Source organism: Spodoptera frugiperda, chromosome 12, assembly GCF_023101765.2.
Source record: "Spodoptera frugiperda isolate SF20-4 chromosome 12, AGI-APGP_CSIRO_Sfru_2.0, whole genome shotgun sequence".
Classification (NCBI taxonomy): Eukaryota; Metazoa; Arthropoda; class Insecta; order Lepidoptera; family Noctuidae; genus Spodoptera; species Spodoptera frugiperda.
In genome coordinates this window covers 1-206,677 of record NC_064223.1, presented here as the reverse complement: position 1 = coordinate 206,677, position 206,677 = coordinate 1, and the positions used below count along the sequence as shown (strand labels likewise).

At 36.1% G+C, this 206,677-nt stretch overlaps 7 protein-coding genes and 1 non-coding gene across 10 annotated transcripts; 4 read left to right on the top strand and 4 right to left on the bottom strand.

The window, feature by feature from the left end:
- Positions 1-4,167: 4,167 nt before the first annotated feature.
- On the bottom strand, positions 4,168-5,193 carry LOC118262940 (uncharacterized). The gene is made up of 2 exons (XM_035574646.2): positions 5,045-5,193; positions 4,168-4,499 (listed from the first exon to the last, which is right to left on the bottom strand). Exons 1-2 carry the CDS (start codon positions 5,087-5,089, stop codon positions 4,200-4,202), a joined length of 345 nt encoding a protein of 114 aa, XP_035430539.2. The 5' UTR covers positions 5,090-5,193; the 3' UTR covers positions 4,168-4,199.
- A 14,443-nt stretch (positions 5,194-19,636) lies between these two features.
- LOC118262747 (uncharacterized) lies at positions 19,637-21,146 on the bottom strand. Its single transcript, XM_035574334.2, has 2 exons — positions 20,983-21,146; positions 19,637-20,822 (listed from the first exon to the last, which is right to left on the bottom strand). Exons 1-2 carry the CDS (start codon positions 21,032-21,034, stop codon positions 19,657-19,659), a joined length of 1,218 nt encoding a protein of 405 aa, XP_035430227.2. The 5' UTR covers positions 21,035-21,146; the 3' UTR covers positions 19,637-19,656.
- Positions 21,147-22,516: 1,370 nt separating this feature from the next.
- LOC118262928 (60S ribosomal protein L7a) lies at positions 22,517-26,085 on the top strand. Its single transcript, XM_035574615.2, has 7 exons — positions 22,517-22,685; positions 23,077-23,191; positions 23,932-24,081; positions 24,504-24,592; positions 24,795-24,926; positions 25,404-25,526; positions 25,875-26,085. Exons 1-7 carry the CDS (start codon positions 22,671-22,673, stop codon positions 26,055-26,057), a joined length of 807 nt encoding a protein of 268 aa, XP_035430508.1. The 5' UTR covers positions 22,517-22,670; the 3' UTR covers positions 26,058-26,085.
- On the top strand, positions 23,372-23,444 carry LOC118263202 (small nucleolar RNA SNORD36). The gene has a single exon (XR_004782565.1). It is a non-coding gene; the product is annotated as a small nucleolar RNA SNORD36 (small nucleolar RNA).
- Positions 25,925-29,486, bottom strand: LOC118262826 (uncharacterized). 2 transcript variants are annotated; one of them, XM_035574442.2, is made up of 2 exons: positions 28,937-29,486; positions 25,925-26,890 (listed from the first exon to the last, which is right to left on the bottom strand). In XM_035574442.2, exons 1-2 carry the CDS (start codon positions 29,273-29,275, stop codon positions 26,567-26,569), a joined length of 663 nt encoding a protein of 220 aa, XP_035430335.2. In that variant the 5' UTR covers positions 29,276-29,486; the 3' UTR covers positions 25,925-26,566. The 2 variants fall into 2 exon arrangements, with proteins under 2 accessions (XP_035430335.2, XP_035430334.1); XM_035574441.2 differs by lacking the exon at positions 28,937-29,486 and adding an exon at positions 27,817-28,642.
- A 4,641-nt stretch (positions 29,487-34,127) lies between these two features.
- Positions 34,128-144,600, top strand: LOC118262632 (uncharacterized). Of its 2 annotated transcripts, XM_035574157.2 has the most exons (5): positions 34,128-34,446; positions 105,622-105,891; positions 141,662-141,791; positions 142,031-142,088; positions 142,173-144,600. In XM_035574157.2, exons 2-5 carry the CDS (start codon positions 105,810-105,812, stop codon positions 143,706-143,708), a joined length of 1,806 nt encoding a protein of 601 aa, XP_035430050.1. In that variant the 5' UTR covers positions 34,128-34,446; positions 105,622-105,809; the 3' UTR covers positions 143,709-144,600. The 2 variants fall into 2 exon arrangements, with proteins under 2 accessions (XP_035430050.1, XP_035430051.1); XM_035574158.2 differs by lacking the exon at positions 105,622-105,891.
- A 29,096-nt stretch (positions 144,601-173,696) lies between these two features.
- LOC118263136 (uncharacterized) lies at positions 173,697-177,010 on the top strand. The gene is made up of 5 exons (XM_050697421.1): positions 173,697-173,801; positions 174,394-174,811; positions 175,088-175,195; positions 175,670-175,802; positions 176,667-177,010. The coding sequence occupies exons 1-5, from the start codon at positions 173,729-173,731 to the stop codon at positions 176,952-176,954; spliced, it is 1,020 nt and encodes a 339-aa protein (XP_050553378.1). The 5' UTR covers positions 173,697-173,728; the 3' UTR covers positions 176,955-177,010.
- A 469-nt stretch (positions 177,011-177,479) lies between these two features.
- LOC118262479 (fizzy-related protein homolog) lies at positions 177,480-205,062 on the bottom strand (the record flags this gene model as incomplete). Its single annotated transcript, XM_035573877.2, has 8 exons — positions 177,480-181,488; positions 181,616-181,725; positions 182,221-182,389; positions 184,882-185,003; positions 187,848-187,962; positions 191,042-191,176; positions 191,526-191,759; positions 204,754-205,062. Coding segments are annotated over 8 exons (1,371 nt in total), but the record flags the coding sequence as incomplete, so codon positions are not given.
- Between the last annotated feature and the right edge of the window lie 1,615 nt (positions 205,063-206,677).

Sequence of the window (206,677 nt, the reverse complement as noted above, 5' to 3'; positions counted from 1 at the left end):
TGGAGAACAAACGCGTCATTCTAGTAACGACAAATGATTTTTTTGTGCGTTCTGTTAAAATAAGGCGAGGTAAGCTTTTCAACTTGTTTCTGGTCAAAACTATCTATACTAAAATGCTTTTATTGCACGTTTAACGTTACTTATCTATTTTGCCTTTTTTACAAACATATTTGCTTCGAAATATAGTAAATAATGTGAGTGAAAATATTATTTTTAATAAAATGGTTGAAAAAGGCAAAGCGGCTCGGGCAAAGCGGTCAACTGACCGCTTTGCCCTTACTTTCTTATTATCGCTGCATAGATATAATTCTTATTTATTTTGTTTACACCACAACAGGAAGAAGATGGTTTAGAGTACTTGTTTCATATGGACAACCTCTTTTTTGGCCTCACAAAGGAAGATTTTTTGCAGCAAACCATATTCCACATCCTTTTAAAAATGAAACGGGTGGACACGATTTTTATAAAGGCTTCATAATGCGTCATCCTAATTGGACCTTGCGACAACTAGAACCCACATCCATAGCCAGAGCTCGAGGCTTCAACAAATCCCAAGTATATCGATTTTTATAAATTACTTTTATGACTGACTGTGAAAATAGGTAAAATGTTGTTGATTTTTTTTTATGTGAATTATATGTGTTGATTTTTGATTTTGCATTTTTATTTTGTCAATCACGGTATTTTCCAACAAAAAACAATTCATTGCTTGAAAACTTTTGGGGTGGCCACGTTGCCCTTACCCCCGTGGCCGCTTTGGGCGACCACTCGGGCAAAGCGGTTTTATGACAAGTTTTCGTAATCTGCAAATCATATGATTATTATTCAACTTACGCAAATTTCAATTGGCCATTACAAAATTTCGATAAATTCTCGACTAACTAGTATACAATTCTCTTTAAAAATCTTTCGTTCAATGGCTTTTTTTTTAACTCAAAGTTAAGGTGGCCGCTTTGAGCTGACTTCCCCTACTGGGGCTCCGGCTCGAAAAGCAGGAGTAGGAACGGGATGGTTTTTAGTCAGTAAGAGTCTGACACTCCCTCTCGCCTAGCCCAAGACGCGAAAAGTCATTGGATGATTTTTCCCCCTCAAAAAAGGCAAACCTTTTCAGGATATTATAATTCTTACTAAACCTTCGAGTTTTTATTTGGAAACAGTATTTTACAAACATATTCTGAGGTTATTATTTTTATGAATAAGTTTAGTTGTTTATTTTGGCAAATCTCCATACCCGGTAACAGCCCTGCTACGGAGGTACTCGCTAAACCGATTACGTTAGCTACCGACTTACTACAACCATAATCTGCTTTTACGATTTCCATACTGAAGTTTTCAGTTTCAAAATAAATACAAACATGTTTACAAAATAAAAGGCTTCGGCTTTAGTTTTAAAAGTTCTTTTCGGATTTGCATTTACGTATGTTTTAGACTGCTTCGTTGGTTATTTATATTTTATTATATTTCTGAGCATGATCGTCATCATCGGATGGTGATATGCAATCAGCACCGCCAGGCAAAGGCAACCGTAGCATTAAAACACTGAATAATCAGGTGCTTGTTTCACGCCGGCCTTCTGTAGAGCCATCAGACCACCACAGATGGAACCCAGTAGGACTGATACCCGATCCGGATCAGCGGACTACCTAGCGGTTTACCAGGTCTCGGATAGGAAAGCAGAAGTAGGAACGGGACGGTTTTTAGTCAGTAAGAGTCTGACATTAAATCTCGCCTGGCTTAAGGCGGGAGAAGTAAAAAAAGTGTAGGGCAACGTTTGTTAAGAAAACCTTGAGGACAACAAACATTGTACTATCCTGAAACTAAACACGCACTTGCGACCAATAGATCTTTTGTTTTCAGTTTTAAGTCTATTGAGGCTTTCGAGGAATAAAATAATAATTCTAGACGCAATTAAGGTTACATAAACCATCATTAAATCTGTAGTAAATTGACTATTAGACGCAGAATAACTTAAAACTAATTTATGATATCGTAGTAACTAAATTGTGAATTTCAATAATATGTAAATTATTTCCATTTAGTTATCTGTATTTTCTAGTTACGCAAGAGTAGTTGTAACTTGTAACAGCTGCGCTAAGGGTTCGGGATCGATGTCCGGGTACAGAAATGTATTAAACTGTTAAACATAGGTAATTGAATTTTTTAAATGAGGGAAGTGTATTCTACATGCAGTTTTCTCTTGATGTTATTATTATAACTCGTGAAAAGTCAACCTATATTATGTTTTAGTCAATAAACAGTAGGTACATCCAACTCGCCACGTCCTAGCTGATGATAACTCATTTTCCTATTGATTTTTCAAAGAGCTGTTTTAAAAAAATATGACATCTCGTAGAATTAACATAGTCGACAGATTCTTTAGACCATGTTTCTTCTCAAAACAAACATTCTTCACTCATTTCCAAGTAAAAATTAATTAAATCAACTCAATATTCGTACACGGACTGCTCACAACAAAATTAAATATGGCGTCGAGAGGCATTTCGCGGCAAAAAGTAATTTAGGCTTTGAATAATTAAGACTTAATGGTGGACCACATAATTTTCTTGCCGGTGTTCGTGAATTAATTCCGGCTTATTCGGCGGGTTAATATAATATTTTCCCACTTGAACGTGCTAAATGAGTTAAGAAAATATTTATAATTTAGGCAGGTTAAATGAATTATATTAATTCATTTCTTCGTTAGTTTAACCCTTGTTATATACCTACGCAGACCTACTACAAGGCGGTCATGTAAATAAAAATTGGTCATCTCCTCTATCGTATGTAAATAAGTAGTATAGTAAAACCACAGACTATTCAAATTAATCATTCAGATATAGAATGTTATATTTTTGTAAGAAATGCACCGTAACTACTTAGAAACTTAAAACGCAGATGGAAAAAGCCATTTAACTTCTTATAAAGTTATTCCTTAAGGTAACATAATCCAGTAATGTACCTGCAGCCTGCAAGTTGCAAGGAAACTTAAGTTACTGTTCTAAGAAATAAGTTTTATCCAAGAAATATGAATAAGTGGCGCGAGGGGAGAGACGATAATGTTATTACATTCTTAGCTTAACGTAACATTGTGTTTGTTTTTCTAGAATGTAGTAAAGAAGAGTAAGGAGGGTAGGTATGTTCTATGAAGTTAGAGAGAGTTTAGAGTATTTGCAATTCAAGCTCCAAATTACTTAGAACTAAATAAATGCTTACTAAAATGTAGGTACATTGTGTATCTCATTCAAATCCAAATTTTTACTGTAATCCTGGGGACGTATTGGACGTTGCTTGAACTCTCATCAAAATCAAACTGACACTAAACCTAACTAAATTGAGGAAATGAAACCGTAGCGGGATCTATCTCGATACCTACACCATCTTTTGAGCGCCGTGTCAACTTTAAATAATAATTATATTTTTATTATACTTAAATGTTGATCGCGCTATGATTCCGATACTGCTCCGAACAAAATGTACTACAATATAGACAGTGTAATTGACAAAATTATTGCTAAACTACAATAGCACCAAGTAATCCTTGTTATAAACTTGTTAAGTTCAGGTAAGGTCGGTGTAAAACCACTTAATCCGATCGCCGTAAATTCAAATTGGCTAACAATAATTCTAAAGCGGTGCGCACTATCATTACCTATGTAGAGGTAGGTAGAGGTAACTCTGGTTGAAATATCTTGTTTGAAATACATCCTTGTTTTGACTGTTAAAGGGTTAATTTTTGATCTATTTGGGTAATACATACTAAATACACAATTATACAATTATCATGTTGTCGGCTTCCTCACGTAAATGCTTGATAGGGAACTCGACTAGTTTCAAGCCACGCTAGAGGTCATGTTTCGAATCGAATGAGTATGATTTTCGAATTTTAGTTATTTTTAGATTGTTCTAAATTAAAATAAAATTATAGATATTAAAGGCAACAAAAGGTTACTTGAAAAGTTTATAATAGGGATGATGATTACGAAAAATGTAATTAGTCAGTTAATTCGAAATACGACATGTGAATTTAGAATCGCAGAGGGTGTGATTCATGTGAATGCTGCTCACGAGCATAATGCGTGCCCATTAATGTACGTAAACCGTGATTTTTAGTTAATTTAGTATGTCTTACGATAGTTATTATAAAAATAAAAACATTATAATTACAAATATCTACACACCTTTATTAATCCACAAACAATTTAAGGAGAAAAGCAAGTTCTATAGAAGAACGGATCAATATCCAATATTGTCAAAGGATATTCGACTTCGGGGAAATACAACGGGTATCTGTTGTCACAACCACATTGGGACAAACATTGGCACACTGGCGACGGCTGTTGGTCACAAACATTGCAAACGTTGGACAGATCTCTGAAGCAGTTGCAGGGGGCGCCACAGTTGCATGTTGGGCCAATATTGGCGCTGCAGCCGCACATGTTGGTGCACGGTGTAGTTGGCAGCATGTAGGGGTCTCGGAAACAGCAGTAGGCGGTTGCCATCTAGAAATTTCGATAAATATAAATTATGTTTTGACTCTTAACTATCTCGAAGCTCGACCAGTGATAAGACTGAAGATAAAATTGGGTCTGATACATATATGTATAGCAATAGTATAGTGGCGTGTAGAGAATCGCAATCCCATATTCACTTGTACATACAAGTATTACTGATATTAATGTATCTAAAAATAGTTTTACTGTAGTAGAAGAAGAAACTATTTCTGCACACCAGACTTCATACCATTCCTTAAATTCAATAACAAATTACTTTGAAAAAATAACTAAATATATAGAAACTTATAACAATGCTTGCGTTGTGTGAATGAGGTTACCGGAGGTCCAATTACCCCCTTCCCAATCTTCCCGATCCCTGATTCCCCAACAACCCTTAAATTCCTAACCCCCAAAAGGCCGACAACGCACTTGTAACGCCTCTGGTGTTTCGGGTGTCTTTGGGCGACAACGATTGCTTACCATCAGGTGATCCGTCTGCTCGTTTACCGGCTTATACACAATAAAAACTATACTACCATGAAAAAACTTACCTGACAAAAATATAGAACCAAAGCTAAGAACACTAAATTCTTCATTTTTATTTCTGTACCTAGACCACAAAATAACAGAGAAATGTATGCAAGCACTAGAAGAAGTATCTAGAAATAATGTCACACTGTGTGCCCTATATACAATAAAATGTCCTATATATAATATTTCACATAATCTGCTGATTTGTTTGTGTCAAGCAAAGCAAAGTACATGTCTAGTTGCATGGTTCCGCACGTTTATAAATTTTTTGAAACTATGTTTTATTTACTTTATTTTCGATTGGTTTCTTTACTACTTTATTTTTATAAATTAAAATGAAATTATAGATATTAAAGGCATTAAACTAGAACACTTTATAATAGGGATGATGACTGGGTAAGAAAATTAAAAGTCTAAAGTCCGTCAGTTCTTTAAGTAATGAAAAAATATTAGACACGTTTTTTTATAATTTTTCGCCTAAGTAAAAATACTTAGAAAGAAACAGGAATCAAAATTTAACAAAATATGTGTAATGTTTTAAAATAATCTACAAGACGGAGATTATAATAAAAATTAGACATCTACCCTAATAAGGTATCTCAACTTATACATTATATAATATTCTCCCCATTAAATAGTTCGATATTGTGATTCAAACTTACTTAACTTAATAAATTTTAATAAATCAAAATAATCACGCATGTAAGAAAAATTACCAAAATTGACTACCATAATCCCCCTTTATAGGTCTTGCTTGATTGATAGCTAGATATGTCCAGTATAATGGACTATAGGCTTGAAGGGAGTTCACCCGAGTTAGCCTTTCGACCTACTGAGCCCAGACTCACACATCATCCAAGATAATCCAAATTTTATGAAGATAAATTATTATTAGCGTACATATTAGAGTCGATGTTTTCTTTTCAGTACACGTAGGTACCTAATTTGCTTAAATTACGGTTTTTGTAATAAGATTGTAGAGTGATTTCACATAGGTATACCTGCATATCATTCATCATTTGAAACAATTACATCATGTTTATTATTCACATTCTTTTTACGGAATAGGGTGCAAACGAGCATACGGGTCACCTGATGGTAAGCAATCAGCGCCGTCCAGGGACACCCGCAACGCCAGAAAAGTCTCAGGTGCCTCGCCGGCCTTTTAAAAAGGAATAGTAGAAGTTACGGGAGACAGGTGCGTTGCCGACCTTTTAAAAAGAAATAGTATTTACGGGAGACAAGCGTATGTATTATTTACAGCAATTAGCATATACCTCAGATATAAATAAATAACTATTGTGACTATTGTGTAATAATATGACAAAAATAAACATTTTCCGCCACACAACTTCTTTCACCAAGGATTTCTTAGATTCACTGCGGAACCCTATTATAACATTAGATATTTCGAAAGTGAGTGAATTTCGTAAAATTAATTAAACTAGGTAAGTGCGGTGCAGTTGGTCAAGCGATAAGTAGTGTTTACAGAAATATCACGTCCGTACTGTATATGTAGTATGTCGTCACCATATGTTTTGCTACTGATAAGATGTTCCTATGAACACATGCTAAGACGGTGTTTTTATTAGATAATTTTATAAAATAACACATGTTCAAAAATAAAACCTTTTAGAAGTGTGAGTAAATATAGTCGAGTGGTCGCAAGAGCAATGGCAATCAATGCCGCCAAGCAATGCTGCCGGGCGATTCTCAGTAGTAGCATTGGAATTGTGCCCAGTATATGGCAATTATAGGCTTACCTCCTAATACATGGGACTTATAACACAAATGGTGAAAAGTGAGTGTACATTGTACAGTGGTATTACGTGCCCTATTGTGCACCTTGGCCTACCTCATCGAGGATAAAAGGCGTGACGATAGGTTTTATTCCCCCTTAAAAACAAGCATACACATCCCAGGATACCGAAATAAATAATCTTTGACATTTATAACATTTTTTTATAGACTTTCTCCGAACCTAATTCATACCTATATTCTAGGAACGTTTCATATTACTATACATAGTACTAGTACAGCGAATAATAGTCAATCAAATTGAAACTTTCTGGAAAGTGGACGGCAACTTAGGTATCAAAATGAAAGTCCCTATTGTCCCGGGCACACAATGACCCGGGCAGTGCCGGCGTAAGGGCCACTGATGCCCCGGGCGAAAATATTGCGGCGCCCACTTGAGGGAAGCAATATCAAATGTTAGTTTTTTGCTGAAAAAATATGCATATGCCCAGAGCGTAGAGCACAGTTCTGAGGGTTTGCACCAGGAGAGGCAAGAGACTCCAACTTCAGACCTTGGCGCCCCCCAGAATTTGTCGCCCTGGGCCATCGGCCCATCACGCCCCCTAAAGCCGGCACTGGACCCGGGATTCTGATAAATTGGGACCCTATTAAACTTGAAATATGGATTGTTTTAATATGTTTGTTATGTAAGTATTGTTTATGTTTTATCAAATAGTTATTAACGTGAGCAGGGATGTGTGAAGGGTCGGAGTTAATGAGATTCATTGAAATGAGGTGGCTTTTGAATTCGTATGTTATTTATAATAGTAACAAGTAATACATGAAAACATATGTTTTATGTTAAACAGTTCGATTTGTAGGCATATACATTTATACATATATACATTATGCTTTTGCCATTCATCAAGAAAAGAGTTTGTAATAAAAATCAGATTGATCTCTCGCCAGGAAGGGAGAGAAATTCCAATTACTAAATATAAGCCAAACAAACAAATAGGTCAAGTTAAATAAAACCGTTTAAAAAAATACATACATACATAACCTCACGCCTGTCTCCCAAGGGGATAGGCACACACAATGGAACGCCGATTGCTACGAATCTTACATACACTCTTTCGCTTCATCAACAGTCATCAGTCTTTTCATGCATGCTCCAACTCCAACTTTTATGCGGCAACATTTAATTTGGCCCTTCTTTAATTCATCGCCAATCTGAGCGTCATATGTCCGCCTAGGGTGCATAAGCAAGTGCCCAAATTATATCTAAGGAACATACGAGATAGTCTGAAAGCAACATACGAAATAGTCTGTCTATTTTTTTAATTTAAACATGTAATTATGTAAGCTACCTAGGTACAAACAACATCATCACACAGAGACATTTAACTCTCCGAACTGGCCACCGTAACAGCTCACTGCATACGACGGACAGGCAAGTTTCACGGCCACACTGCCGTGTTAATTAAACGCGCCATTGTTTCAACGTCAACACGCTCACGGCTGAAACTGAAGCCTGATTACGTCGACTTGTATGATACAGTTCAAAACAAGGTGTACTAAATTGATGTGTACCTTTTTTTAAGGGAGAAAATCATCCAATGACTTCTCCCGCTTTGGGCGAGGCGAGAGGGAGTGTCAGACTCTTACTGACTAAAAACCACCCCGTACCTAATCCTGCTTTTCGAGTCGGAGTCCCGGTAACCCTGCTAGGCCGCAGCTCCGGAAATTGAGGTATACCCAGATATTTAATAGGTTTCGAACTGTAAAGTTAAGTCCTAAAGTTTAAAATGTGTGCGGCAAATAAAGTTGAAAGTGCAATTGATTTTTGGGTGCGTTTACAAACATACAAATTCACATACACATGACACCCAGACCCGAAACAACAATTTGTGGATCACACAAAGAATTGCTCCGCAAGTCGCTACACGTTGCGTGGCTGCCGGTAGCCCAGCCACCGAACCAACCGTGCAGTATAGATATACAAAAATGTGCAAAAGTTTATCTCTAGTAAACAAACGAATCAACAGTTAGATAAGTTATTGACATTGGACGTAAATTGGATTCATTTCGAAGTTTTAAAGTAGCTAACTAGCTTTAATCTTAAGTTAGCCTAAAAACTTAAAAAGTCTGCATTTATTTAGCTTATCCTATCTTTTAAAACCTTTACTTTTAAACTAACAAAACATTTTCTTAAACAAATTTAAGTAAAATTGACTTTTTGAATAAAGTTATCTAGTTATCTGGTTAGTTCTTTTAAAACCAACGAAGAAAGAAATGTAAGCTGGTAAAATAATGAAATTGCTTTGCGAAGGAGACATTTTGATATTCTTTTCAAAATGTGAAGCATTTCTGACTACTTTTGAGTACCTATGTAGTTTTATTACAATGGCGCGTGGCTTGGTGGGACCCCGTATAAAAATTTGTTTGCCGTTTCTTTTTTTTAAGGGGAATATCACCCAATGAATTTTCCCGCTCGGTCTATCAGGCATCAAGGAAAGGAGTTACCAATGCTATAGACGTTAATTTTCCTAAAGATGTTTCCAACTTTTGAACGCATACTTTACGCGGAATAAAAAAGAATTTATTATTTGGACTTTTGTTATGTCTAAATTGAAATAAAAAATTAGGAAGATTTTATTTTTTCGCGTATCTGCATTCACCATTTACACGTTGGGGGCCCCGTAGATTTATTTTTGATTTCAGTGAATTATTAAATTAAATCTAAGTAAATAAAATTATAATTAAATTAAGATTGTTCCATTGCAGAGGCATAGGCCTCGATTTGTGCATGATTGATACGGCTATAAAATTTTTCGTATCTTTAAACAAGGAATACGCTCCTATCGTTTGTTAATTACAATTACAAGTGAATGTTTCTTATCGCCAAAAATCCTAACACATAAACCACAGGCGTTGCATTCTACATAAAATAATTTCAGTGTCATCCTCCCAAGACAAATCACTACCTATCCCAGCCATTGTTATAGCCCACAGCCCCACAGGTGGTACAGGTAGACTCCCCCCTCCCCCCAGCACGTCGTACAACGCAATCCAATTTACGTCCACTTTGAGTAATTTGCCAAGATTTGCAGCGGCCAGCTAACAAGATTGGCTCTTGAATACAAATGTTTTAACTAGCTTAAGTGGCTCTTATAAAATAGAACAGAACGGGATTTTTCTTACGTTTTCTTTAAATAAGCTGAATTGGTAGTTAAATAGTTATTCTTACGATTCGAAGATGGAAGTCGAGATCGTTTAATCTTAATTTAGGTTTTAATTAAAAGTTGTTGTATAAGTTTAGTTATTTGTTCTACTTATCGCCATTTTTAGTGCTAATTCATTTGTCACTCTGTGAACATTCTGGATTGTTAGAATTAGAAGTTACTGTAGTAAATACAATCGTTATTACTCTTGCTTTCAAGACCAGTTTAGTGATAATATAGAACAATGCTGAAGAGTCTTCATAAAAAGATCTAGAATATTACTGCTTTTATGTCTACTTCTTCAGATATTTGGGGCAAATATCACCGAAATAATTTCATCGTCCCTAATTGGCATTATCTAGAAATATCTTTAGGACTAAGATATTAAAAAATCCTCGGCACAGAGAGGAGTGGAAGGGAGGTAGGGAGGCCTCTACCCTGCAGTGGGACGATCACGGCTAAAAATAAAATAATAATAATCTTTAGGACAAACGTACCTTTCTTATACCAATATTTCTTTCCGCAGTATTATCTTAAATCACTTAATGATTTCCGCAAGAGAAAAACTAATCTGCCTAGCGGGTTACCGGGCACCGGGGCTCCGGCTCGATGAGCAGGAATAGGAACGGGGTGGTTTTTACTTAGTCCGTAAGAGTCTAACACTCCCTCTCGCCTCGCCCAGATGAGAGAAGTCGAATGATTTTCCCTCCTAAAAAAAAAGTAAGGCACTTTTATTCTACAATTCCTTCTCTCCTACTGTATACGTACCTATAGAGGTATTACGTATAGAGAGTTTGTCATAATCTCAATCCTTTTCAAATAAATAAAAATCAGAAGTTACAGTTACACCATCTTTTATTAAAAAGAATTCGTACAAGCACAACCAATTTTTCCTCTTTATCTTTCGAGAAATTGTACTTGTACCAACCAACCATATTCGTTAATAAAAAATACAAGATAGAAGACATGTTTATATCAGCACGTGAGGGTAACGCGTAAATTATTCAATTACGCGAACAAAACTCACGCATTCGAAGATAATATAAGGAATCCTTACGTTTTATGTAGGTGCCGTACCGACGGTTTCATGTCTCATCAACATTTCATATTATCTTCGTGTGTGTCTGTGTTGAGGTAGATAAATGGCGATTGTAAAAGTAATTGTGTACATTTTTATTAATAAAAATAACTGAGAAGAGTTTTATGTATTTTTTTTTTGTTTTTTTAAGTTCTAGTAAGTTAGGTACGAGAAATCTGTTCCTGCGCTATTTCTAGAAAGGTAGTACACAATAATTCTGTTCCTCTATTAACTGCGCTCTACTAGTTTCGAGTCACAGAAGGACTTCATCATAAGCAGCGTGCGTAGACGCGCGTAGTTTTCTAAAATTTTCTAAAATAAAATTTACTTTTCTAACGAGCCCTTTAGTTACGGTTGTAAGTCCCATGTTAAAGGTGGTGAGCCTATTGCCATATACCGGACATATTTCCAGATTCCGTGCTACCACTGAGAAATTTTCAAAAAACCGAAAAAAGCCCAGTAATACTTCGCCCGACCCGGGAATCGAACCCGAGACCCCTTGCAACCACTCGGCCAACGAGGCGAATCTAACTTCATTATCTATATTGCGAATCAAATAACTGGAAATAGAATTAAATTCTGTCTTCGAAGAGAATCTTGTAATTGAGATAGTTTTCAAATATTGTTATTATCTAGTGTTGCGTTATGTTTTCAGATTGAATAGTCCATTTGTAAGCAATGCCATTAATATAAATTACTTTGTATCTAATACTTTGTAAGTTTTGCATACCTAATGGAATATTTTCTTAGGTAAGTATATCTAACGTAGAATAATCTATAGTTAGTGATCAGAAACCGTTTTTTTTAAATAATACTTATCTATAAGTAGTTTTGTGGAGAATCTTCTATGTGAACAAATCTGACTAGATTTTTTATGAATATTCCAGCGTTTGAAATAATAAAAGGTAGATTGTAGTCACTAGTTACGAATAATAAACAAACGACACCTTTTGGGTCAAATAAGAAACAAAAAAATTCAAAACATAATACGGTACTAAAATAAATTAATTACTTAACGTTGTCGCGTTGCAGATCGAGCAGATGAAATACCTATAGAACTTGAACTACAGATAATTAATAACAGCTAATTAGGTACCTATCCTAGAATAATGACGCTTTAAATTGAAAGCAGCTTAACAATATGCAGACTAACGTAGGTAAAATATATTGTTGTTTATTCATTATTTATTTTTGCATATAAATATTACTTAATGAATTTTTATTTTCACATTTTTTATCTACATTTTTTTCTGTGGTTGGTACTGGTATAATACGTTGTCAACCTAATAATGAGATGCCATTAGAGTTTTATTTTTTTGTATTGTTTTTCTGTCGCACAAATGGTATTTGTTGGATTTATTTCGTAGAAATTAGCCAGTTTCTCAGAAACAAGTCGTGTAACCTTCTTGCTTTAATTAACCAAATATATTGTGTGTGAGTCTGAGTAGGTACAGTATTTTAGTCCTATATTATTATAAATTATGATCTCTACAAAGATAAAAACTTTTTTCCTTTTTTCGAAAATTACTCTGAGTCTGGAATTGTGCCCAGTATATGGCAATAAGCTCACACCCTATGTGAAATGAGAAAAGTGGGTGTACATTGTATAGCGGCATTACGTGCACCTCTGCCTACCCCTTCGGGGGTTAAAAGGAGTGACGTTGTGTTATTATTGTTAAAAGCATCTAAAATATCAGCACTACCTAAAATACTACCGCCCCAAAAGCTGTTGTAGATTCACAAACAACCTTCCTCTTGAATCACTATCTATTAAAAAAACCGCATCAAAATCCGTTGCGTAGTTTTAAAGACTTAAGCTTACAAAGGGACATAGGGACAGAAAAAGCGACTTTGTTTTATACTATGTAGTGATACAACGACAGTGACAGTGAATCTAGGTCGAGACGACGCGCTGAATAAAATAAAATAATATGGCGGGCGAAATTAACTTCGTTAATAAATAATATTATTAACGGACACGGCACCAAGGCTTTTGGCACGGAAAAACAAAAGGTTTCGTTGTAAGAGCGCCGGAGGGCCGGAGGGTATCTTTATTTTGGAATTAAGTTGTGTAACATTACATCACACCTGTTTTTCCTTATGGGGGAATTGGAAATGGTACACCCACTTTGTTTCCGTGTTATTTGGTATATTTTTGTACGTTATTTGGCTATTTGCGTGCAAGGACGAATCTGTTAACACCATTTTTAGGAAAAGTTCGCACATCACACCAGGAAAAAATTGTTCGCAGATTACACCAGGATTTTTTTTCTTAGTGTGATGTGTGAATCAGACAATGTTGTAACAGAATTTGAAAATCATTTGAGACACCTAATGGAATTTTGCCCTGTAAAAAAAAGGACCTAATGTATTTGCTGAATTTTATTTAGCCATTGTTGCAAGTCTACTAGTACCTACGACCAATTGATTATCATTATAAGACACTGGACTAGACGAGAAACTTGTTCTTTTTTTTTTGAGGGGGAATATTATGTAATTACTTCTCACGCCTAGCGCGAGGCGAGAGTGAGTGTCAGACTCTTACTGACTAAAGACACCCCATTCCTACTCCTACCTTTCGAGCCGGAGCCCCGGTAACTCACTAGGCAGTCGGCAGCTCCGTTTTTTTGACCATATTTTTTGACCATCATTACAAGACAGATAGATACTTAAATATTTCACCTTAACTCTAGCTTTTAAACACAAAAAGCCCTATGACCCATGACACTTTGTATTTGAGAAGCTACGTAAGGTTAATGTGCTGCTTACCGAGTTAATCAACGTTCTCGATTGCAGCGCCATTTAACTTTATCAGTCTAATGGTGAGCCTTGATTAAAGGTGCTAATTAAATTGTATCATTAAGTAGGTGCGTACTGCGATCCTTATAAAAAAGATCTTAATAAAAATATATTATGTTTATGGATAATATATTTTTGCGTATTAACTATAATAATTAATAATATTAATTTAGTTATAAAAACTGTACGTAAACTGTTTGACGTTCATTTTGAAAAAATTCAAACTCCTTGTTCCTTCCCTGCACGATAAAGTAAAGAGGTTTAATAATTGTTAGGGTTTATAAATAGAAATGGCCATTTTTGGTGAAAAACACGTGGATGCCATTAAAGTTTATTTTTAATTTATTTTTCTTCGATATTTTAAATGGCATTTTATAATTTTTTTCGTGTGATCCAGCCTGTTCCAAATACGAAATTAAGTAAGTATAGTATAATTAAAAACTTTTTGGATGTTCATGTGACATTAATACAATACTTATTAATATATTGTATTTTTCTTCCTTCTGCCTTTTTTAGGTTGCTTAACTGGAATCGCATCGAGACCAATACCTTGATTTACTATTATAAACAAATAGATAGGATTGTAATAATTATTGCCTTTGCTGAATACAAATCTTATAAAACATTACATAGTTGACGCACATTTAAAAAATAATAAGATCAGTTTAAGAAAGTACTTAGAATGTACATATTTGGTTTACATACCGACTTATCTACATAATTTAACCCCAACCATCACTAACTACAATGTAAATGACAGAAAAACTTTTCTTCAAGTAATCACTTAAGTGGGTGATAGACGTACGAACTTGAAGTACGCGGTTTTTAAGATCGCCAACTTACTCGGCTCGACGTTAGTGACACACGTGAGTCGTGAAACTTACGCACTCTGTATTGCGATGTCTTCGACAGAAGAAGCTCTGTGTTATTTAGGTATTATATCGTATTACATTTCAAAATATAAAAAACCAATAGACAACGGCGAAAAGTGGGCGGTGGGTTACGAACTGGCTTACAAAAAGAGAGCGTTTATCATATGTGAATTTAGTAAGAGAGTTACGTGACGAGAAGGAAGATTTTTAGAATTATTTAAGAATGCCTGAGCCTGTGTAAATAAATTAATAAACTAATTATTTTTTTTTTTATTAATCTTTAATTATTTTTTATAAATAAGCGTCCGCGTTCACGGACTGGCGAAACAAATTGGCGGCTCGCGGCTCGCAGTACTGCCACACGCACGAGCCAAGACGAGCTACGAGCAAGATTTCAAACCGGTTGGATCGCCGACGAACTTACTCGGCGGTTTTAAAGTACGCGTACTTACAGTGACACACGAGCGAAAAAGGTCGTCGAGCCATAAGTACGCGAACTTACTCGCGTGTCTATCACCCCCTTTAGACTTGCGTTAAGGTAAGTACCTACTTATACATACCTATACTTAAGTTGCCTAAGTACCTAACTCTAATGTACTCACAAAATTATTCGAACAACTTGAAGTTTTAGCATTATTGACATTTTGTCAACTTGAGAATTTATTCTCTTGGAAGTCTTGGAACTTGGAACCCATTACAATTTGCACAGTTGGTACTACCTACCTACTCATTATATTGAACATTAAGAAAATTTTAATAGTATGATGAATTTAAGTATTGTCTTATATGACTTGTATTATATCTTTTTATAAAGTACCTAATAACTAAGTACAATTAGCTATAAGTAGGTACAGAAACTTTTTAAAGGTGGGAAATTCATCCAGTGACTTTTCCGCCTTGGGCAAGACGAAAGGCATTGTCATATTCATACTAACTGAAGACCACCCTGTTCCTACTCCTGCTTTTCGAGAAGTACAGTTGTCAAGTTGATGACAATAATTACGATTTTATTGTAACTTTCGTGAGACATACTAAATTAATTATTATGTTATCGGCTTACTCACCTAATGTTTTGACGAGGAACTCGACTAGTTTCAGTCGCGCTGCTACAGTAGCAGCGCGACAATCGCCGCGTCGTGTGTCGCGGAATGCTGCTCATGAATATGAGCCTGTAGCATGGCTTGAAACTAGTCGAGTTCCTCGTCAAAACATTACGTGAGTAAGCCGATAACATAATAATTAATTACGATTTTTATTTATTTATTTATTTTCATAGGTACAGTGACAGACTACAGACTAAGACATTCCAGACAGTAGATACAACATATCACAACATATAGTACATTAATCTGAAGTCCAATTATAACAATTTTATTAACAATAGTTCTTTATGCATATAAAACGTTTCTATTACATAAACAAACCAACACGTTCACATTAACAATATTTTTAAGTCGACGCTAACTCTGTATATTTTATTCAATTAAAAAACAATTCAGTCTTTCTCTGTGTATTCAATTAGATACAGTCTACGTATTTCTGCAATAAAATGGAAATTGAAAATACATTTCAAAATTTTCAATAATCCCTGCATTCAAAACAGTCATAATGATTGATGACAAATCTTTTTACCATTAACTAACACCTCGCCCCGGCTTTGCTTAGCTGATTTGCCAACTTTCCCAGTGAGTTTGTTGTTCTCTAAGAATTGGACAATTAAAAGAATAGGGATGATGACGGGGCAAGAAAATTAAAACTCTATCTCGTCAGTCAGTTAGGTAATAAAAAATATAAGACACGTATTTTTTTTATTTTGTCGTATAAGATAACAATACTTTTATAAAACGAATCAAGAATTTAGGCGTGGGAGTAAATACGTTATTTCTACGTATAAAACGTACCTAAGTGAAGTGACGTCACGCAATATTTCAAATCAATATATCGTCGAAAGTACTGTATTTGTTTCCGTAAGAGTTATGCTATGTTGACCAATGAATATGATTGGTGGAAGCCAAACGCATCCACAGCAACGTAGCATAGCACATCTCTGGTGGAAAAGCCACCTTTATATCTATTAGGTGCTTTCCAGCCTTCGATCCGCAGACACAAAAAATAAACTATAAACTTCTTTATCTGCATAAAACGTTCTGTTATCGAAATAATGACAAACAAACAAACACACTTTCACATTTATAATATTATTAAGAATATATAGTTATGAATTATGAATATTATTGTAGTCTATACAGCCAGTCACTCTCTATAATAGCTGAACGTTTCAGAGGTTTCCAAGCGCATTAGGAGCATTAGATGTCTATTCAATGGAGTTAGCATTGAAATTATGTCCCCTGAAGGATGTTCAATAATGGCAACCAATTTTACGGAGACGCGCAGACTCGTGTCGTGGTCATAAATACGATTTTTTTAGGGTTCATAGTAAGAAAAATGGGTTCCCGTAGTAAATCTGTTGGATGACACTTCCTCTAGTTTCTGTATTCTGTGTAAAAATGGCAGAGGAATAGATAGAAGAATATATTTTGTCACCTTAACTATTCCCGTCTGATCCGGAACTGCGGACTAACTAGCGGGTTACCGGGGCTACGGCTCGAAAAACAAGGGTAGAAACGGGATGATTTTAAGTCAGTAAGACTCTGACACTTGAGAGAGAGCTCTCGCCTCGCCCAAAGTGGGAGAAGACATTGGACGATTTCCCCTCTTCAAAAAAAAGAGTGGAAACTGGCAAACCCTCATAAGTAAACTATGCCCTTAGGTCTTAGTTAAGTATTATCAAGGGATGTGAATATAGATGATGATGATATATAATAATACCTAATAGGCTCTTTCCCGTAAACCTTTCTCCAAAACCGGACACAGTTTAAACCTCAAGATTACAACTGAGATTTCATAATCCAATAAAATAATTGATTGAGCTCTGCTACGAAATGTGAATCCTTCAGGGAAACGACAGTGAAATACCAGTATAAATAGAAGTTACATGAATGGGAAAGTTTTTAATGTATTTACTGAAATTGTAACTTCGCAGGTAGCTAGCAGAATTGGTACATTACAGGGATAATGGACACATAGCTACCTGAACCAAAGTTTTCGTGATTTCGTGTGAAATTCAGAGGAATAAGAGTGTTATTCTGTTCTTATATGTGTTTTAAGAGAGTATTGGTTAATGTAGAACTCGTGACTAACAGTTATATTAACTTATAGACCGAATACTAACTTAATGTAAAGCATCTCTTAGCAAGGTCGATTTGGTCAACGCAGCCTAGTCTCACCGGAGTGGAATTTTCAAGTCACACATCAAATGTTGATGAAAGTCTCAATATTAATTAGAAAATCCTAGTGCGGGACAACGTTTTAAAAACACAATTACTTACCTAAAATAATGCTTCTTAAAATATTGCTAAAATAAAATTGTTACGTATTTCGGTCACTGTTTGGATCTGATAAAGTTTTTAATCGTATGCGATGCACAACATGCGAGAGTGTTTAAAAAGTATTATCCACCTACCCAACTAGTTTCAATGTTCACATACCAACTTTAAAAGTTTAAACTTTCGCTCATCTGTTAAACAAGCGTCGAACCCTAACTGGAAACTACAATTTAACTGAAAGGTTGCAGTTTGCAGTGCAGCGGATTAGTTAATATTAGTTTAGTCTAGACAAGAGAGAAACAAAACATAATATTGATAGACACAACTAGACTGAGTTGTTTTAACTATGTTGGTAGTTTAAAAACTATAGACAAAGTTATAGTTAACCGTGTTCTACATTGTTAAAGTGTTGGTAGATTACCAATAGGTACATGTTTTTGTTTTAAAATACCTTGAATTTGCAATTTGGGGTTTTATGCACGATAATAGCAGTTGCACGGATTTTTATTTAAACATATTCATAACTTAAATGTATTATTTTTTACTTTATTTCATAGTATTAAAGTTGGTTGTACTGCAAGGACATCATATTTAATTATTTATTTTTCGTTCAATTAACTGTAAAAGCAAACGTTCAGAACGTGTTTTGTAGCTATGAAAAATTCTGCAGGCGGTTGACTGACAGCTGACAATGACAACTATGATCAAATTATCATGACATTTATTTTTTATCAATAATTTCCTACTAGTCAAATTCCATACTTATTTCGAAATTTAAAAAACGATATTCTTTATAAATTTTATAATTTATTTTATGAAATAGTGCGTTATTGCGTTTTTTTAAAGTTTTTTCGTAAAACAGCAGATTTATTTCTTCTAGAAAATTAGCTAGAAAATATTGGAAATTAAGGAGATAATCAAATCAATGAATGAGAGAGTGTGATTGTTTTAGAATATTTTATTGTATTAAATAGTCAAAATAATTTATTTTTGACTGAGGAAATTACCCGGTTGGACACCAACTAAGTACGAACAAAAATCTTTTTTTTTCAGAAACTTTGGTGTGCTTTTCATTAAATTTTATCTTTCTCTAAGAATTTGAAAAAATACCCTCTTTCAAATTCTTGTACAAGGTACAACTACCTAGGTATTTCATTTTTGTCTGAATGCAACGGAATTTAATATTCTGAATTCTTACTTACAACTTATGAGAATATTATACTTCTGGCACTTATGTTATTTGCTGAGTGTTTGGAAAAGGAATGGTAACAAAAACCATGTGTAGGTAAATAGATTTAACCATTCCCTACTATTTGTGAGAGTAATATTATAGTTTTACAAAATACGCTTTAGTGATTTATGTACCCTGGTCACTATTCCACTAGCAATGGGTTGACTCTGAGTAAAAGAGTCTGAAGGCAAAAGTATACAAACTTTTTTTTTCGAAAAGTCTCAATAGCACGAAGCGCGTGGAATTTTGCAGTTAGATACTTAAAGGTAAAATAAAAATGCACTCAATAAAAAAACTATTTAATTTCAGTATTCCGGATCAACTGTGATTTCTAAAAACGTTCGTACTTCGTTGATAAGTTTATAACTCAAATCTTCGGGGAGGTAACTCAAGGCATCTGCCAAATCTTTAAGCAGACTGCGAATCGGACCACCTAATCGGGTTCTCGTCCGGGTCCAGCTGAAGAAACTCTTCATGAACTCGTGGAACGGATCAAAGCTGCTTTTCCCATACACATGATCCATATCTGACAATATTACATGAACTAACTCCACATCTCTCCCGTTCACCATGTGAGTCTTCTTATGTAACGCATTCAGTCTGTCTTCTACAGCTTTGTGTATCGACAGCAATACTTCTTTCGCTGACACGCTATCAGAATACGCCATATCGTTCAGTATAATCTGCAGCTCATTAGAGGTAACTTCGGCTAAATGAGAATATAATTTGGTCTCCATCAGGCTTTCGGAAACGTACCGGATGAATATTTTCGCACTTTCCTCATCCATGTCTTTAAAAGACCCTAGTACAGTCTCCAGTGCCTTCGTGACTTCAAAAGCTTTGACACAGACGTGGTATTGTGAACATAGCTTGCTCTCATACTTTCCCTCGACTATAGAAGTGGCTATGACCAGCTTCTGGGTTAGTTTCTTCTTAACCTCATCTATCTCCTCCGGCTTGCCCTCAAGTCTTTCCCCAGCTAATAAAATTGCTGCCGTTTGGAACATAACACTTATTTTTTTAATAACTTCAATCCACAAGTAAGTACTGCTTTCTGATCTCATTTTCATAGTCATGTGTTTGAGTAGTTTCCTAATTTCTCGTAAACCTTTCTTCAATTCTTCTTCAAAGAACAACCGTTCCTTTCTCGCTTGTTCGTGAGTCATGTGTTTGTGGTTGAAGATTCCTTCAAAAATGGTTTCTATTGATTTCGTTTGTACCATGATGTACTCATTTAGGAATTGCTCTAATTTACCCTCACAAAACCGGAGGTCTCGACACAAGTATGCTGATTTGATAATGATGTAAAGAACATCGTGTTCTTTGGAGAAAGGCATCGACCGTCGCCCCGATGTCGTGGCGCCCGCGCCCTGTCTCCGCATGTAATGTGATATTGTATCTATTACTTCTTTACCGAAGCTGACTGATCCTTGCATGTTAACTTTAACCGCATCATTGAGGTATATTAATGCTGTAAAAGAGTTAAGTTGTAACAATACCTTTGGTTCAATAAAAAAGTGAAAGTTGGTAGATGCCTTCTTTCTACTCTAAATTGAATTATAAGATTCAAATTAAGATAAGGACCGTAGCTAATATTGCATATTATAGAAAATAATAAATAAAACACTCACCAAAAACTAGAAGCAAAATCTTTATGTAATCCATGACGAAAATAAAACTCATTTTTTTGATAAAAAACTAAATAACATTTTGTTTTAGTACTCATAAAACGGTTGACGCTTTCCTTTCTCTTTAAAATATATTTCAAAATGGAGTTGTGATTCAATTTGATGGTCGTAAGCAGTAAAAGCGAAGTAAACAGGTTTAGTAGAAGACGCAAAATAAATAAAACATTTGTTTCAAAGGGTACTAAAAGTATTTTCCAAGTTACCTACCGAATTGAATTTTCAGGTCTTGATTTTTGTGGGGACTTTTTTTTAGTTACTATTACTGAGTACCTATTATAAACAAATAATGTTTATAATACAACTGTATAAAACCCTTAAAAAAATACTCACCTATGTACGGTGAGTATTTTTTTAAGGGGGAAAAATATCTTCATCCAATGGCTTCTCCCGCCTTGAGCGAGGCGAGAGGGAGTGTCAGACTCTTACTGACTAATAACCACCCTGTTCCTACTACTGCTTTTCGAACCGGAGCCCCGGTAAACCCGCTAGGTAGTCCGCAGCTCCGGACATAATAGGTGGATAAATGTAAACATGTCGACAGATATGTACAGCCTAGATAGGTACCTAGGTAGTTCTTCTGGGACTAAACAAACTGATTACGGCACGTTGGGCCGACCGGCCTAACCGAAATTAAGGCCGAAATTAAACAACATCTGTGTTATGATTGTTGTGTTGTGTACCATAGTAGGTACAATCACGTGACACGTTTGCTCGTTACTCCCACTTTCGCGTAAAAAGAAATTACTCATGCACGATATTTTACGAATATCCTTTTTAATATATAAATATAAAAAAAAACAGTTTGTTTATACCGTAACCAGAAAATAATTGAAAAAGTATAAAAAGGACAGTGCTCAGCTAAATTGCCGTAGCCCGACCACGGTTTGAGTCACGGCGTTAATTTTTAACACTAGCCAGTTATAATATTTCATTAGTTAGTTTTATCTACTCGAAGAACTAACGTAGGTGATCTCGAAATCATTAGACCTATATTCAACAATGCTCGTTTTGTGATTGATATGACAATGATGAAGATGAAGGAACAATATTTAATGTAACATGCCCCAGCGTGGTGCTCGCACAAAAGTTGCAATTTAATTTGCATAAAAAACAAAAAGACATATGATTTGCTTAGGTAAATTGAACGACTAATCGTAGTTAGCACCACGTTGTTGTTAAGTGTTATTCTTTTAAAAATAATACAATTTTTCCTATTAAACTTTAACTATATTCTTTATTTCATAATAATTCAATTTTTAATAGTAGCGCCACCCTGCCAAATTTTTGGTACTATAATTACTTTTTAACTTTTTATATAAAATATGTATTAGTATATAATTCAATTGTATGTAATATCTATGTATAGTATTTTTCTATGGGCCTTTGATGCCTGAAGTAAATAAATAAATAAATAATATAAATAAATAATAGTCCAAAAGCCAAGAGTCCAAATCATTCTTTGTGAATGATATCAATGAATGTCTGTTTTATCTGTGGCAACGTTTACGTTTGACGTTTCCTTTAGCTGTCAAATCTTTTTGTTTCGGCCATTTTCGCCGAACGTTTGGTGTTCGCTTTAGGTCACGTATCTATTCGTGGCCTTTAGATCACATAAATAAAACTCTTTCAAGATGGTGCAGAAGAAGGTAAAAGCCATGTGCGTTTAGTAAATTACTATATTTTCGTTACAACAAGTGATTTTCTCGTGAAGTTTACACCATAACATGTTTATGGGACCACCAATGTTTTTGGCATCAATTCCGATTTATTTTGATATATCCAGGTATTTCGAGTCAGTGGTGCATTTCAATACTCTGAAGTCTTAAATTAAATTAACCAGTTAAACTAATTTTATGTGGTTTCAAGTCATTGTTGTAAATAAACTTAACATAACCTCAAAGATTGCCATGATGTTAACTTTAGACTGAAGTGCTATGATTACCTCCAAATTATCACCAAGATCGCTGAAGAGAACGTGTAAATCAGTATTTGGAGGCCAACACGTGACCATAGTTTACAAAGTTGTTATTATTTCAGCCCAAGAAGAAGGTAGGCAAGAAAGTAGCGGCCGCACCTCTGGTCGTGAAGAAAGTTGAGCCTAAAAAGATAGTGAACCCACTATTCGAGAAGAGGACCAAGAACTTTGCTATTGGTGAGTTAATTTTATTAAAAATATTGTGCAAATAAGTGTTTATATTCTACAAAGCGGATTTATACTTCGCATTGTCTGTATACCAGTTCCGCATTCATTTGAATCGAACGTAGAATCTCGACATTCGAAATTTGAAATAAATGTGGTGTCAATATTGGCGGTAAAGAAGTTAGAATTGGACTAAAATGATGTAAACTTTAATCCGAATAACCATGTGGTTACAAAATATACGAGCTTTTTAACACTGATTGGTCCAATTTCTTTATAAACATACTACATAGTGTGTTAAACATAACCTCCAATAGTTTATTATTATTACTGCTCTGCTACTTTAGGACTAAGTTCCACTATATGAGACTTGAAACTTTAAAATAAAAATGCTTGGTCCTTATTGTGCATCATTCATTAAAAATGCTCTACCACAATGAAATACTGACATTGAGTGGTATGTGTGACTTCTAGACATTCTCTGTCAAGTCTGGCTTGGTAGAAACTGCATTTCTGTATTAAATGTAGTACCCACTTCTCGCCAGGTATAAGTTCCATGTATTAGGAAGGCAGCACAGGAGTAATAAACAACAAAAATAATACAATATTGGAGTTTAACAAAACACTAAAATTGTATTAATTATTATAGAGTTCATAACACTAACTTATAGCAAATTACTTATAGCAAGCACTCAAAATACTAGAGTTATGTTTAAACTATAATCTAATGTTTAACTGTGTACTATTCCTAGGTCAGGACATCCAGCCCACAAGGGATCTGTCCCGCTTCGTCAGATGGCCCAAGTACATCCGCATCCAGCGCCAGAAGGCCGTGCTCCAGCGCAGGCTCAAGGTGCCGCCACCAATCAACCAGTTCACCCAGACACTTGACAAGACCACAGGTTTGTTTAATTTATCTATAATTGTAGAATATTACATAGCCATGATAAATGTAGGCAATATCAAAGGTTTTTTTAAATGAGAGTTCTGTAAACAACACATGTTCATTGTAAGTTTGTAAATAGTTATTCAAGTTATTTCAAGATTTAAATTTTAAGTCAAGGCAATTTTGTGTCTTCGAACATGATCAATTTATACTGATGAATTTTTTACTCTTGCTGAGCACAGGTTAATTGTAACTTACTTGAATTTATGTCTCATAGGCTATTTAGGTTTTAACATGATGATTACCAAATGCAACGATGAATCACTATGATTATCAACAAAAATATACGAGCTTTTTAACTCTGAGATAAAAACAGACCAATTTCTTCACAACTATGTATCTTTCAAATTATTTCATGTAAGTTTGTGTGTGTTCCAGCAAAGGGATTGTTCAAGATCCTGGAGAAGTACAGGCCAGAGACTGAAGCAGTCAGGAAAGAGCGCCTCAAGAAGGCTGCTGAAGCCAAGGTGAGATGTAGTTCTTTATGTAATTTTTCCTAGCACACAGTTCTACAAATTCTTTTGTAGATGTAACCTTTGTCATGATGCATAAAAACAATATTCAGAATGCCATGAAGACCTCTAACCACCAAGATCTCTGATGTTTACTACCAACCTTCTTGTCATTCACCTCTGTAGCATAGAATATAACAATGCTACCTCTTTGCAGATCGCCAAGAAGGATGAGCCCCCACCAAAGAGGCCAAACACCATCCGTGCTGGCACCAACACAGTCACCAAGCTGGTTGAGAAGAAGAAGGCCCAGCTTGTCGTCATCGCTCACGATGTTGACCCCATTGAGGTAAGATTTTTTGTTAAAAGTGTAATTTTTACTGAACTTAAACAAGAGTAGGCTGCACGACGTCACCACGTGTCTGTGCACGACACTCTGTGACTCGAAACTAATAGAGCTTTTCTCCATTAATTTACTTGGGTAAACAGTGATTTTTAGTAATACTTCATCTTAGTATTAGAGCTATTATTTATAGGATATTTCTTTATGTAAAAATGATTGCTAGCCAATAGTTGTCAGTTACATTACAAATGCTTTATTGTTTACAATAGTTTTGTTATTAATCAACTTGTTTATAAATAGACATTATTTACATACTCCTGGAGTATATTGCAAACTGCAGTGATGTTAGAATTTCTTCACCTGAGGCTTTAAATATAAAAATATTTTTAGCTGCATGAAGATTGTTGACTCTGAGCTATACAACAAACCTCAACATAATCTTTTCTATTGCAATATTTTACTAAATATCTTTATTTTTCGCAGCTGGTACTCTTCCTGCCCGCCCTTTGCCGTAAGATGGGTGTCCCCTACTGTATTGTCAAGGGCAAATCCCGCTTGGGAGCCCTTGTACACCGCAAGACATGCACTTGCGTAGCAATCACACATGTATGTACAACTTTTTACTTATATAACTTTAATTTTATTGGTGTTTCATGATTGTATCTAAGATGGGCATTTAATGATGATGTATTTGCTATCATACAGCTATGCTGACAACCTTTCTACCACCAATAGATTTATCTGAGGATGCCCATTTATGATGCAGAACTTTTTCACAGTAAAAAGAACTTAGCAATAGTTCAGTCAATATTGTGACTATTTTTATTATTCCATTGTCTTTTTGAGTTTCTAGTTTCTATTTGTTTCATATTAGAGTTTTTATAAATTCGTTGTCAAAATCTAAACATCACAAAATCAAGAGCCGTTACTTCATACTTCTTGTTTCTGGTCCAGGTTGAGTCTGGCGACCGTGCAGCCTTCTCCAAGGTGACGGAAGCCATCAAGACGAACTTCAACGAGCGCTACGAAGAGCTGCGCAAACACTGGGGAGGTGGTGTCCTCGGCAACAAGTCCAACGCGCGTATCGCCAAGCTCGAGAAGGCGAGGGCGCGCGAGCTGGCGCAGAAACAAGGCTAAGCCTAAATAAAGTTTAAGACCTAACGTATTGCTGTTGTTTTCTTTATTAATCACTTTTGTTTATTGCCCTTGGTTAGTATCTGCCAGCGGCTTTGCCCGCGTCTGCAGCACTAGAATGTATATTACCCTAGGTGTTGTACTATTATCTTTGTGTCAAACATTATTCAGTACCGGCTACTAGTAAAAACACGTCATGAATAACTTTGGTTTATTTATTGATAATAACGTTAACTTTTTTTAGTCCTGCTAATATCAATCATCATTACGTATATCGTAATTATAATCATCACATTGCAATTATATTTTTGTTGCTTCATGGTGATAGTTTGAGAAATTCGCATTATGATGCATAGTACTTATTGGTGACAGATGCACTTTAGGCAGAATAATTACATGGCACAGTTGAGTATTACAATAGTGTTGATAGTTTGCGAATCCTGTACAATTCCTTTATAAGCATCAATCGTGAATGATCCTTACTCGTAAACCTGACAATAGCACCTACTAACCTATTGAGTTTTGATGCCAAGCTCACGCTGCAACTGTCTGGCATTCATTGTGTATTTAAATACTAGATTATCAATTTCATTCATCAGCACCAGCCTGTCGTCTGTATCTAAGGCCTTCAATTTCTCAGCTAGTAGCTGGCCATATAAGTCACATGCGTTTGCATTTACAAAATCTTGCGTTCTTCGTTGCCTCTTTGGCGGTTGATAAGCATCGGCTCCACTCATACTGTATGAGCAGGACTCTGGTGACTCGGGCCTAGGAGAAGTATCTACTGATGCACTTCCCTTTGTTTCACGAGTGTGTGGACTTTCTTTTGTTCTTTCCTGCAAAAAAATATGATTTTAGTGCATAAAACTAATTTAATTTTGATTTTTTTGGTCGAGCTACCCATTTCTCCCTACCAATGGCAAACACGTATAGGTATTACATGAAAATATATTTAACTGTGGAATGTTAGCAATGACAAAAGTCGGAGGTGGATAAAATCTAGAGAGCGCCCTAGGCAAGCACTACACACAAGTGTCCCTAATTTTTGATGAGCGTTTAAAACCGACAAGACAGTTTCGACTGTGGTTCGACGCATTTGTGTAATTATTCAAACGTGACAATAGTATCAAATTCCGTGCCTCATATGTGAACACTTGTTTGATCAAATACTTAAATATTTGAACACATATTTGTATGATCCTAAACACCAAATGTTATGCTACGTTTAGACGCGCGCGTTCAACTCCACATTCAACGTGCACATTCACATTCACGAGCGTGTAAACGGTACGCCCGAGCCCGTGAACGCGCCTGTGAACGTGAACGCCGCGGATCGGACAAGTGGCGGTTTTTTGGCAAAGTTCAAAGGATGAATGTGTGGGCGCCCGGTGACCGTTTACACGCGCGCGGGCAGTCATTCTCTCCCGCGCTTTTACGACGAGTGCATCTTCATTCAATATTATATTTAACGTTTAATTTAATTAATTAAATTTAATTGGATTTAACGTTTTATTTTTTACGTCATTTCATTCATAAAAATAAGTTAAGCCAAAGGATATGGCAGCAACAACATTGACATCCTCGCTGCTCGCTGCTCGCCATTCTGGCACTGACTGACACGACGGCGTACGTGTGAACAGCTTGAATGTCCGCCGGCCCGGGACGGGCTGCATGCCGCGCAGCCCGCCAGGCAGCCCGCCAGGCTGCACGGCGCGCGTCTGAACGTAGCATTAATGTTTATATACCTAGCAATTTAACTTACCATAACCTCAGTAGAAATTGTCACACGGTACTTATAAATATCACCCATGAAATTATCAAGGGCTTCAAATGCAAACCATGAAGGTTTGTAAACATCCTCGGCACTACATCCAGATTTTATAGAATCATTAATCTTTTTTAAACAATCTCTGTACTGTGTCAGTAACGTATTTCTTTTCCGCTTCAATTCATCGACAGTGCAAGGTACTGAAAACTCTTGTCTAATGCGATTCCAGGCGTCATTAATGTTATTTCTGTTTTTATGTCCATTGCGTTTCGGGTCCCATATGTCTGGCTCTGCCTGCATTAATTCTATAAACTCGAGAACGCTCTCGTTATTCCACTCCATCCTTTGTTTGCTTAGCCACAACTACAAATTGCCTATAAAGATACACTGTACGAAACACGGCCGTTCTCAGTGGCGATGTCCGTGCAACTGAGCGTCACGTCGCGTCATGCCGGCGCCATATGTGCGCACTTGTTTGTTCATTGTGTTTGTCCTTGCCTCACATTGTGAAGTGAACACTCACAATCACATTCACACCGTGACGCGACGCGACGCAACGGAATAGGAAAATGCAAAGCGTGTTCAAAAGTTTAAAAAAATATGTGACGCTTATGAATTATTGAACACATTTGGTGCTTGTAAAGCCTTATAATTTTGTTAACTAAAGTAACCTTACAATAAGTTTTTAAGAAGGGTAAATGCCCGGTTTACATTATTCCAGTCCAGCGATCCAGTCCAGTACTGGATTGCTTACTGGACTGGATCTGTTACGTCTACATTATTCCAGTTATTTAGAAGCCGTTGAAGTGTGAACACTACAGTGACAATGATTTCAAGAAGAGATCAGTTTCGAAAATGTTTTAAACGTGCCCGTGCTGCTTTTTACATTGATAAAGGAGAATGGGCAAAAATATATGGAAGCTGGTAGCAAAAAATCATTTGCGACAAATAAGAATAATTCCTGCACAGTTGGTAAGGTGTCATCATACAGAACAATTATCACTATGGCAGCTAACCTCAATTCCTTGTCCGTTTTGTGCCCATTCTCCTTTGTGTGTTTTAACAAATAATATGCTACTAAAATAAAAATAAATAAAAATCTTAAAATACATACGTGTGTTTTACGCTTCACCATCACATTTTTAATAAATGAATTGAATTCGGCGAACCATTTCACTTTGGGTTGGTAAACATTGCCACTAGCACCAGGTGTGGATGACTTTTTAATCTTGTCTAGTTCAAGGTAGTATGTCGAACGTAGACTTTTTATTTTGTTTTTCACATCTTCCACTGTGAATCCTTCAATTTCCATACCAATGCACAGATTTTGCAAAGCAGTTTGGCGCATAGCTTTGTTTTTATAATTTTCTGATGTTATGTCCCATAAACACGGATTATCTCTGTATATAGAGACAAACTTTATAGTTTCGTCTTCAGATAACTTCTTCACCATTGTTAAATCTTTTTGCTTCGCAAAAAAGTACGCAAAAACAACCAACACGTGTGTACTTCGTCAGCACTGGAACGGCACTGGATTGGCCGTCTACATTATTCCAGTTGCACTAGATTGATCGCACTGGACCGAAAAGTAGACCGCGAATCCAGTTACTGGACTGGAATGCTTACTGGATTCAGTTCATTCCAGTGCCGGTTTACATTTTTCCAGTAAGTAATCCAGTACTGGACTGGATCGCTGGACTGGAATAAAGCATGTTATAAATTAGGTATTTTCATACCTAATTTATAACATGCTTTATAAATATTATTGTCAAAAATTTGCTTATTTTCTTTAGAAATATATATAACGCCATCTATGTTTGACCTTCCGAACTAAATCAAAATCTAAACAAGAGTCAGCGTTGTGGTTTTGTTCATACCACACCTTTGTACGTCAGGCACTAGATGGCGTTAGTCATCACATACCAAAATTAAATTAGCTGATAGAAAAAAACTGAGTTTACGAAAGTAAAAAGAAACATTTTTACTTTTTATATTTAATAATACGTTTGGCCACTAACTTACCCGGTGATGAGAGATAATGTTCCTACGATGATGTTGCGGCCAACCAAACTATTTATACTCGATTTTCGAAGACACCTAAGTGATTGATTATTATAATTATCTAATTCTATGTTAAGTTCCGAGGCATGTCCCCCATGACAGAACAATTTCCGTGATCTCTGCCCATCGTATTATTACTTTGGTTCAGAACTAGAACTAGGAGCGGTGCTAACATTGAAACATTGTTTTTAAACTTCAATTTTAGTTTACTACCCAAGTGTTTTTAGTATAATATTACAATGTTCATCACTATGCATGTTCTGTTAGACACTTGTTTTTAGATTAAAACAAAAATTGTAGAGCTATAATACAATAATTGTGTCAAGACGAGGCTACTCGTAGCTCGTTAAGTTAATCTCCGAGGTAACGGTTGTAACACGCGCGTCCTTTTGTTCTGTACTTCCTGGATACATAGAAAGGACTTATTGATATTAAAAGAAAACTAGCGACCCTCCCTAGCTTCGCATGGGTGCAATGGTGATATACTATGCATGTATTATACATTATAAACCTTCCTCTTGAATCACTCTATCTATTACAAAAAACCGCATCAAAATCCGTTGCGTAATTTTAAAGATTTAGGTAAGCATAAAGACAAACAGACAAAAATAGTGACTTTGTTTTATACTATGTAGTGAAGAAAGGAATATTAAATATTTTGTATCTATAAGTTGTAGATGATGTCGATCTACCTTTCCATTATTAAATTAACACATGAACAATATAGTAGTTTCCAACAAGTCAAATTCAAGTCGGGGTTTTTACGCGCAATGTGGCCAAAAAAGGTCAATATTCGTTACAGGTATAGCCATAGACAGCCTCCTGGCAATTCTGATCTCCTTGAGAATAGAGACATTGGTACGACAAGCGGTCCAAGGAATACGTAGCATGCGTCTCCAGCACCACATTTTAAAGGCGTAAATTTTTGGAGTCCATATCTTGGTGAGTTTGGTCATTGCTGATTTAACTGTCTGGATGGAGAAATGGATCCACATATTCTAAGCCTCTGGGTTCAAGTGAGCGAATGTACATAATAATATGCCCGTGGACCACGGGAACACTTTGGTCTTGTTTTTATTTATGGTGAGACCAACCAGTTCGTTATCTTTTTTCACTCTGTTGATCAGCTCAGTCAGCTCACTCTCGGACGCTGCAAATAAGGTAGTATCGTCTACACACCTTAGAATGCTGATTCTCTTGCCACAAACAGACACTTCATCCTCCCATCCCTCAACACGAGACGAGACTTATCTACCTAACACTTATAAACTCAAGGCAATTTTCCGTAAGAACGAGATTTTTTGCTAATAAAATTACGCAGGCGCTTACGGAGATAATTTTGTCCGTAATCTGTCGTTCGTACAGATAGAATAGGCGGTTCCCATCTGTACTTCAATAGATAAGAACACAGTAAGCGGATGAAACCTTCCATCTATTCAGAGCTGAAAATCTTTTGTGCGAAATTTCTTTGCATCCATTCTGTTGGGAATCGCTCTCGTAGCGCGGCGGTTATTTTAAAATTATTATACCTGAAACGTTAAAGTGTATCTTTAAAAAATGTTTTAACGGAAAATGACCCTTATAGAGTCTGTAGGTCTTTTCAATAATGGGATTAGAAAAGTAGGTAAAATAGGAACCTAATTTTGTATACTTAGGTACTCTTCTTTTTTCTTCAGTGTAAGTGAAAAACCAACTGTATTAGCATTTATCTCCAAAGACATAAAAATAAGAAGATAAAGCCGCTACTTACTGATATTTTTATAACGTATAAAAAAAAAAACACTAAATCCGATAATAAATTCTCGTCAAAAGCCAAAAAAACTTAGATAAAACAACAGCTAACTTATAACGTACACGATTCTTCTATTTTCTGTCGTAAGTGGAAATCTAAGCGGTATTAATTCGAAGACTTGGAGCGGTTCCAAGCTACGAAGCCAGGTGCTCGGAGATAACACATGGAAGTGAAGTTTTGCGCTGAAGTTCCGACAGCCAGGTCGAAAGGCTAGCCGCGTATGTCCGTCCAAAGTTGTCTTAACGGCTGGAAATGGAATGTATTTGAAATTTAATTTCCGAATGCCGTGTTCTAAATTTAACTTTGGAATAATGTTTGTTTGTGGTTATTCTTTTTCTTTTTTGCAATAGAGTATGTGCTGTGTTGGTCGATTGGTCACAGTCTTGTGTTGTAGTGTTCGAATACATTCGTGGTTTATGATTTCATATGATATGCGCGTTGTAAATAAGACAGATTTTTCTTTATGTCTTTCGATTTCTAAATTTTTAGGGAAACAATGTTAAGTCTCTGTCGACTATGCCGTTGATCGAGTGGTAGCAAATGCGACTGGCAAGGGTTTTAGAAAAATTCTCAGTAGGAGCTCGGAGTCTGGAATTGTGTCCAGTATATGGCAAAAGGCTCACCCCCTATTACATGAGACTAATAACACAAATGGTGAAAAGTGGATTACAGTGTACAGTGGCAGTACGTGCCGTAATGTGCACCTCTACCTACCCCTTCGGCAATAAAAGGCGTAACGTAGTGTGTGTGTGTGTAATGTGAAGTCAAGTAAGCTATTGCTTGTCTGTATACTGTATGCCAATAAAATACTATTAAGATGGTACATATTACCTATATACTAAGGCTTCCAAAGTTGTCAATGAGTAAGAAAGTTACTCCCCCTCACTTTACTAACCACTCAGTAAGCAGGAGGCCAATGTAGGCAGCAATTAATAGGATTTGTCCGACCAACACGGAGCAGTACAATTTGACATGAATACATACCTTAATTACTCTATATTGACTGCCTCGTTGGCCAAGTGGTTGCAAGTGCGACTGCCAGGCAAGGGGTATCGGGTTCGATTCCCGGATCGGGCGAAGTATTGCTGGGCTTTTTTCGGTTTTTCGAAAATTTCTCAGTGGTGGCACGGAGTCTGGAAATGTGCCCTATATGGCAATAGGCTCACCACCTATTACATGGGACTAACAACATAAATTGTGAAAAGTGGGTGTACATTGTACAGTGGCATTACGTGCCATAATGTGCACTTCTGCCTACTTAAAGGCGTGACGATATTTAATTACTTTAACACTGGAAGTGTCAATTTACGTCGGTAGCTCTAACCAAAGCTATTTATTTATAACTTATGGACACTTAAAGCCATTGGGGCTATAAAATCCAATTTTTATTGCTCGTTTATGGCCTTTAGAAGCGATCAACTGGAACTCTTTAAACATTCCCTTGAACTTGCCAGTTAGTTTGTTACTTATTGATATGTTTTTGTAAAGGTCTTAAGTTGTTTTTTGAGGGCGAAATCGTCCATTGACTTCTCCTGCCTTGGGTGTGTCGGAGTGTCAGACTCTTACTGACTAAAAATTTTTAGTCGGAGCCCTAGTAAGCCGGCAGGTCTTCCGAGGCAAAAATCTTAACTTGACATTTAAACTGACTTTTCTATGTTCTGTATCACCAACAGGTATGGTAGATAGTGCCTACTAGGTAAGTCTGTTCATGTGGGACTAATTTTAAGTGCATGAAGTTTGGCATATAATTTATAAATTTATTTGCTCCACTAAGATTTTACAATAGGATTTTCCCCGTTTACGTGTCGTGAGTACGTTTACAAATATACAAGTTCACATGCTTATGACACCCAGACTCAAACAACAATTTGTGGATCACACAAAGAGTTGTTCCGTGTGGGAATCGAATCGCTCGACGTTGCACGGCAGCCAGTTGCCCAGCCACCGCGCCAACCGTGCAGTTATTAAAACTATGTAGATCATTTCTAAATTTCCTTTACATTGCACTATACACATTTTAAGACCCTCATTAAATTAGATCAAAGCTGTTTCCGAGAACCGTAATAATTTTGCATCTTCGTATCGTATCGTCAATAATTGTGCTGTAAACCTTCCCATTTATTCCCAAATTGATACAGAGATTTGCATGCGGCTTGTCAATCAAAGAGGTTTACTCTTTGATTGACAAAGCGGCTTAACGAAGGAGAAAACAGATTCGGTAATACAGAAACAGAAATAGAACTAGCGGAAATTGCGAATGACGTGCCCAATCCGAATACGAGTCTAATTGCATCCTTACTAACAATCAAGAAATTGTCAACGGCTATTATGCAAACTTAATAATAAACACCTCTGCTAATGGTTCCGTACTCGTTCAGTAGTACGCACGCGCCGGACCACCCGAAATGTAACAGGTACTGTGAACTCTATAGACGCTTTCGCTCAGTCGCGAAATGTCGGGAGAGCCGCGCAGGCGTGTCGCCTGTGCCTCCGCATTTAATCCCACATTCATAAAATAAAAAAAAATCAAAACGTCAAATAAAACCCCGCCAATTTGTAGGTTGGACTTCGAAAATGGAATTTGATTTTTGTTTTCGCGTATTTCCAATATGGCGTGATTTAGTGGAGATGATGATTCGTTTTCTAAGTGGCGTGTATTGACTTTTTGTGTTTTGTTTTGTGATAATTTGTGATAGCGATGCCAAGTGGATATGGGTGTGATAATGATAACTGTTTGTGGGATTGGATTGCTCAATGCATCGGACTCTTTGGTAAGTTAGCTAAACATGTGAGGTTGCCGTATGCATTTTTTTTACAGCTACAGGAGAAAGCGTTCCTCATGATACTCGATAGTAGTTTGAAACTCATTTAAGTGTAACGGTCTAGTTTCGCTGAAGGAAATTTAATAAAAAGTAAACAGAAATTCCTAAACAAGTCTGAGAAAGGATCAAAAGAATATTTTACGAGGAAACTTACACTAATTAATTTATTCTTAAACTTCTCTGCCGAGATTTTTTAAATCTTAACGACTTCGTTATAATATTCTTAAAGTATTCTAGGAATTTTATTGGTAGCACCGTGGTTTTCTACTGAAACCAGGAGTTTAGGCGAACCAGACCTTAATTTAACACTGCTTACAAACTACCATCTTACTTTAAAAGAGGATCAAAATTTCGATAAGCCTCAAGAATAATTGGTGAAAATCTGGGATGGTACAAAAATGCTATAGGATTCCTAGAAAATAAGTGAAGAAGTAGAGATACAGGCAATATTTTTCTAATTGCAAACGCAACGACGAAAAATTTATAAATATTATGAGGTGATGTCATATGTAATTACCATAAACTACGTCCGATCTCTCTATATCTTGTTAAGTTTTATGGTGAAAATTTGTCGAATCGTCTACATAAAATGTGTGTAACTTGACCAGAGGTCGAGAAGCAGGACTTGTGGACAACTCCTTATTATTGATAAGTTTTAATCAACAATCCAGATCAGGATACAAAATCTGTTCTGAATGCAGATCTCCCTAAACTTAAATCATAAAAAGGATCTGCCAAAATCAAAATTTTGTGAGAGAATTAAAGGGGCAATACCAAACTAAAAGAAAGCTATAGGATAGAGAATTTAGTAACAAAAGCCGACCCTTACATTATACTTTTACATGGTCTTTCTTAGTAGAAGTTAGTGCCTGATAATGGAGATCAATGACCATCCTTTACCACTCAAGTTTTATCAGACAAAGTAAAGAATACGAGCTTGGTAGGTTCTAGATCAGTGGTTCTCAACTGTCCGTGGACAACTAGTGGTCCGCAGAAGACAAAAAAGGTTCGCAAAATAAAAAAAAATAAACTACACCTCTGTCTAATAAATACTACGGTTAAAGCTCGAATTAAACTTATGTCAATCTAGCGACCCGCCCCAGCTTCGCATGGGTGCAATGGTGATATTATGTATGTATTATACATATAAACCTTCCTCTTGAATCACTCTATCTATTAAAAAACCGCATTAAAATCCGTTGCGTAGTTTTAAAGATTTAAGCATACAAAGGACATAGGGACAGAGAAAGCGACTTTGTTTTATACTATGTAGTGAAGAGACTTCAATAATCCAAAGTCTACTATTTTTATGAAAAGGTTGGGAAGTTCTGGTCTAGATAAAAGTCCTTGGCGATAGCTGATGATGGTCACGTAGGCTACTGTTTAGGACATGACCGTATATCAGTTTTAGTAGTGACATTGTTAGGATATCGTCTGTCATTTAAAAAGAAACCTTGTCTTGATCAGAGTTCGATACATTTTTCTATCTCTGCTAACGGAATTTCATTGGAAATCCTATTGTATCTTTTATTATACTTATCAGGAAATTCATTCGATGACCCGAAAGTTTCGGATATTTGCTCCGGGTCATGGAGGCTTTAATTAATATTGGTTTTCATTCCAGCTTTTCTCATTTTTGGAGTACCAGTCTCCAGTTTTGGAGTGGTATTTTTTTGATAAAAACGTAATGAATTTATGTTAATCGTAGTTTCTTTTGCAGTCTTTAGCTGTAATGTATAGTAAAGTCTGTAACTAGAAGTAAAATATTTTTGATATTGACTAACTTTTTTTTTGAAGAAATATAATGCAGTGTCTTCTCCCGCCTTGGGCGAGGCGAGAGGGAATGTCAGTCTTACTGACGGAACCACCCCGTTTCTACTTCTGCTTTTCGAGCCGGAGCCCCGGTAGACTCACTAGGTAGTTCACACTAACTAGAATTATTTTTTTATAATGAAATTGACCAGTAATTTTCACTAGTTACTTCTATTAGTATATACTTATAAATTAAGACATTTGGGGAATCAACTGGCTTTTTAAGTTCCAGAATTTTTCGATCTTTTTTAAAAGGGAATGAATAGAAACCTATTAGTTATACATTGAGATAGGGCATGGCCATCGAGATTACAGATGTCTCCAGCCAGACTTATTGATTGAAACAGTAATCTCATTAGTACGAGCCGGTCTTATTCGGATCAAAATGAAACTGTGATCAAGTCTACAATTGTATTAGTAAACTAAGCGTACGTAAATGTTGAAACTAGGCATTTACTTAGTTTATTTTATTTTAATTTGAATCTTATTTTTGCCTACGACTTTATGTATCTCGTATTTTTCTGATCTCGGAAGAAGAAAAAGAGATCTTTTAAAGTGTGTTTGCTGTAGAAATACATTGTAAAAGAGATATACAGGATACAGTGTATATAGGATAGTTCATACCAAATTCATCTTAAGCGTGCTGTCCCACAAGAGATGTGATATGTAGCAATGCTATGGAGATGTTATAGCTAAGCTGTGAAGCACTTTCCTCTGATACTTTCCATATATTTCCATATATTCCAGTACTAAGCTATGTGTATTAATGAATATGATTGGTGGACGTCAAACGCATCCATAGCAACGTAACATAGCACATCTGGTGGAAAAGCATCTTCATGGAAGATGGAACAAGATGATAAAAAATGTGAACCTTGTAGAAGGTTATAACCAATAGGTAACCACAATGAAAAAAGAAATACATAGTATTTTCTCATACAAGTAAGTAAAGATTTAAAAGTCACGGACTAAGTATCTAGATACTTAATTTTCCTTCTAACCAACGCTTATTATAAAAACATAATCACGTCTTCAATTTTATTATTCCAGCATTAAATATTAATGAAGACAATTAAACAAACACCGACTTCTAAATCTTAAAATAATATCTAAGTACATAAATTTGTCGCAAAGATTAAACCTAAACTCAGTATCCAGGACATTAAGGAGTCTAGACAAGAGATAGCTCCGTCTTTAGGTACTAATATTATATTAAATGCGAAACTTTAGACGTCTGGATGTTTGTTACTATCTTTAATCACACCACAATCAAATGGTTGAAAAGATACTCTATTTGAAATTGATTAAAATCTGAAAAAGCACAATGTAATTCCCTCACAGTCTAATACCTTCGAAAGTAAGAAGATCCTAACCTTATTAGTAGATAGTTTATATGAAGGGACATGTTAATTAGGTAGATACCAAATTAAAAGTAGGTACCTTTAACCGACGAGCATGCATGAAAAGACTGATGACTGTTGATGAAGCGAAAGAGGTGTGTAAGATTCGTAGCAATTGGCGTTCGATTATCTCTGCCTACGCAAAGACATGGGATATGATGGGAGACAATGGGATGTGATGGGAGACAGGCGTGAGGTTATGCATGTTGTATGTTAATTAGGTACTATTATTATTATTTATTTATTCCTTTTCCATATAGATTAGATTATAATATACCAACCCCCACAAAACCGTTGTAATGGTTTGACTGTGGGGTCGCTGAGTCTCTATGTTAATATGTTAAACATTTCTACAAATTAAAAGTGTCTAAGTAATATAATTTTAGATTTGAGATTGTTCAATAGGTAAGGTATTATCTTGTTTAGTGTCCTGTCACCATAGTAATTGGTGACTCTGGGTACATTGAATCTACCAGCAACCATACTAATTAGATTGGAGAAAAGTAGAAAACTTAACTATAAATAGTGAAAGGTCTTTAGGATTCTTCAAAAATCTCTATCCGAATGAATACACAGACAACGCCTAACTAGACAAGACTCAATATATTCTAATCTCCGTCTTATTGAATAGGTCGTGACGTTAAAATAATTGCACGTCACAGTTTCGGCTATCGGTTGAAGACGCGATCGATTTCTCGTCGAAACGCGCCGGTATTCGTCTTTTTCGTCCTTTTCGGGATCAGTAGTTCGGATCCGTACAATAGCGGATCCAATATGTATTGGAACATAGTTGGAAATACGTGTAGCTCTCATTTTCTACATCTGTATTGTATTGTTAATATTCAATGTTCGTTTTTTAAGGAGAGCTGGTTCTTGGATTTGCGGTTTTGATATGTTTGATGTTCATTTCTGATTCGGGTTTGTATTGTGTTTGAGATGATTAAATGGGCTAATGTTGTTAAGAGTTTTTATTACACAGTAAGAACTCTTTATTAAGGTTGGGTTTGAGATTTTTATTTTTAAATGCCGTATTCAGACCTGGTTAATAGCCTAGCCCTTAGTACTTCTTTTTACCTAGAGCTGCGGACTGCCTAGCGGGTTTACCGGGGTTCCGGCTCAAAGAGCAAGAGTAGGAACGGGGTGGTTTTTAGTCAGTAAGAGTCTGACACTGCGACAAGACGGGAGAAGTCATTAGTTAATTTTACCCCCTTTTAAAAATGCACTTGTTTTCACAACAAAATCATAACTAAGAAATAGTTTAAGTAGTTGAAATCATTAAATGTCTCTAAGTACGCCAGATAGACTTATTAAGTTACTAGTTATATTCATTTCTAGTTTTACTTTAATTCATTCTCTTAATGATGTACTTTTACAATAAGATAACCAATACATTTCTGTCTACCCTGTAGAGAAAACAGTCGAGGTATTGTGTCTGTTATCTTTGTTTCAGTGTCGGTTGTAAAAAAATCGTAAACTCCTGCTTGACACACCGCCAACCACCAAGCGACCCTTTTTACTGCCCGATAGCTACCCATCCCGGTTTGATCGATCGCATGCAAGCCACAACTTGGTTACCAGAAAACAAACTCTATCATTAATAAACCATCGTTCCCAAGAAATAAATCTACTTCAACCATTTTGTTACATCACTTTTTACGTAAAAAATTCAAAAAAGCGAGGAAAAAATTGTCCTGATTCCTATTGCGAAGTTGTATTTTAAAAGAAATATGAGTTTGAATATTAAAAAATATGGTGGATTTTTCAAACATCGCCAGCCCACTAACCCAGTTTCCTTGTATCTTGCGTGGGAAGATAACAGCTGACAGAATTTATCATAATATTCTCAAATTAACGAATAATAGATCATTTTTGTCTTCATTTGCTGCCAATATTTTTATATGGGTATTAGAAAATGGTATAAAAGAAATGTTCTATTGGTTTACCGTTATTAAATGAATGAAATTGGAATATATTTAAATTATATTAGTAAAGCAATATTCCTTTTTGAATGGAGTGTACATTTGATGGCCCTATTCAACAATTTATTGGCTAAATTATGTCAGAACCTCTACAATTTATATTTTTTTTCTAAACACTTTGTTTGAATTCTCCATTTAATAGTAAAAGTATATGTATGTTAATAACACAAATAACCTGAGATACCAGCTCTACAGTCGATAGTGTGTCGCCGACTGCTGCTCATGAATATAAGCCTCTATCATAACTTGAAACTAGTCGAGTTCTTCGTCAAACATTTGAGTAACCACCATACTAAGTATCATTTAATGCTTACTTCATCCAGTCCTTAGCAATTGTTTTGAGACCCAAATATTTACTAAGGAAAAGTTTAAGTTATCATCAAATGTCTCTGAATGCATCAGTAAGCCGATAACACAATAATTAAGAACTGAAAATGTTTGGTAACAGATTAAAGATCCACACTATACACATTAACACACATTAAACAACCAGTAAGAAGTAACAAACCTATCGTTTATGTTGATGGGGCAATCTAAAATTACGCATATATCCTTCAGCGGTACTAATATTGGATTTTATCCCGGAAAACATTAATTCCTAATACCATTAAACATTTGTATCATAACAATGTATGCTCTTCCGGCGATACACAACTTTATGACGGCTTTAAACAAACAATTCCTTATAATCCATTTCGCGTTCAGTAGGGTGTCCCAAAAAATAAATGTCGTTATTTTTGAACGCATACCCTCTAATTATAATAGTGTCAACATACACGTATATAAAGTTTCATTTACCTAGAAGCACAGTAACCCGTGCCGACTTGCCTTGATACATGTCAGTACTTGCATATTTTGACGCGTCGGAGTTATCGTATCGCAGTGCTTGTTATTACTTGTTTATTTATTAGTGATCATATTGTTTACGTTTAGTTAAGATGTCAGGGGTATTACCCACTTCTAAAAAGTACATATTCTTCATAGTTTATGTAAAACATCAAAAAAATGTGAACAAAACCCAAGACTTATTTAAACGGCGTCGTCAAGTTTATTTCTAATTTGGACAATTTATTCGACATTGCATATCAGATTCGATGCTCAATAAAGATAGATGAAGATAGGATCTTCTTGCAGCCTCAGAAAGAGTCTGGCAAGCCTGGTCAATTAGCTGGAGTGGACAAAAACCGGAGCCTCGGTAAACTCGCTAGGTAGGCCGCAGCTCCGGATCAGGTAAAAGCCCTACTGGGCCCATCTATGGTGGTTTAATGGCTCTTTGTACCGCTACGGGTCTGGTTCTGGTCGGGCGACGAGCAACCTTTTGCTCGTCGTCCGCAGAACCGCACTTAAACGGTGGCCAGAGATCGTTGCGCGAGCCCTGACGCCCGGAGTGCCTCTTGCGACGGCTGGGTCTTGTATCGTTTCCTTACGCGTTTTACTTCTTCCTTAGCTAGCATGACTGCTTCGCAGAAGGAGGTGATCGCTTTCCAGTCTCCCTCGCTCCACACCATGGATTGAACCAATGTCGAACACGAGAGGTCGCCGTCGCCGAGCACATCCCTGAGGACTCGACGGTGCTCAGCCCATACAGGCCATACGGCCACCTGTACACCAATATAACGTGTCCTCCAGACGGTCACTATTAGGCACTTGGACTCAACATTGACGATTATTCCATATGTAACTCCTCCAAAAGCAAGGCCTTGTTCGATGATTTTAAAATTGATGACAGTTTCCTACACTAGGTCCTATTAATGGTCAAAGAATGTTATTTTTCTACAAGTAAAGGCTCCAATGTTAATACTGAAAGCCGTTAATGATACAAACAATGAAGGAGCAGTGAAATTAATGCAATATTTCAACGAAAAAAATCACACTTGAAAAGGAACAAAAACAGTTGTTACTACATTGCGCACAGGAACACAGACTGAAATACCCTGACTGTAGAAGAATGCCATTAAAGAGGAAATTTTATATATAATATTATTTTAATAATAAATAAGTATTTATAATACTAAAAATATTAATTTATAACATTAAAGCTAACTTTAAGTGATTTTCCTTACAATCTCCATACATTTTTTTTCTTAAAACTTTGACATCAAGTCGGCACGGGTTCCCGCTATCCGATACCAATGATATTTTTTATTTTAGTTATTATAGTCAAATAGAAAAAATTTAGAGGGTATGCATACTTAAAATCGAAAAATAAATTTTCTCCCTTGTTGGCTGGGACACCCTAGCGTTCAGTCTACAATTTATTATAATTACTCCCATAAAGTTGTTTTAGAACTACACCGGTATGTATGAAGAATTTTTTATGTAAACACTGTTCTTTCTGGGCGTGTGTATGTCTGTTTGTGTGATGTGAAAGGTCTTTGTGTTGTGTTGCTCATTTCATTTTTGTGATGTGATGAGATCAAAGTCTGTTGGGTCCTTTTTAATCTGTGTTCGTTAGTGCAGACTGCATCCTTGGTTTTGGGCGCGTGAGTAAAGGGATATGATGAAGATACGTGTTTGTGTATTAATAGAATGGTGGTAAACGTTCATGGATTGCGTGAATTTGTATGAATGAAGTGGCTATTACTTATGAAGCTATAAATCTTTACTTTCCAAATTATAATATTTATTGGTTTTTTCTGACGTACTTATTTAATGGTTAGTTTGGTTTGATTCTTGGGTCGGGCAAACAATTACGAGGTCCTTTTTTGGATTTTCGAAAATTTCTTTGTAGTAGCACGTAGTCTGCAATTATACCCAGTATACACAAATGGTAAAATGTGGTAAATATGAAAATAGTAATACCATTGCACAGTGGCATATAATAATATACACATCTGCCTACCCATTCGGGGATAAAACGCTTAACGATAAAATACGACCTTTGCAAATTATGACTTCATTATTCACTACTGCAATTTCCTAACCACTAATTAGTCTACCACCAAAATTGTAATTACCAAAAGACTTTAACAGCCCTATATAATAATCTGTATGAATATTATAACAGCTAAGAATACAAGATCGTTGAAGGAATGAGAACCTTATCCTATTACAAAGGCGATATGAAATTTCTAGTTTCATTTAGGCGTCCCACGAAGCCTGATGGCTGTGCCTTATAATCTGATTATGTTATTAGTTCGGAGAAATCCTGCTTAACGTCGTCGGCAGGCGATTTCTTACCTTCGGGTATACTGAGTTACAATATTAATTTGTAATGAAGATAATTGTTCATTGTTTGTGATAGACGTTTTCATGCTTTGTTCGTTTATGTTTGGTGTGAGTAATTAATATGTTTTTTTTTTTATATGAGAGCAGCTTAGTTTCTCGTTTATACCCTTGTTGTGAATTAGGCTTCATTGTAGGCTCGGAGCTGCGGATTACCTAGCGGGTTACCGGGGCTCCAGCTCGAAAAGCAGGAGTAGGAACGGGGTGGTTTTTAGTCAATAAGAGTCTGACACTCCGTCTTGAATCGCCCAAGGCGAGAGAAGTCATTGGATGATTTTCTCCCATTAAAAAAAGATTTTTTCAACAACAGTTTTTCAAATCAAACCAGTAGTTTCCGATATTAGCGCGTTCAAATAAACAAAACTCTTCAGCTTTATATAATAAGTTTAAGATGTGTAGCAATAGGTTCATTCACCAATACTATACTAACTAGAGAAACATGATTATTACACTTAGCCCACAGCTCTGGAAAATCTATGACCCGAGAGAGAGTGTCATCATTAACTTTCAATGTGAAAAGCGAGATGAAAATTATGTTCTTTCTGCTTATTCCTTCTAGGTACAATATTCGTGATAGTATCTAGAGTTACTAACACGCTACGGAAACCAGTAAATCAATTAGCTAGAGTTAGGAAGATGTAGGATGTGTTCAATTGTCCATTCTTTAATTAAGCGATACACTTTAATTAATATGTGTGGGAAGAAACGGTTTAGTTCTATTTCAAGGTGGTTGGAGCCTTTTATGGAGTATTTCTGTTTTATTTTTAGCTATAGATATTTAAAGACTTGCCCTTTTTTCGTGCTCCGCTGTTTTGAGTCGGTTGATTTTTGCGTAAGCCCCGGTCTTCGCATGAAACTAGTCGAGTACGCTCGAAATAGTTACCTTAGTTTAGTACGTTAGTTAGTATGTATGTACATATGTGTAGATCTGTACAAATGTGTAGGTATCTATGTATAGCAATATTAACAGAAAACAGGTGAAACAAAGTGGGTGTTACATTTATAATTGTGTGCTTATGTAAAATTGTATGTGCAATTGTACATTAAGTATAGATTTTTATTGTTTCAGTTTCAATGTATTTAATTAAGACTAAAATATTACACTGCTGTCTTACTAACGTAAGATCTAGGAGGCATGTGAAATTATTATTCTCGTAGATTTTTCAACATATCCGATTGCTTTAGTGTTGTGTTTTGAAAACATATCAATGTTAAAATAAAAAAACACGCATAGTTTTACTGCTTGATTTGAATGTATTGACGTTAAAGTGATGTAAAATACTTCACATTGTGTATGTATTACATTGAAATGCTAGAATAAATGGACAGTGAAAATGGACAGAATGTAGACAAATTATTGATTAAATTAATTGCTGAAAATCCTGTTTATTTATGAAGGAAGTAATTAACTATTTCTTATGCAATTTAGAACTGTAGTAAAATGCATAATAGATGGTGGATATGTAGGTAGTATTTATGCTATTGCAATTTGTGTATTTTTATTTTCGATTTTGAAATTTTCTAACGCAGTGTTTTGGGAGTTCAGCCCGATCTCACCCGAGTTCACCTAGACTGACTCACTGTGTTAGGTATTACAGGTATTTTCTCATGCGGTTTCGAGCACTTGTAATTAGTGTTTTATTTATAACAAATGAAACAGAAGATTGAGAGAATGAAATACTAAATTTAGTATTACTTATTGATGAACAGCATTCCGCGACAATTGCCGCGTCGTGTGTCGCTCATGAATATGAGTCTCTAACACGACTTGAAACTAGTCGAGTTTCTCGTCGTGAGTACGTGAGTAAGCCCATAATTTTATTAAAAACATAATCATTAATTTAGTATGTCTCTCGAATGTTATAATTAATTACTTATTTGATGTCAGAATTCCATTACGTACGTGCATTCTTCACCGTATTTACGGATTACCGCCCCTTGGATTACATAGTGCTACATAATGTAGGCACAGTCACGAGACCTCAGCGGAACCGCGCCGTGGATTAAACAGACCGCAATCTGAAATAAGTCTTTTAATACATTATTTATTGAAGCTGTCATCTAACTTTCATAAATATGAGTACTCGTAGATTGCCGAGCATTATTAGGTTTCATATTTGTTTCCCGGTTTGCTCGTCTAGCTGGGTTGGGCATAGTCTTATGGACATACTTAATTCCTTAATGATGACCTAGAAGTGGAAGGTGTCTTGTAATGAGGTCCTATTATTTTATGGTATAAGCCGGTAAACGAGCTGACGGATCACCTGATGGTAAGAAATTGCCGCCGCCCATGGACATCCGAAACACCAGAGGTTTTACAAGTCCTATGCAACTATGCTGTATCTTTTGGAGGTTAGGAATTTAAGGGTTGTTGGGGAATTGGGGATTGGGAAGATTGGGAAAGGGGGTAATTGGGCCTCCGGTAACCTTACATACACAACGCAAGCGTTGTTTCATGTCGGTTTTCTGTGAGGCCATGGTATCACTCCGGTCTTGCCGGCCCATTCGTGCTGAAGCATGACTCTCCCACACTTTAAATTTTAATAGAAATTATAACATGGTGATCCTCGGTCTTTCATGGTATAGTTGTATAAGTGTACATCTCCCTACGTATTACCTATTGGGGGATTAAAAGACATGCCTTTACGTTAAGTTATCAAGTTTCCAGAACATTCCCACTGCATTTGAATGCCCCTAAATCAAGTCTAAGTCTACGAATCTATTCTGATACTTTTTCTCTTGCCACTAGAGTGCATTTTCCGTTTAACGACTTAATAAATTTTCTAATAAAGATTTTTGTAAACAAATCATTTTAGTGCGCGGTTACTGAGCTGAAAGATCGATAAAATTTTCGATGGCTGTTTTATATGCTTGTCTCATAAAACGAGTGTTCACATTTACACATCTCTTTCTTAGTTTTGTAATGTGTCTATAAATCGATAAATGTACTGAGTCATAATATTTATAACTAGTTTCTGTCAGCGGCTTTGTCCGCGTGTTCATGGTTCCTGTTCATCCATGTTAAATTTCATCTAGATCCCTTCAGCCGTTTGGCTGTGATTGAGTAACAAACAAACACAAATTTTAGTTTATAATATTATTAGTAAGATTGATAATGATTTATTATGATGATTAAATGATTAGGCTTTGTCTTTGTCCGTTATTTGATTTGTTTGTTGAATTTGTGATTAAATTTGGTTAATAAACCATTTTAGACCAACTACTATCCATAAGTAGCCATAGCCAGGGACTAAATACCCAAGTTTATTTTCTGAATAACCTTAAATAACTCTAGATCTTCATTTGTGTCATGTCCAGTTTCCCCCAACAAATCAAAGTACCATAAAACTTGTTAGTCTTCTACCGACCCTATGATCACTTTTTCTTTTATTTACACCATAAATACTTATTAACGACTTTGAAAACTTTATCTGGAGTCGTGAAAACTAATGGTTACCATCAGAAATTGTTTTATGTGACAGCATAATAAAAAGTAAGTAATAGTTAGATAAATAAGTTTTTGTGTCTTGTTGATCGAGTGGTCGCAAGTGCGATTGCCGGGTAATGGGTCTCTGGTATCGATTCTCGGGTCGGGCAAAGTGCTGCTGAGGTTTTTTCGGCTTTTCGACAATTTCTCAGTAGTAAGCACGGAGTGACTGAAATTGTGGCCAGTATCTGGAATTGTGCTCAGTATAAATGGCAATAGGCTCTATAGGTGAAAAGTGGGTGTAGATTGTTCAGTGGTATTACGTGCCGTAATGTGCACCTCTGTCTACCCCTTTGGGGATAAAAAGGCGTGCCGTAACGTATAAGTTCTAGTGTTCCTATTGATATAAAACTGCTGGTAAGTCCACTAAGTTGGGAATGACAGAATGAGTGACGTGGACGTAGGTCTCGTCTTCAGAAACTATTAAGTAGTGTGCGTGGGTTCTTTACTGAGATAAAGTTGAGTTACAAGTTTTTGCGAAAGTAAAATGTAGGTAAGGGCTTACCTAGTTCTTTTATATTGAGTTGGTACCTATACAAGGTATAACGTCAAACGGTTACAAACTATGTGATCTTTTTTTATTTTTTTATACTGCATCTATAATAGATAAGGTTTTCTTTAAAGGGGTAAATCATCCAATGACTTCTCCCACCTTAGGCGAAGCACGAGGGAGTATCAGACTCTTACTGACTAAAAACCAAAAGCTCTTCAAGCCAGATCCCTGGTAAGCCGCTAGGTAGTCCGCCGCTCCGGGTCGGGAATCAGCCCTACTGGGCCCTGGGCCTCATCTATGGTGGTCCGATGGCTCTTTGAGAAGTGCGCGGAACGATCTAGATAAGCTGGATTTCCAACTAAAAATATTATTTTTCATTTGAAATCTCAAATTGATAAATCGTAATAAACTTCTATTGACGAGTGAATGAAACACAGGCGACCGCTAGTTTCCAATAAACTAACAAATACAAATAATGAAAATATGTTCACAGCATATTGAGCTTGTCATCCCTTCAGCACCACTTACAAAATCAATTTCATTCGCTCCGTACCTATAGAGGGCGCCGCTGTTCGAGAATTCAATAGACATTCAAGCATTCCGGGATCTTCCTGTTATTGAGACTGTTTTGTAGATCACGATACGATTGCGACACGATATTTGATATTTGTGTTACTACTGTAACACTTAGGTACTTGTGGATATGTATTTTCTTAGTCCTACTGTGTACTAAGAGACTAGTTTTCAGTCTAGAGTAATACTGTGAGGGTAAAATGTGTAGAAGGATACGTAACATAGACTGCCTCTTTGGTTATACACGGGTAACAGAGTTAAAATAAGATTACTTGGCAATCATTGAATTTAACACCAGTTTTTTTATTTATTTTTTTATTTAAAACGTTGCCCCACATTAGGATTTTCTCCTGTGTCGTGGGTGCGTTCACAAACATACAATTTCACATGCACATGATACCCAGACCCGAAACAACAATCTGTGGATCACACAAAGAGTTGTTCCGTGCGGGAATCGAACCCGCGACACGTTGCACGGCAGCCAGTTGCCCAGCTACCGCGCCAACCGTGCAGTCAAAAGAGTTAATAAAAAAAAATAGTACCAGTAAAAGTACTATTTTTATTCATACTCTTTCTATTAAAAGAAGAGAATTAGCATGGCCTACCAAGGATGATAACCGGAGGCCCAATCCCTCAAAAGGCCGGCAACGCACTTGTAACTCTTCTGAAATAATCTTGGAAAGTACATATAACTCGGAAAATGTCATATAGGTACCTGCCATCGGTAGGTTTCATGCATGAGAAGCGGGCGTCTTAAGCCTCCGGGCCATACGACATTGAGGTATGTAAGATTCGTAGCAATTGGCGTTCCATAGTCTCTGCCTACCATTGGAAACAGGCGTGAGGTTATGTATTATATTGGTTATGTATGTAAAAGACCTCTGTCCATTTCTAGTCTAAGAATAACAATCACAACATTACCTATAATGTGATATTGATTGATATTTTCAATAATATATCGTCTTATCGAGCGTGTGTCGTGGGTGAACACACATCTGTTTGGTGAAGACGTCCGATTCCAAATTACATTTACGATGGAATTAAGTTAGTATACTTATATATGTGGGCCTATGTGTGTGTCCATTAGATGATATATGTAGCCTACATACTACTGTATTAAATAGAGGAGAGTGAAATTGTATTTTTGTTTTCTTCTCTTACAGATTGAGCAATGAAATGTGTTAAAACCTTTTTACTTTTAATAGTAAAGACTATGGAAGTATGCCTCTCTCTCTCTTTTGTATCCTATTTACAAAAATAAATTCATTTTATTTAATTTCATAATAATAATTGTAAGCTTGATCCGCAAATGAAAGCCTTTGATTTAATTATTATAAGTGGTATTATATCCTACTGGCATTTTGTTATCATTGAAAAAAGCGATAATTATAATTAAAAATAAAATCCAAAAGTTAAACACACAGAAGCCCGGAACCAAGTCTTCACAAAACAGTCTATAGTCTATAACGCTAATTATTATAAATGTTTGTTTGTACATTTGTAGTTTGTTGGTTGAAACTACTGAACTATTGAGAGTAGTGACAGGGTATGAAGTGACTTGGTTGATAGAATACTTTCTATCCCTCGGAAACGAGGGTGAAGCCACTAGTAGAAACTAGTTCCTAAAATTATTATAAATACGAAAGTGTTTGTTAATCTTTTTGTCACGAAAGAGCATTTTCATGCTTTAGTTTGTGTCTGGATTTAGTTAAGAGGTTCAAGATATAAACTTATTTTCTCATTAACTAAAAATGACAGTTTACTAACGTATATTAATGGAGAAAACCTCTACTAGTTTCGAGTCACAGAGGGGCTCTTCATCATGAGCAGCTTGCGCAGACACGGCGAGGTCACACAGCCTAGGTCCGTAGTCTCCATTAATTTACGTGAGTAAACCGTGATTTTTAGTTAATTCTTATCTCATGTCTACGTAGTAAGTGCTAGCTAAATATAAGTCACGTAGCTACAACTGTAAACTGAAATAAACCAGTTTTAATTATACTAGTAGTTAAATGAGTCCCAACTTGAGTAGTACCCTTGTGAATCTCCACATATGTCGACTTAGTATGAATAATTACGTATGTAGGTTTGTGTGTCTAATAACTTTGACCTACAAAGCCTTGTTATGTTCATTTAAACTTTCATTTCTAACTTGAAATGTGTCACTTATAGTTATTTGTTTAAGTAGTGTTATTTTTGTGTTACGTTAAAGTTTTAGATTTGACTAGCTGTTGTTCGCGACTTTGTCCGTATAAATAATAACTTCTGACAACTATACTTACTTTGATTGTATTTCTAAAACGAAATTATTAAAAGTAGCCTAAGTTACTCCTAATCAGCTACGTATCAATATAAGTTCCGTCAAAAGCAGTCCAGCTATTTCAGAGATAAGTCGGAACAAACAGACAAAAAATTAAAAACCTGTGATTTTGGTGTACGTTTTTGTTCACAAATTCATAATTTTGTATGTATATTCATTTATATATGTAGAAGTTGACTTAAAAACTTATGGGATTTGACGCCGTTAAACGAAGATTCTGATCTACCAGTCGTACTTCTAACCATTCAACAACGAACTCAAAACGAAACATTTCATCCCAAGAAATACTCATTTCTCCAATTCTAAATAGACGTTTTTTTTTGATTCCGAGAAAATCTACTTACTCTTGATGTCAACGAGCGATTTTCTGTTTCTCAAATTATTTTCGTACAAACAATCCTCCACCCTTGACCTCATTGGAGTGAGGACCGACAGCATAATAGGTACTGGTACACAATTACGGGCTCATTATAATTATTTTCGGACCTCCAGGCCCGGTCACACAATACGCCCTTGTCCCAAAATTATCCTCTGCCAATTATTGTCTTGCTAGGTTTTGCCTGTGACGTTGTTTGCGTCTAATAAACTGATAGTTTTTTCTGCTGGTCAATGAAGTGAGAATTTTGGGAGACACTTTCGAATATAACACGATAAAATAATAATATTCACACACCTTAATATACACTTCCAAATGACAAGTGAGTAACGTAATTAATTTGATTAACTTGTATAGACTCTCTGTCAAAACAGAGATCGATCTACAGATTTTGGATTAATACTAAACCTATAGCCAAATGCCACTTTAGCGCTTGTCTACCTTCGACTCCGCGGACAACGTAACAGGTTACCGTGGCTCCGGCTCAAAGCAGAAAAAGAAATGGGGTGGTTTTAGTCAGTAGAAGTCTGACACTCCCTCTCGCCGCCTAAAGCGCAAAGCAGGAGAAATTTTAGGATGACAAAAAACGCCTATTGAAAACTACATATAAGTAAAACCGTTCAGTCATTTCTAGGTTTATCACAAACAAACAGACAGACATACCAAAAGACTGTTTTGTAACACGTATAAGAACATTATTAAACACGAGTACGTAATCTGTTAATTAACTATCCTCCCCCATACATACATACATACATACACACAAATATAGGTACGTGGGCGGTATGTATTTATGTAACAATGAAGGGTACACAGTTTAATGTATCCACGCTTCATTCACCGTATTTCAGATGTCCTTGGTTCTTCTTTATCTCAAATTTTACTAAGAGTCTTCAACGGAATATATTTTCTAACAATAACTAAATCCAGATACCTAAAAAGTGGGTTTATGTTCTATTAATATCTTTCTTTTTTTGTTGTTTATTTAGCGGTTCTTCTCTTTTATTTTTTAGGCTAAAATATTCGTTTGCTTGAATAATGAAGTGAATAATGTAGTTGGTATGCATAATGCGAATTGGCAAGTCTGGAGTTATGTCGGGTTTAGGGTAATATTTTAGACCTTCATGAAAGGTGATTTTTATGGTAGAAGCCGGTAAACGAGCCGAATTATCGCCTTATAGTAAGCAATCGCCGTTGCCCATGGACACCCGAAACACCAGAGGCGTTACAAGTGCGATGCCTTTTGGTGGTTGGGAATTTAAGGGTTGTTGGAGAATCGGGGATTGGGAAGGGAGTAATTGGGCCTCCGGTAGCCTCACACACACAACGAAACACAACGCAAGCGTTGTTTCACGTCGGTTTTCTATGAGACCGTGATATCACTCCGGTCGAGCCGAAGCATGGCTCTCCCACACTTATGCAGATATCCAAAAGTCTGTAGTATTATGAAATTAGTTTATTTAATCTTCCTGGCCTTTTCCCTACTAGTTTTGGTGTCAGCCCTGACTTAATCAGATTTGGTAAAATGTCAGGAGATACATCATAAAGTTAGATTAACTTACTAAAGGTTATGTTTTCCTTCACCCACTATTCCTACAATATTCTCCTCGTTTTCATCACACCCAAACCTAACCTACCAAGTAACCTTTCAACCAATAAGTACCAATTTCGCATAACTTAATTTCTATAGTCTGAACTATAAAGCTATAGGCCTGAATTGTTAATTTACATGCAATAAATAACCTTAATGTCAACTAGACGTGTCCTTTTCAATATGGCTAGCTGTAGCCAGGCTGGATGTCCTTGAAACGTCGAAGATGTCTCAAGGTCAATCTGATCTGGTGCTGGAAGGTCACTTGCCGTGGGGTGTCTGTCGAGTTACATTAATATGTATATTGCTACGGATATTGCTGGGGTGATTGTGTCGTTCGTTGTAACTATGTGTGGCTGATGAGGTTCTTGTTTTCGGTAGGTAAAACCACATACTGAAAAGGGTGTTTCTTTTCAGTATGTTTCAGTAATACGGCAGTGACGGCACTCACTCTTCTACGAATGTCGTAGAGACTACACATTTTTAAGAAGCCAGATGAACAGTGCTCTTGTTATAAACTTGAAATTTTTAAAATGCACGTGGGTAACGTACGTTTCGAGCCGGAGCCTCGGTAACCCGCTAGGCAATCCGCAGCTCCGGGAAACATTTTATGCACTCAAGATATATCATCTAGTAACTTGGACAGTAACATGGAGCCGTCCTAATACTAATAATAATTACAAATAGCACTTTTGCATTCTATCACGTATATGTAGTAGTGATATTATTAAAAAACTCAGGAAGTTACACACACACAGCACATATTCCTAGATTATTTTTCTCATCATATTTTCCTTTTCGTTTTTCATGGAGCGTATTTTCTTAAAAAACAAAAGCGCATCATTTTTCTAAGAACCAATATATTGACTGTTGATCGATTCTCTGTTAATATTGGCTCCCACTAGTAATGACTCAAATGACTGTTGGCTAATGACGCGACCAATGATTTATGACACATTACCATTCGTTTCTTGATTGAAATATCAATTGACGACTCACATCAAAGCTTGGGAACGCACTGGAGAATCCCACGCGAAACATTGTTTTAGTGACGCTCATCTCGTTAATGACGTCATCATTTTCGACTAGTTCTTCTGTTTTTATAGTGTACTTTATTTTGTAGTTTAGTTTGAAGTTAAATAGCATAAAGTATATAGGTAGATTTAGGTTAACACCACGTCAAAAATTGATGACACGATGAAAAAATATTTTTCGGCGAACCGACGAAAACAAACTAATAATGATTACCTATGTGTCTTCTGTATTAGCTATTATGTGTTATGCTAGACCATAATCTTACTCTGTTCCAAATTTCATCCCGATCCCTTAAGCTGTTTTGACGTGAAGGAGTACCAATAAACAAACATACAAACTTTAATAATATAAGCTCGAAATCAATTTATATACTTGCTTTTCATCATCATCACATCACACACACATCAACAGCCTGTAAGTAGCCACCGTTGCTCAAAGGCTGTGCTCTTCTCGCACGGAGAAGGTTTGAGCATTAATCACCACGCTTGCTCTATGCGGGTTCGCGATTTTACCATCATAACTCACTGTAAAGAAGTTTTTTTCCCAATCACATAAGAGTACATTGGGCTAGATATTAGTTTTATATATCAAGTGATATAGATCTTCATAGACTCAGGCTGACGGTTTTATGTTCTCTGAGACGGCTGTGAAATACTACCGCTCTGCTGCTAATCATTGGATAGGAAGAAAATATTTCTTTTGGTGTCAATTTTCGTTTTATAGTTAGAAGTGCTTAGAAATTTGTCCGCGTAAAAAATTTGGACAATATAATATTGTACTGTATTATATAATTATGTACCTTTTACACAGATCTTCACACCATTTTTTATCATTACCCCACACTAGGTTTATTTCTGTCCTCTTGCTACTTGATCAGGAATTTGAGTACAAAACGTCACTAACACCAAAAATTACTAGACTAGGTACTAAAAAATAATAAACGGATCTGTGCCCTTAGTACGAGTTAGCTTTACGTTGAACGAAAACGCTTCGACGCTCTGATTGGTTGGTTCATTCGTACCGGCCAATTAGAGCGCCGAAGCGTTTCCGCTGCATAGAACGCGCTCACGTTTCGATTTGTTAAACGTAAAGCAACCTCGTACTAAGTGTACTGAAAAAGACGTCAAACAAAAAATTGTTATTCAAAAATAGTATTTGCTAGAAAATCCCCAAAGCAATTCTTTCTGGACAATACAGAAGCGTGTTTCATTTGTTTTTATTTTGATGACGATCCTGTTTTAATTGAACTAGTTTGGGTATTGCCTTTTGAAATTACATATTGTTTCTAAAATTGTATCGGTTTACTGTACCTATTGATATTTGTTAAAGGAAGGTAAAGCTTAATAAATACTAGCTACTTCCACATGATTCACTCGTTCTGCTCGGCTCCATTTGATCGTAGCTTAATGTTTTATAGCCTATAACCTTCCTCGATTAATGGACTATCCAACATAAAATACAATACAGATATAGAATTTCCGTATACTGGTCCGTTGGACCAAGTAGTTGACCACGGAGATTAGCGTGCTCAAGGAATCAATCAAACAAAATTAATTGAAATTCCAAAGAACGGAGTCTGCAAATTGTGCCCAATGGTAGATTAACCCCCTATTGGTACCTGGGTGAAACTTTAATATTAAGTTGATTGATTATTTTCTCAATATTCTCTTCGAAGGAATAACCGATCTAATTCATTAGCACACTCAACGACGAATATGAGCTGCGGACAAAGTAAAAGGTTACCGGGTTTCCGGCTCAAAGCAGAAGAAGGAACTGGTTTTTAGTCAGTAACAGTCCGACACTCCCTTCCGCCTCATCCAAGGCGGGAGACGGCATTGGATGATTTAAAAAAAAAAGGTTTATTTCTTTCGCATTGAAGTTGTTTTGGCAGCATCTATTATAACAGATATTATAATAAAGTACCTATACATTTTAAACTGAGTTACTTCGCTCAACTCATGCTGAGCAGCCCACTCAAGATTTCTAGACTAACGACCCAGCTATTAGTCCCAGAGCATTGCCTAATGACAATTCTCAGCGGTTACAAATGGACTAGAACGTAAATTCTTATTTCTAAAGATATTTTTGAAGAAGCACGGTAATAGGTCTATAATCGAGAGAGAAATTATCACGATTCAAGCGAATAATCGGATAAAAGAATGGATCTCAATCTTTGTAACTAATTTGACAGGCATTATTTTTAAATGGCTGGCCTAATGATCGAGATCTTGTGCTTTTCCACCAGAGATGTGCTATGCTACGTTGCTGTAGATGTGTTTGGCTTCCACCAATCATATTCATTGGTACACATAGCTTAGCACTGGATAAAACGGACTCAGCTGTATGTATTTTATATGGAAAGATACGTGCCAATGATGCGTGCTGTGGATGTGTGCTATGGATGGCTTCCCCCCTATCGATACATCGCATACTCGAGCTGCGCATCTTCCTCTCTGCACCCTAAAGTTATCATCAGTCATCAAGGTTTATAGTTATTTATCTCGATAAGCAAATATACATAAGAACTTGCCATTGCAAATCGAATACAAACAATCTACGTATATAAAATATAAACATTTTTAACCAACCGAATTACCGAAAGTTTTACAATAACAAAACATAAAACTGCCACTTAAGTCCACAATAAAAATAGACACCGTACACAAAATTATTAAACTAACTTCGCCACACTGCGCCGGTCGGAACAGTTCTAATTTTAACTCTTAAAATTAGATCGTAATTCACACGATAAACGCGTTCAGACGTGCATATAAAATAATAATAACATAAATATTTACATGGCATCCACCTGTAGTTGTTTCTATACGAGAAAAAACCTGAATATTTTCAAAATAAACAAAACGAAGCGAGATTTATAGAAAACATCGCAACGTTTGGTGTTTTTTGTTAAAGTTTATATAATTTTTTCGCCGGTCTGTGTACAGTGTACTGCTATCGGCATAACTGGGTTTATTATAAAATATGGCGGCTGTCAGCTTATTCAGCGAGACGGGAAGTGCTGTATGTATAGTTTTTGATATACTGGAATTTTTCAGATTTTCTTCCAACAGTTACCTACTTAGATAAAAAACTGCTAATGTTTGGCTGGATATGTTTCGATGCTCCCATTTCTTAATACTCAATAGATAGAAGTCTGAAATTGAGCTAATGACAACTCTTCACTTACAAGTTGACGATATTTTTTGTCTGAGTTAACAAAGAACGTCTTTTTTCTATTGAGTATTTTAGGTTACAATTTTAACCTAGTTGAATTATCTTACGAAGAAAAAAGACGGATTAGCCTGAATAGTACTTCTTGAAAAGATATAAGACTTTGCCTAGAAATTTCATCAAAATCCGTATTTGTACCTAAAATCACAGAGAATTGTTAGTGCGGGTAGCAAACTCTGAACTTTGGTAAATGTAAGTTAATGTTTAGATTAAGGTAAGTAGGTTAGACTATTAGACACTAGCGTCTTCCAGCGGCTTTGTCAGCATTCCCTTGGGATAAAAATGATCCTATCACTTAGCGTGATTGACAGACATAAAACAACATTCAAACAAACAAACTTTTATATTTATTATAATTAGTGTGGATTATATTATTAGGATTGAAATGATTAGTTATTTTTAATGTCGATCGAAATCTTCACAATTTGTATACTTTTGGTACTAATTATCGAGCTGACTTCGGTAGTAGGATATTCTTTTATCCCATGGGAATGCGAGTGATGCCCGTAGCAGAAGCTTGTTAAGCATACATATTTCTTCAGGAACATATAACCCGAGTTTCGATCACGTTGAAACTTTCCGCATTCCTACTTAAGATGTCAGTTCACTTAACAACTACTAAGTATATGCCCCAACTTGGCTTGTTACCGAACAAAGGAACGGAGAGAATTACCTAAAGTATACTTGTATTGATTGCTTATCCTTCAACTAAGATAGTTTTTGTTCAAGAGCTTCTTAGCCTTCATGAGAGCATGAATAATCGGCTTAGGTATATAGAAATAGTTTTATTTACCGGCTTTGTTGAAAGGATTAGACTTACTTAGCAATTTTAAAGTACTTTTTGTACATCTTTACCAAATTAAGAATAAGGTTTCTATGAATTATGTATTAATTTAAATCTGCCAATCAAAAAAAATTAACTAAAACCTAGGTTTACGACGTTAACGGAGAAAAGGCGACGTCGCCGCGTCTGTGCACGCTGCTCAAGATGAAGAGTCCCTCTGTGACTCGAAACTAGTAGAGCTTTTCTCCATTAATTTACGTGAGTAAACCGTGATTTTACTTAACTTTTTAACTTAGTATGTCTCACGATAGTTATTATAAAAAACCATTTACATCGAAGTATTCAATAAAATTACAATCGATACAAATAACCTCACAACATATTGCGCGAATGCTAAAAACAAATACGAAACGAACCACATACGAGTAGCAGTGTACAACTGTACACAGAAAAATCTTGCTCGGAACAAATATGAAAACCCGTGCAAATATTAGCGGGATGTAATAGAGCCTCCCACACACGACTCGACAACTGTACAGTGTGCCTACGACCTACACGGCCTGTCAAAACCAATGTAAAAGTTCGTTGAAACAATGCCAAACACAAAACAGTTTGTCAAACAATATTACCATCTACCTTCCTAAACTTTACGAGGCCAGCAACACATGTAACTACATACACGGCTGCTCATGAAGCTAAACAATACCAAGTTATCATGTTCTATCTATTCTATATCTATTCTAACGAAACGATGTAACCAAGTATTGCTTTGTGAACCTGATTGAAAAAGGGCAACCTAGGCGTTTCTTGATCGTTCTTCTCCATAGGAATCTACACTTTGGAACGAGCAAATAGCTTTACTAGGGTCTGACCGACAGACAGCGATTTTGTTTTCTTTATATTGTAATATTTGCTTTGACGTTCAAGAGTGCCTTCCCGGTCATGGTCGAAGGTCAGTTTATGGGTGTCACTTTAAGTATGGGAGAGCTATGCTTCTGCACGAATGGGCCGGCCCGACCGCAGTGATACCACGACCTTACAGAAAACTGACGTAAAACAACGCTTACGTTATGTTTCGCTGTATAAGTGAGATTACCGGAACTAAATGCCGCTTCCCAATTTCTGATTCCCCATCATGTCTTAAATTCCTAACCTTTAAAAGGCCGGCAACGCACGAGTGTCCATGGGCGGCGGTGATTGCTTACCATCAGGTGATCCGTTTGCTCGTTTACCGGCTTATACTTACCATAAAAAAATCTGCACTATGTGTAGGGATAAGAAACAAGATTTTTTTCAACGTAACTTATTCATCATACAAAGTTACACATCCTTGATTGATTACCGAGTTGTATGGAGACGGGCGTGAAATTTTCGAAAGCGTATACACGTGGTAGATAGCGTACCGAGTTGTTTGAAGAGCCTGGATCAAGGGGGGGTGTTAAACAGAAATTTGATAGTTAAATTTGGGCTCGACGGTGTGCGACCTAATTTTAGTATTATGTCACCACCCTTTTAGGGGGCTGTTGATACCCCCCTCACCTGATGGAATTCCGCCACTGTTTGTACTTTAAGATAGATTCCCTATGTTTACGTCAAATATCAAGTTGCTTTGAGTATCTTGAATGCTTTTAAGTTTTCAAAGAGTTTGTTTGGTTAGTTAATTTAAGCGTACGGGTTTATTGGTTACCCTGTATCGTATATCTGGTTATTTTCGAATCGATTATCAACGATGCGATAGCTTTATTAAAACCGAACAGCAGATAATGTTATATTTCGATTTGTAAAATGAAAATCACATTTAGCATTAATACTTATCTAAAATATTAATTTATCCATTGAATTCAATGCAAACCACAATCGTTGCAGTGGAATTGGGATACATGTGTTGATTAAATCCTCGTCAAATTATTTAGACATATATTATTCTAAAATAATTTAATGTTAGTTTTATTAATTAAATATCTACATCGGATTTCATGGTTTTGGAATATTGCAGATTAAGTGTTCAATGCGAGCAAGCGTGGTGATTAATGCTCAAACCTTCTCTGTATGAGAAGAGGCCTTTGGCCAGCAGTAGCCTCTTATAGGCTGATGATGTAAGTATTTAATTAGATTTTGTACAGAATATTTAAGTGTCGTCTTTTGAGAAATGATCTCCGTTAAACCGTTTAAAACGAAATTCACGAAAACATTTTTTCCCCTTTGAAGATTTACAAAGAACTAGTGGTCGCCTAGTGGTCGAAATTCGACCATATACGATTTAATTTACAATACCACTTAACATACGTTCAAGGATAATTTTTATTTAACTCAAACTCAAACAAACTCTTTTAAAAAACTCTATTCATATGAGACGTGAGAATATCATCGCAATGTCTATCGATTTTGACGTTTTGTCAAATACGATCAGATACTATGCATGGTGTAATGTTTTATTTATTGATTTAATGTACTTTATAAGCATTATTTTTGAAAAATATTAGCGTTCGTAACTTCTCCTACACATAAACTATAAGTGTACCTTTGCGTAAAAAGGTCCAAAGTTTTTGCATCACGTATTAATATATAGATTATAAACGATTGATCATCCCTAAATAAATGGAAAATAATATTAATGCTCATTTAAATATTGTTATAATAATAAATGACTCGGTTTATACAAGATGATGTTAATGCTAAGTAGGTATTAATGTTAGACAAAAGAAGATCCGTTTACCTTAGCTTCGGATCCGAGTCTAATACCTAAGATCTAAGAGCTTAGACCCAATTGTAGTAAGACTTTGCCATTTAAAAAAAACTACATGTTGTGGTCGGTGTGCAATTTACGTTTTAACAAGCAATGATCCCTATCATGCACTTCTATCTAAATATGTATAAAGTTAAAGCCTAACTGCTACTCTAAATTCTTCTCCTAAGTCTGAAAAGTACTATGCTAAAAACCGCATCAAAATCGGTTCAGCCAAACGCGAGATAATCGTGCACAAACATACATACATACACACAGGTCAAACTGAGAACCTTCTTTTCTTTTAACTCAGTTAAAAAGATATAAAAAATAGCAGCAGTATCAAATAATTGAATAACAATAGCCCGTGTCGGATCGAGGAAGAGATTCCAAGGATGGTTAACGTAACGATGTTAAATGCGGCCGCTCGCTCCGGGGAAATTAAACGCATTGATCTTTTCCTACGTCCTTGTCGGGCGAAACAACAGACAACTGTCAGACGAAATTTACGGGATTTTGAGAATTAAGATTATCTACTTTTGTGTTATTTATATATTATATGCTTTGTTCTACACATTTAAGTAGCCTAGGTTACATACATTTTAAGTAATATGCGTACAATGGGCGGTCTTATCACACAAAGGTGATTTCTTCCAGACAACCATTGGATGGAATATTGTTGTATGTAAGAATAAGTTATTTGGAGTTATATATTTTATACTATGTTTATACTTCATCATCATCATCAGCCGAAAGACGTCCACTGTTGAACAAAGGATCCCCCTTAGTTGTTTAGAGTTGCGTATTGCAAAATGTATAATCGGAACCCTTTTTTTAACGGGGGAAAATCATCCAATGACTTCTTTCGCCCCGGGGCGAGACGAGGGGGAGTGTCAGACTTACTGACTAAAAATCACCCCATTCTTTCTCCTGCTTTTTGAAACGGAGCGCCGTAACCCGCTAGGCAGTCCGCAGAATTGAAACACCAAAGTATCACTTTATGTTTTTTTAACTTGTCATAATACTACTATGTTTATTATGCCTTGAAGGCTCACAAGATACCCCTTTTAGCCAGCTCTGCTTTTAGTCCTATAACGTTAGTGAAATTCAAATTCAGCTTAAAAGGGTTTTACTATTCATAAGTCTATATTCAGTGAGTGTTGTTACTCTATCTAGGAGTAGTAATGGTTTTAATGGGTATTTAATGTTTGCTTGTACCTAAATACACGAATTTACATCTCAAATCAGCAAATCACTTGTAGTTTCTGCTTTTAACTAAAGGTACAACAACCATATAATATCGTAATACATCACAGATTCATCAGAACTGCTAGGGAGTGGAATTCCTTGCCGGAGTCTGTGTTTTTTGATGGCATCTTCAAAGCCCGAGTAAATATGTTGATTATAGACAGACGTGCTCCATCGTAGGCCGCATCATGACTTACCATTAGGCGAGATAACGGCCAATCGTCGACCGATCAAATTTAAAAAAATATGTCCTGTTTTTCTAAATGTTAACCGGACTTATTTCTTTTAGGCCACCATTTTCTTTTCTTTTTCAAATCAGAGAAACCACAATATCAAAACTAAATTAAAACTTTCAACAAGGTGTCAAGTATCGTAATATTTGTATCAAATCACAAGAAACAGTTGAATGCTACTACGAGAAGTGTAAACAAACAACTTGGCATTGGTATTGGTATTGAACAGATGGTTTTTGCTGAGGGCGTCAAAATAAGGGGTGTATCGCCTGAGGCGCTTGGGGCACCGGCTGGGACTATCGATCACATCGCTCCAGACAGTTTGTAAGACTTAAAACATAAACATTGCATCATGGCTGCCGTGCGTTTACTGAGAAGTGCTTGAGATTGATTCCTAGTAGGGATTTGTTATTGGGTTTTTAAATTAGGTGATGCTGATGAGTGTTGTCTTAGAACTTAGGACTTTATTATTTTAGCAGGTATATGAGAGATCCAATTGTGGCAAACATGATTCTTGTATTAATCATAAGGTATTTGTGTGGACCAGATTGAGTAGACCTTAGCAGTCAGTAAACTACTGAGATTCTCATCATTACTAATATAAATACTAATTTTGGAATTCTAGTCTATAAATAAGTCAGCAAGTCAAATTGCAAATTGTGGCCAATGGCAATAAGCAAGACCACTATTGCAATGTGGCCAATAATAAATGTATAAAAGTGGGTGAACTAAATATAAATCACTATTTACGAATTCGAAGAAAATCAAGCGATATGATATGCTATACTAACGTAACAAATACCAACAAACCTTGAAGATGACACGCCGAGGAAATATCAGAAACTAGAGACAGAACCATAATGTCAATTGTGCAAATATACCCCGATATTGCTCCCGTTTCTAACAAACCGCAACACAAGGAAAATGAACCTTAACACGATGTAACTAAAGACGAGTATATAGAAGACGAAATTGAGAAAATACGTACGTAGATTCCAATTCCCACATACGTTTGGTCTGCCTCGAAATTTTCCTTGGAAGATTTTTAGCCAATATGATCATGTATTTCGTGGAATGTTTTTCTTTATTCAAAAGTATAGGAAAAGTAATAAAATGGGATATTTAGCTGTCAACGCTGTACTGGTCGATGTCATTTATGTAGTATAAAGGAGATTTGTCCAATACTAGGTCTTAATGGATCCCGTCAAGAATGGTTATTTTTTCAATACAAACTTGTAATATTTCTATTATTGTGTGATTTGTTTTTTATCGATTTGTTGAAGGCGTTTGTTATAGTGGAACATCTTTAAAACTTGGTGCCTATTGATCATCATCATCATCAGCCGAGAGACGTCCCTGGTTGAACAAAGGCCTCCCCCTTAGTCCCCTTAGCCTATTGATCAAGTATATGATTTTGCTAAGATTAAGGCATTACAATAGACACTTAGTAGACACATATTTAGAAATTCTAAAGAATATTTCCAAAGGATAACAGAAAAAATCCTATTAATTAAACCACAATTTTTGTGGCCATTTGACTTCCTCATTCGAAATAAACCATAAAATACAAGGGAATGTAGCCAACGAAACCAAAATATATTTTAACGTAAAACCCAGATTACATACTGAGAGAAATTAATTTCAATCATAATTTCACCATCGGAAAGGATTTCAATTTTGAAATTGAAATGGAAGCCACGTAGGTGCTGTGCTGTGTGAACATAACCCATACTAATATTATAAATGCGAAAGTGTGTGTGTCTGTTTATTTGTCCGTCTTTCCTGGCAAAATGGAGCAAAGAATTGATGTGATTGTTTAAAATGGAGATAGTTGAAGGGATGGAGACTGATATAGGCTACTATTTTATCCCATTTACACTTCTCACTTCTCTTAAATGGGGGATGGAAATTCGTACAAAGCACTCCGCTATCTTCAAGCTAGAAAGCCGTAATTGGCATGCGGACCATTTGTGTCTAACAAAAAAATCTATTTAAATTGTGCGTGTAAAGTCGCGGGCGTAAAGCTAGTGTTTTAAAATAATTCCAGCCAACATTTCTACTGTAAATTGGTTTGCCAACGCGAGCCAATCGAGTTTATTTCGTTCCCACTGATGTAATCTACCTCAGCTTCCTATAACACCTGGCGAGGGAAATGAAGGTGCAAACGTGTTTAGAGTTTACTTATAGGAACTTTATAAGGTGGCAGTTGCTTGTGTTGGGTAGTTCTGAAGGTAGATTTAGAGCAGAGGATTTGTGGTGGATATAGTTTCTGATTGGTTTGTAATAAAGGCTTGTTTTCCTTGAAACGTTAAGAGTCAGTTAAGCTTCTTTTACTTTGTTGAAAATAATTTGTTACACCAAAGATTTATCGCCTTTTTCACCAATAACCCTTAAACTATCTTTTACTTATTTAAAAGCCACCTAGGTTGAGGTAGCACCTAAACTCTAAACTAACCCCTTCCTTGTTCTGTTAGGTGTCCAAAAATAGTCAGCAATGAGAAATAAAAAAAAACAATCTAATTTTATACAAACGCCAAAAATAGCCGGAGAAATTTCCAAATTTTATTATCCACGGAGCTTAGTAACCGAAAATTAATCCATTTCTGATTCGAAGATTACAATTGGGTTTGTTCCAATACCTGTTTCATTGAGCATGTTTCCACGGATGTGTTTGGGATTAGCTTCATGGTCCTTCGATTTAGGATGTACGAGTATGATTAATTGTCTGGTTACCTGTTCGAAATGGAAGGGATTATAACAATTTGTGTTGTGGTATACGTTAACATTTCTTTATTGACATTGTTTAGTGTCCTATTATTAGCACGTGAGTCAAAGTCAAATTGGAGTTTATTCCAATTGAACCACGTATACTTAGGTACTGGGTTTGCAGGTATGATGTATGTATGGCTGTTTTCAGTGAAGGGGCTCATCCAAAGAATTCTCTAGGAGAGAGAAGTGTCAGACTCCGTACTGGATTAAAAACCACCCCGTTCAATATTCCTTATTGGCCGGAGCCACGTATACCCGCTAGGTAGTTCGCAGCTCCGGAATAGGCACGTACAAATGACTATGGTTGTGTCAAAAATAAAACAAAGAACTAACAAACTTCAACACAAATGCAAACATTTCCTTACAAAAATACTCGTTCAATAAGGATCCAAAAATATTGTCTACAGTCTACACGCTGTCGCAAAACTTTATTTGATCCAATCTGCTAAACTTTGGCCATGCCAGACCAATTTTACTCTGATAGTCAGACTCATACATTGTCTAACATCAATACAGTTTAGTTAGAGTCAGAATAGTTTACAAACTTAAAACTATGGAAAAGCGCTGATAGCTAATATATCTGTATTTTTAGTGACATTGCGTGCATATAATGCATCCGCATTAAAATGACCGTATGAAATAGCCTATATATAATACCTATTATCCATTTATCCGACAAATTGTCGGTGATCTGCGATCTGACCCGCAGAGGTCAAGACACGCGAGGGTCGCGAAAATAGCCATTTTATTTTCAGAGGCTATGTTCGTTTTACCGATCGATGCCAAAGCGGGATGGTAACAAACACGTGGATGTCACGGACATATGTACGTTGAAAGCTGAAGGTCTAACTGTAGTCCGTTTTTAAGCATTTCAATTATACTGTCGGCTATTTTTATGTGAAGGTCTCCATACACGTGGTGTGGCCGTTAATTAGTAAAGTTAAATGGATTACCTAATGTTAAAGGGGTATTGTGACCTTTTGTCAGCTAATTAAGTCGTTAGAGGATAATTATTGGCGTTGTAAAATATTGTTGGCTGTAATTGAGGCGTTGCTAATTGAAGATTAAAACACCAACTCATTCATGACGCGTTTGTTTTTTTTTTGACGGGGTAAAATTATTTAATGACTTCGAATGAGGTGGGAACCTTGGGTGAGGCAAAATGGGAACTCTAACTGACTAAAAACCACCTCGTTTCTACTCTTGCTTTTCGAGCCAGAGTCCTGGTAAACCCGTTAGGATCGCCGTTCCGGATTGCGTCTTAATGACAAACTCTTGTGGAGTGTAGGCTCATAGACCAGCTGCTTATAAATAATACAAAAGTCCTCACGGTTTTTAAAGAACAAGCCTGGTGAAGATTTCCACGTATAACAGAGATATAAGAAAACACAATCCAAATTGGAAATATATACCTACAACTCCTACAACCAAGAATTGCGTTCCGAATAAAACATTAATATCTTTTAAGAATACCTTTTTCTAAATACAGGTACCTTGAGTACCAGGTACTTTGAGGTAATCCAACACGTTTTTAAAAAGAAAGCACCAGACTGAAACAGACTGCTATAAGGGCTATTTTTGACAATCTTTCCTAAGGTTCTTACGTAAGTAAGTATACATTTTTGAAATATAAAGACATTTTATCTTATGTGAGGGGTTTATCTCCGTCGGACCGACGTGGAATACTAATAGTGGAGCGAAGATTCGAAATATTGCGTGGTTCAGTTTGAGTAACGAGATATGTACGGATGAGGAGGTTCTCTTTTTTTATCGATCGGTGTTCTTTTTTGTTGTTAAGTTGGATTTTTTAAGAGTTTGTTTCTTGAATAAAGAACAAATATTTAGTGACGTCAATTGGAGACAAAATATATTCGGCTTGCTGACGTAATTATTTAACGAGGAACTCGACTAGTTTCAAGCCATGCTGGATCATTAGCAGCATTCCGCGACGCACGACGGGGCGACTGTCATGCTGCTACTGAATTACACCTAAGTAAGATGGTGATAAAAATATATATTTCTTTTATGGAAAAAGCATGAATTACGAACAATATCTTTACGCCTAACTAATTACTTATACAAAAGCCAAATAAATCTTTTCCAAAACCTTCTTAACTCAGCATTTCAAGGTAAGGTACAATTGTTTCTGCATTAGAGAGGTCCTTATCCAAATGGAAAATTCGTTTTGTTTTTAAAACATTGTACCTCTGTACTCAGTACGTGAAATAGCTCGTAATGATGAAAAAGTTTGTGTACTCCAACTTTTTAGACGACAAAGGGAAAGTTTGGCGGCGGCTGTGAAATCGAGACTTAGGGACGTACTATATTACAGCAAGGACTAGAGGAGCCGGAGGACTACCTAGTGGATTTATTGGGGCTCCGGCTCGAAAAGCAGACTAGGAACGGGGTGGTTTTTAGTCAGTAAGAGTCTTAAACTCGCTCTCGTCACGCCTAAGGCGGGAGAAGACATTGGATGATTTTCTCCCCTTAAAAAAAGGACAAGAGGAGAAATTATATTAGAGGATATACTTATGTGGTTTTCATTTCACGCTGAAACTACTGAACGGGTTTTGATGAAATTTATGTATGAGCTGACTTGGGTTATTACCCTATTGATGTATTGGTGTATGGGTATACCACCACATCGCTGGCAGTGCTAGTATAACTCTGATATAATCTTTAATCAAACCTTGACATCAATAAGTCACCTCATTCAAGTTTTTATAACCATACCTTCATCAAGATGCGTTACAAAACAAATATGTTACTCCAATTAATTAAGTTTCCACTGCAAATAAGGTTTACTTAAACATGATTTTGCCCCCAATTCCGCTTTAGCCCTGTTCCGTGCCTTTACGGATAGCCGTAAAAGGTAGCAGCGAAAAGATTTCAAGAGATCCGATTGGCTGAGGATAATTAATGATTTTGCGCACGTATTAGCGTAGGACGCAGGATGACCGTCCTTTTCTTAAAGCAGCTATTGCAATTAGTTTCGGGGCGTGCCGGGATCCAAGGATTATTGGTAGCGTATTCATTAAAAATATTAATGTTATTAGTTTTGTTTTTCTGCTGGGTTTTTTTGGGTTGAGTAATCGATTGATTAAGTTAGTCAGGATTTGGAATTTGATAAGGTGGCTGAAGTAGTATTGGTAGATGGTAGATGGAGATTTTAAATAACAGTGTCGTCTGTTATCCAAGCTGCCTGCCAAATATGAGGATTGCTTTAATCCTTTTTTATGAGGGACGGACGGACGACGGACTTCATTTCAGCAATGGATGCATTCCAGCTGATGATGATGATTAGTGACAATTAAGATATATGTAGTTACTAGCTTATTCCAACTTCCTATCACCCAAGTCAACTCATACCAAATTACATCAAAATCCGTTCATTTATTTCAGCATGTTTGACGTACAAACATCCAAACAAACAAACAAACTTTCACATTTATAATATTAGTATGATAGCGTGACAGAGAGTTATGCTAACAATATTCTGCTTTATTTCACCAAAAGATGTTTGTTTTAAACCCTTCTCGATTGAGAAGAGGTAGAAATTTTAATTTAAACTTTGTTAGAGATCGAAAGTTTAATTGTTTTACAAAGTACACGGGGGCTGTTGAAGTGTAGGGTTTAACAAAGCGGTGTTCTAACCTTCTCGTAATTAATTTGAGGTTAGTTGAGTTTAACCTGCGACTACTGTCTGAGTTTATGACCTTTTAGGTACTGAGAATATTCTTTTCTGCTGTAATGATACCTACAGAAACAACACTAATAATTAGGTATATGAATTAGTCAGCCTTGTAATAAACTTAGAATAATTGAGATGTTATATTAACTAAAAATCACGATTTACTCGTGTACATTAATGGAGAAAAGCTCTACTAGTTTCGAGTCACAGAGGACATTAGACTAGTTTTGATTTGCTCATAATGAATAGTCCCTCTGTAACTCGAAAATAGTAGAGCTTTTCTCATATGTCTCACGATAGTTATTGTAAAAAACTGTGATGCTACTGATTCGATGAGTTTAATTAAAAAAATATATTAAAGTTTTCTACGGTACTTAAATGTTCAATAAAATGTCTGTACGCACTCACGCGCTGAAACATTAAGCTGGCGTTGTTTCACGCCGATCTTCTATTGAGTTATGAGTAAAACTGAATCATTTGATTACACAACCCGCTCTACCGTCATGTCAACAATAATCAGCAGTTACAAGCAAGGCTCGGAACCGGTTTAAAAAATACCGGTTAATACCGGTTTATATCGGTTTTCCTCCGAACTTTTCTTAAGAACGTGAACATTAAAGAACTTTATTTTAACCTAAATTAACCGGTTTATTCGACGATGGGCATGCCGGTACACGCGTTGAAATATTATTATTGAAATAAGCTGAACAGCGCGCGGCGTTTCTTTGATGTGCGTCGTATTAACCGGTTTTTATTGCTCTAAACCGGTTAATCCGAAAAAACCTTTATGAAAATACCCAATGTAAAGGTTTTGCGTACAAGTACATAATAACGGTTTGAAAATTTAACCGGTATCCGAGCCTTGACAAGTTATTTGAATGAAGTTTACGAACTAACTTGTGTACGGGGCTGGATTTGGAATTTTGAAATACATTTTGTGTTTCACTTGTAGGTACTGGTATTACGCTACCTAGCGGGTTTACCGGGGCTCCGGCTCGAAAAGCAAGTGTGGGAACGAGGTGGGTTTTATTCAGTATTGTTCCTTTGCAAATTCGTTATATTAATGATGATTTTTCTAGCTTAGAGCAGTAAAGTCAAAGTCAAAGCAATTAGATTTAGTAGATTTTTGTATCATCAATCGTAAACAGAATATTATTGTGTTTTATCTGAAATACCGACAACGTATTTAATGTGTCATACGTTCCTAGCATCTCAATGTTAAAATAGTTTCCTCTGTTCAAGGCGAATAAGGAGCCGTACCTACAAAGATTCGAGAAAAAAGTTAAGGTGAATGTAGAATCCGTCCCTGATCTAAACTTACATATTTACACAACGCAATGGGACAAAGTTGTCGTATTTACAAATGATATCTAATAACGATATTAACTAGTTCGCTTCATTTATACTTTGAAGTTTCTGTATTTACTATTTAGTTCTCTTATCAGGCTTTGAAAATATAATTTGAAACTAGCTTCTGCCAGTGGCTTCGCCCGCGTTCCCGTCACCCAAGTTAGCTAGTATACCCTGTCTGTACTGTATATCAAATTTTATCAAAATCCGTTTCGTAGTTTCAGTGTAATCATAGATACTGTACTGATTTACGCAAAAAATAATAATGAAACAATGATAATGACAAACTGTAACAACAGTCTAAATTCGTCTCCTCAGAAGAAAATTAAAATGTAAAGCAAAACTCACACTAAGAGTACTGATTGGTTGGTTCATTCGCGCCGGCCAATTAGAGCGCCGAACGCGCTCTCGTTTCGTTTTCGTTCTCTCGTACTAAGGCACGAGATCGCTTTACATTTACAGTACAGCATAATTACCATGATAATTAATTTAATTCCATTTTAATAACAACACCTCATTACACAATAATTAATTATTTAATCTAGTCAATTTATTCAAATCTTCGCCAATTAACGCCTACCAAATTATAATTAATAAGTATTAAACTTATTATAAGTCTGTCAGACATTTTGTACGTACTTAAGTATAAAGTTTTCGATTCTCATCGTTAATTAGTTAAATTAAAACGGTTAAAATTAATTGAATTGATCTAGGATACTGATTTGTGTAATTAAAGGATGTAATTTAATGACGATTATTGATCCTTGTCATGTGTTTAATTACCTGTATGAAATCACTAGGGGTAGTCATTTTCCATATGTAGATAGTGGTTTGTACACATTTTGTGTGGGATTAATTCAAGTGCGAGTTTCGGGCAAGGGGTCTCAGATTCGATGGGTCGGTTAAAATAATTGCAGGGCGTTTTTCGGTTTTTCGAAAATTTCTCAGTAGTAGCATGGAGTCTGGAATTGTGCTCCAGTATATTACTGAAGCTGTATAATGTGAACTTGTATTATTGTAAACGCTTGCACAACATAGGAGAAAATCAAAGTGTCGGGCAATGTCTAAAAACAATATGGCAGTAGGTTTACACCCTATTACATGGGATTAATAATATAAATGTTAAAAATCGGTGTACAATGTACAGTGATATTATGTTCTCTAATGTTTATATTTGCCTCTCCATCAGGGTGAAAGAAATATGAGAAAACATACGGTCTAAAGTTTTTGCAGCATTTAAAAGCTTTAATATAACCCTAGCTATTCGAGAAACCTAGAAGCTAAACTACACATACATACATATAACGTAACTACAATAAATGGCCGTGTAAGTGCGTAAGTTTTGCTAGAGAGGTACCCATGTACGTACATTACATTTTTCACTAAACGTTAAATGGTCGGCGCGAACCGTAATTACACAACTTTGCTATAAAGTAACTGCCTCAGTTAGGTTAGAGGCATACTGCAAGATATATGCTATAAGTGCTAAAAAAAATAAATATCTAAGCACTGTTGATCCGGAGCTGCGGACTACCTAGCGGGTTACCGGGGCTCCGGCTCGGAGAGCAGTAGTAGGAACGGGGTGGTGTTAGTCAGTAAGAGTTTGACACTTCTTCTCGCCTCGCCCAATGCGGGCGAAGTAATTGGATGACTTTCTCATAAAAAAGATGTTGTTAGTGCGTAGGCTTAAGTTAAGCAGTAAACTTTGATAACATGATCTAACGATGAGGACTGTGATGGCCAAAAAATTGCAGGGTGTTAAGTAGATGTAGAGTTTTTGAGTAAGAAAAATTGTAAAGGCACGGACTCAAGTCTGTGGAGAACTTACATTGAAACTAAAAATAAAGTTCTAGAATGAAAAAAATATGTAAAATGCAGGTGAGTATAGTCATTCTTCCTCATGTAATAAGATCTGCATAAAAAACACCAAGAAACTATATCTTTTTATCACCATTTCGTATAGCTATCGCACATCTTTCGTAGGACAACCGACCCACCTTGAAAATGTGAGTTTAAATACATGTTTCTAAACCCAGCGACCCGTGTAACGTGAGCACACTTTGACCTGACGTTTGGAACATTTTACCTCACGTTAGGGTACCTAGGTACAGGTCTAGGAAATATGGAGTCTATACTAGACGTGGTAAGGTCAATATTACTTTTATAGCATTAAATTGGTTATGCTTTTGTGCTTGTGATTTCTTTTTAAATGGCCTCTCAATTCTTTAAGAGTTTTGGCGAATATTGGTGCTACATGGCATAGATATCGAAATAAAATACTTCCTTAATAATACTGAAATCATTAATCATTGTAGTTATTTTTTTTGTCGGGTTTTCTTTTAAAATGTCTAGTATATCTCCGTTTTGGGACGCTATACGTATTTAGAGTACTTATCTTTTTTATGACGGGGGAAACTTTCAAAAGGCGCCCAGCTTTTAGGCAGAAAGACTAGGGAGTGTGGGATTTTTACCTCACTAAAATCACCCCGGTGGCCATCTTCAGCACCGATAAGTAGCACTGAGTCCTCTTATTAGACCTGCTCTGGAGCCCGTATGGTGTAACGCCTGTTACACTTATTTAGAGTACCCGCATTGAGCAAGCGTGGTGATTAATGCTCAAACCTTCCCCGTGTGAGAAGAGGCCTTTGGTCAACAATGGTCACTTATAGGCTGTTGATGTGATGTGGGAGTATCTAATTAAATTGTGTATGTAGTATGCCTTATACATAGTCTTTGAAAAATATATAAATAATAAATCCATCAACCTATCACAACAATGATGAACATTCTTCACAATCGCACTGACAAAGCAAGTCCAATGAAACAGAAATAACAATGAATTCGCATGTAAATCAATTATTATGACGAGTGGGGGTTATTTACTTATCACTGGACTTTTTCCTCCTCTTGCCGAACAAACAGGAAATATGATAAAATAATATTAGACTACTTGCACACGAATGCAAGATTTATTGGGATAGTAAGGTTTATGAGGGATGAACATTAGCGTGTGATATTTCTTTTCAGAATATTTTTTTTCTTTGCAATTTTATTTGTTATTGTATATTGTATATCTCTCTAATGATAACGACATGTATAAATTAAGTAAAATTTGTATAAGGTAAATCACAAAAATTTATATGGGCCCAATGTCCGTTATAAAATTGTTTATTGTATTTTTTTATAAACAACTAGCTGGTGCCCGCGAACTCCGTTTCGCCAAGAGATGTTAATGCGCCAACAGAAGATAAAAAACTATTATAATAGAGTCATTTCCGTATGTTTTTAAAGTGAAGGTGTTGCATGCCAGTTAAATAACCACTTCTCATATATGTTGATCAGGACACTTTGTACTTCCACCATACCGAACGTCGAAATACATCGCAATAAGCCTAAAGAATTTCTTTATACACCACATTTGATGTTCTACCTGTAGGAGCCAATACAAACAAATTATCGGAGCTAGTGACACGCGAGAAAGCCACATAAAGCTGTCCGTGTGAAAAACAGCTCGTCCTAAGATCGACACCAGCAGCTCGAAGTGTCTGACCTTGTGACTTGTTAATGGTCATCGCAAAACATGGAGTAACGGGAAACTGCACGCGCTTAAATTGAAATGGGAAATGATTTGGGATTAGCGGTATGCGTGGTATAAATACTACTTCACCAGATCCACAACCCGTGAGAATTTTGGCTTCTATGATATTACTTCGAAGTGCAATTACTTTTAGCCGAGTTCCATTGCACAGCTTAGGGGTGTTAAATTACGAAGCAACATTATGGGAATGCCTACTTTTAAAGTAATATTATGTGCGGGGAGTCCAGGTGCAGCGAGAGAGTTTAAAAATTCAACCGGGTAATTTGTAACATCCATTTGATCTACCACTTGAACTGTTACCGCCTTCACCGCGTGGAGGTACTCCCAGCTTATGTTATTATTGTTATTAACACAATCACGGGACCACAGGGTCCCGGACCTTTGGAAGGCGTAAAGCTGCCTTGCGGACTTATTGTTATTATTATTATGATTCTTTAAACAGGTAAATGTCACAAAACGAAGGGCAATTCACGTAAAAAGCGTTAATTTTCATCGATTTAGCTTCAAAATTAACGGAGTTTCATGGAAACTTACCCCCTTTTTCAGCCCCTATTAGGCATATTTTCCAAAAATCCTCATTGCATCATTCTTAATTTGTAACCAAATAGCCGAATATTAATTTTAATCGAATTAGCTTCAAAACTGACGGAGTTTCATACAAACTTACTCCTCCCCTTTTTCCCCCTTAAAGGGCGAATTTCCAAAAAAAGGATAGCCTATATGTTAGCGAGGACTAATAGCTATATAACAAAAAAAGTTTCATCAAAATCCGTCCAGTAGTTTTTGCGTGAAAAGCGAACAACAAACAGACAGACAGACAGACAGACAAAAATTTTTTAAATCATGTTTTTCGCTTCTATTGGTTGAATAAAGATCCCCCATCTTATTTTTTCTTAAATATCTGTAATGTACAGACATGGAGTTGTTATAATTTTATTATATGTATAGATAATTTAAACACTTTATCCATTCTTTTAAATACTTTTCGGACCATTTCCAATAATATAATTAGATCCAATTACATCTGTACCTTATCGACCATATTAAAATATCCATAGATTTTGACTTTACGATTTAGGACTTAACTTAAGAAGTTTAAGAAGAAAATTCCGGACGTTCCTACTATTTTTACCACAGACTAACTAATAATCTTAGAGGTACACATGCATATAGCATGTTACATGAGTTATCGAGTGAGAGAAAGTTTCCAGAAGTTTCGTTTGCCTCCTATGAGCTGGAAACATTGGTACTGCTGGTCATAAATTGGGGTCGAAACTTTGTTACCAACTTATATCTGTACCTATATGATATACATGATATCACGTCAGTTTTTCCTTAGAGGTATAAGTTCGCTGGAATATATTTAATCTACACATGTTGGTCGAATGGTCGCAAGTGCGACTGCCGGACAAGAGGTTTCAGGGTCGATGCCCGAGTTAGGCAAAGTATTACCGTATTTTTTTCGGTTTTTCGAAAATTTGTCAGTGGTAGCACGGAGTCTGAAATCGTGCCCAGTATATGGTAATACCTCCTATTAGAAATTAAAAATTAGAAATCATTTATTTGCAAAAAATTTAGGTACAGATATGATGTTATGTAGGTATGTATAATCCCGATACTTTTTATTAAATGGAACTTATAACACAAAAAATTATGTAGAAAAGTAGTATTACATTGTATGGACGTATTCCGTGCCGTAATGTGCACCTCTGCATATCACTTCGGGGATAAAAGTTGTGTCGATACATCATCTATTAATCAACATTAAGTAACTCAGTTACCTTTCTTTCTTTTTATAACAAGCCACACCTTTATCTAGCCTCTTTCACACTCCACAACGCATCACTACTAACGCCATTCCTTCCCCATTAATAGACCTGTCAATATCTCTGTTAATACATTTCCACTCGTACCCACAGTCAGCAAGGTGTAACGATTTCCCAGTTGGCTGCGAGCCAGCAACCTGTCACCGCTTCATAGCTCCCTGGTACTCCGTTACAACTTAAACTCCAGTCGTTAGCGAGTCTCTGGTGTTAAACTGTTTGACAGTTTTCTCTTTAATATATCGAGTTTTGTATTAAACTCGTGTTTTGTGTATAATAGTGTAGTGTTGTTAGTTTTTTAGTGGTGTGAGTCTTTGGCTAGTGTAATGTGTAACTCCATACTACCTTTTTTAAGGGGTAAAACATTCATTATTGACTCCCGCTTTCCAGAATGTTTAATTCTATACTACCTTTTTAGGGGGAATATCGTCCATTGACTCCTCTCGCCTTGGGTAAGGCGAGACGGAGTGTCAGACTCTTACTGACTAGAAACCACGCTGTTCATAATGCTGGTCTTTAAACTGGAGCCCCGGCAAACTGATACAGAGCTATTAATGTCAATTAACCAAATAGTAATTTAAGTTTGTTCAGCCCTGGAATTGGATAAATGATTTCGTAATTGATACTAGTACTTTGATATCATCTTAATAACATCTTTTTACTTCAATAATTCGAATAAGTCACTATTAGTTCCAAAGCAAGGATTTGTCTATAGAAAATCTTAAAAGAAAATATTAGCAATGACCTAATTTTTATCTTCTAAACATAGTTCTTAAAAACTATACAAAACCTCCACTCGATTCGAAAGTCGAAAGATTTTTCAATCGAATAAACTTGAGATCGAGAATTCTTTTGAGGTAGAAACGTCCTTCCTGGCTATTAATACCTTAACCCTTCACTGCCCATTGATCTCACGTAATCTTAACTAACCCCTCGCATGCTGTTCACGCTTGGCTGCGTACAGGTTAAATTGGTCGTATAGGAACTAGTTTGGTATGTATAAGTTTTGCTTATACATCAGTAATTTGGTTTAGTCGTGTTTGTAAAATGTTATTTTGACGTGTAAACTTTACCATAACAATATTATGATGTCTGCCTATCAATAGAATGAGGTTACTGCTTTTTGTCAAACGAATTGTATCTAAGCTGGTTGAATTGTAGCTATAAGTGTGGGAAAACCATGCTTCGGCTCGACTGGAGTGATACCACAGCCTCACAGAAAACCGACGTGAAACAACGCTTGCGTTGTGTGAATGAGGTTACCGGATGCCTAATTTCCCAATCCGCGATTCCCCACCAACCCCTAAATTCGTAGCCCCTAAAAACCGACAACGCACTTGTAAAGCCTCTGGTGTTTTGGGTATCCATGGGTGGCGGAGATTGCTTACCATCAGGTGATCCAAGACTCGTCTACCAGCTTACACCAAGCTTATAAAAAAATAACAATTGATACCTATTGATATTGACATTCTCGAACAAGATCGATTCCAAAATATCCCACAAGAAAATAAATAAACTAACAAATTAGACCCAAAAGCTCCGAAACCACTTCAACAAACGTAAATGACCAACAAGTGGCTCTTCAAAGAAATATATAATTCCCACAGCATATCAACTTATCCATAACCAATACAAGCTGACCTCACCTTGCCTACACTTTCCATTCAAGTAGAGATCAAATTATACTGGGTGGTGTAACTAGATCTGCGGCCTACATTTAATTGGGTAGATTTATGCATCAAGTATGTACCTATTGAACATCTTGAAAGGTTTTCCTTTCATCCTCAGAAAATCGAGCCCGAGAGGATTTATAAGGGTTGAAATAATTAGCTCGTGGGAAACCTTTAGGAGAAAATGTTGCATTATTATTGTTAAATTATGCTAATAACTGGTTGGTGTACGAAGAGTAGGGAAAGTATATGGTATATGGTATATGAAGGGAAATGTTAAGACAATAGAGAATGATAAAAGTAGATGATAATACATTTTACTTAATATGGCTGTATCCTCGGTTGTAAGTTAGTAATAACGTTTCAAAATTAATCTGGTGGAAGGAATCTGGAAAATGGCTCTGATAATATGGGTGGAATTGTATTTATTACAAACATTGAACTCATGCTACTAGTTATTTAGTTAATACCCGCTTACTTTAACTGCTCATAGTTAAATAGGATAGACTGTTAGACTCCTTATGTTTTCCTCAAATTCACTCTGTTTTAATGTCTCAGCTCTCATCCCAAATAGGCATTGATTATCAAGAATATTCTTTAGCTGTTAACAGCTCAAAAAGGCCTACCATTGCCCCACCCTTCGTTTTCCAGTCCAGCAAAATGTAACCTAAATCTGCTCCCATTCTTTTCACCTTCCATCAATCCAACGACGCACCCACATCCATTCATTTTCTATTATCACCTAGGTACCCTGCCGGCTACATTTCCCACCAGCAGTAATATGCTTACACAAGCCACGCCTTACCATTAACGATGTAAGTGCCATCTACTGGCCATAAACGCGAACTTCTAGGCTCATATTATAAATATCAAGTTGGCTTATTACCACGCAATGTTTCTCTGCACTAGTTTGTTGCTTTTATGGGGTTTTTGCTACTATATTATGAGGTTTGAAAGTAGTAAATGAGATGGGTAGAGAATATTTTGCCACCAACCTTGGTTTTCTCACGGGTATTGAATGAGTCGACTAAGAGACTACATATAAGACAGAGATCGGGCATCAACGCTCTCATACATCTATATCTTTCAACCCTCTGATAGATCTATGTTATATACGTATTGTGAACTTTTTAGATGGTTTTTGGATGCTGAGAATCTTTTCGTTTCATAGTAGTACTAAATATGTATAACCAGCGTAACCTCAAATAACATTATATGCAGGAACAGTTTACTTTGAGGATTTCCACATAATCTTAAGTTATCCTAATCATTACAAATCCTAGATTTAGGTTCAATAATGAAACAAATAATACCTAAGTACACATTATACGATACAGAAATAAACACCAAGACTCAATTACTACCTCTTTGCTTAAGATTAACTATAACACAAGCTCAAAACATAAATTAACCAGGCAACTCTAATAAAATCTAATTTAATTGGATCACATACTACATCCTAAGTAATGTTACGTTTATCGCATACTCTTAGAGCTAAAATGAAAACAAATTGTTTCATGTTATTGTTACCTAAGCGAGAAGTTATGACTGTGTGAAGTTTGAAGATGGCGCCGGATTTTGACAGCAGCTTTTGTAATGTCACTCATGGGCGCCATCTTGGAAAATCTGTCAAGGTCAAGCTTAGCAAATGTGTTTGGTGTACTTAAACTTGGCTTAAAGGGTTGTATTTTGACTTGAAGTTAATTTATTTTTAAAGATTTTTTATATGAAATACCTGTAAGGCTATTAAGATTATAAGTAGTTTTTAGTACGACAATTTCTTCTTATTATTTACTAGCGACCCGCCCCAGCTTCGCATGGGTGCAGTGGTGATAAAAACCTTCCTCTTGAATCACTCTGTTACATTTAGATTTCAGCCATGATCGTCCCACTGCAGGGTAAAGGCCTCCCTACCTTCCTTCCACTCCTCTCTGTTTAAAGCTGTTTTTTGCGGCCAATCCTTGAATCACACCAGCTATTAAAAAAGCCGCATCAAAATCCGTTGCGTAGTTTTAAAGATTTAAGCTTACAAAGGGACATAGGGACAGAGAAAGCGATTTTGTTTTATACTATGTAGCGATTTTTATGTACCTAATTAATTGTGAATTAAAATATTTTTCATCTGGTTATTACAAGGAGATATTTGATGAGCGACGTGGGCGAGTAAATACTACAGTTAAGTCTTTGCACCTGTGTGGGGAAAATAACAAAATAAAACACACACCAGTAATCATATGATTTCTTGGAAAAATATATACTTAATTAGTAGCCATGCGACTGAAGGTAATTGCTTTATTATTGATCAAACATATTGCTTGGACTTGAGAATAGGTAAATAGAATGAATAATATGTGAGTTATTGATAAAACAATTATATTATTGCCTTTAAATCATTTGCTTTAACATACACGTGTCTTCATCACTCTGTTAAAATATGGACAAAGAACACAGAAGGTAACGTTTGTATTTTTATGATAACTATCGTGAGAAATTCTAAATTAACTAAAACTCAATCACCGGTTTACTTACGTACATTAATGGAGAAAAGCTCTACTAGTTTCGAGTCACAGAGGGACTCTTCATTATGAGCAGTGTGCGCAGACGCGGTGACGTTAGTTCGCCGCACCATTAATGTGCGTGAGTAAACCGTGACTTTACCTAAAATAAATAAAATATTTTTGCCATACAATAATTAAAGAAATTAATTTAGCTATCTCGGTGATCGTATGGTTACAAAAAAATGTCAAGCAAGAGGGTTCTGGTGCCATTCCCGGACCGATTTCAAGTTTTCCTATTTCAAAATACATACGGTACTAGAGTGAACGGTAAAAACGAATCATTCTAACATTTCCATATGCTGAACAAATCATTGATTGTTTTACGTGAATTTACCACCAATTTAAGCACGTCCAAATGAAAGAACACGATCGATTTCGGATGCTGTAATTAAACCAGGTGCTTTCCACTCTCATGCCTCGTTGGATTTGCGGCCGTGAAGCCGACTGCAGAGAGTGATTGCAAACACAGCATGACGTCATGCTTATTACTCTAACTGACGCACTCAGAGTCGTTTAATGGTTACTTAACCTATACCTTAGCTATTGTTTTCGATACAAAATCGTTACTAAGGAATAGTTTAAGTTTAATAATCATTAAGTGTCTCTGAGTGTGGCAATAAAAGTAGTTTAAGGTACTTATAGTAAACCAAGTTTTTTAAACTTATTAGTTAAGGTCTAGCAACAAAGACTGAACTTGTTTGTAGATTTTTTTAGAAGTTTGCAGCGACTTGTTAACCTATAATTGACTGCCTTTGACTGCACGGTGAGTGCGGTGGCTGACTGGCTGCCGCGTCACGGGTAGCGGATTTGATTCCCGCACAAGCAACTCTTTGTCCATCCATCCATATCGTCACGCCCTTAATCCCCGAAGGATTAGGCAGAGGTGCAGTTTATGGCACGTAATGCCACTGTGTACACCGACTTTTCACATTTTTTGTAGTAAGTCCCATGTAATAATTGGTGAGCCTATTGTCGTATACTGGGCGCAATTCCAGACTCCGTGCTACCACTGAGAAATTTTCGAAAAACCGAAAAAAGCCCAGTATTACTTTGCCCGACCCGGGAATCGAACCCGAAATCGAACAAACAAGTGTGACTGCCGGGAAAGGGGTCTCCCTTGCCCGGCAGTCACACTTGCAACCACTCGGCCAACGAGGCAGTCGAGCAACTCTTTGTGTGATCCATAAATTTGTTTCTGGTCTGGGTATCATGTGTATGTGAACTTGTACTCTGTAAATGAGACAAATATTTATTTAAACCTAGTTATCTGAGAGACTGGGTTAGTGGAATACCTCTATAAGCGATACAAATTTGCGGGTCCCTTGAAGTCACACTTAACAATGTTTCACTGTATTAATAGTACTGGCTATAAATAATCACGGTAATGTAATGGTCCCCAAAAAAGTCGGTAATTTTCCTCTCAATTATTCATCGGGACCCTCGTCTCCTCGGAGTAACAGAATTGCCGACGAATCGTAACGGGACAGTCGACACCTTGCCCGACAGCTACTACCAATTATACTAATTATCTTTCTGATTGGTGGCAAATGACGCCACTTTTATGCCCGATTTGACCCAAATTTCTTCATATCGAATTTGTCTTAGAACAAATGAACGGGGGACTTTATGTAGGTGTCGTTATAATTACTTGTTCTTATTTGTGCGATCTATGAGCTTAATTGTTCTTCTTCTTGTTAGTATTGAAAGTTTGTTTCATCATTGTCAGCTACTTTCAGACTATCATAGGATGTAGGTCTATTTAAAAACACGTCACTGCTTGATCTTTCAACGCATTTATCCTTCTTCGCATTTATTCAAACCTCTACCAGCGATTTTATCGCAACCCCATTAAATAGTTTTTGTATGTATCAGTACCCTTAGTATGAGTTTGCTTAACGTTTAAACTTTAAAGTATTCGAAACGAGTGCGCTTTCGGCGCTCTCATTGGTTGGTTTATTCGAGCCGACCAATCAGAGCGCCGAACGCTTTAAATGCAAAGCAAACTCATACTAAGGGCACTGAAATCCTTAAATCATACAATTATATAACACCTAACACATCATTAACATTGTTATGATTTCACTATCACTAACCCAACATATACTCATGAAATAGTTAAGGATTACATTTAAACCTGCGTATAAACACGCGGCTTAACTCGAAACCACAGGTCTTATGCGTATCCAAACATATCTGAACACTAGCCAATTGATCATAGCATCTAATACCTAGGCATCAAGACATATTCTTCCTTGTCAAGTTACGGTCTCAGATAGCGTTGCTATCACCATGCATGATATATGGGGGAATATTTCACTGTGCATCGATAGCTATCGAATGGCCGCGCAGTCGACCGACATCAGAGCGATCCAATTAAGATCCACCGTGTGTACAGCCCTTGGTAGCAAGGAATATAGGTTAATTGACGTATCTGATAAGGTTTTCTCTAAACCCTATTATCTGGTAGCTAGATATTATTATATTAATGTCCCTCCACTTAAGGTGGGAGGTGGAGAAAATCTACAGGATTTTGCTCGATAAAAATCGCAACACTATTTACGTAGATACTTCAAAGGTCTATGCCATTTCTTATTGCCTTGAGGTCTTACATCCAAAATGTTAGTTTCTTAACGTTCTATTTTCATAGGAAAGTATGTATGTAGCCACGTTTGTTTAAATTTTTCACGTTTGTGTATAATTTAGTAATTTCTGCCAGCGGCTTCGCTAGCATTCCCGTGGGAAAAAAGTTATACCAAATTTCATCAAAATCCATTCAGTAGTTTTATCGTGATTGACAGACATCCGATAAACGAACTTTTACATTTGTAATATTAGTGAGACAGTATGACGAAGAGCTAAGTACAGCAATCAAAACTGCAGTAGGTAGAAAGCTGAAACTCGCAACTTTTCCTGAAAAACTTGAAGAAACAAAATACGAAAAGTATTTTAATTTCCCCGCATAAATACCACGTCCGCTATGATGGATAGCCGACTTCCTTCGGGATTTTCAGATTATTTTCAAGGTATTTAAGGAATGCGGGGTTTTTCTTCTACTCCATATATTATCGTGCACCACCCACGCCAATACGAACGTTGAGTTTTTTTTTAATTCCCAAGTCTAACAACACATTGTAAGTAATAAAACTTGTTCTTGCATTGCATTATATTGTATTGACGGTTTGTAAACATTTAGACTTAGTTATTTGATTTACGAGCACTATACATACACTCAGGTTTTTGTTTTATCTAGTCTAATATAACCTAAAAATTATAGGTAATTAAAGCCTAGACAAGTGTATTTGTTTTCTCGTATGAGCGTAGGATATCAAAATCAAGATTCATTTTGTCCAATCTGGCTGCAAGTTGGCGCGGTGGCCGGGCAAACGACTGCCGCGTAACGTGTAACGGGTTCGATTCCCGCTGGAACAATTCTTTGTTCCGAAACAACAATTTGAGGGTCACCCCTCAAATTGTTGTTTCAGGTTTGGGTGTCATGTGTATGTATGTAAACGTACACACGACATAGGAGAAACTGTTACAGTGGGGCAACTTTTTTTTTAAAAAAACCTTTTATATGTAAGCAAGCAATCTAAATCCAAATACAGCAGTTTTTCCATTCTCATCACTCCAGGATACAGACACAAAAGTTAAATAAACCGCGAAATGATTCATGGAACTAGTTTCATCTGGTTTTCGGCGGTTTCAGCGGGATATTACCGAGTTTGTTTGTTTTGAGTATTCGCTGTATTTCGTGCAGTGAAATTACTGAAACCATGTTATTATAAAGCTTTTAGAGATTAAAGGGATATTATTAATGGATCCGATGCAGACTTCCTATAGCGGTGTTGTTGTTTCGGTTAAATTCATATTAAGTTTTAATTTAGCGCTAAATATGTTTATATTTAGCTTAGCTTTAGCTTTTATATTTATACACGTTTGTGTATTAATGGAATCCTACTTATATTATTAATGCGAATGTTTATATGTTTGTTTGTTTGTTATTCCTTCACGTCAAAACGGCTGAAAGGATTGGGATGAAATTTGGAACAGGTGTAAATTATGGTCTGGTATAACACCGCTGACTGAAGCTAGTATGTTGTAGGTATTTACGGTATGTTTCATATTATTTAGGAAGTATTAAGCACGTATTGTTAGGTGCTTGTACCTATAAAACAAAGAATAGAAAAGAATAAGCATATAATTTAGTTTAAGAGAGTTAGTAGTATTTAGCTATAATATTAAGGTATTTTATTACGTTTTTCAAAAATATTTCTCAAAACTTTAACATTTGCAATATCTAAGTAGTTTCACTATTCGAACTTATCGGATTTTCTTACAAAAGCAACTTACTGGATTATGGAACATGTATTTTGGAAGTAAATCTGGTATTATTCAGGCGTTGCCAGCTCGTCGGAGAAGTTTGGCAACAGCTGACGACAGCTTAGAAGGAGATTTCAAACCTGTAATCCTTGTGAAGGTATCGAATAGATGTCTCGAATAATGCTCTAGTATTTTATTTTTTTTACTATAATGCTTTTAATATTTTGGTAAGGATAGCTACAAAAATAATTGATTTATAGATATTATGTACCTCTACATAATATAATCAATTATATTTGTTGCATTTCAACATAACCACGTTAGTAGATTAGTTAACGCTTTTTGATGAAATTGAACGGATTTTATTGAAATTTGGTATACAGACAAGGTATAGGCTAACTTGGGTGATAGGATACTTTTTATCCCACGAGAACGCGGGCAAAACAGCTGACAGGAGCTAGTAATAGAAGAATAAGTCTTGATTATTGTCTCTCTTCATGTTCCTAGTCTCTATTCTTAACTGTATCGTCTTAATCAGTAACCATACTAACATTAAAACATAGCTTACTTAAACTACAACTATGTACGAATTTCCTTAAAAAACGTAGCATAAAAAGCGTCAAAAACTTAAGTACATATTACTTAACGCCACTTAAAAGCAGGTCGTTGTTAAAATACTTCCACAGAGAAACACAGCGCTATAACGAAGAACCCCACTTTAAAACACCTCGCGTTTAGAATAACCCCAAAAAAGATGAGTTTATAATGTCTAAAAACCCCAGAAAGTTGGTTTTAAAGTATACTCATTATGTTTTTCGTGTCGTTAATAAGTTTTTAGGTCGAAATTTGCGTGAAACTCTTTACTCGTTTATAGTAACAGAACCATGCCTTTCACTTCCCAGAGGTACACGTATCAAGGGTAACGCTCATTTTGCAGTATTTATAAAATGATCACTATCTTTTTCTGGCAACGTTTTTGTAGCATCAATGTTAAAGGGAAATTCAGTTATGACATCTCCTATTCTCCTCTTTGTCTGACACTCCCTCTCGCCTTACCCTGGCGAGAGAAGTCATTGGATGATTATCCCCTCTGAAAAAAAATCTCCTCTTTGTATTTGCTTCATTGTCATACGTTACATTTACAAATTCCATGTTTGATCTGAAATCGACAGGATACTGAAGTAATATCTAAGAAATTTTATTTAAAATCTTAACTTTTTTTGTGTAATATCTAAGAAATTTTATTTAATAGCTCACCCCCTATCACATGTGATTTATAATATAAATGGTAAAAAGTTGGTGTACATTGTTATAACGGCATTACATGCCATAATGGGCACCTCTGCCTACCCCTTCGGGGACCAAAAGTTGTGACGTTGTTTATTTAAAATCTTAACTATTTTTTAATGTTTAGTCGACGATCTTCTTCCGTATTATCTTAATTAATTCTGGCTTCACACACCATGTCGTTGCGGCAGAATGTCGGGCACAGTGCGGTGGGATCGCCGCCATTTTCCTCCGGGCATTCCTCGATGCTCGCTTATTGCGGTTTTATCTCAACTACGGTTATCGGTTCTGAATATTTCCGATCAGTATGTATACTTCCTTGTGTGGTTGTGTTTGGGGTGATATTTGCAAAATGTTTTTGATTTTTTTGCGTAATAATTCTAAGTCAAAGTCAAAACTATATATTTTAAATGGACCAGAAAGGCACTTTTGATTGTCAAAGTAAAAATAGTAATATTATAAATGTCTGTCTCTCGTTCAGTCCTCTAGTGAAGCTACTTGCAAAGCAATAGATGCATTAAGTTTAACTAAAAACATTATTTTCAAACACTTTCAAATCGCATCAATCTTTTAATAGACAAATGCGCAATCACTCATAGACATTTCAACAAGTCAAAAATCATCGAATCCGAAATGTATACAAACACAAAAAAATACTCATGCAGAAACAACGAAACAATTTCGTATCAAAAATAAACACGCAGTAAAATCTGCTGGCTCGTCTACAGAGGGACATTTGTTTAAGTTAGATGTTCGTGAGGGCTCAGGGAGGACCGGGTCGATAGCACCCCTTACAATCGAGGGGAGCAACGAAAACTTTCAACCTCCATTGACGAGTTTCCAAGGACATTCTACACGGTTACTCTCACAAATAGAGCAATGTATCACGAGGTGGGGTAGGTTGTATTAAACCTTATAAATTAGTAAGGGATCGTGTCTGTGCATTCCAGATGTCGTAAGTTTTGAAGGGCGATTATAATGAAATAAGAAAATTAATGAAAATATATTTTGAACTTGGGTTCGGTAGAGAGTTTGCTAAGCTTGGTCTCGGGGTAACTTTTTGCTTATTGGCGTTTTATTGCTTTGTTTAAGTTAATGTGTAGGGTTTTTGTATTGTTGTTGTAACTGTAATTGGTAAATATTAGACGTTGTTTTTTGTAGAGCAGCTGCGGTTTCTAGAATTATGCTAAAAGTTTCATATTCTATTGGAATTTATAACATAACTCATGAAAGGTGAATATTTTATTATATATTTTTTAAAACCTCTTTCTATATATTTCGAAAAAAAGCGAAGGGTCAGATATTTAAAACCACCTACCAAATGAAATTTAAAGTATAAATTATCCTATTTAAAAAATAAAAACTAAATAATTATATGATTACAATACACTTCACTAAAAATGGAACAACAAAAAATATTTACAAATTAAAATTATTCTAATAATAGAAAATTTTTTACAAATTAAAATTATCTAATAGAAAAACTAGCTTAACTACGACAGCGAAATATTTACATTCATACATTCATCTCTGTCGTGACGTGAGCTAGGCATTATTTAATTTATATTTTATCAATAGAATAATATATTTTTTGGTTTTTGTATTCATATTAGTTGACCAAAGATTAAAATAAAGGTTATTTGAAGTCAATAAAACATTCTAGATAATAGATAGCCAAAATAAATAGAATAAATAGTTTCACAAAACTTCTATAAATAGAAAAATACAGTTAAACTTGGAAAATAATCTAATTTGATCCTCCTCACTGTGAGGGGATCCTCACACCCTCCACATGAGATAAGACGGAGTTTTTATGACAAGATCGTTGTCATCCCGAATAAAGTTACCGAGGGACTTCAAGTTTATGGTGACGCCATCAAATCGTCTATGGTCACGGAGCTCTTCTTGTCTATGAAATTTGATACATCGGCTTTTTGCCTAGAGGGCTGTAAGGACGAGTGAGGGAACTTAATTATGTTTTGACAAAGATTGATATTTTTTTTGAAATTTATAATGGTAGTTATGTTTGGTTATCATAATAGATTTGTTTCTTTTAATTTGAGGCAATAAATCAAACCAATTGAGTAAGTATATACATACATAACCTCATGCCTATCTCCCATGGGGGTTGGCAGAGACTATGGATCGCCACTTATACATAAATTTAAAACATTTATTTAAAATAACATTATATCTAAAACAGCCTATTTAGGCAATAAGGTATTTAAACCCCATTAATGTTTAACTTTAATCAAACTAACCTTTACAAAAGAACCTTACTTCTAAAACAGCACATCAAGCTATCCCGAATAAATAAATTTCTCCAATTAACTTTCAACTTTATTACAAAAAGAATAAGGTTAAAAGTTTAAAAGAACTGCCTGTACCAGTAGATGAGGTGATTCATCATTCATCTTCAATTACTGACCTGTCTTGAGGGACCTGTTAGCTTTAACAATTCATTTCGTACCCTTTCATTGTACCTGTTTTATGAGAACAATATACTTAACTAGCACTACGACCCAGCTTTGTTCGGATGATATTTTCACTTTCATAGTAAATTATTTAGCATCTTAATTCGCAATAAAGATTGACTATGAAACTAAAAACATCCGATTTGGTGCAGCAATTAAAAAGTTCAGACTATTAAACATTTTAGAGTTCAATATTTATGTATTTTAAGTTTAGTTAACCCAATAATAACACTTTACCTACGAGAATCGAACTAGAGATTCCTTATTCAGTAGTCGCTTACGTACGAAAATAAGTTGAATTAAAATAAAACTTAAAAAAACATCGAAAACCGCCTTAAATTTACTTTACCACCACACATTTTTTAAGTCACACAATATCCTTAAAACCTTCTCAAAAGTCTAAAAAATACTATTTTGATAACCACATCAAAATCGTTTCAGCCAAACGCGAGATTATCGCGCACAAACATACATGTCAAACTGAGAACCTCCTTTTTTGAAGTCGGATTATCTCCTACCCATGCTGCAACATACATGTATCATATGCCATAAGCTGTGTGAAAAAATGTCTCCCATACATCAACCAGCTGTCCCAGTATCCTCTGCAGATAATCCTAAATTATTGGAAGAAATAAAAGATCTCTACACATTTACATATTACCAAACAAACATATTTCTACAAATAATATAACGCATGCTATTTCTTAATAGCATAGACAGAAGTATTATTTATTGTATAGCAAAAATATTATGCAAGTATGATAATTTAATCCTGCTCATGAAAATGAGCCCCTAAAGTTGATTGAGACTAGTCGAGTTACCTCGTTTCACAGTTACGTGAGAAAACTGTTAAACAATATTAATTCTTAATCTAATATATCTATGAATCTGAATCACACTATCATACTTAATATTATGAATGTAAATGTTGGTTTGGATGCTTGGATGTTTGTCCGTCAATCACGCTGAAACTACTGTACAGATTTTGATGAAATTTGGTATACAGACATGGTATGAGCTGACTTGGGTAATAGGATACTTTTTATTCCAAGGGAACGCGGGCAAAGCCGCTGGCAGAAACTGTATCATAATTCTAGTTTACATAGAAAAATGCAGTTCAAACATCAAATTCTCTAAAAAAATCCACTACATTTCCTATCAGACACCAAAAAAACAATAGTTTTCTCAATCCTCAACCCCATATATCTTAGTCTTAGCCACACCATTTCATCAATAGTTTTACAATGGAACATAAAAGCGGACACGTAAACATTTGTCCGGAACTCTGCTTACTCTCTCACTGACAGAACACAGACAGACACACAGACATAGTAAACAATGTGTCGCCATGAAGTTATTTAGTTATTTGCCAGGCACACAATAGAATACTGCTATTTATTGTAATAACAGCATAAAATTGCTATTATATTGGTCTTGATTGAAGTTTCCTTTAAACCTTTTGTGAACCGATCTTGGATGTACAGTGAATAAATAATGTTCGAAATTGTGTTGTATTCTAAACTATTAATTTTGATGTTTCAATTTTAACTGAGTGCAAGGTTGGCACGGTGGCTGTGCAACCGGTTGCCATGCCGTGCAGGGCAAAAACTCTTTTTGTGATCCATAAATTGTTGTTTCGGGTCTGGGTGTAATGTGTATGTGAACCTGTATGTTTGTAAACGCAACCCACGACACAGGAGAAAATGGAAGGGCCAGCCATTAAAAAAAAAAGTATTTTTTCGTACAAATTAATGGCAAAGAACAATTCTGAGATAGATATTGTCTGTCATTCTTCTCGTGACATGTTCTATGTCAGATGCAAGGTTAGAGTTAAAACAATCATTGCTCAATAAATAATTGTAGTAAAAATCTTACTTACGGAAGCATTAACTGAGCTCTCATCTATTGTCTTATATACTGATCGTTTATATAAAAGATCAGTTTTATATAAACGATCAGTATATAAGACAATAGAAAACACATTGTGACACGCGTGGATCTGATTTCCTGGCATACCAAGGGTTAATATACAATGTAAAATAAACCAATCAAACAAATACGTACACAAAAGCGTCTTCAATTTACTACTTTCTATTATCACGAACATAGATTACTAAACACAAAATAACTACAAACTAACGAACGGACATTTAATTTGAAAAACTTATAATTAAAGCCGCAGAGTAACAAATGTTCCGTATAAACTAACTTCGCTACCCATAAAGTGTATAGTTTGAGTTTATTACTCGTACTTATGTACCTACCTAGCTACAAGTCATGAGAATATTATGGCAGTACAATTTTCCCGTCTCGAGACTGCCTCGTTGGCCGAGTGGTTGTAAGTGCGACTGCCGGGCAAGGGGTCTCGGGTTCGATTCCCAGGTCGGGCGAAGTATTACTGGGCTTTTTTCGGTTTTTTGAAAATGTATGTTCAGTAATGAAAATGTATGTGTATGTTCAGTGGTAGCACGGAGTCTGGAAATGTGCCCGGTATATGGCAATAGGCTCACCACCTATTACATGGGACTTACAACATAAAATTGTGAAATGTGGGTGTACATTGGCATTATGTGCCATAATGTGCACCTCTGCCTACCCCTTCGGGGATTAAAGGCGTGACGTTTTATATAATTTTCCCGTCTCGAGCCCGGACCCGTTCGTAACCGCTTCTACTCAAATTACTCACGATAAATTCATTAGGCGAACTGTTGGGGCATTTTATTAAAAGAATTTTCTAGTAAAACAAACAATATTCTCTTCGTCCGATGAAAACGAGTCTGACGAGATTTTTACGAATTTTCGTCTGAAGATCTTTATTTATTACTGTCGAGTTGAAGCCATATTTCTTTTTTTACGTTTTGGAATGTTTTTGTGTAAATTAATGTCTTTGTTGAGAGTAAGTATTTAGTTTGTAGCTTAGATTTTTTATAAAACGCCTAGGTATAGCCTTTTTTTACAAAGGAAACATTTTTAACGTTGAGATGCTGAGAACTTAAACTTAAATAAGTTATCGCTTTTTCATATATAACACAATAATGTTCTGTTAACAGTTGATGATAGAAAACCTAAAATACAGTATGCTCCCATTACAAATTACAACTATCATTAAATATGTTTCTTTCATTACCATCTCTATCAATAGAAGAAAAACGTAAGCTCCTATTTCCTTTCCTTTTACTTACTTCTCTATGAAAGGACTCGGATTTGTCCAAGTTTACAAGCGGCAAATATTAGCAAAAGTCCAATTGTTTCGCAACACTGGCCAACCATAGAGCAGACGTCTTCTTTTTACAAAACACTCTCTGGTCGCAATTAAAATTTTCTTAACATCAGTTGTGAAGGAAATGGTCTGTGCTTTGGACGTTTCTCGTTATTACTAGAGAAGTTATTAAATATAGTGGACGATGTTTGTAATAAGAATTTAATTTGTAGTTGTTTATTTAATTATGAAGCTGAAAGAGTAATTACTTTTAAAGAGGAAAGTTTTCTAGAAATGCTAATTAGAAAAATGCTTGATTTTCTTTGTGTTTATTTTTATCATGAATTGTAATATCTAACAAGGTGGAAGTCCTTTTTTATCTATACTAATATTATAAAGCTGAAGAGTTTGTTTGATTGTTTGTTTGTTTGTTTGTTTGAACGCTCTAATCTCCAGAACTACTGGTCCGATTTGAATAATTCTTTTTGTGTTGAATGGTGCATTCATCGAGGAAGGCTATAGGCTATAAAACATCACGCTATGACCAATAAAAGCCAAGCAGAGCGGGTGAAACCGCGCGGAAGTAGCTAGTTCTTGATAAAACGCCTAGTTATTGCTTAGGTAGTGGATAGTCGTGGCCTATTTTTAAGGGGGGAAAATCATCCAATGACACCTCGCGTCTTACTGACTAAAAACCGCCCCATTCCTTCTTCTGTTTTGAGCCGGAGCCCCGATAACCTATTACGTTGTCCGCAGCTCTGGATCGGGCATCAGCCCTATTGGGCCCCATTTGTGGTCTCTGGCACGGTGGAAGTCCTAGTTTTAAAGTTAACACCGTCTATTGATGTATTTTTTAAATCATATTTAATTTGAAAAATAAGAGATATTTAATTGTCACAAGACCGATAATTCCAGATCATTTGTGACTGACTTCTGAAATCGTAACAAATGTTTTGACGTAGGTATTCGAAGCGTGACAATTTTGCTTACCCCGTGTGGGACGGTGACAAAGTATTGTGACGTGACGTGATTGGCCATAAATACATTTATGGAATGCGCCTAACCATAAAAATTGAACACCGCCATGAATGCGATTTGCGTATAAACGATTTATGTATTTCTGATTCTTTTGCTGACATTGTCTGTTTATTGCAGGTAGTAAATTGTGTTTACAGAGTTCAATTCAAAGTTACTTCACATTTTAACTAATGCTTCCTTATCTTACCCTTTCTTTATCGATGAAAAGTTGAACCACCATTTATTTAACAGGCCCACCAAACACGAATAGGTTTATTGCAGAAACTTGTACAATCTTTTACAGTTAAAATATAACATAGAGACCTCCTTTTAAGTAAATGATATACCTATGCTAGGAGGCCACCTAATCAGTGGAATATAATAATAATATAACTTCCTACCATAATAAGGAATCGATTAAGCAAAAATTTCCGTCAATTTCTTATCTAACAAAATCGGATCTCGGTCGCCATATTTATAGCAACATGCTCGCACAATGATCGGCTCATTAAACTCGATTACATTGGCGATAAACTGATCCGTGAGCTATCAAGTTGCCGCTCATTACCACCCCGTCTCATAAACAACGTCATATTTTTAGATCCATACCGTATAATGATATGTCTATGCCATATATCGATATATTCGTACGATATAACTAAGCTTTTTTGACCCCAAGGTGGGAAATCCTCATGGAGCCCTCTCGCCTGGGGAGGACGAAAAGGACTGTCAGACTCTTACTGACTAAAACCCACCTCGGTGTCCCGTCGTCTCACAGGTGGGCCATATAACCCAGCTGATTTGAATTCAGGATTTATATTCGTAATTTTATTGTGTAATGTCTGATTTGCAGTATCACAAGGATACTATATATATCTATGCCATATAATCTAGCAGATTTGAATTCGGGATTTATATTCGTAATTTTATGTTGGAATGTCTGATTTGCAGTATCCTTGTCATAAATTCCTGTGATTCTTTCGTTCATGATTGAGATATGAATTGTAGAGTGAGTTTCACGATACGATTGTTTTAATCTAATCGGAATTTATGATATACTCGTATGTATCTGACAGCTAATAATTTGAAAACAAAATTACGTTCCATACTTATTTATATGTTGTTTATCTAGCTTGTCCTTTATTATTTTCTTCTACGTTAACTAAACCTTTGATCTTGTCAAACGACAATATTTTTAGCATATAAACTATAAGTTAAACTCCGTTTTAAACATCGTATAAATAAGTAGATTTACTATGCAAAAAAAATACATTGTAAATTGTAAAGTCGTTGGCACTCCTTAGTCGCGTGTTAGTCAAGCATTTTCTAACCAAAGAACATAAATACAAACAAACATACTGACATAAAAATATACCCTGAACCCTCCCTTTTTATTTTACAGCCGTTGAGTAAAAGTTATCATAAGTACCTATAACCTGTCTATAAACTGAGAGAATTTAATACTTATAAAGTTCTAACAATAACTAGATACCTGCCTCTTTGTTGAATCGATCTTATTACCTTTTTTATGACGGGGAATACCTTCAAAAGACGCTTAGTTTTTTGCGGGAAAGACTAGGGAATGTGGGAATTTTACCTTCAGCACTTATAAGGGGGAACGGAGTCCTCTAATTAGAATTTATTATGTGCATTACTACCTAGTATAAAACAAAGTTTTCTATGTCCCTTTTTGTGCTTAAAACTACTCAACGGATTTTAATGATTCAAGAGGAAGGTTTATATGTGTAATACATGCATAATATATTATCAAGTACCATTGCACCATGCAAAGCTGGGGCGGAGCGCTAGTTAAGTATATATAACTTGGCTAACTGTGTAAAGTTCCTCACAATGAGTGAGACGTCATGGGTATATCTAACTCAGCAGAGGGTCACCATTACGCGATCCGATGTTGACATTTTTATAAAAATGCGCAAAAGTTATTTTTGTTTTGTCAGGTACGGAATCCTCGGGAATTCGTGAATGAGAGAGCGATTGTTTCCATGTTATTTTGTTTTAATACCAATCCAAAGGTTATTTTTGTTTGTTTTTAAAATCTACCGACACCTCGTTTTTTGAAAAGGGGTGAGCAAAGTTGGAGTTACAGTTAGCATAACAATTAATTGGATACACGTAGGCACCTATTTTTATTTGTGGTTGTTAGTCCAATTTATGTCAGGCGTTTTTACGGTATCCCTTGACATGGAGACACAGGAGTAGATGGATAACCCGTTGAAATGATCAGCGCAGTTTATGGGACCCCCGCAATTCCAGAAGAATTACATGTGTATATCCAGAAACATAGGTTTTTGAGTTTTCAGACAGGTCTGGCATACTGGCTGGCTGGTTTTGACTGCATGTTTAGCGACTGCTGGGCAACGTGTAGCATGTTCGATTCCTGCACGGAGCATCTCTTTGTGTGATCCACAAATTGTTGTTTAGGATCTGGGTGTCATGCGTATGTTTGTAAACGCACCCATGACACATAAAAATATTACAGAGTGGGGCAACGTTCTTAATAAAATACTTATGCAATTTGTGATGCTAACAATAAATATTACAACCTGTGTTAAATCAGTGTAAAATTATACGTCTTGAAGCTTGGAAAAAGATGAATTAACATTTGCTAAGTTTCAAACTCCGACACTCACACTTAAGTAGCGAACAATTGAACCTGCAGACCACTGCAGCCTCTCTCTACATAATCCCCAGAATATTATTGTAGAACGTCCATCTTTAATACCGGGAACTGTACACAATCCATTCAAATGCAGTTGGAAATTGTACCGTCCGATTCTCGGAAACAATTACTAAGCTTCCTGTGTTGTCAATTGAAATGAAACTCTTGTCCCTTTGTTATAGAGCTTAAAACTTGTCTATTTAATCTCTGGAACAGTCCACCCTGTTACAGACATAAACTAGTTTCTATTTCCTCTGTAGATATTATTATGACAGTTTTGTTCTATGAATAGGGTTATTTTTTTGTTAAATAAGTATTTAAAGTCAAAGTCAAAGCATTTATTTCAATTAATCCATAAATAGGATAGAATATTGAAATTTTCAAACAAAATAAATTATTAAATTAATCAAGTATTAAATTCTATATGATCAGGTCCATGTTCCTTGGTCACAGAAGAGCTGTAATTGTAGGTTGTCTAGGAATGTTACGGACATGTGGTGCAGCAGTTGCGATGCCGTTTTTATGAAGAGTGTCCAAATTAGCTCAAAGAGTAAATTGCACTTTTTGACTTACCTATTGGGCCTATTTCGCTCATTTTTCGTATATTGTCAGCCAAGATGATAACAAATATGTGGTTTAAATTAAGTCATCAGAGGTTTTCCCATATGGTATACAACCTTCGCCCATCCCCTTGGGGATTAAAAGCCGTGACATAACACCAACATAACGTTTACAAAAACAAACCCCCATATCCGTAATTCGAAGGTATCAAAATGACAAATTACAGTCAAATCCCATACAAAAAGGTATGCCATACAAATAGGATATATATGTATACTTATATATGTAAGATTTAATTTTTAATCCGTTGCGTTGACTCACGTAATTATAAATGCGCAATTTGCGTACGGGCTTTTGTTTTCCATACGTTGACGTACGCTCATGGTGTTTGGAGATAACGTGGGGGGAGGGAGGGGATGGGGTCCCATCATAAACTTTGTTGCATATGAGTTGGTCTTTAATTGCTGTGTTACTGTGTTACTGAGATAGAGGGTAATTAATTGGTTTGGTAATTAATATTGTGGCTGTTTTGTTAGTGGATTGGTCGACTGCTGAGATGGTTTTGATTCTCTCTCTGGTTGGTATCACACTAATTCACATTAATATTATAAATGTGGACTTTATGTGTTTCGATGATTGTCCGGTCAATCACTCTGAACCCGGTGTAACTACTGAAAGGATTTTGATGAAATTTGGTATTGGTGCTTTTTATTCAACGGTAATGTGTGCGAAGCCGCTAGCAGAAACTAGTTAAGTATAAGTGGGTTATTTAACTATGTCTCAATCTTTGCTCCTGTTATATACAAGGATATATCCAAGTTAACACACAGCAAAGGGACTTGTATGCAATAAGTACTCCAAAGGTATACCAAAAACACATATGGTGACGTACATCTCATTGTATTTCCCTATTACCTACATTGAACCAAGGACTCCGTTATTTAATACTAGCTACTTTCGCGCGGTTTCACCCGCTCTGCTCGGCTCCTATTTGTCATAGCGTGATGTTTAATAGCCTTCCTCGATAAATGCACTATCCAACACAAAAAGAATTATTCAAATCAGACCAGTAGTTCCTGAGATTAGCGCGTTCAAACAAACAAACAAACTCTTCAGCTTTATAATATTAGTATGTTTAGATAGAGAGCTAAAGAATTGACAAAAACATAGCCGTTAAATAAAGATAAAAAAACATGACCATTCAGTCTTAATCCTTTGAAGAAAAACAATCGAAAATTTAACAATCAGATTGCGAGAAATTCATTCTCAAAATCTTAACAACATACCTTTTATTTATAACTCCTAAAACAACCAACAAACACCGAACAAATCGAAACAATTCATTCAACAATAAAATTACAAATACCAAACATAGATCGCAACTCCCATATCTGTTTGTCCGTCATAAAACATAAAAAATCTTGTAAACCTTTGGCGTACCGTAATGAATCATTTTTATTTACATTTCTGTAAACAGACCGAGTGGGTGCTGTTTACAAGTCTATGTAAACACACGCTACAGCTTATACTCGCCAAATATTTCGCTTCTTTCAGCAAATATTGGGTTGCTTGTGGCTTTTTTGAAGGTTTTAATGGATATTTGCAATCAGTGTGATGCTGGTTGTATTGTGGATATTGTGTACTGCGAATTTACCGTCGATGTGTGTGGTCTTTGAGTTTGGTTTTGAACGTAAAATATGTGAAATTGTGGGTAGTGGTATTAAGCTTTTATCTCAAAAGTGTAAGGTAATTTATTATTTAGACCGAAACTTTATTTATTATCATAATACATCACATCACATCACACATCCTATAAGTGGCCACTGCTGACTAAAGATATTTTCTCACAAGGAGAAGATTTGAGCATTAATCACCACGCTTGCTCAACGCGGGTTGGCGATTTCAAAGTTAAACTTGTAAGAAAGCTCTAAATAATCTTAGAAAGTACACATAACTTGGAAAATGTCACTTTGGTAATTGCCGTTGGTAAGTTCCGCACCTATATCTGTGAGACGCAGGCATCGTAGACCTCCAAGCCCCCACAACATGTATCATAAACACTGACGTTTAAAACAAAAATTCTGAACGTTTTTCACGACACCTAATCCTGACTAAACCATTCCAAATATACTCAAACGATGCTCTCTCACACACACATAAAATAAAAGACAATCCATACATTACTACCATAACAAATACCTCTCAAACCATACGCAATAAGCACAGACAGACACACACACGAACACATGCATCTCTTATTGTGTTACGCACAAAAAACACACACACTAACAAAACTACCCCAGTTAGTCTGAGCTTAAACAAGGACCGTCTGATTCGCGACCCCTTACCACAAAGGTGCTCTCGATAGACCCCCATGTTAAGGGGTTTTAAGCACCCTACTGCCACTTAGACATTGCAAGTAGCTGCAACTTGCTGGTACTTGCACGGTTTTCTTTTCTTTTTAACACGTGCAATAGTGCGTGTGGGTTTTTTTTGAATGGTGGAATATGCTATTGTTGTGACGTTTGTTGCATAGTTTAGTGTGGCTATCTATATATATAAAACTCTTCCGTTACTGAGTGACTGACTGACAGACAACGCACAGTCGAAACTACTGGTCGTAGACAGCTGAAATTTGGAATGTAGGTTCCTTGGGATATGTAGGGGAGCACTAAGAAAGGATTTTTGGAAATTCAACCCCCAAGGGGGGAAAAGGGGTAAAAACGTTTCTATGAAAAATCTTATTCCTTGGGTTTATAAACTTGAAACTTGGCATGAACACGTACATAGGCAAGTAAATATGTTTGACATTATAAGTTTTTTCAAACTGCCCTCCAATCGTGATTTAGGAAGTGCGATTGGGTGACTGATTTATTAACGCACAGCCGAAACCGCTCGGTATAGGAGTCTGAGATTTTGAACAGAGGTTCCTTTAGTAACATAAGTGAGCACTAAGAAGGGATTTTTGAAATGTCAACCCCCAAGGGGGGAAACGGGATAAACTGAGCTGGGGCTGCGGGAAAGTTCTAACGAGATACCGTGGCCCCGGAACGCAAAGGGCAACTGAAGGAACGAGGTGGGTTTTAGTCAGTAAAAGTCTGACACTCCCTTCCGTTCCACCCAGAGCGGGAGAGGTCATTTGATGATTTCCCATCCTTAAAAAAAAACTTTGTATGACAACTTTCAGTCGTCTCTTTAACATACGTAATAACATACATAATTATGTACATACATGCATAACATTATTAACATCACGCCTTTAAATCCCTATTTTGTGTTAAAAATAATTTTGTGTGAAAAAGCCCTGTCGAGATCATTAAAAAACGCTATATATAACCGAATTACACGTGGGCGAAGCCGCGGGCGGAAAGGTAGTAGCTTTATAATTTTTAAGTTTATATTAGAAAGAAACGGTGGATGGTTATTGTTGACAGTTATTTAGAGAAAAATTGAGGTTTATCCATTACGTTATTTTATGTAAAAGAAGATGGACATATCTTACTAATTTATTTGTTTATTAGTAAAAATAAACAAACAGCTTAAACCAATACATTATACAGTAAAAGTGATGTAAAATCTCCTACAAAAAAGTGCAATAATTTTATTTACTTAAAACTAATTCATCAGCCATCCATTTTCTCATAAAATCTTAAACATTCACGACATCGTTTCATCTCGCTGCGAACAAATCACACTCTGGTGCAGACGTCGGCCACGTCAGGAGAGCATTGATCATCATTTTGTCTTTTTTGTTTTATGTTCTAAACTCTACAACAAAAAAAAACAAAATCTAGAAGAAATCAGCGCCATACGCCATAGATTACATAAAATAAAATTCCAATTTATTCTCCTAATCTTAAAGCAAAACGTAACGTCAAAAGTCCCATAAGACCCTTGGAACTAATAAAAAAATATTTGCATCTTTATATATCTTTTACGATAATGACGTCATTATAACGGCTCTAGATTGGCCGGGGGATAAAACTTTCAGGAGTTCCAAAACTCCTGCTAAGACGTTCATCATTTTCAGTTAAATATTACCATTTACATTTCATATTTTAGTTCAAGTTTTCTGATCGAGATTAGCGGATTAGCGGAAAAGCATCCCAATGATGCTTTTCCGCTCTCTGGTAACGCATCTCCGTGGTATGTAACTATGATTTTTTAAGGGGGAAAGATCAACCAATGACTTCTACGAAGATGTGAAACCGAATGTGACTGTTTCCACTGATACTAAGCTATATATCTGTGTGATACTAAGCTATGTAGATACGCAGCTCGAGTATACAATATATCGAGTGGGAAAGCCATTCATAGCACGCATCTTGCCATATAAAAAACATAGCTTAGCTTCGTCCGTGTTCTACCAGTGCTATGCTGTGTGTACCAATGAATATGATTGGTGGAAGCCAAACGCATTTACAGCAACGTAACATAGCACATCTCTGGTGGAAAAACACCCTTATGATGGCTAAAGTTTCATTTGTTTGGTTAGACGAGGAAACTAGTTTTTATCGAGAATAGACATTGAAGTTAAGTAGTTTTCGCTAAGTTTCAGTCTAGGATCTATCTTGTTAGGAAAGATGGGGTTTAAAATAGGCTGGGTACGTATTGAGTCTGATTAGGTAGGTGATTTAATGGTGTTTACTTAGTTAGTTGTTCTCATTAGAGCAAGAGACTTGATAAGGCGGATTTTGAAAACTGATTACAAATCCTGAAAACACATAAATTACTGTTATTTAAAAATTGTATGATTTAGATTTTTTTTTAATTTTTCTTATAACTGTTGAAACCTTGTCGATCACCTGGTGCCACTTGGACGTCGACTTCTGGCACATATAACTCGGAAAATGTCACATTGGTACTTGCAGTAGATATGTTTCGCAAACTCACGCATTAGGAGCGGACGTCTTAAACCTCCAGACCACCACGATTCTATAAAACACTAATCTATAACCTGAACATTTTACTTTAAAACTTTCACCAGTCTAAAACATCAGCAAATATTTCAACGTTTACCACAGGAAACCCAACAGCCGACATTCGACAATCATATAAAACAAACTAAATCGCTTTTTAGATTTACGTGGCGAGTCAAAATCTTTACTATCAGCGCCATGTTTACATACAAACATATAACTGACAAATAAAAAAAGAATTAAACGCTATCAACGTCACTCGGAGCCGCTACACCTGTTACGTTTGTTTATAATATATAAATATAAACTTACACTAGTTTCATGGTGTTTTCGTGTTAAAAAACATAATATAATAGGTTGGGCTGCTGGTAGACGAGCAACTTGTTGCTGAGATTGTTGGGCGATCGAGCGACTTACGACTCTATATATTACACTTTATTTAAACTACATAATTATAACCGCCGTATATCCGTAACATTCCTAGACAACCTACAACATTATGCAGCTCTTCCGTGATCAAGGAACATGAAGTTGTTTATACAGAATTTAATACTTGATTAAATTAATCAAGTATTAAATTATTTTCGTTAAAATATTTAGTTGTATTATGCTTCTATAGACTTATAGTTGTAGTTTTATTTAAGTCATATTAGTGATCTCCATACTGTATAACTATTAATATATGTTTATCTTTACGAGAATGTAACTTGTGCTTGCCGAATTCATCGCTGTAGAACAATATCTTGCCTTTTCTAAACAATAGAGATGAACCATACATAATACAAAGTACTGCCTACCAACTATACAATTGCTCGCTAATACTAAGAGTAGCGCGTCTGTTTGAGGAGAAAAAAATATAAAACTCCGCTTCATCACCCTTTGTTTGACCTAGTTCAAGTCTCATATACTAGCATGTATATAGGGCTAATAATATACCTAAATATAGCTATACATATTTTTATTTTTACCGCACTGCCTAGCCCCTGTCTCGTGTAGACGGACAGCTGGCGAAAAGATTAATGAATGCGTTAATAGACCTTGTCCAAAGCAAAATGACCTTTATTAACGTTGCGAAACGCTAAAAACGAGAAAACTTCCTTTGTCGAAATTGACATAATGATGGAGTATTTTCCTATATTGTACCTAAAATCAATATAACGTTTTTTTATATGTCACAGTCACAATAGGCTGTTTCACAGTGTGTGGATAGCCATTATGTACCAGATTTGAATATATAATGTGTTACAATCATCACTCTTGAGTTGGAGCTCGCCGTTGGGTTACGGTCACTGAAATAATTGTTGATGAAATCTCGCGTCTGAGCGCAGTTAGACTCATACAAGACCCAAATAACTTAATATACATGGTATAACAAAAAGGGATATACATATCAAGCGCACGGTTTCTAGATAACATTATAAACGATACGGGAAAGGTTTTTCAAACTCATGTTTTCATGGAACGAAGTTATGAATTTTTCCTTTACATAAAGTTCCAGAAACCGAACATCACAATTAGGTAGATACAGGTACTAAGCTATCAGATTTACAGAAGAAATGTTTCGTATTATTAGCGAGTGACACCTGTAGTGTTGTGATACGTTTATATGATTTAAACTCAAGAACCATGCGATACCAAGTACTTGGTATCAATTTTTTTAAACGTATTTTGAGCTGAAACTTTGTTTAGATATTCTATTTAATCTGTATTCTTCAGTGTTTCTTGATGTATCTATTTTGTTACACGCTGTATATCGATCATTTCATACAAAATTCTTTTAAACTTGTTGACACCTAACATTATCGGTTCATATCCGTGTCACATAAAAATTCCTTGTGAATGTGAACAAACTGCCGCATCTACTCGTTCGTGACTAAACTAGTTAAACGATCGTAGATTAACCAAATGTTTCTGTATTGTTAAACTGAACTGTTTGATTTGTGATTATAAGGATAATTAATTGTTTTACCTGACTCATTTTCTATTTGTCTGTTGTCAATATTAATTTGTGTAGTATTAGATATGTTTGTTGTTTCCTAAATAGATAGGTAGGTTAGACAAAGTTATTTATAAAATATTTTTGTAATAACTATCGTGAGTGAGACATACTCAATTAACTAAAAATCACGGTTTACTCACGTACAGTAATGGAAAAATGCTGTACTAGTTTCGAGCGCATAAAGAGTCCCTCTATGACTCGAAACTAATAAAGCTTTTCTCCGTTAATTTACGTGAGTAAACCGTGATTTTTAGTTAGTATTTCTACAATATTCCTATTCAGTTATATGATGCATTTAAGCACTAACTAGGTAAGAATTCGAAGTGATACACTGTCAATCAGAATTGTAAAAAGCACAAGCGCAACCTACTAACCCACAGTAAACCAATCCTAATCTTAAAAAGCACACCAAACCAATAACTAACACACACATACTTAAACCACAGCTAAATCCATAAACCTGCTTACAAACAAAACAAAATGGCCGACATATCTATAGCCGGGCAGAATAATTGGCGAATAGCCTGAGGGAATATAAAAAACAATGTGTTCAAACAATGGCCCATTCAAACTCACTGCTTTGTTCCACTGATATTAATAAATTCACGTACATATACGGTACCTACCACTTTTACCGATATCAAATTGGAAAAACGTCTTTATGACTAATATAATATAAGTGGATTTCGTATGGATACGTATTAAATATTTTTGTTATGATTGATAGGTGTGTGTGCGTGTGTGTGTGTGTGTGTGTGTGTGTGTGTGTGTGTGTGTGTGTGTGTGTGTGTGTGTGTGTAGATTTATGGACAAAGATATCACTCATTGTTGTTCCAACGTAAGCAGGAATCATATGGCAATCCTTATTAGACTAAGGCTGATTTTTCACTAGAGATGTGCTATGCTACGTTGCTGTGGATGCGTTTGGTTTTTACCAATCATATTCATTGGTATACACACTCAAGGTGAAAGAAGTCATTGGAAGATTTTCTCCCCTGAAAAAAGGCTTACAGCCTCTTTGTATTAGCGTTATGAATGTAATTACTAGTTTAGTAACTGGGTTGGAACGGTGCCATTAAAATATCCTTAATGCTCATTTCTTCTCTGTGTGAGAAGACGCATGTATTAGCGCAACAGGAGAATAGAGATAGAAAGAAATAATTGTGTTCTGGCTTCGCATCAACCGCTTCATTTCTCTGCACTACCCTATGGTTGATTGTCAGAGAATGCCTTAAGGCATTAAGCCCGTTCACTATAATTTTTGTGATGAAGATTAAATAAATAAATAAATAATTTTAGCAATTTAAGTGTGTATGTGTGTGTGTGTGTATTTCCGGAGCTGCGGACTACCTAGCGGGTTTACCGGGGCTCCGGCTCGAAAAGCAGGAGTAAGAACGGGGTGGTTTTTGGTCAGTAAGAGTCTGACACGGCGAGAGAAGTAATTGGAATCAATGGATGATTTTACCACCTCAAAAAAAATAAAATGTGTGTGTGTGTATTTAGTGTAAAGAAGAGTACAAAGTGATCACTTCTCACATCAATATAATAAAGGTTGTCTGGAAGAAATCACCATTGTGTGATAAGACGTACGCATATTACTTAAAATGTAGGCCTAGGCTACTTAAATGTGTACAATAAAGCATATATAAATAAATAAATAAATAAAAGTAACTACAAAGTCCAATAGTTGCAGTGTCATAGCAACTATTTATCTCAATGTTGACCCACATTCCGTTATCTCTGGAGATCGCCAGGTCCGCATCTTGCAGGCTTTCGAAACACGTGCTGCATTAGTATTGGTCACACTAGGTGAGAAAGCCAGGTCGTATAAAATATTATACAGGGAAGGAAAGGAATTTATATTATTATTCTAGATCGTTTTTATAGTGCAGAGGTTGTGTTAGCTAAACATATTATAGCTCAAAGGAAAATTTAGTTTCAGAAAGAAAAAAAAACAGACTAAAGAATGAATTAGTGTATCTTTCTGATTTCTGAAGTTCTTATATGTGTAGGTATGTTACTTTTCCAATTTCTAATTCGTAAAAAAAACTTAAAATTACTGACTTCCATGAACTAAAAACCAAAATATTACTATTGTTCATGCCTACTGCCTTTGTTTACCCACTGTTAATAAAGTGATAGCTATAATAAACTAACTCAATTAATTACTATTACAATCATATGACACTCTTTGGTTATTAAAATAAGGTTTCAACCACCATTATCTTCAAATTTATCAAATCAAAATTAAATCAATTCAAGTAATCTGTGATTAGACGCCTACGTAGCAAACACCTACACAGCTACGTAGGCACGTCGACACTGCTACGAGATTGCTACGCGCCCAACGTGCTACGCGGCTACGACTGTTTATTGCTGACGATTTTGTAAATAAATATATAAATATACCTACTGTTTTGACATCCAATTTCACAGCAACATTCGCTCACCTAGTAATACAATATATTAATAGGTGAGCACATCTGCAAAAAATTAACTTTGTATGGTTTACGTGTTTAAAAGTGCATATTAATCTATTTATTTCCATACTTATCGAGAGAGGTCGTAAGTGTCATTATACCATTATTGTAGTTTCCCCCTTACGCAGGTAAAACAACGGTTAATTTTAACTAAAAACTAAACAAGTCAGGTAAACTATGAAAACCGTAAATGTGCCAATATATTACTAGGTGTGCGATATGTATCACCGATAGTCATCAATAGCATTAAAATGTTAAATGGATTGACAATAGTAAATGGGCAATGACTAATTAGTGACGAAAGCTAATGTGGATTCAATTTGCATTTCACATTAGACACAAATGAATGGGCAAAGCATACCATGTTATAATTACGACACAATGACAATGGGTTAAAATGTAATCTATACATATATGTAGTATATAATACAAAACTCAATGTATTTAATTTCGTTAGTATACGCTATGAATTGCGTATTGTGGTATTAGGCTTTGTAGGAAATAAGTTTAGTTATTTTTACTACTAAAAATACTACTTTGTCCTTTATTTCATGAGACTGTATAACTTGACTACATTGTACAATAAAAATAATCAGAACACTGAAAACCAATTTAAAAACCAAAGTTCTCCTGTTCAACCTCAATCAAAGATTAGCCAACTTAGCCGAAGTTAAAAGTATAAAAATAATTTTGTTTATTTATTTAATGTTTTTTTTTCTGCAAACTAGTGATAGTAAAATGTAAATAATTAAAGTAGGTAAATATATTTGTAAGTAGATATATTTGTTAATTTAAGTGGAAAAAAGTGTCATATTATTGTTGTTACAGAGGTTAGTAAATACAAAAAAGTAATAAGAATTGCTGTCTCCCACGCCTAAATCCAATGCAATGTAAATACATAAATGTATAAAATGTTATATATCCGAATGTTTTACAACCAATAGCTCTAATTCTGTCAAACAAGTAATAAAAATAAGTAGAAAGAGACAAAAGACATAATATGTATACAACTAAATATTGCAATTATATACAGTTTTTCGGTACGAATGGGACAGCTCGACCGGACACGGCCTCACAGAAAACAACGCTAGCGTTGTGTTTCGTTGTGTGTGTGAGGTTATCGGAGGCTTCATTACAGAGGAATGTTGTAGGAAAATCGGAGATTGCAGAAGGGTCCCAATATTCCAATCCCCGATTATCCTACAACAATTAAATTCCTAAACCCCAAAAGGCCGGAAAAGCAACGCCTCTAGTGTTGCAGTGGCTTCGATTGTTAACCATCAGGTGTTCCGACTGCTCGTTTACCGGCTTATATCCCAAAAAATATCTAATAATTCTTCATATATTTTTGGCTGTTGAAAAGAGACGAAATATGTACTTACATAAAGCGTAATGACCATAGCCATAACAAAACATAATTTTAACCATTTCACTCACTTTTATCCTAACCCAATAAAACATATACTATGTTACTGTTTATTTAACCTATACAGAATTAGAGCTATTATTTCTTATATGTTTTATACACGTACTAGTCTTGTATATGTGACCTTTAGGCCGTCAACATAATGTTTATAGCTTGCCTCGTCCAGTAATCGAACCGCTTGACCCCTTCCAATCAATTCAGGATTGCTTGTAGGATCAATATTTGTATTCAAATTGTTTGACCTTGAAGTTGAAGGTCATTTTTGTTGATAATATAATCTAAAAGGGTTTATTAATAGTTTGGTAACGATTTTATGAATTAGTATTAATGCTGTTATTTTGATTAAAAATAATATAATAAACGGATTTGAATTGACTTTGAATTTATACTTTATATCATCAAAAAGTATATTACAGTTTAAGTTAAAATTATTGCAAACATATACATGCCTTTATTTATGTGTAATGGGTTGAACTTAAGTGCTTAACATATGTCTAAAACTTAAGTACTAAGGTTTCTTAATACCGACCTAAGAGAGATTTTATCGTAAAAGGTTCAACGAACATTAAAACAAAGTGTGTAAACGAAAACCGCTTAATTTTATAGTGTATCAGCTATACAGAAAGGTCTATTTTCCCATAAACGTGACCTAGTTTTTTCCATTGAAAGCAAACCCCGCCCAATTTCCATAGTTATTTGCTTGGGATTAATGACACACCCTGTGAAACCAGCTTTGTCCACACCCTGTTGTTTTGAGTACGCTTTTTTAATTTATTTCATTTCTTTTTCAGGAAACGAATCATGGCGCCAATAATGCACCTGTATAGTACGAAAAAACATAAAATTAAATGGAAGTGCGTGAAATGAGTTCTTTGTTATACATTTTTGACATATAGTCGGTGAATTACTGAATTATTAATTGTGTCGACGATGATAAAGTGAAATTAGTGAATGAAATGTGAATAATAAGGTTTCTGTGATGGGTTGTGGTCAGAGTAAAATTAATTTATACCCGAGGAAAAACAAAAATGGCGGAAAAGGACATGGCGCCAAGAAGTCAGGTGAGCAAACAATGCGAGGGAAAAGGCTTTGTTTCCCCCCTCCCCCCCAACATGGTTATTTGTGGAGATTTACATTTGTTGAACGCTATCTGAATATGAATTCATATTTATTGAAATATTTTCTCTATTTTTTCCTTTCTCTTCTAACCGTAGCAAAACTAATGCTGTCCTGATTCCTTTCTTTCGATTGTTTCTATCTATCTACATCATATATTATTGTTATGTTCTCAATTGGAGTATTTGGAGTATCTATCTGGTATCTACATGTATTATTCCTATGACGTCAATGAATTCTACATATTTACCTCAAACTTAAAGTACTTAAACACTTTAAATACTGCACTTTTTTATGTTATTTCGAAAACTTATTCATATTTTTATATCCAGTCAACTAATTGATAGGAAATGCATTCTAATCTTACATACATTAACAATCTGAAACCAAGAAAAAATGCAATCTAACATGTAAATCGCAGATATTTAAACATTTGACTTATAAAACATCGATACAGCGTTAATCCTTTGAGACCTGGTATCCTTACGTAGTTGCTTTCAAAGGTAAATTTGCCTTCCAAACCGCGTCTTCAAGTTTTATTCTATAATATATTTGATAAAGCGAGGTAGGTAGGACGGAGGAGGGATGGAGACGTGCTCTAAATATTCATGAGGTACGGGAGAGGCCAGGACTCGAGCGGTGGTGAGGATCGCTTCTTTTGTAGTGTGACGTGTTTTTGGGAATAGTGATGTAGGGGTTTTTGACGTGTGGTCCGTTCTCTTATACTACCCGTATTACGTATTTGTTAGAACTTAAAGGCTCTTTTTAAAGTTAGGTGAATTATTTGATTAATTGTGTATGTAAGTCGTGATAGCCAGGAGGCTTAAGACGTCCTCTTCTCATGCATGAGATTGCTATTTCGAAACTTACCAACGGCAAGTAGCAATGTGACATTTTCCGTTTTTTTTAAAATAATATGTACTTTCTAAGATTATTTAGACACCACTAACAAACGGTGAAAAGATGACCATCGTGAGGAAATCTGGGCTTAAAATTGCAAATCTACACTAATATTATAAAGCTGAAGAGTTTGTTTGTTTGATTGTTTGTTTGTTTGAACGCGCTAATCTCCAGAAATACTGGTCCGATTTGAATATTTTTTTTGTGTTGAATAGTGCTTTAATCGAGGAAGGCTATAGGCTATAAAACATCAAGCTATAATCAATAGGAGCCAAGCAGAGCGGGTGAAACCGCGCGGAAGTAGCTAGTTAATTATAAGTTTGAAATCGCCACCCCCCATTGAGCAAGCTTGGTGATTAATGCTCAAACTTTTTCCATGTGAGAAAAGGCCTTTGGTCAGCAGTGGCCACTTATAGGCGTGACGTTGTTTACGTAATTTGAATACTTAATTAAGTACCAAAGTTGCCAATTAGGACGTCTAGACATAAGCGTAGGTGTTTGCTGATAGCTAAAAATATATTTGATTTGGTACCTATAAATATTTTCGTACTCTAAATATGATACTAATAAAATATATATTTATCTCACTTGTTGTTTGCCACGGACTTAAGTCTGTGCCCTTGTCTTACAATTACTTACAGTTTTATAGTTAAAAATACTTATTATAAAGATTAGATTAAATTTAGCCTACATTAATACCAACCAGGGGGCCTACTCCAGTTCTACGTTCGAAGTTTTGTTTAATCTTCGGCCGTAGGTTTTATTGATTTAAATATAATTACTTGAAAAATAACGTTTTATTTTAAATTTCATATCAAAACGTATTCATTTATCTTCATTTCATTCGTTCATTTTTGTCCACGAAAGTTCGCAATAAATAGAATTATAGTAGATATGCAATTTGCGATGTTTTTTTGTTGAATTAGAGTTCCCCAGTTTCTAGTACCGGCAAAAATGAAACCTAGGTGTATACGTAGTTTTTCTAACCATATTTTAAACTATTACCCGTGACTAAGCAGCAACATTTTACCTATAACTAAATGAAAATGTCAAACACCGCCACGGTGTGGTAATAAGCTTGTAATTTATTTCGCGTGCTAAGCCGCCATTTAACAAATGAAAAGTTGATTAGAACCAACAGGTGGTCGGCTAATAGAAAACTGTTATTGATAACTATCTCTGTTATTATTATTAATTTAAAAAAATGTTGCGTTATGAAGTATGACAAGTTTTGTAATTTATCTTTATATTTTCGTATTAAATTATTGAAATTACGTTTTATAATACACCCTAAAAGATCTTCCTTTCTCTTCCTCTTAATAAAACTGTTTTGGTCTCAGTACTAAGATATTAAGTAGTGTAGTGTAGACTCCCTTGCTTTTTTAGATTATCAATCAACTTTTGGTAGGAATATCATAGACATTTCTTTCATTCCTCTGATTAGGTATTCACACACTAGGCTTCACAACCATCTAACAAATAAAATATGTAGTTTTAAGTCAAATTTCCGTGGTGCTTGGCGACTGGGCTTATCCCAGTTGTGCAGTCTCTTTTGTGCCTTGAGACTTAAGTCATTATGTCTCCTGCACTAAATTCACATAGGGAAGTGAAAACTATCGTTTTCTTTTTCTTCTTCTCTAATAATATCTTCTGATTTATTGCGTTGCGCAATCCAAGATCTCATCCAGTCATTCATATCTTTGGGATGCGCCGGACTTCAGTGTTCTACTGTAGATCCTGGGTTACAGGAGTTGCAGCAGCCTTATCCCCTTAAAAAAAAACATCTAACAACTTTTACAACCACTACATGTGACACACCAATATCCTATCACACCTCTATTGATCTTTCCGGAACCAAGAAACAAAGTTGAAATACTAAAAATAACTCAAAACTGAAGTTTACATAAACTTTAACGAATACATTTTCTAAAACAAAGATGGCGCTCGCTTACCTCGTGGCCTGATCCAAACAAATGTCCAAAACTTGTACGGAATAAGGAAAGCTATTGTTATACGAAATAATTAATTAAGATTCCTAATTATATGGGACTTAAGTATAATGGAACGTAATTAGATAATGCTTTATACACGTAATACTCCTTCGTTTTCATTTGCCTTTATTTATTTTTGCGTCTTTGCGTTTGGATTTTAAATGAGCTGTTCTTTAATTACCTAGGTAAAGTATATGTATTTATATTAGGGTGCTTTACCACCAGAAATGTGCTATGTATCTATTCTACGAAGATGTAATAACTAAGCTGTGAAACTATGTGACCGTTTCCACTGATACTAAGCTATGTAGCTGTGCGAGTAAAAGTGCTATAAAGATGCGCCACCGCAAAATAGCTGTGCGAAGAAGATGCGCAGCTCGAGTATGCGATGTATCGATGTACATTAATAGTACACATCTATAGCAAGGGGTCTCAGGTTTCAGTTCTCAGCTTTTTTCGGTTCGAAAGAGGATCGATAGGCTCGATAGAGACCGGTCAGCAAGGCACTCTGATAAAACTAAACTTTTCAACTTTTATCTAGTCTAATTCAAAACAGAATAGGCTTTGAAAATAATTCAAACATAACTGAGGGTAATATTCAGATTGGAGTGTAGAAGGGTGTGATAAATTGTATAGAACAGTCGTCTGACCCTTTGCCTTCGTGATGTATTGTGGCAGACCGGCCACAGATGTTGTAATGTATTCACTAGCTTTTTGTTCGCGTGTTACGGTTAGGTTATTCGTGAAATAGTCAGGGTATAAAATTGCTACGGACTGCCTAACGGTTTACCGGGGCTCCGCTAGATAAGCAGGAGTGGTTTTTAGTCAGTAAGAATCTGACTCTCACCTTGCTTAAGGCGGGAGAAGTCATTGGATGATTTTCCCTTGAAAAAAATACCCCATTGTTTCAAATATACCACCGTCGCCAGCAAAGAAATAAGAATAATAATAGAATTGAATTTTATACTTTAATATACATTTATTTTACATTTGACTGCCCACTCACACATATAATATGTACATATGTACATACGCATCCACAAAATTATTGATTTCCCTATTTTATAAATGTCAATAATAGCACTAAATCTAAAATTGTGTCACACAAGTATGACCTAGTTTGTTTAATATAACTTTCAAACGTTATCACGACGATTACAAATAGTTACACAGTAATTGGTCTATTTATCAAATTATCAAACTACAGTCCAATTTCAATACAAAGCAAATAACAGATAGACGCTATTGTTTCAAGTTTTTAATAGACTCGTACCGAAGTTATTTAATTACATCGACTTTTATTGCTGTTTAAAGGTGAAATTATCGTTGTAATAAAGATTTATGGCCATATTCTACATACACAATAAATGAATTATTTTACACACACATATACACAAATGAATACTTATACAGTTACTCGTAGCCAGGACTTATAATTATAATCATAAACACCAACAGCCCGTGGTATTCTCTTGAATTACCATGGGCCTCTTCTACATAAAACGGATTGTCTGTCATTCATAATCTTTGCACTTATTAGACGGGTTGAAGAAGACTAGCACCTATAATAGCTATACACGAGTTTAGTACGACATTGTTTTACGTTTAACGAGATTGAAACGAGCTCTAATTGGTTGGTTCAATGGAGCCGGCAAATCAGAACGCCAAATGTGGTCTCTGCCCTCAAATAAGTGATCACTAACTAAATGTCACCCACAAGAAGCGCAGCTGTGATATGACAAATACATTTTAGATCTCAAAAAAACAATGAAAAACAACAATTTCATGCAACTACATCTTTTAAAAAGATAACCAATTAAGTAAGTTATACTAAACTAGAATTAAAACCAAACTAGCTCAGCTCTGTATTACAATAAAACGGATTAGATATCTCACCTGATTGCACCGTGAGATTAACAGAAGGCAGCATCCCGCCGGTGTCCAATTAGCAAACACGAAGTGACTACAAACGCTGCAGTGCTAGCTAACTGTGTTTCATAGAATTAGTTATTGTTATTCATTAGTGCTGTGTTAATTAATGCTAGAAATTGTTGCTATATTTAAGTACTCTACATTCTATTTGTATAGATAGCACGGTTGGGCAACTGGCTGCCGTGCAACTAGTAGTGGGTTCGGTTACAGCATGGAGCAACTCTTTCTGCGATCCTCAAATTTATTGTTTTGGGTCTGGGGGTTATGTGTATTTGAACTTGTATTTTTGTAAACGCACCCACGATACAGGAGAAAATCCTAGTAGTGGCGCAATGTCTTAAAAAAAGTAAAAAGAAAATAGAAAGCTGTGTATTCGTAAGAAAATTACTAGGTTTTTAGGGATATCCAAAATTGTGTCTAATATTTCTTTCCATATCTTCTATCGTTTTGTATGTTTGTGGCTCAATCACGTCAAAATGACTGACAGGTTCGGGATGGAATTTAGGACAGGGGTAGATTATGGTCCGAGGTAACACATAAGCTGTTAAGCTAGTAATGTAAATACACATGTATAAACGTCACACAATAATTTCCTTATAAGTAGGTAGTTTAGGTAGCATTTAATTACATTTAAATGGAACTCCTAACATAATTGATGAGTATCTGCTTTAGAGTAGAGATCTCAACGAACCATTTTGAGTTCTACATAACGAGCTTTATGTCATATATTGCATTAATAAATCATTCCGTACATAATACACAAAGGCGATAGTTTCGCTTTGACTACCGCTACGTAGTTATTACATAATATAATGCTAAATAACAAGGAATATAGTCGAGATTCATTAGCTTATGTAAATGTGATGTGTTTCACCAGTGCTATACTATGGCAATTTGCAGCTAGAGATGGGGAAACTGTGTGTGAGATCTAGGTATAGAATAATACCTAAACCTTAGTTTCAGGTAGTGTAATTCTTAGCAGTAGGTACGACGGCAGGTAGTTAATGTACCAAAGCATAACACTAAGGCTACTTTTATTTCAGAAAATTGTAAGAAAAAGAAAAGGTATGTCATAAAACTCATATTGCATAAATTGCACAAAATATTGCATTTTTTTAACGTTCATAACTTTACGTTTGGCTACCAACCCGCTTACTAACAGAACGGCGAAGCGAAGATGTGGCCGAGGATGGCCACACAGACTTAGAAAGTCAAAAGACACTCTGACCTTTAAAAGGCCCGGGTCGTATTTCTCGGGAAAAATAAAAGCCGGCAGGTTGTTCCATTCCCTAGCTGCACAGATTAGGAACGTGGATTCTTATCATTTAATTTTGGAATTATTTTTTGGTCAAAAACTCTACATCTGCTGGTTAAACAATAAATTATTTAGTAAACTATAATAAATCAATAAATATCACCATAGTATCCCCAAGCTTGATTGGACAATGACGTCGAAAGTTCGGAAATACTTTAAATTATGCTAAAACTTTGACCATAATTTAATAATTGGACTTTGTAATTAGTCGTCAAAGTGATAAGTCTTGAGTCTAATTTATTGCTTAATGTTTAGCTCCGGGAAGTTTCACTTACCGCCTTACTCAGAGTCATTTAATGATTACCTACTTAACTCAGTCCTTAGCAATTGTTTTCGATACAAAATCGTTACTAAGGAATAGTTTATGTAATAATAGACTGTTTCTGTGTGTAGCAGTCAGACTGGAAATTCTCTCTAAGATAATAAGGCCCTTTCAGGTAATAATATAAACAGTTAGAAAACTAGTTTGCATATAGGTGGTAAACGTACGCATTTAACGCCATTGCGCACAAGTACGGTATCGGTTGTATTAACTTTGACCGGCAAGAATAAATTGATGGTGGTCATTTAGTTTATTAAAAGACAGCATTCTCTATAAAACAGACAGTTAAACACACGACTACTTAAACAAACATGGTGAAACAGTAATACGAATTAGTTTTACGTATATAACACGTTTGGCACTCTGATTGGTTGGTTTATTCAAGCCAGCCAATCAGAGCGCTGAACGCAATCGTTTTTGTTCATTGTTTCGATTACTTTAAACGTAAAGCAAACTCATACTAAGGGTACAGACCTCTAGTAATATGTGAGTATCAATAAAACAATTGTAATCTTTAATCTTTACCTGCCTATCCCAACATAACAAACTTTTAAGTGCCTGGATAATCCTTCAATTTAATACGTGGTCAATTAATGCAATTTTAGTGCTAATACGTGTGATAATAATAGTAACCCTATCCATTAATTGATAAGGTCGGTATTACATTAGATAATAAACAATCATGTACATGTGGTCTGATAGTTTAAGGGTGTGCCTCTTAGACGTGCTATGTAGCTCTGCGAGGAAAATACGCAGCTCGAGTACGCGATGTAATAATAATGGAAGTAATCCATAACACACATTTTTCATATAAAAAACATAGCTTAGCTGAGTACATTTCCACCAGTGCCAAGCTATGTGTACCAATAAATATGATTGGTGGAAGCCAAAAGCATCCATGGCAACGTAGCATAGCACATCTCAGATGGAAATGGACCATCCCAAGTGTTGCCCATGACTTCTTATGTAAGCGTACATAACTTTCCATTTTCCCAGGTCTCGTAAGAATTTTGGGAATTCCTCTTTATCTATTATCTACACAATACGAGTACTTATTATTTACGGTTACTACATATACATAGATGTAGATTGTCAGTCATTCATTCACCTTTAACGTTCGAGTTATTTTTCAAAGGTGACATAGAAAATACACCTTTGTAGCTAATATTTAAAAGCTGTCGCTATCACTAGATACACCTACGTATTTAAAATAGGCATTAAGGACGATATTAGCATAAACAAGCCATGTAGACAGACACGATGACTGTATGATAATGAAGTTGGACCCAAACAGTTTATGCTCGCCTAGTAACCGAGAGATTGTAATCAGTTTATTAGTTTCGATTTACGACCTTAATTTTAGAGCATTAAGTGCTATAATAATTGTTGGTTATAATTAAATTAGTGTTTGAAAGTCTTGTGGGTGAAATAGTCATTAGCGTGACTGCTGAACTTTGGTATTTTTTTGTGTCCAAATAAAAACATATTTGCTGTGTTGTAAAAATAACTACCAAACCATCAGATCACTGAAAAAAACGTTGACTATGCATATTACTGACTAAGTCAGAAAAATTTAGTCATGAGAAGCCGGGGTGAACCCCAAGCACTGTAGTACATTGATATCTGTACATACAGATTTTATATTATGTCAGTGACCCATACAAAAATTAACAAAAGTTACTTTATTCCAACGTCACGCCTTTTGATCCCCGAAAGGTAGACAGAGGTGCACATTACGGCAAAAGTTACTTTACTTTATATAATAATATTTTTTATGAAATACACAAATATGTTGACATTTTAGATTATTTAATTTTGTATAGACAATTCATGCCCAACTACAGTATAAGCAACTAGTACGAGGACCTAAAAAAATGTTTTAATGGAAGGTATATTCTATTAAAACCTTTCCGAAAAACCTCACTCGGTATTACCTGGATTGGGTGCACAGGGGAACCTGGAATACCTTTCAACCAATTAGAATTGCAACAGCACGTACTTCATCCGTTTAGCTATTGGACAGGGCTGGCGAGTGCGAGGGCTCATGTTTGGACTCTTTCGAAATCCCATTACTTATTTACTTAAACATGAAATGTATAGTTTTTGGAAAAATATATAAGGATGGTTTATTTCTAAGTAAAAGATTTAAATATTTTAATGTAACTTCATGTTAGATAGTATAGTCACATGTAATATGGGGTGAAATTAATGCCAATTACTTTGATCACCATGAGGGTCGAACCCGAACCACTAAGTTCCAAGACACAGGTCTTGGAACTTAGAAATCAGACTTGAAATACAATTCGACACACGAAGTAGTCTACTGACTATTGATAAAATGTATTGTAAATACACAGCAATTCTTAACTTATGTACGCTACACATTATGATTTTACTGCACAGGTTACATCGTAGGTCCATACAGCCTACACACCTTACGATTTAACTGTACAGTTCGACTGTACAGTTAAAACTGCACAGTTAAATCGTAAGATATGTAGCGTGAATTACTCTGTCACATTTACTTATACTTTTGTTAGTAAAATACCATAATATACGTAATATTGCACCCTAATAAAATCTCCAGTAACAAACAACAATATAGGCAGCCCTGGAAAGCATGATAGCGTGAAAGTGCATTGGAAGTTGATGCAATTTGCTGATTGGCGAGCGAGAGCCCGAACCCTGACAGGCCGGTCAATGGTATCGAACATTTTCATTTAGCGACCAGATTATTTTGTTTGATTGGATGTAATGTAGGTATCTGTGCATCACAGCTATTGAGTTGATTAAGTGTAATGTGTATTTGTGATTTTATTATGATTTTAACAGTACTCGGAGTCATTTAATGGTTACTTAACCCAGTCCTTGGCAATTGTTTTACGGAACAAAATCGTTACTAAGGAATAGTTTAAGTAATCATTGAATGGCAGTTCGTTTGCTATTAGGTAAGCAAAGGATACACTAGACGACTTTCCACTACATGTATCGGTGACATTGTCAAACGAAGCCGGCCGATTGTATTTGACATACTCGTATATAGCGACAACGCAAAAGCAAGTAAACAAGGGCCATGAAGTTGCCAGACATTTCGACTAAAGTCCGGCATCGTTGCACCACTTCACCGTCCCCTAGTGTATCCTTGCCTTTGGATATTACCGGAGAGCTAAGTACTGCGACAATCAAGGGAAGAATAGATGTGTGATAAATGTATGTCACTCAACCAACATGCGCGGCCTATGTGTACATAATACATAATATGTACTACGTATTTATTTCAACTATACATTAATTACACATACCGCTAAATAAACATTAAACCATTAACCAATTTACAAACAATTAACACACTACAAACAAAATACTAACTGATGTTAGTTCTAACAAACGCCTATTTAGTTTACTCCCTAAAATTTCATTTTGTCCTTAGTTAGGTACAATACAATTAAACCTACCTAACTTCTTAATGGTACAATAATAACATCTACAGAAGCTATTTAGTCTTAATCTAAAGACTATTTAAGACCTAACTAGAGTGTAAATAAATAACTATTTCTTAAAACAAAGTTTTAATGTTTTTTGTTTATGGAACACGCCGATAAACAAGCGGACGTATCACCTGATGGTAAGCAATTGACACTTGAGACACCAGAGGCGTTAGAAGTGCGTTGCCGGCCTTTTGGAGGTTAGGAATTTAAGGGTTGTTGGGGAATGGGGGATTGGGAAGGGAGGAAGTGGGCCTCCGGTAACCTCACTCACACAACGCAAGCGTTGTTTCACGTCGGTTTTTAGTGAGGCCGTGGTATCACTCCGGTCGAGCCGGCCCATTCGTGCCGAAGCATGGCTCTCCCACACTTAAATAATATTTTGTTTGTAAGTGTCAAAAGAAGGTTCCGATGAATTGCCTATTTGTACTATCTACTTACTAAAATATAACGCCTATATTTGCCTAATCCATTTTCCTAGTAAAACCATCACTTATGTTTTTAAAACAAAGTTAATGTGTTTACCAATACTCGTATTATTATGAAAGCCAATCTCTGTATGTTGGTTTAGGATGGCGAATATTTTTCTTGGTAAAAGCTGCCGCTGTACCAATTAAATTGTTCATCTGAATATATCTGCAGTGGCTGGATATAGCTTTGTGAATTTGTCTTTTTTTTCTACATCCCTCTAGATCTATGATTTGATTTAATATTTGTTTATTTGTGTTGGACGAATTCTATTGGACCAATTTGAAAAATGATTACATTTCAGGAAGTAGTAACACAAGCGTATTTTCTCTTAATATTTTTTTTTTTTTGAGGTGTTTGGTGAATCATCCAATGACTTTTTCCGCTTTGGGTGAGGCGAGAGAGTGTCAGACTCTTACTGACTAAAAACCACCCCGTTCCTTCTCCTGCTTTGAGCCGAAACTCCGGTAACCTGTTATGTTATCCGCAGTTCATCTCTTATTGGAACTATTTGGAGACGAGACAAACCTTCTAAACTACATCAAAGCGGTAAACTAATAATTAATTAATAAGACAGACATACACGTGCACGGCCATTTTAAAAGTAAAATATAACATTGGAGTGACGTCAGTTATCAAGTGCTGCGCCCATCCTGTAATTTTCGTGTTTATTACCTGAATAGACTGCTCTGTAATTACCTACGTGACAACATATCTGTATCTATTTCGGGTCTTAACATAAATATTTGATTAACACTTTAAACGTCGTAGGGGCTAGCGGTGACCAGTGTCAGCAAGATTTGCCTTCGGTTGATTTTTGTTCGCTCCTGGTATTCAAAGAGTTATTTTTCTTTGCCATTATTATGTATAATTAAAAAAAATATGGGATATATGGACATCTTTTAAATATGATCACCATCTCATGATGAAAAAAAGACAAATCAAACCTACCTCCTCATAGGTACTTTGCCCCCTACACACAAAATCATGCTATAAGTTAACGTGAGATTGTATTCTACCTTAAAATTACAGCTTAGTACAAAGTTCTGATATATATTGTATTAAATGAATTAATAATTAATCTGGTATCCGTCGTGGATGTGTCGGTTTTGGTGGCATTTTGTTGACAGCGATACGTTTGAATAATTAATGAGTTTGTACTCGTTCTGTATCATCCGCCATTTTGTTTATTGTTTGTTCTCTGTGTTTAAAAGTGATGCGTTGGAAATTACAAGCTTATGTAGACAATCTGACCTATATTTTTTTCCTACATAGCTATTGATATTGTAATTATTGTTCTTATTTATTAGTCTAAGGACTTGTTTAACAATGTCTGTATAGCCGCTATGTATCAGATAACTTTCAATTAAGAACGTAATTAGTATGCACTGTCACATAAGTTTATCCCTTTATCGGGCACTTATATGAAAATAGTGAAACAGGCGCTAAGTCTAAGAGAAGAATACATAAATATTTATTTATACGTTATTACGGTCATATTGACCAAGTCAGAGACATTCTACCATTTTTCTCACATGTTTGTACTTGCATATGTGTATACCAAGTTTTCAAAAAGAAAAAGGTCGTCTTGTTAAAACTTTTCCTTCACAAACAGCATATTGAGGAACTACTTAAAACAGTAACTTGTACGAAATTTCCTTAAAAGGAAGCTGAATACTAGAGGGAATTAAATAAAGACCCTTACCATGTCTCTAAGTAAACTATGTCTTTAAACATGTAATACTCATTATTGGACCAAAAGGGTTTTGGGCTCGTTTCCAGAATCAGACAAAAAGGTATTGAGTTTTTAAAAACAATAACACACTAAAATTCACTGTTACAAGTTAGTAATTTAATTTGAACTTTAAATCGTATGTCATATGTTATATTTCATTACATCAATATAAAAAAGTGGTAAGCGCGCTGTCACCGCGCTTGCAGTCTTTTTGTATTGTTTCCTAAACAAAAAACTGCGTGCGGAAACCGTGTTTATGTAGCACCCATAATATGTAATCTGAAAAAAAAACGTCTTGTAAGTAATCTAAATGTTAAAGATTGGGGTGTGACGTGTCCATAATGTGTCTTCCGGTTCTCTTTTAGTAATCGAAACGAGAGCGGTATCAGCGCTCTGATTGGACGGCTCGTATAAACCAACCAATCAGAGCACCGAACACGCTCTCGTTTCAAGCGTATAGTGTAAACTAGTGTACCCTTAGTACGAGTTTGCTTTACGTGAAAGTAATCGCAACGAGAGCGGTTTCGGCGCTCTAATTGAGCAAACTCATACTAAGGGTACTTTATATTTGACAAGGTTATAAAATGACATTGAAATACTCTCTACGGTCATTCGGAACGACCTCAAGATTTGAGCAAAACAAATGAAAGAGTGGGACAAAGGCAGTTGGTTGTAATCTTTCTGGACAAGATAACAGTAATTAGGTTCTCTCTGAAGTTTCTGGCTGCGTAGGTAAATCCTTTCGTGATTAAATATGGTTGGGGAGGAGCAGTCGTTTAAAAAGATTTGGGTTGGTTTTGTGATTTTGTGCTTTGTAATGTAATTTTGTGTTATTTTCAAAAATTGTGCCCGATATGTGGCAATAGGCTCACCCCCTATTACATTGTACGATGGCATTACGTGTTGTAATGTGCACCTCTACCTATCCTTTCAAGGATTTTTTTTTTCAAAAATGAGTATTTTGTTTATTAAATACTCACATGCTCATAGTATAGGTACTGTGGATGTACATATATAGTTGCTCTGTCTTAGACGCATATTTTATACTAGCTACTTCCGCGCGGTTTCACCCGCTCTGCTCGGCTCCTATTGGTAATAGCGTGATGTTTTATAGCCTATAGCCTTCCTCGATAAATACACTATCCAACACAAAAAGAATTATTCAATTCGGACCAGTAGTTTTGAAAATTATCGCGTTCAAACAAACAATGAAACAAACTCTTCAGTTTTATACTCAGCTTCATAATATTAATCTATACATAGTATAAAACAAAGTCGCCCATTTTGTCTGTAGTCCCTTCGTATGCATAAAACTTTAAAACTACGCAACGGATTTTGATGCGATTTTCACTAATAGAAAGAGTATTTTCTCCGACAGGTTTTTATATATAATTGAAATACATTGAAACTATATTAGCTGAGTTATAGCGATTTATGTCCAAGAAGTCAGAAAAAAAATCTAATTGAAGATTGCATTTGTGCGTGCGCCGCTTATACCGTTGGATACAAGTAAGAACAATGTATAGCAAAAACATTGGTCTTTATTAGTTCTACAAAAAAGTCCGCGATAACATATATCCAGCTTTTTTATTTAAGTCACAAAAACTACTTTTCTGTATTAAAAAAACATTTAATTCGTTGGGTGATGTTTAACTGGTGATATAACCAATAATACATATATCCTTATCATAATAAGTAAGTTCATCATCACGAGCATTTAATTTAGATTATTTTTGCAGTTTACAGTGTGTTATTTAGACATATAGTTTAGGAGATATCACGATATTAGTATTGCGGCACGGTACGGGCCGGCCGCGGCGGCGGGGGCAGCGTCCCTATAAATAGCGCGTCGGCGACAGCGGCTCCCCATTAGCACTTTAGAGTAACCTCTCGAGAAAACATGTTTGTATTGTCTAATGACAAAAAAGCTGTGAACGTTGTATATAAAGACATTCTGTAATATAATAATTGTTGTAAAGATAAAATAAAAATGTAAAAAATAAATAAGTTTAAAATGTAGGTACACAACGTTAATCTTCTATCGGAAATTAATTGTTTTAAGTAAATAAAAAGTAAGTAAAAGTAATAAAATGTAGAATGTAAATAATTTAAAAAGTAAACAAGAAAATAATAGTTAGATGTATATGTATAACAAAAGTAGGTAAGTACATAAAAAAAAAACAAAAAATATAAAAAAACGGTACATAAAAAATAAATAATATTAAAAAGTAGGTACTACGACTTTGATCTATACATATAAGACAAAAAAAAATCTGTACATTACTTAAATATTTTTTCCAAAAACTGATAGGGGGGGCGATCAAAGAAGAGTCACAGAAACCAAAAAACATTTTAATATTTTAAACGCGGTTAAGGGAAAGAGAAGTTATTGTGAATTGAAAATTAGTATCCAATATGTGTTGGTGCGTTGACTGTATTTGTCGAAGTAGCGGGATACACGCAAACGAAGTTGCGCGGGTCAGCTAGTATAGTATAGAATATATAGATATAGATATGCGTATTTCGGGCATAATTTTTATGTCATACTCGAATTTGGAAAAGCCTTTGCTAGACTGTCGTACTTATCGCAAACAGTACCCTTACTATGAGTTTGTTTTACGTTTAAAGTAATCGAAACCAGAGCGCGTTCGGCGCTCTGATTGGCCGGCTCGTATAAACCAAGCAATCAGAGCGCCAGTAGCGCAAACTCGTACTAAGAATACAGTTCAACAATCTTACTCGTGACTAACCAGTAAGACAGTTAACATAAAATACGTACAAAAGGTAAGATAATATTAGTTACATACAAAGTAATAGACATTCACATAATATCAACCTTCATTCGTAACAGTAATTTGATCTGATTACATCTGTCTCAGAAAATATGAAGCTGTGTAAGCAAAGATTTGTTCAAGGACATAGGAGCAAATTAAATAGACTTATTTCTAGACAGACCTGATTCAGTAGCTACTTATATAGGACATAATTTAGGCATACAATTTACAGTCTCTTCAACTCAGAATAAAATTAGTTACTTCGAAACGTATCTACTTCTTAATAGCTGTCTGTGTGTCTTAGCTGCATGACGTCACACGCTGCTCTTGAATATGGGCCCCGGCTTTATTTGAAACTAGTTGAGCTGTTATCGTGAGTCTCACATTAATTATTTAAAAAATATAGAAGATATCTGTACCCTTACAATAAGTTTACTTTACGTTGAACTAAAACGAAACGAGAGCGCGTTTGGCACTGTGATTGGTTAGTTCATTCGAGCCGGCCAATCACAACGCCGAACGCACTCTCGTTTCGATTTCGTTAAACTTAAGGGTACTGTTACTACCCCATTTAATTCTAGAATTCATTCTACCTACCAACATTTGCAAAATACTTCATCAGCCAACCGAAATATACTTCCGAATTCACAATACCAACTTCTAGATCACCGATCCGATGGTATTTTAAACCGTTTATACTGAGTCCCCTTTAAGGGTAAAAGCCATAATGTGTGGTCGACCCGGTTATCCGATCCTTGAATGTTTACGGGATAAAATAAACCCTTTTCTGAAAGGTATCGCCGGCTGCCACAGATGTCTGTATCAGGTGCCTATACCCGGTTTAATATTTATAAGTGTGTGTCGACTCGTCATTTTGCGTTACAATAATATTATTATAATGTTATGTTATGTTACCTGCTTGTTATTTTTGAAGATAGGTATTTTTAGATTTTAGATATTGTATATGCAACATCACACCTTTTATCCCCGAAGGGGTAGGCAGAAGTGCACATTACGGCACGTAATGCCGCTAAACAATGTACGCTTTCCACCATTCGTGTTATATGTCCCATGTAATAGGGGTCTATTACCATATGCTGGCCACAATTCCAGAATTCCGTGCTACTACTGAGAACTTTTCAAAAAACCGAAAAAAGTCCCAGTAATATATTTTTAGTGGTTATTTTCTTAGTTCTGTCAGGTCGGAAAGAAATCTGTTAGGTACAACCAGGGTAAAGCAATAGTGTACAAAAATATCTAAGGAAAACGGTATCTTAAAACTATCGTAATATAGTCGATTGCTTACAAGGCAAACCTGATAACTAGGTTGAACAAAGTATCCACATATCTACATACAAGTACCTAGTACAATATTTTTCTTAGAACAACAGAGTAAATAAGTTTTTATATCCATCAAACCATATTTATGTCACTAAAAGTAGGCACATTTCTTGGAAAACTATTAATACTTGTGTAGAAAAGATGGATGAAAGCAGATTTACGAAAGAAATATACAAGGCGAATATGAATGGGGCCGTCGGTAGAGGACGCCCTAGACGGACATATAGAGACCAGATTGGCGACATTGTAGAAGGGCCAAATTAAAAGTACCTTTAACCGACGATCAGGCATGAAAAGACTGATGACTGTTGATGAAGCGAAAGAGGTATGTAAGAGTCGTAGCAATTGGCGGCCCATTGTCTCTGCCTAAAAAATAAGCGGATTTAAAGTTGCTGCTTCCGACCCGGAGCTGCGGACTACCTAGCGAGTTTACCGGGGCTCCGGCTCGACAAGCAGGAATAGGAATGGAGTGGTTTTTAGTCAGTAAGAGTCTGACATTCCCTCTCGCCTTGCCCAGGGCGGGAGAAGTCGTCGGATGATTTTCCACCCTCAAAAAAACCCCATAGGAGACAGGCGTGAAGTTATTTATCATGTGCTGTTACAGTTTGCATATTAAAAAAAATATATAGTAAAGAAAGTACTACCATTTTCTTAATCTACGCTTAAAAGTGTACTTTACACTACTACTTACTACTATACAACTTGGTAAACCAAATACCTTTACCACCTTTGAGCCACACGAGCCGACGGGGCACAAACACGGTGACGTAGTATGCTTGCCCCCGGCCACAAGTTGCCTGACAAATTGACCCCAAGCTAGTTTACACTAGTATTCTATGGTGTTACTCTATCTGGTACAGTTCTGATTTTGTTTACCTTTTTTTAAGGGAATGTTGTTATGATGATGGAAGAAGATACTGCATGCGGTATTATACGAGATGTACTCAACTAGTATCGAGTCACAACAGGGACCCATAACCATGTGTGACATGTGCTGCGTTGATTGTCTAGACGTCTCATGATACTCCCAATAAAATTTCAAGTAATCTAGATTTAAATAGACCCTGCAACACTACTGATACCAAACTCTAATGCGTACTAAATACAAAAACAAACAAAAAACTCATCATTCTCTGATAACTTACAAAAAATAAATAAAAATAATTTCCACGTTTAATCAAAAGCGTATGAAACAAAGCAGCTACAATATGAATGAGATGTAGACTTATACAAACATACATACTTACACACTTACAACTTACATACATACATCAGGGCTCACGACCATGTGTTACGGAGATGTAATGTTCTGAAGTTTGGAGGACAAGCCTTGCTCGTGTCGGCACAAGAATTATTGCCGGCGCCTCGAAAACAGCGGACAAGTAGAAATACTTACATAATTCTTCTTAATAATTTGACTGCACGGTTGGCGGACTAAGGGGGAGGTCTTTGTTAAACAGTGGACGTATTCCGGCTGATGATTATGATGATGATGGTGCGGTAACTGGGCAACCGGCTGCCGCGCAACGCGTAGCGGTTTCCATTGCTACACTAAGCAACTCTTTTGCAAATTGTTGTTTCGGTTCTGGGTGTCATGTGTATGTGAACTTGTATGTTTGTAAACGCATCCACGACATAGGAGAAAATCCTAGTGTGGGGCTACTGTTTTGGGCAAACAAAAAGAATAAGTATATAAAAGAGATTAGAACTCGAAACGGGGTATTTACCATGTTTTTCTATTTCTATGAGTTTCCGAAATATCCCGTTTCGAGTTTGATGATGATGACGTTTTGTATATACTAGTGTTAGTGACAATGTCAGTTTAAAAACTTATATAAATAAGATTTTTGTGTAAGTACTAAAGATAAGATCTTTTATACCTCGAGGTGATAAATAACGCATGTACATATGTTTAGTTGCTTCATACATCATGTTAAACATATTGTGTAGTGATAGTGACAACATTACATCACATTAACGACCCGTGTCAGTCCACTGCTTGTTTTGGGTCTCGTCTACATAAAAGAGTTTGCCATGTACTATAAACTTGATAGGTATGTATGTACTTGATAGGTGGGTTAAACGCAGTTCAAAAGGTTCAGGTTTATCAGAGAGCTTTGCTGCCTGGTCTTTGTCAAATGTAGTCTACTAGTTTCTTCTGTCCCGTCACCATACGATTTTTTTAAGGGGGGAATATCATGGAAACACAATGGCTTCTCCCACTTTGGGCGAGGCGAGAGGGAGTGTAAGGCTTTCACTGACTAAAAACCACCCCGTTCCTACTCCTGCTTTTCAAACCGGAGCCCCGGTAAACCCACCATATGACTAGAGACAAAATATAGATATAAAACTGTACCTAAATAGTGTAACTCGCAGATTTCATGGCCACACACACATAGGTACCTTATTCTACGCCTTGTACAATTTAATTCTTAGTCTCCAAGTGTTTATACTTATGAACACTTTTCATCTGGAATTGTAACAACACATGTAGGTAATTAGAAATGTCTTGTTACAGCATTTAACTTTAGACTTTAATACCTAAATATACAATTGTGTTTTGCTTGTACATAGAGCCCTGAACATAATATATACAACTCTGTTAATAATTATCAACAACCCGTCACAGTTCACTGCTTTTTTGCAAGGGGAAAATCTTCCAATGACTTCTCCCGCCTTGGGTAAGGCGAGAGGGAATGTCAGACTCTTACTGAGTAAAAACCACTCCGTTTCTATGCCTAATCCTCGAGCCAGAGCCTCGGTAACCAGCTAGGTAGTCCACAGCTCCACTACTGGAATGTACAGGACTACATAAGAAAATTTGTCATAATATAACTCCCTCTCGCCTCACCCAAGGCCGGAGGAGATGTCACTAAATGATTTTACCCCCATCAGAAAAAGGTTTAGCAAGAGTAGGAGTTTACAATTTCAATTCTTTTAAAAAGTGTTATTAGCTGGTTTCTGTCATATGTGTGTCATTAATCAGCATTTATAACAATTACGGAAAGATCAGCAGGGCTACTCCAGTTCTCGAATGCGAAGTTTCGTTTAATCTTCGGCCGTAGGTTTAGTTGATTTACTAATGAATTTATCTGAAATAGCGTTTTATTTTTAATTTTAAATCAAAACCCATTTATTTATGAAGATATCTTCATTTCATTCGTTAATTTTTGTTCACGAAAGTTCGCAATTAATGGAATTGTAGTACGAAATTTGCGAAGTTTCGGACGAAACTTAGTTTTTCGTTGAATTAGAGTAGGCCTCCAGGACTGGTGACAAATGTCTGTAGATACTGTTGATGATGATGATTTCTAACAAGACCCTCCAAATTCCCATCAATAAAGACATTACCGGATGTCCTTTATATTCCTTCTAAGATGTCCGACTGATGTAATAAACACGTACTTTAAACATTAATGGCGTCTTAAAATTTTGTCAATCGTTTTATGTGCCTGCGCAGGTGTTAAACGTTTTGTTCGAAACCTCTTTTGTAACCTACCCTAAGTGATTCAAAGCGTATTTCAATTTTAAAGTCGTGTAAATTAGAATTCAAATGGTTTTTAGAGAAATGTATACCTTATTAAATGAGTGTGTAAGTCGATTTTTCATTGGCTGTTCGACATGAATGAAAAGTTCTTAATGATGTACAATGTAAAAGTCAACTTTACTACGTTGAGTTAAAGTTTATAGTGCTAAATCACAATGTGGTATTGTAAATTACGTCTTATTTTAAACATGAATGGAGTTGTAACGACGCACGTGGAATGCTTTTAATGGCGCTTTAAAAAGCCTTTAACAAGCGAGTTATGGGGGCCCTTAAGAATTCGCTTTTTATTACGAGTAATGTCTCTTTTAAGAAAATAGCCAAGAATCTTCTATGGGAAATGTTTTGATATAAAATTGGCTGTAAATTACGGTTTACTCACGTAAACATATTGAGAAAAGCTCTACTAGTTTCGAGTTACAGAGAAACTCTTCCTCATAATTGTTATTTTTTTTTTGTATTTATATATTTTTCTTTCCACTTGCACCAAACAGGGAAAGGTAGAGACATTAAATGTTGTGTCATACACATTTATCTTCAGACTAAACTGACAAGCCTAATTTTGCCTGTTTTTCAAGCACAACTGACAAGCTTAAGTTTGCTTGTTTTGTCACTACTATTTATTTAACAGATATTATTTAGAGTAGATACATTTGCCAAATGACTAGAAGTACTATTTACTTAACAAAATATAAATTGAAGCACTTTTAACAAATTATAACTTAACAAATAAATTAAAACACTTTTAATACTACTCATTAAGTATATCCACTTTAAAATATGGCGACAAAAAAACACTAAAATTACATATCAAAACAAAAAAAAAACAATCTGCATCCCTATCCCAGTGATGGAGAGTCCATATTGACCCTGTTTCCCTGTCTATCCCCAACTCCAGCCATTGTGGGGGGTACAAAGGCCCGGCTCACCATACGCCGGACGCGCCTCCTATTCACCGACAAATGTAGGACAAATAGTAGCCCATGAATTATGGGAGTCCATTGAAAAGTTACAACGCACTGTGAAGCATTCTGTTTTGTTCGTGTGTGTGTCTGTTATGGGGGAATTAGGGATATTGAGTGGTTGATGAATAAACTGTTTCGGTTATGTTAACTCAGGTTTGCAGATATTTAAAAAATAATGTGTTAACAGAGGTAAGGTTCTTACTTTTAGCTGTATTATTTTTTTTTTTAATGAAACGTTGCCCCAGACTAGGATTTTCACCTGATAGTAAGTGGGTGCGTTTACAAACATCTTTGTAAACACAATGAAACTTATGTGAATAAAAAATATTCGGCTCGACGGGCAGGAGTAGGAACGGGGTGGTTTTTAGTCAGTAAGAGTCTGACACTCCCTCTCGCCTCGCCCAAGGCGGGAGAAGTCATTGGATGATTTTCCACCCTAAAAAAAAAAAAAAAAAAAGTACTTGCATGCCGCCCATGGACACCCAAAACACAAAGGTCAAGTTGCGTTGCCGGCCTTTTGGGGGTAAGGTATATTAAGCGGTTAAAACAGTTGGATTCAAAATACGGGGATGGGAAAGATTGGGCCTCCGGTACACCTCACTGCACACAACGAAATATGACGCAAGCGTTATATCACGTCGGATTTCTGTGAGGCTGTCGTATTACTCCGGTCGAGCCGGCCCCTTAAATACCGAAGCATGGCTCTCCTGCACGTGATATATCATATGACATTTACATTTAATGTTAAAATTTAGTTGACAAGCTTACTCGATTAAGATATCCTAACTGGTCAGAAATTGTTAACCGGCCAAGCCTTAGCAGATTAATACCTACATGTACAAATTGTTCCCTTAGGGCCGGGATAAAACGCTAAAGTCCAGCAAAATAATATTAAACTTTAACGACTTTCTTCAATACATTGACGGGGCCCTCAATAAAGATTACAAACTCCCTTTATAAGTGTCCTTAGCTCTGCCATATTGACTTTATAGCCAGTTAAATAACACGAATCCAGTCAAATTCTAACTCTGTAACGATTGGTGTAAAGTTCAATATCGCTCGATAAAGATTGGGGAGTTGATAAGCAAGTTCTGAAGTTTAAGTCTTGTTTCTAGTCTTAGAAGTCTTTATATGTTTTGTAATTTTGCGATTTTGGGTTATTTTGTGAGCTAGTTTTCGCCTGCGGCTTCATTCGCGTGGGAGGAAAAAATACCCATGCCTACTATTGCTCTCCAAACACAAAACTAATTAAGTATCGGAACTTAAAACGGGATATTTACCATGTTTTTAATTTTTTATGAGTTTCCGATATTTCGGCACTGTTACAAGCGCCACAAAAACATGGTAAATATTCCGTTTTAAGTTCCAATTCTAGTGTTAGTGACCATGTCAGTTTAAAAACTAAATTAGGTATCTACTATAAACCACAAAGTAAAACAAGCATTAATTATTCCATTCAATAAAAGAGTAATAAATAACTAATGATAAGCTCACCTTTCTCTGATTTGCAATTTCAGTAACAAATAACATCTCTGCACCGAGTCCATCTCTATTATTTTTACCTGTATACCAAATTCTTGTGCTGACTAATAAAACAAAATATCATAAAATCCGTCACCACTCTATGTATGTATGTGTGTGTGTGTGTTATATGTTTTTTCCTCAACAGTTCCATTATATCAATGTTTCTGTTGACCGTGTCTACCCAGAGGAATACGGAATGTGGATTTTGCCAACTCTTTATGGCACTTTATTGCTTTTGTTTTCAATAAACAAGTTCACAGAAACAAAAACACATATGGTCCGAGATCCCAGAGCTGTCAGACATATCTTAGCATTTAACCTTCGGCTTACAGTAGTCTTGTATGTACTTTTTAATGCCTGAATGTTTGTAAAGCTTGCCGAGTGACACCTGCGCAGGTACCAGGTGAGAAAGGTAACTAAAAATTAGACTCACTTAACGTAAATATTTATGTCCGATTTTTATATATGTTTTGTAGAATATAATTACTTTGAAATCATATTAAAAAAATTAGACACTTTCCATGGACCAAAACTTTTATCAGACGGCTTAAAGCTCTAAAAAATAGTGCGCCTTACAAAATTGTAATAGCAATATATGGTGTCCCTGTAATGCAAAACAGTAGTACAAATCATCATAGTTTTACCAGATAATTTGCACGAACGTGATTACCATCGTGAATGTTACAAATGTGCTACTGCTGTGCCGAAAAGATATTTCTCTCCAACCTCACATATATTGCTATTACAATTTTGTAAGGCGCACTATTTTTTAGAGCTTTAAAGCGTCTGATAAAAGTTTTGGTCCATGGAAAGTGTCTGATTTTTTTAATATGATTTCAGAGTAATATTCTACAAAACATATATAAAAATCAGACATAAAAATGTAAGTTAAGTGAGTCTAATTTTTAGTTACCTTTCTCACCTGGTACCTGCGCAGGTGTCACTCGGCAAGCTTTACAAACATTAAGGCATTAAAAAGTATATACAAGACTACTGTAAGCCGAAGGTTAAATGCTTGTAAAAATAAGATATGTCTGACAGCTCTGGGATCTCGCTCTAATACGATAGACTCAAGTACAATATTTTTGGTAAAACCGTTAATGTATCATCAAGAATTAATAAAAATAGGAAAACTCATTTACAAAATTAATGTACGAAAACAAAACGATGGAGTTTCTTGCTCGTTCTTCTTTATTCGAAGCTACACTTGGTAACGAGCACGTGGCTTCACTGACAAACAGACCGATGAATAATTCAATTTGACGTTTCAAAAATGCCTAATTAAGGATTAATTGAAATAAATGCTTTGATTTTGAATTTGAAAAGGAATTTAGGAAAATCCTTTCAGTGTAGGTAATTAATTTACATAACGTGGCGCAAACGTAACGTAACCAACGTAAGGGTGATTCATCAACTCGTCCCACATGTGAGAATTGCAGAAAATCAAAATAAATACTCTTGCTTATAATTCTTGCAGAATGAAAATAATATTTATTTTGATTTCTGCTAATCGTCCCAAATTGACCGTAGGCATGTGGGACGAGTTGATGAATCACCCAAACGTAAAAATAAATTTAAAAAATTAAAAAACCCGACTGCATAAAAAACACTTTAAATAAAAACTGAAAAGTAGAAAACAAGCTTAGTCTAAAAGTGTAGATAGCAATGCTATTACCATAAAATTTAATAATTTCATAATCAATACACAAAAAATAATAATCTTATGCGAAACATAATTGAGTGCAACAGTCGGGACCCATATTGGATGATTTTAGTCTAGTTTATTTAATGGGTAACCCTTCCTTGGCAGTCGGGTAAAAATGGTAGGTCGAAGCCTGCCAGGTGTGGTGAATTTGCAAGGGTAACCCGGATCACGGTCACAGGCAGTGGAGGAACACCGCGGTGGTTTTAGCCAGTAAGAGTCCGGCACGCACCTCCTATAGTCCCCACGACGACGTGGGAAGTCCATGAGGATTTCCATTGCGTATTCCAATTAATTTACATGCAAATTCTCATTTTACTAGACTAATCATTAGTGAAGAGTATACCAGTACATTTAACACATAGTATACATATAACAATATTGCTAACTACTAGGGCTTACTTTAAAACTTTATCCTACAAAGCCCAATCAACCGGATAAAAGATTAATTTTCACCGAAAATTCCAGCATGGTGAACGAGCGATAAAACCAATTTCTGATAATGCACCATCCATTCATATCATTCGTTCAATGTTTAATGCACCACGGTCAATACTAATTAGTTTGATGGCCGATGGCATATCATTGATGCATTCATAGAAAACTAGGGTTCCTATTATGAATAGTTGATTAAGTTACTTTGTAAGTTTTTTTAAGGGGGGGATTATCATCTAACTTCTCGAATAGTTTTCTAAAAGTCTTGTATGGAATTGAGATGTGTAATGTCATATTTTTGGAAAACCTACTACTAAGAGTTACATAAATGAAAAGGTTTAAAAAAAATTTGATCCTCACACTGGGAATTTCTCCAATACAATATACAAAGTTTGTGGATCACATAAAGAGATTTCCGTGCGGGAATCGAATGCACTACTCGTTGCGCAATTCCTAGACAGTTTTCCACCCGCATCAACCGTGCAGTTAACTTTGATCCACAATTTTTCTCACTCAGTACATACTCACTTTATACCGAATCCGTCACTAAAGTTGACTTAACAAAACGAACACATAGAAACAATATTTGCAGCCATTCCAAAATGGCTACCGTTGTAAAATAAAGCAAAACTCCGGCCATAGAATGGCCCCCGTTTATTTATTGAAATAGTCTGTGAACACTGTTTGTTAATTAAAGCCAAACACTCGCCACTTCCCTATGGGACGTAATAAATATGAATTACAATCACAATTCTGTATTTCGTTTAAATATTTAAAGTGTTTGGTGATCTCGGATTGGAGTCAGGCAAAGAATCATTGGATTTTTCCGGTTATCCAAAAAATTATCATGAATAGCATAAAGTCTGAATTTGTGTGCTGTTTGTAGCAAAAGGCACACCCTCTATTATACTGGGAATAATTCTAGACTCCGTGCTGGTACTGATAAAGTTTGGAAAAGCTGATAAAAGCCCAGCAACACTTAGCCCGACCGAAGAATCGAATCCGAGATCCCTTGCACGGCAGTCACACTCGCGGTCATCGCATCAATCAGATTTGATCCTTTTGCTTGTAGCTCGCAGTCGGCATGCTGTAAGCACGCTTGCAGCTAGCGGTAGCCAGAATTCGATACCACGTCATATCGGAGCCGTGTTTGTGTGTGTTTTGCCCTTAACTGTGTAGTTGTATTTACGTTTCAGTCGATATGTACGGTCGGCAGACAGGAAGACAATAAGACGTACACAACACGAAACAGATGTTGGTACACGTTACACAGGAGTAACGCCCCACAAACACATCAGCTTTATAGCCTATAGCCTAGACTTCATTGTTGCCTAGTCTATTTACTCTAGAGTATTTATAGCGCCTCGTATTATTGTTTAACGTCCGTAGTTAAACATAGCCGCGTAAGAATCGGTTAAAAAGTAATTTAAATCATTTAATAATGTTAATATCAAATCTCGTTTATTTAATACCTAACAGTAACCTGACTCGTTCAAAGTCAAAGTCAACATTATTTATTGTAGTCGTTTGTATACAAAGAAATAAGCAGAGATGGTTTAAACATTAGACTCACTTTTCGACACTTGTGTTACATTATGAGTCCTATGTAAAAGGAGAGACTATTGCTATTTACCGAGCACAATAAAATTGCAGAATCCGTATTAGTCTCCAAAAAAACTCCAAAAACTGAAAAGACCCAATTACACTTTTGACCAACCAAGGAACAGCTCACTCATAGCACTTGAAACCACTCTTTCAACAAACGAGCCATCAAGCACAATTTCAAACCTAAACAGCGTGACATTAAGCCATGTCTCATTAAGAATGTTACAATTCAATTAGCAAGAACATAAGTCATGGAGCAATAATAAGGAACCATGAAACTCTGCCATTCATGAAGTCGTGAATGTATTACCGGAGTCGTAACTGCGCTGACGTGGAACGTAAACACGCACGAAATTAGCTCGCAGCCAATCTTATTGACAAACAGTTGAGAACATTATCAACTGGAGCCCTGAAACTATGAAACTGAACATTTTCGAATTAGCGTAAAGTTTATAAGCTTGATTTTAGTGCTATGGCAAATTGCTTTTGTTTTTTTTTAGGTCTGGCTCTAATATACCTTTTAAATATCAATCATTCAAATTTGACTGCACGGTTGGCGTAGCGTGTTTGATTCCCGCACGAAGCAACGCTTTGTGTGGTGTGATACACAAATTGTTGTTTTGGGTCTGTGTGTCATGCCTATGTGTACTTGTATGTATGTCTGTTAACGCACTCGTGATGCAGGAGAAAATCCTAGAGTGCAGTAACGTATTTTTAAAGTAAAAAATATCATTTGTGTCATCTACTGTAGAGACCAATTGACTTGATTATCAATATATTTGGCACTATTTTGATTTTCAATATAGTAGGTTGCGCGACGTCATGATGAAGAGTCCCTCTGTGACTCGAAACTAGTAGAGCATTCTCCATTAATGTACGTGAGTAAACCGTGATATTTCTTAGTATGTCTTACGACAGTTATTACTAAAAATAAGACATCTTCCGTAAAAGTATAATACCTATCTACGTTTTCCAAGAAACTACATATGGACATATCATATACAGGATGTATCAAGGATTCCCTCCACCTTATACAGGATGGCCAACAATAACAAAACCTTTTCTTAGAATAAGGTCTTTCCGACTTGAAGGTCCATTATAGCCTGACCTTTCTATCTTTTGTCATACAGACGTATATTTAAGGAAAGGATAATAGGATCTAAGCAGAGATTGGAGTCATTTCGTTAGTTTTCTATATACCTTTAGCCTTAGGTGAGAGTGAATTTGAAGTCTGATAATGTTAGTATAAAGTTAATCTATGGTTGAATTATTTCAAATTTAATTTCTCTACTGTCTCCGACTCTCTGACTGATTTCGAATGAAGGGATAGGTAGGCACGTTGCATATTTTAACATTTACTTTTTCTAGATTTGTCTAAGTTACATGTACCTAAAACCTATCATTTAATACACAGAAGGCAATTTAAGACAGCGGATTCCAATTTTTCTGATCTAGTAATTAAACTATAGTGATTTTCAATGAGATGATCAGGTGATCACCTGATCCTATTGGTAAGCAATTGGCGCCGCCTATAGACACCCGAAGCACGAGAGGCTTTACAAGTGTGTTGCCGATCTTTTAAGGAGGTTCAGAACTTAAAGATTGTTAGGGATTGGAGAGGTTGGGGAAGGGAAGGGAAGAAATAACGCAAACGTTGTTCCACGTCAGCTTTCTGTGACACTCCGGTCTAGCCAGACCATTCGTGCCGAAGCATAGCTCTCCCACCCTTAAATCCACCTCTAACAGTACAAATATGTATATCACCACTAGCCACCACTTTCTCTCCCCAACCAGTTAATTTACAAAGCAACAGCTGAACCACCTAATTTGCCCGCCATATTGTTATTTTAACAATGGCTGCCAACCGCTGGTAAATAATAACAACACTTTATAAAGACTTATTTGCCACACAATCACAAAGAACACTTCAAAGGAAAATGCACCCTATTGCAAGCAATTTCTCAAGAAAAATGGGTCAGTCTGCGTTGGTGTTACAATCTTGTTGTAAATGGAACTGTGTTAGCACAAGACGTTATGTTCATAATGTCTAGTTTCCTTTGTCGTTTGGTACTTAGTGTAGGTGTTACTGCAGTGGATTTTTCCAGGATAGTGTAAAAGGAAATATAGTTTTTTATGGTATGGCTTATAATGTAGACGAGCAGACGGATCACCTGATGGTAAGCAATCGCCGCCACCCATAGACACCCGAAATATCAAAGGCGTTACAAGTGCGTTGCCATTGAGGGGTTAGGAATTAAGGATTGTTGGGGAATCAGGGATCGGGAAGGGGGGTAATTGGGCCTCCGGTAACTTCACTCAAACAACGAAACATAACGCAAGCGTTGTTTCACGTCTTTTTCCTGCTGACTCCTGACGGCCTCGTCTTATGATATTTGTGGTAAAAGTCTTGCTTTTTATAAAATTTCTAATGATAATTTTGAGAACACCAAAAAACAAATTGTTCGGTTACGGTATCCTAAGCATTTCTCAGTAAGTTATACATTATTTACTTAACGAATTCAGTTCAAAGGATTTCCTCTTTACTTGGTCGAAGTTTATCCTTTTGGCATTAAGTTCTGAACTTTGAAATTCCACGGACGCTACAAATTATATTATCCGACTTATACAAATCCCTGATAATCCTATTCGAAGTTTGGAAGGTACAAATAAATATAATAACTACGATATAGATGATAAGGTTCAAACTTTAATGGTTTTGAAACTTTTTATATCTATTTTGTTCGATCTTTTCACTGTCACATTCATTCACAAATGCAAATGTTGAGAGGGTCTTTGGTTCAATGAACTTATCTGTTTTCTCAACTTTATAGTATTACCCCAGAATATACACTTTCTACAAGGTACAATATAGAATAGCTGGTATTACATAGGTCTTACAACTTGATTGCCGCAATATGAATGTTTCATTTAAATGAAGACTCATTTTATCATCGACACAGTGGCTATGCGAGCTGCTGTGAAATGTGTAGCGGTTTCAGAATTAAAAAAAATATCTACTCACCCCTTTCAGACATTTACAATAATTTTAATTATTGGCATTGGCATTGGCAATAATATTATTCCAAAATCATGTATAATCCGTTAGTTCTTAAGTAGTTTCCAAGTACTTATAATGTTCCCTTCGTTTACCTGAAGACTCTTACAACAACGTTGATAAATGTCCTTGACTGGCTAAAAGGCTATCTTTGGTTCTAATATTGACAAACTTAGAAGCCCTATCAAGATATTTGAAGATTATATCTTTGTTCAAGTACAAAAATACCTTAACAACTTTTTTTTATTGAGGCCGAGCCTTTTATCTTAAACCTTGAACTTCATTACAGAATTCATATTTATCGTGAGGAAACCTGGGCTTGTAATTTCTAATTATTGAATTAAAATCACCAACCCGCATTGAGCAAGCGTGGTGATTAATGCTCAAACCTTGTCCGTGTGAAAAGAGGCTTTTGGTCAGCAGTGGCCACTTATAGGCTGTTGATATTGATGATGATGAGGAATCAGCATATCTACACAACATCTCTTCACATTTAACAATGTCCTCTCAAACAGTTTATGATACGGTCGGTACAAACGTGCCGATTCCTTCAGCCACATATCATCAGGACTTACATAACAGCAACTTGGCCCACGCCCAGCTGTGGACAGCAATAATCCTAGTTTTAATACGACCTCATGGTGGAATTAAGGCCGATTCCCAGACCAATATGGCCGAATAATAGATGTGATAAAAACTTATGGCACTGCGCTTACTAGAAGTTATTGGAGTAGTTGTTGTATAAGAGGATTTCTATGTAATTGAGTGCAAAATGCGTTTTGTTAGGTTTTATTAATTAGTGATTATAGTCTACAGTAATTTAATTATAAAACTGAAGAGTTTGTTTGGTTGTACGCGCTACTCTCTAACTATAGCTCCGATTTGAATAATTATATTATTTTTGTATTGGATAGGTAGTCCATTTTTCGATAAAACATCAAACGTCACGCTATGATCAATAGAAGCCAAGCGGATGAAATTGCTCGAGAATTGCGAAAGAGAAAATTTCGGAATACCGAAAAAAAGCCCAGCAATACTTTGCCCGACCCGGAAATCGAACGCGAGACCCCTTGGGAGTCGCACTCGGCAAACAAGGCAGCCTTTATATTTAAGTAAAGCTAACACAGCATTTAACTAGGTTTACGTCACATCCCTGCTTGCAGTACACCATGTAACTTAATTTACACGGTGCATCCAGGGTGCAATCATGAGCCCTATTGTCAGGTACGTGACGTTAGAATGCCAACCATGACGTGACGATCCGTGACACATGCTGCAACGTGAGTTGCATAGGAATGGATATGTAAAATGGTAGTTTATGTAGTGGAACTAATTCCACGAAAACAGAGAAAACGATAGATTTTAGATTAGATTTCAGCCATGATCGTCTCACTGCAGGGCAAAGGCCTCCCTATCCTCTTTCCACTCCTCTCTGTTTAAAACTTATTTTAAATAGAAAACAATAATTTTGGTAAACTTAGAAACTGCTGACTGCCTCGTTGGCCGAGTGGTTGCAAGTGCGACTGCCGGGCAAGGGGTCTCGGGTTCGATTCCCGGGTCGGGCGAAGTATTACTGGGCTTTTTTCGGTTCCTCAGTGGTAGCACGGAGTCTGGAAATGTGCCCGGTATATGGCAATGGCAATAGGCTTTAAATCTTTTTTAAAATAGAATATGTACAATAATTTTAATGTAGATTTATAAAATCACGCTTTTTAACGCTCAAAAGGGACAGATAGAAAGGTACATAATTAAACATTGTTTCAGCCACATTTCATTAGCTATGTCATCCAATAAACAGTTTTAGTGTAGAGTTTTTCTTTGTTTCTTGCACCAAAATGTTATTCTTATACATGATAACATTACAAAACTCTAAAAGAGCAACAGGTTTGGTTTCTACTAAGTACCTATCGAAGTATATCCTGCACTTATCTCTACTTATCCTTGCGATGATGACAGTCGTAATATGAACTTTAAATTATCTACACTAAGACCTATATTTAAACCTAGGTTAAAATTTTAGACTAGTTCAGTTATTCATTTATTGACATGTACGCAGTGCATAAACGTTCATCAACCCATATAGAGGTCATCGACAGTAGCTCTGTCCCGGGCACGGGCGGTCCTGTAAACGCGAGCTCGAAATCGCCGCTAGGGGCGCTGGTATCGACTTGAGTCCTTTTTGGTAGCGAAAATTGATTTTGAGTTGAAATAAAATACAGTTATACCTACGTGTGTTTTATTATTTTTATGCTTTAATAAATTAAGTATTATGAAAGCAAATTAATTGTAAGGCGTTCACAGCAAGTTGAGAGTGAAATAAGTCTTTGTATCTAATAATAGGGTTCAGATATGACATGAAACTTTATTAGATTATAGAAGTATGTAAATAAAAACTACACATACATAATTACGTCCTGGGGAGGTCAGCAGATCCTTTATTTACTATTTACACTACGTCTACAGTCAAACAATGCAATTTTTTAAAGACTACGAAACTATCTATTAGCCGTTTCTTGCTCGTTCTTATCCATAAGAATCTACACTTAGGAACGAGCAAATAGATTCACTAGAAGAACTTAATTTTTTCATTATATTACATTCAAAATTACCTTCCTGGTCTATTTTGATTTTGATTATTTATTATATTATAGGCTTACTCACGTAACTGTTTGACGAGGAACTCGACTAGTTTCATGACATGCTAAAGGCTCATATTCATGAGCAGCATTCCGCGACACACAACGCGGCGATTGTCGCACTGCTAGTAAGCCGATAACATAATAATTAATTTAGTATGTCTCACGAAAATTATAATAAAATGATTTTGACTTTGTAATAATATACAATATATTCTTACAAAAATATTCCCCTCCATAGCAACAGTACCTAACATTGATCGGACTTGCAGCATATATTTCCCGGTACCTGGCTATAGGTAAATACAATCCAATATGCATTGATATCCGTACAAATTGGAGTTGCGTGTAGCTCGCATCAGTTCTACGTATGTTAAAACAAACAATGAATAAAATAGTGTGTACTAACCACTGTGGATCTCGGTAGTCGGTTAGTCATAGAGGCGACTGTCCAGCGAATTGTTTAAGGGTAGTTTTCTTACTTGACTTAAGGTCCTATGACTCTTTGATGGGGCAAAGGCGTCCACAGAAGTCCTCTATTTCCACCGATCGAAATTGGGTTTCCTTGATTGAGTAAAATATTATTATTGGGTATTATGTATTTTCGAAAATTGTCTAATATTTCAAGATATCCGGTATTATTTTATTATAACTTTCGTGAGACTTAAATTAATTATTATGTTATCGGCTTACTCAGGTAACTATTTAACGAGGAACTTGACTAGTTCCAAGCCATGATTTTTCCCCCTTAAAAAAAGGAAAGGATGAGATTATTTCAGTCCAGAACGAGGTCGTTAGAATACATCCCACTTATATTATAAACACGAAAGTTTGTATGTTTGCTTGTTTGTCCACGTAAAAACGGCTGAAGAAATCAGAATGAAATTTGCAACAGGGAAAAACTGTGGTCTGGAATAACAACTATGCCACTTTTTATCCCTCAAGAACGTGATAGAAACCGCTGGTAGAAGCTAGTATTCACATACATTATATATTACATAACTCTTCTATAAATTAAATCTTCTTACATTAAGATACGACGCGTGTTTCCATATACTGAGATCTGACCTAGTTACAAATGCAATATACAGTTTCCCTTAATTAATCCGATCTAGTGTTCCAGGAATATACATGTTTTAAATTGCAAATATTCCTATATCATGCCGCTGTAGTGAGCCACTATAAATGGACGCCATTTTATTGAATAACTTTTTTTATTTTATTTTTTTATTGTACCTCGTTGCTTTCAAAGGGAAAATGTGAAAGGATTTCGCTGGTATTACTATTTTTTTTTTAGTTTGTTTTCTTTTACAGGAAGGTTATTGAAAATATTGATGCGTTATTTTGCTGAATAATTTTAGTAAAGCGTTTAACTTTTAAATTAAGAAAGATAGATATTATATGCCGCAGTCTCTTTTTTATTATTTTCGTTTGTACGTTGTAAATTGTTATGTGCATGTGAAATTGCACCCATGACATGGGAGAAAATACTAGAGTAGGGCAAAGTCTAAAAAAAAATGGAGATGGATTTAATCTTAATCTATTTCTAAATTATTACTTATCTACAATTGCGAATGTTTGTGAGTTTGTGTGTATGTTTGTTACTCAATCACGTCAAAATGGCTAAAGGGATCGGGATGAAATTTGGAACAAGGGTACATTATGGTCTGGTTAACACTTAGGATATTTTTATCCTATGGAACCGCAGGCTAAGCCCGAAGCGCGATTAAACAGTTTAACTACCAAAAAACTGCAGCTTAACAAGTCTACAGGACAAATCACAAGTCGTTTTCACAGTAACTCCGAAACAACCTGAAAATCTACGAAACGAAATTTAATTACTCAAAAAATCTAGAAAGAAAATCTTGTACTTAAAAGTTTGTAAAGCGGCCAACAGCAACGTGAAGTAAAGCGAGCAGGTCAAAGGAATAACTTTAGTTTCCAGTCTACTAATGGACGTTTTGACTGAATTTTACAAGTTTTCTCTTTGTGGCTAGTAATGAATCGCACTCCTTTGTAGCACCCTGTGAATGACGGTGTCTCACTGTCTACCGCCACGCCGTTTATACCGGTTTCCTGTAAATTAGACTTAAAGACAAATTGTACAAGTTTGATTTTTGAATGATTGCGATATTAGTATGTTGTGGTCGAAAGAAATGGAAAAGGGTTTACTATTTAGGTTTAGGTTTAAAGATTTTTTTTCATAAAAAAAGATATACATAGTCACTCGCATGAGAACAATAATATCTTAATTAATATAACATTGTCACTGCATTATCTACAATTCACTTATTTATACCCACATCCATCCATTGCATTTAATGTGAAAAGGCATTATTTTCGCCATTTTTTTCTTATTTGGTTTACTCTTAGGTACTCGTATGTCATACGATGGTGTTTTGTTTTTAGATCAATAAGTATTAGCTAATTGCATAATCTAGATTATCTAGCGCATAATTGCCATTTGCCACTACAAACACTATCATACTTGCAGTTTTTTATTCACTTTTTACATGCTTCTGCGAAGTTAATTTACTTAATGGATGTAAGTAAGGTTAACTGAATGTATAGAGAATAGTGTCAAAAAATGGTCATTACATTAATACTACATGTTAGTTTCAGTAAGTGGAGAAAATATTAAAAGTATTGTATATAAGCCACAATTGAAAATACATTATGTCTTCCGTAGATCTGCGTTCCGGCAACCAAGAGTAAACAATGTACCTATTTTTCTTTTTTAATTCTCTGTAGGTACCTAAATAAAAATGTTTATTTCATCGACTATTGTCTACATAAAAATAGCAATTATAGGAATAATAATGTTTTTAGCAAGAGTATGCTTGTAGTAGGCCGTACATCTTTACGAATGATATGTACTAGACATTTTAGTTTATAATTTTTAGTTAATTTTATTTTTGTAGGTACCTTTTACACAGGACCTTCAGGACCTTCGAGCTCTAAAACATGATCTTTGTAGTAAAAGAGCCAAATCATCGCCTATACTTAGCTCTTTTGAAGTTAAAAAGTGTTTTTCCTTTCTTCTTCCACGCACCAAAATTTTAAAATGAAACTAAAAACGAACACTTTCTACCACAATTTTATAAAAAAAAACCTCCCACATTCTTCATTGAATCGACACTCCTACGTACCAATTATATAATGTACCAATTATGATACAATACGTGGGTGTTACCACTTTGGTACACCTCCAACCAATACTAAAACCTCTTTGACGTACCAAGACGGACAGACAGACAGAATTATTTATTATTAACTGCATTATTAACGATATTATGCACTAAGTTATAGCATGCAATCCATTAGGTAATAGGTAATAGCTATTAAGTAGCTACTTATGGATGTATCATTTAATAATTTAATACTGAACTTTGTAAGTGATTCGACATTGACATATTAAAGTTGGGCGTAATAATAATGTCTTATGCCAATTTTTGTTATCTACCTCGCAAGAGCCGGTTATTGAGTGGTAGTGCGACATTTTTTTAGAGTTAAGAAGGAATTTTTTTTTTATAAAAACATTTTTTTTTGGAACTACATATTCCCACTCTAGCAATTTCTCTTGTGCCGTGAATGCGTTTACGAACATACAATTTAACTTACACATGATACCTAGGCCTGGAACAACAATTTGTGGATCACACAAAGAAGTGGTTCGTGCAGAAATCGAACCCAGTACACGTTGCGCGGTAGCCGGTTGCCTAGCCACCACACCAACCATGCAGTCATGGTGGAATGGGACTGTCGAAGAAATGATCCTGGGTCTAATTCTAGGGTCAAGCAAAGCGCTGTTAGGGATTTCTCAGTTTTGCGAAAATTCGACTAATAATAACATGAAGTCTAAATATGGGTTCGATACGTACTTAGCATTAAGTTCATTCTCAATCACTTGAAACTCATTAAAACGTCCCATAGTAATAAAAAATACAAATACCTTAATCATTAAGATTTTCCTTATCATTGCGCAGGCGCAGCGGATAAGGAGGCGGACGAGGAGGAGGGCACGGCCGGCGGAGCAGCGCCCCCTGACGACAATGAGGAGGAACAAGAACAGCCCACCAAACACATCCTGCCACTCACCAACCACCCGGCTGTGCTGTAAGCTTATTACTGCTGTTTTTTTTCTTCTGTCTTCATATAGTCCTGATTTGTTGGTTGTTAAAATATAATTCGTAAATGAACTGTTCTTTACACAATTGACTCTACTACTTGAAACTTGCAAGCTAGCTGAAACACGTTTTCAATAAATTAGTTCTTTACACAATTGACTAATAATACGGTAGGTCATCCAGAAACTTGCAGAAAATTGTATGGTATATAAGGAATTTCTGTTACAGTGAGGTGTCAGCCAGTCAACAAGATTTCTTCAAGATGTTGGACGAAAAGATCGAAAAGGTAACAATAATTACTTCTTAAAACTATACACCTTTGTTTATAGGTAAAAGTACAATCATTGTAATCTACCATATCTTCCTCCAGGGCAAAGACTATGATTCGTCCAGCGAAACAGAAATCCGAATAGAGCATGAACGCCGAAGGGTGCTGATAGACCAGTGGAGGTCTGCTTCATTATCCACGCAATCCTCGCAGTCGCAGCCGAGTCCACCCACGCCAGCCAGGAGACGAGTCCCCAGGCCGATACCACCTCCTCCTGAACGCCAGAACAGCCCCGGCTCAGGGAGACGGTGCTACAGACAACAACACGTCCCCGACGGCATGTCACCTCCTCCACGGAGATCACACAGCGCACAGTCCCACCACCCACCAGACCCACGACAAATCAATGGCGACAACTGGCACGATCCCACTAAATCTCCCGTCAAACGACCACAAAGCGCCGGAGCTAATTGGAAGAACAACCCCAAAGTCGCGCCCTACAATCAAAAGCCAAGGAAGAATGACACCAATGATTACAGAGGGAATCACAACCCAGACGGCCAAGACATGTCTCAGATAACATTCAACCCAACATTCCAAACACACAGTCCAGCTCACTCAGCCAAGTCCCAACAACCATACATAGCGCAGATTATAAGCTACCCAATGTCACAGCAGGTGACGCCACCGTCACCGCCCAAGTACATCGCTCCTCCAGAGGAATACCAGGATCCTCAGAACAATACTGTAGACAATAGCAAACACAGCACACAGCGCCAGTCCCCGGTGACACAAGTAAATACTCAGCCACATATCTACTACATACACGGCAACACCACGACGACGATGGCGCAGGACATCGCGCAGCAACGGCAGCAGACCGCCATCCACCTGCAGCAGTACGTCGCCATGAAGCAAGCGCAGCAGCAAATGTTCACATATCTACAGAGAAGTCCACACACTGTGTTCCCTAATATAGATTACTCACAAAACCCGACTCCGAATAGGATGTACGAGGGAGAGGAGTTCATGGCTCAGTATGGGCACCCAGCAATGCGGCCGCACAGTGCGCCGACTCCCGTGGGTGTCGTGAGGCCGATGCCAGTCGCACCCGGCTTCAGCCCGATGGCAGATGGAACCCACATGGTACAGATGCCGATGTGGACACACATGCCTCCCGTAGTGTCCACGATGGGCCCCTGGGTGCAGGGCCAGGCTCCCCCGGACATGCAGTACTACCCGCAGGCGCAGTTCATGCCGATGTACCGGCCGAACTCGGCGGGCTCCGCCGGCACCCTGACGCGATACCACAAGAAGGACTCGAGTGATAGTGAAGTGAAGAATAACGTGTGCCAAAGCATAAATCTAGTCAGGCAGAAGCCGATAGGTCAGATCGTGTCCATCCCTGGTCAGGAGCTGACGGTGTGCAACAATGTGAGCGACAGCCCGAGCCCCGCGTCCGTCAGCACGGACAGCGGCGTGTCGCCGGGGAACAGCGTGCCCAGCGCCAAGAACCTGGTGTTCAACACGCCCCCCGCCGGCCCCAACGACACCTTCGCCTTAGATAATAAGAACAAAAAGAATAAACTTGTACAACAACCTAGATCTCTGAAGAATTCAAAAAGTCTAGATTCTTAGTGAAACGTTTGTAATTATGTAGATTTTCTAAGTGTATGTAGAGATTAGTTGATATGGCTATGTAAAGTATAGTTAATTCGATTCCAAAGTGCTTATTATTAAGGTAGGACTCGAGTTATTCTCCGCTTGGATATTATCCTCAATACATTTTTCATACACATTTAAGACATATCCCCTAAATCGAATAAGAACTGATTAAGGAATTGCTTGGAATATAAACAGAAAGAAATTTCCTTTGAAACGGAATACTCAATAAGTAACGTAGACAATATTCGCGTGATATATTCAAGTGTCGTTCAAGCGGAACATAAGTCGAGTCGAGTAAGTAAATTATTGTATTTATTGTGATTCTAATGTAAACATTTTTTTAAACGATCGGTGTTACATTGTCATCGTAGGTATTGGTAAATAAATGATGTCACTGCTTCCCTTCTGCCGCGAATGTTACAGAGTGCCGATTCTCGCGAAACATGTATTAAGAACGTACTAAATTTGATACATAATGTATGTATACCTTGTAACTGGCACCTCAGTGGCAATAGTGAGCACTCTGTATATAAATTCTCTGTCACTTTCTCTGCCAATCAATGTTTACAAAATAGAACAATGTTATTTTTTATCATTTAAAACGAAATGTTTTATAGTTTCTAGTGCAATTTTTTATTAAGTTTTAAAGACGCAAAGTCAAAATGAAATGCAGTATTTTTTTATTTTAATTTATATCGATTTTGTAAATTTATAATTTAATGTAAACTAATTTAAAACGGGTCTATTGTTTATTTATTTAAATGAAACTTTATGCATCTAAATGTATAGATAAAGACATGTAAAATGGTACCTTTAAGTGCCGGAATGCATTTTAAATTATCCAATAATAACGGTAACGAACGTATTCTTTGTTTTATTTTACCCGATACTTTTGTATGCAGATTTTGTGACTTAATTTTACCCAACGCCTTCATAGACAGAGTTAAAGACTTTATTTCCATTCCAAAATAGTTAAACAGATATCATAGAACAAAATTATTGAAACAATAACTAACATGAAAGAAGAAGAAATGTAAAAAAATGGGTCAAAAAAATTTGAAAATCAGTAAACTAAATAAGGTAGAGTAAAGTATCAACCCGTAAAGTTGCCTAACCAAGTTGTTAAAATACTACTCAACCGACTTTGGTAACCGACACTGACAGTCCAAATATATTCAGTAATATATTCCCAATCAGACTGATATAAATATACTAAACTAGTCTACAATAAACCACAACTTCCCCCCCACATAGGAGACACTAAATCATTCCTGCCCTCACCAAATGCCTACCGAAACCGGAGGCTGCAATAGGCATTTTACTACTCTATTGGTAACCATTAGGCAAGCGATCAACATTCGTTAACGCATTATTTAAATCTAATATCGCTGTATAAGATATTTTTCTGGATTTTCTCCAATTAGCTATAGTATTTTTTTGTGGACACAGAATTTGGCAAGAAAGAATATGGAATAATAAAATTGTAATCTATGGTATCACATTAACTTGTGTTACTTAATTTAAAATGGTTCATTAAGCAACAGAAGTTGTGAATTGTAATGTATTCTGTTGAAATTCTCACCACCAAACTCTTTTTTACCAAACTAGCTGTTGTTATCGTAAGCAGAGACAATGAAACGCTCATGAGACGATTCTGACATATCTCTTTTTTCTCTCTATTCAGCAATCTCTTCATGCACGCTCGTCAATTGAATGAGCTTATAATTTGACCCTTTTATATGTCGCCTCTATTAAATTAATTAGGCTCTTTCACAGAATAGAGAAGAAGGGCTCTTTTATAATATGTCTCTATTAATTTAGTCGAAGTAAGTCTAATGGACTTACTAAGCATTATCTATACTGGATACACCTCTTTTATAAAACTTCTAGCATCCATCCTTCCAATTTCGCCAGAACACCAGAAGAACCAGTCAAGTTGAGAAGAGATTGTTTTTATGTAAGTATAGTACCTATGTAAGTCTCATTAAAATTAGATATTTCAGTGCTACATCATCATCATAACCAAAAACTATTACAAAGACATTAATGTAACGACTATTTAAAGAGAACATCATAGCCTCTACAGTGATAGCCAAAGCCTTACATTTATGAATTAGTAATAGCCTAATAGGTTTATAGGAAGGTTCCTAATACTTGTGAATGTGGATCGATAACATATGCCTGGGGCGGTATGCAACCTCGGACTTATCAAGGTTAGGATCCTACTTAATAAGTAATAAGTATAAAGTATAAGGAGGTTACCGCAAACTTAAGTATATTCGTTTGAAATTCAGAATTTTTTAATGAAATGAAAAATTTCATAAACTCGTATGGGATGTCTGTACTTCCCAAGTACAATATATGATTAGCATTTAATTTGTGTGCATTTGGCGACACTGGTTCCCATAGTAATTTTTTTGGATGCCACTTCCCGTTCTGTTCCGTGGTACTTACTATGTATAAGTAATGGTATCGAATCTGAAATTGATCTCACCTCTAACAACTCTGCCTGCGAAACTGTCAACTTTATCTTTCCAAGCGATTTTGTACATCATTATCACATCATCAGCATATAAGTGGCTACTGCTGACCAAAGGCCTCTTCTCACACAAAGAAAATCTGAGCATGAATCACCACGCTTGCTCAATACGGATTGGCGATTTCAAACTTATAATTAAAAATTATAAGCCCAGGTTTCCTCACGATGTTTTCCTTCACCCTTTATTAGTGGTGTCTAAATAATATCGTACATACAAGAGTCATTTCTTAATTTTATTTTAGTTCTTTGGCCGCGAATTCAAAACCAAGAACGTCCTCAGGAATCACACCAACTAAGTATATATTGGTAAAAGCCGCACAAAAATCCATCCCATAATTTCTAAGTTTATAACGGCACACAGACGAAAGGATACTTAGTTATTTTTAGTATCCTTAAATAAAGTACTACCTACACCTGCGTCATTACCACAGTTAAAACTGACCCAGTTACTTTCTAAAAAGTCCTTAAAAGTTTATCCGGTATCAAAGTTTGCAGGCGAGCTAAAAATATAACGGTAATAGTTAAAATAAGAAACACTGAACTTTTCTAGGTACTCGGTATACGTTACGGGAAGGTCCTTACTTTAAAGTTGTAGTTTACAAGTTCTACTGAAACCCTGTCTTGTAAGAGTATGGATTCCTTGAGAGTTTGTTGTTATTTTTAATGCTGAAAAGTTTTTTATTATACTAAAACTCCTATATTGGTGACCGGTTTTTAGTATGACTGCTGAGCAAAGGGGCTCTCGAGTTTTTTTTTAAACTTTTGAGGGGGGAAAATCATACAGTGGCTTTTACCGCCTTAGGCGAGGTCAGATGGAATGTCAGACTCTTGTTGACTAAAAACCACCCCGTTCCTTTTCCTGCTTTTCAAGCCAGAGCCCTGGTAACCCGTTAGGCAGTCCGCAGCTCCAGGATGTTATGCAGGGCTCGCAGGTAAAGACATAAAGTATAAATATTGTGTTTTTATATAAGTTCTTTATAAGATAAAATTGAAAGTCTCGTCTAAATGGTCTAATTGGTCCTGTTACCTACAAACCTAAAAAAATCACTAAGAAAAGCTAACAGCAAAACAGTTAAGGCCTCCAATCTATCTCCATTAAACCTACACATTATTATAAACTGTTAACGCAAAATAAACTTTACAACAAAAACAATAGGTGCAAAATACATTGACGGATTGATCGACCAGTTTCTTCAGCCCATCTTTCAGTTAGAACACAAATTATAACCATAAAGTTTGAATGATGGCTAACCGTGAACGCTTTAACCGTTTATTTTAAAATAAACACCTGTTAACTATCAGCCTTATGATATTTACAAACATTTCACTCCGTCATTAAAGCCATAGTTAACTGTAATATTTGATCAAAGTTTATATTTAGGTGTTACGTCATTTGATAATAAGTATTAAATCATATTCATAGTGGGCACGTGTGTTACTAGCGATGATCTACGGAACTGAAAAGTGGCCTTATAAAGAAGCTTAAGGTCGCTCAGCGTGCTATGGAAAGGACTGTGCTATACCGAATAAAAAACGAAGATATCCGCAGAAGAATAAAAGTTTATTGTTGAGAAAAATCCGAAACAACACGTGAAAAATCTTTGCCTGATGCAATTTACTTTAACATCAGGCTCTTACCAGCCATTTTTGTGCTATGATAAAAAAAGGTCATTCGCATATATTGAATACTAAACAGAAACAAAACATAAAATATTATATTTATCTCTCTATTCCAGTCCTCACAGCCATTTGACTCCAGCTGAAACCTGTATTATTTTATAAATTCATGGCAGAACACTATGTGCGGAATCGTTGCCGACATTATTTGATATTTGGAAACACATTTTTTCGCAAAACGTTCACTGCCGCATCACAGCTGCCTGGGAGCCGCAACGCGGATGTTAGGACTGCGTTACAGTGAGAGCGAGGCGATAACTGAAATAAATTCATAAATGTAATTTGTTTTATTTGAATTACGTATCACAATGCTAGTTTTTAATTATCGTATTACCTACTGAATACTAATGATTACTAATAGTTTACTATAAAAATATTCATAATATTTTACCGTGTTTCGGGGCTCTGGCTCAAATCAGTAGTTGAAATGGTATGGATTTAAGTCAGTAAGAGTCTGACACTATCTCTCGCCTCAGATCGGGAGGAACCATACGATGATTTTCTCCCTTCTAAAAAAAACTTTGTTGGAACAGAGTACTGCCGCTTCACAAGTTTTGGATGACCACTATCAAATTTCGCAAATAAAAAACGTTTATTTAATTTTTAATTAGGATGTTGTGTGCACTGACTGATATGTTGTAGCTATGGACTTATTGTAAGGAGTAAAATCATAATTTAATTACTTCTCTCGCCCACGGCAACACGAGAGGGAGTGTCAGACTATTATTGACTAAAAACCACCCTATTCCTACTCCTGCTTTTTGAGCCGGAGCCCCGGTAAACCTGCTAGGTAGTCCGCAGCTCTGGGATCGCTAAAGCCTAGCTTCTAATGTAGCTCCAGCTTACCGTAACAAACGATACTCCACGTAGTTTGGTATACGTGACATACCTCGACTAGTGCCGGTCTCGATCTCGACCACAAGCATGTCCTGCCTTATATGGAGATATCTTAATAATGCCGCGGTCATTTCACACCTAATAGAATGGAATATAGGTCAAATGTACTACTTGTAACCGTCCGGGCGATAGTGATTGATCCATGAAGCTTTTAAACCACACCATCATCACCAACAGTCAGTGAGCCCACTCTCAACGCAATGCTGAGATGGAGGCCCTTTTAACGTGGGCACAATTGTTTTTAGTAATATTTAATTTCTGTTTTTATTTTATTTTCACTGTTTTCTTCTATTTCACTGTTTCTTTGTTCTTGTATTTACTCTTTTAAGTTTATTATTATTATTTTGTATTATATATTAAAGTATTTGTGTTTTTTTTTATATATATAATCTTTGTATTTGTATGCGTATCTTTTGTCGAATAAATGCTTTTTCTTTTCTTTTTTTCACTCCACTGCTAGACTACGGGAATCTTCTACTTAAAAGAGAATGCCACAATCTCCTAGCTTGACAGACAGGTTGAACATTGTAGTTTAAAAGGTTCACATATGTCAGAGACTTCAAAAAAGACAGCGGCACAGTGGTCATGTCCTCAGAGAGAGAAATGTTAACAGAGAGGTTTAAGGATGACATATTATAAGTCTCCATAAGGAGGTATCAAAACAGGGTTGGTCTACTAAGAAGACCCGAACCCTCCTTTAGTGAGGTAAAAATCCCACACTCCCTAGTTTTTTCCCCGAAACCGTTTGAGGGTTTCCGCTCGTCAACAATATAATAGACAGCAACAGTGAGCTGATCAAATTTACAGTTCCTTTAATGGCTCTTACTAGAAAGAAAGGAATGATAGTGATGACAAATATGTTCCTCTACTACACTCCTGTCTACCCATTTATAGAATAAAAAGAGGCAATAATACAGAATTAAAAAAACCATTATGATATAGTTTTACAAGCTCGTATCTGTATTCTCAAACACAGTAACATTTACCGCCCACATAAACAGGACGTTACAAAATTGTCGACGGAAATAATGAACAGATGTACGGAACATCTTATACTTATTAATCTTTTGATGTCGAACTCAAACGGACGATGTTACATTTATATTCTTTCGTAAGAAACGTTTAGATTAAAATTTTGTTCATACTGTACATGACATGTACCTATCTACATGAGATGTATGTTTTTATTCTTTTACGAGTTGTGATTTTTTTGGTCAGCGGATTATGCTTATTAGTATAGCAGGAATAAGAACGGGGTGGTTTTTAGTCAGTAAGAGTCTGATACTCGCTCTCGCCTCGCCCAAGGCGGGAGAAGTCATTGGATGTCCCCCTCCATAAAGAAACGATTTTGCTTTTTATAAGTTACCCCACCATAGACCACTACACCAGGATTTGTCCTATACCAAGAGTGATTAATAAACACAATATTCACACCATAACGAAATCTAACACAACAATTTAAAGAACCCACAAATAAATTGTTGCCACAAGCAGAAATCAAAACCGTGACAATGTGATGGGAACTACGAGTATGACTAATGGAAATAAAACAATAATACATTTCCCAATACTTAAATCCAAAAATAGCAGAAAAACAAATGCCCCAGGAACATTACCAAATTGCCCAATCACACACACCCACACACACACACACTTATATGCACACATACACATACAGCCTACGAGCTGAAACTGAAGTGAAATAAAAATATATCGAATTACTGACAAATCAAATCTAGACAGGCTGGAAACGACAGCGAAAATAGACAGCCAGGATTGGGAACGAATCTAGATACTAGATATAAATCTATATCTCCTTTTCTAAATAAAAATGTGACGACTTAATTGACGAAGACTATTTTTTTCTTTTACCGATTTAGGAAATTACGAATCTATAAGGGTTCCGTTTTTTGCCATTTGGCTACGGAACCCTAAAAAGAGGATTATGTGTGTGTCTTTACAGGTTTCTGTTGTGTCACATCACATCATCAGCCTATAAGTGGCCACTGCTGATCAAAGGCTTCTTCTCACACGGATAAGGTTTGAGCATTAATCACCACGCTTGCTCAATGCGGGTTGGCGATTTCAAACTTATAATTATAAGCCCAGGTTTCCTCACGATGTTTTCCTTCACCGTTTGTCAGTGGTGTCTAAATAATCTTAGAAAGTACATATTATAAACAAAGTCACAATATCGCACAGGTATGTGTACTATGAACTGTCAGTCAATTAACATCGAGAGGTCATTGGACTCAACAACGATGACGTCACTCTTGTTTTTATTACCAACTTAGATTTAATTAAATTTTGATGAAATACGTCGATAGTACTGTGATTGGATAGTCTAGTAGATAAGAAGTGCAATGAAGTTTACAGGTTAAGTTAAGTACTTTACGTAACTTATGATTTTTTTAAATCCCAGAAAAAAATCATTTGTATAATAGGGATGATGACGGGGTAAAAACATTAAAAATCTATTTAGTCCGTCAGTGAGGTAATGAAAAAATATTAGACACATATTTTTTATTCTTATAAGATAACAATACTTAGATAAAACGAATCAAAGTTTAGGAGTAGGGAAAATATCATTTCTACGTATAAAACGTACCTAGAAGTGGCGTCACGCGATATTTCAAATCAATATAATATCTTCGAAAGTATTTGTTTCCATAAGAAAATAAAAAATTCGTAACTAATATTTTAAAATAATCTACAAGACGGAGATTAAAATAAAAAATAGTCATCTACCGTATCAAATGCTTCTTAAATGAATGCTGTTCGGATTTCATACTACTGCTAAAAACTTATGAATAAAAAATCATAAATCTTCTCTTTCAAAGGAGATTTGAACGCCTAACCGTATTACGGGCTGAGATACGCAAGAACTTAAGAAGTTTTTCATTCACGTGATGATCCAAATAAAAAAAGAAAATGCTGAACTAATTTCCAACCGATTTCCATCAATTACTTATTTATATTCAAGGAACTGACACGAATTAATGAAACTAGTTTAAAACTGAACACTATTTCTGAGTAGAAATAGAGCTCTTTTTAAAAATGTATGCTAATTGCCGTACTTTAATGGATTGATTTCGATAGCCCTTCGGGGATTTCAACCTATAACCTTTACTTTAGGCTATAAATAAGCTAATAGCCTTTCCACGCTATTAAATCTAACGCCTTGTTTTGTATTTTAAACTTATTTATGGCTTATATATCGATATTTTTGTATATAATTACTATAAGGCAACAACCGAGCAAGCGGCCTTTGGTTCCATTCCCAGTACGAGCAATAGGGAATTTCTCAATTATACCAAAATCAGTATTTGTCTGATTTTTGGCTGATTGCCAATCCGCATTGAGCAAGTGTGGTGATCAATGCTCAAATCTATTCTGTGTGTGATGAAGCCTTTGGTCAGCACTTATTGGCTACTAATATGATATGGGTGATCTCTTTTTTTTTATGGGACAAGCCCGCCACAACCTCCCATACCGCTGCAACTCCTGTAAGCCAGGATCTACAGTAGATACAACCATGAAAACACCGGAACACTGAAGTCCGGCGCGTCCCAGGGAAATGAATGACTGTCTTGGATCCCGCAACGAAATAAATCAGAAGATATTATTAGAGGAGAAGAAAAGAAAACGATAGTTTCCACTTCCCTCGGTGAATTTAATGCAGGAGACAGAATGACTTAAGCCTTAAGGCACAAAGAGACTCCACAACTGGGAGAAGCCCAGTCGCCAAGCACCACGGAAATTTGACTTAAAACTAAGTGGGTCCTATGTGTGAGCTGTTATACTTGCTTCCAATAATAGGTATGGCAAAAACGCCTAAACGCACGGAAATTCGTTCTAGACTCCACAAGGTCCGTATAATAGACTACACCTGATGAAACAGTTAAATTATCCAACATAGTATTACGCTCAGATTGCCAGAGACCACACTCCCAGAGTATGTGATGGGCGGATTGCTCATGTTGCAACTCCGCTGTCGAACATTGGCACCATGGTGAATCAACGAGTTTAAATGAGAACAATTTGCTTTTAAAGTTGCCATGGCCAGTAAGAAACTGGGCAACACAGTGATCCACCTCCAGCCAAGTCCTCTCCAGTCGCTCATGCACGGATGGAAAGAACTGGTAAAGGTGACGGCCCTTGGTAGAATATTCCCATCTGCACTGCCATTCAATTAGAAGCTCATCCCAGACGTCCGTTAATGGCTTAAGCAGTCTAGCAATTTTGTTTCGATCACGTAAACGTTGTGCTAGAAAGTTCGCGGAAAAGTTAGGTCTCGTATTGTAATACATAGCAGCACGTCGCTGCATCTCAAGATCGACTGGAAGTAGTCCCGCGAGCACAGGTAGGGCCTCTGTGCTAACCGTCCTATAAGCGTCCTATATGGGTGATCTCTTAAAAATTCCATGAGACTTGATTATAACTGAGTATCTACTGAAAATCTAGCTCTGTCTAATACTACCTAACGGGTTTACCGGGGATCCGGCTAGAAAGGCAGAAGTAGGAACGGTCTAGGACGGAACAGCAGGGTGGTCTTAGTCAGTAAGAGTCTGACACTCCCTCTCGCCTTGCTCAGGGCTGGAGAAGTTATTTGATGATTTTTCCCTCTTAAAAAAAAAGCTCTATTTACTCCTTAGCGAATTAAAAGGTAGGTACATACGTAACGTACAAATGAAATCGAACTCATAAATTCATATCACCCACTCTTTTACACATATCACATCTAAGATATAAATCACAATACCCACACGCCATAAATGAAACAATGACATTAATTACTCCCACATATTTCATAATCAGATTAATTCCTCGTCCCATACAAATTACCGGTTTATTATTTCAACCCTACGGGAGGAAAAGAGGACTTTAGATAATAGTACCCAGTCCCCCAGTGAAGCGGGGTGAGGGTTAGAAACAGAGCCGGATTCGCAAAAGTAGCATTTACTATGGGCCCCGCGCGTTTACGGGGCCCCCTTGTAACCAAACTCATCACTGTCGTAGAGTACTTTTTAATAATACTAATAGGATGTCTGGAGAGTTACCCCCACAAAATTAATTACACACACTAAATTGCCAGGGTCTAATATTATGTCTTCATATTATACCACGGTCTCGACACAGATCAGGAGTAGTAACGGTGTGGTTTTTATTCAAAGAGTTTGACACTAAAGTGCGGAGTCAATTGACAATTTTCCAATCACAAAAAGAATTTTCTTGATAGTAAGGTTACAAGCGAACAAACACTTATATTATGACATACTTCAAGCGACACCATATTCAAGACTGGGGCCCCATCAATAGAATTTGTTACGGGCCCCACGCTTGACTAATCCGTCTCTGGTTATGAGGGTGTAAGGTAACCATGCCGACTGATCAGTCAGTTGGTTACCAAGTTCATGGTTGTAGCCAGTGAACTGTGACCAGTGTGTCTAGACCACTGTTATTGTCATAATTAATGTAGTTTTTTATATCGTAGCTTAGATCGTTATGATTTTCTCTCATGTTTCGAATTGCTGTCTACTCTCTAGACAATGTTTATCTTCTTGACTTATAAAACTGCCTAAGACGTTCTGTAAATTATAATACTAAATATTTAAAAAAAATGTTTTTATGTTCAATTTAAAGGGATTTTAGTTCTCCTATTCTATTACCTTCCAAGATGCAAAGTCTTGGCATGCAAAGACATAAACATATCGAAGACTAAATATAAATATACTATTTTCAGAACATATCTACCTTTCCCCGGGGATTAATAACCATAATACAAAATACGTACACAGCAACAGACAGAAAAAATAAAAATCATAACAGCAATACCAAATCCTACTACGCAATAATAAAAATAGAAAGAAAAATCTCTCGCCCTTAATCCTTTTTGTACACGAGAAATGAATAAATGCTAGCCTGAAAATAAACCGTAATTTTATAAATGTTACATTACGCCTTTTAGCCTCCGAATGGGTAGGCAGAAGCGTGGGTACAATGGTACGTGTTCAATGTAACACCCACATTTCGTCTGTTATGTTATGAGGTAAGCCTTTTGTTATAGTACAGTGGACAATTTGACTACGTAGATTTACAGACGAAATCGGAGACTCGGTAATATTGTACCCAAACCGGGTTTTTAGCACGAAAGGAGATCCCTTACTCGGCAGGCGAGATCCAGATGGTCTTCATCGTGTGTTCTTCTTCAATGTAATTTTCATATATACGAGTACATTCACAATGTCTATAATATTGTAATAAGTATTTATATATACTGTAATATTTTTTATGGGATAGGGTAAACTAGTAGACAGGTCAACTTACAACTTACAATACAATAAAACTCTCAATAAATAAAATATACAACCCCAATCGTAGCTGTGAAAATAGCATTCAGAATACGGAATATAAAGCCAAATTCAATACCATTTAGTTCATTCAATATCCACGCAATATGGATCCAATGGGTGCAATTGTTGCAACTCAAGAGTATGAAATTTTACAATATCAATGTCAATCGATCGAAATTGGATTCAAGAATAAGCCCCCTGCCCTGGGGCCTTAGTCTGATATTACAATTGTGTCAGAATGGTCGATCACTGAGCAGTGCAGGAGGGACGGAGCTATGTAGGTTGTATAGCTCCTGGTGTTGAAAGTGTGCTTAGTGCTACGACAACTTAGTTATTACTAATCTAAAAACAAAAATTACAAAGGCAAGTAAACCAGTGAGTAAAACTTGTATAGCATTACGATGTCTGGTCGTCTGTGGAGCGGGTCATCGACCTCTCCCCTCAGTCTCACGCGAGGGGGCGCGTTTGATCTAGACACCTACTTGTGCCACTACTTGAGCGAGTCCACTCGCCTTTGAAGTATTTAGAAGGCGTCGGATTTGTTTGCTTACTTCAAATTTGTGTCAAATGTGTTTTTACTTTATGAGTTATGATTTCTCAGCTTCTTGGTTCATGGGGTTTTTATCAGATGGTGTCAGAGAAGTCATGGGGGTAGGCACATGTTTAGTTATGGACGTCTTGTGGAAGATATGTTCAAAATAAATACAATCCTTACCATTACGTCCGTGAAGTCCGTAAACTACGTTAAAAAACCGACTTAAAACATCTCTTTTTGAAGTCGATTAATTAAAACCTGCTCCTAAATGTAACAAACACTTATCTGAAAACCAGATCAAAATCGGTTCAGCCGATCGTGAGATGAATACATACAGGTCAAACAAAAATACATACAGGTCAAACAAAGATTTTAGTAGAGACTTTCTTCAAACACTAAAGATGAACCTATTTTCGTAAAACTGTTTGTTTTCTTGGGATTGGAAAAATATGAGAAAAATACACAGAGTTTTCAATGAATTTTGATGTCTCTACTGCGCAGGTTCTTAGTATATAGGTACGTGATCCGCTTATTTTGTTGTGTTAGTTTACGTTATAAGCTTGCAACTAGCATAGCTGCATGGAAAAACTGAATCCCTGGAAGGTGGGAGAGACTGAAATGTAACAAAGAATTATATACACATGTATATGCCATAAGATGCAATCGAACTACAGCTGCACTATAGAAAATTCCACACATAGTTACCGATCCAATTATTTGGTGATTTTTTATGGCAAACGAGCAGACGGGTCACCTGTATGTTGGTAAGCAATCAGCGCCGCCCATGGACACCCGCAACATTGAAGAAATCACATGTGCGTTGCCGGCCTTTTAAAAAGGAATACGCTCTTTTTTTAAAGGTTTCTCCACCATTTATTTAACTCCATCTACGAGTAGTTTGACCAAATTTTAACGACTTTATTTACTTGCATAGTATGTAAATTCAGTATTTAAAAACTTCTCGTTTGTTACTGCCTAGTTACATAAAATTATGTAGAAATTCAAGTGTGGAAGAACCATCGGCAGGAATGGGCCGATTTGACCGGAGTGATACCACGGCCTCACAGAAAACTTACCTACGTGAAACAACGCTTGCCGTTGTTTCGTTGTGTGGGTGAGGTTGCCGGAGGTCCAATTACCCCGCTTCCCAATCTTGACAATCCCCAACCACCTTTAAATTCCTAACCCCCAAAAGGCCGGTAACGCCACTGGTGGTTTGGATGTCTTACCTGATTATATCATAAAAAAATAGTTGGCATAGACCTACCACACAGTCTGTCAGTCTGGGACCTTGATTGGATATCGAAATAATTAATTAGGTACCCTAATATTAAGACGTCATGACATTGTGTCTAATTTTGTGTGAGGACGCGCCGTCGTACTGGATTTGTTAATACTCATTTATTCAAAAGTAGCGTAGAATGCGATGTAGTTTTAATAATACATAACGAAGAAACATGAAAATTAATAAAAATACCTGCTTACAACAGTTTCAAATACTTTTTCATATGTGAGACATACTAAATCAACTAAAATGTTTACTCGCGTAAATATTTGGAGATAAGCTTTACCTACTAGGTTCGCATCACAGAGGGACTCTTCATCATAAGCAGCACGCGCAGACGCGGCGACGTCGCGCAGCCTACTAAGGCTTACTGTGACTGGAAACTAGTAGAGCTTTTTCTTCAAATATTTACGTGAGTAAACCGTGATTTTTAGTTAATCTAGTTCCAAATACTATTTACAACTAGTGCAAATAGAAAATTAACTATAAGAAGTTCAGATCAGTGACATACTATGGATTGACAAATGTGACAAATCAAGGATTGACTGCACGGTTGGCGCGATGGCTGGGCAACTGGCTGCCGTGCAACGTGCATCAGATTTGATTCCTTCACAGAGCAACTCTTTGAATCCACATGTGGTTGTTTTGGGTCTGGGTGTCATGTGTATGTAAACTTGTATGTTTATAAACGCACCCACGACATATGAGAAAACCCTAGTGCGGGGTAATGTTTTTATAGAAAAAAAAGGAAATTAGAAGCTCTCACTCAAATATAGATATACCAATATGCGTGCAACTTAATCTTGAGGATCTGGCCCGCAATAATTTCCTCAAGGTCAACTCAGAAAATAATTAGTTTTCCGTCAAACAATACTAATTAAAATCTGCTACTAATTTATTGACTAAATAATAAAATTCATAATTTCGCTCGGACAATTATTAATTAAATTTTGTGCTTGCCCAGCAGTTATTGGCGTTGTTCATTTATTTATTGAAACCGAAGGTCAGAGGGCATCCGGGCCTCATTTCGGTGGGGCCAGTTGATTGTTGAGGTCAATCCGTGGTCTTTGCGGTTTTGAACTAGATTGTGGATTGACAGTTTTTTTTTTTACTTTGTGTAGTATGTATGTAAGTAAAGATATAATCATTTTAATGATAAATAAGGTAAGCAGTTTGATGATCGATACAGTCAAATGTATAGAAAACCTTAGTTAATTAAATACCTAGTATCTAGCTTTACTGACGGAAAGAGACTATTATTGATTTCTTTATTTGTTGACATTTCAAATGAACACATACACACATACAGACCTTATGGTTTGATAAGAATAAATGATTTGACTTTAAACTTTTGATTAAGTATGATATTCGTATAAAAATAAAAAAGACTAACATTGTTATACAAATATATATCTACAATCATACCCAATTCCCACCGGTTCGGTTGGAGTGTGAAAATATTAAAATTTAACAATTCAACGGAATTTTTATTTATTTTCATTGGCAACACCAGAGAACAGTGGACATTTCAAATGAAATGTCGTTACACAATTTCGACTGTTCATTTCATACTTTGTAGCGATGCAATAAAAGTGAATAGGGTAGGTTGAGTACTTTTTTTATTACTTTTATTCCAGAGATACTGTATGCAAGCTGTAAAATAAATATTATATTTATTTGGCAATATGAACCATTTCAATCGAAATAGTAAATATAACAATATTACGGTCTTTCCATAGGTTTTGACTCTTGTGTAAAGTTGAGGAACTGTAGTATTAAAAATCCAGTGTCGCGGGAAGCCAGTGGATACAGGAGGCGGCTTGTCGTTCTACGTGGAGGACTCACGGGGAGGGACTACGGTTCAACAGTGGACGTCTTCCCGGCCGATGATTATGATGATGATGTCAAAGCTGTAGTTTGTTTGTTTGATAGCGCTTATCTCCGGAACTACTGGTCCGATTTGAATATTTTTTGTGTGTTGTATAGTGCATCTATTGAGTAACTCCCGTCTATGTCTCTTCTTTCCGCTTAAACCGCTGTACCGATTTGAATAATGCTTTTTGTGTTGAATAGTCCATTTGTTGCGAATAGAACTATATTATTTTAACATTGCGCTTTGATTAATAGCAGCTGAGCAGAGATGGTGAAACCGCGCAGTAGCAGCTAGCATCTGATAAAGTGCGAACCAAAAAGTCTTGTCTTCGTAATATTTTACACGAAAACGATTTTATTATTCAAATAACTTATTTACATTATAACATAGGTACATTTACTAACGTTCGGATGTGACACGCAAGTCCACACAAAGCTATTGTGTGGAACAGACGACATAGTTTATTTTACTATTAGCCTAGGTCTTTGAACTGTGTCCTAAAGTGTGAGGTTCGATATAATAGGTTCTAGGTATAAAAAAAAAAGATTTAGGTGTTTAATCACGCAATCTACTTGGCTGAATATAATGTAAAGCGAGAGAAAGGTAAAAATGTAAATTAGAGCTATGCTATACAAATGTATCATATTGGTGCTTTGATACATTTTGGTTAAAAGAAAAGACACGAGTTGTTGAATTTTCAAAATCCATCATTTTTAACTTGTAGGTAAGTTAAATTTACTATTGCTGACCGTTTTGAAATTGATATATCCAATTTTAACTAAGAGACTGCTTTTTGAGCCACTGCCCCGGTAACCCGCTAGGCTGTCCGCAGTAGCGAACCTACGTTAATACGATATTATTACTAGAAAAAGTATGCCCATACTTTTAAACTAGGCATTGAAAATAAAACCTAGCCTTGGGGCACATCTAAATCCTAACTAACTGGCGCTTAGTGTCAGACATAGACGTAGAGTTAAAAGCTCGGTAAGTGCAAACTATGAGGACACATTAACTCAACGAAAGACAAGACAAATGCATTAACTGTACACACACATGTAAAGAATATGTGAGTGTTTTGTTACACAGTATACATGTGTATATGTGTGAGTACTAGTCCTAGTTGTATAGTGTGGTTAGTTCCTATCTTTCTTCATAGTATAGCATTTAAAAAAAAACAAAGAAGCACATACGCAACGTCACGCCTTTTATCCCCAAGTCAGAGGTGCACATTACGGCACATAATGCTGCTATACAATGTATATTGTACACCCACTTTTCACTATTTGTGTTTAAATTCTGGGCACAATTCCAGACTCCATGCTACTCCAGATCCCGAGCTGCGGACCCGATTCGGAGCTGCGGACAACGTAAAAGATTACCGGGGCTCCGGCTCAAAGCAGAAGTAGGGACAGGGGTGGTTATTAATCAGTAAGAATCTTACACTCCCTCCCGCCTCACCCACGGCTGGAGAAGTCATTGCATGTCATGTGTATGTGAAATTATGATTGTAAACGAACCCACGAACAGGAGAAAATCCTAGTGTAAGACACCGATTTTTTTTTAATAAATCAATACAATTTAAACATCCTTCTAAGATCTAAGACATGGTCACTGAAAGACCTTCTCATCTCTGTAACTGTAACTCAATTGGAAAGTAGCGGAGTCGCGATTTCCAAGGTCGGCGGACGGACTGCCCGGACCCTATTACCGAAGGACAGGACATGATAGGAATTTATTCTATACTTGTAGCCTTTGTACGTTTACATACTAAGTAACTATTTTAGGTAACTTTGTTTATATATGTATGTAACTATTTTATCCGCTTGGAGGTGCTGAGTTTGATTATCGTGTTAAACATAGAATAATAGATACAGACTCAGGTTACCATCAGATACATTTTTGCAGCTTAACGTCTCGGATTCAAATTATCCAAATTATTCCATAATCTTATTCAGTACTTAACAAATAGGATGTATTTTCTTGTAGTGAAACGTTTTTAGTGTTATTATAACATATACTTATATACAAATACACTTAAAATCTGCCTAAAACTTATATTATTATAAGGTCTATTTTGACTGTGTCAGAACTGTAGAAACTGCTTTTCACAGGTCATGAAAATCTCGTACAACACTATGTTACGTCGAAGTTTTGTTTTAATAATACAAACTAGTTCCCTATTATTCTGTCTGACACAAAAAACTTTGGCCAAGCAAGTTACACAGAATGGCACCCTGAGCAATCATTGGACCGCAAACCCAAAGTTGGGAAGTGCCAAGGTCGACTCTCGGGAGCTGTACAGTTTATGAGCAGACATTATTGCTTACTATGCGTATATTATACAGTTGGCCTGGTGATCTGTAAGACAGGTTCTACCTACAACAGACACCAGTCTCTAGTTAGTATATCCAAATTGTTTGCACTGTAATATGATAATGAGAAAATAAATAAAAGTTTGCGCAGTAGCGGGATGTGTAGAGATCCTGTTTTAGTCTGCGAATTTGACTACTAGGTGTGTTACGTTAAAAATATTCATTGTTTTTTGTTTTAATATCCTATTATCATTATCGAGAGTGTAGAACTCAAATAAACCTTCCATTTTGGGAGATTAGCATAAACCCCATGCCTGGGTTAAGAGTCGCACGTAATCAAAAAAAAAGGAATTGTTTTTTTAGGTAACGGTAAAATGGGGTGAATAGAAACTCAGGGGGTGAATAGAAACAATTTTTTTATTAGGATTACTAGTTTGTTTTCATGTTTTTGGTTTTAATAGGCCATTTTTGGTTTTATGAATGAATTAATAAAAAATATTAAAATGGTTTAAACAGTTCTAAATTACGTGAAAACACAACAAAATGTTGTTCCTATTCACCCCCGATTTGTTTCTATTCACCCCGTTTTACGGTAATTCAGGGTTAAGTCTCATAATTTGAAAAGCACCTTACTCCTAAATCCTTTTCTGTAACAATTTAAAAGGCACATATTCACATAATGTATGCTTCTCGTATCGTACTTAAGTACCTATATACCTAGGTACCACTTAAAAAGTACTGTGACCTAGTTATGAAACCAGACCACTCCTGGGTCTTATTATATGACCTGAACTTTATAGTCCATCGAAGACACTCTTAGTAGTAAGTAGATACTGAATTTTATAACAGGCTATCAACTGCATCTCTTAGTATTAGAAGTAGTCAGTTAAAAAAAGAAAAATAGTTAAAGATCACATTGTGTTTGATAACGGTTAGTTATGAGCAGTGGCGGACTAACCTAGTCAGAGGCCCAGGGCGGTATTTGAATGAGGCCCTTCTTAGTGCAAAAAGATTTTTATTAGCCAAACAATTATACATACATACTCTCGAAAAACATACCCTCCATCTGGCGCAGTCGGGTAAAAATGACCGTATTTATGCCCAAAGCTCTAAGGAAGCTTCCCAATTAATCGACAGAGTGCAACGTGGACATTATCCGACTTCAGTGATGGTTTGGTGGGGTGTTAGCTATGAAGGAGTGACTCAGCCATATTTTTGTGAAAAAGGTATCAAAACATCGGCACAAGTGTATCAAAGATATCATTCTTGAGAAGGTAGTTAAGCCTCTCAACATCACCATGTTCTATTGATAAAATGATTAAATTTTAAGAGCGGGGGAGCAAATACGTCATTTCTACGTATAATGTACCTAGAAGTGACGTCTTAAGACGGCTAGAAGGAAGGCTCCATAAAAACAACTAAGTAAGTACCTACATAAAACATAAATACTGATGACACAAAAACCTAGTCTCCTTTATATGATACACAATTATTGTAGGTCCGGACAGACGGACAGTGGGACTCAATCCTCCATTAAGTATATGTCTGGACATAAAATAAGTGTCTCGTGTTTCTCGTGAGAGCTGTGGTCTTGAGCTTGTGTGCCTAGGTACTTAGACTGTGTATTAGTTTCTAGGTTTATATTGAATGTCCTATGTGATATATTATTTGAGATTGTGTAAATATGATATACCTATAGGGATGATGACGGGGTATAAAATAATGAAAAAATATTAGACACATATTTCTTTATTTCGTCATGATAATATATTAAGATAATAATACTTAGATAAAACGAATCAAATTTTAGGAGTGGGAGCAGATACCTACGTCAGTTCTACGTATGAAATATACCAAGAAATGATGTCACGCGATATTTCAAATCGATACATCTTGGAAAGTATTTGTTTCAATATACGATACGATAATCAAATAGGTGTCTAATATTTTAAAATAATTATGCTGGTATAGCGAACTCATACTAGGGGCTAAGGGTAGATACTATTGTTTAATTTCGTACTTTTAACAATCTTTATTGAAAGTCTTCTAGACTTTATGTAAGTATTTTACTTTTCTTCTATTATAGGGTCATTAGGTACTTTGTTTATCAAAGGAGTTAATAAAAACGAAGGAACTTTCATAACAATATACATTCGTTTAAAGTAACAAACATAACGAAAACGTTTTATCGATATAAAGTTTTATACAAGCTTCTAATAAATGAAGAGAAGCTCTCTTCATTTATTCTCTTCTAAGCTTAACAATTTTCTTAGACATAGGTATTTGTGTTTGAGACGAAAATAATTCATCATCGTTAAATTACATTTAAACCATTATGACAGCTTCGGTGGATGAATATCATCCTATCACTTCTCCTGCCTTAGGCGTGGCGAGATAGACTAGCGTGACTAAAAACCTGCTTTACAAACCGGAGCCCCGGTAACCCGCTAGACAGTCCGCAGCTAATGCTGAGCACTAGGTATCCTATAAACCAAGCCTTTTTTCCATTACATGTTAACATGCCAACGGTGACTACTGGATTAGTTTAAGTTAGATAAAAATCCCACACTCTATAAACTCCTCAAAAAAACTAGAAAACTTTTATAAGTTTCCCTATTATTAAATGACTGGTGTGCCCTCAGCATTAGAAGACGAAATTCAATTTACCGACAGCATATTAGCCGTCCCGTCCGTCCCACGGCATCAGCCCAGTACAGCAGTATACCAAGTCACTGGCTAAGTAATTGGATCGCCTTCGCAATACCAATCTCTTGTTATTACTCGCTAACTGACTTAAAACTAGTTTGTAATTTTGATTTATCGATTTCTGTTACTATATCGTCAGTAATTTGATATTGCAATTTTGTTACGTCCACTTAATATTGTCTTTTCAAGTTTTCATTAGTTTCATTTGTTCCCTTTCATAGGTAGAAAGATTATTTCGACAAATCGAGCACAGTTTAGTTTAGTTTAGTTTTAGAATCTGTACTATCTCCAAGTTAGCGTTCAATACTTCTTAGACCCCGAAAAAATTAAAATTTGAAATGTTTTTGTCATGATTTTCCCCCTGAAAAAAAAAATATCGTACGCCTCTTTGCCCGACAATTATTGAACTTAGGTGATGACCACTCGAGCTAAATAATAACTGAAATATCATTCTACTTGAAAATACTATACTTACTTACTTACTTATCTTATTTTTATATTCACAGACTATATGAATATTTAGCCATTAATAAAATATACAAAACAACATCTTTATGAAAGAACGCCATTAAATCTTTACGATCATCGCGCATATTGATTATTCATGTTTTAGGTTTTATAGCAGCCTTAATTGCTCTGTGCACGTGCTGCCATCTGTCGTTAGATCGTGACACTATAATTTGGAAACTTAGGAATGGAGCTCAAATAATACTGAGGATCAACGTTTGAAATAGTTTGAATCAACATCAACAGCCCGCAACAATCGATTTCATTATGCTGCCCGCAACAATTGATAACAATCGAATACAGTATGGAAATCAGTCGATCATGATGGCCGAGTCGATCTATTTTATATAAAACGTAAAATAAATGTAATGTTCATATTAAATCACATAATAACTTAAGACAGAAGGTCCCTTAAGTAGGGACTAAATAAAATAACCGACTTGGTATTACATGGATCTCACAACTTTTTACGGTAGAAAAACTGATGAGGTGCGAGACTTGGACTTTTTACAGGATGTTTTTGATGGTATATGACTTAAATGAAACTACAAGTATTACTAGCCTTGCGTCGATAGGTTGGCCTGGTGATCTGTAAGACAGGGGTTACCTACAACAGACATCAGTCTCAAGTTATTGTACCTATCCTAATAAAATTGTTTGATGTACATTGTTTAGTGGTAATGAGAGAAATAAATGAAATGAAATGAATGAATACAACTAAATATTTCAATGAAAACTGAAATTAAAAACGAACAAAATAAATAGGTACGTAGAAAGTGTTAATTTCAGATATTAAGTACAGGTAGACGTTTAACAGACGATTTTATCAAACGATTTTTGGTATAGAAACCAAAACTCTATCACGCGATGAGGTCTTTAGTTTTTAGCATGTAGAGTGAAGTCATTAACTTCTAGGCTTTTGGCACGTACCATAAAGTTATTGACTCTAGTACTTATTTAGGAATATCCGTCGTTGATGCCAATCAACGAACAACCAACGACGGCTATTCCTAATTTTGTTTTTGTTGAAGTTTATACCTAATTTTGTTAGGACATACCAAACTATATATTATATGGTTAGATCTCAATTTCATATTTTGTTTGTTAAATCATTACGAAACCTGAGATCATTCATACACTATGCTTTTAAACATCCTGTTTAATTACCTAGTCAGAATAAAATCTTATAATCCTAAATTAAACAGGCAAAATTAACTTCCTCATCAATTGTTAGGCGTAACAAAGCTTATTGTGTTGGTACAAATAAATAAGGAAGATGAAAAGTCTTACAACCATAAGTAATATTATACAACAAGGAGGAAGACATAATTACAAGTAGGTAATGCTGGCAATTTCCCATCAAAAAAAATATGAATGCCATTAAGTTTTACTTTTTCATTTTTCTATGAATAAAATGGTGTTCATGTAAATTTTTATGCACAAGCAGCCAATATTAATTAAAACTAATTCCTAATTACTGAGCACATTTTATTTATTGCTATTATGTTACTCAAAAAAGGGAAAATTATTAATTACTCATTTCTTACATACTTCAAAATTTTTAGACAAGTAAATAGACCACGTAATACAAAAAATATATTAATAAGTAGATGATGACTACGATCTTTGGTAAAAACCTTTTTGTTGCCTACTAAGATGAACGACTAAATTAATTACTGGCCATTTTTATCGAAAAAAAAATGTGTAGACGCCATTAAACATTTACTTTTTTTGTTTTACTTTTTACGATAAATAATGGCTATTGTGTTAAGATTTTCACCAAAACTAGCTAGGTATTTACCAATTTTTATTTTATTAAAAACTTTTTTGTAAGATACTGATGCTTTGGACCTTTGTGTAATTTTATTATAACTTTCGTGAGACATACTAAATTAATTATTATGTTATCGGCTTACTCACGTAACTGTATGAGCCTCTAGCATGGCTTGAAACTAGTAGAGTTCCTCGTCAAACACTTATTGTATAATTTGTAAAATTATGTTCTACTTATTTCCATAGAAAATACTACATTTACAGGCTTTTCCTCATACTTTAGTAAAACATGAAACCCCGAAAAATCAACCTACAACTTAGTCATCATATTTCACAAGGACAAAATCCAAATAACGTAACATAACACAAATCTATACTAATATTATAAAGCTGAAGAGTTTGTTTGATTGTTTGTTTGTTTGTTTGTTTGAACGCGCTAATCTCCGGAACTACTGGTCCGATTTGAATAATTCTTTTTGTGTTGGATAGTCCATTTATCGAGGAAGGCTATAGGCTATAAAACATCACGCTATAACTATTAGGAGCGAAGAAATAAAGGAAAATATGGACAAAACGGGGGAAATTATTAATTCTTGAGGGCTTCCGTTGCGTGCGCTGCGAAAATGGTTCAAGATACGAAAATTATATGTATGGAAGAATTATTCCTCTTAAAATGATCTAAAAAAAAGTCCGCGACAGTATATGTCTATCTTTTAGGATTAACTTACTAGAATCGTTTTTATGGTAATCAAACTGGGTCGAAAATAATGCATTATTTGTTAAGAGTTGTATTAACGAAAAAATATTAATCTTTATCGAAATAAATGTGTTGTTCATTAAGAGTATTTAATTGTGAACAAAATTGTCTTTGACATCACTAAACTTCAATAAACATCTTAGAAGATATTACAATTTTAAAATAACTCCGATATACAATTCACCCGCGCCGCATGATGTGCGAAACACGACGCTGCCAGGAGGAGAGGCATTGTTTGCGAACGACGTGGAGCGTGGTGTAACTATACTCAAAAAAATTATAGTCTATCGAAAGCGTTTGTTTACAGCGTAGAATGGCAAAAAAGCGGTTTACCACACGCCCACATTTTATTGTGGCTGTCTAACAAAGTACAACCAGATTCTACGTATAGTGCAATAATATCGGCTGAAATATAAAAATATGGTCCTTAAGGATTTCATAACCTTGCGTCACCATGTATGAAAGAAAACATTTGTTCTAGAAAGTACTCTTTCTTTTTTTTTTTTTTTGAGGGGGAAATATCATCCGTTGTCTACTCCTGCCTTGGGTGAAGCGAGAAGGAGTGTAAAAATCACCCCCTTCTGATTTGAGCCGGGGCCCTGGTAATCTTTTACGTTGTCTCCAGCACCGAATCGGGCATCAGCCCTATTGGGTCCCATCTGTAGTGGCCTGGCTCTTTGAGGCGCGCACAGAACGCGACGCACGGTACGCACGGGTCTGGTTTTGATCGGGCGACGAGCTACTCTTACTCGCCGTCCGCAGACCCGCGCTTACGGTGGCCGGAGATCGTCATGCGATCCTCGACACCCGGAGTGTCTTCTGCGACGATTGGGGCGTGAGGAGGATCGTTCCCTCACGCACTCCGCCTCTTCCTTAGCTAGCATGACTGCTTCGCAGAAGGAGGAGACGGCGTCCCTTTCCCCCTCGCTCCGCACCTTGGCCTGAACTAGAGCCGGACGTGAGAGGTTACCGTCGCCATTCACATCCCTAAGGACATGGCGATGCTTAGCACATGCAATGCACACCGCCACTGTATGCTCCACCATATCTTCCGGGCGGTCCTCGCAATGACGACACCCAGACGAAACGCCCGGGTGTTTCCTCCCGCCGAATTCGAAACAGGTACCAACCGAAACTTCCGTGTCCGGTAAGTACCTGCGTCAGGCGGTAGGTGAGGACGCCGTGACGCCTCTCAAGCCACTCTTCAAAGAGGGGACTTACCACTGCTATAACGCGTATGTAGCGAGCCCATCTAAAAAGTACCCTAGGAATTTTATTTCTGAAACACAAACCGGGGTGGCGGTTACCCAACCTATAGGCGCAGGTTTCCGGAAAACAGTGGAAACACATATAGTATAGAAATGAGTGTGGATTGTTCCTTATAATCATAATCCAGTGCTATCACGAATTTTCAATGCACAAATTAACCGTGGGTAACAGCTATAATTTATAAAGCTGAGAAAATTGTTTGCAAAAATAAATATAATGCCTAAAATAACTATTCCACGCGGACGAAGTCGCGGGCACAGCTAGTAAATAAATAAATACAATGAGAAAGAATTCTCCCACGCCACTCAATACTGAAACTCAATAATATCTTGAAGTATGTAATCTTACATAAGAATGACCTTCGACATAGGTCAAGGTCAAGGGCACAAGGACTTTGACAAAGGCTGTGAATGTACAAATGTACAAATGTATAAATGTACGAATGTACTGCGACGCATTTTGTTTGGCTAGCGAAATGTTTTGCCAAATATATTGTTGTATATGTCCATTGTTACATAGAATTGAATAAATCTCTTTGTAGCTATGTGTTCTATAAATAAATATTATATGTTTTGTATTTACTTAAAGTTCCTACATTGACATAATACGGCGTAGTTATTTGCCAAACTGCTTAAATTGTCGAATTCTCAGGTCCAAGCAAATCAGGCGCGTAGCTAGCGCCGTATCTGTCGTATCAATTATACGAGGTCCCCGGGCTATGGGGTGCGTAAAAATAAAAACTTCCTAATTTTTAATTTCATTTCGGAAATTACAAAAGTTCAAATAATCAATTCCTTTTTGCCGCGTAAAGCATGCGTTCAAAAGTTGACAGCAATTTTAGGAAAATTAAAGTCATCACAAGGACCTCTAAACATGGGCTCGCTGCTATAGCATCGGTAAGTCCCCACTTTCAGGGGTTTGATCCCCCTTCAAAAAAACGAGGGCCACCAACAGATTTTTATGTAAAGGCCCGCCAAGGCACGCTATGTCTCTGAAGTAAACCTAATTAATTTCCAAGTTAGAAACACTACAAATACATTTAATGCACCAATTCTAATACAAACCGCAATCTTATTTTAGATCAATGTTAACCAACATTACACAACGATGTCAACATTTAAAGCTTATTTCAACAAAAAGGTACATCTTTCGAGCAAAGAAACAGCTTTGCAGGACTCTCGTCCGAAGCCTTACAGAGCCCCGTGATAAACCGCTGAACACGTAGCCATCAACCATAATTAATTGGAAATATTTAATGGAATTACGACAACATTGCAATACCGTAAGATACTCCTAAAAAAACCGTTTGCATTGGTATAATTTTCAACTTAAATGGTAAGGGAATAAGCCAAAGTCAAGTAAGTCAAAATTTGCAAAATCCGTCCAGCTGTTCTCGAGTTTTAGTGAGACTAAAGAAGAGCAATTGATATTTATATATCGGGATTACTACATACGATCTCGAAGCCTCTATCCAATCTCGATTGGAAGGAGGCTTCGCGCGTTTAAGGGAAACTCTTCCTTACATGACAGGCCTTTTTACAATAAACTGTGGACGCCTTCCGGCTGATGATGACGAGGGTACCTAATACCTATTTAATAGGTTTTATTTAGCTTGACCTGTTTGTTTGTTTGGGCCATATTTAGTAATAGGCATTTAACCCCCTTCCTGACGTCTAATCGATTTGATATTCGGAACACACTCTTAATCTTGATGACCATACAATATAAGCCCAAAAACCGTTTAACATAGAAAAATGTATTTATGTATTATTACTTATTTATAAATAGTTTTTAATTCGAGTAGGTAGGTGCTTGTCATCAGATTTATCTATCACCAAGGGTCCGATAAAACTAAAATAAACTGTCGTTAGAGTAAAAATAAAAATCAAATGGAAGTGTGGCGTTCATTAATCGTAGTTAAGATCGGTATCGTCGGCGCCTGTCCATTAGGCCAATGAGAATGTAAATTATTGATTACTGACACTAAATGCGTCCTAATGTTTGTTTGTTAACCTTTTCTGGAGTATTATTTATTGGTATATTGATAACTTTGTTGTATTCGCTCTTTCTTCTAGATTGTACTGTGCATTAGATTTGTCTGCAAACATTTTTGTGTTGGTAAACGTTACGAGGTTTCCAATTCTAAAGCTAGGGTTTCATTCTTTCCGGAGCTATGGACAACGTAACAGGTTACCGGGGCTCCGGCTCAAAGCAGTGGAAGGAACGGGGTGGGTTTTAGTCAGTAAGAGTCTGACACTCTCTCCCGCCTCACCCAATAGTCATTGGATGGAAAAAGAGTTTCGTTCTTCGGATTTTCTTTCGGTTAAAAGTGTTTTCATTTTCCATCATTGGTGTTATAAGTCCCATGTAATAGAGGGTGTGTCTATTGCCATATACTGAGCACAAAACCGAACTCCGTGCTACTACTGAGAAATTTTCGAAAAACTGAAAAATACCCACTAATACTTTGCCCGACCAGAGAATCTAACCCGAGACCCCTTGCCCGGCAGTCGCCATTGCGACCACTTAACCAACAAGGCAATCACCTCGATAAAATACTAAGAAATCTATGATTTCAGCACTCATTTTCTTCAGCCCCTTAGACGGACAGATAAGAGACTTAAATGAAGGCAGCTCCTATCCATTGTGGCACTCAAATCGATACGGTTCGGCGCTCAGCAGGAAGGCTCTATTAAAATGATAATTCCCGGCATCTTCCGCGATCGATTTCTAAAGGAACTTAATTTTAGAGTCTGTTCAAAGACGTCCCTAATTTTGTAAGGGATGTTACAATGTCTGATTTTTGTGAAAGAGATATTCTTAATTTTGTGCTATTATTGCCTCAAGACTTTTACTTTTTGCATATAAGACATAAACCATTTTATAAATAACTGGGACTATTTAAATAGGACGGAAGCAGATACATCATGGTATGTGTCTAATGAGAAATTAGTTTTAAGTTTTGATACTTCTTTATTGCTTTACTAAACTATAATTCATTTACAACCTAAAAATACTTTAAAAGGAGTAAAAACTAACTTATAACTGAATGTGTCACATAAGTTCATCTCAATCATATTCTGCAATTCTCGAGACTCTTGAGAACATGAAAAATAGGAGATGTGTCCTTTTGTAAAGTCTCTGACAATAACTAACATAGGTAAACCAATTCAGAAATTAACTATCAAAAACCACGAGTACAAACAACGAGTCAAATACCCTTAGTACGAATTTGTTTTACGTTTAAAATAATCAACACGACAAGGCGTTCGGCGTTCTGATTGGTTGTTTTTTTCGAGCCGGCCAATCAGAGCGATTGATTCGATTACTTCAAACGTAAAGTAAACTCATACTAAGGGTACAGATATATGATTGTATAAACATTTCCTAACACAATATTTCTTTATAATATTTGCGTTATCCTTCGACGGGGATGATCTAATTGGCGGAGCGAGGCGGCGCCGGAAATAACCCTCGTCTACGGCGCGCCGTCGCATGCGCTGTTTCCGGTTGCTATTTGAAGGCGTCGCTTTATGTACTACTTGTAGGTAACTTGATCGTGTTAGGTACATATTATGTAAGATGAAAGTCTGCCAAATGATTTTGTATGAAAAAAAAGGATGTCTGAAAAATAATTCACATGTAAGTTGATTCTTTAATAATTATGGTCTCAATCATACCCTAGAGTCATGGGAAATAAAAGAAAAACACGTCGTATTAAGTTTTTCAGATGTGGGAGCCATGGTTCAGCCGATTTCTTTTTTTTTTTCACATGGGATGGGTTGACGTCTGGCCGCTATCTCGCCTGATGGTAAGTGATGATGCAGCCTACGATGGATTGATGATGTAATATGATTTAAAAAGATGTATTTTTAAGTAAGTTGTTGGTATATTCTTAAAGAACAAATAGTTTGGTAGGTACATTGTATGGCTCCGACTCAAAGTAGGAGAAGGGACGGGGTGGTTTTTAGTCAGTAAGAGTCTGACACTCACTCCCGTCTCGCCCAAGGCGGGAGAAGTAATTTGATGATTTTCCCCCCTCAAAAAAGGCACATAGTATGGTAGGTAACTTGGAATAGGTACATAGAAAAATTCGCCACGTGCCTAATTGAATATACCTTTGAAGTATAATACCTATATGCGGAGATAATTTCCTCTACCAACCATGAAATTAGCGATAACGCTACTATTAGCGTTTTATTATTTTAATCTATATTAAAATTGCTAGAAACTTGAAATATTTACTTTTCAATATGTAAAACCAGTTGTTGGAGCAATCTAGGAATGTTATATCACCACCAGGTAGTTGTGGAACCTAGCGGGTTTACCGGGGCTCCGGCTTGAAAAGCAGGAGTAGGAACGGGGTGGTTTTTAGTCAGACTCTGACACTCTCGCCTCGCCACCTCGGCGGGAAGCCATTCGATGATTTTCCCCCCTCAAAAAAAAAGGTAGTTGTGGAGGTCAAGTCTGTAGCTAATCAAAGCTGGCCCAAAAAAAGTATTCCCATTGACCAAGATTCAGTTAGTAACAAAACAATTTACCTAAGTACCTACTAATTAGGTAGTTAATTTGCACATAACCATACATATTTAGCTCTGATTAAACGGTTATATGCGCAACGAATTATATCTACGAACGGTAAAATTAATTTAAATTAATATCGTGTTTAGAATTAGCTAAATAATTAACTTAAACAAAATAATATTCAAAACATTTTTTAATTAATATTGTCAAAGTTTTTCAGTATTTATTTTGTAATATTTTTTCCTTATAGGATTAAATATAACAGTACCCTTAATATGAGTTTGCTTTACGTTTAAAGTAATCGAAACGAAAGCGCGTTCGGCACATTGATTGGTTGGTTTATTCGAGCCGGCCAATCAGTGTCGAACGCGCTCTCGTTTCAATTACTTTAAATCTAAAGCATACTCATTCTTAGGGTACAGTTTGATATCCTGCCTGCCTTGCCTACAAGAACCCTTGGTGTCATGGGTGCTTAAACTCTAGACGTCCACCCAGCACCCTCAGGGTAGATGGTACCACAGCACAGTGGTCACTCGCCGCCTCGCACGTGGAGACTTACAGGAGGCAGGTCTCCCCATGTTTCATTACAGTTAGTTACTGGTTAGTTGGCATTACACAGAGTTGGATTGGAATCCTCTCGCTCCGAAGTATCCGTTAAGGAGAGCGGGTCTATTGAGAGGACCCGGTGTCCTATTTTTTGTGTTGCTGGTGGCTACCGAGCTAATAATTATCCCCAAAAGATCTGTGCTGTCTTTTGAAGTTTCCCTCTTCTTTTCAAACAGAATTTTCGTACATGTTTTCATGCAGTCATACCGAATTGCTGTAGGTAATGAACATTTGATAGTGCCCAAGACTCAGTTTCGTTAGCAACAGTTTCATTTCTATACTAAGTATTCAAAAACATCAATTCTAAGAAATAGTTTAGAAACGCTGCCTAATACAAATTATGCTAGAGTTAGGGCTAACGATAAGGACTATATATATGTATGCTTGAATTGCCAGGTTTGAGTCAATTATTTATTATCACTTCATTAAATCACTGCAGTCAACATCCAATCGGTAAGTATTAGCAATTTTTTTATGGAATAGGTGGCAAACGAGCAGACGAGTCACCTGATGGTAAGCAGCAGGGCTTTTAAAAAGTAGTATGCTCTTTTCTTGAAAGTTTCATTTGTTATTATTATTTTGTATGTAAATAACGGAACGAAAATGCCTATACTTACCTAGGTACCTAATTGATAAAGTATTCCTATATTGTACAAGAAAGCCTATTACGGAACTAGATACTAGGTATGTGGACACCATAGTCCGTACACTAGCAACTAACATCACACAGAGACAGTCATCACGTTGCGGATCACTGCATGTGATCCACAAATTGTTGTTTCGGGTCTGGGTGTCATGTATGTGTCCGCGAACTTGTATGACACAGGAGAAAATCCTAATGTAGCAAAAGTTAAAAAAATAACATATTTCATAGCTTACCAAAGGCTATAGGCTTACCTACCGTCAACTGATTCATCGCCTTTTTGTAAATATCTGCCGTGGCTCCAGCAACAAGATGGTAACGATAACGACGTTGTATTAGGTTTCATGTTACACTTTGTAGATCAAAGTATTGCTTAAAATTAGTATAAATCTTTAATTTCAGAAGAGATGTGGCTAATCCCTGCAATCTTTTGCGTATTACACGTGGGAGCGCACCAACAAGACGTAGTAATACCTCCCTACTTATTGGCTTCTCGCACGAAGTATGACATAATGCCTCCCACCCTTATCGTGACCAGGCCGCCAAGACCGTACGATGGACCAATGGATGATATCTTTGGCCCCTACAGTCCACCACACCATATGGTCCCAGCACGCGGAGAAAAAAAAACTCTCGAGGATTTAGCAAAACTAAGCAATCTGCTTAGAAAGGGAGATATTGACATAAGGCAGCTTGTGAAATTTACCGATTTATCACATGATGAGGATTTTCCAAAAGCGAAGGCTCCGACTGACGAACATTCATATTACCATGACCTGGATCTGGTTGAACAGTTCGGGAACTATTTGAGACAAAAAACGTAAGTATTATAATACTTGTGATAGCTTTTCAACTATAATTTTATTGTAGCTTTCGTGACACATACTAAATTAAATTATGTTATCGGCTATGTTATCGGCTTAATCACGTAACTATTTGACGAGGAACTCGACTAGTTTCAAGCCATGCTAGAGGCTCATATTCATGACACACTTTACAACACTTTTTAACTTATAACTTTCTGACTTAATTTTGTTATAAGCAGATATTTCAACACTATTTGGCAGTTAATTTGTATGAATTTGCAACTTTACAGGCAAATAAAGCCGACGGACTCGTACGACAGTGACCCAGGTCGCCAATTCAACGCACTCCTGGCAGTTCTGATTGCTTTAGCGAAGATCGTAAGGAGCACTTGTGCTGAGTAAGTCCAAACAATTTCCGACCAGCTTCTACAATCTGGTCGGAAATCGCCAGTGCTACGTACCTCCTAAATCATCCTCATTTTCCTGATTTCCTCATAATACGTGCCAAAAGCGGCTAGATAGTGCTGTTAAATAATAGTTATGTTAAATAAGTACCTGTCCACCCAGGAATAAAGAGAGATTGACCTACTTCTGGAAATCGTGGAAATAGAAAACATATTTGCGCAAGTTTTTTTTTTTTGAGGGGGGAAAATCATCCCTTGACTTCTCCCACCTTGGGCGAGGCGAGAGGGAGTGTCAGACTCTTACTGACTAAAAACCACCCCGTTCCTTCTCCTGCTTTTCGAGCCGGAGCCCCGGTAAACCCGCTAGGTAGTCCGCAGCTCCGGATATTTGCACAAGTCTAGGTTCATTCCAATTGCATATAAGACTTCTGTTTAAAAATAATTATTAATTGTATGTACATTCTGTAGCGTGGACGCGGTGTACGATACGGTATACTTGGAAACCGTAGAGAAAAACTACGCGAATGGACTCAGGAATGCTCATAAAATCGCGCGCGCCATTGAGGAGTACATTCGAAGAGGACATTCCCATATTCCAAAAGTAAGACACAGTTGTTAGTTAGTTCTATCTGGTAAAACTTTCAAGCACTATGTACCGAGGTATTGTTTCCATACATCACCAGCCGAGGTTTAACTTACTTTTCCAACAGAAAAGGGCTATTTAGCTATGCTGCGAAGATGTAATAGCTAAACTGTGAAACTATGTCACCGTTTCCACCGACACTAAGTAAGTAAGTTATGTAGCTGTGCGAGGATGATACGCAGCTCAAGTATGCGGTGTATCGATAGTGGGGAAACCGTCTATAGCACGCATCTATCCATATAAAAGACATAGCTTACCTGATTCCGTGTCCACTAGTGCTAAGCTATGTATACCAATGAATATGAAGTGTGGAAGCCGGACGCATCAACAGCGAAATAGTATAGCACATCTCTGGTAGAAAAGCACTCTTACGTTCCTACTCCTGCTTGGGGCTCCCACTCGACAAGCAGGAGTAGGAACGGGGTGGTTTTTAGTCAGTAAGAGTCTGACACACCCTCTCGCTTTGCCCTGGCGAGAGAAGTCATTGGATGATTTTCCCCCTGAAAAAAAAAGTACCCCAGTACCTGCTCAGTAGTAGCGCGGCCACGTCCTCCTAGGTGGCTGGGCAACTTTGACTGCACGGTTGGCGCGTTGGCTGGGCAACTGGCTGCCGTGCAACGTGCCGCAAGATCGATTCCCGCACGGAGCAACTCTTTGTGTGATCCATAAATTGTTGTTTCGGGTCTGGGTGTCATGTGTATGTGAACTTGTATGTTTGTAAATGCACCCACGTCGCAGGGAGAAAATCATAGGGTGGGGCAACGGATTATAAAAAAAATAGTCGACTCGGTCAATAATCTATCACCATCTTTACAATTCCAGCTACTGAAACTAAAGCAAGAACTATGTGAAGAATATTCTTCGTGTGACAGAGTAATGGACGAGAAAATTAAAAGCAACATAGAGATCTATTCCAAAGAGATAGAAGTCTTGGAGTCCCTCGTTCACCTAGCGAACACCTTCCGCGATTTCAGTGAAGAGTTTAACAATGCAGCTCAAATGAGACTCGTGTTGCCTTACCTAGAGGCTAGTAAAGACAGGGTGAAGGAATATATCTGGAGCATTGTGAATAGCGTCGAGCACATTAGCGACACTGTTGTTAATTGTTAAATGCTCTTGATTATTCAGGGGTGATGTATCAATAAAATTCGATGATTGATGAAAAATTTATGGAGATTGTTTTATTTTAAGTTGCAGTAGTAAAAGGCCATTCCTTGTGGCCACAATAGGCATCAGCACTACTCCTTATGTCCTCAATCAGTGATAAACACACGTAAATACCAGTTAATTATTATGTTATCGGCTTACTCACGTAGAAAGAAAGAAAGAAAATACGTTTATTTAGCACAGACAAGAGGCTACAAATATATAAAAAAAAGTTAAAACAAGAATTTAAATAGCTGTTTGACGAGGAACTCGACTAGTTTCAAGCCATGCTAGAGGCTCATATTCATGAACAGCATACCGCGACACACGACGCGGCGATTGTCGCGCTGCCACTAAGCCGATAACATAATAATTAATTTAGTATGTCTCAAATTATAAATACCAGTTACTCCATGCAAACTCAACCAATCTTCCAATGAGAAAGTAATACGCTGATTCTGGGCAAATGAAAGAAATAAAACCACAAAATACAGCACACAATCAAACATTTAATTCTAAAATACATATTAAAAATGTTTTCAGTCTATACAAGTTTAATATATTATTTCACTCTATTTTATATAAATAATAACTCTTCTCTATAAATAGTAGTCGGCTAGATTCTTACGATACTACTTTTATTATATTATATGATATTTTAAACTAACAATTTAACATATAATGTACTGGAATTATATTCTTTATGAAGACAATATACATTGTTTATATCTTAGAATGTGTATTTTTGAGATTAATAATATGTATTTTGATTAGTCCGAGAGATAAGAACGTTAAAGTCATAATTATCGTACATTTAGTATATTAAGAATTATTATATTTACTTTAGTGAATATTATTGAAAAGCTTTGTTATAAGGAATGTCCTGTTAACTATTTAAATTGATATGTCCTAACGTTGTTGTCTCTTAAACTATTACATTAATGAATTTGTTAGAATTTAACATCATATTAAATGGAAAGCCGCCATTTTGGAGCAATTTTAGGGGTTTACAAACACTTGATTATTCCACCAAGAAGCTTAGTGAAGAGTCCTTTTGACAAACAGACTAAGTGCCAGTATCAAACTCAAAATCCTTCCACTTTTAATTCAGTGTTTGGACTAACAGGACTTAAAACTACACTAACGCCACCTAGGGAACGCAAAAACGTTGTTACAGCCCCCATCCATATAATATGACGTTATAAACTATCAAATTTTACAAACAGAACACAATTGAACAGAAATACATCTCGTAGGATTAGACATTGATTCACACAATCACATATTGATTTTAATAACACACCGAGCAATCATCTGTTGGAACAAAAAGAAATACAATATTTGGTTCCGTATCCTTTTTGGAACATAATTCATTTAAAAGCAGTATTCTATGAAGGCAAGACTAAATGATATTGTAGAGAACTTTAAAATGGACAGAGGTTAACTATTGGTTCAAGATAATTATATATGGTTATTTTAATGTAATAAAGGGTAAGTACTACTGAAATAGAAATTCATAACTAAAAAGCTACTTGAGAATGACATCATTAACTTGTATACACAACTAGATAAAAGTATTAATTTAATACATACAATTATAAGTAAAAGAACTGAGCCTTTTACCGTACAACGAGCATAATTCCAGACGTCTAACTATTACTGAGAATCTCAACAATCGAAAAACTCAATAACACTTTACCCGACTAAGAATTGAAGACTTTTTAAACAGACATCATTTTAGAATCGCCTTCCTAGAACACTGCAATTGATACAATATAATCTTAGTCGACAAATATATACACAATACAATTTTTTATTAATAACTACATTGCACGCGTCAAATTCTAACTTACAACATAACATCTAGTAGGACATACATAAGGAACTAGAGGCGCCTCGGAAACATATTGTTACCTGTCGTGTCAAAGTAAACTGTACCTTATTACCTCCATAATAAGCTCCTTTATACTAATATATGCACTATATTCTGTAGCCTTAGTATGAGTTTGCTTTACGTTGAATGGAAACGAAATGAGAGCGTTTCGGAGCTTTGATTGGCCAGCACGAATCAACCATACCAATCGTTCGTTCAACGTAAAATAAACTCGTACTAAGCCCTCTGTAGGAGGCATTAAGTAAAATTTACTTCAGAATACCATTTCACTAAAAACAAATAATGGTACGATATAAAAACATACAACATTACCTTTTAAAGCAAACGTGTTGCCAGTGTTTAATAAAAACAACAACTGGCAACCCACAACACCACAAATAACAATAAAATACAAAATAAACTATTCAGAAGACGAAAACAATAAATAAAATTAAGAAGAAAAAGTTTACATATAAAAAAGTGTTGCCATATATTAAGATCGTAGGGTTGTTAATGAGATCATTACGGAGGCACCTCCAATTGTTTCTTTATAAACTTACAATTTACATTTAATAAATGCGAATCCACAATATACATTAACTTGCGCACTCAGAGACATTTAATGATTACTTAGGACTCTTCCTTAGTAAGGATTTTGTTCTAAGACCAATTGCTAAGGACTGGGTTAAGTAATCATTAAATGATTCTGAGTGCGGCGGTAAGACTACAGTAATAATAGAAATTTAGCTGTAAATAAACTGCTTATACAGACTCTAGCACATCAAGCTACGTCAAATTATCTATCTATAACGACTTTCAACCTTGTTACTTTACAACAAAGTTGTTTTTGACGTGCTTGACGTATTAAAGTCCGTATTATCTCGTTCTAAACATCTCCTCGACTGACTGGAACAAATTTCGACTATAAAGCATTTGAGAGAATGATAATAATAATAATATTACCTAAAGTTAATACCCTACTCTCAATTGGTAAGAATCGAAACTAAATAAGTAGCTGGAACAGAAAAATATTGTTGATTAGTAACACGAAACAATACAATACCAAATCGACAGAATTTTCAAAATGTTTATATATATAAAGTACAAATAAAGTTTCATTTATTTCATTATCTGTATACGGGTTTTGTCAAAATTTACTCAGACGATAGAGGGAAGGAACTGTTGTAATTTGAACCTAGAGATTAGGGTATAAGACCTTGAAATAAATTGTCATAATGCATTTCGCATTGCTCAAATAAAGCAGGCAGCTCTTATGCAAATCATACTAACGGTAAAACGGGGTGAATAGACACAAGAAAGGGGGTGAGTCATGTTAGAACATAGCATTTATTCACCCTTTTATTCTTCTGTATCTATTCACCCCGTTTTACGGTACATATTTCCTAAGACGAAACCACTAGAAATCCAGTAACCTAAGATCTACAATGTAGATCAACAAGAAAAACACCGATACAATGCGTCTCAAGTTGTATATGGAATTGACTCAATCTTTTTAACACTTTCACTGCCAAAGCGGCCAATTTTGACCAAAGGTAGCAAAGTCATTTCAACAGTTTTAACTGCTGATTTCAATACTAACCGCTCGTATCAGCATCATCTAGATACATAGTATATTTTTAATACATATTTCTAGTTCAGTCCCTCTATCGCCTAGTTTTATAATATACAAGTGCAGACTAAAGACAAAGTCGATCTGTCCAGCAGTATAGTTTACCACCTTATTCACGGGACATATAAAAATATGCTTTATTCGTATTAGCATTGGATACTAAATCGAATGAAATGTGACACTGAGTAAGTGTTTGGCATATTTCAATGATAGCAATATTTCATTCTTATGTATGTTTGACATTGAACGATCATAACTACTGTCTAAGTAACACCTATCAGACTTCATTGCTTTTTGTTAAATGATAGCAAATGCTTTATTGCTGAGTTCGTCTTTAACCTGCACTATTATCTAAGTAAATACATAGAAACATAATAACACAAGCAACAACACAATTCTATCAAAGAACCGTAAATAGTCACCACAGTAACTGTACAGATGTCTATGTACAACTCAATCTAAACAAATATACATACTTACAGCATATGTATATATATAATCTATACACAAACTAGTGTACATTATGTATAAAATAACGATTTGGTACGGCATGGTGGTTAATTTGAAGCGAATCACCAAATATTTGGGTGAGAGATGGCAATACTGTTTATACCGCCATCTTTAACCCAGTGTTGCTATAAAATAAAATATATTTTCAATATAAACACAAACAAACCACCAAAACCAAACACGGGTTACAAACTGTAGAACAGTCCAGCTTATTAGAACACCGAAAAAATCCTTCGAAACGTAAGGTTAAATAGCTAAAAATAAATAAATCTAGTATATACAAAAGGTCTATATATCTAGGTATATGTTTATCTAAGTGCTGTGTATAGGTTGAGAACGCTCTTGTTCTCCTTGTGTGAGGGGGTCTTGGAGAAAACGTTCCAAAACCGGAGCGTCTCGTCGCCGGCGCCGGTGACGATCGCCTCGCCGTCGGGGGATAGTGCTAGGTACAGGACGCGGTATGAGTGACCTGTTAGTTTCGCCACCTGGGGACGAAGAAACGTGTAACTTAGGACAAAGAACAACAGACTAAGATAAAATAGACAAATAGTTTGAGAAAGGACATTAAAGAAACATATTTTGAAATAGATGACATATTAGGGCATTACATACCTGCGTCAGCGACGGATACTTCCATACTAATATCTGGTTCTGAGAGTAGCCGTGCGTGGACACCAGCTCACTGGAGTGTTTCGACCACGCCAGGTTGCATACTTGGGATCCTGGAATTGTACACAGTTGTTAAATAACAGTATCTTGACTATCTTAGTAGACATTGAGAATTGTACCTAATTAGTGTTCTGTATTAAGACCTTTAAAATCAATATTTAATCAGTCTAATTGACTGCACTGAACATTGAGCTTAGCAAGGTAAAAAAGTTTAAATAAATACGTCATGCGATTCCTAAGGGCCCCAGTTAGGTACGAAACTAATCAGACGTCCCCGTAGTAAAATGTTGAGAATAAGCATGAACATTTCCAAAATTCGAAAATATACAATACAAAAACCCAATTAATTTTAACCCTTTAATCGCCTACCGCCTATATTTCCGTGTCCCAGCCGTTCATGTCGTATTGCTGCGACAGCAAACATGCATGATTTTGTCGTTCAATTCACACGATTGCTCCTCCTTATATAGTAGATATATTTTTTGTTATTGATATTCAACTGGGCGGTTAAACCCATTCCCATTGAAAATAAAGTACATTCTACATACCTGTATCGACACACTGCATGGGCTGCGAGGTGAGCGTGTTCCAGAACCGAATGCATCGGTCTGCGGTGCCGCCGCCGGACGCGAGCAGCCCGTGCTGGTGGGGGGACCAGGCGATGGCCTTCACCGCCGCCACGTGCGCCGAGTACGTCTGTACCGGGGACGTGGAGTGCTGGAACGAAAGATAGATATTTAGTAGAAGTATATCAGTTCCGCGCGCCCCTCAAAGAGCCATCAGACCACCACAGGTGGAGTGGTTTTTAATCAGTAAGAGTCTGACACTCCCTCTCGCTTCGCCCAAGGCAGAGTCATTGGATGATTTTCCCCCAGTCAAAAAAAAAAGGAGAGGTAGAGGGGTAAGTCAGTTGGTTAGTATAGAAAAGAAGGAGTTTCTAATAGTACTTGTATAATAATTCGTAATCTGATTTAGATAGTTAAATTGAGACGATTTAGAGAAATATTTAATATACTTAATTAAGATATTTTAACGACTTAAGACGGATACACATGACCATGAGTTTAGTTTAGAATTTTGATCTACACTAACTTGTTTAGTATAGGAATAGGTGTAAATATAAAAGAAATTAAATAGCTTCACTAGTGGACTGACCGACAAACATTTTATTTTAATATTGTAATATTTGCTTTGACGTTCAAAAGTGCCTTCCCGGTCTATTTGAAATAAATAATCTTGACTTTGACTTTGAAAAGACATTGATTTAAATAAAAAGCGTCTACCTAACTGTATTTTAGTCTTTGAAATGCTATTTTCTACTAACTGAATTGCTACAAAATGCACAAATAACATCCTATGTAGGTCAAACCACCATTGAGCGTAATTGAAACAAACGAGTAGTTTATTTAACACAAAATTTACAACTTTAACTCCTATGTAACAAGGTCTACAATTGTTACACCGTTGAAGGTACCTTTAATTATATGAATTAGTACTAGGTGGCTACCTTGCAAACGCTATTTTAATTTTGACTTAGATGGCCATAATTGCGGTTGCCACGTAAATATCCGATATCGGTAACTAAGACAGGAAAAAACAAAATGTCCCATTCCCGAAAAGGACTAAATAAAGGACATCAACCAAAATGGGCTAGAGTTTTGAACAGCTGTATTGAGAAAAAAGAAGTTCACAAATAATTTAATAATAATATTTAATGAATTTTGATTTCTATTCGGGAGTGTAAATATAAATAATATTAAATAAGAATAAAAACAGTTTTGTAATTGATTATTGTTATTATTGGTGACACTGACAACAGTTTTGTGACAGTTCTTTTTCGTATTACCATATATAGCGAATATTATTTTGATTTTGGCTATTTTTGACGACACAGTCGTCTATTCAAAATGGATTCTGGTGATTTTCTATCCGATGACCCCGGCTCACTCTTAGACTCAGTATCTGCTCAAACGTTAACCCTGGCAACGAAGCCGCTTTACATGACGACGACCCCGTAAACTTGGACTTTCCGATTTTGCCTATTTAATCTATACAATCAATCAATCTATCTATCTTGTATATTGTGTCAATTGTGGAGCTGAAATCACTCACAGGAGAAGACACAATGTTAATCTTGTGGAAGTGCAGCGAGTTATACTGCAATGGATCGCACCACAAGTGGTAAGTCATTAAGTAAGTAAGTGTAAGTGGTTGCTGCGCTCATATCATGTCTGTGACAAGGTATTTAAGTTGGGCAAGGCATGACTGTAACTCCACCAGCTCAGTTTCTAGAAAATGTTTTGTTAACATTATGAAAATGAATAGTTTCACAAATAAACGATTTATTTTAAAGTGTTGAAGTTTTTTCATATATTATGTTTAATTATTAATTTGATACAAAGTTTCTTATCTATACGTTTTCTTTGGACTGTAAGCCGCTCAATAAAGTAAAAAATAGTACAATATTTTCATGTTCATGTTCAAGCCCAAACGCCATACAAAGTGGTTGATGTCCTTTATGTTCTTGAGTAATATCAATTATTATTAGAATGTGTACTCATAGGACTACATATTTAGTACTAACTCAAAAGATTCACCATAATATTACATTGCTTGTATAAAGAGCGTTTAATGTGATATTGAGTTGAGAAAGTAGTCCTTTTCATTTACATTAAACCTAGTCTTTTATCCACCTTATGTATTACTCATAAGTAGTTAAACCACTACATAGTTCCATAGCTTAATAGTAAACCGTATAGGTATATGCTCGTGGGAATGATTAGTTCCGATAAGAACTGCGGTAACACGCAAAATTGACCGCCCTATAACGTAATAGTTTTATGAATATTATTAATTATTTCCGTCGTGATAACAATGGGAACGCGCCATTTACCTACTACCCGACAGCTGGCCAAGACTAACCATTAGTGGTTTTCTTAATTAACATTTGTTTTAGAGAATTAATAGCTAATAATTAACGTTAATGGCCAGAAAATTGGTGACATTTATAACAATAAAATGTTACAAATTAATACAAAACCAATTCCATATGCAAATCTAACAAGGCAATTAAAATGGACACACTTAAATTGCATTTTTATATCTAACACTCGTAAAATAAATGCAGATTATATTTTTTGCACACATCCTTTCATTAAACTGAACATAATGGACTATATCCGTATTATAATACTTTTTGCTGGACTTACCATAGACCAGACGAAAAGTTTGTTGTCGTTGCCCCCGGAAGCTAATGATTGGCCGTCTGGTGACCATTTTAGACCGCAAACCTCTTGTCTATGGCCCTGCAGGATACGGTTTGCTTGCACCGCTGTAAAAAAAAGGAATAAAATTTTAATTTTATGAGTCATTTTGGTTAATGAACTTGTTGTATGACGTCAAAGATATAAGTTGGAAAAACGGTGACGATGTTAAACCACATTACGTGTAATGAATATTGTACTATATGTACAATACCAACGGTCATTGTAATATGTTTAGTATCATAATCATGTCACGAATAATCATAAGCTATTCATTCTTCCATCAACGGTAGTAGATGTCATCGGAAACATCGATTTAACTAAACATGTATAATTATTACAAATAGGATATCCAGCCAAGAAGCCAGCTAAAGCCTTCAAAACTAAATAACTTAGCTCCTATTAAAAAAATCTGAACCCAAGCTAGTTACGTAAGAAAATCTACGCCTACATTGACCCTATAATGTTATTTAAAGCTACTCATACAATCCTGTTAGCATAACGAGTCTGTGCCACGGACACGGTGTAATGGATCTTCCTAAACGTGCCCCGGCGCATGTATTTACTAACAAGAACACAGACGCAAGCACGTCAAACTACCCTGATTTATCGATTACTTTCAATTGAGTTTCAGCCTTAATGTTTAGGGGATAAAGTTGGGAATGGAGTAGCTTGCTGTGCTACACGGTAGAGACCTGTTATCTCGATGCACCGTAACTGTTGAGGTAACTGTAGGTATCATATTATAGTTAGCCTAGCATCGTGGTAAACTGTGGCTTATTGGAGACAATTTGAAAATGTTACTCGAATGCTTAAATTGCAATTAGAACTGCTTTTTTAAATGGGAAAAATCATCCAATGACTTCTCCCGCCTTAGGCGAGGCAAGAGGGAGTGACAGACTCTTACTGACTAAAAACCACCCCGTCCCTACTACTGCTTTTCGATCCGGAGCCCCGGTAAACCCGCCAGGTAGTCCGCAGCAATTAGAACTGCTTGGGACTTATAATTAAACTAAAATACCACAACGAAGCTACCTTAAGATTTTCATCATAAATGGACAATCTCAAAATCATACCATGATGCGGTCAGCGAGGAAAATAATAAAAAACATCAATGATAAAAGTGCATAACGCAAGAATGACATGAGTAATAAAACCGGCCATTAGAGCTAAGTGCACGTTTACCAACAACATCGTTGCGGGAGTTATCTGAATGCATCTGTAGGTACTCTGCTGTAAAATGTAAGTCCATACATTGCAAAGTTCTTAACACAAAGATATTCATAAAACTTTGGAACATAATAATTCCAGAAAATTCAATTCAATTTAGTTTTTCGAAATGTTAAGTAAACGATAATATTCTACGAAGGCACGTGTGCTTATATTTTCAGTAACAAAAAAAAGACTGTATTGTCCTGATCCTATAGGAATAATGGAGTATATATATTTAGGGATGAAAAGCCTGTTACCCCTGAAAATTAAGCCTCTCTATATTGTGGGAGTCATTTCAATGCAAACAAAATAATTTTGTATATAGCTACTCTCACACAGTTTCACCCGCTGCTATTGGTCATACCGTGACATTTTATAGACTACAGCTTTCCTCGATTAACGCTCTATCCAGAACAAAAAGAATTATTGCAATCGGACTAGCAGTTCCGGAGATAAGCGCGTTCAAAAATACAATAGTATGGATAACAAAGTACCGACAGAGTAGAGAGTACTAAGTATAACACTGCACTGGCATAATTGCATTGTCATTGAACTTGCAAAGTCGTGCGCTTGCCTTTGAGATGCAACGGTGCTTCAGTAAATGATACTCAAACTTGGAGCTAATTGTGAATAAACCACATTCTTCTACAGTCCAGTAAATTCATAATTACCGAGAAAATGTCGACATTAAAAAATACTTCAGTAACTTGTACCGTAATGAGTTATTACTCTGAAGTTTCTTGTGATAATTTAACTAAATCTTTATGTAAAATATTGTCGTGTAAAACGTCTATTTTATCTGAATAAATACCATTTATCATTCAGCTTAAATGCATAATGTCCAATTCGAATTTTGTAAGCTACATTTTTACATAAATTGAGCTCGAAAATATTTGAAATGGCTCGCAATAAATTGTATAAGAACTAGTTTTCGTACAATGTATTTAATAAAACAACGTGTTTTTCGCACCATAATTCAGTGGTCGGCTACTGTATTACGTGTCGAGAATTAAGACTCGGAAAAAACAGATGTACCTACTTGTTTTTGTGGACAGGTAGATATTTTTTTAAACTCATCCACAACCTATAATAGAGGAAAGATCTAGTAGTGGATATATTAAATTGTGCGGGAATCCCAGTTTCGAAAAAAACTTAATAACTTGCACTTTATGGGTGTTATGGAAATTGCAGAGTAATTCACAAAAACTTTGAAATCCGCTGTTCTAATGGCGGGCAAGTAACCGAGCGAGTGCCTGCTTAGGAGAGAACTAACCCTTTGTCTGAACTGTCCGTCTTTGAACCTTTGCAAGTAGACTATATGGATTTGAATAACATATAGGGAGGGTTACGTTTCTACAATTAGATTTAGTGAAACACAGTTCATTAAAGAATAACGTGTGATCACAATGAAAATTTGTACAGTTTTTACTGTTTTCGGCATACCAAATATTATGTAACACCCATTTTCGTAAGCTTTGCGAAGATGAGCGGTGTTTATAAACCACTGGCACTAAATCTAATGGAATTATAATTCTAGATTCCATTAGATTTAGTGCCAAACATTAATGGTGCAAATAAACTGTTTTTCTTTCTTCTTTTCTTTCAAATGCCTTGCCTGACTTAGAGCTCATGAGTGAAAAAACAGTATATAAAACTTTATGCATTATTGTTTAGTAAATATATAGGTAGTAGGTACTCACGTGGTGTCCTTGTATCTCTCTGCCGTATATGCCTGTCCCTGGACCCGGAGCTGAGGATGTCTCCGTTCCACGCCAGAGCGCCCACTCGAGCAATATGCCCTTGAAGTTTTGTCACCTGGGGAGGAACCACAAATTATATCTTAATTTTATTACTGTATAGACTTTAACAATTACCTATACTTTGTTTATACTTTCTCTAGACTCTATCCTCATGCCGACTGTCAAGAGTGAGAATATAGCTACCAGAGGATTTTGTAAGAAAGTGAGAACTCAGAAAATCTATATATATAAAACTCTTCCGTTACTGAGTGACTGACTGACTGAATGACTGACTGATTGACTGACTGACAGACAACCCACAGTCAAAACTACTGGTCGTAGACAGCTGAAATTTGGAATGTAGGTTCCTTGGGATATGTAGGGGAGCACTAAGAAAGGATTTTTGGAAATTCAACCCCCAAGGGGGGAAAAGGGGTAAAAACGTTTCTATGAAAAATCTTATTCCTTGGGTTTATAAACTTGAAACTTGGCATGAACACGTACATAGGCAAGTAAATATGTTTGACATTATAAGTTTTTTCAAACTACCCTCCAATCGTGATTTAGGGGGTGCGATTGGGTGACTGATTTATTAACGCACAGCCGAAACCGCTCGGTATAGGAGTCTGAGATTTTGAACAGAGGTTCCTTTAGTAACATAAGTGAGCACTAAGAAGGGATTTTTGAAATGTCAACCCCCAAGGGGGGGAAACGAGATAAACTGAGCCGGGGCTGCGGGAAAGTTCTAACGAGATACCGTGGCCCCGGAACGCAAAGTGCAACTGAAGGAACGAGGTGGGTTTTAGTCAGTAAAAGTCTGACACTCCCTTCCGTTCCACCCAGAGCGGGAGAGGTCATTTGATGATTTCCCATCCTTAAAAAAAAAAGACTTTGTATGACAACTTTCAGTCGTCTCTTTAACATACATAATAACATACATAATTATGTACATACATGCATAACATTAATAACATCACGCCTTTAAATCCCTATTTTGTGTTAACACTACCCATACAAACAGCTAAAAGGAAACAAGTGAAGAGACGAAATTTGTCCGCATCCATTTTCACCTAAATTCTTAACGTTAATGAGATTTACTTTTTATTATCAGGTCAACCTAATAGCCTCACATGTACGTATAACTTCGTAAGAATTTTCTTTCAACTCCTAACCGTTGAGGAGTTGTACCTTCCATCATCAGCTCATTCACATGGGATGATGACTATCAGACGCAAATACTTAAACAGATCTATGAAATTGTCAAAAACGTAATTGCCTGTAAATTTGAGGTTTGCCCTTGATTTCCCTGGAATACCATCATCAGATCCTGACTAGGTAACAACGGGACCAACTTGAAAGTATACTCTACCGGAAGGTGGAAGAAAAAACCCTGTCGAGATCATTAAAAAACGCTATATATAACCGAATTACACGTGGGCGAAGCCGCGGGCGGAAAGCTAGTTACTTATATATTATTCTTAAGGCGAAGACTAAACAGTTCAGCGTAAACACGTCACGTATACTAGATCAATTTTACCGATTGATAGAAGAATTTGATGACCAAGAAAAAAATCAGTGTAAACTTTTAAATCTATTATGTATAGGTCTATTCATTACAAATGTCTATAAACCATGTATAAAGCTCTATATAAACTAAAAGTTAGTGTTCCCTCATCTCATTACAATAAACAAAATGTCACCGACCGAAAGATTATCTCATTACAAAATACTACACATTAGAAGTGACGTTACTCCTCAAGAACAAAGTATAATAAATCTATGACAATAGAGACAGTGACAGATGAACGAACATAGTCTACGTTGAAGACCTATAACCAGCTTTATATTTAAACCACAAACGACTGTAGCTAGAAAATTGCTAGATCACAAGTATAATATTCTAGAAATAAATCTAGATATTAAATTACGCCTGGAGCGTAGGCAATATTCTAATAAAACTTATGCATCCGCGAGTTCGCTAGTGTTGTGCTGAGAACCGAATCATACTTTATTCGATACAATTTTTCTATTCGAGTATTCGGATGAAGTACGCAGTTTTATACAAAAAAATAATTTACACCTTGACGTTTTGCACTGGATACACGAAACTTTGACAATAACAAACTATTTTTGATACCTAATGTGCAACAAACTAAAAATAGATAATGTAATCTTATCAGCCGGATATAGAAACTAATATTTAAATCGAATAAACAAGTATTCGATGATCGGTCCATCACTAGCTTAGGTATCTAGCATCTAGACATTGCGGATGCATAATTTATCGGACTAGTTTTAACTGGTCGGCTACTGATTGCTGATTAGTTATAGAGCTGGAGAGACCATAATTCTATTAATTAAATATAATAACAGCTCAATGGTATACGATTTATTGTTTCGCTACCTGATGTGTATATTTATACCCTCGTACTAGGAACATTTGTCTAGCGACATGTGTCCCGGGAAACATCGTGCGATGTCGCCGCGCCGCGACATTGTTGACTGTGCGACAAGGAACAGTTTCAACAATGTCGCGGCGATGTTGTCCGATGTCGCCCGACATCGCTCGTTGTCTTTGGGGACACATGTCGCTCTATAAATGTTCCTAGTAGAGACGAGGCTTAAATTACTCGATTTGTAAGTGTTCAACTGTCTTCAATGTCATAAGAAAAGTCAAGTGAAATATAATATTGATTTAGTGACAATTTGTGACGATAATAATATGAGGAGATAACTCTGTGTACATTAGTATTGCAATGCTACTATTACTCAAAACTTCGGTATAGGTAACCTAAACGTGATGTATATTTTACCTAGAAGCGTATCAAAGACTAGCATGTCACCCACTTGACTTAGTTTCGCTATCTTGGCGTTAAGAAAGGAGTAAGGCGGTGTCCTAATTGACCGCTAACATATTATGCGCAAAATCAACAAGAGATAAGTATTTAGTCCCGTCCGCAAATTCTATATAAAATTGCCAGTCTTCAATTTTGACTTCAGAAACATATCAACACCATTTATTCACTCGAAATTCGCGTTCTTTTACACAATACACCAGATTTCGCAAGACAATATTCAAATCAATGAACCATTTCAACAGACCCAAGAATCGCTCCAATTGTCCTACTTTTAAACCATTTTATAAGAGTCCTTACCTCTTTATTAACAGCAACATCCCACACGCTGATGTGTCCCTTCTGCGTCCCCACTGCAACCAAGTGTCCTCTCTCACTCCACGCGACTGATGTCACGGCGTTACCCTCGGACGAGAGATCACAGAGCCGCGTCACCTGTCAAACCATATTACAGTTCTAAATTTCAAGCAACTATGGCCCAAATATTTTATACCGGAGGTCCAATTCCCCTCTTCCCAATCTCCGATTCCACAACAACACTTGGATTCCTAACCTCCAAAATGTCGGCAACGCACTTGTAACGCCTTTTGTGTATCAAGTGTCCATGGGCGGCGGCGATTGCTTACCATCAGGTGATCCGTCTGCTCGTTTACCAGCTTGTTCCATAAAAAAGAGGCATCAATTCGACCAACGAGACAGTTTAACATCCAAGTCATCGAAAAAGTTTAAAAATCAATTCCAGAGGTAGTAGTTTCTAGTTTATTCATAGTAACTTAGTCCTCACCTGACTAGTACAAGCGCTCCATAAATAGACGCAGCTCCCGAGGCCCACACTGAGCACATTCTGCGCAGACCAGTCCACCAGGTTCAGGTAGAAGTCGTCCTGCAACTCAGGAGCGTCCAGCACCTTGAACGGGATCCTCGATATCTTCCTCGTTGCCTTCCTCGGAGACCGGAGCAGCTTCTCCGACTTTGCCGATATTGGAGATAGACTGTACGGTGATGGATCGATGTTTTCCTGTAAAATATATTAAGTATTAGTAATAATATTCTAGTTACGTAACTCCCATAATGGCAACCAACAAAAAATACATATTTCATAATTGCATTTTGATCTTAGATACAAAAATCTTCCACGTGTTTCCACATCTCATAGCAGTTACTTTAAATATTCTAAACATTAAGACACGTAAAAACTCATTACAGGCCAATTCTGGGAATGACCAACAATAAAATACATTTAGGTACATGTAATTGCAACATTAAAATGTGCGGACAAATGAGCTATGTGGCAAAACCTGTCCATCATAACCATGTAGAATGATGTTACTAAAAACTTAAAAATAAAGCGCAGAGCTACACATAAAAACCAGCAAAAACTAAGGAAATTTTACAAAAAAGATGCAACAACCAAAGTAGTTATAATTATAATCGTTTTCTAATAACAAGTTTTATTCTGTTATAATATCTAAATATAGATAAAGTTTTTTTCGGACGGTATCACTAATACAATGAACGGTAGTCAATAAACAGCCATTACGAAAAGCTGTCTATCTTGACAATCTCATTACAAAAGTAACAAAAAAACTCATTACAGATCTTACCAAGCAACAATAGATAAAGATTTCTGTACAAACCCTCAAAAAAATTACGACTCATTTCAAGTTAAATAATAATTTTAAGTGGCAACTGAACGCGGCCGTAGAACTAAGAGGAACATATTTGTCAAACGAACAAAAACATTAGACGGTGTTAAAGTTATAAATGTTGCAGCAGTCATTAGCCACACTGCCATAAAACAGAAACACGCGAATACTAAACACGATGAAGATTATACAAAAACTATTGACAAATTGAATTTGCTAATTTCAACACTACATGCTAGTGGCAAAACAATATATTTTGATGAATCCTAATCTACACATACAAAAAATAATAATAAAATACAAGACGCATGCATACGAAACAATCGCCACGAGAGGTAAAAGATCTGTAAATTAAGCATGACGAAACTCGCAAAAAAAGCTTATGACCTAACTATAAAAAACCTACCTAGACTTTATTACGACTTTTTTAAAGTCTCTGTAAATTTAGACGCGAATGCAAAAATATTCAAATTGGTTTATGCAAAACTGCTTTTAGACCGTCTGGAAATTGAGATAAACGAGCCGATTGGGATTAGAACTTAAGAAAATGTTGAAGCTCTGACGAGGAAACAGATTGAGAGCTCCTGAAGCATAAACAGGCCTTGAAAGTTCGCCCACCCAAAGCCTTTTGTCAGAAACAAGCGAATAAAAAGACACTGAAAAAACGCAATAAACTTAACGTGTATCTGTCTGATAGCGTCTCGATTTGTCAGCGATTTTTTTTCGGCACGCTTACAATTAATCATTAGAATAATTCGTATACAGCGCATTTTGATTACACTTATTGATGACCGGAATTAAAACCACCTGATGATATATCAGCCACTGCTACCATTCGTCTAACGAAGTCTGCGCGATACAAGATTAATATCGCTACACGTCTACGCTTACACTTGTAGCAAACACGGTAATTCGTCAAGAACGTCTGTTTGAGAGGAACAATTATTTACAAAGATATAAAACTTGCATTTATTTTGTTTATTGCCGTCCGAAATATCAAGTATGTTGACATTTTTAATGTGAATTTTCGCACCGACAAACGTAGCGTGAAATTCTAAGTATTCTACTGCAAAAAAGTGCAGAATTTTGTTAAACTCGCGGCAGTTCAGTGTCCGTGAACCCGCTTTTATTACGGACTCCTAAGTAATCTAGATGAATAACACCTTCATAAAGAGACTCAAATTTCCTGAGACATAACGTGGGTCGCCATTACCATATGTGTATTTTTTGGGGCTGATAATAATCCTTTTATTGTTGCAGCATAGAATTTGGCCGTGTGTGGGTGGAAGATATTGGTAGTTTCTCGGTCGCAAACGGAGCCATATTTAAGTTAAAGAAAATAACAACAAAAGGATATGTCGCGTCCATTTCGGACATTTTACTGTAATGTAATTCAGATGGAAACACAACTGGACTGTGACGCCTACGTCAACGTGGTACAAACATAAGGTGGTACAAACGTACAGGGATAATAAACATGAATGTTTAAAGTCAAGCGCACCCAATAAATCGCTGATAAAGGGAAGATTTACATGTAATACTACAAGATAATGCGTACGACACCGTTGCATCGTGTCGTCCCGAATTTGGTTTTCAATCAATGATATACATGCAGTACGAACAAGAATAGCAGCAGAGCTAAAACAACATATCTTTCCAGTGAATCAGATTCATGAATGAATCAAAAATACTAACGGAACAGTTGTAGTAAGATGGAAAGTGCATCGAGACATGCACGATGATTAATTCGCAAGTGCCACTTAAGGAGATATTGACTTAATCGATGCCCCGCCCCGAATTGGTCATTGACATATTGACCTTGGTTCCAAATTAGATGCATATAATCGTATTATGTAAGATGTAAATCTTGTGCAGCAAGTTGCAACAGGTTTGCTCGACATAAAAAATAAAAATACAGGTGTATCAGCTGTGATTTCAAGTGATGTTCTTAAGGATGCTGAAGTTGGAATACACGATGCGACTCGCATGGGAAAAGATGGAATATTTTTAGAATAGCTGCGTTGACATCACGTTTAGTCTAGTCTAGACTAGACTGCATGTTAGATAGGAATCATGTACCAACGACCTCGCTACCGACGCATCAGCTACCTAACGCATTTACCAGATGTAGTGCACTGTGAATCAATCTCACACACAGATGGTTCCAGTTATACAATTACATATAGCCAACTCCCTATTGAACTGAATTAATTAATGTCTTCATTACTCACAGAGAAAATCGAAGTTTACAGACAGATCAATCTCTTTGAATCAATTGTGCTTTGATAGAGTTAATGGAAGCTTCATAAAGAGCTCGAGTAACGGCAATTACTACCTTCGACTTAAATAGTGCGTGACTAAGTACCGAAACATTAAACATATCTACTATTACAACAAAGAGCAAACGTTTTTTAACCGCTTTGGCTTTACTAATGCCGTTTTGATTACGTGAATTACTGATATTTTTTACGCAATCACCCACCAAATTGTCGGCAATACTAGTGGTCACGTCATTCCGTAATAAATAGACGTTTATTTAACTACCTAAGCTACATGTTTTGTAAGTCAACAACACCTCAAGTGGCTACTTAATGTGATATAAAAAATATTTAAAGTGTACTTAACATCCTTCACGCACCAACGGCCAGTAACTAAAGGAACGTTAAGTAATTATAACGGCGAGAAAATTTTAGGTAGCGTGAGTCGATTCGTTGTAGTAAGCAACAAGTGAACCCAAATGGTTCACTTCCTTCATCCACAATTGACTTATTCAAAGCAAACAGACAAAAACATTGTAACAATGGATTGTACAATTGTCCACAACGAACGTCTGTCTGGTCTAGCTGAAGATCATAAAAGACACAACATCGTTGTATCTAATCGAATTGTAAATGCAAAAAGCGCAACGTTCAATCTTAGACCGAAAAAACTTGATATGAACACTAATCTAGGCGAGCAAAGCTAAATTGTATTAGATACTAATGATACAGGAGCCGGGCATACAGGTAAATGAAAAATTTCAATCTATCCTAAACCACAATGATGTAAGATGAATGAGCAATCAGAAACGCAAGTTTATTAACCTCAGACATCAGACGCATAAAAAGCTAGAAATCCAGCAGTGACTAGATCGTAGATAGCAGATTGATTGGTTCTATAAATGAAGTACAATTGTGACCTGTAGCAGTTCCGTAAGCGGGTCACGTCGTACGCATTGCAATAAAACAAAATGAACCACTACAGGAGCTAGACTAATGTGCAGATTTTCAGTAGATAAGAAAACTATAAGAATAATGATTAACAAACACTCACAATAACAGTACTAACCTGCTTAACTAAACCAACCAAAAAATGGGCTGAATATTTTTGGTATAGGTACCTATCCAATAGAAAAATATTAATCGTCATATTGTTTCCCTTTTGATCGGAATTTAAAACAATAATATTCAGATATTGCATAACCTCAAGTCAGGTAATCAGGTGCACAAGGAATGCTAACAAAAACCCGCCAAAGCTACTGTGCGGTTACGACATCAGCCAACTAGAATTTCTTTTCCATTTTCACGGTAGCACCGAAGGTTCAAAGCCCACAAACTAACCGTGAACAGAGACGTTTCTATTTTAGTAACAAATTATAAGTAAGGAACCAATCAGGTTAATGCATGTATAGGATGTAATCTCCAGATGGTAATAAACTTATAGTGGTCTGTCTGCAACACATCGCAGAGACGGCAGAAATAGATCCATTAAACGACTGCCCGATACCATGAAGCTTGAGAAACTCATCGTTGGATCGATTGATTTAGCACTGTCAACACTAGTAACCCTACCGGGCCTCGATCGCAAAAAGCCTCTGTTTATACAAGACCTTATGTCAATATGTAGTTTGGAAAAAAATTAAGGCCAAGTAGAGGCCTCACGCGAAATTCCCTCGCGTAGGTACCAGTAGACTTTGTTGTTTCTGTAAACAAACCACTGAGCGAACACGGATGGGCACTTCTGGTGAGCGGTTCAATGGCTGATGATGGCACAGGAGCCGCTTGTGCGTATCATTAGCCAGACAACACAGACTGGTCCTTTTAAAATAATGCAAAACTTGTTCCAAAAACATTAAATTGTTTTGTTAGTTTTACAACTCTTGAATTGAGCTGCAGTTTAATCTTTAATCTAATGGATGTTATTTTTTCTCGTTGCTGTTCAAGTAACAATAGCAGCAAATGAACGCAGCACCTATACAGGCATATCTAACATTAAAGGCCAAACCTAGGCACAGACCGTACATAATACACAATACCTAGCCAGCCAATAATGGCCGCATCACATTCTATTGTCATGATACATCGTTCGCGCCGTGTAATGTGTCAGTCACCAGTGCTGTCGCATTTGGTAACTAAACTTGTCCCGTATCAGATAACTATTTGGACATCTGCATTATGATTAGCATGTTGTTAGTGTCAATCAGTGCTTTCGTATCAATGCTCGATGACAAAAAAATGAGCACGTAGGTGCCGGCAACAAACTCGGATTCAAGGTTACTAGTATCTATATCTACGTTTTGATCATAAAAAGTAATTCTGATATAATTAACGAGAAATTCATATCGAGATGTCTCGAAAATTAAAAGAGCTTAGAGCACCCACACAATGAATGATCCCGAAACGTGACTGTGCAGCAATTCGGGAGGACAATCTAAGACATGATCTAGATTGTAACAACACTACGGCAGCCGACCGACGTGTGTCCAAAAACAACTACAAAGAAATCGATTTCATGCAGTTGGATAAAAAATTAAAAGAAAAAAATGCATTCATAGCAACTCGCATAGCAAAACTTACTAATCATCCCCTGGCAATGACCTCAAGTCTAGACCAAAGTTTGTATCTAATCAGACGTGTCTCTGTTGAAAAAACTTTATAATAACGATTTGATGAGCAAATACGCAATCCCCGTGGTGTATTACTTAGAACCGTTTTTATAGCTCACCATTTTAAACTATTACTTTGCAAATACTAACTCTTAATGTATCTGAGCGCTTTAAATAATTACTGGCGTGCACCAATCGTGAGGTTCAGGCTAATTGATTTCACATTAGTTTTTATTACTAAATAATAGCAACGAGAGAATTATAAATGGAAACTTCACTTTATGCGAGTTTCATATTTTGTACAGGTGCTTCCGTGACCGTGCTTAATTCTTTAAATTCAAACGCAGCACTCGGATGGATACATTTTCTCATTTATAAGGATGGACGAATTGATTTTTAAGCGTGAACTGATTGAATACATTTCTATTTTGTGGTCAAAGTAATAAAAATTAGCATCTAAAATAGATTTCGACGTCTACTTTTTGCATCACTGCAAAAATACGTCATGCTTATACTGCCTAAGTTTCGTGCGTTGAAAATTTTGATCACGATGTACCAGGACATTTTGATGACGGAAAAAAAGATGTCGTGATACAATCGGATCGACGAACTTAAGCATCACAAGCATCATTGAAATGCACAAGCGCAAAATCTGTAAATTGTAAAGTGTCTAGACTTTTATCTATCTGCTCAAGGCCTGGGTAACAAAAAGCTTAAGATTGGGATGCGAGTTTGCGATCCGACGCGCCTGTGATCCGACTAACATGTCGATTCTTTCAATATAATTGCAGTTGGCATTGAAGTAGGCGCGCGAATTTAGATAAAATTGGATTAATTAAGTATATTTAGTTCAGGTGAGTCAGCAAATGATGGGTAAAATTGTACAATTTTGAACAACCATTATTGTGTTTTACACTTTAGCGTGTTGATAATAATTAGTTATTTTAAGGTTATAGCGTGAGTTACTACGTTACGAACACAATATAATAATTTAATGATTGCGGTGACTGTGCGTCACTGGTGCCTAAGGTTGATGATGATTTACAACAATGGATTCTCTGTTTAGTACGAAATCATACTTTCCTGTTCAAAATTCAATTGTGTTGTAGATAAAACACATCTACAGAGGCATTATGGAAGGCTTTTAGTCACTTTTTTTTTGTGAAAACATTAGGTACACTAAAATAAAATTTTATTTATCATCACGATTAGAAACAGGAACGTTTACCTTTCTGAAGTCGTGACTGCACGACAGGTAAAACAGTGGAGATGAACATAATGACGGATATCATCTTTTTTTTTTAAATAGAATGCTGAGTGCAACTCTGTTTATTGTTGCGGACTATAAACGAATTAATTACATTTGTTCTCAGATTCTAAGACAGTGTAGATGTAGAGGTTGATGTGTTCGTAAAACAAATCAATTTAGGATTATTGCAGAAACAATCGATTGCCATTTTAACAGTTTCGCATTTTATTGTCTAGCCTCTAGCCTATACAAATTGTTACACCTGGGAAGTGAAGATGGTGGAATTAGACGCAATAAAATTATAAACCGAATCGCAATAACGACACACTCTAATGTAGTTTAAAAGCTTTGGCAATGATGCAGGATAGTCACAGGAATCCTATATTGCGTGCCGCGATACCATTCGTGATCTTGCATATTATGGATGAGTGTGAAATTTCTAGATCTGTTGTAAAAAATAGCTTCTCAGGGGAGATAACAAGGCGTGAAAATTTTAGCCCAGATGCTAGTGTGCGTTCAAAATGTGAAGACATTTTTTATGTTATACACTAAAATACTACCCACGACGGATTTTTACCAGGTTTAACTCTCAGAATATGGGTTGTCAACGTGATTCATTATTTATTAATTGAAGTCGTCGAAGACAAGGAGATGCAATATGAAAGACTAATATTTAATGAATAAATCCCAGTACTAGCACCATTAACGCTAAAAGAAAAAAACTTGGTGCAAAAATTTTCCCACTATTTCTAGTGAAGACAATCAAAATTGCAAATAAGCATTAGCTAAGACAGACAAACAAGAATTTTTATGTGCTTAGGTACTTATTATTCGGCGTCTTTCTCAAATCCAACATGTGCAGAGCGGCAAAAATTTATACGGGGACGCATCAAGAATTGAATCAAAATAACAATGCATTTTTTTGTATAGATATTTTGTATTCAGTGCATAATGCAAGGATAATACAGTGGGTGGGTACCACAAGACAGATTTAGAAATTCATGCGAGGTTTTATTGTGTTTTTTCTGTGATCTATGGTCAACATAGACAATTATTTTCGTTTGTGCTGGATGGGCGATTAAAGAGATTCAATTGCTCCCACGTGCATGTTTTGAAGAACGCCGATTTTTACTAATTCATTCCTCATTGTTCCAGAGGTGTCGATATCATATGATGAATATTAATTAATCTGAGCGATTACCACTAAAAGTTACTGGCTTTAAGGTATGATATCAAAGAGTATTTATGACGTTTCTTTTTTTGAATTCGACTCGTTGACAGCGGGGTTGCGCGGACGCAGCAAGCGGGTCGTGCATGACCATCATCACTCTGTACAAACTGACAAGCCACTAATGCATGAGGATAAAAACTGTTTACACGATTACGTTTTTTTTTCACTGTTTGATTAAGATAGCTTAATAGAAATTATTTATTTAACAGAATGCTCGTGTGTTTTTAAGCGCGATACTGGTTTTTGCACAGACGCTTTTAATAACCTTATGTAAACATGCGGTCATTATTTTCTATGTAAATTACGCTTTGAATAGACTGTTTTGACAAATTTTAACAGCTTGCTCCTAAATTATAATACCTATTGCAATATTAATGAAATATTTTGTGTTATTAAATTAATTCGAAGAGGCAATTTAAATTAGAGTAGAGATATGTAATTGTAGTATTTGTGGGAGGTCTCAAATATCAGTTTATTTTATTGTTGTTCGTTTACCTTAACAGAATTATTATCGTGTATGGATTTATTTTTCAACCATGCAATGATGCAACACGCTGTTTTATGCATGCTGAATCACTTATCACGGTATGGCTAACGACTATGCGACGTCCAGGAAACATTAATTATATTTTAGAGCCTTATTAAAATGTATCTGAATAACAACTATAGCTAAATCCGTCTTCTAGCACTCAAAAAATTTAAAATACTGGACTGGCTGTAAAATTTCAATAAATTATTATTTTGGGTCGTTGTCACTGAGTGATGTCAGACAGACAGACAGACCAATGATTGGACAAAAACAAAAATAGTTGCACACGCAAAAAAAAACAATGGCATTGTATCGCTAATGTAATGGAGGGAAAAAAACGATGCAGAAGGATAAATATTTAAAAAAGTCACTAAATAACATTTGCATGGTAGAAAGAGAATTAAAAAAATGTGCAAAAAGTTGGGTGCTGTGCTGATTAGCATATCCTTGTTGTCACTCATACGCTAAACGTCCATTCTGTGATAATTGACACATAAAGCGTATGGACAGACTCTTGCGCAGTTTTGCCCGCACTGCCAACATTTTATTAGGCACTTTCGCCTCTCTGTTACTAAGATAAACCGAGCAAAAAATATACAAGTAGATGTTGCATTTATCAGCTAGCTGTCCATCAGTCATCATGTTTTCTTAAGCGAAACAAAAAATCTTAAGATCTGACCACGTATTTCATTTTTAATAAATATAGTAAGCATGTTAGATTCTAAAACAGCATTAAAGAATTCATGTGTCGATGAATATAACTAATTAATATTACTGGTAACAAAAACATGGACACTACACTTGTCGAGTCAAAGATTATAGTGTTAAAGTGCAACATTAGTTTTTGTGGATGGCTCACATTCAATAACAATATTCGACGTATTATAATATGATTATCATATAAATAAGTGAGTATGTACGTTTGTGCATGACAATGTTTAACGTTTAACAAGAATGGCGTGACATTCGATACGGGCGTCGTGTTACAATCGTACCGCCTCGACTCAGCGATTTGTAGTACATTACTAAATCGGATATTGTGTAGAAACAGTAGCCAATTCCTCATATTGTTGAAGGTTAACAAAACGTAATAAACATCAATAATTTCATTCTAACACTTATAAATTCAACGTGAGTACTATCAAAACAAATTTAACACCTCCGCAGACTCTTAAGTAAATAATAAATTATAAGATAATTTAGACATATTGTGTTGAAGAGTTCTGACACTTGGTTTTCAATGGTCCATCATCAGACGTCAATCAATCAATGACCGGTCAATACTAATGTTTAATGAGTGTGTGTGCATATTGACCAAGTTTCTCCCATTAATAATAATTGAATTTTATTTTCCCCGTTTTTACATCAGATAAATAAACAGAGGAAGGAAGAAGTGTGGCCAGACAATAAATATAACCTAACCTAGACCATGAATTAATGAAATGGTCTCACTGATGTACCTGATAATTTGATATTTTTGAATCAAAGAATATTTATTTAATGATTACTTACTTTAAACAGTTTTTCGTCTGACTGTACCGCTTGGGTGTGTGCAATTGATTTTTGCTATCATTTATGGAACGATGGTCCTAGTCGCCAGAAACCAATTATTAAAATTTAATCGATCTGGTTACTTCCAGGCCCCGTCGCCAGATTACTTAATAAACAGTAAAGGGGCTTTTGCCGTCTGCGATCATGTAAGTGTACCTAAGCCGTCTTGCAACCGGATTCGCCTCATCAATTGACTTGATCCGTAGCCCTGCATAGCAAATCCAAGCAGATAGGAAAGTATAACAGTTATTACGAACGAGGAAGTCTAGTCTAGGTCTTTGAACGATTTAAAACTTCCATCTTCATCAATAACGTTTATCCTTTTAACTGCATACATTCTCATAGGAAAGTTCGTTTGGAATCCTACTGAGTTGTTACAGTTATATGCAAAGCAAGCGGGCACGATTGCAGTTCAAGACTCACAATATGCACTTACAATAAAATGAAACACAGAATGAAAGTGGGAACTTTTTGAAGTCAAATAAAAAAGTGAATCGACATTTTATCGGATCAAATTTAATTTTGGCCCCTAATGTGCGTATACCATATTGATATTATGGGAATTCGAGCAAATATCGATAAAAAAATAAAATGCATCGATATCAAAGTATCGATTCGTACTTTTTGGTAAACCGATGTGAATTCCGTTTGGCCGCGGAGGGATACAGCGTCACTAACACTTAACCCTCTAATAAAAATCGATGACCGCCGACTTTTAATAAGGTTTATACTTAAAATGGATACTTATGACCAAGGATACTGTCACAACAGTGTTTGGCACACATTAGATGGGTACTTTACGTGCCATTATGGACTGATATTGGCAAATTAAATTCAGTGTAGGCAGGGGTTAAATGTTCGGGTCAAAACAATTATGTCCAATTTAATTAATATTTTTTTCGGGTGGTTTCCGAGATTTTGGTATCTGATACAAGTAACGAGTGTTGTGGGCTCAAAACCAAAGATTCGGCACTTCACAAAACTTGTAATCGCTTTAGAAGACATGTTATGACTCCGCCACCAACAATGAGAAACATGGATTCTTTATAATTCTGAATTATTATCAAACATTAATCAAGCAGAATACAAAAGAATAAAACTTTTTGTCATTATCACATAAAAACCTTACGGAATGATGGCTATAAAAAAGGCCAATAAATACAAAATCAAATTAAGAACTCACATTTATTGTGCAATAAACCAAATGCATTTTGACAATACGCCAATCGCCGTCTAAATAACTCATCGAATCACGGAATGTTCAAATACATCACTGTGACGCGCCCATAAATATTGTCAGGGCATAAAAGGCTAAATTCAGGCTCACAGACCTCAAAACATTTCTTTTTTAACACAATAATCAAGTTAATTTTATAAAGAGAATACTTATACACTTATATAGCGAGATACAAAAGTATTGGTAATTTTTTGACGGACTCACTACGCTGTTTAGTCATGGATTAACTCTGCCTGGGAAATATCTAGATGGGTAGCCAGACAAACAAAGGATAACCAAAAAACTGCAAAAAAACAAAGCGAATTACCAATTACGCTTACATCTCATAAAAAAACGCGTTACATTGGCACGAAGATGTTTGATGCAATTAGACACAGGTAGAGAAACATGCAGACATAACGCATATCCATTCTTTTAACACATTGGGATAAAATATGTATTAGACATGCATTTTTTGTACTGTAGTAACACATTTGACGTGAGACCATAAACTGTACAAAGATTGTATGTATTACCATTTTTTTTAGCAAAGAAGGAGACTATCGTAAATATCGTAATTTTAGTTTTGAAGTTAATTTTAGAGGTACTCTAAAACTGCACTAGCTAGAAACATTGGAAAACACGATGACAGTGCATTTTTTCGCCTCAAGAGACCTGTTGCGATACGCATTAAATAAAGTGCACGCTCCAACGAACAATTGTAGCAATCACTAATTTGAAGACGAAGCTTGAAGACGACTCGTCTTGGAGAAACTGAATGAACGATCCGTCTTAGAAAAGGTTTTGTGAACAATTGTAATTGAATGATGATTCCCTTTATTGATCCAAGTTATTTGTGAGCATTTAAAGAATATGGAGTACTTATACGTATAGAAACACCTGAAAGTAGAACAAGAGACGCTGATTGTACTGTTGCCTTTCTAAATATTTACTTTGTGTTTCTGAGGAACGCTAGCCTTTAAATAGGTCATCCCAATGCTATTACAATTTACGTCTGCGGTGTCTGTGCAGGTGGAATACCTTTCTAGAACAAATATTTGTTTGATCTATAGAAAATATTATCCAGGTGTGAATTTGAAAAAGGTGGTAAAAGGTAACATAGCATTTTAAAGTACGGTGTTGGGGAAACAATCAGACGACATTCCGAAATCGGTTTAAATTAAAATTTAAAATATAGATTCAAGTCAATACACACATGCTATCTGGCAGCAAGCCAAAATCACTGAGTAAATAGAGCACATAGCAAAATAGTAAGTAGTCATGAGGAATTAACTCAAAAATGGTATCTCTTCTTTGGAAAGAAAAAGCCAGTTTGCTTTAACCAAGTGTAGGCGAATTAGGCGTATTGGAACGAGCCCAGAATGTACTAGAATCAGTATTAAAATACGTCAACACACTCTATTTGGCACAAGGCGAGCGCTATTACTGCCATAGACAGATTGTATGCCTTGCTCGCTGGCGACTGTTATCTCGTTATCGCATAAAGGACTGTGGCCTGTAGGCAGGACATGGCACACAATTACTGGAAAGTGGGTGTAAGTACTGTATTTGCACAATGAAGGAAATCTGGACTGACTGCAAAAGACCTTAAATCGAAAGAAAGATAGGATTCCTTATAATATACCTCTTACAGCAAAATGGAATTCTAAACTCTACACAATAAAGCGCTTTAAAAATTCGCTTAGCTAAGAAAAGCTCAACTCACCACAGCGTTGTGACTCTGCGCATTAAACCTGTAGACTGGCAGATACGCCTGCGACGACTTTGGAGTCTGGGCTGTTCCCAAACTGGCTTTGTTCCCTTCGGCACATGATGCTGAGGGTCCTCTAACTTCTTCTATTTGGGCACCGAGGAGTTCGTTTTGTAGGAGACAGTTGTAAGCATGTTGGTCTCGTGCGCCAGTCGCACTGTCGCCGCCGCCATCTCCTCTGGCTTTCTTTGTTGGCTGATTTTCTGTGCCCCTGTGTATTGCTGTAACAAGGAAAATATAACATGAGTATAAGGAGTCACCTTGCTTTTATTGGGAAGATTGACTCAAGACTGATTGTACAATACCTATTACAGAGAACTTCTGAAAAACCAGCAACTCAATTTGTAATCAATTTTAAAAAATAAACATTGTTATGGGCCTGTTAGTACTAACTAAGATGAACATCTTGGTATTCATACACCGACTACATAGATTTTATCGAATTAAGGTGTTAAATTAACATTTTACCCTAAACAAACATCTACACGTAAAATAAGTGTAGCTTTAGATAATACAAGTAAATATTGAATACAACAAGTGTTATATCTGCACTGTAGTAGGTACAACAAAACGAGCATTATTAGCAAATAAGGTAATACAATAATAATAAACACAGTATAGGTGGGTGACGTCCAAAAATAAATTTAAATAATGAGGATAAATAGTTAAATACTGCAGTTTGTTGTGATATTAAATTATTGGAAGTGACACAGCGTTAGTACAGGAATAAGAAGCATTTAAGTATTTTTTTAACCGACTTAAAAAAACCCATGGAGGAGGTTCTCAATTCGACCGTATTTTTTTGGACAATATTCTAAATACCTTTTTAAAGCTTCATGGTTTAACTAAAACTATAGTCTATTTGGAATATTTTTGGACCTCTAAGTGGAAAACATTCATGAGGCTACTGAACGAAAAGGATTATCGAGGATTACAAAGGAGGAAAACGAAAAAAGAGGATTATCAAATTCCATTCTATTACGTGATTATCTAGTCAAGTGCCTTACATAGATGGTTAATTTTAGCAAGCCTATTTTGTTGTTTTGCGGGAAGGACGAACAAACATCCTAACAAATAGCATCAATAAGTAGCACTAGAAGCAACGTAATGTAGTTTCTTCCTCCGTGTAACAAATCTTGTATGATCTACTCATAGGTCATGACTAGGCATAATAATACCTACTTCAATTAAAATAAATTAGTCAGACTAGGCAGGTTACACATAACAAAAGCAGGTGCCTATTTATATTTTGACGCCGCACCGCTTGAGTCGGTATCCTGTCTTGTCGCAAACATATGCGCCGGCGCACGTGCCACGTGACTCACGCGCAGAAAAAAAGTTCCTTAACTTGTCGCTATTATCGTTAATATTTCAGAAAGACAGAACATAGCACAAGTTTATTATTAAATTGAACACTTTTTGATTAATTATACAGAATCTGAACAAGCTTGTTTTTGCTGCTTGCATAGTTTTTAAATAATACTAATTTAGTCACGTCTCGTGTCAGAAAAAAATCTAAGCTTTCAACTCTAGACGCTAAATAAATTAGACTTAAGGAAAGTGGATACTTTATTTTATTTGAGTGTAAAATGTAAAATAAATCAATCAACGGCCATACTTGTATTTCAATCGTTCAAAAAACCATTCAGATAAATTAAGGTAGCCAAGTAATAAATCTTATTTTCAGAAATGGATCATAGTATTATTCAATATAGTAGGTACCTTCTTTTTTTAGCCTGCGATGTTAGACATTGCTAATGACCAAATTACCTTTAATTATACCATCAAAAAAACAGATGGCGGGCTTTGACTGACGATTAAGAAACGACCTGGGGGAGATAGCCGAAAATATATTTGCACTGAGAACTACTGCGGGCAT

What these genes read in the sequence shown, in the direction of transcription:
- LOC118262940 (XM_035574646.2), bottom strand. Translation starts at nt 5,089, where the DNA reads ATGAAGAATTTAGTGTTCTTAGCTTTGGTTCTATATTTTTGTCAG. An exon ending in TGGTTCTATATTTTTGTCAG is followed by an intron (nt 4,500 to 5,044) that starts GTAAGTTTTTTC and finishes CGAAATTTCTAG; the next exon opens with ATGGCAACCGCCTACTGCTG.
- LOC118262747 (XM_035574334.2), bottom strand. Translation starts at nt 21,034, where the DNA reads ATGAGTTTTATTTTCGTCATGGATTACATAAAGATTTTGCTTCTAGTT. An exon ending in GATTTTGCTTCTAGTTTTTG is followed by an intron (nt 20,823 to 20,982) that starts GTGAGTGTTTTA and finishes ACTCTTTTACAG; the next exon opens with CATTAATATACCTCAATGAT.
- LOC118262928 (XM_035574615.2), top strand. An exon ending in AGAAGGCTGCTGAAGCCAAG is followed by an intron (nt 24,593 to 24,794) that starts GTGAGATGTAGT and finishes ACCTCTTTGCAG; the next exon opens with ATCGCCAAGAAGGATGAGCC. An exon ending in CTTGCGTAGCAATCACACAT is followed by an intron (nt 25,527 to 25,874) that starts GTATGTACAACT and finishes TTTCTGGTCCAG; the next exon opens with GTTGAGTCTGGCGACCGTGC.
- LOC118262826 (XM_035574441.2), bottom strand. Translation starts at nt 28,164, where the DNA reads ATGGAGTGGAATAACGAGAGCGTTCTCGAGTTTATAGAATTAATGCAG. An exon ending in CAATTTCTACTGAGGTTATG is followed by an intron (nt 26,891 to 27,816) that starts GTAAGTTAAATT and finishes ATTTTTTTGCAG; the next exon opens with GAAAGAACAAAAGAAAGTCC.
- LOC118262632 (XM_035574157.2), top strand. Translation starts at nt 105,810, where the DNA reads ATGGGTTGTGGTCAGAGTAAAATTAATTTATACCCGAGGAAAAACAAA. An exon ending in ACATGGCGCCAAGAAGTCAG is followed by an intron (nt 105,892 to 141,661) that starts GTGAGCAAACAA and finishes ATCATTGCGCAG; the next exon opens with GCGCAGCGGATAAGGAGGCG. An exon ending in TGGACGAAAAGATCGAAAAG is followed by an intron (nt 142,089 to 142,172) that starts GTAACAATAATT and finishes ATCTTCCTCCAG; the next exon opens with GGCAAAGACTATGATTCGTC.
- LOC118263136 (XM_050697421.1), top strand. Translation starts at nt 173,729, where the DNA reads ATGCTTGAATTGCCAGGTTTGAGTCAATTATTTATTATCACTTCATTA. An exon ending in AACTATTTGAGACAAAAAAC is followed by an intron (nt 174,812 to 175,087) that starts GTAAGTATTATA and finishes GCAACTTTACAG; the next exon opens with GCAAATAAAGCCGACGGACT. An exon ending in GACATTCCCATATTCCAAAA is followed by an intron (nt 175,803 to 176,666) that starts GTAAGACACAGT and finishes TTACAATTCCAG; the next exon opens with CTACTGAAACTAAAGCAAGA.